The 243,349-nt window shown below is 41.6% G+C and overlaps 1 protein-coding gene and 2 long non-coding RNA genes across 4 annotated transcripts; 2 read left to right on the top strand and 1 right to left on the bottom strand.

Annotated features, from left to right (window-relative positions):
• The first annotated feature begins 14,176 nt into the window (after nt 1–14,176).
• Nucleotides 14,177–27,980, top strand: LOC116438536. The gene is made up of 3 exons (XR_004237797.1): nt 14,177–14,377; nt 23,856–23,861; nt 27,968–27,980. It is a non-coding gene; the product is annotated as an uncharacterized LOC116438536 (long non-coding RNA).
• A 5,440-nt stretch (nt 27,981–33,420) lies between these two features.
• Nucleotides 33,421–108,211, bottom strand: LPAR1 (lysophosphatidic acid receptor 1). 2 transcript variants are annotated; one of them, XM_032096109.1, is made up of 5 exons: nt 108,156–108,198; nt 107,555–107,711; nt 82,353–82,520; nt 69,029–69,776; nt 33,421–39,208 (listed from the first exon to the last, which is right to left on the bottom strand). In XM_032096109.1, exons 3-5 carry the CDS (start codon nt 82,410–82,412, stop codon nt 38,907–38,909), a joined length of 1,110 nt encoding a protein of 369 aa, XP_031952000.1. In that variant the 5' UTR covers nt 82,413–82,520; nt 107,555–107,711; nt 108,156–108,198; the 3' UTR covers nt 33,421–38,906. The 2 variants fall into 2 exon arrangements, with proteins under 2 accessions (XP_031952000.1, XP_031952001.1); XM_032096110.1 differs by lacking the exon at nt 107,555–107,711 and having other exon boundaries at nt 108,156–108,211.
• Nucleotides 108,212–119,259: 11,048 nt separating this feature from the next.
• LOC116437482 lies at nt 119,260–154,402 on the top strand. The gene is made up of 3 exons (XR_004237325.1): nt 119,260–119,515; nt 149,580–149,670; nt 151,704–154,402. It is a non-coding gene; the product is annotated as an uncharacterized LOC116437482 (long non-coding RNA).
• The last annotated feature ends 88,947 nt before the right edge of the window (nt 154,403–243,349 follow it).

Below are 243,349 nucleotides of genomic sequence, written 5' to 3'. Positions count from 1 at the left end.
GAGAATGTTTTCACAGCAATGTGGATTGCAGTCCTTTGACCACTCTCTCAAGGTGTAAGATGTCTCACATAGATGGGAATGACATCTGTCTCCCTCCCAATATCTGCTGGTATTTGTGCCTGGATTTTGATCTCACACCTAGATGTGGGGAATTAAAGTGTGACATAAAATCAAAAGGGAATTGAGTTTGCTGTCTGTAGAACACAGCTGAGCAAAGTTTCCTGATAATAGGTTTATCTAAAAAAGCTGTAACTCCTTTTTTCTGCTCATGATCCTTGAGATGAACTCAGTAAATCAGTGAGAATTTTAACTATTTCAAAATGAATTGCAAATCTTTAACACTCAAAAATGGGGAACCAAACAAAATTTTCTGACTACAGTTAGCCAGGCAAACCAGGAAGTACACTCTTTTTTCTCCCTCTTCCCGCCCCTCCGCCCCCACCTCAAATAAAATCTAAAGCGTTTTCTGCAAATCGTCTTGCTAGAAACCTTAGGAAAAAAAGTGTTTTGTAAATGTTGTCCTTGCTAAAAAAGTAAATAATGAATTAGGAAAGGAGTTATTTTTTCATCCTCTCAATCAGATTGAATCATATTAGAGAGCTGGCTGTTACATGCCAACTTTTTCAGTGCGCAAAGAGAAGCAGTTATACTCATTTCCCATCACCAAATGAACAGACTTTGAATCTGTAGAGAAACATTCTTCTAGCCTGGCTAAAAGGCTGACCCTGTGACAGGATCTGTTGTCTTCAGCAGTACAATCTCTGTCAGGCTTCCCTTCTTCCAACCGCCTTCCGAGGTCACCTGAACCAGACAGCACAATGGGATGTCCCCAGTGCCTTGAGTCACCCTGAGTATTTTGGGTAATTCAGCCATCCTGCATGAAGCAATGAGAGTAACTTGTGGCTGGGAAAAGCAGAAGCATGTAATAGATAATTTTGTTTTTCTTGGCTTTTATATGTGATTTTGTAAATGCATATCCTTGTGTTTGTGTATGTGTGTATGGGAACAGGTTGAGGAAGCTTGCTTTGTGTGGAGGGCAAAAGAGGTTTCAGTCAGCCATCTATGCAAATTGTTTGTTGTGTCTTTCCATTCATTCTAAAACTTCGCATCTGCAGCTGAACGTAATGACATCTCACTTCCTCAAAGGAGATTTGAGGTCATAAGAAGCCTTTGCTAAGTTTCTGTCATTTCAGTGATGTGAGAATTGCTGCCCCTCTGCTGCTGGTGTGGAGCTCTAAAGTAACATGAAGAAGGTTTTCATATTTCATAAAGAATTCAGAGGCTTTAAAATGCAGGACTAGGATCATTTTCTTACAAGCAAGGAGCAAAAAAGGAAAAAATCCCCTATCAATTTACCTACTCCACCAAAACCACAGAACCTGTTGTAGTAATGTCATGTTTCTCAACCTTGGGAGAGTAACTTTGCACTCAGCATTGACAAATCTTTAGAAATTTAGAAACCTTTCTGTACAGTCTTGCTTTTCATAGCCAAGGGCATTCCTTAGAGGCCTCTGTCTATACCAGTGGTAAAGTGGCCAGTTGTAACTATAGAAAGGGGAATATCTGATGAGCTCGAAGTTGCCCTTAAAACTAGTACTTGCAATTTTCTTCAGTGCTGGAGTGGTAGCCGTTAGCAAAGGTCATACTTTATACCACTGGCATATTCATGTGCTAACACACCATCTTATAATGTCCCACTAATTCGGTATTGAATAAATAAGAGTTTCATCAGCAACTGATAGAATGTTTTATGATAAATTTAGGACAAAAAGCAATCAATTAATTAATTATATTTATTGAAGAAATATTTTCCTTCTGTCTGCTGGGGTGCTTTAAATCTTGTGCCATTTATAGGCCAGTGTGCTTGCTTTGACTGTGAGATAACCACACTACACATTTCTACTGGGCATGAGTGAACATGTTGAAGCACTTGTATGTTTATCTGCCCTCCCCCGTGGCTCTTATATAAAAGAGATGTTACACTTTGGGAGTTTATATAGGCTAGCAAACTTCTATGTAAACAAAAAACCTAATGGAAGCGGAGATCTATGCAGAAATGAGGAGTGCCAGATGAATGAATGAGGGTTATTCACCCTCTGGATGTTGAGATCATGTGCTGAATTTGACTTCTTATTTATAGCAGTGCTAACTTCACAGCAGCGACACTGACGGACAGGAGGGCTTTGGTTATTGTGAAGATGGGGAACTTCCTGTGGATGGCTGTGAGCAGATGGGATGACGTGGGATCACTCCATGGAAAGTGCAGCAAGGAGCAGGACATTCGTCAGTTGAGGAGCACACAATTTTCCTGAGGGATACAGTACCAGGCACGCTCAGTCCCATGCTGGATTCACTCAGATTTGGTTGAGATTTATCTGCAGTGCTTTTGTTATTTTTTCTTCTGTTACGGAACACAATGAGGTCTCCTGATGCTCGTGCTCCAAGACCCTGAACTCTCCACACCTCGTGCTCTTTTCAAGGCAAGCAGCAGGACAGCCCTACTCCCTTTCCGTTCCTCCCAACAATGCACCACTTTCATCTGATCACAGGGTCCAGATAGGTGCCTGTTTGTGGAGCAGGACATCACCAGCAAACAAGAATGTTTCCACAACTCTTACAGTGGTGAAGAGGTGTGGCTGTTTGGGCCCTGCATAGATCAGCACTAACCCTACCCCAGGTGGGTACCTGACCTGTGATACAGATGCAAGTCTTTATGGGGCTGGGAGGCTGCATTTTGTTTGGAAAGAGCTCCTGGAGAGGACTGTACAAGATGTTCAGATCAAAACTTTTAGCAATGAAAAGTCACCCTGGTTTGTGTGTCATTACTGGCCCTGATGAAGTTTGCCAGGAGGATCTGCATGCCGCTAGGCTGCTGCTCGGCTACATTTCAAGAGAAACTGCCCTGATTTATAGCTCGGTGTCAGTAGCACATTGCAGTCCAACAGCCGTGGACTGGCAGGGGAATGGACAAGATGACTTGGTATTGGTATGTCTTGCATGTGAGATCTTCAAGTCAACAGCAAATCATTTTAATGATCTGTCCTCTCATTAATCTCAGATGTGAAAAATTGTGACTGTCTGGGCACCAGGTGACACCTGTCCAGACAAAACAATAAATTTTTAGCCAATTTATTTTACTGTGTAACACACCATACAGACACAACACTATGATACTTATACACTGTGCTGAACAGGATTGCTTTTTGCTAACAATGTGCACTATTGTCCCGAGTCTACAGGACAGAGGAATATTGGATTTAGCTTGTATGAGATAAATCCTGTCAATGAGAGGGACACTCTGCCTATTTGGAAACATACCCTGACTCAGCAAGACTTGCACAAATATTTTTCTTGGACAGCTACCATGCAGTCAAGTAGCTGCTACTACACATTTGCCCTTTTATGCCAATCCAGACAAAGGATTATCTGTTAGCAAGAAGTTTTTAAAAATAACTTGAGATAAAGTGTTAGATTAAATTCTTACACATGACATAAAATTTTCTCTGTCTACAATAAAAAGTATGCACAGTTCATCCTTTTGGAACTCTGAGATCCTCTTTGCCTTCACTGGCAATTCTAACTTTACTCAGAGATTAGTGGGGCTGATAATTATTCACTGCTTCTGCCAACACTGGAGTAAAGGGGCTTCCAATGATCTTAAAAACAAGGATGCAAAGAATCATACACAGGGAATAATTAGGCACATATGAGGCTACAGATGCCAAAATATGAGCACATTTAAAGAAAAAGAAAACAAAACAGATTACACAAATTCATATGGGAGAGGCCTGTCAATTTGCATTCTGTTTGATGGTTTCAATGCTTCTCAGTGCTGTTTTCTAGACCATTTTGGAGGAAGAAAGAGCAGAAAACCTACTTTATGGATGTAGGTATGACCTGAACTGGTGCTTTTCTTAAACTATCTGCTGGCAACAGTTGTAGTCATGATACCAAATATCTGTCCTTCTGATGCCCAGTTTACTGCTCCTATTCTAAATTCCTTTGCAGAAGGGCCTAGGTTGTAAAATCTGGGCTCAGATCACAAGTGTCTCCCACCAGAAGGATAATTGGTTGGTCCGGCCTTGGCACTGCCATGTAACTGGACGAAAAAATGTTAAATTTTTGTTTCCCTGTACTGTGTTTAAGTTTCTCTTGGATAATGCTGTAACACCTTCTGAACCAAAACCTGAGCATCCTTCAATGGGCAAATGCCCTGTGTGCACCTGCAGGGCTAAAAGAATCAGAACAAACTCCTCCTGCTACAGCTTGAAGTATTGCTACTCACTGACTGTGTCAATGATTTTTGCTTGTGTTTCCAGCTGGCAAGAGATGCAACAGTATTAAACATTGAAGGGAAATAACTGAAAGGTATAACGAAAAATAGACCAGATGATACAGAGTAAGGAGGCAACTTCTAGAGACTGAAGTCCCTACAGCTTCACAAGGTACCTGCACTTCAGTTAGGAACTCTAACCCTGTGATCCCGCTGTGGCAGTTGGGATTGCACAGAGAGATTTTCCAAGTTAAAGTCATGAATACATGCATTTGGAGCCCTTGTCTCTGAGCAATCCATAGGGAAATGTATGCTGACAGGTGAATGCATACTCCATTGGATTCTGAAGTCCATCTGTGTCCCTAAGGCAACCCCTGCACTGAACTGATTTGGTCACACATATTACAGGATCATGTAATATTATTCCTGCAGATTTGGCAATATCATAACTTGTAGAACACCAACACAGTATCAGCAGCAGTACTTCTTACCAAGTTCTTTTTCTATCTGGTCACTAGCAGCTCTCAGTCCCCAGCTTTAAATGATTGCAGCCAAATGCAGTTCTTTCAGTTCCAAACCGTGAAACCATCGGCCTAAGCAGCTGGCTGCCTGTGTCTCCTGGGGCAGTCTTTTTCCAAAGAAACCCGTGATTCATCTGCAGATGGCTCCCTGAATCAGCAGGCAGCTCCACCCACAGCCAAGAAAACCGGCAATCCCAGCGCTTGCTGCCCCAGCAAGGATGTGAACCCAGCTCTGGCATGGACCTCTCTGTATTTTCAGAAGCTTCTTGCTGTTTGTTTCAGGCTCAATGCTTGGCTGGGTGGTAGGAAGGAGAATGATTTGTGGGACACACTGTTCACCATGGTGGAAATTTGTGTTGCTGAGACAGCTGTGATACTGCAGGACAACATCCACAAGGCACCCCAGGATGGGTGTGACTACTTTTGGGATGGCTTTTCTGTCCTTCTGAGGAACACAGTTTGTCCTAGCCAAACAGCAGCAAGCGTGTTGATGATGTTACCGAGTAACAGACATGGTGGGATACAGCAGAGATCATTTCCTGATCTGCTCCATTTCCTGGGGAAGGAAAAGTGGGGCAGAAGTATGAGACTCATCCTTCACCCTTCGCCTGAACAGTTAGTGCTGCTGCTTGCCCTTGAAGTTAAACTTCCTGTGATTTTGGCACTATCAGAAGAAATTTGTTTGCTCAGAACATGCTTGAAAATGCCAGTCTCACTATTGACAGCAAAGTTTTTGTAATGTCAACAATTATGCAAAGCAAAGATTTATAACACTTATGCTGCTGTAAATACAGATGGTTTTGATCACATAACACAGTTTTTTGAGTTGCTGCAAATTCATGCTGCAGTTAAATAAGAATGACCTCTACTTGACCTCCCCTGGCAGTTTCCCACACGTAATTAGAGATCTTCTGGCAACAAATTTATGATTAGATCCAAACATTTTGGCAAATTCCAGATATAGAAATTTCTGGTAAGCTGAGATTCCAAATAGCCTGATGCTGTCCCAGGCACATCTTCCAGATGTACAATTTTGGTGGCAGATGGACAAGGAAAATTTCCTCTCTCCCTCCTTCCTCTTTCCCCTTGTTTCAGAGGTACTTTTATAAAGAAAAGCCTCCTGGTAGCTCCTGGCTGGCAGATTAATAGGTTACAGCAAGCTCTGGGGAAGTGCCCTTCCTGCCCTTCCTACAAGGTTTGTCTTCGTTAGAAGTAAATGCATGTTTCAATAAAGCCAAAATCCAGTAATTTTTCACCTACAGCAGTACAAATTCATGCTGTGAGTCTCCCAAGTCAAAATGACAAGAGGGCATTGGAAGTCCCCTGCCTTTTAATGCTTGCAACATTGTGTTGATCAATGCAGCAGAGGGACAGCAAGTGGTGGAAACAAGGAGACATAAAGCACCTTCCTATGTCCTATAGTGGTGGGAAGGGGAATGCTGTAAATCAGGTTCCAATCAGGCAAACCATCAGACCCAGGACATAATTGAAGGCCAGTCCAAGGACAGCTAGAGATACAATGCCATCTCCATGGGAGACCCAGCAGGCAATGGGTGCTGGGGCCACTGAGATCATAGAATCATCAAGGTTGGAAAAGACTTCTCAGATCATCAAGTCCCACTTGCTTTACCCTTAGTTTTACCTACATCTCCATCCTGAACAAGCAAATGGGTGGCCTTGGAGCCCTGGTGAGCTGCTCAGCAATGTTCACTGAAGCAGGCTTTTGTCTAGAAATCATTTTCCTAATTCTGTCCAAACAAAGTCATCAAATGTACACAGTCAATAGCACAACAGAAATTTTGTGAGACCCACCACATCCAACTCATTATTTGAGGCTCATACAAAATGAGATAGTCTGCCTGTTGGTGAGCAAAGAGAGACTCTCTACTACTATTGTGAATGGATTGAGATCAAGATAGTGATTAATCCCTATTGTGTATTTTGCATGAGCTTCTGAGAGCTGCCATGAAGTCAATAGGTGAGAATACTTAAGCAAGCTTGCCCTAAGGGTGTGTGCAGTTTATCCCTTTCTGAGCACAAAAGCTCAGTATTTGGCAGAGACTTTTCTATAAACATCTGACTAGAACCCAAAAACTTGATGCCAAACAGGATAGTTCTGTGAAACAGGCTCAGACATGTTCTTCACCCTGCTTTGGGTAAAATACAGACAAAAGTATATTATGTATCGTTACAACTGTTACATTTGGCATAATAGGGTCTGGTCCAGCTTTCATTCAAGACAGTTGAACAATTCCCATTGACCTCACTTAGGAGATGGCTACACTCAACAGCCTACTTCAGTTAAGTTAAACATAAATCCAAACATTCAGAAAGCAGTAAGGAGTGCTGCAATGGCTGCTTTTCCCTGGTGCTGGCACCCCTGGGGATTCAAGACAATGAATGTATATGAACCTTTCTGTGAGAAATTATTTTACAAAAAACCAAGCCCTTAGCCCTTTCATGGGCTCCTTTTTCCAGCAATGAACAAACTTCTTCCAGAGAGATACTTTATAAATCAGTTAAACTGAAACTGTGCTAAAACAGTATTTGGGAAACTGAGGCAGAGGGTGAAGATATTCATTACTTTCTTTCATTCTAACATATATCACTTCAATGGCTATTCCCTGACTTTCTTTAACAAAGCAGTGACAAATTTCTGTGGCTGTTCTGGGGCACAAAGCATTACTGGACAAAATTAATGCTGCTACAGAGTAGGAAATGGTTTGGATCATGCAGGTTTCATCATCACTAACAGTGGTCTTGGCTGGATACCTTTCTGCTGTCTCTGTTTCAGTGTTAGTTTTGCAAAGGAAAGAGAAGAGCTGAAGGAATCAACTCTCACAGTGATTGCCCAAAATATTCACAGTCCTGACTAATGAAGACCTTCTCCCCTGTCCTCCCTTCAGATCTTGAGAAAACAAGACAATAACTTACATGACTTTTCAAGTAAGGCTGCTTTAGTCTTCTCCCTCTCAATAAAACAGCAAATTGAGGACAAGATAAGGCTAAGCATTGCAATCAGTAGCATTGAGATTTGTGGAGGCTGAGACATGAGTAGTGACTAGTTCTTGGCTACCTAAAAAGCTACAGGTTGCATCTTCATCAAATGGAAACACAGAAAGTTAGAAACTCATGGATGGAAAAAAAAGCCCAAATAAAAATCAACCGTGATCTTCTATCTAAACAGAATTAAGAAATTTCAGGGAAAAGTAAGTTTCTCCCTCCAAAAAAAACCCAAAGAAGAACTATAACTGCTGAGCTCTGCTCCATGGCTTGTACAGCGATGTGGGGAGGGGTCACACAAGAGCGAGCTATACAGGTGTAAAGAGTAAAAGACTGGGAAAGTGACAACAGGTTTGTGGAGTCCAGATGCTTTGTAGGGGGTGTGTGTCTATTTTTTAGGGGATGCTGGACTGCCAAAATATGATGCACACTCAAATCACAGCGACAGAATATGCTGCCACAATGGAGAAACAGCACAGAATATTTTTTGGGACAAGAATGAAATCAAAAAATCTGTTGACCTCCTTGAAGGCAGGTAGGCCCTTGAGAAATTAGAGGGCTGGTCAGTCACCAACCATGTGAAGTTCTACAAAGGGAAAGTGCTGGATTCCGCACCTGGAATGGGGCAACCCAGGATGTACAGACAGAACGGGGAATGAGGGGCTGGAGAGCAGTGTTCCAGAAAGGGACCTGGAGGTCCTGGTCAATGACAAGGTGAATATGAGTGAGCAGTGCCCTGGCAGCCAGGAGAGCCACCCGTGCCCTGGGGTGCATCAGGCCCAGCATCACCAGCCGGGCAAGGGAGGGGATTGTCCCACTCTGCTCTGCACTGGGGCAGCCTCACCTCGAGTGCTGGGGACAGGTCTGGGTGCCACGACACAGAAAAGCCACTGAGCTGTTAGAGAGTGTCCAAAGGAGGGCACGAGGATGGTGAAGGGCCTTGAGGGGAAGCTGTGTGAGGAGTGGCTGAGGTCACTTGGTCTGTTCAGCCTGGAGAAGAGGAGACTGAGGGGAGACCTCACTGCAGTTACAACTTCCTTGTGGGGGGAAGAGGAGGGGCAGGCACTGATCTCTCCTCTGTGGTGACAGTGACAGGACCTGAGGGAATGGCCTGAAGCTGTGTCAGGGCAGGTTTAGGTTGGATATTAGAAAAATGTTCTTCCCCAGAGGGTGGTTGGGCACTGGAACAGGCTCCCCAGGGAAGTGGTCACAGCAGTGTTTGGACAATGCTCTCAGGCACATGGTGTGACTCTTGCAGATGGTGCTGTGCAGGGCCAGGAGTTGGACTTGATGATCCTTGTGAGTCCCTTCCAAATCAGCATGCTGTGAGAAGCGAAAGTCTGTGATTCTGTGGAAAGCAAAAGTCATGAGGAAGAGCTGGCTGAAGGTCATTTAATAGTTCCTTCACTTGAGTTCTCCTTGCATGCCCTGTGAGGGAGACAAAACCAACTCTTGGCTAGCCAGTACCAGTTCCAGGAGGGGAACAGTAAAGGTTTACATCTTTTGTTTCATGCTTTGTTTCTGGACCACAGTTCTCTTTGCCAGCACATTTCGTGTGTCTTTGTGTGTCTTTGTGTGTGCTCTCAAACTTGTGGTGATGTCTGCCAACTCAAGCAGTGTTGGGCCACACACATCATCTATGGACTCTTAGAAGCAACAGCCGTTGCATTTCAGGGCAGGGAATTAGCTCATAAATATTTACAAGTCTGTCAGTTACAGAGACAGAGAGCTGTTAGCAAGACAGTTCTGACCAGAATGGGGGAGACGGGGCTTCAGCATACCTAACTAATCTAGTCTGGTTGTTGCCCAGCAAAATAATTTTTGAGCACAAGGAAAGCAGCTTCCCCCTCCCCACTTCACAAGTAAAGTAATTGCAGGATGGCTGCAAAATCCAGTACTGCTCAAAACATGACCCTCGAGGCTGTATTCTTTAATCCATAAGTGACTATATATATTTTTTAGAGACACTAAATAACTTCTCCCCATAACCTCACATGTTGTTGGAAATCAAGCACGAATACATCAGCTTGATAATGATTCAGAGTCCCAGTTCACACAGTCCTAGCCCCACTCAGGCCAGTACCAACAGGAGAGAGCTAAACATCCCCCTGGTGTCCTGACTCACTGACCTGCTTCCTAATGAGAAGACACAGCCATACTGAGGGTCTCCTGCAGGGATAAATGCTGCTCTCACCCTTCTCTTGGCAGGGAGGCCCGGGGACTTACCAGCAAGGTGCCTCTGCCTGTGGGTGAGGGCTTGGTCCTAATCTGCCTTGGGGCTCCTGCAGCTGGATCACATCTGCAGGCACTAAACCAAACCTCTGAAGGCTGTGCTGGCCTTTGCCAAAACAGAAATTCACTGCTGCAAACTGGAAGCCATCCTTGTCTGAAGGAACCAATTTGCACACTTGAAGTACAGGCCCTTGGAAAATGTAATGTCTTCCTCAAAATTTAAATAGGTTTTTTTCTAAGAGGTCAAGGATTTTTTAGTAGAAGAATAGTGTTGAAAATTAGGAAGCTGTTGGTGATTGGGTAATTTTTTTTTTTTTTTTTTAATTGACCATGGTAATAGATCTCAAGGCTTAGCACAATGTTTTAAACAATAGTACACCACCAGGGGACAGAGAGGAAAAGATGAGCCACAATGGATAGGTGAGAGACTACAACATATGAGGAAATGAGGGGGTTGATATGGATGGTCTTATCTTCCCTGATCCAAATGACATGAAACACAAACAGAACCCAAATGGTCTGGGAGTCTGGGCTAGACTGGCCTGCAGCAAGCTCAGCAACAGATATTGAACAAAACTTGGAGCTTCAAGCTTTGGTCAGAAGTCTACAGCTTTGTTGGACAAGGAAAAGCCTGAAGCCTGTGGATAATGCACAGAGATAAAGTACATCGCCCCATTTCCAGTTATTTCTCTTCTGCTTCTTCCTTTTGGCCCAGTATGTGGCATTGGCTTAGGTCTTGCTCTAACTGGTATATTTTGGGGCAAAGCTCCGAGTATGCCCCTGGACCACAGACGGCTATCAACCTTTAGCCATGGTATTCACCAATTAAGTGCTCTCACTGAGACTCCTATCCATGGTTCCTCTCGGCTACTGCGGAAAATTAATCCTGTCCTGGCTGGAACTAGGATAAAAGCTCTATCCACATAGATTTGACTTTGGGATTAGGTCTTAAAGGAAAGCATTTTTGGAGAGAGAATGCCTCTTATTTTGTGTTATTCCAGCACTCAGCTTAATGTATCTGTGACCCCAATGAAGTCTGGGCACAGGAGTCAAGCAGCACTGGCATGAGAGCAACAGCCTCTTGGCATATTTTATCCACTAGGCACTCAGTAAAGTAATTACGTGTCTTAAGCCACAGCTCATATTAAAGGAGTTTTTTGGTCAGTGCTTCTGCACATCACTGGATTTGTGTGGAAAGATTCTCCCACTTCTTTTGCTGGTTGGTTTGGCTCTCAACTCTTTTCATGGCTACATGAAAAAGTGAGAAAAGAAGCAATTTTTTTAACTTTTCTGTGGCTCTTGCAAGGCACAGAAATTCAAGGTACTGCATGCCCTTTAAGGTGTACTGGGAGCAAAAGAACCATGCCAGTAGAGGCTAAAAGTCCTGAGTCCTGCTTAATTTTTCCTGCCACATCCACTCTGGGGAATTTTTGAAACCTCACTACATGTCCTATCTCCAGCCTGTTGGGAGGGAACGAGACATACATTTATTTCACCAGTGACGACATGAGACACTCTGATGTCCAGCAAGATGAGACAAGATGAGAGATGTGCCTTTCATGCAACAGGAATGGAGGCAGCCAGTAAAAAATCTCAGATTTTTGCCAAAGATGACAAGAGTGTACCTGATGCTGCCCATGCTGTCTACCCCTGAGGCCACTCTCAAAAAGCATGGCACTGGCAGCTCTGTTATCCTACCAAATGCTGCAGAGGTGAACATCTGCAGGGCCAACTCATAACACAGCTGAAGTAATGGCATGCAGTCCCCTATCTCCCCTAGTGTCAAACCCTCCAGCCTGGATGTGAGTCCTGGGAGCATGACAGTCTCTGGCTTTTCCACTGAAATCTTCCTTTTCAAAGCTGTGTGCATACTCTGCTTACTCTGACCTCATGGTAGATTATAGAGACTGCTAATGACTTTTCTGTGTGTGTTCAGGAGTTTCCAGGAGGATACTGAATAATAAAACAGACTCCAGCATGTTCTTTTCACAGCTCTTGATTTGCCTTATAGTATAAAATACAAATCATGCGGACTAAGGGACCACAAATTTGAGAACAGATTTTGGAGATAAATTTAAAAGTGTAACAAATAATGAAAATTTGTTATGACAAAACCCCCTGAAATGTTTTGCAAAAATCAATGCCACAGTATGAAAGGACTCACTAGAGTGTTACTCCTCTGCTGAGGAACAGAGGAAAAATACTAGTTTTAGTGGGACTCATTGTTCTGAAATACAGAAGATCAGGTGTCTATCCAGGATGTACTTCATTTGCAGAGTTTTTGAAGTGGCAGAGAGATATAGACCATATATATGAAGGACAAAACTAGATGTCTGAGAAAATTTTTGAAAAACCACAATGAATGCAACAGATATTTTGCAAAAATAAGAACTATCTGTAAGAAAGAGATGCACTTTCTTCAAGACACAGAAAATAATTTCTCAAAGTGCTTTTCTGACAGGCTGCAAAAGGTGTATAACTCAATGACTTAACTGAGCCTTTATATTATACTTCAAAATATCACCTTTTACTTTTCACTGGTCTCAATTCTACTCCTTTCCCCTACTCAGCAAAACCAATAAATGCATGTTTAATTTCAACCATGTGCTCGGATGCTTTGCTGGAGCAATACAGAGCCTTAACTCATGGTAGAAGCTGACCTCTGCAGGGGCTGCTGTGACACCCCAGCACTTGGGAAGCTGGCAAGTCTTACCCCACAGGCTTTTGCAGAACTAGAAATTTGCTCTATTACCCCATGAGAATCTCTCTGTGTGTGAGGGATCAAGCTCTTCTCTTTAATAGAAAACGGGAGCTGAAGTGTGGCTCTCTGCCCATTTGGTCCCTGAGCACTCCCAGGAAGCTTTTGTGTATCCTTTGCCAGATCTTCTTTTCTCTCAGTGAAATTGTTAAGTCCATGAACCTCTTGGTGATATTACATCCCTGGACTTTGCAAATTCTTCCTTGCCCAATTATCAGGAGGATGAATGCATGCTGTAGGGGGAATGTAAAACTTTTACAGGAAACAGCAAGTGTCAGGTGTTGCAATATATATTCTATTTAAGGCTGTATTGGTACCAGGTTACTTTTTATTAAAGAACTTAAGAAGGACTGGGTAGAGGTAAGAGTCCTTAGAGGACAATCTGGTGCCACTCAAACCTTATGTCTTCATTCTGCATCAGTAATGTGCACTGACTTCCCAAAACAGAAAAAGCTGGTCTTCAGCCAGTGGTTTTCTCCTAATTAAGTCTACAGACTGTAGAGGCATTGTAAGATATATTTCAGAAATACAATCTCCAAAGGCCTGTGCTGGGTTTCTGAAACGTTTTCATTACAGGTCATCATCTGTGTGTATGAAATTTATGAAGTCTCACACTTTGTCATCAGGCCAAAACTCACGAAGATATATGCACCCAGCCTACCCTTTCATTCGCATGTACCCGGTAAAGTTCTTTCCAACTCCTTTTTTTCAGTGAAGATGCCATATAAATTTCTGGCTGAGGTCCTTCTACAGGTGGGAGAGAAACTCTCCTCTAAAGACGTGATCTTCCTGCATTATTCAGTGCAAAAAAAGGTGCCTATCTCTGTTCAGCGTGTACAGCACTGGAGCTCCTGCAGTCGTCACTGTGAGAAGCACAAGGTCTTGCAGTCCTTGATTAGCAGGTCCCATCTGTGGCCAAGTGGTGGCTGTCATGCAAGAGAAGGGTTAACGCAGTACTTGTGCTTGTGGCATGAGCTCTGGTGTGCCCCAGGTCAGAGAGAGACCAGCTGTGTTACTTCTGTGCGTTGTAGAAGCGACTTCAGCATCAAGAGGGATGCTGCTGGCTGGGCTAGCTAGCTGGCTTCTTTGCAGAGGGAACACGGCAGGAGCCGATGGTATCAGCTCACGTTAGCTTGGAGACAAAGGAAGAGAGAGGCTGTTCGGGTCTGGCTTCTAAGAGGTTTAATGTCAGAAGTTTCGCAACCTGAACAAGCTCGGAAGGGATGGAATGAGATGGGATCGTCCCCGGAGGCTTGCCCTCAGTTTTATAGAGAGTTTGAAAACCGCAGTGAAAGGGGAAAACAACCAATGAGTTACAAGCCAGGGGGAGGATACAATTTAACAGGAACCACTGGGGGAAACTGAGAGGCGGGAGTTGTAACAGAGAACAATGAACAACCAAGTAACCGAGAATTTTCCCGAACCGGGGGAGGCGGCTTGTACCCTGGCACGGCTTAGGCTTGTGAGCCACCCCCTGACCCACCCTCTGAGTCTGCCTCTTGGGGAAACTCGATCCAGGGGATGGGCTGGGATTGATTGGCATCACGCTGCCCCAGCCCTGCAGATGGCTGGGTCATAGCAACAAAGGATGTTGTGGTTTGATGCTGGCCCAATGCCAGGCGCCCAGGAGAGTCGCTTGCTCACCCTTTCCTGCCACAGCTGGGCAGAGGAGAGAAAAAAATTAACGAAGGCTTCATTAGTTGAGATAAAGGCCGGGAGAAACACTTCAAGGGCAAAACAGGCTCAACTTAAGTTGCAAAGTGAATTTATGACTAACAGAATCAGAGGAGGATAATGAGAATAAAATAAGCCCGTAAAACACCTTTTTTCCCCCAGCCCCTCCCTCCTTCCCACATGCAGGGAGACAGGACATGGGGGCTTGGTCAGTCCATCACCGAGATTCCCTTCCGCTGCTCCGGGAGAGGAGTCTTCCCCTGTGAGGCCGTGGGTCCCTCCCACGGGAGACAGTTCTCCTGAACTTCCCTGGCGTGGGTCCGCTCTCAGGAGCAGCAGCCCCACCGCCCCTGCTGCAGCCTGAGCCCCTCCCACGGGCCCACAGCCCTCCCAAACTGCAGCGCCGGGGCTCTCTCTTCCCACGGGGTGCAGCCCTCCAAGGCCAGGCTGCTCCCGCCTGGAAGCAGGGCCCTCTCTCTGCACCGGGTCTCCCGCTGGATCACAGCCCCCTCCAGGCATCCACCCGCTCCGGCACGGGCACCTCGCCACGGGCTGCGGGTGGATCTCTGCATCCCCCGTGGATCCATGGGCTGCAGGGGCACAGCGGCTTCACCATGGGCTGCACCACGGCCTGCAGAGGAACCTCGGCTCCGGCTCCTGGAGCACCTCCTGCCCCTGCTTCTCCACTGACCTTGGTGTTGCCGTGTTGTTTCCCTCACGTGTTCTTACCTCCTCCTCTTCTCTGGCTAAAAGAAAAACTGTGTGTCCTTTGTTTTGATTTTCTTCTTAAATATGTCATCACAGAGGCATTACCAACCAGTGGCCAGTGGCATGTCCATCTTCAGAGCCATCAGGGATTTGCTCTGCTGGACATGGAGGAAGCTTCCAGCAGCTTCTCACAGAAGCCACCTCTGTGCCTCCCCACCCCCGTCCTGCCCCCACTACCAAAAACCAGGCTGAACAAAACCAATACAAAGGGTCAGGGCCTTTGTGACATGACATGCCTCTAATAGTGGGGACAATGTGTTTTGAGCAGAGGAAGGACATCTCCCAGAAGGGAATACATACTGTGTTTCATGCCACAGAAGATGGAAACTGTTCCAAAGCTTTCGCTGTGGAGGTACTCCTGTTTGCAGCCTGGGATGCCCTCTTTTCCTCAGCTCCCTAGCCAAAGGAGACTCATGAAAAAACAATTAAACAATACTATCGGGGTGAATTTTCCAGGAGTTCTGTAAAACACTGTGGTCAGTCGAAAACAAAACAAGGCCCAATCCCTGGCAGCAGATGTTCAGGACATTGGAGGATTGAACTTGAGCTGAGCCAAAATAAATCCCAAGGGGCAACAGAAAGTCAGCAACCTCCATTCCAAACAAGGGTTTCCTTCAGATTATCCACTCCTGTGGTGTTACTGCTTTGGTGTCAAGGTCCTGAAGAAAGCATTCTCTGAGACCAGAGGTCAGAAAAGATTCCACAAAAGTAGTAGACACCTCTTCACCTCTCACAGTGTTCTGGACCACACACTACTGCAAGTTATGGGCATGCCTCCAAAGAGAGGAGAGAAAACTTTGGCGATGCTGCTAGCTACAAACTTCTTAAAAATTTTGCTGTTACTACCTTAAGAAAATAAGTAGTAAATGCTCCCTCTCAAGCCAGTACTTTAGGAAAACTGTCTGCTACTCCATTGCAAACCCCCTCAGTATGAGGGCAAAGACAGTTTGTCCACAATGATGCAAAGGTATGAGTTGTGTCAGGGAGACTCTTCTATCTGACTTTGCAGACTACAACAGAGGTGCCATTGATGCAGGAAAGTGCAAAGAACTCAGTTTTAAACCACAGACAGGGCCTTTTAAGGCAGCTTGTGAAACCTGGCCATTCAGTTCTCTGTAGGCTATGGGGGACCCGAGTGAGCAGGGATTATTTGGGGTAGGGCAAAAAGCAGGTGAAAGAGTAACAAAAATTAACCTCCCCATCTAGTTTCAAACACAAGGATCCCAGTTTATTCAATTTCAGATTACAAATTCTGCAAATGCTGGTGTCACGTCTGAGTCTGGACATATGCTCTGAATGTTTCTGTAGCTGATAGGAATATACTGGAAAAATTCTAGAGGAGGGAAAAAGAAAAGTGCCCTAAAGGCATTGTTTTAAACTATAAATAGCTTCTAATGCAGTGTAATAACTTTTGGATGTTTGAGTCTAGAGTTATTGCTAAGCTTTGATACCAAAGCAATGCATTCATTCATGGGTCTTCAAACAATATTGTGCATTAACAAGCATCGTGTTTGTTGCTCAGAGGTTGTGCTCCCCAACAGACCTCTGACATAACCAGAGGTGTAGCTGTACACCATATAGTTTTAATGCCGAGTTTCACACTACAGATTTTTAATGTCTCCATATATTCCCTTGGTCAATTCTTGAATATCTCATGGTTTGAATATACTGTTACACAATAATTCATTACACACAAAGAGTTACGTCAAAACAGCCATCTATATGAAATTACAAAATGCTGAAGAAAGAGGCTGCCAAAGATCCAAAAAAAGAGGTGACATAACTACTTTTTGACAGAACAGAAAAAGCACTTATGTATGCATTTATTTTCTTATCAGATTTCTTATCAGATGATTAAGTAAATCAGAAATGATATTAAGTTAATGTCAAACTTTAATATTATATATGATTTTAAAAGATGTAACAAAGTCACATGCTCGAAGGCAACCTGAATTGCTGGGTTTACATAGAATGATTGTGCTAAAACAAAACAAAAGTAAAATGCAGAAAGTATAAAAGAAGTCCTTAGGGCTACTGCAGAAAACCCTGAAGGGCTAAAACTTTGTTCTTTCCAGAAAGGTACAGAAACAAGTTTGCTTGGTCTCTGGTATGTGTGTCACTTCTGGATTCATTCAAGCAAGGAATATCACAGAGAGCTACTGTTTCAGTTTATTTTATTCCATTAATTAAAAAAAATAATAAAAAAGAAACTGACCATTTTTGTTCCTGAATGTAATGAAGATCTGGAGATGCTGAAAATGTTGGTGTGGTGCCAGAAGAGTCCTTGTTTCAGCAAAAAGGACTGGTCAAGACCTGCCTTTAAAGTCTTTGGGCCCAATCCCATTGGATTAGAAAAAAAGTGTCTAATATTTGTGAAGTGCAAACATGTAACTTCATGGCAGGAGTGCCAAGAGAGGTGAAAAATAACAGGATAAGTTCCTGGTGAAAGTGGAAAACGGCTGAAATTCTGTGTGCACATATCAAATGAATATCTTCTTTTTCATCTTCTCCACCTCTTGCCTAAGGGCAAAATAATGCAATGATCCAACTAACAAGTGTATCCCTGCCGTCTCACGGTGACAAAAAACACAGACATCTTTATCCAGATGGTCTGACTTAAAAGATAAGCCAACCAGGAACAGTTTTTGAAAACTGTGTTGCAAAATAATCAAATTAATGTATTAAACACCTTGAGAAAATTCAGAACTGGCAAACTTCACACAGGAACTCACCATATGTTTTCCAAGGCAAAAATAGTAAAGTACACATATCTTCCTCCATGAAAGCCAGCAGCTTTATTGCCACCTGTCTGCATCAAGTATGCAACATGCACCAAGTCTGCATGAGAATGAGTCACAGCCACTCTTCTACTCCCTTTTCTTTGCACTGTGCTCCTCCTGCACAATGCAAAAATGAAACAAGAGGAGAAAGTGAAATTCGGAGAAAAAAGCAAAGAGAGGCAACGTAAGGAAAATTAATGGAACAAAAAGATCCTGGAAGGCCAAATAGCAGGGCTGTTCTGTTCCACTGGGCACTGTGACATGGCAAATGGCTCAGGATTTCTATTATTTTATTACAAGCAGATCACATGCAATGGCTGGATCACCCATCCTGGGCAGCCTGCTGCTTCATAGTTTTTGGCCTTTTTTTTTGTAAAAAGTTTTTGTTACTCCTCTTCAGGGTTTGTCCTTTTGCTTTTGCTGGTGTAGTTCAGTTTTTGACAGCAAGAGAAAACATGCTAGTACATGGCATTTAACCATGGTGCCGGCTAGATCTCCACCCAAAAGATTTAGAAAGTGGCTTGTTGGCAAAATCCCAGCTTTCACAAAACGTAAATCACACCAATCTGCATCATTTGCCTGCTGATGTGGATGGAGCAGCATCTATGGGGAAAGGAGAGAAGGGAGAAGGCACTATTATTTCCGAGTTTTCCAAGCCCTGAAAAACTATACTATGAAAAATGTAACTTAAAAAAACAAAAAAACCCCAAATTAAACCAAAACATCAAAGTCCAACACAGTCTCATGTATGCCCCTGATTTCCAGGTGCTGATCCATTCAAAGCCCATGAAGACTCAAGGGTGCTATGTGACCCCTTTGTGCTGTGGGAAGTGGCAGGGACAACGTGAAGCCAACATGTCAGAGGCTTCATTTTTTAAGGTCTGTATGTACAAATGGCTCAGCTATGGATCATGAGTGACACGCAGGGGAGGGGTCTGTGAGCAGAGAGAGGATGCAGTCGAAAAAAAAGCAAAAAAAAGCATGCAGAACTTGACAAAAACCATGCTGTGTAGCTGCAGGGCCACTCTACAACCATGCACTCACACAGTGCTCCTGGGCTTTCATAAGGAGACTATAAACAAAGAAGAAGGAAGCAGAATGGGAAGAAAACCCAACACCTTTCTCAAGGGAAATTTTAGCTGAGAAAAAGCAATACAGTAAAACAGGCACTCCTCTCATTACCCTACAGTTGAACACAAGACAAGTTGAAGAAAAACCTTCCCTTTCATGCTCCTCTAAAAGCACCAAGCACACATCTTCCAATTTTCAGCCCTTGTGCCAACATTTGCTATTAACCTCTCCCTGTCCAAAGTGAGTCTCTGAAGGTCCTCCCTTGCCAGCTGTGTCCTTAGTACTCTGCTGTGCTATTCAAGACGGTTAGTCCTTATAAAGTCCACCCAGCTGTACGGAGAAAAAAAATGGAAACTAGTTTACCACCAAACACCTCTTCATGAGGTTTCCACAGAATGTTTTCTAATAATCTGAACTGGTGTGCAGAAAATCTGACTTTCTAATTGTGTGATGGAGTTTTTCCTAGCTTTATGAGCCAAGCTATAAAAACTACCTTGTTGCCTTCTTTTATGCTCTTTCCCTCTGTGAAAGCAAACAGGCGGTTTTTACTTTACTGCAGAACAGTAAGGACAAGGCAGGGTAGTTTTAATGAGTTAAGTCAGAATACAGATGAATTTTCCAGGGCTAGGGCAGGTGGTTTTGTCATCTGGAGGAGTGTATTATCTGCTGCTCCTATGTGCCTGGCAGGCACAGAGCCTCACCCATACTGGCTCTGACTTCTGCATTGCAACTGTCTGAAAACATCTCATACTTCCTATCTCTCCACGAATCTGCAGCCAGTTTTCTTCTTCTTTATGAAAAAAAATTCCTCTTTTAGAATAACAGGGGGTGTGAGACCGATTCTGCCTTCTTTGATCAGTGTAAGTTGTACTTGCAGAACACCTCCTTTGAAATCAGCGAATCATGCCATGAGCTCCAGTGGAGACAGTGATTATTTGTTGTAAAAAAGGGACTTTTGTTGCAAAACAGGATCTTTTGTAGATGAAGAAGGGTTATAAATTAAATATAGGTCATAGTTTTCATGGAGACTTTTATAAAAATAGCTTTAAAAAGTTTACTAAGTGCTTAATAGATTGCCTTAGTGACTGGTAATCAATTTGTGAGGTGTCCAGAGGGCAATGAGTTACCTCTAGCCTTTACTTATTTCAGAGTTACTTGAAATCCTTCATGACACACATTAAACATGAAACATTTGAAATCTTGCATTAACCTATTAAAAATCTTTTCCAACATAATTTCCATCCAAGTTATGACTGAAGTTGTTCTGCAGTGCGTGGTGCCCTTCCTGTCTGGGTGGATATTTAGGGTCCTGTAGAATAGATCTGTGCTGCTAGGATGACTTGCCTTTCCTGTAATCTTTCCTGTAATCTTAAGTTTCAGAAACTGAAGAGTGATTTTGATGGGGCTGTACTGATTAATATGAATCAAGGTTGTAGCTCTGTAGCAGTTTTTCTTTAAAAGTAATGGGAGTTATTACCAAATCTGCTAATGATTTCCTATAGTTTTAATTTCAAGGCATGTGATTTCAAGGAGCGATTTGGTATGAGGTAATTTTATTTTTTCCCTTCTTTAGAGTCACTTTGGGAATAATTTTTCATCTTTGCATATGGTTGTACCACTGCAATGTGATAAAATTCCCATACCAGTTCTTTGCTCAGAAAATTTATTTCTCACTAACGGGCCTCTGTGACTAGCCAAAAATTCCTCCCAGGACAGTTTCATGGAAAGCAGTTGCCAGCTCAAAGAATTTTGATTCATTAACCAGACTGCTGATAGGAACTGGGCTGGGAATAGTCTTGAATGAATTGTATGAAGTAATCCTCAGACTTTCCCTATGATTTGAACAGTCTCCATGTGCACACAGTCGCTCGTCTTCTGCCTGTGGCTACAGGAGTGATTCCATACCTGCAATAGAGACAAGCAGGGACTCCTTGCCCAGGTCACAGTTAACTGTTCTTTCAGTCCCACTAAAACCAGTACAACTGGCTGTCACAGTCAAATGGGTCTAATAAATGGGAAGATATTTATATTACCATTTGTGCATCTATTTTTTCTCCTGCTGCAGCATCTTTGTTAATAGCATACAGCTACAGAAAAGGAATGCTTATGCAATACAAAAGGGAGAAATTATATAATGTACAAAAAAAGAGAACAAACTACTGTGAAAAAAGGGGAAAAAATGGCCAGGAAATGCAAATCTATCATGTATCTTTCCAAAATTATGTTAACTGCTCCCCACAGTCCCAACTTTGTTTTCTCCAGCAAGATTATTTCAAGTTGTGGAATCCAGAGAGCATCAGAAAATATCTTGCCTGATTCATATCTTCACTGATCCAAAAGACAGTTTTATAATTGAATCAGAATCCTTGGAGGAGTAACCATCTATTTGTTCGAAAGCATTTTAAAGGGCTTAGCAACAGAGTGAGACAGAATCCCACATGTGACACTCCACACCACCAAGTATGCGGCTTATGAGTTTAGCATGCCATTTCTCTGACAGCACAATTTTTCTCTTGCTTTAACATGCAAGGATAGGCAGAAATGAACCTCCCAGATACTTTTTTCTGTAGGGTGGGCTCATTTAGGATAAAAACCAGTATAATTTTGCAATGATCGTAACACATGTAAAATGCCAAACCTTTTATTTCTTCCTGCTGGGACAAGGCCTCAAAACATATCCTTTGACCCTAACTTAAGAGGTCTAAATTTTCTGCAAAAATCTTTGTGGTATCCAAGGGTTCTCTGTAAAGTTAGGACTTTATGGTGCTAGCTTCATGCAGAAGCATTTAGGAAATAGAATGATTTTGCCCCATATTTATGACAATATGCAACAGATGGAGGAAACAAGAGGCCAGGGAGAGAGAGGAGAGAGCAAGATAGTACTATAAGCATATTTTCAGATAGACAAGTGCAGTGAATTTGTTGAGAGATGTCATTGGAAGACCACTGTCTGCAGCTGTATTTCTTCCTAGATTAGGTAAACTGCTTCTGCTCTTCTTACGGCAGTTGGACACAAAGAAATGCTGAGATTGAATAGTCCTGAAGAATTGTGCTTGGGACATCCAGAGCTACAGATGAGAGGTTTTTTCACGAGACTAAGAGTTCAGCTCAAACCAGTGAGATGTGTACCTTAAAGGAAAGTTCTGAAATATAGAAAGATTGAGTTCATCTTCAGGTTCTGCTCTTGCAGATAGTATGACCCAGAAATAGAAGAAATTTTCTAATGGAAAGGATCCTGAAGGAGCCCTGGTCAAAGCAAGTAATCAACAGGGAGTAGAATTGACTGGCAGAGCATCACTGAGTCAGGAAGCACTTGGAAGATGAGGAGCATGGTCAAAGAAAAATGAAGAGATGGAGAGCTGAAGAGGGAAGAGCCCTGGTATGTGGCAACAGAACTGAAGCAATCAACATCTCCAGCTGGTGGAAAATGAGGAATTCTCCTTTGCTTTTAAGGAAGACACTTCGCTTCTGCAGTGGTCAAACTAAGTTTTAGCAGCCTGGAGTTATTCCAGGCAGTTAGATTTTTCCAGACCACTTCTAGACTTTTATGGGAGAAAGGTCACTTAATAACACCCTTTCTTGCAAGAATCTGTCCCACAAGAATTTCCACTAATCCCTTGGCCATCACATTGCTGAAATATATATTTTCCAGCTGCAGGAAAAGACTTGTCAATATGAGCAGTCCCAAGTACTGGGATAGCTTTTTACAGCACAACTCACATGCGTATGGTGCTTTGTGCAGTTTCTGCAGCAGCACGTGTTTTGATTCACTTTAACATAATTTAGAAGATAGACTAGATGATCAATCTGCCTGTTCTGGAGGCAGAGCTAAGGTATGCAATGTCAGTGGATTTCCATATTCCCATTTCACCACAGAGAGATGACATCTGTGGATAAAGTGATCCTCCTGTGCCAACACACAAGGTTTGATCTGTTTCTCCCAAGGTCCACTGTCATCCAGGGGGGCTGGCATCAATACAGATGTTCTCTAATGTGCTTTGAGGCCCTCTGGCATGCAAGATCTTCTCAGTGGAAGACAGCAACATTTTCTACTTGCTGCATCAGTTTCTTTTTTCCTCTCAGGTGCGTCAGGACAGATGTCTGCCTGCTTTCCCCTTTCATGTCTGCTGGTAGCTCAGATTTCAGTTGAGTTCACAAGCATTTCCTGGCCACTGGTGTTTCGGTCATGTCAGTGTATGAGTTAAAAGCTATTTCCATCCCATAATAGTTGATGGAAGATACTCTAAACAAACAAATTATTTGTACCGATTTTGCTGTTTTCCTTACCTGTAGTAGGGTTCTAGCACCAATTTCAGAAACAGGGTAGTACCAAATCCTATGGAAAAGCACACCTCTGAAATCATAAGGAAGTTGTTTTAAACAATTGTATGAAAGAGACATCTGCCTGGGTGAGAACTGTGTGCACTGGATTGGAATATCCAAAGCAGTAGTTCTCAAACCACTTTGTAGTGACACTGCTGCCTGGATCACAGAGAAAACCCTCCATCTATTCAGGCTGTGCTTTCAGTTTCCATTTCCTCTTTACAGGTCCCACACTTCCTTTTTTCAAAAAATTTCTCCCTTCCTGCTGTTAACGCCTCTCCATATTGTGAGTGTTTTCATGACACCTCTTTCCTAGAGCCATAATTCAGCTAATTTCTATCCTTACTGCAACAGCTATGAGTGCTCATTCACCAAATAAATAGGAAATGCAGTCAGTGCTCCCGACATGTCTGCACTCATGTACAATGGATGATTGCTGGAAAGACCTCCAGCAGCCCGTCATCATTCAGCTGTATTATTTCTGTTTACTCTGTCAGTGTTTGCTGGTTTTTACTTCAGAGTTTGCTGAAGGCAAGTCATCACAAAGCAGCTCTGGCTCCTCAGCTCTTCTGCTGTGCCTGGAGATGGGAGAGGCACATTCTGGGATTTGCAAGGGCTGGTGATTTACTGGGACCTGCTTTCTAACTCCCACTAATAATTCTTGGAGGTAAGAAATTCTAGGTATTTTCTAAAGATGGACCATCTCTATGCCTGAAGATGTGAGCATTCTTCAGCTGATTAAGATCATCCTTTTGGCCAATAAAGCATATACCAAAAGTATCCTTCAGCCAGTTTCCTATACATTCCCTAAGCTTTCCTCTCTCCACACCACCCCATGACCTCTGTTTATAATAAACACCACAATGCAGTGGGGATTTTCATATGAGGGAGAGAGTCCCCCCTAACCAGATGTACAAACTTTGGAAACGCCTCCTGAGAACAGCTTACCACACGGTCAAACTGAGGTGAAGAGGGAACTTATACACCAAACACTGCACCAGTATTTCTGGTTGTCCTTCTTTTCTCTTTCCTTTTGGATGCCAACTTATTTGCTGAAAAATAAATACCTTAAAGAAAATCACTCTATACCAGTGCAAAATGTATTGTATGTGGATATGTAGCAGATAAAAAACAGTGAATATCAAACTAAATGGTAAATAATGCTATCCTCAGATCTTTTTTACATTTCTAGAAGAACAATGTGTAGGCAAATACCTTTGAAAAACTGAAAAGTAAATACATTTCAATAGTCAGGTTCTAGGAACACAAGGTTTTAAATGTCTACAATATGTAAAAACAACTACAGGAAAAGCAGGTTGTTCCACTTACTCTGAAACCTACCTTTGATAATATCAGCAGTGCCTCTGTCTCTTGTCAAGGGTGCCACCATGTTACTGGGTCTCCAAACTCCTGCTTGCTTCCCCGGAGAGGATAATGTACCAAGGAACAGGTATTATCCCCACTGGATGTTGATCACTACCTGATTTCAGAGCTCCATTTTTTTGACAACCACTCCTGGCTCTGAAAAGTCTCCAAAATATGTATGCTATGAATGGCCCACAATTTGTAGCGGCAGTTTTGTAGGCGATTGTGAAGTAGGGTGGAAATGTTTCTCTGAAACACATTTGCACTGCTGGTTTAAGATTCTCACTGGTTGTGAACGAGATCTAATTCCACCCCTCCATGGTTAGCACTAATTCTATCAAAAATAATGTGGGAAGCTTTTCTTTGGAAATCTCAGCCACTGCATCAGTATAATTTCAAACCACAAACTTCATCTTTACCTTTAAAAAACCCCAAAAATACTATGAGGATAATGATTAGGATGGAAGGAAATCCAGATTCCAGGCTAACACTCATCCAACTGCTATGAGTGACCCATGCTTGTGCCTTCCTCAGCCTGATCACTTGCTGTCACAGATACAGCTCAGAGTCTTAATACCAGTCCTTGGTAAAGGGAAACTTTGCCCTTGTCCTCAATATTAGTATGGACTTTGGCTTTTGTTTTTATTTTCATGAGTTTTCAGAGATTACATCAAAGACAGGTATAGCTCCCACTTAAAAAAAGTGTAGAAGGCAGTGCCCAGGTTTTGATCTTGTTCTTATAGACATACACCTGAATATGATTTTCTGATCACAATAGGATCATCTGGAATTTACAGAGAAACGAGACAAGACCATGACTGTATGGAAGATAGTAATACCCCTGCATTTCATCTCATGTGGTTCTGTAAACAGCTTAAAAGATCTATTTTAATAGGAATTTAAACCTGTGACAATTGATTTTTCCAGGGTATTCTTTCTGCAAAATTGTGCAAACAAGTTAATGATCTTATTGCAGAAGTAGCTCCCACCAGTGTACTGAACATTGCAGCAAATTTGATTGAGAATACATAAAAGAGAAATACTGTTTTCTTCCTAAAAAGGGCCACTGGCCTGCCTGAAAACCATTTGTTTGGTCTAATGGACAAATGCTCTTATAAAGTGGACATGAATGGTTGGTATTGTGCATTCCAGTTAAACCCCTGGTGTGGTGCCTTCTTTTCTGCTTCCAAGGAGATGTCCAAGGACTGAGTGGGTACTGACATCCTGAGCATCCTGAACATCCCATCCAGAGGCTTGGTGCTGGGCAATATGGGAAGCTCTGTGCTGGCTTCAGCCCCTGGAACCATTGGTGAGACTCCTGCTTCCTTCCATGGCAGGGATATTCCCACCCAAAAGTCTCTGAAGTCAGCAGGACTTTCATTGCATCACTTTTAGTGTTCTGGGAGACGGTAGCAGACCTCTGAAATCAATGATCTTGCAAATCAACTTAAATGAGAAGGATTTCATGTGCCCTGAGACCATTAGAATTTCATAATTTCAGTTATGCTAGAAAGAAATCCCTGTCAATAGCACCAACCTTGTCTGTCTTGGTTGTCTCATTCACATTCCATTCTGTTTGCACGAGCAGGGGAAAATCAATTCTGCCTTTTGGTCTGTCTCTACAGAGAGACAGAAGCACTCTGTCATGAGGCCTAATTTGAGCAACTGTACTACGTTCCTTCTGAACTTAATTGTTACAACAAAATTCAACAGGAGAATGTCCAATTGATTGTTTCAGCAAAACATAGCCATGGCCATGGCCTTGGCTCTAGTGTGGGAAGAAAGGAACACGTTTCCAGCCATCACAAAGGGGAGGAAAGAAATAAGTCCAACTGAACAAAATACAACAGGAAACTGGGGCTGGCAGCTGGATGGCTTGGCCTCTATCCCGCAAAGAGTGTGGTGGAAATCAGCCCCAGTGAGCCTGCAGCTGGCACAGAGGGTCAGTTTGACATGGTCACCAGCGCCCTTTTTTTCCCATTTCGTCTTAGTATTTATGAATGAAAATTCTTGGTTGCTCCTGAGGAATTGCCATGCCTGAAGGGACCAGAACCCCGGGGGTGAAAAACAGGGAAAATTCAGGTCATGTTTTTTCATAGAGCGCTGAGGATTCATGCTCCCATCCAACAGCCATCACACCCGTTAGTGAGTTTGATGCTGTAGGTTTCAGCCAAGATCCTCCATAATGGATGTCTTGTTAACTAAGTCTGCTCAAACAAATGCTGCTCTGTGTTTTAGTCATATTTTGGAGCTGAAGGTCTCTGCTCCCTGTTTTTCAGGCAAAGCCCATTCCCTTCTTTTTCTCCTCCTAAGCACCACAGGCTCCCCTTCAACACCACTCCACAGGTCCACATGGTTCCACTGATTTTCCATAACCCTCCTCAGCAGCTGTAAGGGTCTGGGTCTGTTTAAATGATAAACCTGCTGACTAACTCAAGCCTTCCAGGTTTTCAGGAAACACAGCCATTTCCTGATGGACACTACTTCAGCATCCTACTTTTCAGCAGGTCCTTTAATGGCTTCCTCATTTCCAGGCCTGCAGAAAATCAAGCTTAACAGCCCATTAGTTTTCTGTCTGTGGTTCAGCAAAGCTTAAGCACAAGGAGTTTTTCACCTTTATATTTAATCCATTACTTTTACTTTTTTCTACAATTCTCCTTTTAGTTTATAATCCCTAAACACATATTTTGCTTTCTTCCCTCATTACTTTGGTGTCCAACTGCATTCTTATGTAATTCTCTCTTTCTTATCCAAACTCTCCTCCAAGAATGAGGTAAAAGATTACCAACCAGCTCACGCCCGAGCTGACAGTGAGTCAGCTGGGTGACAAGACTTGTTTAACTGAGTGACTAGAGTCCTGATCCAGAAATGGCCTCATTTGCTGTTGGAAATGTTTTCCCATTAACATGTTCATTTATTGTTCTGGGTTCTGCAAAAACACACTATAAAGAGGTATTTCCCATACTGTAGAACTCGTGGACAGGGAGCGAGGGCACAAACCTAATACCCCTTACCGAGATGGAAAACTAAAATACTGAGGGCTAATTGCCTAGTGGTATGTAATGTGTGGCAGAGCCAGGCATAATTTATATCTTTGGATTCTTGGCACAGTATTTTATTCATCTGGCTGTATTTCCTCTTTCTTTTGATTATCCCTTGCATTTGTTAACTGTGTCCCGGGTGTCTGGATTAGAGGCAGAGCAGAAGGGAAGGTGCGGGGTGGCACAGTGTTGGGACTGCTGCATGGTATCATGTGATAGCCTTGTGCATCGGCACTGAGCCCCAGGAGAGGAGCAAGCACCGGGACCACGGCCACAGCCCTCCTCAGCACAGCACTCCACTACTGACTGTGGGGACAAAGCCAGCTGCGAATGGGCTGGGCATGATTAGGGAAGAAGGAGGAGGAGGCAGAAGCCCACCCACACTGGTGGTGTGATTGCAAAGGCTCAGGAGTTTTATTGATGGACAACTCTTTGATGAATGACTGGATCTGCTTTGTTTTTCATTGTATGCTTGACTTGCACAGTGTTAAGTAACGAAATTATGGGGTTTCTTACTAAAATCACACTATGTCACTGCTAGTTCACAGCAAACAACATGGCTTCATTGTAAATTTATACACTGTAATTTTTTTTCCACTCTTAATGGAAAACACACTGTTTTGTTTGGACGATCGCCAGATGTTTCAGTTATGGAGTTAGTCACTGAAGGTGAAGCATGTGGGAGGTTGCTTTAAGCAACATTACTAGTAAAGCCACTTACTCTGAATATTGGCTGCTCTTTTACTTTATTTGGATGAAGAGCAATATTTTCAAAGTGTCTGAGCTACTTAGGAGTCCATGGCTTACACCAGAAAAGTTTCACTGGTGCATGTTGGACTGGATGTGATGTTTTTCCTTCAATGGTCGCACCGTCAGACAGAAATACAAGACACCGGAACAAAGGTGCTTTTTACTAGTGCAGTTTCTTTTAGTTTCTGAACCAGATTAACATGGACTGTCACAAGCAACGGGAGACTAGCACAGATATCTTGACATAAGCTGAATTGTGTCTCTTCTATCAAACTCAGTAAAATGAATGCAGCCACATTTGTGCATATTTAGGGCACTTGTGAAGAAAACTGTTTTTGACTTTTTAAGAGCCAAATTACTCTGATAAAACTTGGTTCTTCTTCAGCTTTGTGAAATGCTAGCCTTGCAAGTAAAAGAACAGAGCACAGACATCAAGAGAAAAAAACAAACAACAGTACTACAAGCACTTTTATACTACCGTTCATTGGAAATGAGTAGAAAAAGCAAGAGCTTGAATTTTGCATAGATGACTTAGATGTTTTTTCTTACGCCACTGCCTGGTGTCTGTTCACTAATAAATAAAATGTCTACCTTGGCTGTTACTATGCTGCAAGAAACTTTTAAAATGCTATTCAAATGCTAGAGAGAAAGAAAATCCCACACCCTGCTTCTGTGTGCAGGATACACACACATCCTGCTGGCAACACCTGCTGTGGGATGGCTTCTGCTGCCACAGCTCAGCCTTTGGGCCAGGCAATGCAAGCCAGAGATCTCCACTGTCCAGGAGTCACTGGAGAGGCAAAGGGGCCACCAGGCTGCCATTTTTAACACTCTCCTGGAAAGACCCTCTCATATCGTCAAAGCCATATATGTCGTTTGACCTGTCCTTTTTAGCTGAGTTCCAGCCATGAAGCACAATTTAAGGACTGTGCTGCAGAGGATCCTAGCCTGAGTTCACTGTGGAGCACTGTGATATCTCCTGACAACAAGCCTCATCCCAGACAAAATTTATATCCTTGCTCTATGGGCCAGGTCTTGAATCCTTACAATCCACCTTAAAAGTTCATTATGACCATATAGTTCCTACAATCCCCATTTAGTGGTGTTCTGCTGTATCCCCCCAGAGATTCCACCTCTTTGTAAAGTGCTAGAGGCAGACAAGAGGGTAATCCAGCTTGGTTCCATTTCATATAACTACTTGCAAACATTTTTTGCCATGTCCCTCTTGCCACATGGCTCTGTGGCTCACCTGTGGCTGCTACTCCTGGCAGGGCTGCCCTGGCACAGTTGCCCACCTGGGCTGACTTCACACCCCAGAGACACAAGTGACCCCCCCTCCACAGCCTCTTTGGTCCCTGCTGCCCCCTACACTACCACAGCCATGGCAGGGGGGTGAACAAAACATCCCTAACTGCACCCCCTTCCCTGAGCTCAGAGGGTGCAGGTCAGGTTCAGAAGCTGGCAGCAGTTTTCAAGCACAGTAATCTTCCTGCAGCAGCTACGTTTAACATGGTTTGTTCGAAAAAGGAAGTTGTAGTCTATGGATTGCTATTAAAAGAAAAGTAGTTTCTCCCTTTAGTCTTGTTCTTTGTGCTTTTCCTGGATTTTGGAACATTTACTTAGATTCAGGGTATGTTCTGTTTACAAAAAAAGATAAGTAATGCTGCCCACTGTCTTTCAGTTTTCTGCACAGAAATAAAAAATAGAAATCAAAAAATATACCTTTCAAGTGAAAGTTTTGCAATCCTGCAAGTTTTGATGGAGTTTGTCTAAGCAAAATCATTGCCTGTGTCACAACTGTGTTTTATGTGTGCCCTTAGAATAAGTTACTAAACATGTCTGGTGTTCTCAGACCGAAAGAGACATCACAGCTCAGAATGTGCATGTGTCCAGCTATCAAGAAAAGAGGTCTGACAGTCAAGGGCCCCACAGTTCCCACTTTCCTGTGCACTCCCTCTGATAGATCAGGTGTGGATGCCTTGTGCTTTTCAGCATGTGGACTGAAAAACAGGTTTTGCACTTTATGGAAAATATGCAGGCTTTTTCAAGGGCATGAACAGGAGCGTGCATATGTCTGAAGAGCAGGAGGAAGGACAGATGATCTGAAGACTAAACAACAGCTCACCTCTAAGCATGTTCATGCAAAGATGTAGAAATGATGTTTCAAAAATAAAAGAAAAGTCCGTCACCTTTTCCAAACCCTTAACCCAGCCCAGCTCAGGAAAGCCTGTTTTCCTGATGAGTCTCTTTAAGAAACACCGTATGGGCAGCCAGCTTGCCTGAAGCACACTGCACTAGCTGTAGGGACATAAGTATGATACAGACATTTTCCCTGACACAAGAATTTCTAAACAAAATAATTGTCACTTTCGAGCATATATTTGTGGCTCAAAATCAGCCCTCACTGTGATCAGACAGTAGAGAGGTCTGGAAGGCAGTAGCAGCTGGAGTAGCTCATATCAGGCACATTTTTGAGTAACTCCCTTGAACTAAGGAGTGTTTACATATTTTGAAAAGCAGGATTGCAAAGAGACACTTGAGGACAAGAAGAATGAACAAACATTAAAATCGGTGGCAGAGTAAGCAGCAAAATACACAGATATCATGAACTTTGGAAAGACAGAGTAGAAAAACCCCAACCTATATCAGTGATCCTTGACACATCCTTCAATTTTTGGAGTGGTAGAACACCATTTATTTAAAAACAGTTTAATTTTGTGCTCAGTGTGGGTGGTAAATGGGAAGGCTTCTCCTTGTTTCATATGGCCTTTTGATCTCTTAATAAACTAGATACACCTAAAACAACAAAGTCTTCCATCAGAGACAAAAAAAGTAATGCCATGGAAGGGGTATTATTCTTTCCTCTTGAACAAAAGCCACAACCAAGAATTATTTCCTGAACTTACCAGAAAGCCTTTGAAAGGGTCATAAACCAAATTCTGCACAGAAGGTAGGGGAGTGTCTTCTGTGTTGTCCCTTCCTTCTCACAATTTTCCACTTCCTTGTTCTCTATATATTGTATTTATTTATTTCCCATAGAATCATAGAATTGTTTTGGTTATAAAAGATCTTTAAGATCATTGACTGTAACCCTTAACCTACCAGTGTCAGGCGCAGGAGCAATCCATGCCCCTACGTGCCAAATCTACACATCTTTTAAATATCTCCAGGGATAGTGAAACCCTTAAGACATCATTGATAAAGATATTAAACCAAACTGGCTCCAAAACTAGGCCCTGAGGAACACCACTTGTGATATACTGCCAACTGACTTTAACTGCATTTCCACCCTGTCCTCCAAAGAACTACAAAGGAACTGTATTTGTGGTGTAAAACACCTGGCTGTCACCTAGAGCTTTCCACAAAGATGGTTTAAGCTTTCTGGAGGAGGCACAGGGAAAGGCAACACAAGTGAGGAACTGGAAGGACGCTGAGAGGTGACAAGAATGTTCAGCAAGAGGTTGGGCATGCAAGGACTAGAGGGGGAGCAGCAGATCCATAACCATGTGAAGCCTGAGCAGTTAAGGGGAGAAAGGCTTTAGATAAACATGAAAGAGGCTGATTGCATCTGCTCCTGCTGGGTCCAGCTCACGCGAGGCAGTGCTGCCCACCCAGACACACCTGTCCTGAAGGGGCACAAAAAGGCACAAAGCAAGATGGAAGTGTTAGCCCAGGCGATGCAGGGAAGTGCACTGCAGGCTCTGGGCATTGTGATTTCAAATGTGCTGGCTCTCTGTTCTCAGAGCTCCTGCTCTGTGTCTCCTACTGCACGCTAAGGCTGCGAGCTGCGGCGCTGCACGTGTTGTGTATTTAATGTTAACAGATCGCCATATAAACAGTCTGGCTTTCCCAGCAAATGGTGATCCAGGGCTTACGCAGAAAATCCCAGAGGTATTGCAGTGCATTTTCATGAGACATGATTTATTTTGCAATTGTGTATTTTGTCTTTCTGCTCATTATGTCCAGCAATCAAGCTCCATGGGACTGCTTTACATTACACACGCCATGCCATGGAAAGCCCAGCACCAGGGCATTAGTCATGAATCACCAGGATCTGGGGAGATGAAAAAACTTGAACTCTTCTCATTTTTTATTTTTGTACTTAATAATGCTTAGAGCGATTAGGAACACAAACTTCTTTTTCTGTCATTTTGCTGAAGCAGACACTTGGCTTCCACCAGTGTGTAAGTGATTGGCCTCTCTAGCAAAAGGCAGGGGGCTAATGAACCCTTTACATAAATCCTCTTTTCTTCAAAACATGAAATAGGAGTTAGCATAAAAATAGAGTCTTAAAGAGCTATACTTAAACAGCACTGATAGAATAATTTTATTTCACTCCTGCCTCCTTCCTATGGCTATGCAGATCTTTATGTGGACACATCCATTCCTATACATAAGCCAATCAAATTTGGTTTAGTTAACTTTCTATGGTTAAATCAAAACTGGGGACACATTGTAGGAGAAACATGTCCTTGCACAGCAAAAAGGAAAGGAAGGTGAAGGGCAAAAGGAAAGGAAGAAAGCAGAGGGAGAAAGGAAGGAAGAGGGACAGGGAAAAGAAGCAGTAATTTGTTTTCTCTGTGCGGGAAGAGTTTTCTCTACAGCAACAAGATGAAGCCCGAGGTTAAATGGTGGAAATGTGGACTTCAAAGAAAGGAAGGCGGGCACCTAAGAATCAAACAGAATGGATTAAGTGGTTTACTGGAGATAATCTGTCCTTTTGCTGTCCCTGTGTTTTAGCCCTATGCTATCTCCTGGAAGAGACAAGCCTGTGCCTTGTACAGTGGTTTTTGAATAATTCCCCTCCACATCCAAAAAATACCAGGTCTCCCGAAAAAGGTTATTTCTTTCACACTCCATATTAGACATGCCAAATACTTTATTGTACTAGATACAACCTCTAAACATTTACAGTAAGTGCACTTAGTAACAAAATTGTTTGCCAAACCTCATTGGCTCTCTCAATACTTTTGAATTACAAACACAGCTTTATTTAAACAGGAAAAATTAACAGATTCCTGAGTCTCCCACATACACTTCTGGTTATCAGAATTTTATCACAGGCAAACGGGAACATTTCATGGAGGCTCTTGTTAAAATGCTGGCAGCTATCAGTGTGTTGGATTTCCACGTACCACAGAAGACAGCAGCATAGTTTAATAGCCTTGTGCTCATGTTTTCCTTGTGGGTTTTTTTTAGTTTGTTTGTTTTGTGAGGTTTTTGTTGTAATTTTTTTGTTTTTGTTTGGGTGTTTTGTTTGTTTTCCTTACATATCAGCTTCATTTTTTCATCCTTGAAAGATTTAGAAAAGAGGAGCTGGGTGAATAACTTCTTGGAAAACCCTCTAAGAGAGGAAAATGGAAGGAGAGATACAGGCATATTTTCTTAAGGCGCCGTGGCTGGGCAGGTGTGGGTGTTAATACTTTTTAAGCTAACTCTCTATTGGAAGTGGCCTTCCCAATCAAATGGTAAAGCCCAAGGAATTTGTTTGAACAAATGAGATTGCAGTTGCAAATCCCCTCCCTACAGACAACATTGGGTAGCACAGATTGATGGCTCACAGCAAGAACTGGCTGGAAAGGGCATAACAGGTACACTTGCAGTAACAGGAAAGCCCTTAACAGGACCAGAAAAAGGAAAAGCCTGTATTTACCTTTGCAGCAAGTGGAAAAAACCAGCCAGTTTGCTAAGACTGACCTCTGCCAGCTACCTCCAGTCTCATGGTCAGAAGGGACCCAGAGCAATGACAGGGCAATGACAGGGACACTGGCGATGGGGTCACACCTCCTCACAAGGTGGGGACAATGCACTAGAGAAATGCCTTTGCCAGCTCTGCTTTGCATCACCTTGATTCACACAGAAAACCAGACCAGGGATGTTTGCATCAAAGCCTCTCCATCTGGTGGTGTTCTTTTTAATCCCACCTGGGAAGAGCAATCTATAGGGTAGAATTTTATTTCTTTCACAGAAGAAGCTGCGTGTTTTTTGTCCATGGACACCTACTGCAGACAGATCTGGCTGCAGCAGTGTCACAGACAGAAACCCCAGATGGCTTTACAACAGTTAAGTATGGTATCTGGTAGCATACTTCTGGGGCAACACAAAGGTCAGAAAAAGCTACAAAACCTGCTTCAGAAGCAGAGCCCACTTGAGTTTTCCCTGACACACTGCTCCTGGGACCCAGACTGGCCATGGTTAAACCCCTGCCCAGCACACCAGTACAGACCAAAAGACATAGACCATGGGTGACCCAAAAAGTTTCGTTTCAGTGCAATCCCATACTGGGACAAATTTATGCTGCTATTGAGAAGTTACTTAGTCTCGAGAGGAAGGAAAACTCAAACACTGGACATAAGACATGTCCTTTCCTCGTTGACATCCAAGTTGCCCAGGCTTAGTTTGCCCCATGAAGATAGCAGGCCTGCCCTTGGTCCTTTTCATCAAGTGGCTTACTCTGAGCCTTTGTTTCCTGTTTGTTTAAATGCTGCTACAGCTGTGACTCTCTGGCAAGGGCAGAGTTAAAACAAACAATGGTGAATCTTGTGGCAACTATTTAAAAAACTCTGTTGCTGGTGCACTATGGACAGAGATATATGCTTATTTCAAGGAATCACTGAAAAAGCCTTTTTTTTGGTCTGCCCTCTCTTCTATCTGCCCAGATTTTAGCATCTCAGTCAGAAGCCAGCCTGAAGCTGCCAAGGGATCTCAGAAAACCCAGAACAAAAAAAGGTGCTGACCAGAAAACCAATGTGTCAAACACACATAGAATATATTTTCAACCGTTTATATAAAAGCTGTGCTTTTTCTGACCATGGGTCACCCAGTCTCCCTATATATCACAGTAACAGGGAATTAAAATTCAAAGGCCATCTTTTTAATTAGTTTTCAGACTTACACTGCCACAGAAAATACATGAAGTAGGAAAACACATTTTCCTTGATCTGCAAATGATGTTCCTTTTAATACACAACTCCCCACCACTACAATTGCTGACACAAACACCATTACATTTGAACTTCAAGAGGATTTACTTGGACCAGAGGCAGTCAGCAACAGAAGAATTTTAATGACTGTGGGAGGATCGTCGGTATTTTAAGAAGTCTTCTAAAACCTTTTGAAGAATTTGAGATAAGTAAAAATAAGTGGGGCAATTTTTTTCCCTAAGTACTTTGCACCGTGTTTTCACGTAGCAGAAGTGAGTTCTACAACTGCACAATGAGGCTGGAAAATCTGAATAGAAGAGCAAAACTTAAAAAAATTCTGAGATGAAAACAAATGGCATGGGAACCATTCTAAGGAACGCAGCAAATGAAGCCTTCTATTCCAGGCTCTGGTTTTTATTCTCTTTGCTCACTGGAGCTGTAATTTCATTAGCTTGCAAAGAACCACTCAATTCACAGATCAGATTTCTTAAGGATATAGGGACAACATGTCAACAACACAAAGCACTAATCAAATTTTTATACAGCAGTCACACGCTCAGTGAGTTCCTCTAGCAGAATTGCACAAGCGACGTTCTTCCTGTTGCATTTGATCTGAAACACTGCACTTCACCTATTAGAAGAAAAGCCACCTGCTGTCAGACATGCTCCTGGATTAATATACCTGACAACAGAAATTTAACTGCTCCCATGAGTTCAAAAGGTCCAGCTTCTCGAATTGTTGAGTGCCTCCTTGGGTTGATCAATGTACCTGGACAGCAACTGACATCTGTCACAATCACAATGATGACAGAAAACCTCCTTGGGCATCTGTCTTCACAAGGGGCCTCTGGACCCACCCATGTCTCGAACAACCACACCACCCCTGTTTTCAAATTATTCACCCATGGCTTCGCAAAACCCACCACACTTCCAGCAGGTTAAACTAGGGTGAATGATTTGCTGCTATTTTGTGACATCATCCTCCCACCCTATCTGGATGAGATTCAATAAAAGCATGCAAACAGCAGTGAGAAGGACACTTGGAAAGGGCAACCCCCCAGCCCAAAAATCCCCAAACCCTAGAATATAGTGTCTGTGATCTTCTACTTCTGTGGGGATGTTAGGGACAGGAAAAAGTGCTCTTCCTGGATCCAAGGAAGAAAGGAACTCCAAGGACTCTTGAGAAAAGGAAATTGTTTTTCAGTCAGATGTGCCCTGCCTTTGGAGGCAGTCTTACCCTCTCCTTTCTTCTGCTTACCTGCACTAGTTCATATCAAGCAGGTGCTAAGGAAAAATTATGAGTGGATTAGCAAGCAGATGCTTTTAAATGAAAAAGTTCATACAGCCTGTTCTTCTGTTTCTCAGTACAGTTCTGCGAAGAAAACCAAATCAACCTGTACATTAACTTGCTCTCAAATACAGTCAGAAAAAAAGACTGGTTTTGTTCAAAGCAAGTGGATATATTCAAATCCTTGGTCAACTGGCAGATAACGTTATGTTTATTCTCTCTGCCTACTCTACTTTCCACAGTGTCCACACAAAATTAGCTCAACAATTCAGGTGGATTTCAGTTTTACTGAAAGCAGTGTCAAAACTCTCACTTTATTCAGTGGAGGCAGGTTTTGTTCACTTGTTACTCTTCCTTTGCTCAGTAAGGAACTGCCTATTCCAAGCTATTTCATGCTTGGAAGCATAAAACCTGAGCATCTCCTCGAAGCAAGAGATCTAGAAAACACTGGATTTTGCTGGGCTGAGCCTCTACCCTCCATTTTCTCCCTGCCCAAATGGCAGAATATCGTCCTGTAAGTTACATTCCAGTACGGTACAATTAATGATATACATCTCTGGGGTTTTTTTGTTTTGTTTTGTGGGGTTATTTTTTTCTGAGTGTGGGTTTTGTTTGTTTTTTTTTTTCTTTTTTAATTGATTTTTTTTGTTTTGTTTGTTTGTTTCTTTTTGTTATAGAGACAAAACAATGATGAAAACAGTGCCAGGAATTTACTGTTGATGTATTTTACATTGTTAGGGGAACACACAGTTTCCTAGAAAGAGGTCCCAAGTTTTTTATCAGCAAGATCCCACCTTTGCTCACATTTACTCCTGTTAAGGAGTTTTGTTTAGTATCACTGATTCTTCGCAACCGATATTCACGAGTGACATTTCTCTTCAAAACAGTCTCATATGAAAAAAACCCCACCTGTTAGCTTAGGTTTTTATAACAGTGTACATGTGTGGCTACTATCTGTAGCATGGTCCAGTCATTTGCAATAGATGACTACCTTGTAAATTCTTGACTTTACAAAATAAAATTGTGCCTTGGTTCTTAGCAGCCCACTGCTTTTGAAATGAAGGGTGTATAATTTGAACAGTACTCCCCAAATATTTCTCAGTGCAAAAATGCAGAAGGTCTTTTGTTTTCAGTTACAAGAAAGGTTCCATAAAAACATAGCTTTTTTTTCCATTAAAAATGCATATGCTTTTTGCCATGAACAAGAAAAGCATTCCAAGAATATGCAATAAATACAATTTTTGCAATCTACCAACGTGACTGTAGCCCTTTAAGAGCCTTAGGGATGTGTTCTACTTTAAGAACTTATCCATAAAAAACTTGGTACCCCTCGCATGTTACACATTTCATACCACACTTCAAAGAAGAACCTTATATACATTGTGACTAAAGTATGTTTATTTCATAATCTAAACAAACACTGGAATACAGTCTATACTTTTCTACTTTCCGGCAGACTTTACAAAGAGCTTTTTTTTTTTTTTCATAATTAAAACAATCTGCATACACACAGAACATGCATTCTCTAACTCCGGTAATGAAGGTAAGAAGAGTCAGTTTCCCTCATCTTCCTGTTGCCTGTGTTAGAAAGAAATACTTTTCTTTTTACTGTAGTTATGACAGTGTGGCTAAGGATACAAAGACTACAGCACAGTTTTACTCCCTGCACAGAAAATGTTCATCACAAGCATGCTGATGGTGATACATATTACATGTCTATTAAATGATAGGCATATTTTTATCCCCTTTACTCCCTTTTTAAAAATACTAAGTGGCTACATGTAAATGCAGTGAAGCAGGTATAAGCTTAATTAATCAGAGTTGATTCAGACTGGCACCAAGATGCAGCAAAGTCCAACAGAGTCTCAGCAAGGCTTTTCATGGGCTATCGATGACCTCTGCTGCAAAGCAACTATGTTCTGCTTTTTCGAAGTAGGAATCAAAGGCCTTGCAGCATGGCCAGTCCTGTGGACAGGGCGGTCTGTGCTGGTGTGTCAGGCCCCCTGGAAAAGATGCGCTTGTAGTCCATTAGTGTTTGAGAAAACGTGAGTGGGTTACCTTCCCAGGGGCCATGCACCTGCCCCGCCCCGTGGCGTCGCCTGCTGCCCTTTGCTGGTCACACGGCTGGCTGTGGTTTCACACCACGGAGTGGTCGTTGCTGTGGACACCAGCCAAGATGGTGTGGTTGAGGGAGGACGCTGACCGATCCGAGCCTTCGGTGGGGCCATTGGTGCTCTCACTGCGCTGGCAGCAGAGGATCTGCTTGAACGTCGCACTCATTTCCTTGTCCCGGTAGGAGTAGATGATGGGGTTCATGGCAGAGTTGAACTCTGCCAGGAGCAGGAAGAATTTTTCATAGGCCAGGACATTGCACTGGGGACAGCAAACATCAAGGAGCAGCAAGACTAAACCTGGGGTCCAGCAGATTATGAAAGCACCTAAAAAGAGAAAGAATGGACAAAACACAAACTCCACAAATATACTAATGCATCATTACTTGTCAAAACACCTCAAGAACCATCCAGCCAGAAGCAGGAATGGCTAATTTTCTCTTTCAAGAGCATTGTTCCCACACTCTATTTTCATTGACCTGATGAGAGGGATGCCTTTCAAAGATCTGTAAATGGTTATGGGCAGCACATCAAAAGAGCAAGACACACCCCCAAGCCCCAGCCCCCACCATCTGAAACTCTGCTTGGCAAATACATTTACATTTAGAGTTGATAATGAGGAACATTTTTTCCCTTCAGTTAGAGACCTCTGACTAATCAATCTCTTGATCAGGAGAAACAATGCTGCAATTTACTTCTCAAACTAATAAAAACAAAGAAAACCTTTCTGTGAGTGCTGTGACTGAAGCATCAGTAATAGAAAAAGAGTGGGGCAGGCAGCAATTCCCAAGAAAAAGAAAGCCTGGGTCTTGTTAATCCATTTCAGCCCCATTATGTAATGGAAAGTCCTAAACACACATCCTTCTTGCACTGAAATGCTGCCCTTCAACAGATCTACTTCTTTTCTTAGGGCTCTATTCAATTGAAATTCAGAGGCTCATCAGGCTTCAATAGTGTCAAAGCCAAAGAGTCTTACCCCGATTAAAATGCTTCCCCCTCCTTTCTCTGTTTTCCAAAGCTCTGAGGAGAACAAAGCCCAGAACAAAATTCAGAGCTCAATGCAGAAATTAAATCAAATGCCTTGTACTTTATTGGGAGTACTGAATTAAAGGAAGATGGTAACTCCTTGAAGGTTAGGGAGGTTTTAAATATAAGCACTGCTGGGGAAGACCTTACACACCAATCATGTCAGAACAAAGACAGGCCTCCTGAGATTTTCCAGGCTGCTTTACTGAGGTGGAAACCAATGTCTTATCATCACTGAGCAGGATTAGCACAGGCAGCACAATAAGACTTCCCAGCACTATGCAGTGAGTGCTGTTTTCAAACTGGTTCTCCTGTCACTGTGGTATTTGTTAACATACTGCTCCCATCTTTTCTTCAGTGATGGTCTCTGCATCAGGTCACACAGCATGCACACCTTTAGCCATGCCTGCCAAGAAGGTGCCAGCAACTTCCAGCTTGGGCAGTGGCAACTGTAAGCTGTGCAGACACCTTTCTGTTTGGACAGCAAGCCCACCCAGATGAAATAAAAGAATATTTTCCCAAGGGCCCTGCAAATATGCAATGTACGCCAGGTGACGGACACTGGTTAGCAACCAGGAAACCACACACACAGGCTTTTTACACACCAAAAAGCATCCCTAAACTGAGCTTGCTTGCAACTAATGGTGCCACAGTGCCACTCAATGCCTATCACTTTGCTGACCAACAAAGCTTGCCAATGGAAAAAAGCTGGGGGATGAACTGCCAGCTGCCAGTACAAAGCATCAAGCCCTTTCACCAAATGACTTTGTTAGGGTCTCTGGCAGCAATTTGACAGCATGGGGATGAAACTCTCCCATGCTGAGATAGCACCAAACACATGAATCCACTTCATAGCTTTTGTCTGCAGCTGTTTTGGATTCCAGCAGTCCTAGAAAAGAGTACTTGAAACACATATAAAGGACTACAGGCTTTTGTGCCTTCCTTGTACCTGTTCCCACAAGAGTAGAAAACTGCATCTCTTATTTGCAGGATTGTCCATGCTGATAGAGTCTGTTCTCTGCACAGAAAATCTCTGCTGAGCTGGTTTATGCAGAAACGAAGTCAGTAATTCAAATTAAACCATTCACTTGAAATTGTGCAAACTGTGTTCAGCATCCTAGCTAGTGAGGCAGCAGTGGACTTTGATCTAGCTCGAGCATGTATTTTCTTCATGATAGGCTGCCTTGGGAGAACCACATCAGACATGGGAACACTGTAAGTCATGGGATCTACAGTGAAGGACAAAAGACAATGATAGCATCCTCACCAGGCCTGTAGCAGAAAAGTCCAATGTGGAAACAATGGAGCTAGCAGGAAAGCTCTCATAACATTGTTCAAAGTTGCAATTGAAAGCTTCCAATTCTCCAATTTATTACCTTTTTTTAAAATGTATTCCTGAGGAACAACAGAACATTCTGTTGGCATAATTTTTGATATGTTAGAAACAGCAACAAGAAGCTCTACGGTGAAGCAGACAGGAATTTGCTCCTGAGAAAGCCCGAAAGTCATCCAGAAAAATCCACATGCAGCTCACTGCACTGAACACTGGTCTCAGGTGGAGTTCCTGAGCCTCTCTGGGCTCCTCAGTATCTCAGACAGGTCTGACAACCTATGTACTGAGGCTTGACTGGCTGCACTGAAGAAAAAGTGGACTGTGGTTGAGCAACTAATTGCTCTGTGCAGCTCAAACTACACCAAAAAATGATAAAAACAAAGGTTGCCTTCCCACCCAGCTCTGGAAGGAAGTCACTATTGCGCAAGTTGTCACTCTTCTGCTCCTAGCAAAACATCCCCCCATGCTAATGGCTCTGGCAGCTTATTAAGTGCTTGTAAATGATCACATAAAATACCTCAGGTTTGTACACTTTTTATTTAACTGTTGTACGCTGGAAAATACTGAGAGGCAACACTCATGGTAAGGACATGTTTGAGTTAGGTACAAAGGAACATATAAATGTCAGGCTTCAGATTTAGGAAACCTCATCTGTTAAACATGGAATTCTTTTTCTGGAAGGAAAACAAAGATTGAATTTTTTTCTTTTTTTTTTTCTTCTCTTATTTGGAATATTTGTTGAAGTAAGCTGAAAGTGAGGTTAAATTTTTCCTCTCCCAGAAATCTGTTGTGAATTGATTTCACCAAGAATGAAGATCTAAAAATATCACATTTAATAAAACAGTGACATCCAAAAGCTTCCTACTGCCATATACTGGAAAGCCTTAAGCATACACCAAAATATTGATGTTTTTCTGCTCAGAATCAGAACTGAGAGCAGCCTAAAGTACAGTGTCAGTAATTTCCAGGTGCATCTTAACACTTTACAAACTCAGTCAAACCCAAGTTACAATGACATACAAAGCAGATCTGTTGCATTCAGCAACTTGAACCTTTGTGGATATGCCACAGTCATACCATGGCACTAGGAGAGCCCAACGTACTTGAAAAACAGTGCAGATTTTAAATCCTTGGGTGGCTGAAGAGCACTGTTGCCTGGACAGAGAGCACCTTGGGATGTTACCTCCAGCCCTGGCAGTCGCCTGAAGGCACTGGCACTGCAAGAATTTGAACGAGCTCCTCAGTTGCAGCAAGAGGAACATTCCCATGGTGCATGGCCAAGGTCTGTCCTGAGGGCTGGGCCATAGAGGGCTGGGTGAAAAAGAAACGCCTATCAGGCTGAGGGGTGAATGGCTAGCCACTAGACAGGAAAGCTTGAGGAACCAGAGAAATAGCACCACATCTTCTTAAAAGATTGAAGGGTCCCTATGGACTTAGAAGCATGTTTTACAGCAGGAAATATGAGTTACAAAAAAGCATTTATGACCTAATCTAATTTTCCGCTGCTGTATGATACCTCTCATCCAGAAATAAAACTCCAGCACCTCATGTACTGTCTATTGCAGAGCTGTGGCAGAAATCCACTGGGGGCTTTCCAATGACCATGATATGACTACATCATATCTGTCTTGAACCCTTGTCTGGTGCACCAGTGCAGATTATGTTTCCATGGTAGCTGGATGGTGGAAAGCCTTGGGTAAATGTGACAAGGCCTCACAGCCAGATTTGATTGCAAGAGAGTAAAGGCTGTTGTAGGCAGTAGGCCTATGAAACCAGCCATGATAAATCACACAAAAATCAGTGAGTAGAAGAGTAAAAAGAGAAAACAACTCCAAAAACCAGCAGCAGAAAAGAGTGAGCTGCACAAGAATAAACACTGATGAACTAGTCACTCATTACTAGGATACCAGACAGGATGGCTGCTCATGAAACTTCTTGTGTTAGCAGGAAAAGTGTTTCCTAAGCAGCACTCTTTTTTTTCTTTTTAGTTTTTGTCTTTTGCCTTGAACAGCCAATGCCTGTGTTTATTGCATGAACATTTGTTTTCCTCTAACTCACAAGAGCAAAATAAGAGAAGGACTTCCGCTTCTGCCAAGTCACACACTGCTGTCCCTCAGAGGCTCCAGAGGGATGCAGCTCTTGTCAAAGCACACCTACTCTGAAACACCCTTCTTCTCTGCCTTAACTATACTGTGTCCCTTTGATGTGCCCTCTTCTATTTATCTTGTGTGTTAACCCTGATTTCTGGCATGGGCTCACACTCACCCCACAAATTCCTCAGTCTACATGGAGAGGAAAAATATTGAGAGGGCTTCTTTTAGGGAGGGAGAGAAGAAAAAAAACCAACTCTCCTATGTTTGCAGTTTTTTTAAGATTACAGGAATAGGATAAGGCACTAGCATATCAAAGACAAAAGATCCATTCCAGCTGAACTGCAGGAACAGTTACAATCTGCTGCTGTTGTCATCCTACTGCTGTCCACCTGCTGTCCTCTCCAAATCCCCTCCTGCCCTCAGAGTGGCATCTGTGACAGGCAGCTGCACCCCCCCTTCCCCTGGGACAATGGTGACTGAGAGAGGAGAAGACACTGAGCATCACTGTTATCACAGCTATCAACAGGGAGAAGAGTCCTTCTGCACTTTGTGCAGACTGAAAGCAATGCTCTGGGTCGACGATTTGTGTTAATTAATAAAACCATAGCCAAAAAGGGCTACAGAAGTGCCTCGCATTTTCCACATTTTGATATAATCCCACCCTCAGCAGGGAAAGCCACTTGCTATGCTATCTGAGGAGCAAGCTCATCAGCTGCAACACAACTGGACTGCTTCATGTCCTAGTCATCTGTAAACTGTATCAATAATCCTCCTTACCACTGAGCATTATCTTGTGCATGGCATGCATAGAGATAAGTGCTGCATACAATAGCGCTTATTTACAGCTGTGTATTGTTTTCCCCTGACACAAATATGAGTGCATGAAATCTAAAATGAATAGATTATAGATGCCAAGATCATGAAGAACATTCATCATGCTGTAAACATACAGAGTGTAAGAGCAATTTTTCTAATTCTAGTCTGACATAGTCCCTAATTTTGCCATAACATTACTACAATATAGCTAATAGTTCTTGGTGGATAAAAACACAGTTGTTGTTATTTTTTGCATTTTCTGCTGGAAATAATTAACAAGGGGTAATGTTTGCTTCCACCCATGGAATTTTCATGTGAAGAAATAAAATGAGATTACCACATATAGATCAGATTAATAAATTTAAAATAATTGTATGCTAAACTTGGCAAATTCTGAAGAACTTCATATATAAAAGGCTTGCCTCTCCATCCACAGACTCCAAAAGACCTGAGGAAGATGACAGTGAAGGAAAGTCCTTGAAAAATACCCCAGGTGGAGGAGAGCTGCCTACAGGGTACCAGTAAGAACAGCTTTGTTGAAAAAGGTGCTATCAAAACTGCTTCATTTATTCAAGGTGTCTTTATTTAATGAAGCTGCATGAATTCTGAAAGAGTGAGAGATTCATAGCACACTCCTTCTGCAGTTTTTGATTGATTGTAAAATGCTGCTTTCTCTGAGGTGCCTCTGGGAGACTTTAACACTATGAGTGCCTTTGTGTTCAAAGCCAAACATTTATCTGGTGTGACTGTGTGTAAAAGAAAGAGGAGATATCTCCAGAAATGAGAAATGAAGCAAAGATAAATAAAATCTGCATTCATATTCATGCACCACTATCTTGCATATACTTTTCTAGGATGATTTGCGGCAAGACGATGTGAGCACATAAGAGAAAATACACAACTAGAGAGCGAATGAGAGGAGCTGGGTGATATGAGCCACCAGCTTGTCTTTCAAAACACTATATATGCCCCATCTCTAGGGATCCCTGTTCTAGTCTCCCGTGAGCTGAGCAGCTCTGAATGTGCAAGTTATAGACAAAATCCTATCCTCAGCTTTATCAAATATCTTAACTCCATGTGAACTCTGTAACTGACAAGTCTGTGAGATTTTTCAGTCTACTGTACCCATAGCTTGTAAAGGGATTTTAGAAGAAACTGGTTCTGCTAGTATTGCATCAGACCCCTGATTTCCTACCTTCTCCACAGCTACTTGCACACACACAGTCCAACCTCTTCCTGAGTCTTGTTCTGGGAATTTCAGCAGGAGAGCTTGGCCAGATTTTGTACAAAATAATGGCTGGATTGTGTAGGAACAGAGAGATCATGTCTTACTCAAAAATGTATTTCCTCTTCTCAGCAGGAATACAGAATGTGTCTGCTTCAAACATCTGTCTTCACCTTGAAGGTGCATAGAATTTTTTTGGTGTTCAAGGCGTGGCTATCTTTGTCAGCAAACCATTCTTTCTCTGAGGAACCCATCTGCTTCCATCTTCACACATTTATCTGGTTTAAAACATATTAATGACTTAACATGAAAGCAGCCTTGGCGCTCTGCCTGTGCTCTGGCTGGGCTGGGAGGAGCAGTAAGCCTTGACCCCAAAGAATGAAGCTGAGTGTATGTTAGCATCACCTCTCTCTGGGCCTTAATATTTAGTATTTCACCTGTGTCTGTTTATCCATCCAATCCTCATCACCTTTTTCCATTTCAGAAAAAATAAAGTAAAAGACTGTTTCTAAAGGGACACACTGTCTTGACCACAAATGATACTTCTGCTGGCACCTAGACTCTAGGCCAGCCTCTGCTCTACCTGTTCTCTTCCAGTACCCACATCACCACACTGCTCCTGACAATTTATCACCAGATTCCTTGGTGAAATCTTTAGGTCAAAGCCTTTCTTTTAAACGAGACACACTTTGGCACCTACACCTACTACATAAAAGGTCAGTTGAAGAAACACCTGACCTATCATGGTGTTGCACAGGGAGCTGACAACAGCCATTAGCCAACAATTCCACTGGCACCAGTAGCTGCACAACCACCGCCTCTGAGCATGGAGATACTCAGACACAAAATGACTATGGTCAGTAGGGCTGCATCTACAGTGACCATACCTTCCCTTATCTCAGGGTGGGCCAACACCTGTCACCCTTTCCTGCTTCAGTTTGCAGGTCCAGACCAGAGGTGACGAAGCACAGGTTTCCCTCAGCAGGACTCACAAGTGGCAGCTGTGGGAATCGTTGTGAGCTCGCTCTCTGCAGCACCTTGGGCTTACTGCCCCGAGTGCTTGCTGCCACATGCTGGAGGCAGGGTATGCTGACACTTGGACTTCTGGCTTTCCTTGTGAAGATCCTATCTGTCTTCCCACCTGGACACCACTAGGTGCCCTGTCCACAGAACCTGGCACCAGACGTGGATGTTTCCAATACATGTGGTCCAAGCACTTGCCTGTCCCTGTAGCATCTAAAGCTTTGGAAATCTGAAACAGCAGACAGACAAGCCTGGGGAGGACTCATGACAAAATAAAGCTAACTGAAGAGAAAATGAAACTGGGCAGTAGTAAGCCACCAGAACAGACCTGCTTATTTCATGGGTGCTCGCTCGCCAAGCTCTAGCCCAGGTTAACATTTGATATAATTCCCTGCCTGATGCTCGCAGTCTCACAGAATGAGTTTACTGGTCTCTGGCCAGCTGATCCAGCTGCCCTCAAGTATTCCATGGCTGACATCTCTGAAGGAGAACTCAAGTGCTAATGCAAATGGAGGAGACCAGGATTATTTCTCAATTGACATCTGCAAACCAATGTGTTTGGATAGACCTCTTTTAGAAGGTATTTGTTATGGTTTTAGAGAACACCTTGCAAAGAGGAATGCGCAAAATGCATTCCAAAAATAAAAGCAAATGCTTAATCCTGTTGCAATTTATCTGCATCCATTTGAACCCCTCAAAACAAGAAAAATGGAATTCGTTCCTGATCTAGTAACTGCATCAGAGAGATGGTGCACTGCTCCTCTGCAAACGAAGAAACTAAGGCTTTATCTATAGAAAGCATTTTAGACAAAAACAGGAAGTCATTAAATGCCAGTGGTCAGCATTCCAACTGATTTCTAAGTTCATAAAGATATGTGAAGCTCATGTCTGAATAAAAACTTGGCTGTTGCCAAAGCGACCTGATTATTTATCTCTGTGTAAAGACAAACAGTAGTCCTAATGCAGTTTTTCTGTTGCCAAAAAACCTGACACACAGAGGAAATTTTGGTGTCTTTTTCAACTTTTAGGTGTTCTAGACAAGCCTTTATAGTGTAACTCGAAAAGAAATGCTCCCACAGTCCCAAATCAGTGCTGGTAGCTTGGTCGGAAAATGAACACGTAAACCCAGCTGATAAGAGGCTGCTCATACTGGTCTCCCTGGGTCACAGGACAAAGAAAACAGGCAAGAGATGGCTGGGGAAAACTAGAAACAAGAATCATAGAATCCTAGAAAGACTTGGGTTGGAGGGGACCTTAAACATCATCTAGTTCTAACCCCTTGCATGAGAAGGGATGTCACCCACCTGTTAAGGTTGCTCAGGGCCCTGTCCTTGAACATTTCCAGTGATGGGACAGCCACAGCTTCTCTGGGCAACCAGTTCCAGTACTTCATCACCCTCACAGTAAAGATTTTCTTCCTAATTTCTAATCTAAATCTACTCCTTTTCCATTTAAAACCATTCCCACTTGTTCTATCACTCCATGCCCTTGGAAAAAGTCCCTCTTCAGCTTTCCTGTAGGCCCCTTTCTGGTACTGAGAGGTGTTAGAAGTTCTTCCCAGAGCCTTTTCTTCTTCAGGCTGAACAAGCCCATTGCTCTGAGCCTCTGCTCCAGCCCTCTGATCATCTTGGGCCTCCTTTGGGTCTGCTCTAATGGGTTCAAGAAACAACCTTCAGCTCATACCTCACAGCCTGTTTTAATCCCCTAGTCCAAACTCAGCTAGGATTCTCTTTAGGGGCCCTGACTGCTCATAGGAATGACTTGGGACTTCAGGTGGAGGACAGACCTCTCCCTGAACAGCAATAGGACCTTGTCTGAAGTGCCAGGGTGAAGCTTTCATGTCCTGGATGTGGGGCAGCTGGAGGTCACCAGGTCTTGTGAAATGTGAACACGCCTATGCAGAAGTGAAGGCTCACTGGAAGAGGTCATCTGAGGCAGGAGCAGGACAGCTGGCACCCTACAAGCAGGGATCGTAGACTGGACTCTCCTCTGCCTGCTTCTGCAAGTTTAGTGTGCTTGGGACCTGGGTGTTTTGCTGCTTTTCTAGTAGTTGCAGTTTCCAATCGCAGAAAAATAATTCACGGCCAACTTGAAAAAGCCCTGTTGTGCCCACTTTTCCTACAGAAATCCATATACTCTCTGCAGTACTCTGATACTTTCCCAGGCATGGTCACAATGCTATGCTCGAACAATACAGTACATTTAGCAGATATCAAACAACTTTGCTACGAGAGATTGTTTAATTGTATTTTCCTTTGTTGTTAAGGACATTAACTGTTACTGGTATTATGTCTGGATAAGCTCCAGTTGCAACACAAGATTCTAAATGAAGGCTGGGTGGATGCAATTTAATATATAAAGAACTGTCTTGTTTCTTACATAAGATTAAACTAATAATATTAGAAGAAAAATATTAGCCTCTGTCAGTTTCCTTAATATGAATAAAACTTGTTTTTCTCATGCTAATGCCCGACTGTGAGTAGGAGAAAGTGTTACCAAGGGGTAGAAATAATGAAAATTACTCTCAAACACCAGCTCTACCTCAACTGCAAAAAACCTGTGTGTGCTTTTAATTTATACAGCCATACTAACATTTACCTGATTATAGCTATCTGGTTAAGCTGTGGTAGACACCATTTGATGGAATTGCATTAAGACTGGTCACACAAAACAGTTTTAAGAAGTAGAATCCATGCTGACAGCTGTGCCTCTGAGAAAATGAGCACAAGCTCCAAAGTGAAGTGGACAACAGGGTAACCCCCTATGGATAAGGGAATGCCACTCTAAGATAAATCTGATTGGAAAATCTGTCTGTCTTTGGACAAGTTAATATAGACAAGTCAGAAAAGCCTTTCTACTCCTCACCTAAACATAAGAAATCCAACTACTGCCTTAAAGCAGAAGCAGCCTTGGACAGACTGCACATGAATGGCACTATGCTTAGCTGCCTGCACACCTCACCACCCAAGCAGCATTAAGATCATTCAGACATTACTCAGGCTATCACACCACCAGGGAGGCACCTACAAATGGCACTGCTAAAACAGAGGGGAGCAGACACATGTGGCATTGCACATCACAGGAGAAGCACTGAGTGAAGAACCACCCATGTTTTGATTGTGGTAAGTATATACTTATCAAAAGGGTAAATTCCAGGTTAATTCTATAATTCTTAATTCTATATGTACCTGTTTAAAATTATCTACTTGAGGCTGACATCTAGGGCAGAAAATACAGGTTTTGTTCTGTATTTCCACACTGTAAAAATAAGACATTGTTTAAAGTGATGCAGCGACCCTTTGTCACTCCCAGGTGCCTCTGGATTACTCATTAGGGTGTTTGCTGTCTTGCAGATTATAATTTCACTGTGGTAAAAACAGTATTTCCCATACTTCAAATGAGAAATTCAGTGAACAGGACTGGAGATGTTTCATTGCTGCTGATGGATTCCAGGGGCAGCTTTTCTGCAATTTAGTTTTATCTATTTACCATGACAGAATCTATATTGATTTAAAATTTTCAGGCAAACACAGTAGAGAGGTCTAATAAAATCTAACCTCTCTTTCAAGTCATATCATCAAGAACCACTTTGCCAAATCATGCATTTTCTGGGGAAAAAAAGATGCATCTTAAGCTAGCTCTTTCTCTCAGCAGTAAACACTGGTGTAAAACTCTGGAAATGCAGCTACATCCTCATAACTACAAATGAGGGCATCCCAGTCTCATCCACTTAGAGCGTTAGTCATTAAAAAGGCTTCTGAGTTAAACAAGTGATGTGTCTTCTCCCTGTGACTAAGCTTCCCCAAAATCACTGCATTTATCAGAGATGTGAGCTTGATCTGGCATACAGAACTGATCCTTGTGTTTCTATTGGCTTACAGGAACAGTCTTCTACCTTTGGCAGTCTGCTCTCCTCTTCTAAATTTAACCTCTGCTAAGAAAAGTATGGCATCTAAAAGCACCCAAGAATAGTGCTTGCACTGTGTTAGCACCACATCCTCGGTCACTTGGCTTAAAGATTGCTATACAAATAGCCTCTGAAACCACAAAAAAAGTGCATTATCATGTTATTTTGAAGGTTGCTCAATCTGCATATTTCTGAGGATGTGACTCCTTTGACCTCTGGCAGACAGTTTTCTCCAGTGTCCCTGCAAAAGACTGTAGGTTTTGGCTATATATAAAAAGCGACAACAATGATGAAATAAAAAAGAAAAGCACAAAGTCTTAACTCTCAATTCTCTTACTCCCACCCTTTCATGAAAGAGCAATTGAATAGCAGCAGAAAACTGCCTGTGCCAAAAACGGGCTGACTCCCAGCCACCTTCATCTCTTTCAGGGGTGTTCATGAGAAGTGCCAGACAAAGGTCATTTAGATCCAGTCCCTATCTACCATGCAAGGAAGGCAGAGGTGTTAACATTGCTGCTTTCTCTGCAGCATGCCTTGCCTGCTGCTCAGCTTTGTCCTGGGTCTTCTGCTGCATGAGCATGAGTCTCTGTTCCCACTGAACTCCTGGCCTCTCTGATGAGACCGTCAAAGGCATCAGTAATCGTTTTCTTCCGTCACCTGTCTCCAGCCTAAGGGCAAAGCCAACTTGTTTCTCACAGTGACACAGAGAAGAGAAGCTGCTGCCAGGGCAGAGCTCATGGCTGCGCTTACACAGGGGCTCCCCATGGACCTGCCAGTCAATGTGCTGCTTCTGCCAGGCAGGAACTTGAAAACTCTTCCTTTTTAGCACTCTGCTTGCCGGGGACTTCACTCCTCAAGGGATAGGGGATTTACATGCCATCCAATGTAAAATCTTTGCCAGCTGAAAATTAAAAAATCTAGAAATTTTCAAAGCAGAAAAAACAGTTTAAACAATTCTCTAAGATGCAGACCAAGGTGATCTGGTGAAAATGCACATAACCTTATGTACAGCAGGGCAGAACTCTACTTTTTAGAAGAACCACTAACAACAGTTCCAACAGATGTGGCAGATAGCAACATACAATGCAGATCACACCAGTGACTGCCAGAGACAGAAAATACCTGTGAAAACATTTGCTTCACACTTGGAATGCCTGAGACCTCCTGCAGACAGTGATGAAGCATCCAGAAAGCGAGCCTAATTTTTTCTGTCTCTCTGACGGCCCTTATAGCTGTCTAATCCCCTCTGATCCTGTGCCATCACCAGGCATGTCTTTGGAGCACGCTGCCCTGACCTCTCTGCGTGAACAGGCTCTAGGTGCAGGACTGGGATGTCTGCTCCAAGGGAGGAGACAGCATACAAGCAGGGAGTCATCCATCAAATAAACTGTAACTCCACTAACTCCCACAAGCAATTGCAAAAACAAACAGTTGCAATCCCTACAGCTGCATTGAAAGCCAGACTCTGAAAGGAAAACAAAACACTCCTCCACACTTGATGGAAAACCACAAGAAGGTTTGGCAAGGTTATCAGCCTTCAAAAGAAGGTCTTAATATGCCTAGGGCATCTATTGTATTGTGTCCTTCTGCTTTAAACGTGACAATGGAGGCAGGATTGTGAAATAGAAAATCGAACTAGCACAATATCAGTTGTTGTTGCCTGATGGAAGAGGAACCGAAGGACCAAGACTGCTACCAAACAACAAAAGAAATTTCCACTTGCATTACATTTAGCAGCTGCACATGTCTGCAGATCACCTGTGGGGCTGAGGAGGCAGTAAATTGACAGACTAGCAAAAGGGGTGAAACAGGGCTAAGAGGATCAAAAAAAGGACACCTCCTCAAATTCCTGCTGCCAGCTTTTGTATTGGTCCATGTGAAAAAAACAAATGCACCACACCAAGCAGAAAGGCTGTGCCCACCAGCACTGCTCATTATTACCAGCACATGCCCAGGAGGTACAACCTGGGGACACAGGAAATACGTTTCATAGCAATGCCAACTAATCAAAGCATCTACTCTGAGTACCCCTCCTCCAACACACCCCCAAAATAGTACTTGTGGGATAATTTTGATGTTTTAGTTCATAATTGCTCACAGTAGTTCAAGTCAGATTATTTTGGGACAGACATGCTGATATATGAATCTGGAAGACTTCTCCAGGATTGTGTTTTTTTCGGTTTGTTTTAGCAGATATTTGTAGGCTTGTGCCTAAAGCAAACAGGAAACTGCCTGCAATTTCAGACCTTCCAGGCAAAAAGGCCCTCCACTGAAGAATTTTTGGGTTTAAAAAAAAAGAGATAAACAAGCAATTAGTACATTGTAAGAAAATCACTTGCAAAATCCTTCTAGTCAGCAAATTAGTTGCTTCTAAGAAGTACCTCTGCTGTTCTAATGAAATACAAAGCTTTTTTCTTTTTTCAGAAAAGATTAAAACTCTCCTAACTACTCAACAATGTACTGAAGGACACCACTCAGAGACAACTTTATTTTCTTTTAAAATGTTTTAACAATGGAATATTGAGGCAACACTGTGGTAAACTCCAACACAGCAGCCGTGTGTAGGGGAGATGTATAAAGAAAAATCCCTGAGGTAAACTCAGATCAGCTTTTGCTAGACTTCACTTGAAGTTCCTGGTGATACTTGCTGGCTTCTCCAGATTTTTCTACAGAGCTCAGAGCAGTGGCCATACCAAAGTCAGGCTAGCTAGATGAGGTCAAATGCAAGGCAGAGGGGCCACTTCAGTGCTGTAGGAAAAACCCATGCTTCCAGCTGCTCTTCTTTAACTTTATAGCCTGGAGATTGATCACAGCTGTGCCTTAAATAATAAGGAGCCAAACCAACCACCACTGCAAGCTTCCTATCTGCTGGGTTCTTACTGTTCTGCAAACTATGAGGGGAGAAAAAGAGCAGAGATGACCCCACTTATTTGCCCTTCAAACTAAGGAGCATTCAGCTTCCTTAGGCATCCAGTGACACCACAAGTGTTTTATTGGTATTGGTGCTCTTGCTGTTGTCCTGCCATCCAAACCCTGATATTGTAATCATGCTCATTAATTATCTATGAGTATGAGAATATGTAGGTAAGAACAGGGTAACATTAAGCAGAACTTCCAGACAGGCCTACTGTAAATTTGTTGATTTCACAGTACTTTCAGCTCATATTTTTGGAAAACAAGCATTCACTAATTACATTTTTCATTATCTATCCTCTTGTCTTTAACTGCATTTATTAGAGAAGGCTCATTCAAGTCTCACCAGCTCAAATCCCTTTAAGAATGCAGCATCAGTGGCTAAGAAGATTATTACTGCTACAGATGTGGGGCAAGTAACACGGTCTGTCCAGGACAGTTTTCACTCCCTACTACTTTAATCAGTGTTTTGTGGATCTCATGTGTGGAGCTGGCTGAGCAGTTTGCAAAGCCCGTAGTGCTGGGATGCCAGGTGAGTCTCTTTGGTTGGTGCATTTCGTGCTCCACTGCACAAGATGTTGTCCTGGTTACAATCCAGCCACCCTTCCGCCTTATTGACACGGCTTTCATGTGAACTTTGCTTTCCTTCCACCTGACCCATGGCTGGAGAAGCTTGCATCAGTACCTCAACCATGGGGTTTTGTAAAACCCAAGCTGTGTGTGCTTGGGGAAGGGAATGATGAGAACGGGGAGGCCAGACCTCTCTTTCCCTCCCCAAACAGGAGAGTTTTGCTCCAGTAAGTTATAAACAGTGGGCACTGTATGAACACTGTCCATGAGCACAGGGAAAGGGAGAGGCAGAGGTACCAATGCATGCAAGAGCATTGCATATCACTGCAACAGACACATGTAAAAGTTTATGTATGCAGTTAAAACTTAATCTTCTCCAGAGAAACATTCTGTTGAGATATGTCAGTCAGGTGGAACGAGACAACCTCAAGAGCTGTTTATGGCAGAAGAGAGCCATATGTAACTTGCCACCTCTCCATCTTTCTTCCTAGTTGTCCTTTCTGAATGTATCCAGGGATGCTCAATGGGCTGTGCACATCTCCTCACCCTTAGGGACACCTACTGGGTCAGACTCAGCTCTACTAAGCGCTTTGGGAAATTCAGAAAGCTAGCTTATGTTGTCATTACACTTTCATTGCACATACTCATCTCACAATTTAATGCATTTGTCATTATCTGTATTATTTGTATTTTAAGTATTCACACGTGCTTCCACAGAGAGTACTGATCATGAGCAATCCAAGAAGAACCCGCACCTCTGTTGCTCATGAAATGACACTATTTTTACCTGGCCATGAGAGCTATTGAATGCCATCAGACGTTTTTATTCTGGCTGTGAGGGTTCACTGGGCACAACCGGGCTTACAGTGTATTGTATGGTATTGTTCTACCTGTGAGTCTGGAATTGGAGTAGTTCTTATTAAACATGACAGGATTTAGAGTGCTGTATTGGCTCTGTATTTCTGTTGCTTAGTCTATGAATTGTCTATGACCCAGAATCTAAGCCCAGCCACCACCAGCTCCTTTGATATCTGAGGACCAGCTGGAACACAAGGGCATTTATTTTCCTGTTAAATTTCCTTACTCTTCATGTGTCAGAAAAGTTTGCCTTACTCTTAATGTGACAGCATCACAGAGGTGTCTTTATCAGCTCTTGAATGCTCATGAACTCTAACCAAGTCCTGGAGCCAGAAAACACTGCCACAAACAGGGTGGCTGTGGTCACAAAAATGAGGGGTCCCCTGGAAAACCCTCATACCAAGGGCACAAACTGCAATATCTATACACACACTTTAATCAGTAAGGGTGAAAATATTCTAACACAAGTCCTCCATCTAAATTAAAGAAAAATTCATACATGAACTGAGCAACTGAATCATTAAATATTTCCAGATATTTCTCTTACTGATATCTCTCATGTTGGTTCATCAAGTTTCCAAACCTACTGCTAGCCTAACAACTTTTTCAGGTCTTTAAAATGCTGGCAATGTGCCTGGGATTTCCAAGCACTTTGTGTTTTATTTTTCTGAAGTGTGAGAAATAGAGGTGTTTAAACAACAAAAAAATACACTACCCATCTTCCAAGCATGTGGACTTTTCTTGTTTTTTTTGAAAGTGGTCAGTCTGTGTCACAGAAGTGGAGGATATGGTTTCAAGGTGTGGCAACAAACATCTCTGACTATCACAGATTTCAGCACACACAGAACTCCACTATAATACACTGCTACAAAATGCTGCCTTCAAAACTGCATACATGCAGATTTTTAGGCGTATCAGGGTACTGGAGCCTGGGCACTGTACTAACACTACTTTCTATTAAAAAAACCCAACTTAACTCTTTACAACATCAGAAGCTTTCTGCTTGGGCTGACATTTTTATTTATTCTGCTTTCTGCTTTCTTACATACATCTGAGGAGACGCTCAGTGAAACTGATGCATCCATTAGACGTTTATCTCTTCTGTTTGAAAGCAATTGCAGCAAAAAGAGGCGGTGAACTTAAATTTCAAATGAAAAGGATGTCAAGCTTCTCTAATAAAGCCTCTGTCAAGTATAACATTTTCTTCGTTATTTTGGGGAAAATCTGCACTCAACAGTGCCATATGCCATGGAGACATCCCGTAAGTGACGCTTTGCAAGATTCCCTGTACTGTATGAGTCAAGGGTAACTCTTGATAGCCTATGGACGCTGGAGACCAGTCTGCAAACTTTGGGGAAAAAGGAGTATTGTTCTAAAGTGAAGTGCAATAAAGTACAAAGCTTATGAATGGTTCGTGGTCAAGGTTTTAATGTATTTCATCACTGTTTTCAAGGTCAAGGCCAGGTTTGAAATCTGGTTTGTGTCCCTGCTAAGATTTCAACAGCACTTGCGGAGAAATCCTTGTGTTTATACAGACAAATGCAGAAGTTGTGCTTCAGCCAGCTCTCTCCACTCATTTTAAATGCAGATGTTGGAATCTGAGGCACTGTTGTATGCACTGTATCCTAGAGAATTGCTACATCTGTAGGGATAGCTATACATCCCTCCCAATCGTAAATACTCAAACAGGTGCAATTTTCTTATGGATCACACCTTAACTGGCCATTATTTCTGTGCAATCTACTTTTTCAATTACTGATGATCAATCAGTACTTAGGACTTAGGAACTGGAAGTACAAGACAACTACAAAAAATAAAAATAAAATAAATTTTATAAAGTACCTTTCTTATATTGTCAACTTGTGTTGAGCTTCCCAGAGCACTGAGGAGAGGTTGGAAAGTCAGGTATCCTCTGCAGCTTTAACCAGAGGATGTGTCAGCCCTGTTTGGTTTCTGTGAGCTCCCATGGATGCAGAGGGAGCTGTCGGAGGAAAGAAACCCAACCCCTAGACCCCCCAAAATCTCAGCAGCAATAGTAAATTGACCTGTGCCTTTGGCCAGTGGCCAAAGACAGCAGGGTCTTTTGCATCCTGGTGCCCCCCCTTTGTTGGATCAGCTTATTCAGGGAAGCTGGGAAGCAAATGGCTGCCTACCCAGCAGGCAAAGAACTCAATACTCCTCCTGCTGAGGTACTTCTCTCCTTCAATCAGAGAGATAAATCAAGGAGAGGCCTAAATGGTGAACTGGCAGGGTAAAAACGGAACAGATGGGCCTATCATTTCACAATGTGGTTCCAATAATTCAGGAAAAAAACCCATTGCTCTTCCTTCTAGGAGTAAATCTCTATATACTGGATATTTATGCCTATGACAATGCTTTGCAGGAAGATGGATGCACTTTGTTTTCTGGAAATAGGCCTGAAATTGCTTCTCTATGCCATGCCACAAGCCAGGACAGTCTGGCAGCCCAATCCAGCTCAGAGGCACGTGAGATGGGGCCACCAGTGCTCCAGGAGAGGGTGAAGGCCCCAGAACATTCTCCGACAGCTCAGGCTCCCACGGCTTATCCTGGCAGTTCGTCTGGCTGTCAGAGGTGCTGCTCCTGCCCACCAGCCGAACAGGGGCAAGGCCACACAGATAAAGTTATAAATAAGACAGTGGAGAGATGGGAACAGAGGGAAAGGAGAGGCAGGAGGGTGAGGAATCAAAAAAAAACTAAATGAAAGGAATATCTCATGGGAAACAGCATCAATCAGTACTGTGTTCTCTGGAATGTGCCTAAAAGCTCATATTTCTGGAGTCTCTATGGCTTTATCCACACCTCTCACCCTACTTGGAGGGCAAGGCCAGTGTACCTGAAAGCCTTCTGCTTTGTAACAGCACTACACATGGTGAGTGCAGCACTCAGGTATTTGATGGGTGAATAAGCTGAAAGTTCATCTAAAGAATGCTACATTACTTATTTCAAGCTAAGTACTTTGCTTTGTTTGTTGACTTAAATTGATCCCTCCTCCCCACAGAGTGAATCAAGCTTTTCTGCTGGAAACACAGAAACCCACACAACTAATTTTGTGCAGAACTCTGGCTAAATAGGCATGGATCAGATGCAGATCACCCTTAATGAAGGACATTTTCAGTCCCCATGGTCTACAGGGACATTATAGCCTATTAACAAATATCCATTCACTTTATCTTTTTTTTTTTTTTGTGTGTGTGTGAGACAAAAGTGGGAAAGAAGTAAAGTTACAACATACTCTGGTATTACTCTCTCCTTGTTGAAGGAGGGTAAATACAAAATGCATCTGGAAGGCCAAATGTGTTCACAAGGCTGAGTATCAGGCAGCATGCAGGCAGCAAGCGATGTTCCCTTGGCACCCAGCACCCTTAGAGCTATGTCCCACAACATTGCATCTATCCAGTTTTCAATTTTAGTCTGTTTAAAAGAAGAAAGTGGCAGCCATTCTACAAAGACACAATAATTTTACACAGGTTTTTCTTTTACTCTCTATATACTCAGCTTTTGCTGAGTAATTTTTAGAAAATTAATCTCTAAATTACTCCTTGTACTTCTCTAGAAAAGCAAAAAATGAGCACCTTAAAGCAACTTAAAACAAGGGAAGATGAGAATTATCAATGCCATATGTCAGAACAAGTTCTTTCTGAGGTTATATCAATATCAGAAGATGGGAAACAGCTCCCTCAAAACTGCTTTTAGAAGAACAAGGAAGGTACTGAATCCAGGGGAGCTTGGCAGATTTTTCTCCTTTTAACAGCTAAATTCCCTCCCTTTTCTTCAGGAGATGACTTCTTTCATGAAGGAAGATATTTCAAAAATCTTAAGTGTTCTCACATATCTATGGTTATATTAACAAACTTGTAATCAGATACCAAGTACTTTATTAAAACAGAAAGACCCAAGCAGATAGCTCTTACTCAAACACAAAAAAATGCAACAGAATTTCTCTCTCTCTCTCCTCTCAAACATTTTTCTTTACAGTAACCTCAGAGGCTTTTAATGCTACCATCAAGGAATTGTTACTTCAACATCATGCAACCTTATGCAACACATAAGAGGCTGCTCTCCTTGCAGAAGCAGATGGCCACCCCCATGGCAGATATGTCTGGGGCAGCTTTACAGACCAAGTTCTCACTTTCCCAGTTGCAAAACTTTAGGTCACCCAATCCACAAACTTCAAAGCACTCATCCCATGGTGTTCAAATACCTCCTGTCTGCTGGTGGGTCCAGAAAACAAAGATTTTCACTTACAGCAATTCCCTTTGCTCCAGTACCTCACTAAATAGCGCAGACTGATGGACAGCACTAGAGCTTGGGAATTAAATGCCTCAGATTTACAAATGATGCCACAGCTTCCAAAGTTTCATGACCTGCCATACAAGCTCTGAGCCCTTGCTGTTCTCTCGGCATTGATGGGAAAGGATATGTGTCCACCAGCAGACCTGCCACATTTCACAAGCAGCACACTTGGACATAGTACCAGTACATGTACCCATGTGGATACAGGAAAATGAACTTCAGTGACATTTTCTTATGCTGAGGAAAGTAGAAGTGCGACACAAAGTTTTCCCAAATGAGAAGTGCAGAAAGGATGGGGATCTTCTGCTGCTGTTGTTACTTCCAGCTTTAAAGAAGGATATCAAATGTGTCAGTGTGTGAGAGAAACTTATGATGGAAGGGCTGGGAAAAAAAAAGAAAGAAAAAAACCTGAAAAGATCTTTGGCCATTTTTTAAAATAAATGTATTTAGAATCTGAATTTGAAAGGAAAACACAATTCTGAGTTCTTCTCGTGCTGGCAGAACAGCTTCCTGCTTCCTGTTTTCGTGTTTCATACTCATGGAGATGCTGTCACTGAGCTCACTGATGGACCACTTTTAATTTCTTTTTTTTTCTTTCAAACTAAGCTTTTTGTTGAACATTCTTTTCATGCTGAGGCTAGAAGGATGGAGGCATGGCTGCTGTCTGAAAGCTAGCATTCACTGCTGACCATTTCCCACTGCACTGACTGGCTGCTGTACCTCAGATGTCTCAGCAAGTTCTGCCATCAGCAATAACTCTGTGCTTCGATGTTAAGAGCCATAGTTTCATTGAAACTATAAAGGCAAAAATAATTTGATATTGAAAATCGTTAATTTTCCGTTTTCATGGATTATCCCAGAATAAACAAACAACCCAGAATACTTAATCACACTGCTCATGTGCAATGAAGCAATGCAGAAGGAGCACCACTGCTCCTCTTGCACAAAACAGTCTGTTGTTGTCAGTGCTTTCCACTGGTGGAAACAAACAACAGTTCAGTGCCTCACTGAATGCAGTTTAACAATGAGAAGTTATCAGCTGGCATTTTTGTTCACATAATTTCTGAAGCTGAGGTCTAGGTGTAAGTTTGACTTAGCACTTGAGTGGTGTTTGCTGAAACACAGGAAGGACAAATGGTATCACAAAGGTGAAAACAGAAGCCAGTGGCTGGACATGGACCTTACCCCAAACTTTCAGACTGCAAATGCTTTGCTTTAAGAGTTGCCAAGGACGTATCAGTTTTAGCTGAGGGGGCAAGAAATATAATCTGGAAAGTAAGTGAACAAAATAAGCAAAACATTTACAATCAAAATCCCCATGTAACTATGGGTTTTCTAGAGGACAAAAATGTTATGTGGTGAGCAGCCCTTTTGCAAAAGCACTACTGTTGCCTCTTCTAAAGAAATACTTTTCTCTTCTAAAAAAATACAAAATTCAAAATTTTCAAATTTTGAGAGATCAGTAGGACTTAGTCATGTGCTGGCATTACAGTAAGCCTTCTCATACATCTGATTTTCAAAATCTCTTCTTGGTAACAATTTCTGGCCTGGGTATTCAGCAAAGTTTACCAAGGCCTCTGTTTTAGAGCAAATGTCTCAAAAAACGTGCCCATCTGCATTGTTTTAGAGAAGCCCAGGTTGATGAGTACTCACTCATGGATGTAGCACTGCTAAGTGGAGTCTGATCTCAGAGCAAGACATGTTACTAATTAATTTTGATTTAGTGTGGATTTTCAGTAAGTGACTATCACTCCGTAGTCAGCATTTTGTTATTTTACCTGGATCAAAATGAAAGTCTTGGATTCTATTTTTCAGGGTCAAGGTGTGATTTCCAAATCCTATTATTAAATTAAAGGAAAATAAAAATCAATTCTCAGGGCCTGTTGAGAAATATACCTACTTTTGCCAATGCAATTCATTTTTAGAAGCTTCTTCGAAAAAGGATGAAACTTATGCAAGCAATCAGAAATAATTTTTTGCTTATAATTTTTTTTTTTAATCAAAAGATGAACAAAAGTGCAAGACCTACTTAAGGTATGCCTCTTTCTGGCAATTCTTGGAAAAAGGAAGAGAGCTTTCATCTGCCCTTTAAATTTATTTTTTCCCTGAAAAGGTAGTAAATTATACTGAAGTCAGGGGAAAGATTTTATTAAACAAGGCCACATTTTCATCATACTTAAAGGAATGTATTTACTAGAGACATTTTTCCCTCTCAAGAATAAAATAAAATAAAACCACATTCCTATATTGGGAAATGATGGAAGTTCCTCAAAGTGCATTTTCAAAGGATCCTGAATGAAAATAAATAATTCTTATTCTTAACTGAAGGGGGAAAAAAGGGGAAAACTTGCAACTGGGTTCCCCAGGGTGAAGCATCGAATGCCACAAGGATACCTGGAATCCTTTAGAGAAAAGTTACCAGGGATCTATCAGCTTTAGCTGTGGATGCAATAGAATTGAGAGAGTTGGTGAAGAAATAAAGCAAAACATTTAGAATGAGACTCCCTACACAGTCAGCCACACTCTGGGTTCAGGGAGAGTTGCCTGGATACAAGGCACCAGTAAACTTCTGCTTCATCAAGTGGAGCTTGCATGGGCTTGTTTTGGAAAAGAAAGCTACTTAGGAAGTTTATCACACAAACAAACTGACCACACTGTGATTTCCAGATGCTGCGCTTCCTTATTATTTGTCCTTTCAGCATTCTCACCAGCCAACCAGTAACAGGTAAAGATTTGGTCTAGGACTACTAGAAAAAATTCAAGAAGATCCACCAGAATTCATTTGAAGAACTGTAAATGACAACAAAAATGATCAGTGACTGAGATTTTGAGAGAGAGCACACATAGTACTGCTTTTACTAGCAGCATGAAATGTATCAAGCAATCAAGAAACATCCTGCGAAGGGTGTTAAACACACTACAATCACTGCATAATAATGTACATATTGTACATAGATCCTTGGCAAGTTTTCATGCCTCTGTTATTTTAATTGCAAAAAGAAAACTTAACTGATTTTTAATAATTCTTTGTGAAAATTTATCTTCCTGTTAGAAAACAGTGCTAGACCTGTCTAATATAGTGATCAAGCAGTATTTATCAAGAAAATAGAATACATTTACAAACACAAAAATATTAGTACACTTGTTATGAATCACTGACTAAAAATTAAACTTCTTGTTATTAAATCTGAGTGATTTCACAATGAAACCTTCTAACAAATATATGCAATAATATGAGGACTTCCATTCCCCTTCATCTACTTGAAAGCTAAAAGTACACTGTTACTTAAGTCAATATTAAAATGTCATTAAGATGCACAGGGGAAATAAAAAAAAAACACAGCAACAAAACCAAAAAGATAATACATAATAGACAATAAGTAGAAATGGCAAGGTCTGGAAATCACCGACCCCCTGAATGCATGTTTTTTCCTGCAAGAAGCTTTTGAGGAGCAATCAGAACTACTCCTAAGGCCTTGAGAGAAGAGAGAGAAACCCAAGTCATCAAAATCCTGCAAGATAGATAAGGTGTGCTACAAATAATAATTTTAATCAAGATTTCACTTTTTCATACAATTATTTGATGATACAGCTTGAAAGTACTGTTGTCACACTGCAGCTCTGAAAGCATTTACTACAAATTTTCCCTCTCCAAACAATGTAATAAGAACTTATCCTTTAAACTCTTTGAGCTCTCCATTTAGACTACAGTCATCAGCAACAATTTCCCAGTTTACTTGACTGTAGGGTTAAATTCCCTGTTTATGCACTTTTAAAATATACTTATCCGAAAACACTGGGACTACACATAATGGCACCCTGTGTGCTAGAACAGAAAGTCATTGATGCTCAGACCTGTATTGCTCACATCAGTTCCAGAGTTTATTGCCCTATTTTTCCGTCAGGACTAAATCAATACACAAGTGACATTTCTGTGACGCGGGGGTCAGGCAGGGTTGGTGACTCTGAACAGGCCCCCTGCACAGACTACAGGGTAACATGGTATTTATGGCTTCACACTGCACCACTTCCAGAGAAGAAGCTGTGAAAAATGCTGCTCTCATCTGAACTCCAGCCTGATCTTACTGTCCAGCCCAACTCTCTAAGGTAAGAATTACAAGGAAAAATACCTGACTGGATTCTGCTCTTCGCCCCATGAGGCCACTGCTACCTGGTGGAAGGACATCCCCAGTCTAAGGCAGCCTCAATTTCAGTCATCACAGGGAAAATGCTGCTGGAAAGCTCATCTCTCTTGACACCAGCAGGACTCCTCAAGGAGGATGTAAATAGGTGAAGTTGTCTCCTTACAGTCACTGGACTCAGAGTTAAACCCTGGCTTCTCCAAAAGATCTTCCTATAAGATGCATTGTGCTATGGGGGCTGATGCTTCCTCTGGCTCACAGGAATAATGTTCTGTGTGCAGGGGAGGTCTATCAAAGCTTGAGTGATACCATAACCAAGCTCTGTCTAGACACGATCATCTTCATCTCCACCCAGGACCACAGCCCTGGTAACTGGTGAAATATATTTTGTATTGCTTAAGCCTTAAGGCCAACAAAGATAAGCCATTCCAGTTAATTACCTGACACTCCATGAGGGATATGGAAATAAAGACATGCCTCTGTGAAGACGCCATGTGCTTTCAATCAGGTTGTAGCACTATTTCACAGTCTTTTTATTTTCTACTGATAATCAAAGTGCTTTTACTGCATGAGAGGAAACAGGGAACAGTTTTACAAGATACAAGATACAGACTGCATATCAAAACAACCACTCAGAAAGGTTGAAGTTATCAATAATGAACTTTATTTGCTTCAGCTGTGTAGCTAGAGCATATATGAACACTCGTGTGCATTAACAGTATTTTGCTGCTTTCCAACCCCATTTGGCACCTAGATGTGAAAGAAAAGCTACAAAAGTAAAAAAATAAGTCTCATGCAATCCATAACTGCAGCAGAGAGGGCAGGAAAAAAGCTGTTGCTGAGCAGTTCTACCCTTCCAGATGTTTATAGTGAACTTCCAGATGTTTTTCTTGCACTTATTTCTTCGTTATAATAAGTAAAGGATTGTCTTCAAAAACAGTGAGACTCCCTCAAGTCAAAACAGTTTATACAAAAAGACCCTTCACCTTTTTTATCTGTGCCCACATTAGTTTCCCAGTCTTACAGAGTAAACCACATTCCTGTAAACAAAGTGGATGATTCTACCGGCAGAGAAGTCCTAAGTGTCTTTTTACTTCCCAGGAACATAAAGGGTAAACAATTATGAATTCATTGTTTGGTCTCCCTACATCTTGGGGGCTAACTGTGGTGCTTGGGTAAAAACAGGCATGCCTAATTTTGGGCAAACAACATTGAGAACTCATCCAACATAGTAAGGTTAATCATCAGGATTAGTAAAATACAAATAAGAAGGGTTGTAGGTATTGTGCTTATTTGAAATTCAGTTACAAACCCTCAGTATCACAATCTCACAGTCTAAATTCTAAATAGAGAGGAATGCCCAAAGATGCATATGAAGGTATACAGCAGAGTTATCCACACTGTAAAAACAAGGTTACAAATTAGGATGGATATTTAAACAGCATTTAGGCAGGAGAAATACAGGCTAACTTTTCAACAGTAACATTCTAAACCAGTAGTTCTCTACAAATGCAGGTATGCACCTGAAAACAACTGAAAGATCCTAGCCTTTCATGACTGATTGCAGGCCAAGCAAATATGGACCAGAGCTAGTTTATCCAGACTTGGGTTCTGAAATCCTTAATTTGGTGCTTTCACTACTTCTTAAAACAACAGTTAGATATTGTCACCCATTGTTGGGCCAAACCTACAACTGGCCCAGACAAGTGCTTTCAGAATCTATAATCCCCACCAGAAAAACAGTTTAGCTTTGTCTTTAAATGTAATATGAGAAAAAGTGGAGAACAGAAGAGAGGATGCCAAGTTTCAGCTGATGTATCTGTTCAGTTTCTGCCTGCTCCGTGATTGCTCATTTAAAGGGAACACATGGTGGTGGCGAAAGGCAAAGTGTCATTGAGCTGCAAGCCAAACCAGACATGATTTTATGGCTATGTGCAGTGCACAGATCAGTCCTTCCTTAGCTCCAGTGCAAAGGAAAGGCATGGTTTAGAGAAAGAGCTTTATGTTCCTTGTTACTTTTGAAAGATTTCAAAAGCAGCCTTGTTAAAAGAAAAAAGGGCTCAGCTATGAAATCACTTCCTTCTGTTTAAACTATTTTACTCAAGGAAAAAAACAACAAGAGGGCATGAAAAAAAAAAAAAATCTGTTCTCTGCTTTTGACTTGTTCCTAGGATTCAGCATCCCACCCGCTCTGTGGGATGACGCAGTGTGCCAGATCCCGACTGCTCCAGTCAGCGCGTCAAGCAGCCATAGCCCTCCCCACACAATCACCCTCTTGTCAGAGGCAGCTGGCACCCTCCCTGCACATGCTGACAGCATCACTGCCTGGAGGACTGCACCCCTTTGGGGCAGGTCTTCTCCTCTTGGAGCAAGGCAGCAAGGCATGAGGAGGGCAGGCCGTGTTAGGCAGCTAACAAACAAGAAGCTCTTGTGTTATTCCCTCCCCCTCCAGCTCCCAAAAGCACAGAGAGAATGCGGACAGGGGAAAAGATGCTCTTCTGCTTGCAGCAGCAGCATGGCTTTGCCTGGGAGTACAGCCAGCAGGACAACTCCAGGCCACCCGTTTATGGAAGTTTAAAAGTCAAATGAACAGTTCACTGCTGCCCAGTTCACAATGGGGTTACTTACGGCTGAGCAGCATTTTAACAAAGATTCTAAGATGAGGAACAGTTTGCCTCCCTCTGCCAATGCTCACAGGTTTACCCAGACTCCCAGTTCTGTTTTCCTTTGAATCCCAGGGCACCCTCCCTCTTCTCCAAAATGAATTGTCTTCTCCTGTGTAAAATAGGCTGACACAAACCAGCTCCCTTCCCCACTCAGCTGTGGGGTAGGAGAGGAGGGAGAGGGATCTTCAGAATAAACTTTCTTTCCCATCTTCACTTCCTGCAAAAAGTTGGCTTCTGCCTCAAACCAGTGTATTGAGTAATGTATTATTACCCTGATCTGCAGCATCAAGAAAGGCAGGGGTTCTTTTCCTCCACGTTTTTGAACTTCACAGATGTAGAAGAAGCCAGATCACATGAGATAAATGTTCAGCAAATTGCTCCATGCAGCCTGACACTCACCTTTTCTGCCCTTCCCAAAGCTCCAGTAGATAAACTTGCAGCACTACCTTTTCAAGAAGGCACTCAGGAAGTAAGACCCTTGAAATTAAATCTTCTGCTTAAGAAAACTTTAAGCCAGACTTACAAGTAGACTACAAACAGTGATAGAGCACCAGCACACCTGCCTGATCAACAATGCTGACCACACCATTTGCTTGAGAGATACCTGCTGATAGCTGAGATATCTGTTGCCCAGAAGTGCTTTGAAGTGATGCTTAGCTTTTCTTCTCTACAACCACAAAACAATCCTCTACTGAAGTGCAAATTCAGTAATATGGGATGGTACTCGCCAGCTAATGGCAACGAATGAACATTTCTCATGGTGCACCTAGCAGTCTGGTAACACCTTGATGCACAATAATTTAACTCTCCAGAAGTCTCTGTGGTTACCCCAAACCCTAATTCTTGGCTTCAGCCTATTATTTATTTATTTCTTAAATTAAAAGAATTTACACAACACACCCACAGCCATTTCCCAACCAGCTTTATCTTGCAACTGTGCCTCACAGGTGGTAAGGAGGTGAAAGCACTGCTGCTTCTTTACACTTTACATAGTCAGGCCTATGACTGACCTCCTCTAGTTTTCCTCTAGAAACTACACTGCTTAGAAAAAAAGCCAAACTGAACCAAAACCCAAACCCTTTGCAAAATAATACCAAGGTGGGAGCTGCAAAAAGGATGAAAAGTGTCACAACCTACAAGTGCCTTTGTTTCCTTTGAACAGATTTAATAAGATAATAAGTTACTGTTTTCTGTAAATGGTTATTTTATGCAGATTAGAAGAGGTGGCAAAGTACAGAGTGTGCAAAACACTGAATGAAGTGCAGCAGTAACAAGAAATAAGGTCCTGTTCGAATTTTGAAGAAGGCTTCAACATGTGCTACCTGCAGTCCTGAAAAATCTCACCTTAATGAGGAGTCACGGGTATTACTGAACTACATCTGCAGCTAAACTGAAAACACCTTCAGTTTAGCTAATGCCCCTTAACCCCCGGAGTTTCTCTCTTTCTAGAACAATATCTGAAAAAAAGGAAGCTTATTAGGGAAAAAAAGGATTTTACGTTCCTTGTACACCACTATTGTTGTGGCCACAGTGGGTCTTCCCTCTGACCTCTTCTCACAGGAAAAGGACAGTGCAGTCACCACCTGCCCTTCCTGCTGCATACACATACCTCTAGTCCTACACGTGCTTGGGATTAGTTGACAATTCCTATTTATTCAAAGACTATTTATTGCTACAACTCCACATTGCATTGGTGTAAGTGCCTACTATTTTCCACCCACTTTTTTTTGGTTGCTGTTTCTGGGGCTTTTTCTTTTTTTTTTTTTTTTTTTAAGTCTGAGCCAGTTCTTTCACCTCTTAGGAAATACGACACTCCTGTATGAACAGTAATTCCTTCAGGAGGGAAAACAGGGAACTGTTTCCTAAAAGAGCTCATCTTGCCTTCTGCCATGAGAATCATGGAGGTGCAAAGGGACAGATTTTTGAACCACCAAGAAGTCAGGAGAGGTTCTACCAACTGCTACAGTCTCCCTTGCAAAACTCATGGAGGTTCTTTCCCTGAAGAGAAGAGCAGGACATGGAGGAATACGTCTTATCAATGGTTTAGCAGGTTAGTTAACTGCACAATTCATATTCTGGTTAAAAAGCCAATCACTAGGTCAGAGTACAACATGTACATTCTTAAACTAACAAGTGAGGTGACACAGTGACTCACCCTGCAACTATTCTGCCACGTTTGTGATAGAAAGCACAAGTTGCAGCATAAACCTATGGGAACCATAGTGTCGAGGAGAGAAATGGGCCTAAGTTTTGGGCTTTGTGGACTGTATAACAATTACATTTATGGACTATTAGGGCAAACATCTGATGCTACAGGATACTGTGATACCTAGAGACCCAGGTACTGTACTGGAAGACCTAATGGGTGAGAACACATGTTGGGACAAGGAGACAACCTGCACCATCCTTGCTGCCTTCAGCTCACTGTCATCTGCAGCGACAAAGAACAGAACAAACAGCAAAGAAGATCACCAGGGAATGGTACTCGGCATTCAGGCTGTGCTTCTACATAAAGAAACTGGGAGCCACAGACAAAACCCAAGTAATACTAGTCACAAAATGACAAGAACCTCCTGAATCCAAATTGTGTTATGCTATTTCCCTCATGCCAAGCTCTGAAGCTTAGGCACCTCCTGAGCAGTGTGCTGAAGCACACCAGTATCTCACACGCTACTTTCCTGTATTAGCAAATGGTCACATACTGGTATGTGCCAAACACTATAGGATTGAGTACATGCAGTGCTGCTTAACACACAATCTTTTCATGAATAGCCTGTAGCCCCTCATTGTTCTCAATATATTGGAACTTTACATGAATACACACAATACCTTTTGGGTGGCAAAAAGGAGACAATAGGTACTTCAGTGGAATACTGAGCCTTCCCTTTACTATTTTAAGTTTGAAGCCATTTGGCGTCTTCAAAGACAAAAGGGCAAACACTGCATATAATAGGTTGCTACAAAACGTTTTAAACATACCTTGCTGCAAAAACCCCACCACATGACATCTGGATTTTCACCAGTTTCATGTTACAGGGGTGAGTGACCAAGTTTGTTATGTGAACTTCCATAAATAAGCTTGATAGTCCCAGTGGTCACAGTAGTGAACTCTGGGTATTTTACTGTCTGCACCTCTTCTAGTATCTTCCAAATGCTGCTGACTCCCAGGAACTGACCATGATATCACTGACCATGATATGACTGATATCACCTGATAAGAAACAGAGCAGGGACAACAGGGTGAGCAAAGTCAGCACTTACCAAGCACAATGACCACAGTCTTCAGGAGGCTCATCATGGTGTCCCGATTTCTGCGGGGTCCAGAACTGTGTCTGGACATTCTCATAGTCCTTTGGCGAACGTACCCAAAGATGTGAGCATATAGGACCACCATGACCACAAAAGTGACCAGGTTGAAAATAGCCCAGAAGACCAGGTAGGAGTCACTATAGAGCGGTGCCATGTTGGAGCAGTGAGTGATATCACAAATACAGTTCCATCCGACACTTGGTATGGCACCCATGACGATGGCCATAGTCCAGATAACAACAATTACGACGACCACTCGGCGGTTGCTCATCCGAGTATGCAGCTGCATTCGGAAAACTGTAATGTGCCGCTCAATAGCAATGGCCAACAAATTGGCTACAGAGGCTGTCAGACTGGTATCAATGAGACCCTGACGGAGAAGCCAGGTGCTTACAGTCAGTCTTCTAGTGTTGGGTCCTGTGTTGAACATTAAGTAAAAGTAGGCCAGTCCTGCAAAAAAGTCCGCAGCAGCTAAGTTGGCCATTAAGTAATAAATAGGAAAGTGGAATCGGCGGTTGACATAAATAGCCACCATAACCAAGAGGTTGGCCAGCATTATGAAGATGCAGACGGTAATCCCCAGTCCCATTACAAGCTTGCTGACAGTGTTCCATTCAGTGGCTAGATATTTTCCACTTCGGTTATAAAAGAAGGCAATGGTTTCATTGTAGTAGCACTGTGGTTCGCTCATGGCTGTGGACTGAAGGAAGAGGGGAAAAAAAAGAGAGAGAGAAAAAAAAAAGAATGACATCAGAACTGAAAACATATGACTGCCTCCATGGATGAGACATGCATGGAGAGCGGGGAGGGGGACAGGAAAGGAATACGCTTCAGAACAAACTTATTTTTTCAGACCAAGTGGCATTCCACAACTCACAAACAATTGCTCTGAGGAATCTAGTAACGGCAACCAGATTAGAAACAACCAGAAATGGTTCCATCTGCTCTGGAAGCCAGCATGATTTCTAATGTAGTTGTAAATTGCATAGAAAATGAGCTTCTGGCCAAGTAGACCTGCTGAAAGATTCAGTTAAAGGGAAAGGCATGCAATTCATAATTAAAAAAGTTAACTCTGCTAGACACCTTATTTATGTTATCAGTGCATAAAACTGTTGTTTGTCTGTAGAGGAAGAATAACTTTGCAAAGAGGAGGAAATGTGCATTACATTCCCAAGCAGGTTTTAACTCATTCCATCATGGCTACTCCTTCTTGTCCTGTCTTAAAAAGGGGGAAGAACACCCTAAATAAAGATTGTTAGCATGCGCTGAGACTGTGAATTACCAGGGACAATGTATATCCATAAAGCACGGAGTGCTTTTATGAGCAATAAAGGAAGCATGACATAGCATTTCTATGAGCATCAGCCACGTTTCTAGAAATAGTTTGAAATACACAATGCTTTTAAGTATAACTCACCAGAACTGACTTATTCCAATATGAAGTAGAAGTGAGCCAAGAAATAAGAAAAGTAATATTTGGCTTAACTAATGTTAAAAAGTCCAACCTTATTTCCTGCATTAAATATTGTCATGGCTATGTCAGAGAACACGATTCATTTTCTTTGCAGAGTACTCTGCTGAGAACAGCTAGGGGGGCAACAAAGAAGCCCATATTCCACCGGAATGTGGAAGTTTTGGATAAAACTGTTGGCTCATAAGAAAATGCCTAATGAGTTTCTTTTCTCCGCTCCATTCAATTACACAAGGTGCAATTCCCAAAAGGCAAACCTTAAGAACAGAAATCCCTCTGAATAATATCCTGGTTCCTTGTATAGCATGGGTAAACAACAAGGATGTAAAAACAATAATTTAAAAAAAAATCAAACCAAGAAACACATGTCAAAAAGTCTCTTTCTACAAGAACTGCCTTTGCCCGTCTGCTTTTACTGCTCTGGAACTCTATCAACTAAACTTGAATTTTTACAAAAACCAGACCAGTTTTAGCAATGCAGGTAAGAAGCCTAGTCAAAGAACAGATCAACGACACTAAAAGACCGTACTTTCTTCCCATTAAAACATGCAAATGAAACCATATGTTTTGGACAGCTCCAGTTACCCTGCAGGAAGTGCAACAGCTAACCTAACCTTCTTGTTGAAAACAAAAATGTACAGAATTCGTAACTCGAATCAAGTGAAAATACTATCTGATAAAGATCTCCTTAGAATTACCCAAAGCTATTTCTGTTTCTTTTCATTTCTACATTTGTCAATGCAATTCAGCCAATGCCAATGAAGCAATATACAAACCTTCCACCTATATCCCAAATGGACTACGTGACATTTAAATCTATGTTAAAGGCCTTTTGAGAAAGATTTTACCTCCAGCCTAAACATCGACCAGAAACATCTGCAGGCCCAGGATAATATAAAGTTAGAGTAAAAAGTATTTCTCAGCACAGTGAGTATAATACTTTTATTGTTCCTCTAGGATACATCCACCCTTTTTTTTTGTTTTTAAGCCTTTTAGCATTAATTATTTAAGAAATCTTAGAAGTTCTCATGTAGGATCTCTCTGTTGCATATAAAAAAATTTACTTGTAAGGGATATTTAACAAAAGGAGACCTAGCTACAAGACATCTGGCTTTAATTCTTTAGTTAAAGACCTTGTAGTAATAACAGGTCAAGTATAAGAATCCTTGAGGGAGAGAGGAAGTTGTATGAATGAATTAGTGGCCCTTATAAAAGCTTGCCAACATCTGCATTAATTATGTAATGCACAGGGTTTTCAGTTGCTGTAGGACTAGCCGGATGCAGGATCTAGTGGATATTTGTGATCTTGAATAAATTTTCTTTGACTATGTATTTTTTGCTCTGTTTTTTTCTTTCAGGCGTCTGCTGCCCATATGTAATGATTCCTACTCCACTGCTGCTCCTGTGGAAAGAGGCCTGCTACACCAGGAAAAACATGTACTTTAATTCAGAAATGTAAAATGTGGCAGGTATTATGCTTTCACTTTCTTTGTCCTTCTAATTTTCTTTGTGTTTCTGTTTTGCACATGGGCTTAGAATGTTTAAAATGAATATAAATTATTCCCTGATTATGTAATATTCTCCCCTAGCTTTTCGTATGAAATCTGAAACAAAATATAACAAAAAATTTGACTTATTCACAAAATGCCAAGCCAAGGCTGAACGTATGTACATACATAAGAGTATGCAAAATGCTACAGAGTCAGACTTGTTGAATTTAAAAGCATGACAGCACTCGAGCAATCTCAGGGATGTTAGCATGAGGCTCACTTGCTGCTTCTTTCATTTTGAAGACAGAAAAACAAAATGCTGTGCTCATGTAAGGGATTTTGGAGAAGTTTTGTTTTTAAGGCATTCTAATCTAAAACCCGCAATCTCCTTTAAAAGTAATCTTTTCACCCCCAAGGGAAAGAAGAGAAGAAGATGAGCTAGTTTGCTGACAAAAGTTCAAACAGGGGACTTCCAGATGATCCGCTTTCTCGGATGCCAGTGTATATCTTAAAGGAAGGTTTTGACCTCCCAGGTCACAAACATAAAAATCCCAAGGCATCACATTTAGCTGTGATGCTGACTGGAAAGGCTCAAGCAGGACAGAAATGCAAGGTATCTCTCAGTACTGAAAGTGTTAACATACCACAGAGGCATATGCAAGCAGGCAGACCCCATCCCCTCTCCTGCCCCTGCAGGAAAAGGGGCAGGGAAGTTTATATTTTAATTTCCTGAAGTTTCACTCAGTGTGTTTCACTGCCTGTGTAAGCCAGATGTGTGGTGCCCCGAGATTTACCTCATCCATTCAGTATATCTCAACAGAAGTTTTAAACAAACCGAGCTGCAAATTGCCCATGTTAACTAAACCTCTAGGATGCATCTGTGTGGAAGAAAACACTGACTTATAAACCAACAAGACAGATAAAGAAAAACGGAGTAAAAGCAGACTAAAAGCAAAGTCTCCTCTTGCCATGTGATGTTGACTCAAGACACAGTTGTCCCAAATCAAAGAACAAGAAAATCACAGGTACATGGAGTTAAATGTCTTATTATCATGAGACATAGTTGTAACCACAGTGCAGTGCACAGACCAGGAAATTTGGTGCCTGGACTTAATAAACAAAACCCACTCTCCTTCTGCAATTAGTCATTCAAGTCACCTTAGCACTGGCCTTTTCAGGCACTATTTGCCTGGTTGTCTCCTTTCCTCTGGTGGTATGGGATCACACCACAGGGGTGCCAGTGGAAACACTGGGAAGAAGAGCCCACGTAAGCTTTCCCATGTTTTCTGCTTGATTCATCCTGCTTCTGCTCCACCTCTGCATCACACCCTAAAGAACACGGTGCGGGTTTGGATCCACAGTAGCTTGACCATGGGATGTCCTTGAGCAGCCCATTACTACCTGCCCCCCGCTCAGGGCAGAGACCAGAGAGGAGAAAACACTGTCTGCCTGCAACAGGAAGGTGAAAGGGGATCTCTGGATCCTGCCAGCTCCATGGTGAGTGACAGCTCACCTGGTGAGGGCTGCTCAGGAGAGAGATGGAGAGATGCTCAGGGTGGAAAACAAACATCAAAAAGTTTTTCAATACCACTGATGCATACTGCCTAAAAAAAGCATTAATTAGCACAAGGTGCCTGAGGTGAAGACGATCCAGTTTACCTTCTGCCATCGCAGACTTTGGAGAGTTCCTTGATCCACCTAACAAAAAAAGGCGGGCCCCTATCTCCCCACCCCCAGTATCCATGGGTGCATTTATTTCTTGCCGAGAGAAACAGAGCGGAACATTCTTTGAATACTAAGGTCTGAGTTTTACAGCATTTTTCAAACTTGTAAGCCACAAGAATGAGTCCATATCCAGGAAATCTCTTAAAAATATCTTAACCCTAAACTCTCCAAACACACTCTTTTCCTCTTTTTTTTGTCCTTTGCTGAATTAACCTCCACATGCCACTGTTTTCTTACCCAGAACACAGAGGAGATGAAAAATTCATTTTTCTAATACTGGTGTAGTAAACTAAGACTACAAAACTGTAATAACTATCTTATATCTTTACATTTAGTGCAGCAGTGAACGGAAATCAGTACCACTGTGTTCAACTTAGATAAATCTCTTAAATTTACCAACATACCAGAAGGGATCAAGCTGGAAAACTTCAGGGAACTGCCAAATTCAAAATCCCCAAAGAAGGGTATAGATTAAGAATATCTTTAAAATAAGGATAAGCAAGTAAGTATAGGCATAATTGAATCAATATGTAAATACTTCATCAACCCACAACTGCTAAACATGGGGTTTACGAAAGTAAAGTTGTAACAGATGAGAAAAAAAATCCAATTCGCAAAAAACCATTTCTCTATTACCTAATGAAAAACACAGACTACTTTTCAAACTGCAAGGCATGAAAGAAAAGCTTTAAAATAAAGCGGAAAAGATGTGTTTCCTTTAAAGATAACAGTAGAAGTAAAAAAAAAAAAAAAAAAATCATAAAGTCACAAGACAAGGATGTTGATTCATTATAGTTTTATGCACAGATATATTTTTCAGTTGCACAATGAAAGTATGAAACCGCATCACCAACATAGAATGGCTCCTCCTCTTCAGAATTGCATCTTTCAAAGCAACCATTCTATGGACTTAAAGATAAACGTACCTAATAAGATGTGGTACTTCTGTCACAACAGGTTACTTCATTTCACTAGACTCATTCTGCCCTTCACAAAGCTGACAAGACAGGAGGAAATTAATCTCTCTGCAAGGGGATCCCTTTAACGCTATTACAACATGCTAAATCATAAAGTTACTTAAGGATCATGTGGCAAGAGCTAGTGAATCCAGTAATTTTTAGGATGCTTTTGTAGCAGACTGTATTACTACAGAGTCTTGGAGCTGACAAATGTCCCAACTACTAGAAACTGAACTGGGAATTTCTCTGTATCCTACAGTTTATACCTGCAAGTGTAATCCAACATATCTCAGTGTATTAGAGACCCAGCCACTAGCAACAGTGTGAAAAGAGGTATAGTTGACAAGTGACACAGATCCCAATGGTTAACTATGATTATGACCTCCACAGATTGGCTAAAAAACCAGAGAGGTTGTTGACCTTCCAAAATTCTGCAAGCAAAAGGAGAATTAAGAAATTAAAAGCTAGAAGAATAGGAAAAAAAAAAAAAAAAAGACAGAATGAATTCATCTGTCCACAACTGGGCCAGCAATTCAGACATGAAGGTTTTCCAGTGGAGGAAAAAATGAAGATGCATCAGGGCATAGTTCTGCATCATCACATCCTCACTTACATTGCTAGAATAGCATATATATGTTGATTAATAAGGATTTATTTTTATTCTGCCACCCTATCTCTGACTTGCAAGCTTCTCTCAAAGGGAGGTCCCCACTGTAATGTGGAGATATTGCAAAGATAAAGTAATTGGCTGTGGCGCAGGTAGAGCATATTGAGCCCAAATTGGATACTTAAGCCCAAGTGTTCCATACAAAGTACAGAAAGGGCTTCTGCAAAGCTCTTAAAACTTCTTTTCCTTCTGGGGTAGCTTTCACGACAAGCTGAGCTTCACAAACACTAGCCAAACATGGGCACAGGCTCAACACTTTGTGGCTTTGTGGGAGACACAGGAAGACAACTATATTCCATCACCTCATTTAGTGACTGAAATATTCCACCTCTTATGCCTTCAGAAAAAGTCTTTGCCATGATGCTGACTGGGGGGGCTACACTATTTTGCCCAGTTCACCCCCAGTGCCCACCTGCCTTACCCCGCACATCACCGACAGACATCCAAACTGCTGTGAGTCCCTGAACGCTGCTGCGAGGATGAGTGCAGTGCAGGACAGATCTTTGTCAAAGACCCCCACCTTGGGAGAAGTTTTCTAGAGAGAGGTGCAGCACACAGTGTCCTATCCATTCACTTCAGAAGCCAGAGTGCAAGCAGACAGAGGGGAAAAAAATCTGCACCTATAACATCTTAAATGAGTTTTCATGCATAATGACTTAAAACATGCATCTTTTAGGTCCAGCTAGGTGCTCACTAAGCCAAACTGGGAGTTAATTATTAGCTACGACAGCTCAAGGACTGTGATTTTATGCTGAAGAAATCCTATGGGCTATTAGGGCTACTTCCACCTCCAGGGCGCACCTCCCATCACTCCTCACCAAGCAAGCCAGCAAAGCAAGCACTTGGGAGAGTTTAGCCTACAAACAGAATGCTTATGTTAATGAGCATAGCAAATTTCATTTTGAGACTGGAAATAGAGATTTACAGATGGTAATAAGATGACTATTCTGTGTTTATAATAGCAAATACATTTTTTTCATGAAATACACATTAGACAATTTGGGTTTCTTTTGCTTTGATGTACTGAAATATTTGTGAAATATATAAACAGAAGATAGAAAAATCTTTGTCTCAGAGCTTTAGAAACAATGGGGTCTCCATAAGTAACTTGTTCACACAGTACTTACTGCCTGTAAGGCAGTATTAGTCTACTTTAAATAAAATGGAGATGCATTTTGAACCTACAGTAGTCTCATATAGTAAAATAATTTTATAAAAAAGTGTACTGGTGTTTTATTTTCCCCTGTGATGTCTGTAACTGGGTGGATATACTTTAAATCACAAATTGTTTTTTCCAGACTCACCATTTCCTTTTGTTCTCTTGTTTACCATATTTACCACTACCAGAGCCCTGTTTTGGTAACAAGACTAATTTGTTTATTCAGCTCAAGGGGGATAAAAAAATCCACACACTTGTTGACTGCAGAAATTTGGGCACCAAATCCAAAACACAAATTGTGTTGCGCTTTGTTGGGGAAAGGGGTGACAACAGCTGTGCCATCCCTCAGCAGTCTGTTCTCAAACATATTATGAAAAGGATAGCCGATCTGTGGCAATGACAGTTTAAGTCTCTCCCACTCCAATTCAAACAAAATGAGGAGAAAATAGAGTTGTATTCAGTGGCACAGAGTGGGAGAAGTGGTTTTTGGCTCTGGCCATGAAAGGCCACTCCAATGGAAACTGCTCTGGATTTCTCTTTGGAACAGCTGCAAGGCAGTGTTTAAATGTACTCATTTGTTTCCAGTATTTGGCTGGTAGGATCCACTGCTGGCAAAAGCAAAGAGAGACTGATGAATTTTTGTTGTTTTCTTGTTTTAAACATTTCTGAGGCACTGTTGGAAGTCCCTGATTCATTAAGTAACTGAAGCTCAAATCATTACTTCTTCAAAGCTTTTACTGCAGAATTCAATTCATGCCATTCACAAAGAGAGAAAATACTAATCACTTCAGAGAGTACTTTCATCAGTATGGGTCACCACTTGTGATGTTTCTTTTTTTGCAAACAACAAAGCCCTCTGGGATGCTAAATGCTTCTTACAGAATTATTTAACTTTGATAATGCATTAAACAGACTAGTCAGGTTTCTATGAGATCATTTTACTTATCCATATTTGAGGTATAAAGTCATAACAAGCACACAAAATATCTCCAAATTAAAAATCAAAAAGTTCTGTTACATCTTTAGGAACAGAACAGTTTATCTAATCAGAAACCACTAAATTTTGATTTATTGTGACTAACTTTACAGAGTTTTTTGCCTTACCATGAAATCCCATGGCAAAAAACTCAAAGCATATTTGGAAAATTTTTGTTTTATTGACTTCTTTGACATTTTGTGAATGTCATTTTGTAATTATTTTCTATTTCAGATCACAGCTACGGACAGTTAAACTACCTTGAAACTTTATTTACTCTACACCTGTACACATCACCAAGATGCCTGTGCTCTTAATCTCCATTTGTGTTTGGTTACAAGATGTTGGGGGTGGAAAGGAAGAGGGGAGATTTGGGTAAGTCAGTGCACTGGGAGGGTGTGAAGAAACATGACTGTGGCAAATGCGTTGCTTCAATAGTGAGGAGCACCAGAAGCAGGTCCTATGTTGACACACTAGCAGTAAGAATATTTAAAACAGTACTAGCAATTTCACATCTGGTACCAAGAAGTGGCTTCCAAAAACTTTTTCAAAATGTGAATCTTTTACCTGGCTCAGAAGATAAATCTTGGGGAAAATACCGTTTACCACTAAATTAAGAGGAAGTTCTCTTATTGTAGTGCCACCATGAGCATCTATAAGATTGAACTCCAAGCAAAAACCTATCAGAGGGAGCTCTGGCTTACAAAAGGTTCTCCTGAGGTCTCTGAGATTCTCTCCCAAGGGAAATAAGCTTGTTTGCCTGGCACAGTTAAAGGACTGATGATAAGTAGAAGAGTATTTATTACTGCAATGTATAAACATATGTGCAAATACATATATAGGTATAGAAAACAGATAGTATTTACTTCTAAGTCTAAATTGACCAAATGTGAAGGAAACCAACTATGCTGGCAATGACAAAGGAAAGTTTAAAGATAAAGGATTAAAAAAAAAAATAAAGAAAGTTTCAAGTAAAGTAGCAAAATTCTTTTCGCTACTAATATGCCATCTAGCTCACGCAAAAGGCATGCAAAGTTACTTCCAAGTTTAAAAAAAAAAAATCCTTCCTTAAAACATTAGTCTCTAAATGACTTCTGCAGCACGCCATGGCATCTCCTCAATTTTAAAAGGCAAAATAATGTCCTCTGCGGGGGGGGGAAAAAAAGTATTTTAATTGATGTTATTTTCTAAACTGTATCCAAAAATTCATTTATATGTCAACACAAACATGAAAGGTGAAAGCCCATGCAATCCAAGTATGGAAAGTGCTTTACTTCAATATTTAATCTAGCAATTGTCTCTTTACATATGTATGTCACTATGTCCTTGTCTGTTAAAAAGGTCTGCCTTTCTCTCAGAAACATACACATGGCTCCCAGCAGACTGTCTGGAGATGTTACTCTTTATATATGACTGAAGACTTGTATCAACTGTCATATCCACAATAGTTTACTGAAATCTGTGGGAATTCATCCAAGCATTTAAGTCTTCTCATACAGATACCAATTTTGAGCCTTTTAAAACACGAGGATGAGAGAATGGTATTTTTTCGACCAATCTCCCACACTGAAATACCATCTTTCCTTCACTTGTTGTTGTCATTTCTTTCTGGCTCCCAAGTCAAATCTCATTGAAGCACACTTTCTAAAACTTGAGTGTGGAGGGAGACCTCTAGATTACTAATCAATGACCAGAACCATCTATTCGGTTCTAGTCTTTGGCCTAGTGATACAAGTCCAGGCAGAATTTATTCAGCAAAAGCTCCCCGCAGACCCAGGACATGTGCATTTATTCAACACAACAGAATGGTGACCATGCTGATCACTTTACATGTGATAGCTTTTCTTCCACTCATTCTCACCCTACAGCTGCTCTTATTCTCCCTTTGAGAAGGAATTTGTCCTGAACAACCCTTAGATACACACAAACATGAAATGCAGTGCAGTCAAGCAAACCACATGAGTGGAATCTCCTTGGAATAGAGGGTGGTGGCTGGGTTTCTGATATGGTAAGGCCTGGCAAATTGACTACACTGGACCTCTGCCACAAACACAGCAAAGCAAGAGCTACATACTCACCATGGTAGAGGCAACAACTGGCCGGCTGGCTAGCAACATACCCTGTAAACCATTGCCACTGCTTGGAACACCAGCTCAGGCCTTCAGTGACACATTTTGTGGCGACATGGTACCCCGGAGGGAATCGAATCAGACAATGGGACTCATTTTCAAAATAACCTCATGAAGTCTTGGGCAAAGAAACACAACATTGAGTGGATATATCACATCCCTTATCACCCACAAGCCTCTGTGAAGATTCAGAGGTATAATGGACTGCTGAAGACTATGTTAAGAGCATTAGGTAATGGGGCATGGAAGCACTGGGATGCAGATTTAGCAGAAGCCACCTGGCTGGTTAACGCTGGAGGATCTGCTGACTGCCCTGGTCCTACTCAAACAAAATCCCTACATGCTGCGGGAGGAGATACGGTCCCTGCACTACACATAGGGAAGTGGCTGGGGAAGTCAGTGTGGACTTCTCCTCTCACTAGAGCAAACTCATTTGTGGGATTGTCTTTGCCCAAGGACCTGGGTGTACTTGGTGGGTAATGACTTGATGAGTAATAAGAAAGGATGGGGAGACCTGGTGTGTGCCTCAAGGAGATTTAATCTTGGCGGAAAATAATCTGTGGTATAAGTTGTATGGTGCAGGAAGTAAAGTAGTGGGAATGACATGAACTGATGAGGAACGAATTTTGTGAAGAGCAAGGAGAACGCAATGACAACCCAGTCTGAGATGGTGTTGGTGCCCAATGACCAAGTATACCACTTCTGTCCTGACCACTTATCCCAATGGAAGGGAGATTTGGAGGGATGAAGCAAGCTTATGAGACAGGAAAATAGTATCTATCTGTGAAAGGGCAGGGGACAGTAGTTAATGAAGAATACAAAGGAACAGTAGATGAATGATGTGGGATCTGAGTATGACATAAATGGTGTGGAATAAGGGGTGGAGACTGTATTGGGTCTGGCTGAGCTGGAGCTCCTTTCCCTGTAATAGCCCCCACAGCACTGCTGCACTTTGCAGTGATAGTTGGAAAGATGTTGATAGCACACCAGTGTTTTGGCTATTGCTCAGCAGCACCGGCACAGCATCAGTGCTGTCTCTCCAACATTCCTGCCTCCATCAAGGGGCTGGGGGTGGGCAAGGTCCAGGGAGGGGTCACAACCAGGCCAGCTGACCCAAACTGACCAAAGCAATATTCCATGGCATATGATGTCAGCTCAGATACAAAAGCTGAGGGAGGGAAGGAGGAGGAGCAGGGGCATTGGTCATTTTACCGTGTTTGCCTTCCAGAGCAGCCGCTCCACCCGCTGAAGCCCTGCTTCCCGGGAAGTGGCTGAGCATCACTCACCAATGGGAAGCAGAGATTAATTTATTTTCTCTTCACTTATACATACACAAACTTTTGCTTTTTTTATTGCTTTAGTAAACAGCCTTATCTCAACATAAGAGTTGTTTTCCGTATTATTTTTCTCTTCCCTGTTCCCTTGGGAAGGAGATTGATAGAGTGGCTTGGTGGGCAGCTGGTGCTCAGCCAAGGTCAACCCACCGCACTCATACATAAAGAAGGCTCTGAAGAGGCAGACTGTAAAGAGAGGGGTGCAAATGTGCAGTGGTGGCCTGGCAGAGCCTTTCCCCAGAAAGAGGGAGGAGTCTGGCAATAGCTATGCAGCCTGGGACAGAAGCATGCAGCATCTACCTCCTACCAGGTATTCTGTTGTGCTGTAAAGAAACTAAATTCTTCTGGGACCTTAACAAAGACTCAAAAAGCAAGAAACATGCTTTTAAAATACACTAGGTCTCCATTTGAAACACAGGAAGAAGAGTAGCACAAAGAAGTTTCTCCAAAGCAGACTTTGGATTCAGCTCATATCACATCATCACCCAGTAGTGGACATGTTTTTTCCTAATCTCACAGAGTCTAGGGATCCTTGAAATACGGCACTTCTCAGTGCATATTGCTGAGAGCTATAGTCTCCTCAGCCAAAGAATCCCCAGCAAACAAGAATTTAAAAAAAGGCAAATTCTTTTTGTCCAGTTTTCCAAATGTCCAGTTTTCTGATATCTACCTTAATTAATTGTGGTGCCTTTTTCAGTAAAATACACCTCTTAAATGTTTTAAATTGTAACAGGCACTTGGGTCTCTGTGAAGTCAAAAGCACTTTGAAAATGCTTTTCTGAAATGAAATCTTGACTGTTATGAGCATTTCCTTTTCTTTTTGTAGTTTTTACTTTTTACAGAAAACTCAAGTACTTGGTGTTCAGTACGTGAAGCTAAGAAATCACTTTTATAAATGAGTCTGAAAGACACAGTGGATTCATGAAAGCAAGATTAGTGTGTTAGTAATTCTAAATGTGTTACTAATTCTACTACTGTTTTTCACTTAAAACTTTTCTGATTAAGAACACTGAACTTGAAATTTCCTTTGGTATTAGTCCAACTTATCCACATTACAGCCTCTATTTTGTATTTATTAGGCACAGTAAAAATCAAGCTGTAGTGCAGTCATCACCTACATGGAGTCAATAAAGATCATATTTTGCCATATATATATGCTTCTACAAATAGTAGTATAACACAGCAATGTCATGTGTAACAGTATAACAACACTCTTAGTAAGTGATGAGTGTCTTTGATACAGTATTCCAGGAAATATTTCCCTAATGACTCAAAATGACAGAGGAGAAAATGCTAGTATTTAATGAGGAAATAAGAAAGAGGTCTAATCAGTTCACCTGCTAGAGTTTTATCGTGGTCTACTCACCTCAATCACCTCAGGTTGGGACATCATGGAGGATGGCACCAAATTGGTGGGGATATCCATGGTAGCTCAAAATGTCCCTGCTGTCCTTGCACTGTTCCTCTGCACCAGCAAGCTCTTGTAGGAACACAGAAGCCCTTCCTCAGACTCTAGTCATACTGATATTTATTCCTAACAGGAAGGGAAAAAAAACAAACTGTTGAGAATAACAAGAGAACTGGGTGGGCAGTCAACACTCAAGACCCTGGGCTGCTGCAAAACCAGTCTGAGTTTGTACAGCCCCACTTGCTGACATGACCACTCACAACAGATTTGCAGAAGTTTCAAAGGGGATACTGGAGTTTGTTCCAGAATAGGAAGAAAATTCACTTCACCACACAAACTAGGATCACACAAAATGAATTCAGCAAGAAGGCTAATGCACAGACCGCTCCCAGATTTGCAACAAAATATGGTCACCTACAGAACATTGGAACTGTGTTGACCTTTTCCCCCACAACAAAAGAAAAAAGAAAACCCCCACAAATTAATACTCATAGAATTTCTTGCTGGAATACATTTATTCTCTCAATAATTATTGTTCTACAGTTCAGTGATCACATGAACTTTTCTTCTTTGTTAAGAAAAACACCTTATACATTATGACTTAAAAATATAACACCCTTCTTTCCAGGTAGCCACAAATTTGCAGTATGTTAAATATACTGAACTGTAAAATTTAATCAGCTGATTCAATAGAATGACGTTATCTCCACAGCTATCATGTTTATCAAGGTCAGTCCAGCTTCCACAGATATGTTCTACTTTTTTCTTTTTCTACTCCTGTGTGCAAAGAAAACAAACAAAAAGGTGGAGGGGGAAACCCCTGTAAATGTCCAAGATATTAATCCCATTTAAAAATTCTAGTCTAAGACTACGGCTGCTTTTTTCCCTTAGACAGACCAGACATATACAGCACAACCCACAAATTAGTCACCATGGAAAGGATTTTTGAGAGACACCTATTGCTCTCTGTATCTATCACTTCCTATTCTGCAAGTCATGGCAGAAATCTACTCATACAAAGTGTTACCTGCATCAAATAAACACACCAAAAATTACTCCAAACTTCGGTGGTATTTTTCAAACTGAGGCCATGCTATAGTTACACAGACAATGCCAGTAACTTTCCTGGCCACAAGTTCATTTTTTCACAGGCAACACTTACTTACCAAGCCAAGAAAGAACAGATAAGTGCTGTAGGAAAGTTATGCTTCACATGCTTTTCTGATTCAGTTATGTCTTTTTTTTTTGGTCTTGTTAATTTAAACTCAGCCTTTGCACGCCACTGTGGAAATTATTCCTCCTTCTTAAAAAGCATCATCTTGAAATGCCTGCTTCTCATTTCAACACATCCCCACATGCCTTACGTCACATGTAGCTGTCTCACCTTCCAAGCTCTAGGATCACTTTTTCCATCTTTATATAGCTTTCCAGTGACCCCTATTCTTTCCTACTCAGTTCTTGCTAGTAACCATTCATTCTTTCCACTCCCTCCTCCAAATTTCTACTACTATACTCATGGGGAGGGCAGAAAATGGAGACGTAGCATCTCTCCAAGATAGCCTTCACAAAGTCAAAGAACAAAGAAAACCTTTGGGCTTCCCGTTCCCTTCCAAAAATGAGAGTTGAACTAATTTTCTGAAATTCACTAATTTTTCCACGGATGGATGGGGGAACAGATAGCATCACCTTGGAATTCTGACTTAGGGAAGCTTCTGCAACTTGATTTTCAGTAGAACTCTATCAACAGCCTGAAAATCCTCAACCAGCATATCTTTACTGTCTTGTGAGCTGTTGCAGTTGTAACTTAAATAACATCTCAGAAGACCTTTTTTCTGTTCATCTCATAGCATGCTTAAAAGCAGCAGTTTCACTGCACCTACTTTACAACAGGTCATTGCTAGTTTATTTTAAAATCTTTTCTCTTAATCCTGAAATGCTGCCATTTTTGGATAATGAAGGTGGAGAAAAAATTACAGTTGAAGCTGCCTTTAAGGAATACTGTCTAAACCAAAACCAGAGGTATGCTTAGAATCCTGTCTGTCAAACAAAAAGGAGAGAAAACAAACATTTTTACTAGGGAGCATCATAAAGAAGAAAAAACCTGAAAAACTAAGAAAAAAAAATTTGAAGTCTGTTTAGCCTTTAGCTAGCTCTGTGTACTTCAAGTAGAACACAAATGCCAGAAAAAGCTTAACCCATAAAATCCAATGAGTGTTTAATGCAGTTGAGAGAAGAAATATGCCTGTAGTCATTTTTCTACATGAAGTGGTAAAAATTTCCTAAGCCTATGATCATTTCTTGTTTCCCCTTCTACACCTATATTTTCATTGCTTGTATTTCACTGATGTCTCAATTTGGCTAGGGAAAAGGAAAGCTCTTATGCAAACAGCTTTCATTCCAACCTTCTGATTACGACGTACACAACGATAAACACTTTCTGCCAAATGGTTAGGCTCATAAAAGCATTCTAGCCAAAAAAAGGGTCAGCCTGTACAAAAGAACTCTCCCCCCACTCCCCACCTGCCTCATCATCTTCAGCAATAAAAAAATACAAGAGGGGACTGTGATTTCACAGCAGTGCTGGAACAGGTAGACTCCATTTAAGCAAATAAAAGTGGCTCCTAACTTAATACCTATGTAAGTTTAGGGTGCAGCCCTGTGTTTTCAAGAACTGCAAATAAAGGGAACAGGATCCTCAAATTAACTTCACTAAAGGAATTATGACAAGAAATGTAATTTCTTTTTAAAAATAAATTCTGAAAAACAAAAGCACAGGAGTAGCTTCTTATTAATGAGATTTTGATACCTTGCTACACTGCAGAGCATTGAAAAAAATCCCCAAATTTGGAAGCAGATTCACATGTCCCAAAGACTGGAACTGCCAGTGGTGCAGGCAAATACCACTTAATGTACTCTTCTCTTGATAGACACTGCTGTCTTTACTGAGTACATTTAGAGAACTGCAAACTGGGGAAACATGTTGGATCAGGATCTAAAATTCATAAAATGAAAATGATAAAATTTCTGATTGTCTGTGAAGGAATGCATCCTCACCAAATAAAACATTCTGCTCTCTGATATGCCATGATTAAGCATCATGCTTTGTGGATCAGCTGTCTGACATAACAGAAAAGAGGAACCATGCAGTCTTGTCATTACTTGGAGTACTTAGGAGAAATGCAATTGTGCATTACAAGCGTCTTCTTGAAGGAGCTGTTTTCGGAAAATCCATTACAAAACCCAGTGACTAAAGTCATTACCCTTTTTCCTCCCCAGTTCCTTGAACAGCGCACTGGTGATCTGCAAATTTGCAGTAATAGAGCAGTACCAATGACTTCTGCATCACTGAGTATCTCATCTGGGGCCACAAATATACATTGCTCCCCTCCACTAAGGTTCTGGGACAGAATGGAAAACTGGATTTTCACACCCTGTGCTGTCTCCTGTGTCAGACCATTCCAGGTCTCCTGCATTATTGCCTTCTTTCAGCTTTGGTTTCCTGCATCTGTATGAGAGTGCCTTTTGGTATCACTTTGTCTTGACTTCACAGACTTCAAGTTTCTGGATTACATGACTCTGAAGATGGTGATACTGTGACTTTGAAGCTGTTAAGTGCAATTTAGCTAAACAAAGCTACCCTTACTGCACTGGTGAATAAAAACTTAGCTTACAGTATAAAGTACTAATTGACCCCAGATGGATAGGTCCTGTAAACTCATCAAAGAAAATAAAACATTTGAACACCATGTAAAAAAGGTGAGAAAGTAAGAAAAAGATCTCACATAAATGACACACTTCCAGATGTCCCATCTGAATTTTTGCCATCTGAAAGTATTCATTTGGCATCACTCACTTCTGGCAGCCTTCACTAAACAATCCTGCTCGCAATTAATTTGTTCAACTCACAAATAAATGCATCATCCCACCATGGCAGCCTTGCCATCACAAATAAAAACGAATGCCATGCAGGGAAGAGCAGCAGCATTGATTTGTCCTGCCTAGCATTTCATTTTGCTACTTGTTAAAATGATAGTGGTAGCACAAACTTTTAGTTACCTACTATGGACTCATGGAGGTGTTTTCCTACTGTCCCAAATTGAGATAAGAACAATTTAAAGCAATGAGATAAGAATATGAACAGTAACAGCAACAACATTAAAATTAATAATGTAAGTATACAAAAAGAGGGTGACTTACAGGCTAAAGTGCTCAAAGACCAACCTGGTGCCATGCTGCACCTGAGACAATGAACTGTGCACAGACCCTCTGTGCCCATATGGTTTTTTTCTGACTGCAAACCCCCTCACTCTTTCTTGGAAGCAAGATACCCTTACTTCCAGCCCCCTGCGGTGATGTCCGTGGGGTAGAACAACCACCTAGGCATGCCCACAGGCTCCAAGCTCTGACCCCTCACAACTACTGTGAGGAAATTAAGTCTGTCTTGGCCAAAAACCAAGCACTATACACCCCTTATTCTATGCCATCTGCATCATGCCCAGATCCTACACTTTGCAACTTTACATACATACATATATAAGTATACACAAACACAGTATCATTTCCATAGTCAGTGGCTGTCCCTCCAAGATGTCTGTTGTGTCATTTAGTCCATGACTGTAGGATCTATGAGGATCTCACAACTGGTGTATCTGGAGCATCCATAATCATTGCCCATGGTAGTTACGGCATATAGCGGCAGTGTCATTGAGCAACCAATACTATATAATTCAACATTACAGACTGTTCTCACCCAAAACTCAAATCTTGAGGTACACACCATGTTCCCCCATCCCTCTGCATTACCCACCAAGTACACTCAGGTCCTTGAACAAAATAAAATCCCATGGATGGGTTTGCCTTTTCTTGAGGCAGCACTAACCTAAACTGTCTTCCCTTACACACTTCTCTTATGTGCCACAAGAACTTTATCCTCTTCTACAGTACATGGAGGTTTTGACTGGGCAGGGCCAGCTCAATTGGTAGTGCCTCTAGTGTTAACGAACCAGTGGCCTTCACTAAATGTAGATCCCAATGTTTGAAGGTCCCACACCCATTGCCTTCAATGTAGTTTTTAGCAGTTCAGTGCACTGTTCAATTTTTGCAGAGACTGGGGCACGATAGGGACTATGATACACCCACTTAATCCCATGCTCTCTGGGCCAGGTGTCTGTTTTTGAAATGAGTCCTATTGTCAGACTCGATTCTCTCAGGGGTGCCATGCCTCCAAAGGACTTGCTTTTCAAGGCCCAGGATGGTGTTCCGGGCAGTAGCATGAGGCACAGGGTAGGTCTTCAACCATCCTGTGGTGGCTTCTACCATCGTGAGCACACAGCGCTTGCCTTGGCGTGTTTGAGGCAGTGTGATGTAATCAATCTGCCAGGCCTCCCCATACTTGTATTTGGACCATCGCCCACCGTACCACAGAGGCTTCACCTGCTTGGCCTGCTTGATCGCAGCGCATGTCTCACAATCATGGATCACCTGGGAGATACTGTCCATGGTTAAATCCACACCTAGATCATAAGCCCATCTGAGTGTTGCATCTCTTTTCTGATGATCAGAGGCATCATGGGCCCACTGAGCCAGAAATAATTCCTGTTGCCAGTCCAGATCCACCCAAGACACTTTAACCTTGGCAGTTCATCCACCTGTCTGCTGTTGCAATGTTCTTCACAAGCCTGACTCTTGGATGCATGTGAATCTACAGGACATATTTTTACCACCACCTCCTCTACTCAGGCAGAGATGTCGTGCCACAATTTGGAAGTCCAGATGGGTTTCCCTCTGTGCTGCCAACTGGCCTTTTTCCACTGTTCCACCCAACCCCACACAGCATTTGCCACCATCCACAAGTCAGTGTAAAGGGTAGCACACTGGCCATTTCTCTCATTTAGCGATATCCAAAGCCAGATGGACAGCTTTAAGCTCTGCAACCTGACTTGATCCAACTTGTCCCTCAACAGCTTTGCAACTTGTCATATAGAACTCCATACAGCAGCTTTTCATTTTTGACATATCCCTACGATATGGCACAAACTATCAGTAAAGAGAGAGTATAGCTTCTCATTTCCAGGTAGCTGATTATGTGGTAGGGCCTCCTCAGGATGTCACCACCTCCTCCTCCTCCTCTTCTGATGATAATCTGAAATTTTTGCCTTTGGGCCAGAGCATGATGACTTGTAGCGATTTCGATTTCCTATCTGAGCTCACATTGTGATCAAGCGCAACCCACTTACTCCACGTAGCATCAGTGGCATGAAGTGTGGAAGGAACTTCCCCTTTGCACATTCAGTCCAGCACTGGGCAGTAGGGGTGCCAGGAGGAGCCATACTTTGGTATCTCTTCTGAAGCAGATTGATTCCCTTCCTAAGCTGCCAGATACTTTTTTCCAGACTGCGTGCAGCATGTCTTGGATCCTTTGTATCCCCAACTTCAGAACCCCAGGGGTTGTCCTTGAGTCTTCCCAGGTACTTGTTGTGAGAGACTCCAGGAAGATCCATTCTCCCTGGCTGCGGTGTAGAGCACACTTTTTACATCTTTTCCTATCCTGACTGGCCCAAGGGCTACTGCATGAATAATCTCCTGTTTAATTTGCTCAAAACCTTCTTGTTGTTCAGGATCCCACTTGAAATCATCCCTCTTCCACGTCATGTGATGGAGAGGGCTTACAATCTGACTCTACTCTGGAATACGGAACCTCCAAAAAACCACAATGCGTAGGAAAGTCTGCATTTCCTTCTTGCTGGTTGGTGGGGACACAGCTGCTATTTTGTTGATTACACCCACTGGAAACTGACAAAGTCCATCTTGCCATTTTACTCCTAAAAACTGAATTTCCTGGGCAGTTCCCTTATTTTACTTTATCAAAAACCAAGGCATCACCAAAGCATTAGGACAAGCCAAAATAATTTAAGTTTTGAGGAATACATTTAATGCAGGTAGCTCAGTGTGTGCAGTTTGCAAGCTGAGCTGCCTGCATTTACCGTGTTCCTCAGTGGAAGTGGTTATGATCTTTACAATTTCCTCCTAATTCTGCCCTCTCTCTGTTCCATGGGGTGTTGTATCTGCAAATGAGGATAACCTCCTGCACTCTGTTCAATACTTAAAAGAGCTGCAAAAAGGTAATAGTTGCAATTCAGTATTGGGCAAAAGAAGCAGAAAATAAATAAAGAGGGGATTTCCAGACAGATGGTGTGGCCCATTGTTATACTCTTGCCTTGAAGTTCTTCTGACAACAGTGACTGATTTTTTTCCACTTAATGAGACTCTGTACCATCTCCCCATCAAATTTCTGATGTCTCAGCAAAGAGACTACCCTTTCTCCTGCCTCAGCACATGCACTAACAGTTTGGAAGCTAGCACAAAATTAACTGTCCCAGTCAAGTTTTGCTGATCACATGTGTTTGATTACACACATTTTACAATACAAATTCTGCACATTGGTTGGTATCAGCCAGGCTCTATCACCTGACACCCCTCTCCAGAAAGCAGGATAAAGAGTGTCATCATGTCCACTATTACCATGGCAATAAGTATTGGAATACTACTAGATCTAGTTTATGGCATTGATTAAATACGTTCAGCAGTGGTAAATGCAACTATTCAGCACACCTTCAGACCAACTACCAACAAAACACACAAGTTACACCTGTTCTTGCAGCACATGCAACACTACCCTCCATTGCTCCCAGGAAGACCAGTTCTACAAACATCTCCACCACCAAAGCCTTCCTGTCTGCTATTTCGAATCACTAGCCAGACTGCTTTAAAGAACTACAGAGCTATAGCTGCTCACCCATTTGGAAGCTCTTCATAAGAATGAACAAATTCACTGTGAAAACGGATTTGTGAAGTATTACTGAGGGGTCATGGAAGTCTGGAAGGGGAGTGCCAAAAACAAGGGACAAGCTCACCATGTTTCCTGTGCTGGCTGCACCATCAACCCTCCTGGAAACAGTCCCTGCCAGTAAAGCCAGACATTTCTTGAGTCTAACTTCACTGTCTAGGAAAATAGAACGGAATTTGCTAACATATGAAGAGGTTCAGAAACAACAATAGGAAATCTCTACCTTGCTAATACTGAAATAAAACAAAACCAAAACCAAAACCCAGAGTAAAACATACTTGATTCTGCCCTTTCCCAGTATCAAGAGCGACAAAAGTTACAAAAGTAACAAAGTTACAACCAGCTCTAAGAAATTGGCCAGATATTTAATTTTAAGAAGAAAGATCAAGGACAGACTGAAGGTACAACAAAATTGACCTTATTCATTCACTTCTGCAGAAGAAACTGAGATCCTCACAGAAAATAAAGTGAATTTTTCATGCTGCTGCTGGACTAGCATGCTATATAGGGTCAAAAAATCTTACACCAACACAGGCAATAACTACACAGAGTAAAAGATGCTTATATAAGTAATACCTCATCCCCAAAACACAGCACATGTATTTGCCCAAACCACAACTGGAAATCAATTTATATCCAGAAACATTTTTCCATCAAATCCCTGTCCCTGTGGAGGAATCCCCTATGGACCTAGTAATTTCTTTGCAGTTGTCAATGATTAATCCACTTTGACATTAAATGTCAATTCTTTGCAGATATTGTTTAAGAGATCAGAATTTTTATTTCACAGACTGAGAATGTTAATCCAATGACATCAATTTCTATGCAGGCTGCTTCTGCTCACAGAACTCCCACTGTTGATGAAGCATTGCACTGTTTGAGCACAAACATATCCAGAGCAATTATTAAAAAGGATCATTTTCCAACCTGACACAATAAATGAACAACACAGAAACTGGCTAAAAAAACATATCATTAAGGCTCAGAAGGGAGGGAAGGAGAGGGAGGGAGACCTGCAACAAGAAGAGTAACACAATGTTTTAAATGTTTCACTGTCACCAAAAAATGACTTATCAATAATAAACGAACTGGGAACTACAAAAGCCAGTTGAGCTGGTTGGCTCAAAACCCAGAACTGGTTGGTACTAAACCCTCTCTCCTGACCTCACTCACCTGACAACTTTTCTTGTTGTGTATGCAGCACAACAAGATTTTGTAGCAGAGCTGCAGAAGCACTACCAGAGCTGCATTCACAGGATGTTCTGTGTGACAGGGACAGATTACAGAAGGTTGTCAGTGAGGCCAGCTGAGACAGCCTTCTGCCTAGGCACTGAGAGAGAACAGGAGAACAGCTTCCAGCAAGACCAGTGGAGCAAGTGCCATCACTACCTGCCATTTGATCTCCAGCATGCTGCCTGACCCACCTCAAAATCTCAGGGGAGACCAGCCAAAACCAGCACAGACACCCCAGCAGATCAGATCACAAAAATAGCATTATCCTCTTCTGGTTGTTGAAAAACACCCTCCTTTTATCCCATACACATAACATGTTTTCTGGCTTTTCTCAGTTGTTTTTTTTTGTGCGTGCTTTCATGGGATTTTTTTCTTTGTTTTCAGCAATCTGAGCACTCAGGACTTCAACAACCAGAAAAACAGGACAAAAATCTCCCAAGTTCAGATCAAACCCAACAACTGAACGTGTTGAAACACGTAATGCCTACACCATTGCTGCCCCTTCAGAACAACAGTGTCCTAAACAATTGTCTTGGAAGTGATACAGTCTTACAAAGATACAACAAAGAGTCAGAGATTTTATTACTGCTACGGTTCCATGTAAGTAATACATCTACTTTTGCCTTGGTATGATGCCTGCTTTGATTGCGATTTGTCAGCCAAAACATACATTCGGCTTAATTTTAATTACAACCACCTCTTTAGCCACTAACAGCATTAAAAGCAGGATGGCAGCATGTTTAGATGTGTATCAGCTTGCAGATTGCTTTACTGAAATCATCAGCCAGAGCACTCAGATTTTATTTAAGCAAATCAAAACAAAGTAACAGGCAACACCTTGGAAAATTTAATCCCAAGATGCCCAGGCACCTGAAAAGCATCTGACAAAAAAACCCAAACCAAACCAACATGGGAGCACACTTAAAGATCAAATTAAAATGCAGAAGTCTCAAAACGTATTACTAATGAGAAAAAAAGTAAACATAAATAAACTCATCTTTCCTACCTTTCCTTCTGCCTTCCACCAACTCACACCTGTACATCTCAAAGACTTTTTAAAAGCTGCTGCAGAGAAGTTTGCAACTTCCTGAGGCTAAAAGAGACTTCCAGTTTCCACTACCTCAGTCTTTACTTTCACAGTACAGCTCCTAGCTTTTTTTATGTGAGGAAAAAAGATGAAGATTTCAGTAGTGATCTCAGGCTAGAAATTTATTTCTATGTAAATTTTAAAAACTGCCTTTACATTCAGTAGGACTCTTCCACAACACAAGGATCTCAAATCTAAGTCATTTGCATTCACAGTGCAGTCTGTGCTTCAAACAAGAAAAAAAAAAATTACGTCAGTCAAACCTTTTTGAATAGGAGCTCTGTGGCTAATCTGGGGAAGATCATTGTTCTGGCCTCGACAATACGACCACTACAAGACTGCTCCTAAGGCTTCCCATGACAGAATACAGCCTGGAAGTTCAGCAAAGATGCCCCAGGTAGAGCCTCCTTAACCAAGCTAAATAGTTTCACAAACTCTGCAGAGAGAGTGTTGTGTTAAACTGCCCTCTTTCCCCACTGTGAGACTAGGGAGATGATCTGTCACCTTAATTATTTAGCATGCACTGAATTAATTTACAACAATTAAATAATATCATGATGCAGTTGCACTCTCTCAGAGAAATTATCTGCTGTCACAAAGAACATGGCTCAGCAGAGATACCTTCCAAGTCATCCCACCAGGGCAAGGTTAGAGACCCTGCCCACATCCCCAAATAAAAGCAGATCATCAATCTGAATGTATAAAAAGACAAAAACCTCTCTTCAGAGATTTTCAATGAAAATAATCAAACAAACCAGTAGATAGTATAATATCCTCAAGCCTTTATCTTGCAGGGAAATCTTTTCCACATGCCACTCTAATTTGCCTCTAACCATGCCTCATACTCCTTCTGAGGATGGCAAAAGCAAACTGACCACGGTCATGCACTGGGTTCCACCAAATGACAGACAGTTCAAGAGTCTGTAACTAAACTACAAATGTCTCCTTTACCTACTCTGAGGTTCAGCCCCTGAAGGGACCTCCAGAAGACCTTAAATGAGTAGATTATTCCCGAAATTACAAGTTGTTCATTCTTTCAGGGATTGTTTTTATCTTGGAGTTGCGTATTTTGTTGTTTGGGGTTTCTGGAGGGAGAAGATGATGTCACATTTTATACTTTGAAAGAACAAACCCATAGTATTTGGCATCATAACATGTGAAATCATGAACACATTCACCCTACATCATGTCAATTATGATACAAACTGGACTCACATCAGCAGCAGGCTAATCCACAAGGGATGCAGCCAGCACACCACGTTTCTCTGCATACTGATGAAAGGAAATTTACCCAAATAAAGAAAAAAGAGAAACACACTCGTAATTTTCTATTAACATCTCAACTTCTTTTGCTAAAAGTGTCATGACTGTGCTCCCCAAAACCAAATCATACTCCTTTTCCTTTGTTAAACACAGGATACCTCTTTCTCTGCTACACATTGAGGCACTTGAAAGCTCATTTGCAGTCAGACAAAACCTCCACTTATTTTATGTAGTTGTCCTTTTTCAGAATCCCTTCTATACTTCCCTGACCTAGGTCAGTTTGCACCATCCAGTGCAATTCTCTCACTTGCTAAACCTCCTTTCCTGATTATTTCCATATTGTATCTATTCCACACCCATCTCTTGGGGAGCATTTTCTTGCTGTTGATACCTCATCTTCTCTTGAAGCCTCCGACTTCTTTGAAAAGCTGAGCTTTGTCTGAAAACTCAAAAAAATTCTGCATGGCTTCCTCAGTTTTCTCACTTTCCTGCAGTTTGCCTTTTAAAGCCAACACATCAGTTTGCCTCCCCATTACTATCCAGCACCTCTAGAATTATTTCAGTCATTATCTAGCTTCTCCTAATGACTTCCATTAGTGCTTGCTTATTAAGAATTTCTTAGAGATGACCATTCCTTTGCCACTCATCAAGGCTGGAGAACCTCTTCCCACTCTCTGGGGGAAAAGAGTGAGCATCTGCCTTAATGCAAGGGATTGCTGGCTGGTAGATGGATGTCTCTGGATGTATTAGGAGCTTCTTCAACACAATGATCAGGTCAGCATAAAACAACCACACGAAAAATACAGACACACAAAAATTGCTTTAAAACATCTCTGCTAGCCACAGCACCATCTTCAAGAAACAACTGCAGCAGCAGCTTCACAATGTTTTTTTAATTGATGTGTACTGGAGCAGCAAGATATCCCTGAAACTGAATTTTTAATTTCTGCAGTTCAAGTAAAAGCAAGATGAACTAGGAAGACTCTAGAGTAATAATTCATGCAATCATCTAATTTCAACATTATCTCACCGCTTTAAACTTCTAGAATCACAAGAAAATAAAGAGGAAAAATACAGCTAGACACCAGTTCCAGGAGAATAATGCCAATTTGCTCAGGCTTATGTAAACAAGTCGCTACAACATGGATGGTCTCTCATAGCACAACCACAATGAAGCTGCTGTCATATGAATATATTTTCAAAATATACACTTCCATCATACTGACTTCCATAGTACCAAATCCTTCTAAAAGAAGTAATTTCAAAGCAGTTTCTGAAACTCTTTTAAAATTGTTTATTTTTACTGACAGACATGAAATTTGAAGCAGTAAACTAAGAGGCAGAAAAGTTCAAAGTAACCATGGATAGTTCATCATTTAAGATGCATTACTAACTGCTGCCAGCATTGTGTGCACATGTGCGTATAAAAGAAGCAAGTATGGTGCATGCTTTTGTCCTCTTTTGTCTCTCTCTTATTAAAAAAAAAAAAAGAGAGAAAGAGTGACAGAGCAAGGAGCTGCTAATTAAAATGATTCTGAATACTAGAATTGCAAGGGTAATAGACAGAATTTAGCTCTTAATATATTGTCATGACTATTTTGTGTACTAATCAATATAATTAAAAAAGGTAACAGTGGGCAAAGACCTTTGTATCAACTTTATTAATGACACAGCTACAAGGATAGAGTGCATCCTCAGCAAATTTGCAGAGGACACCAAGCTGAGTGGTGCTGTTGTATCCAGCTCCAGGGTCCCAGCACAGGAAGGACATGGACCTCTTGGAGTGAGTCCAGAAGAGGCCACCAAGATGTTTAGAGGGATGAAGCATCTCTCCTACAAGAAAAGCCTGAGAGATTTGGGATTGTTCAGCCTGGAAAAGAGGAGGCTGAAGGGTGACCAAATTGCAGCCTATCAATACCTGAAGGGAGCTGTCAAGAGAGACAGAGAAGGACTTTTTAAAAGATCATGTAGAGACAGAAGGAAGGAGAATGGATTCAAACTGACAGAGAGTAGATTTAAGTTACGTATTAGGAAAAAATCCTTTACTGTGAGGGGGGTAAGACAGCGGAACAGGTTGCCCAGGGAAGGTGTGGATGCCCCATTCCTGGAAGTGTTTAAGGTCAGGTTGGATGGGGTTTTGAGCAACCTGGTCTAGGGAAGGGTACCCCTGTCCATGCAGGGGGCCTGGAACTAGATGATCTCTAAGGTTGCTTCGAGGCCATTGTATGATTATGATTGTATCAAGGCATGAAGCACTATATACAAAATCAGAATGCTTTTCTCCAACTATCACTCCCCAGCAGAAAAAGTAACAAGAACTTGATCTTCTCAACAACTTACAAAAAGACTTTTAACATTTGTTTCTAAGAAGAAATAACAAGTGATACAATTCAACACTTCCATAGATCATCAACAGAGACTCCATTAGTAAACTCCACCTTTTGTTTAAAACTCAGAAGTAGTAATAGGCTGGCACTCTCTGAAACAAGTTTGTATTTAAACATTCAGGCAATATCCTTTTGCTAGATAAAAAAATCATCTGGATGATAACAAAATGTCACAATTCTCTAAGCAGCTTTGAGAGGGGCCAGCCTTAAAGTGAGTACTTCCTTTTCCCCCACATCCACAAAACAGATGTTCAATCTTCAGGCAGAATAAACCACCACAAAATACAATAATCTGGAAATGCTGAAGCCAAGGAAGTTCACAATTAAGCCTGCCAAACCCCAAATTACAAAGGCACCACTTCAATATAGATCTACATGCACCATGACCAGTGATGCACAAACAGCAGTTTAATTTAGTTTATCCGAAATAGAAATTTGCCAGCTATTCCCCCTACTCCTGAAAATACATTAAAAGACTGCCAGGCAATATCTTAAGGTGGTTCAGGCCACCATCAATGCAGACACAGGAACTATTTATCAACCGCTCAAACCAGAAATAACAGTCATGCTTCTTCAGGAATATTTATGCAACATCTGCATTGGTTCAACTGACTGTTCTCCAGACACTTTCCGCAGTGCTGTATTTTGCATAGTTAATCTGAATGAAGTTTGAAAGAACCTAGAATTAACAATAAGAAAGAATTATCTTAATGACAGGATTTAAATTCCCTATTCTCATGTCACTGCTCTTTCCCAAGGCCACAAACAAACTTATCTGATGGACAGCAGTGACCCAGAAATAAGATCTTACCTTTGATCTTGTCAAGATGGAGGGGGAGGAAACCCAGTAGCTCAAGACAACAAAAATCCTGATGTTGATGAATGAAAGGGATTTACTTCTTGTCCATCATGCAAATCTCTGGTGTGCTCAGAACAATACACCCAGAATTTGTGAATCCTTGCTGTAAAATTGGGGCTGGTTACTAGTTTCTTGGCAGAGGTCAACTGGGTTTCCTTGTCCTCACAGTCTGCCCCATGCTCCCTGCTGTCTACAGTATGCCAACTCAACCAGTTGGACTTTCTGTGGAACTGTTTTTATGGATGATCAGGATGTAACACACTCCCCAAAATACCCTGGGAGCAGCAGCAGCTGTCAGATATGCAGAGAACTGCAGCAGAGTACTGGGTTTTGGCCTCGGGTAGCTTATGCTGATCATTCTATGAATTCAAGACTTATAAATGCAAAGCACTACTGAAATATGCCCTTAAAGGAGAGGTATGAAGAGAACACCAAGATTTCATCACCTCTCCCTCTGACCCTTCCCCTTTCAATTATCAAGTGAAGTCTAAAGCAACTTAGGCTGCTGCCTATCTGAACAAGCAGGTAAATACAGAGGATTAGCTCACAGCTTGACTAACTCAATTTAAGAATTGACTTGGATTAACTCCGAGTTGTGTTTAGCAGACAGGCTCTTAGAGCATACAAGAGGTCACATGAATTAAGTAGGCTGTTGTAAATTCACACCATACTTCAGTGATTATTCAGCTTCTCTGACTAGGTTCTCAATATACACAATGCCCAGCAGAAACAACAAATATTTCAATCAGAATATTTGGGAGATGCCACAAATTCAAGTGGAAAACAGAAAGCCAGAAGGCAGAATGGAGTTGATGTAAAAACAGAACAAAACCAAAAAAACCTGTGTTCTAACACATACGATGACAGGTTAGCGTTCAAGCACTATCTAGTCTGTCTCACCACTTTTTAGCTAAACTCCTTTTGCACCTCTTTTAAAGAGTAAGAAAGGTGAAAAAACAGTCATATTGGACAAAAGTACAACTGAACATCAGTGGACTATTCTTAAAGAAAAAAGAGAATAAAAACTAGCTAGTAGTTTGCCTTCAGCTCTTCCGTTGGAACTCGGTGCACATTAGCATGGGTACAAACATTAAATACATACACACTTCAAAGCCTCCTTCAGACAGTTTGCAACAAAAGCATAAGCCATAAAGCATTACTTGGGAACCACTAAGACCTTTTTTGTGACTGCACAAATAAACTAAGAAGTTCAAGGGATCCAGGCCACAAAAGGAGAATGTACTGAAATCCACCCACAAACCAGATTTTTTAGGCATCCCACAATTGCACACACCAGTGGTGTCCATGACACCAAAGCTTGAGGCCCATGCACAGTTACTCTCATCCCTGACACAGCCCACTTAGGCATGTTGGGTCTGATTTTCAGCCTCCCACTACTGAGCAGCCTCTCTTGCATCAGCCAACCTTACACTCCCCCTCTACTCCACTCTCAGGAGATCCCACCTGGAGTATTGCGTCCAGCTCTGGACCTCTGAAGAGAAGAACAAGCAAGTTCAGAGAGGGCCACAGAAATGATCAGAGGGCTGAAGCACCTCTCTCCCCTACGAAGACAGGCTGAGAGAATTGGGGTTATTCAGCCTCGAGAAGAGAAGGTACTGGGAAGACTTTATAGCACCTTCCAGTACCTAAAGAGGGGCTATAAAAAGGTTGGGAAGGGACTTTTTACAAGGGTACGTAGTGATATTGCAGGGGGTAATTGACCCAGAAAGAAGGTATATTTTGATTAGGTATTAGGAATAAATTCTTTACTGTGAGGGTGGTGGAACAGGTTGCCCAGAGAGCCTGTGGATGCCCCATCCCTGGAACTGTATTGAGGTTATGCTGCACAGCGCTTCAGCCAGCCTGGTCTAGTGGAAGGTGTTCCTGTATGTGGTCGGGGCTTGGGACCTAGATGATCCTTAAGGTCCCTTCCAACCCAAACCATTCCATGATTCCATAAAAAAATACACTATGGCATGCTGGCAGAACTGACAGTGTTTTGGAAAAACCCAAAGCCTATTACTTGGTCAGCTGCTGCCTTCAGTCTTGCAGCAACCTTCTTCCAAGAATACTCAACCCAACGGGCAACACTGCCAGGCCAGAAGGAAGAGTAAAGCACCACAACTTACCAAATCCTCAGAGCTTCCCACTACAGCTATACTGGCGTCCCCCTCTAGTGGAGACACAGCTTATACAAGCAGGAGATTACACTTGCAGGGTCTTGGGGGGAAAGTTAATCAAACCACAAGAGGAACAGCCAGAGGGATATACAGAACACAGAATGACTTCTGGCACAATTGTAGGACGCAGATGCACGGCGAGGGCACAGTTGGGTTTCCTACCAACCAAGAAATGTCACCTCATCTTGGGAGCTTCAAGAAAAGCCAGTATTTTCTACCCCTTCTTTCTCACATGCCTGGCAATAACAAAACACGAAGGAGCAGGGTGTGGCTTCATTGCCAAAGCTGTTCCTGAAGTTTTGTGCCACTCTTTTGAGAGAAAAAGTAACTGCTTTTGCACAAAAATTATACCAAAGGTCCCTTCACAGACTCTTCATAGCATTTTAGGAACAATTTAGAAAGAAGAACTGATAAAGCTGTAAACAAGTCTCTCAAACAGAACTTTGTCATTAAAATCTGGGCAACTGACTGCAAGAGACTTTGTGGAGGAGATGTTGAGGACGGAAATATGCAGGATCATGGCATAAGTGTTTGCTCAGGCATATTATTTTTAAGGCATTTATGTGTTCTACAATCATGTAATTCCCTCCTGTCATCAGGTTTTCATCAGCTTGCACATCTCCCCCTGATTTTTTTCCTCTAGGCTGAACCTCCTAGGATGCTTTTGCATGTGAAACTTAAGCAATCCAGGGCAGGAAACAGAAACACACTGTACTTCGTGGAGAAGCAGGCACTAACCTATGCTATTCCTATCAACTGTTTGCAAAATTGAAATAATTCTAGAGACCTATTTTCAGTCTATTCACTGAATGCCAGGATGGTTCTGATTACAGAATACCCTGAAGCCTCAGTCAGTTTCCAGTCCCACTAGCATGGGCTATTTGAAATAGGACACTGTAACTGCTGTAAACAAGAAGCAAAAAGACTAGGGGAGCAAACACTAATTCAGAAAAGTCTTTTGTTTGCAAGGCTTCTGTACAGGGAAATACACTGCTTTGAGGTAAAGTTTTCAGTAGTTCCATCAAAAGCTTTAGGAGGAGCAAAAATCATACTGATTTGTTGCTAACCACACTGGGACAGCTCACAAAGCCCTGTGCAGAAACCATGCCCAGAGCAGCTCAAAGATACCTAGCTCATTTCCACAGAATTGCTCTCCATGTATGACACATTGTGGGAGGGACAGCAAGGAAAAGGAAAGACAGAAAGACCAATAGACTTGACAAACATTTATAATTGTATCTTTCGAGTCACACTCAAGATGACGCTCTTTGAATGCTGGGTACCTATCCACACATTCATTTCCCTCAAGTTGTTTGTCCCACTGCAGCATCTCAGGAAAACAATTAGTGAATTCCATTTCCTTGACAAGAGGAATGAAGGGGCAATGACCTATTGATGCACTGGACTTGTGTCTGTGGGAATGTAGCAACAAACAGGGAGACACGTGGATAGAAACAGCTGAAAACCCCAATGAACTCTTCACTGAAAGCCCAGGCTTTGCTCCTCTCCCAAATCTAATGATTACATGGATGGTTAACACATGTTCAAACACTACTCCTAGTACATCCTAGTGTTACTGTGGCATATAGGACAACATGCTCTTACTAGCTTGGCTGGCTCATCCTGACAAGACAGAAATGTCTGGAGACATTCTCAGATGGATACAGGGAACATTCAAGTTATCATCCTGTACTGATAATCTGCTAATACGACATACAACACTTCAGCAGGGCTGTGTACACATTCGCAAAGACACCTTCCAAGTGTAATAGTCAGGACATGCAACACAGCATTAATATAGACCTTACTGTGCTTTGCTCTCCTTTGGGATTGACAAACTTATCATCATCAGTCTGAATCTATGCTGGTCTATCTAACACTCCCCTACCAATTTTCCAAATGCTTTTTTACTTCAATAATTAGTTTCATACGTTCAAAGCAAGGATGCAACTATAGAAATGTTTTATTCTACAAGCACAACCTGAGGCAAGGTAGCCAAATTTCCACTTTATGTCCCACATTACAGCTTCACTACCACATGAAAGCAACACTTTCCACTGCAACTCCTAAGAGAACTGTACATATCTTGTAAAACTACTGATCCAGTCTCTACGCACAATCACTGAAAACACACCTCTCACAATAGGCATGGAAACAACAACTGAATTATGCACAAAAGTGAACAGTTTATTCCATTAGCTGGAGTATGAATGAAAGAGCTCAGATGCGTCTGGATAGAACATCAGGCACGCATAGACACTGCCGGCCTTTGCTACTTCATATTCGGTTACAAGTAACTGTGAAAATGGTTAGTAACACAAAAAAACCCTGAAAGCTCTAGGACCCAAGAAGTGACACCACTGTTGCAATAAGAGATTGTAAAAAACACAGTAACCACAAGAAAACAGATCCCACCAAGAAAGTCAGTAAGCACCTAACGCAGGCACACAAACCAAAAAAATACTGACCACTGTCCCTCCCAGTGCAAGGCAATGCCTAAGGGCAAGGTGACCTTCTCCTGACACTGCCATTGGCTCGAGGTACTAACCTGCCTTCCTCCTCTGAGGTGTTCTGCCACCAGCCAGCCAACGGGTAGAGCTGCAGCTGGTGCCACTCTGACAATCTGCTTCCCCTTGCTCCAAAGCAGCAGGAGAGTAGGGGTGCTCACCACCCACCAGGCTTCTGTGCTGTGAGCTGCAGGGACAGTGACTGTTGCACTGCTGGCATCCCCAGACCCTTCCATCCCCCTTCAGCCCTTCCACCTCACTTGACACCAGCAAAGGTGATTCAGAATTGAGCAGCAAACAAACTTGGGCTTTCTTCTGCACCAGCATCCTGGCTGTGGACACCCACATCCTGGCTCAAGGAGGCACACCGCCCTTCACATATTGCAGCTATGCAATGCCACCCCAGTTCCCTTGCTCTCTCTCCAGCAGCAGCTCAAGGCTTCAGGACACTGTCCAGCAGGCCTGACAACCACAACAGGTCAAAAGCAGACTGCACTATCAAAGACTAAACATTTAGTGAAATCCAGCAGCTACAGACCCTTTATCAATACTCTTTTGCAGCAGACAAAACAACACTTGCCACACTTGAAAGCTATGAGGTATTTCCTACTGAGAGTTTATCAGTCTTTCTCCTTTCCTACAAAAACCAACCTGAAGTATAACCACCTAAAAAAATGGGTGTGACCTGTACAGCATCTCCCTTGACTCCCTGGATTCCAGTAAGTCTTTGCTGGAGTTCATGTTCAGCTCACTGCTGTTAAATAATCACCCACTTACTCAAAGAAGATACAAATTTCTCTATGCAGTAAACATTCAATACTCATCCAACATTTTTTTTTTTTTTGGTTTAAGCTGCAGCTAACTTCTTCTTAATAAAAAGGGATACTACTATAGCTATATTTTTCCATCCAGGGTGAAAACAATCATCCTCAAATGGCCGAAGAACTTCTAAGAAAAACTTCTCTCCCGTAAATAATGTACCAACACCATTTCGTATCTGACATACACACCCTAAAAGATAGGGAGAGAGGGGAGGGAAAGGGGCTTACAATGGAAAACAATATGCATTTCTTTTGCCAGATTTTTACCACTCTTACAATCTCAAGAATTCTGTACAGAAAGATCTTGCCTTTGATGTCAATCCAATGCTTTTCTGCTTGCTCCTGCAAGCACTGCAATATGCAACACATTTTCTAGCTGGCAAAGAAATGGATGGACTGCATAAAGTGCCAGTGAAATCCATAGTACTCTGAAGGTCACTGTGGCATGTAAATTCCTACAGAAAAGCCAGAATGGTCTGTAATATGGCAACATGAGGGCACTGAACTGAAGCTTATTGCATATGACTATCAAACTCACTGGCACTTTTTTCAGCAGTTTCAAAAATCCACTTCAGGAGGCGTTTGCTTCTTAGTCACAGCGAGAAGCAAAAGCAAAAATATAATGTTGCGCTCTCATATTTATCACCTTTGTATTTTTAAAAAGAAAATGAAAGTAGCTCCAAATTTTATCTAGAGTACACCACATGGAAGCCAAAAAAAAAAAAAAATTTCCAATGCATCTCAAGTTAAAGAAGTCTAAAATAAAGATAATTCAGTTGGCACAAAATTCTGAGCAATACAGTATCTGTACTCCCAAAATATGCTTCCTTCTAAAAGAGATCCAGCCTCCCCACTTTTGCAACTGAAGGCATTTCTTGTGCCACTGATCCACACCACCTACCAGCATTTCAGCAGCAGACCACACTGTAACGTAGGAGTGGGAAACAGCAAGGCACAACACTTTGCTCCTGTTTCCCCAGAAGGACCAGCAGCCAGGCCGTTATCCGTTACCAAGTCCACTGGCACAAATCTTCAAGGCATTTGGAAAGCAAAACACTCTCCACACATCCCAGCCCAGAACCCTGTCCAGGCTATTCATCCTGGGAGTGGCTTGAGGAGGAGGGATGTGGTTCCCCCTCTCCAGCTGAGCTGCTGGAAGGGGCAGGCACGCCTTACCCAGACTCCTTGCACCACAGCAGCCACCCAAGTCTGTGGCTGGTTTTGCCTGTCAGAAGCAAAGGGAGAAGATTCACTTTCATTTTCAGGAGAAACACTTCTTTACTTCTGGGGTAAATACACCAGTGTTCCCCTCTTTATGTGCACTAACTGCCTACAATATTTGGGTCAAGAAGCAGCCAGATCCAGTACGAAGTAGGTACAGGACTGAAAAAAGTGTGGTCAACAAACTACTCCTGTAGTTTGTGCCTATCAGGAAATTCTGGACACTTTGCACTAGTCCAAGCAAGGCTATTGTTCCTCTGTAGAGAAATACAAAACCTTAACCATCTCAAAAGTTCTTTGTCAAGAGCTTGTAAGGGAAATGCCATGATCATGGAGTTGCCATGTGACATGAGGACACACATACACTATCTAAACCAGCACCACCACATAGGCTCTCTTCTCTTCTGGTGCTCAATGTTGCACAAATAGAAACAGTACTTTCAACAATTAAAGACACCAGTCATTAAAAAATGAAAATTGATCCTAGAGTGCAACCTTCAGCCAAACAATTAGCAAGATTTTGCAAATCAGGTGTGCTGTTAATCAGCTTGGGAGTATGGAAGGAGTGTCAGGTAGTCAAGAAACACCAACTGATGAGAGAAGGAGAGGTCTGGGTACACAAAGACAGGCACTTCTCAGAACTCCTCTACTTTCACCAAAAATCAAACCAAAGCACCAGATATTCAGATGTTCACTGTCACATGTATCAGCACATCAATGAAGGTGCAAGAATGAACAGGCGATGCTTCTACATGTTTTAAAGAAGCTAAGATTGAAATAAAAATGAAGAAAACCAAAATTCAAGTTCCATGACATGTCAGTAGAAAAGCAGCTCTCATTTCCTTGACAGAGCTTTCTTCTGCCCTGTGAATAATTTTGTATTTCTGTCAAACCAACACATCAGCCTCTCACCTGATCCAAAGTCATTCAGTGCCGATATAGATTTTACCGTTGACATCTATGGGCCACTGATGAAGTCTTAAGCTTCTGCTTTAGCTATGAAGAAAAACACGTGAGGAAAAACATGTAGTGTGTAAGTTGCAGCACTATTGAAGAGTGCCACATCTCTACAGTATCACCTTGTGACGCCTGGAAAAGTCAAAACCACATCAGGTGCTACATAACCACTGCCAGTTCAAGCTATTACTGTCTCAAGTTCCTCATGATCAAGCATTTCTGGAGAGCAGTGTCCTCCCTTCAGATTATCAAAAATCCTAAGGCAACAAATGAGGACCATACCTAAATTGCAAGCAATCTTAAAGAAAAGGACATGGGAAGATGGAAAAAGAAAAGACATACTGTTTATTTTCTCAAAAGTTGCTTTTCTTTTCACCCTACTAAACTGATAGAAAAAATAATACAGTTCAGCGTGAAAGATGAAGCAGTGAAATGCACAACATATAAAGAACTAATCCACTAACTAAAGATGCTGGAGGGATCAAATATTGATTGTTCTATCCTTCTTTCAGTAAAACAGTGGTATGCATCTTTCCCCTGGCATTATGTGTAGCAGCCACTCTTCAAATATCCCATTTAGATGGATTTAAGTTGAATTTACGTGTGCCTTAAATTATATGCATTTTTCTTTATGAAAGGAAGGAAATTGCACTCATGTAGCAAGCTCTAATTTTGTGAGGGAAATGACAGTGAAAAGGACAACTGCCACACAGTACAACCTGTTCCCACTCTCAAATTCTTCCACGTATCCTTGGGCATCATCAAGACCATCAGCAACAGCTGTGAAGAGTTCCCCACTCAGCCCTGATGGCAAAAAGAGCTGCACTCAGTTATCCTCTGCATCCATATGATAAAAAAAGCCAGATACACAGCAACAGTGCTCAGTAAGTGCTGGCAGGTCACCACCTAGAGGTGCTCAAAGCCAGCTCTTCTGACATCTGGAGAAGGCAGCTCACCTCAGAGCGCTCAGACTGCTGGGTACTCAAACGGAAGATGGTGGTGGTCTTCCAAAGGAATAAACTGCTCGGAAGAATTACTTGCCTTTTGATTTAAACCTCTGAACATGAGACAAAGCAAGATTAATATGGAGAGGCCACTGAGAAACAGCTAACTATCCATTAAGGTGTTATTAAGGGCTCATCACAGTGATACAAAAGTGAATCCCATGTAAGTACTACCCAAATTTCTACTCCAGAGCAAAACACTTTCTTCAACACTCTCTCTTGGATTCCCCAAATAGTTTCACTGTGTGACACTACAAGACAAAGTAAAAGACAGATTTTTATTTTCTCCCATTTTTAAGCAGAGAAGGAATTACATTTTAGTTACAGTCTTCCAGAGTTACTGATGAAAACCACATGACCATAAAGTATTTTTGCACACAGTGATAAGATTGTCTGTTACTCACACGTGGAGTTCACATATTAAAGCTGGGTATGCAGTGTAGCATTACTTTAATTTTGCATTTTCCATGTGTTTTGTCTCAAAAGCTCTTTAGCCTTTTGACCCTCAGTATTTGTTTTGAAGAGCAGAGGAAGAGAAAGCAGACACCAGCCAATGTTTTCCTCTCTCCAACCAGCACTGCTACTGCTAAGTTCTCAGAACAAGGTTTATAGCAGCCAAGGGTCTAACTAGTGCAATCTGTAATAGGGAGTGATAAAGACAACACCATACTGATCATGCAAAAATGCTTCTCAGTATTCCTAAATAACATTTCCTTGGTTATTTGCCACACAAAAAGGAAAACAACCACTGTTCAGGTACAACTGCACAGGATGAGACAGTGTCAATCTATTCTGGAGCAAGACAGCATTTGATTTTGTGTGGTTAATATTTAATAAAAACAACAGTAAAACACAGGCCTATCAAGTTGCTTTGTAAGTCCGAGCACATATCAGTTAAGGAAAAACATGCGGCACACCTAGAGCCAGTAATAGCGAGCTGCAGGGCAGAGCTTCACTTACGCCTGTGCACACAGAGTATTGCTTCAGTCCACTGCTGAAATTGCCAGAAACATTATTTTAGTACTACAGTATAGCCCATCCTCGCACAAGAGTAACAGGCTGCATGGCACACAGCCCTGGCCGCCAAATTGAAACATGACTCCCAGACCTGAGAGTGATTCATTTCAGACCAAATGGTACAACACACCAAACCTGACTTACAATGAAAAAACTTTCTTTGAAGAGATAAGAGTTGCAGCAGTTCTTAGCAGTAAAAAGACTGCAGCTACCCCAACTGCCCCACACTTTGAGAACACAAGCTGCCTACAGGGTCACCCCCAAGTTATTTTGCCTTGAAACTTCAAAAAACGCCAAACCAAACAAAAAAAACATGCAAGCAAACAAACAATAACAACAACAAAACCACACAAAAAAGGAACCCAAACGTGGAGCAAATAAGGATGGGGAAAAAAAAAAAAAGAAGAAAAGGAAGATTTGGGCAGCTTCTAACATTCACAGACAACTGAAATCATGAAGGTGTGAGCTCGTTTCACAGAGAAATCCCCAAGAAAATTAAACTTAGACATTCCAACATTTTTCTGATAATGAAAACTTTTCACATATTTCCATAGGAAGCAGCTTTTTGGGATGGTTCCCGCTGTGAAGCTATTTAAAAAGAACACAGGAAAAGAAGTGAGAGGAAGAAACTTGGTCCCTCTGGTTCCACCTCTGTCTTCTCACTTCAGTTTGCTAACGGCTTTTGTCCTCAAGCTTCCCTCCTGTTCCCCCCGCTCCCAGTCTTTCTCTAATAATCCACACCCTTACGCTTGTCATTTGTCTTCTCCCTGTGCTTTACCTTTATAAACACCATGGATACACCGACACTGCTCCCATCGGACTTTAGCAGGCTCTTCGTCCGAAGGACTGAGGAAGTCAGGAGAGAGAGGTGGCAACCATTTTTTATCTAGGACTTTTTCCACTGCCTTAATTTGGTATAAATAAATCCAAAGAGACTTCGGGGAGGGGGGGACGGGGGGAGGAAAGCAAAAAAAAAAAAAAAAAAAAAGAAAAGAAAAATATGAAGATAGACCCTAAATAAGTCCTGTTAGTGTCCCTTAATCAAACAAGTGCCCATCACTTATTCCAGGCCAGCCCCGGAGACGCTAGCCCAGCAGGAACAGCAGCCTGACCTGATGCTTGCAGCCCACTCCAGCCCATTCCAAAGGAGCTTTTCACCGCCGAGGGCCCCCTGCCAACGCGCGCCGCCCCGCGCACCACTGCGCGCTGCGGGACTTACACCAGGTTCAGAAACACGAGAGAAAAAAGCCGAAGTGAGGAGGAGAAGGGTGCCGTGGGCATGGAGCCCTTGGGGAATGGGAAGCGGGCACCTTTTCGCAGGCGAGAATGGCGGGACCCCCCGCCCCGCTCCGCCCCCGGGCCCGCCGCGCTGCGCTTACCTGCGGGGGCTGCGCGGGCGCGGCTGGAGGGAGCGCGGCGCCGCCGCCGCCGGCGCGCACAGAGGGAGGGAGGGAGGGAGGGAGGGAGAGAAGGAGGGAGGGAAGGAGGAATGAGGGGTGGGACGGGGAGGGACAGAGCGGGACGAGACGAGACGGGACGGGACGGGACGGGGCGGGAGGGACGGAACGGGACGGGATGGGATGGGCTCCCTCCGCCCCCGGTCCGCCCGCGCTCCTCCGCCGGGCGGGGCCCAGGTGTGCCCGCCCCGCCTCGCAGAGCCCACGCGTGCCCCAGCGCCGGCGGGGCAGCGACGGGGGCTGTGGCAGCCGCTGCGCTGGCGGCCGCCCGCTCTCTGCAGCAGACCTTGGCCGGTCGCGGAGGCTACCTCGGGAGAGGGCCGTGGGGTTTGGGCTGCGTGGCGTGGTATGCAGGTGGTTATGGAGCAGCCGCAGTGCTCGTCCTGTGAAACTTTCGAATATCTTGCCGATGTCGGCAAGAGCCGTTTGGGAACCTCAGTCATAGGAATAGTCAGTTTGCAGGTTCACCGAGCGCTCATCCTTGGAAAGGGACAGGGTTGCACAACAGACAGTTTTCCAGATTAGAAGAATTATTTTATTATACAAAATCAGGTTCGAATTACTTCTTCTTCCCCATGCCCTGCCCCCCTTCAGTTTTTACTGTGAAATACTCTGATTTCATTGGATTGCAGGAGCATCTAGAGGCCACTTTTGCACGTACATGTATCAAGTGGAAAGATGTATGTTGCACAACACTTAGTGTTCAGTGGTTGAAATGGCAAAGTGTTTCTAACCCCTGTAGGGAGATTTCTAGGGAGGTTACACACAGCTGTACAAGCCATCGATGCCTCCAGCAGTACAAAAGCCTATAATGAAGCACCAAGCCCACTTAAAGCACTCATACTTCTCAAAGAACCAGAAAGTAGCAGAGACAATTCTCAACTCTGATCTCTGCTTGTATGCCATCAACGCAGTGATGACACTGTCTACTGGCAGTATCTGCTGCACCAAGGGTATGGTTATTAGGAAGGTTTTTTGTATCAGTGAGAGCAGGTCTCTTGCTGTCATGGCTGGTGAGGTGCTTTCTCTTTAGGAAGTTGTTGTCACCACACAGACCTTGTTTTTGTACTGAAACATGCTGAAAAGTTTGTTAAGTATTCAGCAGGCTATTAACTTTGGAAAATGCTGGATTTCGTCTTCTACCTGTTCAAAGCAAGCTACCAAGTGTTTGCAAGAAGTGACCAAGAAGCATGTTCTGTTACAAGCTCTAATACATGGTTTAGCATCTCTACACCAATTATGGTGACAGATCTTAGTAATTTTCTCAGCTATGCTCAGGCCACATCCTGGACAACTGCAGGCTTGAAACAGTGTGCTCAAACTGCATGTGTCCTCCGCTGGTGGTACAAAAGGGACGACTTACATGAGCCACTGATTAGAGAGCAGGTCTTCAGAATGCAAAATTGGTTCTTCCAATCCTGTGGCAGTATTTCTTCTGTAGCTTCATTATAAACCAGATTTAACTCATCTTTTTTGGGACATGAACTGCCTGTACATGTCTACAAAATCTGTCTTGTCCTCAGCCAGTTGCCCAGACACCACTCTAAGAACCAAGATTAAGTTAAAAGCATTCAAAGCTTCAAGCAAAGGGTGATCTGACAAGATTTACATCTCTGTGGGTGAGACCTACGACCTTAGGCATGCAGAAGGACAGTGCTTGCTGCAAAGAGCTACTGCATCTCCAAATTGGAAATCACCACTGCTTAGCATCCCTATGGTTACTCAAAAATTGCTGGTTGGGATGTTCTCTGCAGCAACTCTAGCTATTGACCCCTGAAGGAAAATAGCAGAAAATAGCAGTCCTGAGCTCATGGGGAAAGGCTGATCTATGCATGAGATTGAATTATATGCAGGTAAAATGATCACAAACATTTAAAAGAAAAGTATTTTTGAGTCTACTTTCAGTGAACTGATGTAGGTAAAGCAGCAATGTTTTTTCAGTTCTTTTATTTTCTGTTAGTGACTTCAGGCATGCTTGCCCAGCCCTGAAACATTGACTTGTGATTTATTCAAGGATAATGTAATTAATTCTTAGTCAAGCACTCTTGCTCTAAATAGAAAATTTAAGGAATATTCAGTGAATCTTACAAACAGGCAAATATTGAAGGTTCAGGGAAGATCACATGGTCTGACGTTTAATGAATGTAACTGCTATGAGACTTGGCTGTGGTGCTCTGTGGTCTGAGACGTGTTTATGTAATCACACACAGATGTACTGAATTGCATTAGATAGGGAAGTAGTTTTCACATCCTTCAGTCTGGAAAAACTTCTGTTTCCAGAACAAACCATGCAAGTTCCATGTGCTCAATTTAGTGAATTGATTCAAATCATAAGCATGCTTAACATGTGCAGACACTGATATATTTGTATTTAGTTCTCAGCATTCATACAGTTTCAACTGAGTGGCTGCAAGGTTAGTCATACAAACCCAGAAAAGTTAAACATCTAATTCCTCTTCAGTCTGGGCCTGGAAAGTACCTCTGGTGTTTTCAATAAAAAATAAAAATTCATGGAATTTACACTTAAGATGTTTCTTCACTCTCTCACTTCTCTATGCAGTGTACTGTGATGTGGATAGCAATGGATAGTTTAATTTTGGAAATCTGCTGAAATTGGAAATGTGCTGAAATTTTGTGCAATGTGTGCAATGGGTGCTTTGAAAGAAGCATTAGATCATTACTAATTACTGTGGGGACAAATGGCTTGCTTCAGCACTATCTGAGATAGGAATAATTAGAGACCTTGAACAATATTTTCACTTTTTATTGATCATCTTTTTTTTCTTAAAGTCTCGCCATTAACAGTAGATTGCTAAAACATGTGTTACATTACAAAGAACTTCTCCAACAATTCACAAAGAGTAAAGCACTCTCTGGAGTTTGACTTTTTGCTCATTTGTTACATACATACTATCTGAAGCCCAGTGCTCACATGCTGGGGATCTCTGTATCTTGTTCAGAATAGGATGCAGAGGAATCTGAGCAAGTAACATTACCTACAGTTAGAAAACATGCTGTTTTCCAGAGAAACTTCAGGCACATCAGAAATCTCACAGAAAGAAAGCAGCCCTATCCATAAAGCCGTGTCATCTTTGTTCTGTGACAGTTAGCAGTGCTTCTGCCCTGGTTCAGTCTCCTCAGGGCTCCTGCTGTGATGCAGAAGCAGTGCATGATGTCCTGTGAGCCACAAACTCCTCTAAAACCTCTAAAGTTCTCAAGGTAAAAGTGCAGGTTTTTCTGTGGAAAGTCTCTCTTTCCCTGGTTCAGCCTCTTGTTGCCTGGACCTAAGGATATCCTAATCCTTCTGAAGTGTAGCACATTGCTGAAAAGCTGATGGAACCATAGTGCTCCTGATGCCAAGCTTTGGCTCTTCATGGCTTTCTGCCCATGCCCAGCCCCTAACAGCTGGGCTGCAAGGCCAGGATTGAGGGAAAAATGGGTGCCCATAGGTGCCTGAGCACAATGAGGGTTAGGGATGTACCCACAAAAGCAGAGGAGATTGTTGTTCCTCGTAGCCTCTGTGGCAAGATCTAGGTCAGATCAGGCTGTTTAGACAATGCCAGAGCCAGACATGAGAGCAGTGTCTGTCCAAGTGACCAGGGCTCAGGGCTCTTTGTGAAAGAAGGTTTGGGTTTGTCCTGTCACTTGAAACTCTCTGGCACATAACCCATGTTGCCCTGAGATGACTGGACTAGGGTTTGCAAGAGGTTTCAGGCAATTACTGCCAGAGATGTAAAGGAATTCAGTGCATTAGTGACTAATCCAGTCACATCTCGTACAGAACCATAAACCTCTGTGTTACTGTTAAGAGTCTTACGAATCACATGCTGTGAGATGCATCAAGAACTGATGGTTGTGTGAAGCATATGGGGTTTGTCTGGGGCAGGCATAGGGGCAGAAGGTTGCCAGGAGGCTCGTGGATGGAAGCTGATGGTTGTGGCTTTACTGTGGTAAAGGTGAGGCAAGACAGTGAGGAGGAGCTATGGTTTTGTGTACAGAGTCAGGGATGGCTGCAGGTTCCATGGAGGGAAGGAAGGCAGTGGGGGGAGGCTGGGTGGGTGTGTCCCATGGGGTGGCTGCAACACTGAACACTCCCCCACGTGTCCTTCAGCTCCAAGGAGCACCTGTGTTGGAGCCTGGGGCTGGGTCACCACTGCTGTTTGAGGGAAGCTGTGCATTTATGCTGCCTGAACACTGCTGCTCATTCACCCTTTTGTTTTCCAGGTCGTCGAAAAAATATTTGTTTGTAGGGTGTTAAGGGATGACTGGGAAGCAAATACTGTTCTGATTGTCTCTTCATCAAACATAGGGCCCTGGTCTGCCATGAAATGACTGAAATCCCGCTTCTCATGAGGATACAGGGAAACAAGGAAAGCTTTACCTCCAGCAAGCGCAGCGGCAGCTGTTGGGTGCATTGCTCCAGCACCTGGCCCTCTGGCTATAGCTGCAAGGTCCAATGAACATAAAATCTTGCTCCAACAGAGATCCTTAGTCAACAGACAGCATTAAAATCCATAACTTATCCTGTCTGTGCCCTTTCACCTTGAACTGGATGATGTTTGTACACCAATAAATTGAGTGCCATACCCTTTCACAGGATTAAAAAAAATAAATTGCTCAGAAAAGGTCAGATGGATGCCTCTGTACTGTATATAACTTTTCACATCCGTTTGGTCTGTTTAGATGCCAGGAGTTACATGGAGCTCCTGGAGTGAGTCCAGCAGAAGACAATAAGGGGGCTGGAACATCTCTCTTGCAAGGAAATGATGAGGGAGCTGGGCCTGCTCAGCTTCAAGAACTGATGACTGAGAGGGGACTTCTTCAACATCTAAAAATATCTGAGGGGAGGGTGCCAAGAGATGGGAGCCAGGCTCTTCTTGGTGGTGCCAGTGTGCCAAGTAATAGGACAAGAGGCAATGGACAAATACTGATGCTCAGGAATTTCCACCTGAACATGAGGAAGAATTTCTTTACTGTGCAGGTGAACAAGAACTGGAACAAGCTGCTCAGAGAGGTTGTGGACTCTCCCTCACTGGAGATATTCAAGGAGTGCCTAGACACAATCCTCTGCCATGTGCTCTGGGATGACCCTGAGGTTGGACCAGATGACCCACTGTGGTCCTTTCCAATCTTACCCATTCTGTGATTCTGTGGGCTTTGACGAGCTGCTGGAGCTATCATTTGAAAAAAGTAAATAACGGCAAGTGAAAAATTCAGTCCTACATTAGAATTATGTTTCCTTCAAGAGACAGTATTTCTTACTAGTGTCTAAGTGTTGTTATTTTTACTGAAATAATGATTGACCCCTTCTCTCTCTTCTAGAGCTTCAGCAGCAGAAGTCACTAAAAGTTTTCCAAGACGTGCCATGTTCACAATGGGATGGGTAACACACACACAAACCCAAAGGAAATACTGTGGGACTGATGGTTTAACCAAAACTGAACTCACTCCCGCTCACCAACCTTCCCAAAACACAGGACAGGGCCTGTAATATTAGCTGAGCAATAAAGAATATGGATATATTTAGTTAATGAAAGCTGTTGCTGGAAGGTAAGATTGGGTCATTTATGTCTGCACAATAGCAGCCCCAGAGTAGAACATATGAATACCAGATGGCTGGAACTGTTCCATTAATGAACTGATGCATTCATTGTTCTGAATTTGATTTTGTAGCTTTTTGCTTATAATGATTTGATTGCACCATTAAAAACCTTCAATAACCTCAGAATTCCGCAGAATGCAAAAGAGAAGATGCCTCTGTCCCCACTTTCGCCTGACCTGCAGGTGTGCAACACATCTGTCAGTCAAGCTGATGAATACATTTCATGCTATTTTCTTAGTTCTTCCATTTAAATAATGTATGCAGGATCCATGCACAGTATATTCTTCCAAGGCACAGGAAAACGCATGCCAGGTGACACTCCGTTATAGTCAAGGGGGTTATCCTGTGATGAATATGTAGGACAAAAGAAAATCATAGTTGTAGGTACATAGGGAGAAATTCCTTCCTGATATGTGAAAATACAGGAACAATGACAGGCACTAGGAGATACAGTTTTCCTTCAGAGGAGATGCCTCCTTTATGAAACAGAATTCCTATTGCAATAATCTTTCTGGTCTCCAAGCTTAATTGATGAACAGTCTAGGAACCCACTTCCTTGTGTGTGTTACCACAGGCAGATTAATTTTTCCGGCTTACACACCTGCTCTGAAATTTTCTGTCTGCTCCAGTACTCAGCTCCAGCACTGGCTCTATCTTCACTGTGGCTCCACTGACACTATTTGTCACAAAAAGGCCTGGTGTAGTAACAAACATATTTCTGTCCTTTGTGACTCATCTCTGATCCTCAGACATAATGGACAGGAAAAAAGGAAAAAAATCAAATCTAGAACTAGGTTAGCTGTGAGCAAAGGCTTTCTACCAGAGCTGGGCTTCTGCTACACACTTGTCTTTGAGAGGCTGGAAAGGCTTCAATCCCTAGTGTCAGAAGTGATACCAGGTCTCTTATTTCTTATTTTACTTCCATTTCAGTCTTTTTGAGGTTGCACTTATTAAGAAAGCTAAAATTAGAGTAAAATAAATTTTAAAAACCCACAAAAAACAACGAAGAACAAACAGGAGGGAAAAAAATGGAAGTAGACAAGTGTGGATGGTGACTGCTCACAAGACCCTTGGAGGCAAGTTCTGCTTTTTTCTCTTTCCTGGGACTCTTCTGCCTCCTTTTTCACCTAGCTCCCCCAAACCTCTGTTGGTGTTGGTAGAAAATAGTTATCTCTGATACAGCTTTTTGGGGCACAGCCACACCGAGAAAGAAGCAGAGGTCAGGTTGTAGGGGAAATTTTCATGTCAGCCCTCCTTAGCAGGAAGGCAAGAGACATGGATACCAGATAACAGAGCTGGGAACTCCATTTCCCTAAGAAGAACATCCCAGGTTTTTCTTAGGATGGTCTGTGAGATTTGCTTCTCCTGAACTTCAGCATTGCGTCTCAGGGATGCTAAAGACAGGGAATGATCTCCACCTTACAAGAATGGGATCCACACCATCTCATTACTTGTTCCACAGACACTGTTAGGGTTATCTAACACCCATCCTGTAGGTGTTGAGCACACAAGGAAGCTGCAGAAAACCCTTCTGTGTCTTTCTGGAATAGGGGGAGAGGATACTCTAGGGCACCCCAGATGGAAAGAGGTGTGTAGGTCTGGATTCAGTTCCCCACCCAGAGAGAGTAAGCTAGGATGATCAAGATACCTGAAGGCTTTGCTCAGCACCACAGGAGCAAAGCTCATGTAACCCAGCTGCTGCACCCTTAGGAGTGCTCTGCTGGCTGGCTCCCACAGCGCTGCTTTCCCAATCAGGCTGATGCTGTGCACTCGGTGAAATGCCCCTGCTCTGCCTCACAAGCATGGAGGAAACCTCGGGGTCAGTCCAGCCTTGTTAGTTAATAATTGAAGGCCTGGTTGCCTGCTACTCCCTTTGCCATTTAGGGCTAAATCACTGCTTGTGTTTACAATCCCACACATAGTATTTGCAGCATTTGTTTGCAATTGTTCTTGTAGTTCCTTTATGTTTCTTTCACAGGGTAGGAAGAGTAAGGGCTACAATGGAAAACAAGTAGAAAGCCATTTGTTCAACACCAGCAAACTGGGGGAACAGAGTCCTTGACCTCATCAACTAAAGCCACTTTAAAACTGATGGAAGTCTAACCCCATAGTTTTAAAATATGAGAACACCTTTCTTGGTGGCACATCTACTTTTTTTACCAGCTGCCAGAAGCTGGCTGGCTTGTGATTTTCTGTGGTTTTCTAAGGTTTCTAGGTGCCCAGTCCTCCTTTCTTTCAGTAGGAAAAAGGTGTTCAAAGTGCATGGTAATTTCCATAGTAACTCTTTGGAGACATACTTGCCCTGATGGTGACCTCCTCAGCACTGAGAGAAACAAAAAATAGTTCCAGCTCTGGCTTTTGAGCTGTGCCATAAAACAAACCTGGGGCCCCATCAGATTTTGGTTTTTAATTTTTGCCTTCAGGAGCCTGTCAAGCAGCACAGAACAACGAGTCACCCAGGAGGGGCCGGGAGGAGGCTGAGGAGGGTGTACAGCCTGTGCAGGACCCTGTACTGGGGCAGTGAAATCAGAAATGAGAAAAGCAAAAGTAAAGGAACAACAACGAAGTCCCCTGTGTCATCAGTCACATGTCAGAAGGGCTGAGTGCAACAAAGAGAGTAAAAAGGGAGGAGGAGAGGTGTCAGGCACAAAGCTGAGATGTTTCCCTATGTGTTTATTTGTTCTATTTCTCAGTACAGAATCAGTAACTAGCAGCTTGTTAATTAGCAATAAAGTATATTGGTTGAAATTTCCTGTCACAGACCTGGGGTTCTTAGACCATGACAGAAGTAAGCTGTTTGGTAGGCAGAAGAATATGGGTTGCTGATACCTATTGTTTTGTTGATGGTAGTAATGGATTTGATGTTTTATCATATGATGTTTTATCAGTCATCAATTTTGCACACAAAGAATGAGTAGCCAAGGCAACCTCTGTGGCAGCTATTACCCTCATGGTCAGACTTAATTACCTTTCCCTGAGCCTTCAAATACAGAAGTACGTAATACATTGAATGAAAAGGGCCAGCTTGATTGTGCAGCAGTCTGACCATGAAACATCCTGCCTTCCAGAAAGTAATAGCTGTGTTAAATGTAAGGGAAAAAGGTGTGCTACATTACAGGAACGAGGCACTGACCTCTAGAGAGGTTAACAGGCAATGTACCAAATGGAGATTTTTTGTTCATTAGGAGGAAACATGAGAGGATAATTAGAAACAGGCCATGCTGTATGGTTTTGCCCACTACTACTATTCAACAGAGTAGAATAGAGGAAGATATTTGCTAGTTTTGGGATTAAATTAACAACCAGAAACTTAACAGTGAGTGATTAAAATGGGCATTAATTTTTATCCCCATAGCAGTTAGGAGACGAACCTGTAATGGAGTATTTGAACTTAACATCAGAATAATAATGGTAATTTTTAAGAACATGATTTAAAAATTTATTTTATAATATAGTTAATGAAGAGGAACAGACACCATTTGAATGATCATTAAGTGGATGCAACAATCAAAGGCAATAGAAAATCTTTAATATACCACCTGAGACTGATCTCTTCAAATTGTTCTGGAGCCTGTCCACAGAAGACCCTGGGCCAAAATTCAGTCTCCAGATAATAAGCTGTGCATGAAGTCTGAAAACAAAGACTTTTTCTTTCTTTGAGCTAGGTCTACACACCCTGTGAAGGTTAACAGGAACTGCAGAAGCATTTGCCCTACAGGAAGGTGGAGTTAAAAACCCACATTATTAAATTGCTCAACCAGAAATTTGGTCTTTAGCGCTTACGCAGATATATTGAAATTATTTGGATTTTTTTCCTTCTCAGCAAAAACACTTATGAAAGTTGCAAAATGTTGAGGTTGAACAAGAAGAAATAGGTCAGGGTGCAAGGTTGTTTGCCTCTACATACTGGGAGCCTTACTGCTGAATTGCACACGCTCGTGGCCACTTACTTAAGCTACGTAACGTCAAGGCTTCACAAATCTGCCCTGTTCAGATTGTTTTCTGTTGAACTTGTTTTAGTTGGAAAGAAATTCTTAAGCCAGGGATTTGACCCAATCTCTTGGTCAAAGAAATGACTCCTGACTCAGGTGGAGTAAGGCTTGAATCACTGGAAACAGCAGTATCACTGTGCCTCTTTCCATTTGGCTGGCATCTATTGGACAATATTCATAGCCTGAAAAAGAAATAAACAGAAATAAGCCTCCTTTTCAGACAAAATCTTCCAGATACCATTTTGAGTCACTGGTCCATCATCCCGGCAATGTCTCTTACTTTCTGAGACACAGTAAAAAAATATATGTGTTTGAAAATTGCAATGACAAAGAGGAAGGATTCCCTTTATGTGACTGAAAAGAATCTACCTTTCTTCTTCAAGGTGCATTTGAGGACTTTGAGCAGCTGAATGAGTCAAGTTAAATCCACTCCTCACCCTGGGTTCTTCCCAGACGAGGGTGAATGCAGTTGCATGGTAGTGAATGTTCTTGCAACTCAGGTAAGGTGAGCTCATGTGGTCCTGTAAACACTGATTAAGTGAAGTTACCTATTGTGTGACAGACTTGAAAAATCCTGATGCAAAATTATTTTAAAAAAAAATATGAGAGGACTGTAATTTTGTACAGTCTCTAAATTTTAAATTAAAATCTGTATAGTGTGCTAAGTAAGCCTTTTGAGTACCATGATTTATTATGCGTTCATGAACTTTGCTAAGATAGCTTTTAAATTTATTGCATTAAAGAATATATTCTCAGCCAAACTCTTATGGACCCTATTATTCTCTTTTTCCTTTTGAACTGTGACGCATTCTTTGTGCCTAGTATGATTCAGCCAAGATTTTACCTAGTACAGTAGGTGAAAGATTACATTTTTTGGGGGTGATAGTACCTAATAAGAAGAAGACCATGAAGTCATTCACACAGCTACATGCATAAGTTGTGTGAACTCCAGAAATCAGTACAAAGTACAAAGGTTGTATAGGCAACGATGAGTTAATGTTTGGGGTCAGAATCAAGTTCTCAGTGTCAGTAAAGGGCCGATGTAATTTAAGTGGCTTTACATGAAGGGGTCCACACCACTGTCTGCGTGCCTAGGTAGCTTGGCCTGAGTCTCCCATTAGTACCTGAAAGGAGTGTGACAGAACAATATCCCTCATATTCAAAATAGGAATACGGCCTTGTATTTTAGCACATTCCCAGGAAGCCTGGAGCAATGTGCTCCTTGTGACTCAGAACGGTTGGTTTCCAGATGCTCTTTTGGTCGGTCATTCAAGCGAGGATTGTGCACAGTGCTCCTCGTCAAATTGCAAACCTTCTCACACTGCTCATTCAGCAGAACAAATACCCGTGCTCCCTGGAATGAAGCCTGAGAATAAAAGGCAGCAGGACTTCCCTATTCTGCTTCCTTCTGAGTCAGGAGCTTGGGCTTTTTTATGCCAAAAAATGTATTTGCTTTATATTGCTGGAAGTACAAAATACTCTGACTACAAGAAATAGCAGATTATCTCTCATAGTAAGTATGCTGCCTGTGCAGAGCAGGAAAAGCTCCTTTCAGCATTGTTGGCATGATGAGAACATGTACCATCCCATTCTAGTTTCCACTCTGCCTCCAAGAGTCTACCAAGAACAGTGAATCTCCTTCTCTTCTACCCACATATGGATTTTATCTGGAGGAGGATTATCTTCAGGTGAGTAGTGAATGGTTGCCTGTAAAAAAAGTATCTGTTTTCTAAAAGGTCACTATCCTTAGAAACTCTCATCAACATGGAGTAGTGGAGATTCGGCTGGAGACAGAAGTGCGGGAGGAGGGTGGCATGTGCAGTTCTGGGACCCACCTGTGAGCTGGGCAGTTGCTGCAGTCCAGAACAGCTCCCAAGATTTCTGGAGCATGCCAGGGTCAGAGGTTTCAAGAAGAGAGCTCCTCAGAATACAGAATGGAGGGGGAGCCTTGAAAACTTTGAAGTTAATAACTGTAGTAAAAAAAAATATATTCTTGCTTCAAATGTTCCATTTAAATGCATCAGTGCAAAACTTGGTGAAAGCAACAGCAGGGATTTGTAAACTCTTTGAGGCGGAGACCAGGCTTTGACAGTCTTCAGAAGAGTGAAACATCAGTTTTAAGTCCAACCCACAAGTCCTATAATTTAAAAAAACCCCCAGAAATGCAGTTGGTGCACAGCCACCCCATACATCTTTAGCTGTTGGAAGCATGTGTCTCCTGGCTTGGAGTTACAAATGACATAAGAGGTACATTGGCACAGAGTATCCTTACTCCTTACCATGTCTTGCTATGGGCTCTTACTGATGCAGACATTGTCCTGGTTTCAGTCTGTGCCACACACTTTCAGCTCTGTGTAAACTAGCATGTCACTGTCATAATGACACAGACATGAACTGGAGCTCCTTGACGACATCACAGCCACGAGACTGGCCTGGCTTTGCCAGCTGGCAGTGGAAATGTCACACCTGACTCTCAGTGATGCAGAACACAGGACATGTGGTGCAGGGCCACAGAGGACAGGGGTAAAATAGGGCCTCTGTGACAAAAGGAGGCCAATCTCCAACAGCAAAACAAATCCTGTGCTGGGATTTTAAAATGATCATGTCACAGCTTGGAGCCACTCTGTAAAAGCTCCACCCACCGCTGTATGATGGCAGACTTGGTGGCTCACGGGTGGCAGAATTGTAAAAAGCCAGGAAACCATCAAATAAGCACAGCTGTGACCCATAAAGTTCCCCTTCCACCCTGCAGCAAATCTGAAAGCAGGCTAATTCTGAACATTCCTCCTCCTCTGGTCCATGAAGCACTTGAAATATGGATAGCTTGGTTCTGCGGACAACACAAAAGATGCAAACCTGGCTATCAAACCCTCTTCTAACTCCACCACTGTCAGTGTGCTGCTGCCATTCAGAAAAACTGTGCTAAGAAGATGCATTTGGTTGAATCACATGGACTGAAAAGACTGGGTATAGAGCAGAAATGTTGAAAGGCTGTATAATGTTCTGAGATTTTAGAGCACAATTTTATTAAAAAGCAAGAAAACTGAAGCTGGCAAAACCAAATGTCTAGCATAATAATAATAAAATGCCTTTTGTCTTCAATATCATCCCATGGGTTTCATTGTTTCCTTTTGCAAACAACATTATCTGGAGAACAGACAAAATTTCCATTTAGTCAAAGAACTGTGTCTGTCTCCAGTCATCTGTATGCTACAGGAACATGGTGGCAGAAAAAATGAGTTGTGCTTTTTTAAAAAACTGTTTTGAGCATACCTGAAGACCTCACCTAAGAGGAATATTTTAAAAGCAAGCATATTTCTCTTTCATTTTTCTTAAGACTGAAGTCATCGGTGATGCCATAAATCTCTCCTGCCAGCAGTAAAAGACATATTTTGCCCTCTAGGCATGACTGATTTTAGATTTCATATTAAGATTTGATCAATACATGGTTTGTGTATCTGAACATTTCAGGGAAAAAAGGTAGGCTGGCTTTCAAAGGCCGAGGTAACTGCTTGAAGCAGAAATGTACATGCTGAAGGACACACATTCCTCCTTCTCATTTGGGTCTCTTCCTTTCAAAGTACACTGACCTCCTTTGTCTCTTTATCTGTGTCTACTTCAAAATGCCAGTCAGTTTAGTCTATGTAGGAGACTTCTAAGCTCAGTCTAATAAACACCTCTGTCGTACTGAATATCTCTTGTAGTACGTTTTTCAGTGTTGTTTACAGACAAGACCACCTTCCTGTGTCTTTGAGAGGTGTGCTTAGACAGAAGCAACTAGTACTGACCTTGGTAGAAGGGATTATTTATCAGCAGGAGTGGGAAAACCATAGCTATAAACATATAAACAAGACCAAACTATAGCAGTGTTAAAAGGCTTATGTCTATGTTGAAAAAAACCAAAAACCCAAACGCACCAAGAAGTAATTACACATCTCTTCTCTTTTGTTTAATCTTAAACTGTGCAGCACTTGCCTTGTGCTGTAGTGAGCAATAGGTTGCATGAAAGCTCTTGTGAGTCATGGCTACTAAGGTGCTTGTTTCTTGCTTGCCTGCTTGCTTACCCTTCACTGCACCTCAGTTCTTTGCTGGTGGATCTGGAAACTCTTTCTACTGCAGCAGCACCTCTCCTGCCTCTGAGACTCCATCCAGGGGATCAGGACTGTATTCTGCCAGATATGAACAGATATTCATACTTTCTATAGCTTTCAGTCTAAGTAAGCAAAGAGCAGGAGACAGAGAAGAGGTATCTTCTCCACTAAGAAATGAGGGATTTAGTGCTTTCCTCAAAGCTGTGCATGTAATTGCTGTGAGATCTAGCAATTGAAAACAGGATTCTGGAGCTCCCAAGTGCCAGAATGAAGAAACTAGACATGTCCAAAATTTGCCCAGTTCCAATTACAGAAAATGAAAATATACTTTAAAAATAAACTCAAAGATTTTTATAATTGATATGTGTCAAAACATGCACAAGTAAAATCCCTTCTTTCTCAAATGCAGCTTCTGTGTACAGACACACATGAAGATGAAGTCGGAGTTTAAGTGACTGAGTTTGGTTTACTCGTTTGCAGTTGTGCCTGTTTACATATGGGTGAATTAGAGGTATTATGTCTTTGACAATGTACTTCATTAATATTTTTGTACAAAGCCATCTACACCACAATCTTCAACAGCTGTCTATTACTGTGTTTTTCACTTGTTTAAACTTTTCACCTTCCTGCTGAGTTCCTAATGTTTCCTAATGCTCTGGTTCTGGGCTAGTGTTTTTTTTTTTTTTTTTTTTTTTAAGGTTTGTGAAGATTGTCCAGTACTTTGAGCAAAAGCTTTAGTAATGAATGTATAACACTATGACCAATCCCTTTGCCCTTCCTCATTCTGAGGTTCCTCTTTTGATTTCAAGAGCAGAATCAGCTTAGCAAGACACAACTCAGCACAAATAACATTGGCAGGAGGACCCACAAAGCAGAAACAGAACTCCTGTCCTTCAGCCAGAAGGCATTATAGTTCCTGTGACGAAGAAGATCATGTTAGACTTTTATTCCTGCAGTCACAGTAAGAGGAACAGTCAGTTCTCAGAAATACTTGATTTTATTTTAAGCAGTGTTGCATGGTAGAGAGAGCTGAGCTAACACTGCAGCTAGGCTCCTGCAAGGAGAAATCAGATAATGGAAAATGGAGAGTAGATGCAGTAATGTAGGGCAGATCATGTACTGGAAAAGAAAGACAATGATGCAAGAAGCTCCTTCTTTACTGAGGAATGGATTGAGAGAAAGGAGAAAAGGCACACTGAAAGAATAACTGACATTACCCAGATACAGCACACATCAAGCTACTTGTGGAACAACTGGATATCGATCTAGTGAGCAAGAACTGGAGAAACTGAGAGTTGTGGAGAACGTCTCAGGAAAGAAAAAACCACAATGAGAACTCTTGCAAAGCTCACTGGAAAACTCCAGGTGAGGGAGGGAGGTGCCCAAGGAAGCAGACAGAGCAGGGAAATGCAATGCAAAAAAAGTAAGTGAAGAACTAATGATTGAAGAAGAAACTACAGTAAAGTGGGTAAATGCAGAGCCTTCTCCCAAGTGACAATCTGCAAAAGAAGAAATGGGTGAATTGAAAGCAAAGGTGCAAAACATCCTCAGATTTGGGTAGAACGACAATGAAAAAAAAAATAGAAGACACAGGACTTCCAAACAGAGTTAGTTCCACCTTAATACAACATCCAGTGAAATGCGGGAACTTAGCCAGGATATCATTAATATCACGGTAATAGAAATGTCAGCAATATAAGCTGCAATTGAGAAGATGAAAAACAACAGAGCAGCAGTCAAAAAAGTCCTAGCAGTAATGCTAAGGATATGTGACATTCACAACTTAAAAGAAACCGTGGCAGAACTCAGCAGTGATGCCTGAGAAAGAAATGAGATCCCTCCAGCACACTGAAAACACAAAATTATTGTCAAAATGCTCAAAATGGGATTGCAAGAACTATGTCTGCAAACTTGTGTGGAAACAAGTCACGAGCCGTATCTTATCTGAAAAGTTTTCTGCAAGTGCTGCACCCCATGAAGTAAAAGGAGGAGTAGATAGGAAGTTTTGGGAACAGATTGGATACTGGCTCAGCCCTGTACAGACCAGATACATCCACTTAACCTACTGTAGATATATGCAAAACAAATCATTGGCTTTCAAAGCTCCCAAAATAGCTTGAAGAAATCTTTGTTATTGACTCTTTTGGTCCTAGAGAAGCTTGCCTGCTGTTATTCATAACAATAAAGAAGAAAAAAGTTAAGTGCTTCTGAGAAAGCATAAAGAGTGATTTAGCATCCCTTAAAACACCCCTTAAAAATGTGGCTGCTTTTCCCTTCCATTGATATTAGAATTTGTCATGGATGGACAGAGTCAGTGTGCACTGACAATATGAATCCTGTTTAAGTGTGGACACTGCCTCTACACTTTTGATAGCACAAGTGTCCCTAGGCACAGCTCATTGCCACAATGTGTCAAGTTCTCAGGAGTGGTCATAAAAGAAAGAAGGGCCAGATCAGAGAACATTAAGGTGGGAAAAGACCTCTAAGATCATCCAGCTGTAGAGGTAGCACCACCATCATGTTCACCACCAAACCGTGTCCTCAAGTGCCATTACCACACATTTTTTTAACATTTACAGGGATGGTGACTTCACCATTTTCCTGGGCAACCTGTACCAATGTTTTGCAACCCTTTCAGTGAGGAAATTTTTCCTAATATCCAATCTGAACCTGGTGCAACTTTAAGCCATTTCCTCTTGTACTGACACTTGTTACCTGGGAGAAGAAACACTCACCTGGCTACATCCTCCTTTCAGGTAGTTGTGGTGGTAAGGTCTCCTCTGAGAATCTTTTTCTCCAAGATAAACAACCCAGCTCCCTCAGCCATTCTACATCAGACCTGTGCTCCAGACCCTTCCCCAGATCTCTTGCCCTTCTCTGGACACGCTCCAGCACCTCAGTGTCTTTCCTGTAGTGAAGGGCCCAAAGCTGAACACAGCACTCTAGGCACAGTCTCACCAGTGCCAAGTAAAGAGGGACAATCACTGCCCTGGTCCTGCTGGCCACACTATTGCTGATACAGGCCAGGATGCCATTGGCCTTTTTGGCCACCTGGGCACATGCTGGCTCATGGTCAGCTGGATGCTGACCAGCAGCTTCAGGTCCTTTTCTGCTGAGCCGCTTTCCAGCCACTCTGTCCCCAGCCTATAGCGCTGCATGGGGTTGTTTTGACCCAAGATCAGGACTTGGCTCTTGGCCTTGTTGAACCTCATTTAAGTGGTCTCAGCAGCCTGTGTTTGCATGGTTGCTTAGAGTACATGCACTCTAAATAGATGGTTCTTTGGAAGGATATATGCAAAACTAACCACCCTAAAATTTCCGGTGTTTCTGGCCAAGTGATACAGAAAGGCAGATGTTATGCCCTGGCTGTGACCTGTGATCACACCTTTTTCGTGTGCTCTATGTCTAGTAGTTCCTTGAAGGAGTGGACCATCATGCATCTTTAAGTTGACTGGGCTGCACATGCAGAGCTAAGTTCCTGAATGCTTTCAGAGGCCTCTGGGAGAAACTAAAGGGCAGACAACCATCAGAATAACACATGCAAGTTACTCCTTACTGTCTTCTTCTTCTCTGTGCACCTGAAAGCAGGCTGAATATATTTATCTTGTGGCAGCAGCACACATCACGTTGCTATCACTGTGGGGAGTTCTGTAACCCCTCCTTATTCACATGACAGACATATTTTCTGGTTATAAAATATTATCAGATGCAAACAAGACTTAAACTGCAGCTATTGTAAGTTGACTGGGTTGTTTGCATTCCTCTGCCACAAACAATGAAAGTGTGCTGATTCTCCTGGAGGACACTGTCATAAATGCACGTCCTGATTTCTTTGCCACAAGTCACTCACAGGTGAGCTGCAGTAACTTCATGGTGGCTCTTAAAGCTCTCCTTCACTGCCTTTTAGGCATCTAGGCTACAGAGCACTATTGTCATGGATACAGCCTTTTCCCGTCCATTTTGCAAAGTGGCATTTCTCAGGAGTTTTTTTGTAAATTCACAGAACAAGTGAACATGTATAGGATGTGATGGTCAGCTTTGCATACTCATTTTGTGATCACTTCAGTGCACCAGGTTAGCTAACCCCTTATTTAACACACTGGCATTTGTAACAAGGTCCATAGTTTTGGGGAAAGGTTATCTCTGCCCTTCTGCTGGTGCTGCTTAACACTGGAGGTCTAAGTCAGTAGCAGGTTGAGATTTTTGCAGAGTTTGCAGGGTTTGACTCAAGGATGTGAGAATTCACTGCCTCCTCCAATATGGACAGGAAGGATTTACAGATGCTCCCAGCAGAGTCTTCAAAGGGTGAGGCAGGAAAACATGTGGTGAACATGTGGACTTCTGTGGGAGGTGGTTCTGCCTGATGGATATTTTTCCACTGTCAGCTTGTGATACAGGCAGCAGACCCTGAGGGAATAGAAGGGTCACGCCTAGGACTGAAAGCTCTGCCTGTGCTGAAGCAATGGGCAGAGCTGCCATTGCCACCATTTGCATTTCCAGCAATTATGCACTGCCAAACCACTGATTTGCTTTAGAGGGACAAACACGGTATTGCAAGGAAAGGTGGGCACATTCTGTAATGGACATTTCCTCAGCCTTGAGTCTTTTCATTTTGTGGAAGCTTATCAGCAGAGGGAGAAAGAAAGGGAACTCCTACTGCTTTGCTTCACTGCTTTTTACCAACTAATTATCGCTTATACGTTGCACTCGTATAACTGACTATCCCAAAATTAATTAAATCCTTCCAATCCTTAGAACTCCAAACAGCTGGGTTGCCATATTTAACCATTGTATTTAATCAGTCAGCAGTGGAAGGAAACTCTTATTTAGAACAGAAAACGGTCTGAATTTTTCAGCCTCTCCTTGTATCTTCCAGAACCCAGATTCTTAAAGGAAAATCTCCTTACAGTCTGCAAACAGAAGTCAAATAAAGAAGACTTCTGCTTGTTCTTCTTGCTAATAACACAAGAGCCCACACTCTTTGTTGCTCATGACCTTGCATTGAACATAATGTGTATACAGGATAATTTTATTTCTCTGGCTCATCCCATGAAGAAACAAGCCATTCCTTCCTTTCTGCCTTGATCTTTAGCTCAAAGAGCAAAGCTCTGCCTATTGCATACATGCAGAACTATTTCTGATGTATTGGCATGACCTCAGCAGCTTCTGCATTACAGATTTGCAAGGAAACCTTGTACCACCAATGAATTGAAACATGATTCCAAGACACCAGGAAATTGTGAAAACTGTTCAAGTGCCTTAGCAATACTTTCTTCAGTTGATCAAAAACTGGGGAGATTAGGAAGACGCTGTCTGTTGTTGGCATGAAGAAGTTTTCCACTCAGTGAAGTGCTGTATGGCACTTTATGGCATATGCCATTTTCCTCCAGCAAAGAAGCCATCATTTTTTTTCCTTTCATCAGCTAAGATGAATAGTATTTTAAACAGCATGTGCGTCAGCCAAAATTGTCTCAGTATTCTCAGAACGAAGAAGACAAGCCCAAATTTTTTCATGCACAAAGAAGTTAGATATAATGGATACAATTTGTCTCAATGATTCAGCCACTTTGGTATGAATGTGATTGATTTAATGAAAAAAGTAAAAAAAATCACAGTATCACAGAATATGCTGAGTTGGAAGGGACCCACAAGGATCATCAGGACCAGCTCTTAGCCCTGCACAGCACCATCCCCAAGAGTCACAGCATGTGCCTCAGAGCACCTATTGTGCAGCAAAGTAGAAAAAATAATTGAAGATGTCTCCTTCTTATTCTGAGTGGCTCGTGAATGCTGGATAGAATGAAAGCCAATAAAAACTGATAATTTTGTCACTAAAGCATCCTGACATGACTCTACTTTCAGACCAGGAGCAGAGCAGGGAGGAATGGAGATGACATTCTTTCATGTTCCAGAAATTCTTTTCAAGCAAAGAAAGGATGGGATAATCTCCAGATCCAGATTCCTCAGTAAAGGATTCGATGCTTTTCAGGAACTGTGATATTCCAATATTTTGCATCTTGTCAACAAAATTTTTGGTGTAATGGGAAAATAAGAGATGCATGCAAGTGAAACACAGGACAAAGACTCTTGCCACAGGAAAGGTTCATGAGTAAGAGTGAGCTCTATGCCTTCAGTATGAATTATGAGCAGGTCAGAGGTAACAAGTGTAACAAATCACAGTTCCACAAATACTTTTCATGCCATTTAATGTCCTGCTGCTGCATAGTTCCATGAGGACACGGAGCAATTGCAAACATGTGAATGCAGCGGGTTTCTGTCTGACTTCAGCAGCAATTTGTACATGGTGAGGAGTAATCTGCAGCCTCAATACATTTGAGTTGTATTTGGAAAAGCAGTTAAATATCCAGATGCCTAACACAATTTCTTAGTCTGGGAAACTGTGATAGGAATGATGCAAACAAATCCTTCCTTATTGGGCTTTTATGTAAGACTTATTTGTCTGGAAGCACAAATTGTTCCTGTCTAATGGAAATAATTATCTTCTTTATCTTCATATTCCCATATTGAAGTTACTCAAAAGATTAAGAAAACCCTAGGAGAATTCCAGAATTTCAACATGAGAAATTTTTGAGTAAACTTAGTTTCTTTTTCCTGTTAGAAGTCCAGATCCCTCTACCTCCCTGGGTCCTCTTCATCCAATATTAATTTAAACTCTTACCCATTCTGAAGTACCCTAGAATTGCAGCCTTTATCTAAGAAGCTCTTCAGAGAAAGAGTGATGAGCAAACTGTTGGTATGGAAATAACAACCTCATCAATCCTCACAACCCACAACTGAGCAGCTTAATGACTAACTAATATATTCTAGACTCTCTCTACGCTCCCTATTTAGCCCTACAATTTCATAGCCAGAGTTCCAGTCACACGAGATGCTTTTGGGAAGAAAATAAAGCTGATGGTTTTTAGAAAATAGAGCCTGTTCCATCCAAATTCTCTTTGCTGCGTGTATGGTACAAACCTTTTCAACAGAAATGGCTGCTACAACAACAAACTCTCTTTGGACCTGTCTGGACTCAAGCGGATGCTAGATGCAAACTGTAAGGGGAGCTCTGTATTAATTTGGATATACAGCCCTTCTACTCTAATCCCTAGATGGAAGTTTTCCCTCACTACCAGAAGAAATTACCCTGAAGATCCAACTCACATTTCCCATGTCAAGAAGGGGATAAGAAACAAAAACAAAAAAAATTGTATTGTGCTTAGTAAAGACCATATATATAGTAAGGACCAGTTATATAGTAAGGACCAGTTTCAGTTGATAAAGAGTTAAAATTTCTGCTTTTGCTGTGAGAGAAGAAAATGGGCTTCAGGAATAAAAAAACCTGGGTTTTTAACCTGCTGTGTCACATGGCAAAGAACATAATTGCTTGCAGAGTTATTGAGAGTATGTAAATACTGGTGCAAGAGCTTCCATTTCTTCACTAAATATAAACGTAAGGTAACCTTTTGAAGTCACAGATTGGCAGAGAGGCAACTAAGAGCAGTTGCTCCGCAAATTGCATGGAGACACATCATAACCATCTTAATCATGTTTGCTTTGGAGTAGGAAGACAACTTCAGGAAACATGAAGCAAACACTTGATCCAGGTCTTTTGGGAATTTTGCCATTTATTTCCATTATGAAGCTGTGTAGCATTTTCCACTACTGAGGATATACTTCACCAATAGCAAGTTTTGTCCTCATCAAGGTAGACATTGCCATCCATCTGACTGCAGTACTGCTTTATGTCCCAGAGAAGTGGTGTGTGGGGAGTACCTTATGGGGAATACCTAGTGTGCCCATTTCGTGCTCCACAGTCATCCATGGGAATAATCTGCGTGTCCCAGATACATTTTTAAAAAAGAATTTTGTCACTTTGTGGTTTTTTACTTTCCTGGATTTCTCACGGCGAACAACTCATTCTCAGACATAAATTCACTATCCTGGAAGCTGCCACAGCTTAACCTTTGTGGCTTTCTTAGAATTTCTTCATTTTCTATAACTCAAATGAAAACACAAATTGAAACATATGATACTAAGAAACAATTTACTCTAAATGGACTGTGGAGACTAGTCAACAAAAGGAGTTTGGCATAGTCTTCTCTATAGATCAGTTATATCTCTCATCCCAAACCTTTAACCTAAGGCTCTGCCTTTCCATTATATCCTTACTGTTATTCTCATTGCTCTTTAATGTACCTGGACTAACACTAGACATAGATGTAACTCAGTGATGCCTAATGAAATTTGTATTTCTATCTGTTGGAAGCAGAAATCTGGATTTACTGCTTGCTCCTTATTGCTGCCATTGCTCTTTAAATATCGCTCTAGTAAATGAAAAAATAAATCCTAAACTAAGTATTGTTGGGGCCCTCCCCCTGCCATGTAGCCCTGGGAGAGGGGCCCTGGTGGGAGGCACAGGGTTTCCCTGCCCCTGCTCAGCCTCATTCCCCATTGGTTGGTTTGTGTTCCCCTGCATGGGCAAGGACCCTCGGGTCCCGGGATTTCCGCAGTTCCTCGGCAGAGCCCGGCCATGTGGCTGGGGAAATAAACATCTCTGAAACATCTACCAAGAATCTGTCCGTATAGATTTATTTTCCATGGGCCTCATTGTTTCATATGGGTGTTGCAGTATCTGCACCATAACAAAGTATTGGATAAATTGAAGTGGTATCCTGTAGAAAGAAGTTTCTACCTCTTCTACTTGAAGGACTGTCTTCAGGGTAATCCCAGATGTGGGTACAGACTGGGACAAGAATTCATTGAGAGCAGCCCTGTGAAGAAGGATTTGGGGATTCTTGTGGATGAGAGGCTGGACATGACCCAGCCATGAGCACTCCCAGCTCAGAAAGCCAAACGTGTCCTGGGCTGCATCCAAAGCAGCGTGGGCAGCAGGGGAGGGAGGGGATTCTGCCCCTCTGCTCTACTCTGGTGAGACCCCACCTGGAACACTGCATCCAGCTGTGGGGTCCCAACCCAGGAATTTCACAGACCTGCTGGAGTGAGTCCAGAGGAGGCCACCAAGGTGGTTAGAGAGATGGAGATGCTATGAGGAGAGGCTCAGAGGGTCAGTGTTGTTCAGCCTGGAGACGAGAAGGTTTCAGGAAGAACTTATAGCACCTTCCAGTACTTAAAGGGGGCTATAAGACAGAGGGAGAGGGGCTTTTACATGTATAGTGTTAGGACAGGGCCAAATACCGTGAATATATCCCCTTGCTTCAGCTTCACTGAGTATAGCCCTTATCTTAGCCCTGCTGGATTAATGAACAGAACACTGTGAGAAGTTTCTCAGAAACTCTAGAAAAGAAATCTACTGTCTTAAATTTTTTGAGATGGGGCTTGGGAACATATATTCTTTTGTCAGGGATGTTCCAGAGCACTTCCCTATGCACTTTATAGCCCACTGACAGACTTGTCATTTGTGAATTTGCCACAATCCCTTTTCAAAACTTTCCTGTTGTCTTCATTTAAGTAACCTTTCCATTTTTTAAATGTCGTGTTTTCCTTTTGAAAGCTTTTTAGCTCTTACAGACTGTGAATGATTAAGGGTCTGTTTTGCTTTGTTTTCTTTTGGAGCAGTGGTACACAGTTTACTTTGGCTTCTAACACCATATTTTTTGAAACCTCCATGTCTGCTTGTAGGCTCCTTCCCTTCCCTTCCCTTCCCTTCCCTTCCCTTCCCTTCCCTTCCCTTCCCTTCCCTTCCCTTCCCTTCCCTTCCCTTCCCTTCCCTTCCCTTCCCTTCCCTTCCCTTCCCTTCCCTTCCCACACCTTCCCACACCTTCCCACACCTTCCCACACCTTCCCTTCCCTTCCCTTCCCTTCCCTTCCCTTCCCTTCCCTTCCCTTCCCTTCCCTTCCCTTCCCTTCCCTTCCCTTCCCTTCCCTTCCCTTCCCTTCCCTTCCCTTCCCTTCCCTTCCCTTCCCACACCTTCCCACACCTTCCCACACCTTCCCACACCTTCCCACACCTTCCCTTCCCTTCCCTTCCCTTCCCTTCCCTTCCCTTCCCTTCCCTTCCCTTCCCTTCCCTTCCCTTCCCTTCCCTTCCCTTCCCTTCCCTTCCCTTCCCTTCCCTTCCCTTCCCTTCCCTTCCCTTCCCTTCCCTTCCCTTCCCTTCCCTTCCCTTCCCTTCCCACACCTTCCCACACCTTCCCACACCTTCCCACACCTTCCCACACCTTCCCACACCTTCCCACACCTTCCCACACCTTCCCACACCTTCCCTTCCCTTCCCTTCCCTTCCCTTCCCTTCCCTTCCCTTCCCTTCCCTTCCCTTCCCTTCCCTTCCCACACCTTCCCACACCTTCCCACACCTTCCCACACCTTCCCACACCTTCCCACACCTTCCCACACCTTCCCACACCTTCCCTTCCCTTCCCTTCCCTTCCCTTCCCTTCCCTTCCCTTCCCTTCCCTTCCCTTCCCTTCCCTTCCCTTCCCTTCCCTTCCCTTCCCTTCCCTTCCCTTCCCACACCTTCCCACACCTTCCCACACCTTCCCACACCTTCCCACACCTTCCCACACCTTCCCACACCTTCCCTTCCCACACCTTCCCACACCTTCCCACACCTTCCCACACCTTCCCACACCTTCCCTTCCCACACCTTCCCTTCCCTTCCCTTCCCTTCCCTTCCCTTCCCTTCCCTTCCCTTCCCTTCCCTTCCCTTCCCTTCCCTTCCCTTCCCTTCCCTTCCCTTCCCTTCCCTTCCCTTCCCTTCCCACACCTTCCCACACCTTCCCACACCTTCCCACACCTTCCCACACCTTCCCACACCTTCCCACACCTTCCCACACCTTCCCACACCTTCCCACACCTTCCCACACCTTCCCTTCCCACACCTTCCCTTCCCACACCTTCCCACACCTTCCCTTCCCTTCCCTTTTTCTATTTGCTTTATAGTTTGCTTCATTTTCTGCAGTTCCTCTCTTAAAATGGTGTGGCTTTGTACTACATTTATTTGGCTTGATCTCTTCTTCTGTAAACTTAATGCTTTCATTAACTCCTTTCAAATGGAGTTCCCATTCTAGTTCCTAATTTTGTTACTGTAAGACCTAAGATCTTGTTCTGTGAAGTCTACTGACTGGCATGCTGATTGCTTCTTCCTGAACTCTCTTCCTAAATTTATGCTTGCTCTAGGGACAGAGATACAGAATCTTTAATTTTTTTCATTGGAAAATCTAGTGTCTGTTCTCGTAAACTTAATGTGGATCTGCTTTGCAGTGGCACGCTTAATTTTCGTCTACAGCCCTGACCTTCACAAGTTGCAAATTAATCTTAATTCCAGCCATAATTTAAGAAGTGACACCTTCATTATTTCACTGATAAACCTAATTTTGCTTGTCCCAGAAATACTTTATGATTAATTTCTAAAGAATTGACTTTGAAACATCTTTACTGGAAAAGATAATTGGGAAACACAGCAGAATGATTACGGTTATTGAATACTTATATTTAATGAAAAAATAGCCAGGAAATTTAATTTTGTATACAAAAGGAATTGAAACTTAGTAATTAAATTCCTAGAAGCTTCAAAATATGAAGAAAGATGGCTATTCTGTTTACAGTTGCATCTTTCTCTTTTTCTGAAAGCAAGCAGGGGTCTCAGTGTACCTGCTGGTGAGAAGCTCAGCATGCTGTGAACCTGAGGTCAGAAGAATATTTTTCCAGATGAGAGGAGGTTTTTCACTGTCTAATCATTATTATTGATTTGTGTTATCATAGGCAGCTGTATTTAATTAGTTCCTTTTTTTTTTTTTTTTTCCTAGGAAGACTCTATCTCTGTTTACCCCAATTTTTGGTTTGTGCTAATCCTCACCAACACAGTTTTGTTCTGTGGTCAGTTGTGTAGCTGGGCAGTTCTTCCTGTTGCTCTGTCACCAAGCCTCAGCCTACTGGGTGCTATCTACACACCCTGTGGAAAAATAGTTCCCATTTTCTCCCCAAGAAACCTCATGGGTACAGTTCTCAGTACATTTGAGGTCTCTTATCTAAGTGAAGTCCAATTCTCATTGTACAGCTCCTAGTTCACTGAGTTGTAAATATACTGTTTATTCATAAATGCTGCTCTTGTGTAGATAATACCTGAGGCAGGTTTTCCTTGTGAATATCTTCAGGCATTACTGTGTCTAAAACTATATTGGGATTTGCTGCTTCCCCCTTACTTTAACCCAGACCTGCCATACTTTGCTGACATTGTTCTCATGGGTGATGGTCATTCCTATTCACTTCTTTGCACTTTCAGTGCTTAAGCACCTGAGCATCTGGTGTATTTATTCTCCTACACTATTCTCCTATACTCTTATGAGATTCTACACTGCTGTGTTGATTCTTGAGTTACTTTTCAATGGTTACAATGGAGATTTTTCCAGTGCAAGTAATTGTCCTCTATCTTTTAGACCTGGGTGTTTCCTGTCTTGGACAAATGAACTCCTTTGAGTGGCTTTCACAGATGGCCATCAGAAGGACCCTGGCAGTAGTGTGCCCAGTAGCTTTGTTATCAGGCATGGAGGAAGGATCCCCCAAAAGCAACTTCTCCACATAATTTTGTTGTTCTTTACCCAGTGCTCTCCTTTACAATCCACCCATTAAGTGCTGCAGGATGTTGTTCTGCAGTCATCTCCCTGCATCCAGGGAACCATTACCTGAGCTCTACAAAGATATTCCCTGGATATCTTGATGATATCCTTTGTATGGGAGTGCTATGGCTAAAGCTGATCTTTTTGAGTGGCGAAAGCTTGAAGTGACTTTGGGTTTTTAGCAGTGGTTGGTGTTCAGATAACACAGCAATTTAACTGTTGAGACAGAACACTGTATTCACAGAAGCATTACCAATATGGCAAATAGAATGCTGTATTGAGTCAACCTCAGTTACCTTTTCCTGTGTGATATTCAGCACTGTTGAGCTCAGGGAGCCAGCTACCTGCTTGATCTGTGCTTTGCCATTAAATAATCCTTTGGAAGAGCATAAGCTAACAAACCCCTTACACTCTGTTGACTTTTCCAGTAGGACTTCAGGAAGGTAAATCTGACTAATTATGACGTGAAAGTAACTCAGTACTTCTGTGAAGCAAAGTCTCTAGTATCACTGGTATACTTACTTGTTGCCTGCTGAATGGGGTTACTGGGAGTGGTCTGGGACTCCCCAGCTCTGCTGGACAAGTCACAGCATTCCTGGGAACACAAGTATGTTTCTGAAATGTGCACATATGTACCAGTGTGCACAAGGCAGTACATTCACAAGCTCCACTTTCAAACAAAACCAAAGCATTCCCACAGTGATCCTCCCACTGAGTTACAATTCTGAGTTAAGATGTGACATTACATGTCAAAGAGTATGTTGCTGCTTTGTTCCCTGCTTTGTAGGGACAGATACGACACTAGACACTACCCATATCTAGGTAAATTGCAGCCCTTCATTATTTATCCCTCTCAGTCTCTACATGGTAAGATTTCCCTTAAGATTTTCAACTTAGCTGACCTGTCTGAAGCACTGCAGCACTTCAGGGCCTGAGTGCTTTTATGCCTGTAATGTCACTCAAGTCACAACCCCGCACACACTGGAGCAGTACCACTGCCCCTCTTCCACAGACAAACCAGGAATGTTGAAGGGTAAGAGCCCTGCCAGACAAGTTCACAGAGTAGGTGAGTGCATTGCCCCAGTACAATATTCATGTCATCCTCTCTTGGTACTGCACGGAGACTCAGGACCTCTACAACAGAAAGTGGAGACCAACAGCATCAGGTCAAGTTTAGCTGCAGGGGCCAAGCTTGGGGGTGGGCTGGCAATGTGCCAAAAATCATCAAATGGTTAGTAGATACTTCTTTTCTTTCCAGGAATGAAGAGTAAAAGATGGATAAGGAAAGAAGGAACAGTGTGCTGGCAAGTAGGAGATCTTTTGCAATTCAAAACCAATAAAATCCCCTTATCCCTGTTTGCTTGCAATTTTTGCAAAACACTGGACTACTGAGAGGATGTATGAACCAAATGTCCTTCTGCTGTGTTCTTTTTCTGCTCTCACAGTTTCAAGATATTCTTCATAATAAAATTTAAGGAAAATTAAATGTCTTTTCAAACAACAAGATAGCAGCCAGAGGCAAAGTCCCCTAGTATCCAGCTCCATTGTGAGCTTTCAGACTTAGCCTTGTCTTCTCCCTGAAGCTCTGGGTTTCTCCAGTGTCAGATTAAAAAAAATATTTTTTTTTAAAAGAGTGTTTAGTCCCTAACAAGAAGCCATATCATATTTACACAGTCAGATGTATCAGCCATGACTGAAAAACTGAAAACTCCTACAGTGAGGGAGCTGACCAGTGCTTTCAACACATTATTTTAAAACAGTATTTATTGTTTTTGTAGCTTTTGGCTACATAGACAAAACACAGCCAGTTAAAAAAATAAAATAAAAAAAAATCTGAAAAATATCTCACGGGACTTAGATGCTTTCCCTTCTGTGCTTTGTTTCTGGCTAACAGGACTAACTTACAAAGCATATGGCATCCTTTCTGCTCTGGACACCAGGAGGTACCCCAAAGACAAACTATCCCTGGGGGTTTTCTAGACCTCCAGACACATATCATAGTTGTTCTGCTAATGCAGTAAGTCTAATTTGTTCCAAATTGGGATCCTCTTAATCCTACTGATTTACTTTCTGCTTCTCCTCTGCCTTTACTGTACTCAGAAACCTTCAGGTTTGCAGTAGAAGGGCCATCTTCCTCAAGACAGCCTATCATTTCTTTGGCCACATGAAATGTGTGTATTATTCCAGCTGTGTCCTTCCTTATAATAATGGTGTTCAAGTTCCATACCAACCTTTTTTTTTAAAAAATGCTAATTAAATAAAAGACAATTGAACAAATAAAAATCCAAATAAAATATCTGTTATAGGATCCAATAAAATTATTAGAGGGGAAGGCAGGCTATGTGGTTTTTTCTAAAAAAAACCCCTTGTGGATTCCTAGTTTGGCATTTATCTTCCCCTGGCTGTTCAGTGAACAGGCACAAATGCACTCAGGCAGGAAAAAGCACACAAAATCACATGTGTTAAGCATGAAGACTTTCTGTGGTCGTTTTTTTTCTATTCCATCAGGTGTTATTGTAGGTCCCATATTGTGGCATTGGGGGTGGGGGGGTACTTCAATGAGCTGGTCTGAAGAGCTGTTCTGTCTATTTATACTCTTGTAACTATCTCTCTGAAATGGTGCAGAGCTAGCTAAAATTAAAATCATATGTCTTTCCAGTTGTAGCCAGTCAACGGGAATAAAGGCATTCCTGTATCCTATTAGAAGATCCCTGTGGTATTTCAGACATCTTGAGGTTGCTGTCATCAGGCCTGTCCCTTCTAAAGCTCACTGTAGCCCTGTAAGAAGCTCACCCTTAAGAACTGTCATTACTGCCACGCTAATTGCCTGAGGAGGTAGGCAGTGAATGAAAGCGCTCTCTTGCTCCTACAACCATGGAACAAAGGCTGCTCCCCTGCAAATATCCTGTGCTGGAAGGCTCCTAGAGCCTGGCAGGCAGTCCTGCTCAAGTGGAGGCTGCCATGGAGGCAGTCCTGTGTTCAGAAGAAAGCTCAGAGGGTGAAAGAAGGGGCAGAGAAGCAAGAGGAGGAGGCAGCAGAACTCATGTGGATTTGGAGAGACCAGTTCAACACACGGCGTGAACTGGGGATGTAAAGTATGCACAGGATGTTAAGCACATATAACCTCATATATTAACAGTCACCACAAGAGGAAGGGAGGAAGGGAGGGAGGAAGGGAGGGAGGAAGGGAGGGAGGAAGGGAGGGAGGGAGGGAGGGAGGGAGGGAGGGAGGGAAGGAGGGAAGGAGGGAAGGAGGGAAGGAGGGAAGGAGGGAAGGAGGGAAGGAGGGAAGGAGGGAAGGAGGGAAGGAGGGAAGGAAGGAAGGAGGGAAGGAAGGAAGGAAGGAAGGAAGGAAGGAAGGAAGGAAGGAAGGAAGGAAGGAAGGAAGGAAGGAAGGAAGGAAGGAAGGAAGGAAGGAAGGAAGGAAGGAAGGAAGGAAGGAAGGAAGGAAGGAAGGAAGGAAGGAAGGAAGGAAGGAAGGAAGGAAGGAAGGAAGGAAGGAAGGAAGGAAGGAAGGAAGGAAGGAAGGAAGGAAGGAAGGAAGGAAGGAAGGAAGGAAGGAAGGAAGGAAGGAAGGAAGGAAGGAAGGAAGGAAGGAAGGAAGGAAGGAAGGAAGGAAGGAAGGAAGGAAGGAAGGAAGGAAGGAAGGAAGGAAGGAAGGAAGGAAGGAAGGAAGGAAGGAAGGAAGGAAGGAAGGAAGGAAGGAAGGAAGGAAGGAAGGAAGGAAGGAAGGAAGGAAGGAAGGAAGGAAGGAAGGAAGGAAGGAAGGAAGGAAGGAAGGAAGGAAGGAAGGAAGGAAGGAAGGAAGGAAGGAAGGAAGGAAGGAAGGAAGGAAGGAAGGAAGGAAGGAAGGAAGGAAGGAAGGAAGGAAGGAAGGAAGGAAGGAAGGAAGGAAGGAAGGAAGGAAGGAAGGAAGGAAGGAAGGAAGGAAGGAAGGAAGGAAGGAAGGAAGGAAGGAAGGAAGGAAGGAAGGAAGGAAGGAAGGAAGGAAGGAAGGAAGGAAGGAAGGAAGGAAGGAAGGAAGGAAGGAAGGAAGGAAGGAAGGAAGGAAGGAAGGAAGGAAGGAAGGAAGGAAGGAAGGAAGGAAGGAAGGAAGGAAGGAAGGAAGGAAGGAAGGAAGGAAGGAAGGAAGGAAGGAAGGAAGGAAGGAAGGAAGGAAGGAAGGAAGGAAGGAAGGAAGGAAGGAAGGAAGGAAGGAAGGAAGGAAGGAAGGAAGGAAGGAAGGAAGGAAGGAAGGAAGGAAGGAAGGAAGGAAGGAAGGAAGGAAGGAAGGAAGGAAGGAAGGAAGGAAGGAAGGAAGGAAGGAAGGAAGGAAGGAAGGAAGGAAGGAAGGAAGGAAGGAAGGAAGGAAGGAAGGAAGGAAGGAAGGAAGGAAGGAAGGAAGGAAGGAAGGAAGGAAGGAAGGAAGGAAGGAAGGAAGGAAGGAAGGAAGGAAGGAAGGAAGGAAGGAAGGAAGGAAGGAAGGAAGGAAGGAAGGAAGGAAGGAAGGAAGGAAGGAAGGAAGGAAGGAAGGAAGGAAGGAAGGAAGGAAGGAAGGAAGGAAGGAAGGAAGGAAGGAAGGAAGGAAGGAAGGAAGGAAGGAAGGAAGGAAGGAAGGAAGGAAGGAAGGAAGGAAGGAAGGAAGGAAGGAAGGAAGGAAGGAAGGAAGGAAGGAAGGAAGGAAGGAAGGAAGGAAGGAAGGAAGGAAGGAAGGAAGGAAGGAAGGAAGGAAGGAAGGAAGGAAGGAAGGAAGGAAGGAAGGAAGGAAGGAAGGAAGGAAGGAAGGAAGGAAGGAAGGAAGGAAGGAAGGAAGGAAGGAAGGAAGGAAGGAAGGAAGGAAGGAAGGAAGGAAGGAAGGAAGGAAGGAAGGAAGGAAGGAAGGAAGGAAGGAAGGAAGGAAGGAAGGAAGGAAGGAAGGAAGGAAGGAAGGAAGGAAGGAAGGAAGGAAGGAAGGAAGGAAGGAAGGAAGGAAGGAAGGAAGGAAGGAAGGAAGGAAGGAAGGAAGGAAGGAAGGAAGGAAGGAAGGAAGGAAGGAAGGAAGGAAGGAAGGAAGGAAGGAAGGAAGGAAGGAAGGAAGGAAGGAAGGAAGGAAGGAAGGAAGGAAGGAAGGAGATAGAGACACATAATGTCATACCACTCCCTCCTTTAGCCCCATTCCATGAAATAGGTAAATTTTCTCAGACTCTGTAAGACATTTCAAGTTTCCAAGTGTGCTAGCATCATCTGGTAAATCACCTGCCATCTCATTTGCTTACTACCACCAGAGAACCAAAGTGGCTTTCATTTACAAAATGAGATGTGACCAAGCAATTGCTTATGGTTATTGCATGGCCACAGCGGACTCCCCACACACAGAGCTGCACTGCAGCATGAATCTGTGCACCACAAAAGGAAGTTCTTATGTATCTGAGACTTCAACAGCTCAGGTCACTTTAGGTATCAGTTCCTCTGCCAGTGTGGCTTCTGTGGTCTTTAATATCATGGCAGAGATGTTTTCAGCTGCAGCCTTGGACCCTTGCTTTCAGCTGTGCAGACAGGTAGACCAAACCAGGTGAGTCAATGTGGGTAGAGTGTTCTTCCATACTCACCTCTGACTATGGTTTTCCTGGCAAAATTGTAGGCTGCACTGAGGTCTATAAACCATTGATAAGGATGGAGGGTGTGTGGTGTGAGGGAGAAGTGCCTCCCCTGCCTCTCTTTCCACACAGCAGCTGTCCCCAGAAACACGTCTGCAAAATATTTCAGAAGCGGCAGTCCTCAGCTTGAACACCACTGCCAATCAAGCTTGTCAGAAATAAGCTTTTAGCCATAGAAACAGAACTGAAGAGCAACCTCTCTCCCTGTTTTCCTTCCAAAAAGTCTTGTTGAACCACACTTCTCTGTTTACAGGTGAGGGTAGTGACTGCTGACCTGATATGCAGTGACTAGCTGTGTGCATGCAAGTAAGAAAAAACTATCATAAAATATAAAGAAATAAGAATTTTTATTGAAGGGTGTGATGCTTCCTCCTTATTTTAACTGAGGAATCCAGTTCATATTCTAGAATAGAAAAAGATTCATTTCTGTTCTTATTTTAGACATATTTTAGGGTTTTTTTCTTTTCCTTCCTGTCTGAAGGCCTTTTCTTACCTCAGCTGCTGAAAGTATTCAGCTATTGATTTTTTTCATTAGCCACCATTACCACAGCTAAACAGATGCAGTTAAGAATTTCACCAAATTAAAGTTGCAAAGCAAATGCATAGGTTCATCTTTCATCCCATATTTTACCAAGCCTAAACAAGAAAGTGCTCTTGTGAAAGGAAGCCTGCAAGGCTGAGATGACAGGGAAGGTAAAACCAAGAGCCACAGGGACTCTAGATTACACATAATATTAAGGATAACAACTGAACATTTAGAAAATGATGATAATCTTTAGGAATATAATTTACTTACAAACTCAGATTTTTTTGAGGTGATACAAGTTATGTGTTACCCTTGGTGCATATTTTTTTTACCAGATTATAGCAGAAATGTTTTTCAGGGAAGAGGGTGAGAGATTTTGCTGCCTTTTGAGGATCTTGGGCCTCTCTGAGGTCATCAGTAGTCCTTGGAGGTAGAAATAACACCTTCTGTGGAGCTTTTTTATTTTTCTGGTGCAAGGGTGACAGGGTCACCATCAGTAGGGAAGAGATGAAAGCAAAGATATATGGGAAAAGGATCTCATGGGAAAAGGAGAGGAAAAAGAAGGGCTTCAAAATACAGCTCATTTCCAAACTGGAGTTTCTCACATATATATTTGAACTTTGCTTTCTGGTAGTATCGTTTGCATGAAAAATGCTTGTGCCCCTGTAGCACTTGCTTTGCACAGACACCATTTTCTGAAATATAATTCCTTCTTTGTTTTCTGTCTTGTTAGGATCTAGATGTTACAAGTAGCATGCTACTGAAAGGTGGCACTGAACAGTATGCTACACAGACCATATAATGGCATTATGTCTAAGAACTTAAAAATACATTAACAGCAATAAATGCTTTAAAAAATAATGGCTTTTTACTTCTCTGGAAACAAGGAACTGTACAGCTGAGAGAGACTTGGATGACAGGGATCAAGTTCAAACTGCAATATGCCCAAAGGCTGGTGATATTTGGATGACAAACTTTTCATTAGAGCATTGGCTGCTGCAGTGAACATTGAATTTAGCACCACATGCAACACCAAACTCTCTCAAATCCCATTTGGATGCAAAATCTTGGGCTGGCCACATCTCTACTGAGCATCTCTGGCAAAACCTGAGGATATTAAATTTGTGCTTGGTGAACCTTATGTTGATTTCTGCCCTCTACTGGAATTGAATCCAGAGGCAGTTGAATTGAATCACAGTGACAGCAAACTGGAAATGCAGTTGGTGATAGAAAAATATCTCCTTGCACACACACACGGGTGATACCACTTATTTTATGCTTTTGTGACAGTTGAACAGTTTCAGCATTAAACTGCTAATTTGGAAGACGATACATGAACTGAAATAGTTGTGAAATTGTGGGTCTGAAGAGCTTTTGCAAATGCAGTGAGGATTTTAAGATCATGGGTAAAGAATAAAAACCTCAAAAACATCACATTGTGCCATTTTTACATGCAGTGCAACTTTCTTTCTTCGGGCCATATAAGTGGTGTGGCAGTCACATGTGGGTCACAGAAGCAGGTACCTATCCTTTCCTGCCAGACTGGCATTCAGGGGACAGCTATCACAGGCTTACCAGTGATTGTCAGATTTCTTCTAAGTTATGGCTGTCATTATATGGCTATATTGGCTTGTGGGTATGTTCTGCTTGAGAATGGAAGTGGTTTGTTGGAGAGCTCTGGGAAAAAGGCAAGTAAATATGTTCAGGAATAAATAGCTGTGACATATAGATGAAATTATGAATGACACCATATAGTTAAACATGAATGAATGGAGCTATTACAAAGAGAAGAAACTTCTGTCAAAGGACAGGAAAGCACTGTATGGTGCAATATGTTCTTGTAGTGCAGTCAACTCAAGTGAGAATCTCAGTCCCTTTCAAGACTTCACTGATGACCTCTTCTCTGTGACCATTAAAGGGTTTTGCATTGCAGTGAATCTAGTCAAAGACTAGTAGTTGTAACTTCTTGTTCTTTCTCCCTTTTTTCTGTAGGTTTAGTCTACATAGAAACCTGAGCCAGTGTTGCTTGGTGGATATTTTTAACTAAACAATTAAATGAATATAGAACCACTGTACATGCCTAAATAAGAAAGATGGACAGTCTCTTACTTCTAAACTTTCTAGTTATCCTTTCACTGCTTGGAATAGCCCAAACAGGAGAGATGGAACAAAACCAAGCCTCTGTGTTTGAGTCTTGCTTATATTCTGGGTTTTTTTTTTTTGTTTTTTTTTTTTTTTTTTTTTTGTTCCATTTCTACCCAGCAGCCTAAGGAAGGAGCATACATAAAACAAGAGTGCATGGTTCAAGAACAAGTACTCACTGAAAAGAAATTTTCCCAATGTAAGGAGCTACTGAAAGAACAAAGAGCTGTAATACATTTTACTATTTAGCTTCTAATCAACATTATGGCTATTTACATTTAAGAGGATTTTTCTCCTGATAAGCATGTAGCATGCTGCCAAACATAAGAAAATAGCACAGTTTTGCATCTGAAGGCTTGAGTTGGTATGTTTTGGGCTTTATGGAACCTTAGGGATTTCCTGTTAATTACCATGTCCCGCCTTGCACAAGCTAGAGGTTTTCCCCCTTTTGTTAGCCTGCCTTTCATTCTTTGTGACTCTTCAGACTTCCTTCTATCAGCCCTTGCAGACGCAAATTCTCTTCCAGGGACAAAGTAGAATTTCAAAGCAATTAGGAGGTGTGTGGTTAACCTTCACGAATCTTCACAACTGGTATCACTTAACATTACTCTAAATAACCTCAGGGTAATTAAGCCACTGGTTCTGTCTTTCTGGTTTTGCTTCTACTGCTCGTAAGTTTAAAAATCATAATTGGAAGCCTTATGTTTTCTGAGCTGGTAGAAGAATACATATTCAGGCTATGTGTATGTGCAATGAGTGGTAGAAGTAGGCAGCAGGGAAACTGCTGAGATGGGCTTGTGGAAAAACTTCAGGCCCAGCAGAAACCCACACCATACTTTCCAAAAGCAAAACTCCAATAAAACCTCACTGGATTCATGGTCTGATTTAATTTCTTCCCCTGCAAGCTTCATGAAAACAGGGGAGCTGGTGACTCAGTCTGTCGCTGCCTGCAGAGCCGTCCTGCAGCCCTAATAGTGGTGACGGGGAAGTCACGGGTGTGAGTCACACTCTGAGCGGTTTGCAGCATCAAGCTGTGTTTCAGAAGGAGCCTTGTGCATCTCAGCTTCACTTCAAGTGTGTGTTCTCATCATTTGCAGTTATGTCAAATGCCTTGTAAGAGCAGTAATTTTTATCCTGTTCCCAGGGAGGGAGGGTGGTGGCTGCGTTACTACACCCAGACACAGCTTCACAACCTCTAGTGAGTGCAAAGGAGTGGTCAGCCACAGTTTGGGTGTTTCTCTCTCTCTCCCATTTGGGTGTTTCTCTCTGTCCCCCATTTTAGGTCAAGGAGGGCGTGTGCACATTTCACAGACCTGTGCCCAAACCTTTGGTCAGCAGCCAACCCCTTCTCACCAAAGTGCTGAACATTTCTAGCTTATGCTCCCCACACTTCAGCTGCTGTTCCCCTAGTCCAGTATCGACACAAGTGTCAGCTTAACCCTGAAGAGGTGACACTGCCTTATTGAACTTCAGCTTATTTCACTTTATCTAGAAGAAGCACTTTCCTTGCCAGTTTTGTTTTTTTCTCTCTCCACTCTTCACCTCATCCAAAAAAAGGATTGGAGAGGAATTAATTTCCAGCTGTGCAGAAGAAGAAAGAGAAAAGAGAGCAAAACAATTCACAGTGCAGCCAAATTTCAACTGAAAGATGACATTGCCTTTACTGAGCTGTAAATACAGATGACATGCTGCTCTTTTATGAAGGAATGGGGAAAGAGAACGTGCAACTCCATCAATATGAGTAAAGATATCGGCAATATAATGAATTTAACAGCATGTCACGTTACAGGATGGAGAATTCTTAGCCCAAGATCTAGAAGATGAAAGGGCTGAAGCAGGAGGAAATTGCCTCCACTTCTGAAAAGATCACTGCAATATTAATAGACTCCTGGGCAAGAGCTTCCTTACTGCACTGGTGTTAGAGGAAGTCCAGTCTCAAGAAGATGGGACTCACAGACAGTGACTCAGGATACAGCAGAAGAAGAAGGGAGCTACTGGAAAGGTGCTCATCAACAAGATGTGAGACAACACTGTAGAAAACAGCTGTGCACTTACAGTTGTAATTTTGCCCTGAATAAATGTAAAGCCTAATACATTCTGATTTATACTGAGCTCTGCCTGACATAAAACTGGTGCCTTTTTCCCTTTTTCCAAGTTTCAAACCATGAAAATTCAGCTTTCATTTCAACCAGGTATTTCTCTCTACTCCTCTTTTAGGATCTACCCTAACAGAGAGGGTTCTTGGCTTAGGATTTATATGCCAAGTGGGGATTTTACCACCACGTGGGGCTCAGGTTCCCAGCCTGTGGTTCAAGGCAATACACAGGACTTGGAGTGACATAATTTCAGTCAAAACCTTTCCTTTCCTTTCCCCTAAACTGGGACCATCATTCCTTTCCTTCTTACTGCTCTCAGTCTATTGTTCCCTGTGCTTTGTCGGTACCTCTGTCCTGCTCAGGTACAGAGACATTTCCATAACGCAGATGCGAGAAGAGCTCATTGTTTTTTAGGCGTAGGTCAGTGTGCAGGTGCAGGCAGACCCAAATGGCTGTGGCTTGACTGAGTGCGTGGGAGCCAGTGCATGGCTGTGCCAACTAGCTCTGAGGGCCACCCTGCCTTTGGGCAGGAATCCCTCCTACCTGCAGGGACAGATCTTTGTCTCTGCTTCCAAACGAACTTCCTTTCTGTAAGACAGCACCAGTTGCCAGAAAACCGCACGTGGCTGTGGCTGAAATACCAAGAGTGTGATTCTGTCTCAGGGATCTGCTGCCTTCACGCTGTGCTCCAGCTGTGCTTTCGTGGCAGATGACATCAGCAGCACTCCTCAAGCCCAGCATATAATATTCTCAAAGCAATGCAGAAACTAATTAATTCCAAGTGTGCCCTTAATCTCATAACACAGCTTGTACATGCCTTTAGTTTTGCACACGCAGGAACCAAGCCTTCTTTCTCCTTATCCTAAGTGGTCTTGAATTAACTAACATTAAATAAACATGCAAGGCTGTATGTGTTCCCTACAGACTGCATGATGTTTTTGCAATGTGGGTCTCATTTAGATCAAATGGGTGAAAGGAATCGCAAACCTGGCATTGAATAATAAAACAAGTTCGTGACAGTCCTTGTGTAAGCCAAAGCTTTCAGAGAAATTTACCACCAAATTCAACATTTCAAAAAGCGTCTTTAATTTTCACATGTGCAACTACAGCACTTCATCAATTCATGTCCTAACTATCTCACACTGAATACAAACAATAGGGAGACCAAAAAATCAGGAGACATCAGTCTCATCTCAGTCCTGCAGCTTTTTGATCAAAACTCAACAGAATTGGTAAGAAATATTTTCAGCAAATTCAGCAATTTCTAGATCACATCATAAAAATGAATCCCCACTAAGACTACATCTCTTTTAGGGCTTGCTTTAGATCCAGATCCATTTGAACAACTCTTAAGAAAAGTTAAATATCTCATAAAGTTGTTGTATCTGTTTTGACACTGTAAGAAATGGATTTTATTAGATTGGTGTAATTTCACCAGAAGAACTCTGTGGTGCTATGATCCTGAGCTGATTACCATCATCACAAACAGTGAGTTCACCACCTTTTCTGGAGCACCGTACACGTCACTGAGCCTGTCTCTGCTCATGAAGTTGTTTCTTGAACTTCACAGGCAGCTGTAGCACAGGACTATGTATTGCTGCTGCCATTGTAGTCTTCATAATGATATGCAGCAGTGGGAAAAAGTGGTTCATAAATGTACTCCAAAATTCAAATTGAAAATGAAAAGAGAAATAGCAATTTGACATTCTTGTTGGGATTTTCTTTTTCCTCTGTTTTTTTCTATCAAATAGTTGTATTTCTCTTGCTCATCCTCTGTCTCATGCAGCTGTTTGCTTGAGGCTACACTGAATGAATGAGCATGAATGAAGCCCCAGGAAATGCATTTTTACAAAGTTTCTACTGTTCACAGTGGTGAAAAAAGTTTAAAAATGTGAGTAAAGTGATTGCTGCAAGGTTAGCAACTGTAAAATCAAGAAAAGGGAAATCACTACACAGTACCAAAAATTGTTGAGGGTGTTTTCTTCTAATCTAGCTGTCCTGAGGCTTTTGTTCAGGATTTTGTGGTGCTTTGGAATGATGTCTGCTACAGTAGGTTGGATAGTGACACCTGAAAAATCTGGGGAGACCAAAGGAACAGATCAACTGGTATCTGCTTTATTTTCCTTCTAGGGTTCCTGAATGTAGCCATTCAGTTAAGAGGGTCCTTTCCATGAGGCCACTGACTCCTTTCCAGTGCACAAATGGCTGGAGAGGCACCCACATAGGCCTCTGTTAAGTGATATAAGGTGTATGCTCCTGGCCTGTTGCAATTTACCCCACTAGCACTAATTAAAGAAAAAGAACCTTGGGACAGTGGTGGTGGTGCTGGTGTTGGACTGACATCATGCTGACACCAGAACAGGTAACATGCCTTGGTGGCAGACAGTGACTTTTGAAAGAAAATGTATGTGATTGACAACCTCATGATGCAGCACTGGTATGCAGTAATGAGGCACAGCTTCTTGGAAACTGTTGCAACTCTTGAATTCTTGGGGGTTTTTGGTTTTGTTGGGATTTTTTTATTCCCAGTTTTTGTCATAATGGGCAACATAATTTGCCAAGGACTTGTTCCATTTCCACCTTGGGTTACTCCTGGGCTGGGATTTTCCTTTGGTCACAGTGTCAAAAATGCCTTTGCTTGAGTGGGAAATTAACATTGAGTACACGGGAGTGTGATCCCACAGCTGGTACCATCGCTCCCCAGAAAGGTAAGAGGACACCAAGTACACCAAAGGCTTCTGTGTGAGGTAGAGCAGAAAACCTCTCTCCTTTGCACTGGACTTACCAATACCCTTGTAAAAAACCACTGTCAGATGTTTTAACTACAAAACACAGCCCAAGATCACATCTCTCATACCCAGATAGGCGGTGTAGCATCTGTCATCTTTGTACTGCTCATGCTCCAGCCCTGAGGACAACCACCACCCCATTATCCATTTATGAAATGTTTCATCCAAGGGGTTGATGAGTAGGACAAGTGGGAGCTGTGTCACCTGTGGATCCCAAAGTGACCTCTCTGCCTGTCACAGGAAAGCAGCAGCAATGGTCTAAACATGTGACATACACAACATCACAAGGCATAGCAGGGATTAAAATGGGTAATAAAGTGGAAAATATGTTAAATATTTCTGGGTTCTTCGGGTATGGTGGATGCCTGTTTGGGTTTAATACAATTTAAGGGGCAGACACTCCAAAATGAGTTACCACCCCTTTTAGTTTTAACCACTCCCCTTTTTACCAATAAGAAGAGGAACATCTGGCTTCTGGAATTCAGGAACAGAAGAACTTGTCAAATGCTCAGTGCCAGCATCTCTGCCTCTCCCTCAGCCAACTGGACCCAGGTGGTACTGGCACTGTGGTTCCCGAGCTGCTGGTATGTTGAGGGGGGAAAGAGATGGACCCACTAAGCACTGAAGAACAGCAGCCTGGCCCCAAATGACTACAGCTACAAGTTGTAGACAGGGACTGTGGAATCTGCCTGAAACCATGCAGGACTGCAAAGTGCAGCTTCTGGGGCTGCTACTTGGAGACCTGCCTGAAGCAACCTCCTCGGGAGCACGGGACAGGAAAAAAGGCTTGTGCTTTGCACCAACCCAGCTTCCCCACAAGAATGAACCATAAAGGCAAGAGAGCGCCTGTCTGAGCAACCCTGACCTTAAAAAAGGTCCTGGCATTTTCCAAACACAATTCCACAATTAGCTTTCCAGACACCAGGTCTTAAAGACCTGGCATAATTTTTGGCATATGACATAGCAGAGAGACATATGGAATACAATAACATTTTGAGTTACCCAGGACAGTCCCAAATTTGATAAAGTATTCATTGCATTCAGCAGTTCAGGTGCAGAGCTAGGTGATCTCCAAGGGTTTATCGCACTTCTACCCTTATACCATCTTTTTATTCCAAACCTATTATTTTATGAAACTCTTAAATAGTTATTACACACATTACATTATCTTATATTCAGTCTTCCAGGAACTAGCAAACAAACCCTAGGTTATCCTGTATATTTAACTTCAGCTAGGCTTACGTCCTCCTCATTTTTCTTTTTCTCTTTGCTGATGCTATTGGTTTTGGTTTTCTTTCCCTGGAATCTTATTATTTTTAATTAAAATAAATAGCTTCAACATAGCTTTTCTCAAATAATGCAGACTATCTAAAGAATGCTAGAGAAGTTATTTTCATTCACTTACTTCTAAAACTTTCATTATAATTGGAACATGCTTTAAACTGCTCCTGAAGTTCCTGTCTAGTGCTTTTCCCTTTGAATATTTTACACTATTTATTTCATTGTTTCCTTTCTAAATTGCCAGCAGGCAGGCTTTTCAAGTTAGAAGTTTCTGTAGATAAAATGTCTTGGTGTTTCTCAAGGGAGGATTGTGTGTTACCATGCTTGCTCTGCCCTTGTGCTGGAGCACACCTGCAACATTAGCGAGTACTCAAGGGATCTCCTGTGGTGGGATGTGTCACAGAGCTGAGACCAGGTGAAGACTTTTCTTCCCAGTAACATACACATACAGAATCAAAATGCTGCTGACATAGATCATCTAGGTCAACAGACAATACCCATCTTTTTCTTCAAAGAAGGAGACGTGCTACAAGGCACCACAGAAAATATGCTGATACAGCCTGCATCAGTCATCCTGACAGACACCCTAAGTGATTTCACTGGGCATTAGTCATGTCCATTCTTCCATTTCCAGGCAACATCGTTAACTCAGTGACAACACATAAGTTGCATGTCTGCATCCCTTGGCACACTGACCAGTGTTTCCAGTGACCCACTCCTGGCAGGTAAGTGCTTTGCAAACCCCTCTGCTCCAGTTCAATCTCCTTGACTGTGGTTTCATCATCTGTTGCAGGCCAAATATGGGCAGACTTCAGTGGTACTGAAAAGATATTTAGGCCATCTCACGACTGTTGTATTTGGTTTGACTCCTTGCTTGGATTGCAGATGATATTTTCAGGCCTCTGCCCTTCTGTACTGGAATCATCATCTGCCTTTTTCATAAGTGTGAACTATTTTGTCCAAGATATGCACAGTTGTCATCTCTACTCAAAACACACAAAGGCAACAGAGTGGTTCTAAAACATTGCCGAATTCATTTACAGAGTGATATCAAACTGTGAAGTTTGGGTAAATTAGAAACGCTTAAAGAAAAAAAGCAGAGAAGATACAAAAATATCCTGAGTTTCAGCTGCAACAAAATCAAAAATGGATGAACACTTTTGCTGAAATTCAGAAGCAGCATCTGAAGCGGACCAAACACAGGCCTGTTGGAGATATAGCTCATACTCTTTTCAAAGTATAAGCTGTGCCTTGCATTGCTGTGATGAAAAAACAATTAGGTAGGCTTGGTGTTTCCTTAACTTTGCCATGGGATTTTTTGCATGTCTAAAGCTGAATTTGAGGTGAAACTCAGAAACCCCAGCTAAGAAGTAAGGGTCATAAGGCTGAAGTAATTGCTGATTGTAACTTGCTGAAAATGCCAAGGAGACAGGTTCTTGAAGTTACTAACATCATTTAGTTACATTATAAGTCCGCATGACTGAGTTTTGTCTAGAAGTTTCCTGACATTTCTGAACAAATGTCATAACATTAAGGACTCTGAAAATATAATTTTAAAGAAATCTGCACACTAGTGGTGCTTCTTCATTAAAACATGGAATGTTTTGTCCCCTTGTAGGGACAAAAGGTAAGCTGATAGAATAAAAAGGAGGCCATGATAGTGATTGAAGAGACCAGTCACTTTCACAAAGTGCCTGACAGGATGGAACCCAGCAACAGCCCAACTCTGGAAAACCTCCTGATTTATGCTGTGGACATCAGCATGCATTTTTGATGCTAACCAAAACTCCGTGACCTCAGAGGCAGACAAACACCACTCCCAGCTCTGAGAGAGTCTACAGATTCCTAGTCTAGTCCTGACCAAGAGGGGTGCAACCTAGTGTTCAAGAGCTGCTTGAGGCTCATTGTGCTCTCCTCTGTGCAGGCAAGACAATGCTGGCTACAGCTGTCTCCTCCCCAGCTTTGCTGCTGCAGCTCAGATTGCATTGACTCTCAGGTATTTCTTTCCCACTCTCCCACATCCTGGGTCTCTGCTCAGATTTCTGAGATGCGGGGTTTCAACCCAACCAACTGCACCTTCACTCACTCTAAACATCCTGGCTCTTTGTGACACCCTCTGCAAGTTCCAAGGAGTCACAGCAGGAAAATACTGCAGTGGCATTGCAGTTGCTTCCCTACAAAGCCATGAAACCACAATTTCCTTCCTACTGCCTCTGAAAGCCACTTCATCAGCTTTGCTAGGTCCCCTGTTCCGCCTCCTAGGCAGGCTTCACCTCTCAAGTTCTTGGATGAAAACTTTATGGTGGCTTTTGTTTGTCTCTGTCTTTCAGAAAGTGAGGAAGCAAATGCACATTCCGGCCAAGGCTTCCTGAACTTCAAGTGATTTGAGGGATTTGTCCCCCAGCTGAATCTGTTTAGTTTGAAGTGTCTTCTTTCACTGTTAACACCTTCTTCAACCTCTCCTGAAAATGCTTGCATATAAAATCACTTAACTGCACTAACAGTGCAGTTACACTGGTTTGCTTTTATGGAGGGAAAAAAGTCATTGCTCTTCACCAAAAAGAGTTTAAATGCACTCACTCTTCACAGAAATAGGGCCACTAGACCTTGTAGCTGTCCAGGAAAAGAAAATAATGCAGTAGTTTTAATGACAAATAGAAGTTAAATATCACTGTCAAAGCCATCCCAATCTCTAAAGGGTTGTCTCTGGCTACAGAAATTCAACTTTCATAACCTCTTCCTTCTGTCTTTTTTGGAGGCAAACAGCTGGTTCCAATTACCCTGCAGGAATGCCGGCCCCAGGGTGGTGCAGAAGTGAATGTGCCATATGAAACCTGCAGCCTTGATGAAGAAGGGAAAGGAGTGTCCTGCAAAGATCATTGAATAATGATGACTAATGACCCATTTCCTATGTACATGATCTATCCGGAGACATTGTCTGATTGACTCGTGTTGTTTCAGCTTCCCTTCTAAAACAAATGTGTTTCAGCACATAGAACCCACTGGACCGACTCAGGGAGAATATATGCTACCCTATTATATTCTTTTTAAATCTGTATTAAAATATCAACAAAATACAATCTTCCCCACTTCAGAAATGACTGTCTAGAGGCAAAAATTAATCCCTCCTCCTTCTGTGTCCCCTCCCAGGCATTAAGAGTTCTGTAACCTTGTTGACATAACCCTGTGCCACAAACACAAAATGTCTTTAATTATGGAAATGGAAAATTAATGTCTACACATATTTAGCTTCTGATCTAATGTTTTGGTTTTGGGCATATAAAGAAAGCTTGTGTGCCTGTCACCTGATCTGTTTTTTGGTCAGTAGTAGGTGTGTTTGTCTAATACAAGGTGCCATCCCTCCCAGTAAACCTTGCACTGTTAACTGTCAGTAAAGTCACACTGAGGCGACACATTCTTAGCAGCAGTGGCTCCAAACAAACACACAATTATGTGAAAGACAGCTGACCAGTGGGACATGTCACACATGTTTAATATATGTGGGAATGTACTGAACAGCCAGAAGGAAGAATGTTAATTTTCTTTTGACTTACATGTGAAAATGAAGGTTTTTCAGACATAAGTTTCATTATGAATGGCTATCTTGAATTTGTAATTGCAGAGAGAGCCTCAGAAGAGGATAATGGAATACTTTTTCAAAACTGAATGAGTTGAAAAATTCCATTAAAGATTATTTGAAAAACAATATAATGGTTATTTTACATCTACACATTCATTTTTCCTGTATTCTTTCTCACATTCAGAACAGAAGTATATATACGAATTTTAATCACCTGCAGGCATAAAAACTGCCAAGTGACATAGGAGAAAAAAATAGCAGGAGAATTTTTGAGATAAGAAAATTAGGAAAAAAGGAAGATTTCTGTCTTTGCAGCTGGTAAATAAGCTAAAAGGTCGTAATCCAGCTAAATAACAGCTGAGAAATCCTTTACAAAACTTTGCTATTTTCCCTCTGGAAGATCCAGATGCCTTGGGAGGGTCCTGACAGCCTTCTCAGAGCATGGATCTGTTGGGCTCAGGTGTGTGAGCTCTGCAAACATACCCACATCCAGTTCTCCCTTATGAGGGACTTGGGCAGGAAGATCACCGGTCACATAAGAGCTTAGTAATGGACAGGCATATTTTATACATCCTCATCATCATTCTGCAGTTTCAGAAAATCTGGCTTGGAAAGTCATGCTGAATCTCTCCAAAGACAGTTTTTTCTGGTTTTGTAGCCATCCTACTAAGAGAAGTGTAATCTAAATACGGCACAGACTCATAAATGTACACTGGTTCTAGGAGAGGTACACAGTTGTACGAGTGGATTTCAGTGGGTTTCTCAGTGGTTACCATGAACTGCCCCGTAAAACAACTTAAGGGGAACAGACCATCTCATTGGACTGCCAGATTTCTATTTTGAGCCATGGCATTTTATCAGCTGCTCAAGAATTTATGCAGTGTCAAACAAATGCTATCAGATCCAAGCAAGTGGTGATCAGCCTCTCTCTGGAACAGTTTTGTGAGACCCTAAAGCTCATAACCATTCTCAGAATAATCCTCTGGGGACCAGACCACAAACTTCAGACAAAACCATTTCCTCCAAACTTATCCTAAAATGGCTGCATTTTTTTCTGGAGTGACTGTCTCTGACCAGTGTTTGAACACAAGAGGATGGTACAAGAGGTAGTTCCCAGACTTCGTTGCCTGCATGATGTCCAGGTTCACAGCAGTAATGAAGAGTTATTTTCTTTCAGACCCTGTACATTGTAAATCTCAAAATAGTAAGATATCACTGTCTGATCCTGTTCCTGTTCCTATTAGCAGAACTTTCACTACTTTTCACAGTGACAGCAAAATCTGCCTGGAAATATTTCAGATACACCTGGACATGCAGGATTTACTGCTAAGTTAAGTACATCTTACACTTTCTACATGTAAAGCATTTCTTCTTCCTGGCAGCAGGTTTGACCATTTTCCCAAGGACAACACTAGCATGTTCGCTATTATTTCACGATGAAATAGCATTAAACATTTGTGTGTCCATGTGTGTATACATGTGTGTACATGCATGTAGCCAGGCTTTTGTTCTGAGCAACAACAAAGAAAAGATATATATGACAATAAGACATTGAGACACAGGTCTTCTGCCTTGTTAAAGTATTTTATCTATGTTCATTAGATTGTTTTAGTTTTATATAAGGTTTCTTTCATGAAAAATCTATTGCTATATTATAGTTATATATCCAGACTTTCAATACCACAACACAGGAACTACAAGGCAATCTTCACAACCACTCCCAAGAAAGATTATGCCCCATATGGAACCCCTTGAATACTTACACACTGGGGTCAGCAGTTGCGCTTAATATCTGTGAGAAATACTACAATGATGTTTAAGGTCATATGTATTTTCATGCTTAGAAGCTAATTCTGTTATCAGATTTCTAAGAAATAAATAAAGACTTCATCCAGGCTCCTTCACTGTCAGAAAACAAGTTATTGTCTATTATTTGACAGCACGGAAAGACGACCCCTGTCATAGATGCTGGAAATAACGAAAATATTCTCTTGAAAGGAAGAGTGGCTGTGGGATTGTCCATCCAGTCAGAAGAGTCTTTAAACATTTTCAGTAATGAATACCAAGGCTGTCCAAAGCTCAGTGCTGCAAAATAGGAATTAAGTAGCAACAGCAAGGAGTGTGTGATCCTCCCATGGCTGCACACATCTGTGGCAGAGCCAGAGGAGCAGTCTGATAAATCAGAACTATAGCAGGGATATTGCAGGTATGCTGTGGCATTGCCCAGCTTCTTGCTCATCCCTCCAAAATCATAGAATTATAGAAGGGTTTGGGTTAGATGGGTCATTAAAGATCATCTAGTTCTAACTTTCCTCAACATGGGCAAGGACACCTTGCACTGGATCAGGTTGTTCAATGCCCCATCAGCCAGTTCTTGAACACTTCAGGGGATCCACAAACTCTCTGAGCAACCTGTGCCAGTGCCTCAAGACCCTCACAGTAAAGAATTTCTTCCTGGTATCTAATCTAAACCCACCCTCTTTCAGTTTAAAGCCATTGCCCCGTATGCTCTCACTACATGCCCTTGTCAAAAGTCCCTCACCAGCTCTCTTGTAGGCTCCATTTATATACTGGAAGGTGCTATTTGGTCTCCCTGAAGCCTTCTCATCTCCAGGCTGAACAAACCCCATGCTCTCAGCTGTCTTCATAGGAGAGGTGCTCCAGCCATCACCTTTACAGCCCTCCTCTGGACTCACTCCAGCAGGTCCATGTCCTTCCTGTGCTGGGACCCCAGAGCTGGGTGCAGCACTGCAGGTGGGGTCTTGCCAGAGAAGAGCAGAGGGGCAGAATCCCCTCCCTCCCCTGCTGCCCATGCTGCCTTGGATGCAGCCCAGGACACGTTTGGCTTTCTGGGCTGTGGGTGGGTGCTCATGGCTGAATCATGTTGAATTTTTCACCCAGTGATACCCCCAACTCCTTCTCTTCAGGGCTGCTCTCAATCCAACAAGAGCTTGAAGTGGGGATAGGCTCAGCCCTCTCAGGCTTTTCCACCTAGACTTCTGCCTAGCAAAGGAAAGTTATGAAATAATAATCAGTGAGAAAATGAAATATCTTGTATTATGCCTTCAGCCACACCCATCAAACAATACAGGAAAACTAGAGATACTGCTAAGAACACTGACTCAGGTTTATTCCAGTGTAACTTTACGAGCAAGAGAGGCAGAGTTGCAGCAGCTGAAACTAACTTACTATGTCCAAAATTCAGAACTAATACTGTGTACAAAGTGTCCTACTACACAGATCCCTCAGTTGGAGCTCATGTCCTTACCTTATAAAAGAACAAATATATCTCACAGGTAGAGTGAAGGCCAAAAATATTAATGCTAATTAAAATGGCACTCAAAGCAGACTATTACTTCATTGCTCAGGCTGAAATGCCTACTCAACAGCAGCTCCACCTCGCTGGGAGGAGCACTGACCCATGCTCCTCTGGGAGGAGCAAAACTAAACTGATGATTCTGCTTTGTCCCTTTATTGGATAGTGCCAATGTAGGTTTTCACATGCACACTTTGGACCCAAGCAAGACCTTACTTTTTCCTACAGCTGAATCTGTCATCAAAATTATCAAAACATCTTCTCAAATTTCAGATGAATTCTGCCTGTGGTTGTGATCTGGCCCAGGTTCATGTGAAACAGCCATTTCTCTCTGGCTCTCCAGAACATGCTCGTGATGGAGACCTTGTCAGTATGCTCCATCGCTGGTCCCAGCAGCCAGAGGGCAGCGCCACAGAAAGGAAGGATAACTCACTCGTGACCTCACCAGTTTCTGTCTGGTATTCCTGTTCTATGTGTGCTGCAGAAGAGACAACAGATGGGCAGAAAAGGGGAGAGGCTTTAGTGCAATGCAACAAGCACACATCTGACAATGCAAGGGTTCTGGACTGCTGTTCTTAAAAGTAATTTTGTGTTTTTCACAGTCAGCACCGAGACAGTACATAACCATTCAGAGCAAAGCAGGCTGAGACTTTTACTGACTGCTCTTACTTTACCTTGGGTGAGAAAAACAGCACTGGTCCTGCTGCCCAGACCCAGTGCTCCCACCATACTTCTAGTCTCACAGTCTCTTGGTACAGGATAACAGCATCCTTAAGAGAAAGCAAAAGTTTTCTGTTTTTTAAGCTTTTCTATTGGGTTAACACATGATTTCCCCACAAATCCTCATGAAATTTAGATCTGTATACAGGGATGACAATGCTACTCTCCTTTTGAGGGCTTTCCTCCACCCCAAAGCAAAATCTCTCAGGTGTGGCTCAGAACAACCTCTGACTTGTCTAATTCTCCCCTCCTGCCCTGTATGAGGCACTTTCCTACTTTGCCAGCAGTGGTCACAGCCAGATTGCCTGGATTCGCCCACTTATCAGTAAATCTCCTGTTATCAGGGTCAAAAATCTTTTGCTTTTTAACAAAAATATTCCAACAACATTGCTTTTGGAAACTTTTATTCCCTGGCTTCCCTTTAAGATTATCCTGCCTCAGGTAATTCATCATTCCAGAACCGTTCTTACCCCACTGAACCTGACATGGTTTTCCCAAAAGCCGGACAGATCCCTGAGCTCAGGAAGGATGTACAGTTCATGGAAAGGAAGAGATGCTGTATGTCCGGAGTCTGAAGTCCCGGGTGAATGTCAGCAGTGACGAGTTTGATATGATTTGGGTAAATGCTTTATCTACTCTCTGATCCCAGGGCTCAGTTCATGTTCAGCCCAGAAGATGTTTTTGCTGCACAAAACCATTATTGTGTAAAAAGCAGAATTGTCTTTCCTCATGCATCTTGGCTAGAAAAGAATTAAACATAGTAAGAAGCATCAACTTGTTTTGGAAATTAAACGTCATGGTGAAGAACTACGGTATACCTAAAAAGTGTCACAGGATACTAACTTCATCTTTATTTCTTGGCACCACAGGTTTTTGGAATGGGGGGATGGGTTAATTTTTTTTCCCCTTTCCTCCCTTTCCCCCCATTTTTGTTGTTGTTGTTAATTTTGTCATGGATGGAGCTTTAAAAAATCCATTGTGATGGCAAGAAAATCCTGGTTTTGGCAAACCCAATGGCTTGACAGGGCAACACACACGTGACCCAATTTTACAGACAGCTTTGTGTCTCTTGTTTAATGGCTTGCAAATGAGTGCACATGAAGAAAAACAGAAGCCAGTGGAGTATGAGTAATCCAGCCGGGAATGCGCTTTGTTACGGGGATGCAGAGAATGCCTGCTCACAGCATGTATCACCCATGGCTGCAGCCAACAGCGAGGGACTCCCCTGCAGAGGGAGGACGAAAGCTGCTTGTCACATGGGGCCCAGTGGAGGACTCACTGGTTTTGTTGGACAGAAATGAGAGCAAGGAACACAGGGAACACAACTTTCCTCTCATCTCCTGTGCATCTTCTTGACATGCATCTTATGGGCTTTTTGGATTTTTTTTTTTCCCCTGGAGGATTTTGAGTTGCTTTTTCCCCCCTTGAGGACTTAGAAGGTTTTTTCAAAGTTTACTGAAACAGCATTTCACCCATTCTGGTTCATCCACCCTGAAGCTTAGGAGTTGTCTCTAATATGGAGGCTAACCTTCATATTAGAGTGAGGGTTCAGTCTATGAGAAATTTGAGCTCTGATTAATGCAGGATAAAACAGATGAATCTGAGATCTTCCATATATGTGGACTTTGGTATGTGTTTAATTTTTTCAAGCTCCCAGCTTTCATGTCTAAGTGTAGGCTGAGAAATATGTCCTCCCAAATTTTCTTACCTGTACAGTACAACACCCGCCTTATTAAAAAAAAAAAAAACAACAACTTTGAAAACCAGGTGTATGTATTGATTTTTTAATTTAGATTTTCTAGATGTTACTAGACTGTGGGAGAAATAGCAAAAACCTTAGACTGGTGTTCTGTTTTTCTGAAGTCATTATAATGCAAAAAATTCCAATAATATCCTGGGGGCTGTTTCCAGAGAGAGCCTATGCAATAGTTTAAACTTCCTGTCCTCCTATGCTTTGAGACACAGATAAGAGCTTATATTTCCGTAAAGCATGAAGACGTTAAAGAAGGAAATCTGCCACAGCATTGGTCTCTGTTTTAAACTTGTCATTCATTGGCAATGCTTGGGTGTCTAACCAGCATTCACTTCCAAGTACATTTCTGATAAGGAGAAATGGGGTACACAGTGGGGTGTTTTTCCCAGCATTTGTTTAAAATCCTTTTTACATACATTGTTTATGTTAATTTAACTCAGATTTTCAGAATGTTGGACTGCTTATTCAAAGGCTCTGGCAGGAAAAAGGTGGTAAGTGGTCTGCGACGAGAATTTGAGGATTGATGTCCAAAAGGCTCTTTTGTCATATTTTAGGCTTGAGATTCTCAGCTGCCTTGAGACTAAAGCTATATTGTGAAAGTTATGTCTTGGTTTAAGACTGTGACAAATGAAAGTCCCAATGTCACCAGCATCACACCTAAAGGCCATTTAATTAACATAAAAGCTCCTTCAGCACTTGTCTTTCAGTGTTCTTACATATTGCACTAATGCTGGGCTAGCTAATTTACAGCTAGGATCAGACATCAAAGTAAAATGTTAAACTGGAGTTAGAAGCAGAGAACACATAATTAGGCAGAATTAAGGAATAGTGTGGGAGCTGGTCTCCTTACTACTTTTAATCCATAAATATTTGGGGAATATTATGATATTAAATATATTCCTCTTCCAATCTGCCTTAGGTGTGCTTCTCAGCAAAGCCCAGGATCCTCTCTGCCTGGGCCACCAACACCAGGAAAGAGTTGGGAAGAGCCATAGGACTACTGGAAAGGTGTTGGGTGCTCACGGTTAGGCTTCAGAGTAGGAAAATGCAGCCAGAAGGAAGCACTGGCCCAAGTTCAAACACTGCCCATGAGCTGCTTGACCTTGACTCTTTGTGTTTTCTGATTTTGGGTTTTTTGTAGCCTTTCACTCACTTTTCCTAACAGAGTATCACCAATAATCTAGGACAAAGCCTCACCCACACCGCCAACCTAAAAGATCAAAATATGCAACAAGCCACACAAGATCCTAACTTAGGCTACTGTACTATTCTTAGACTTTTCTTTTCCTTCTATGTTTTTCTCCCACCCTGAACTTCAACCTTAATCACAGCCCTTGTTTTAGCAACAGTTTTATGTTTGGTCTGGTGACCTCTGTGAAACCCAAGCCTCAAAATCATCCTGTGTTGAGGATTTTTAGAAACTGAGACTCTAGTTCAGAGACACTAAAGCAGAAATCAACTCTTCGTCAATGGTTTCTTCCTTCAAATACCACAACACTGCTAATTCCAACACTAGGAATACTCTAACCATGAACTTTATGTCATAGATGTGAATGAACCTCAGAGTAAAATATCTTGGGCATAATGGTGATACTAACTTCTAGTGACCTTTTCTTAAATTTCTTCCAGCTATCTACCTAAACCAACACCTGACACCTGACACTTGTCCAAGTCATACAACAGACATGAAATCCAGAATTAAAACTAATTTTTGGAGCATGTAGACTAAACAAGATAGTTCTAAACTATCTTGTAGCCAGTAGTTCTAAACAAGATTATCTGGCAATTCCAAATGCCTTCTTTGCTTTAACTTTTTTGAGTCCTTTTCTTGACATCAATCTCATTATAAACATGAAAGAAAAAAAGACTACCTGGGCAATTTTCTAAACATGTCTGTCTCCTCAGTTAATCAAGTTTTTGAACTCTTAATAATTCTAAATATAACCCTGCAGACATAGCTTACAGACCACTAAAAATGGAATTTTTTAAAAATGAAAGCATCCCTGCAAATGATGCCTATTTCTTTTTGGCTCCCTTTGGAAACTTGTCCTGAACGTCTTCATCAGAGGTGACCACTCAGTTCTAGCTGCCTAAATCACATTAAGATGCTTGGTCATTGTACTATAACACCACCAGTTTTTTGAACCAGAAAATATGGACCCAGGCTGATGGCAGCTCTCAGCACAGCACAGCTGATCCTTCCTGAATTTCCCAATTTCACCATACCTCTAGTTTTTCTTCATCTCCCTGACTCCTAAAAGTAGCTCCAGAAACGTGTTACAATATCAAGCTCAAAATGTCAATGTATTCCAACCTGCTTTCAGGTCCTTCCTTTCCCCGTATCCCAGCCATATTCTCCATACTAATCCCTCACCAGAGTTACAACTAGTTTTGTTCTTAATGCTGTGTCTCTGATGCCTGTGAAACTGTGATTTTACCATTCCCAGTTTGCACAAAGGAAAGGAAAAATTAGGATGCCTGTGAACATTACCTATTGTTTCTTTGCCCCCTTGAAACCCTAATGCTGATCCTAAATTCTACCCTGATAATAGCTGTAGTCTGACATTGCCCCTAAACGTAATACATGTCTGTTTCTCTAAGAAATATGACTACCAGGTTAATCTCATAATTAATATTGTAACATCTGAGAGCCCCATAGTTAAAAGAGCTCAGCAGTGTATTTTTGGTCAATTGTTTAGTGTAGGAATCGATTGTTTTCCCACACTTCTCTCATTCACTGCCTCTCTTTTCATGCAGCTGGGGGTCTGTGTGAGATAATATTGCTTATGTTACCATGCAAAACACTAATGTAAACCATGATACTCTTGGTGGGTGCTTCCTTACAGTACAGGAACTTGCACAACAGGAAAGAGAATAGAGAATGTTGTGGCATCCTATTCATCCAGGTAGAACAAAAGGAAAGCTGTGCTGCACTTTAAGAAGGCCCTCTAGTAGGAAATGCAGAATCATAAATTGCCCTTAGGTGGATACCACCAGGGAGAGAGATCTGGAGTGGTCCAATGTTACAGCGGGGATTACTGTAACACGCATATATCAAACCAGGAGTCCCGTGGAAAAGAAGTACATATAGACAGATTTGTGGTAGATGTTTCAGAGATGTTTATTTCTCCAGCCGCATGGCCGGGGCTCTGCTCAGGAACTTCATAGTCACGGGACCCGGGGGTCCTTGGCCACCCCGGGGAACACAAACCAACCAATGGGGAATGAGACTGACCAGGGGCAGGGAAACCCCGTGTCTCCCCCCCAGGGCCCATCTCCCAGGGCTCCATGGCAGGGGGGGAGACCCCAACAGTCCAGCACTGACTTCTGGCTTGCTAGTTCCCATAGTCATGGGAACCCATGACTCTGAGAACAAAGAGTTTGGCATATGGTCTTATCATGATTAAACAGGTCACAGCTCAAAAGGATTGGAACTACACAAGACATGTTATTTCTATAATGCATGTGATAACTTAAAATGACAAAAATTGAGGTGTTAAATATATTTTTAAACTCATCATAGATTAAAAAAAGGCCTTCTCTTCTCAAATTTTCAACAAAACACTTAAAAGGATATGGCAATGAACTTTATTAATTGACCTTTACAGTCCCTGGCAAGAGAAAGATGGGAAATCGTTAAAAATTTGAGATCAGAAGGATTGACTTTGGAAAGATTGTTCCAGTAAGACATTTCTCTAAAGTGTTAAAATATTTTGACTGATCCCATCCACCTACTTGTAGTACCCACCTAAAGCTTTTGTGAATTTCACACAGGGCCTTTCATGGAGAAAAAGTGAATAAATGCTTGTGATGGATGCTAAAAAAAGGTGGTCTTCCAGCGTTTCACATCAGGCACCAGAGAGATGATGCAGACCAGTCACAGGAAATCTCTTTCGAATGTTCTTTCCCCAAGGACAGAAGAAAAATTGCTTCCTTTTCCTATGCCCTTGTCATCCAGAGGTCAGGGAGAAAGTCTAATGAAAGGAAAGCACCCCTGGTTTGCTTGCACTTCGCTTGGTCATGTTTGGATTTGGGCTATGCAGTATGTCTTCTCTAAGGTCAATGCTAGAAAGTTCTCAGTATTGTCTGGACTATAACACAAACTTTTGCTTAGACAGACGGCTCATTGTGAAGAGTAATTTACAGAATATTTATACAGTTTCACTTACTTCATCAGTGAGCTACAGTTCACTGACCGTTCTTAGCCACAGTAAAAAGGTTATGATATTGCCTTATGGGTGTTTAAAAGTGTAACATTTTAATGGCAATATTGCTCAAAGAAGAGTTTCAACCATGACTGATTTTTTTTTTTTTTTTTTTTTTAATTCTTTGGAGGTTCTCTTGTAAATCAAGTTCAGGGAAAAGGACTGTTTGAATTCTTCATTTTGAAAAGATAAGCTGAAACTGAAAGAAGAATTTACCAAATCTATAATGTTTTGAGAACAGATACATAGGAAATTTCATTCTGTATCAGAATGAAGGATTTCCTGTTATGAGCCTCTACATAGGCTTGTTTGGTAGAGTGAAAAAACCTCCTCTGGTTCATTCATTAATGTGGGGAAGAGCAGATCTTGTCTTTCTGCGATTTATTTTCTGTGATGAAAATAACAGCCATCAGTGTAAGAGTGTTTTCCTATTTCCATAGCATGTAGGAAAATCTGCCTCCATTCTGGGTAGGACTGTTAATAAAAAATATTGCTATTCCATGCTTCTGTGAAATGGACATTCAGGCTTCCTGCACAAAGCACCCCACTGCATATGTTCAGCAGACATCTTCCCTCTAGGTTGGCAGTGGGTCCGCTGCAAGCACAACATTCTGCATTTGCTCTCATATCTATCGAGCCAGTCTTGGTGCCCATCTCTGAAGGGTTTCAATGGCAGACAGAGACAGAAGCACCTTTGTGTTTTTGGACTTCATTCTTTACCTCAGTTTATCAAAGTCTAAGCTGTTCTTTGGGAAATTTTTTTCCTTCCTCTACTGGTCACATCAACAGGGTGATATCACTGTGCCTACTCAGCCATTTCAGGTAGATGAGGAGAGAAGGCAAGATTGCTCTGAGGCACAGTGCTTCTTTTGAACACCTCAGTGCATCAGCTCCTGAGCAACAGCCCTGCTGTTTCTAGTTCAGCTGATCAGATATCCCAGAGACTGGATTTTAAATAATTCTGGTGTTTGGGTCAATTGTAATATAAAATATTTATTGAAGCTTTATTTATCTTCTGTGCTGTGTTTATACACACATGTGTATAAACAGGTGTACATGTATAAACATGTGTCCATACTCCATGAAGCTTCAGATGCCCAATTACACAAAAGGTTTATTTCAAAAGCTGTTGGATTTTCCTTCCTCCTTCCTTGTAACATTGTATTTGTTTTATGCTATTTGGTGCAGCCAATAGGTGCACCAGTACTACAAAAAGACACTGTTCTTTCAGCTTTGAAAGGAAATGTTGTCATTGACAGCCTAGAGATATACACAGAGAGATAGCACATTTGCTAAAACAAACATCCAGCAAACTTATATGTGGCTGTCATTTCAGTTAAGTACTTTATGAGTCAGACATCTGGTCCTCGCTGGGTGCCTCTGCATAAGCTCTTTGTTCAGGGGCACCAAGCGGTCTCAAGGCTGTTTGCAAAGACTGTGCAGAGCAAAGCCTTGTCTTCTCCGTCTGAGATGAGAAAAGCATGCACGAGCTGGGGTTCCATTCCTTAATATTGTACAATACAGCCCACAGGAGGTTTCTCTGAGACAATCCATACATACCTTTCTTGTTTAGATTACTATCCTCTCCAAGTAATACCATGGGAAAAAAAGAACAGGAAAAGCCTACCGGTAAGGGTTTTATTCAGGAATGGAAGCTTTTTTCCTAATGATCCCCTGAGTAGATTTCATGTGAGTGACCTTCCAGTGTTTTCAAGACAGAAACTAACAATGATAAGGACAACAGACGTACCCCTCCAAATTCACTGAAAGAACTGTTTTGATTCAAAACACTTAGGCTGCATTTATAAACCACTTACTGGGGCCTGATTTCCGTTGCTTTGATGTCAATCTGCTTAGTTTGAAACTCAATGTAAATCAAGTCTTCTTTCAACCCCAGGAAACAAGGGGAAGGTGCCAACAGTGAGAAGCTCTTTGTGGGCTTGTTGGGAAGAGCAGCTTCTAGACCCGGATGTGTAGAGAACTGGCCTTTGCAACTGCCCTCAGGCAAGCCTTAGCCTCATTATATTAAATGGCCTTTAACAACCAGAGGGCTGAACTAAGTACCAGGATGCTCTTGTCCAGGCTACAGGTGTTTCACTGGAGAATTGTGCACAGAGAAGGAACATGTTTGCCTTGGACAATTGCAATAAGCAGCTGTTCAGCATCCTGACTGTGAACTGTCCCATGGGATGTGAAACATGGAAGGAAAAGGGGTCAGCTGAGTGACACAAATTTCAGGGAAGCCAGTGCATGGGGGACAGAGCTCCAAATTTTGGATAGAGAAGAGGTGCAGGTGAACACTAAACATGCTGAAAGATGGGTTAGACATTTTAGCTACATGTTGGCCTGGACTAACTTCTTCATGAATATTTCATGTCATCCTGAAATGATTACATGAAGGGGAAATTCATCTAGAATGGAGAGAAATCTGAACATTCCCAGTACCAAAGATGGCACCTAAATTTAGAAAACTCATGGTGTTTTAGGGATCTTGGTTTCATAACAGAACACAAAATCCCCTAATCTCAGGAAAGCAAACAATGGTGTGGGATCAGCAGTCCTTGAGAATACTCTGTCTCAGGCCAGCATGAAAACCAGAAAGCATTGCAGGGAGGCCATACCTACCCAGATCATCTGATGTGCAGTCAGCCTGAGGGAAGACCATTTGTTTCTCCCACGCCGTATTCCATGTGTGGGAAATACAGCAGTGCTCTTTTCTCAAGTACCCATGTTTAAGCTGGGATATGTGCTTGCTATCACGACAGTATCATCCTATCATTAGAACATCTTCAGCAAACAGCTCCTCTGGTGGCTTGTAGGTGAGAATGGAGATGAAAACCAAAGGAGTAATTTTGCTGCTTCTGTTTGCTTGAATGCATTCTTGCTGATTATGCCTTGAGTAGGGCATAAACCCTTTGTGTCTCCATGTCCACAGAGGCAGAAGAAAAGCTAACTTTGTCACATTTTTTTGCTATTAGGCTCTTGCTGATGGCATGGAAGTACTCAAAATTTTACATTTTAATGACCATGCTCAGACCCTAACCCCCCTGATTGTAATGTTTGCCAGGTTGTCCCTACTGTGAGAGCCCAAGATCATCCATCACATTGCAGCAATTTCCACTCCATTCACAGACCTGATCAAAAGCCCGGGGAAGTGACCACAGCTGTGACCCCATGCTTTTAAATATGAATTATGGTTTTTGTTGCCATGCCACAGATTTTCAGTACATACCCAGTGGCAGATAATTGCCTTTCAGCATGTTGGGAAGTTTTTACAAGTAAACACAACAGCCAGAAATGGATTCCTCAATAAACTGCACCACTCTTCTCTTCACCTATCCTCTTCATAAGCTTGTATGTTTGGATGTACAAAGGACATCCCCATCCCTAAGGCCATTAGGTGACTCATGATTACATTTGGTCCAGACATTAAGGAAATGAAAGCTTTTACAAGCATTATATAAGTTGCTTTAATATTTGCAAATATTCTTGTGTCAATAACAGATATTGTAAATATGTCAGTTATTTATTAACTACAGACTAACAGATTACCTATTCTGAGTAAAAGCTACAGCCTACAAACCATAGACAAATTAATAATTGTTAACTCTGGACCAGTAGATGAACTATATTAAAAATTATCTTCTGTATATCAATTTCTGTCTAATCAGGTATACTGGACAGATAACCCCTCAATGGATTTTGTATTCAAATTATATAAAAACTCTCATAAGCAACAGCATTTAAAATTGTTCTTCAGCATGCACTAGCAAAATTAAAATATAGTACAGAATAGCTCTAACCACAACAAACCAAATCCCTGCATCTATTATAAATTTGAAATCCCATGCCTGTGTGTATAGGTACATGAAAAACCTCTCCAGCACTCCTGCACAAACTGTACCCTCAGTAATAAACCAGTTCAAAGCTTGTAGCTCATCCAGGTGCAATCTCCTTAAACCAGATGTGGGCTCCAGTCAAGTGCATTTAGTACTTTGACAGTGCTTGATATTTCACACTTGTGACGGCTAGTGTGGATGACCTTATTTTAAAGCTCAGGGTGCTCATTTCCATGTGGAAAGCACCAGCAACATCTGAGGGTGAAATGTTGTGAGAATAAAGTGTCTTAGGTAAAGATGTTTGACTTTTTCAGGAAATGGCACTGAGAGAGGTAATACTGGAGGACCAAAAGAGAGTGAGGTCATTGGTGCCAAAAGCACAGCATTTTATCCTGATTGATGTGGTCTTGCTGTTTTGCAGTCTTTTCCTGTTTGTTCCCATTTGTGGTTTCTTATTTCCTACTTCCATTTTTTTTCTCTTAAACATGATTTTTATTGTGTACTTCACCCAGTATTGCACACTGTGTGGATCTAGCCCACAAAAGACACTCCAGGGCACTGGCTTTATACAAATAATCCCTACCTGCAGCAGCAACCTGCTGCTTCAAAATGCTGCCAAGCCCCAAAAAATCAGTGTCAGGATCTCACCCCAATACACACTGAGTGGTTTCTTTCCTGATTGCAGAAGGAAGTGCAGGATAATCATACTGTTATCATCACTGGTTTCCGTATGCTGTCCCACCATAAATAATAGGATTGATGAGGATTTCTACAAATTACTGCTTGAGAGGAGAAAGAAAAGCCTGACAGATGAATGCAAATCCTGCAACAAACAAAGGTTTTGCACCTCCATGTATTTTTCAATACTCCTCTGACTATTCCTAAGATGAAGAGTGACTTTTTCCCTGGTTTTCAAACAGTACCATTGCTACATTGTGGTGACAGCTTCTGAATAAATGTCTGAAATGGTAATTCATTAATGCTTCCAGCACAGCTCACTAATGACTGAGGAGTTCTGAAGTAAAAATAGGGTTTTTTTCCTTTTTCTGGCTATGCTGTTTGCCAAACCTATATTCCCAAACAGGTAGTTAAGTGTACTTCAACCAGACAGAGTCCCAAGAAACACATACTCAACTTGACTTCCTGACATGCACTGAGCTGCTTTTAGTTCTGTATTTCTGTACAAATACACCTAGTGGCTAAATTAGAGGGTATGAGCTATAGCAAATTACATAGTCTGTTTAGACTCACAGGCCAGCTCCCATAGTTAAGGGAAGGTTTGCTTTGAAACAGTTCCAGGTTTTCTCTCCTTGGTCCAAATTTCCTTTTTCAAGCACCCCTTTCACCTTTCTATTTATGCCTCCCTCTTCCCTTTCAGCACCTCAGCAGCACCTCTTACATTGCTGGAGGAAGCATAGAATGTCTTCCATTTGAAAAAAAAGTAAAATAAAAAAAGGCATCCAGCTGCTCTCCTGTTCTGCCTTCTCCCTCTGTTCTCCAACCCTCTCCACCACCCTCCTGACAATGTGCAATTTTGTTCTTTTCTCTGGAGGTCTGTTTCTGCTGCAGCCCGGGCAGGTGCGTGTGTGGCATTTGCAGGAGATTTGCATTTGCAGGGGGCTCTGACCTTGGCTGCTGGACTGGGCTGGTACATGTCACCATCAGATGCCTCAGGACTCGTGGTGGGGAAAGCAGTGAGGAGGGACAGGGGGACACATGCAGGATCTCTGTTGCAGTCCAGACTCGTGTTGCACCTCCATACACAGCCTGGTGCAAGTCTCTTGCTGCATCCCTCAGTAGCAGTGCTTCCTCTGCTTGGTCACCTGTACTGAGTTAGGGTGGACTGGGGAGCCATCAATCCACTTTGTGTTCACAGTAAACATGAAACTGCTGGCTTTTCTGAACCCCCAGTAAAAAGCTGCATAGCAGAAATACAGAAAATGGCACTAGGAGGCCAACTTTTAGAAGTACATACTGGATATTATATGGAATTCTTATTACAGGATGCAGTAAAAATACCTGTTTTAAATGGTTGTTAGCCAGATTGACTTTAGCAGAGATGCAGATTCCATTAAAAAAAAACCCCAAAAAACCCAAACCAACAAACTAAAAAACAGTAATGTTCAGTCTTCACAGCCCATTCTTTTAAAATATTTTCCCCATGACCTAACGTAGAATAAAGACATACAAACAAATATCTTTATGCATATTGCTCTCTAGAAACAGCAGGCAAGATTGCTCTTATTGTCATTGGGCTTTGAGACTGAGGTAAATTTTAAGATACTTTGGTTCTGCTGGTTTGCTATGCCAGAGCACTAAATGCAGTTAGAATTTTTCAAAGATGATTTTCAGTGTAGTCTTTTCCTAACACTATGGGTACCTGAGGTCCAAGTTGCATGGTTATTTAGAGCAGCCCTAGGGCAGCTCAAAGTCCCATTCTACACAGAAGTTTAAAAATCAGAGATGACAAGAAAACCTGTGAAATTTTCGCAAAATTCATTCTTATGGCACTGTCTTCTAGTCAGCAGAACCTTTTATTTTCCATCTTCTGTCAAGTTGCAAAGCAAGGAGACTTGAGCAGAGACATTGAGCCCAAACTGTGGGAGTCCAGAAATTGTGTGGAAGAATAAAAGAAAATATAAACAAATAAGCAAAAAAGAATCACTGACAGTCAAACATAAAGTTATGATCTTGAACACCAGATGATGGAAATCTAGAAAGAAACTGAGAAATAAAACTAGCAGATATGGTCGATGAATCTTAATGGTGGGAATTAATTTTGTCAAAACTGAAAGTAATGTCCCTGTTCCAAATCTATCTACCAGGACTGAAATGAGCAGTGGCACCACCAGAGTCTACACTTCACAAAATGTGAAAGGCACCTTCATCATTACAAAGAATCAAGATGTGAAATTAGCAAAAGGCTCCAAGGAATGTTCCTAGCACAATAGATGTGCACTCATGCTTGTTAATAATGGGCTTTCTTCGACATGACTGCCAAATGGTAGCACTTCACAGCTTGCTGCTAGCTCCACACCCACAAATCGGCCTGCTATACATCTAAACGCTACCATCCAAGGAGCTTCAAAATCACAGGAGTCAGTGGGATGGTGTGTGAGTGGTACCAGCTGCACCCACTAAAGGGCTGCAGCAGAAAGAAAAGTTGAGAAATTAATGACATGAAAAGCCAAATGCAAGTGTTTTATTAGCCCTCTGTCTGCAGCCACATTTCTCTCTTGAAAGTTAACCCCTTCCTTACCAGCGTGGCCCTTTTCATTACAATTATTACCTTTATTTTACTTTATTTCAATAATTAATCTGTTCTTATCTCAATCCACGGGTTTTCCCTTTTTTTCTGATTCCACCCCTCATCCCCCCAGTGGCAGCTGGCTGTAGTGAGCAAGTGACTGCGTGGTACTTAGTTGCCTGCTAGGGTTAAACATCTACACTGCCAGGTGAAATTACTTTGCAATTACTTTTTAATGGCACCCTCATAAACTGGCAGTGGTGAAAGTCCATTTTCCATTGCTATCATAAGCATAGAGGTAGCTTTGCCATGTCATGATGACCTGTTCAAATACTTCACCCACTGTTGTTTGTACTTATTTCACTGTTATTTGAAAAATGAAATTTCGTTGCCTTGAGCTTGCGGACTTCTATTAAATCAGACTCCTTGATCACCTTGAAATTTACCATGGCAGGAAGCTCTTGTAGGTGAAACATGATACTTTGCTTCACAGAATATTGTATTCTTTCTAGGGCTACTAATTGCCAGACAAGAGTGTCCAGAAGACCTGTAAATTCTGCTTGTGGGCACACATCCGAAACCACTCATACTTTTCCCCAGGGCAGCAAACTACCCTACATATGTGTCTAATGGGATTACATAAAACCTGATGGGTTTAGTTCAAGGGCCTTATTCTGCCTGGGTGAGGAAGACTATGGGGCAGCAAGCAAGCTGTGGCTGAGGAAACTGTGACCAGTTTGGGGAATTGACATCCTGATGTGCCTGGGAGGTACATGAGGCACTGGGGGTGTTGACACTCCCAGGTCCCTACTCCAGGAGATTTGGAGGGGGCTGGCAGGGGGCTACTCAGCTGCGCAGCCCACTTCTGCATATCTGGGCAGGGAGATGTGAAGGGCCCTGCATTCCCTTCTTTGAAGTTGACTCAAATTAAAAACATGTTGGAAGCTATGCTTCTTTTTCCATTAAAGAACACAGGTCAGAAAACAACACCGGGGAGAGGAAAGTGAAAGAAAAGAGGGTTCCCTCCCTGTTTTCTTTGTTTACTCCCATCTCTCTCCTTCTAGGTTTTCAATGCTCTTTCCTCACTTTCTGAGATAAGTATTAAAAAAAGCAAGAAGTAGAAGAAAAACAAAGATGAAAACCAGAGTTTTCTTAAAAAAAGAAAAAAAGTTAAGAGAAATGAAAGGTTGCATTGTCTTTTCTGAAATAGGACTGTTTTCCTGAATTTGAAGTGCTTTCATAAAACAAAGAGTTTTGGCAAAGCTGCATTTCTCAAAATTTTTTTGACAAAAGGTTTTCATAAACTTTACTAGAAATGCAAACTTCCAACACTCATAGCTTACAGTCTCTCCCACATGACCTGTGGCAAGGTGGACAAAAGTAGAGGAATTAGGAGTGAGCTGGACTCAGAGCAAAACTTGCAACAACACCCTAAAATCAGAGGACACTGTGGGAGAGGGGTGCTGATCTCTGCTTTGGCATGCAGCCATGTGCGCAGCCTCAGGACCTGCCAGCAGCAGCATTTCCCTGGAAATAGAAGTGAACTGCACCTCCATGCTCTCCTCTCTGCTGTGGAGTCATTTGGTAATCATTGGCTGTTCTACATGCAACAGACGAGCATGAATAGGTCCTGACTATTTCTTTTCTTCTAGCTGCGGATAAAGCCTGCACTCTAGTGGATTGTCTCTATAGGAAAGTGTAATCTATTTTACTAACTTGTAGAATATAAAAACTGAATTTCCAGAAATGCTGGATTCTGTTCTATCTTCACCTCTCGAGGACTGTGAAGACAGCAAAGTCAAGCAGAAAAGTTTTTTAACCCAGTCTTATCCCCACTACAAACCCAGGTCCTCCAGAGAACCTCAGAGATTCTGTTTTTGTCCAACACTTGTAATTTGATTGCTATGCAGTTTGAAGTTCCTTTCTGGTAAATTTCCACACTGAAGTAGCAAGGCTCTCTCTTTAAGTGTCTTGAAACCAAGAACATTAATGTAACCCTTTTTGTTGACTCCACAAGTCTTTGTAACAAGTTCTACACCACTCACTTGTGGGAGGTTCATGCTATACTTAATGGTAAACATGTTTGGTTTTAAAAGCACTGGAGATACTAGGAGGTAAACATATTCTTTGCTTTAGGCTTGTCCCTAAGTCCTGTGCCAAATCTGAGCTTAAAATATTTACTAATACAATAGGGAGCTGGAAAAAGTCAAAGAAAATTTATTTTAAAATCTGAATGCTTGAGGAATTTGTTATACTGTCTTCTCACATTGCTGCCTAAAACTACAGTGTTAAGCATGAATAAGGGAGAACAAGAGCCAAGTGTTGTACTATTAAATATAATAAGAAATGTGTGTGTTTCTCTGTGTGTACTTATTTTTTGTGGAAAAGGAGGAAGCAACAATACTGTTTCCATACTGTACAGGTCTCATGGGAAGAGGTAAAGCTCATTCAATCTTTCAGCATTTCAACCCTGGCACAAATAAAAGACATTATCAGAAATTCATATCTTGTTTGTTTTTTTGTTTGAGTGCATGTGATCACATACTTCCCCTCTGTGCGTGATGGGAACAGTTAGATGACTGCTGACCCCAGCAGCTTTAAAACCTGTCACCCATTCTCATCTGAATCAAACAGAGGGTAGCTCTCCATTTCAGCTGGTTTGATGGAAAAAGGCAGCTTGTGGAAGCAAAAGAACGCTACTCATTCCTTCTTTAAGGGAAAAGGACCAACTCAGTTTCCCCTCTTACACCGGCCCCTCAGACAGAAGGGAGTCATCAGTGAATGGTGGCTCTGAGTATCCACATACTTGCAAATACTAAGCAGAGGTCATGTTCTATTTTTCAAGGGCTCTTTCTTACCCAGAGTCAATCTAAGGCTTATGCTTAGATTTAGGCTTCCCTGCAGACAGGTTATACACAATACTTGCCTTTCATGTAGATGTTAGGATTCATGCAGCATGAGCTGCACGGTAGCTCTGACAGTACTTAGGCACGAAGTTAAAATGTGCAAAGTGGAAATCATCTGAAAGGGAGGTTACCAGCAATTTGTCCCAGTGCTTATGAGCTACTTCCTTCACATTGCCTCAGTTTGAGATTCTGCACTTGGTAACAGCAGAAGGTTAAAACTTGAGACAAGTTGGACATGACTGGAAATACAAATATTAAAAATCAGGTCATGATTTTTAAATAAACATGAGTTGCTGGAGATCATGCCAGACAAAGTGTGGTTCTGTGTCAATTGAGCATTCCTTTATGGCACTCAAGGTTTTGAGTGAATCTCATTCGGAAGTTCTCTGCTGTTACATAGCTCATATGTAACATAGAATATAGATGTATAGAATATAGTTAATCCTGTCAATTTCTTCTAATTCTTCTGTGGGCTCAAAGGCTATTGGAAATTTACATTTGAGGTGTCCCCATCTTGCTTTATGAGATATAAACAGCTGTATTGTAACAACTCTAATAATTAGGATGATCAGTGGCTTTTGTATTTACATTTGACAGATCTCTGCCAACAGTAACACTACCAAAACTATAGCACCTACTGATGAAAAAAGAGAATTATAGCAGGAATGGAAATTAAGGCAGCATTTAATGGATGAGATGATGCTCTGGCTACTTATGTCATCGTGAGACTAAATACATCAGTCTGTCTTTCTTAATGATCTGGATTCTTCTATTTAGCAGAATTTGAAAGTACATTTGTTTTTGTAACTCAGCCTCTCTAGTATTAATTTTCTCCTGGCTCTATTCAGCCTTGGAATTATTCTGCTGAAAAATGCTACTGCAGTCACCATGGGGAGTCAGGAATTCAAGGAGTGAAGTCTGGGTGTAATGTGCTTGTATCTGGCTCAATGCAATTTCCAGTTGCTTTATGCAAAGCCAGCCATTGCTTACAATTCATCAGCTACAAAAACAGGACTGAGAGGCACAGGCAGGTCAGTGTACAAGAGAGACTGTGTTGTAAGTTAGAAGGGTTGAGACCATTGTCAGTCATGCTCCAGGTTCTTACCTGATAACAGAATCAGCTACCACTATTATTTTCTCATTCTGCCAGACCCCATCAAGTAAATGTAACTGTTTAAGAAACACTCTAAGATTTTTTTTTAACCCATATTAATATTTCCTATCCTTGATAATTTGTGTCAAAACAGGCAAAAAGAGATAAATTTTCTAAAGCCAGAAATACCCCTTTTTCTTTTTTTTCTTTTTCTTTTTCTTTTTCTTTTTCTTTTTCTTTTTCTTTTTCTTTTTCTTTTTCTTTTTCTTTTTCTTTTTCTTTTTTCTTTTCCTTTTTCTTTTCCTTTTCCTTTTCCTTTTCCTTTTCCTTTTCCTTTTCCTTTTCCTTTTCCTTCTCCTTTTCCTTTTCCTTTTCCTTTTCCTTTTCCTTTTCCTTTTCCTTTTCCTTTTCCTTTTCCTTTTCCTTTTCCTTTTCCTTCTCCTTCTCCTTCCCCTTCCCCTTCTCCTTTTCCTTTTCCTTTTCCTTTTCCTTTTCCTTTTCTTTTTCTTTTTCTTTTTCCTTTTCCCTTTCCTCTCCCTTTTCCTTCCACTCGTTGCTGCTGAGTAACTACATCCAACAGTAAATGACTCACACGTGGCGTACGTGGGGTCCTTAAAATGAATTGCCATGGGGCAGGTAGACTTCACATGTGTGGGCAAATTCACCTTTTATGTCCTTTCCTCTAATACTGTTTGATAATGCCATTTTGATGATTGTTTGTTCAATAACGCCATAAAGCTTCCAGTGGGTAATGAATCCCCATTAGAAACCAGCAAGTTTTACAGTGCTGTTCTCAAAAATCCATCATCAGACCTATAGAATCTTCAAAGGGGATACTCCTCCGAGCCCTCTTGGAGGCTGGATGCCATTCAGCTCCGGAGATCGCTCAGTATTTTTGTTGAGCAGGAGAAATTCCAGGGTGCTGGCCCCTGACGACACGAGGCTGGCACTTTTCGTGCAGTAATCGACAGAAGATGGGGACGTTCTGTGGCAGCCCTTTGTGAGGCTGTGTGGGGGCTCTGCTCCAGCATGTCGCAAGGCTGGAGCAAGGCAGGGCTGAGCACTGAGCGCTGGGACTGCAGACAGGGGCGAGCACTGGAGGAGGGTATGTCTGCTCTCCTTTTTCTCCCATTCCCACCGTCCCCTCCCTCTCTCTGGACAGGCCATAAGTTCCACCAGGGAACACATTTCTTGCAGATGGGTATTTTCTAAAAATACCAGGGACAAGTTAATGTACAATTCTGAACAGACCCACAGCTTTTAAAAAATTGTTACTCTTGTAGAAACCATAAAATTATTTTCTCCCCTGCTCTCATAAAAAAGAGCAAAATTAAGTCCCTGACAAACTTATTTTCTGTGTAAACCATTACAGTTTTTGATTTGAGTATTTAAATTTTACAACAAAAACTTTGGTTGAGGGGATTTTTGGTTTTTAGGTTTTTTTTTTAGAAACACGAACAGAAAGAATTCAATTTCAGTCAACAGCTGTTTTCTCTTGGGGAAATCCATCAGAAGTTTCAAGTCAGATTGTGGTGCTTATGGATGATGCATTTCACATAACGGGGTGGATTAAAAATTCTTATTGATATAATCCCATATAATTGCACCCAAAATAACCACTGAAATCACTGCTCTCAGTATACTACGGGAAGAGTTTGTGGATCTCTGTGTAATGTATTTTGAATTGTTTATATGCAGGATTTAAGCACCACAGGATATTCTCTCCCCAGCCATGCAAACGATATGGTAAGGATCTTCTGTCAGCTGGGACTCCAAGTATTTCTAAAATGTGTTATAAAATGCTATTATAATACAAATAACAGGGAAAGCTTCCATCCAGCTGGAAGGATATGTGCTGCAACAGTTGGAGACTATCTCCAAGCAATCGCATCTGATGCAATATGACTGCCCATGAGAGCTGTTTCCTGGACTCTGGTCTTGTAATGATCAGCTACTTATTTTCCTGAACACTGGGAAATGCAGTAGGAAGGGAGGACTAGAAATGGTGTTTTGACATTCGTGACCTTTAGCCCACTTTTTGTCAGTTTAGCAATTTATTATGCAGGGCATACAAACACACCACTACCAATCTTCTGCCTTCTGTTCCAGCTCTCAAGATGCTTGTTTTAAGCACAGGACAATTACCTAGCAAATCTTGCTTTCTTGGCAAATCTTGTCTCATTCTCAAAGATAATTTTTCCCTTCCTGGGCAGAAGAAATATTTTCTTAAAGCTCAAGCATAAAACCTGTGCACTTCTTCAAATATAGCTTTTTGTAAGTCAGGATTTAGGTGTCTTGTGGTACTTCCCAGGTAGCAATGACTCCTACAAACATGCAGTGGAGAGCAGGCCAGGTCACTTGTTTTTGGTGAAGAAGTTGGCTCTGCTGAGTACTTCACAAAAGTCTGGTGGAGACTTCTCAGGTACACATGAGAATACAGAGAAATCTGGAGGTATCAAAGAATTTTTGAACACATGATGAAAGCGGTGTGTCCTGATGCTGTGGTGAAGCAAAATTCCTGTTCTTCAAGTGAGTAAGAAGAGGATGAGTGATTGGACTCAAGGCTGAGCTCCCAAGTGATGCTCATGGCAGTGGTCTACAGGCAGGGCTTAAACTCTCATGGCTCTTGGACCAAGCAATGAGAGGAGATGATTAAAGATGTGCCATTGTTGCTGTGACCATACGTTTTTCTTTTTGTACTGCTGGTTTCCTGTCCAGGAAGAAATGCCCAGTAAAGTTACATACAAGTTATATATGTACAAGAATTGTTTATTTCTTACAGTCAGGACCTACTGGAGAAAATCAGCAGCTCCGTAAAACAGCCCTGTACTTCCTCTGGCTGCTTTCTCTGAGCTGCACACAAACCACAGTTTTCAGTGGAGGGGGGAGGAGGAGGAAGAGATAATCAGAAGCATATGTATGCATTAACTAGAGATTTGCTGGACGTTTTTGTAAGCAACTGTTCAGGCAAGGTGCCTGGTTACGGGAGAGAGAAGGCAGATGAGAAAAAATAGACCAGCATCACTGGAAGTTAAGGACTAGCCCTTCTCCTGCTCTCCTCCACTGCACTGTGGGGCAATTTGCTACCAGGGCAGCAGCAAAACCCAGCAGCCCAGCCAGTGGCTTGATGTGGGGTGCTGCTGAGGGAATGCCATGATTACATGGTTTTTGGTGAAGAAGCCAGATCTGCTGAGTACTTCACAACAGTCTTGCAGAACAGTTTCCTACCCAGCTTGGACTGGGTTTACACTTTCCTTTGTCTCAGCGCCTGCAAAAGTAGGCGAGGGCACTGGTTAGTTTGTGAGAGACCAAGAGACTTAGTCAGAGGGCAGCAACTGGGACAAACATCTTTCCCTGCCTTTGTTTTTAAATCTCATTTAGAAATAAGATCTCAGGACAGGGATTATCTAGCACCCTGTGCTGACACACAGCTTAACATGGCATGGCTTGGGTTTCCACTGGGGATATGCAGTTTACACCTACAGTATAAACAATCACTGAAAATTTCTCCTATTACTTCCAGAGTCAAACAATGACAAGTCTTTCCTCTCCCAGTCCTGATGATGAGGAAACACTTGGGCAGCCATTAGTGATTGTCGATGAGAACGCTAAACACATCTCTCACCCTCTTTCAGGAGAGGTATTTGGTGACTTTGTTCACCAGTAGTTATTTGGGTACCAGTCTCTTTGGTATTTTGATACTAGTCATTTGCTGAAGGAATATTCCTCCCAATTCTCTTTGTTTTTAATGTAGAACATCTGTGTCTTCTTTCCTGAAATAGTTTGCCCTTTTCTTTTCCCCCTTAAAGTAAATTGATGAATGAAATGTCTGCTTTGTTCTTCAGTTTGGTTTGCTGCTGTCCAAAAGTTGCAGACATCTTAGCGCACACAGAGCAAATAATCCCAGATTCTCTCACAGAAAAACACACGCTGGCCCATGCACATGCACAAAAAATCATTACAATTCGTTTTAGCTGAACAGAGCATCTCATCTTGGACTTCAGTTTCAACCACATGACCTGATGAACTGTAGATTACCTGAGTCAGACAGCTTGTCTGACCAACTGCAAATAATTTTCCTGTTACTGAGAATGCCCTTGGGCCTTTGTATCTTCTCATAGAAAAAAAACTGTTTCCATCTGCATGAAAATGTTGATTTTTGACAGATCTCTCCTTTGGACATAGTTTAGAGAAAACTGGTGAATATTTAGAGCATCCCACATTGCTTAGCTAGCAGTAGTACACTTCCAAAAGAGTCAATATGAAAAGTTTTGGTACAAATCTTTAATTACAAAAAAAAATCATCTTAGGTACTTTCCTCTGCTAAACTGAAGCCTAAGGGCAAAACCAAATTTCAGTGGAGAACAGTACTCTGCTGATTTGTTAAGACTTTGGGGCATGCTTTGTGATGTTGTTTTAGCTGATATCACAGGGGATATGAGATTGTTCATGAAAACAACAGGTGAAATGAGAGACAAGGCAGTTGTGAGCTTCTTTTATTCTCCTTCTGCTGACATATCTAACTTGGGGAACTACCCCGAAGCGCTCGAGAAATGAAGGGATAAATAAAATTGACTAACTAGTGCTTTTCTCTCAACCACAGGAAAAATCTTTCTTGCCTTTTCTCAATACTACCCAAGCCTTGAGAATGAAGCCCCTACCACTAAATAAAGAGTTTTTCTTCTCTTACTTAGTCTTTGTTTTTTACCTCACCAGGCAAATTTTCAAGGAACAACCACTCCAGAGAATGAAACATCACACATCCTGAAAACGTAAATAACTTTCATATTTGTTGGTCCTGATAAGATGCACAGCAAATTAAATTTTAACATGATAATTAGTGTTTTGCTTTCCATTAATCCTTGAAGCACCTCCCTCTGGGATAGCTTTGGAATCAAAAATGCATTACTGCACATCTCATTAATACCACGTGCTTTCCCTCAGTAAAAAGAGCTTCTGTCCTACAGGCCTCTTGGCACAGGAATCCAAGCTAGGCAGAGGTAGGAAAAGCAGCCCATGGTTTTCTGCCTTCAATAACAACTCTGAAAATTATGGAAAGAGGGAGATTTCAGCATCAGCTTGGACACATCAGGAGATAGTTTTGTTTCATGGGCTCACACATGTACTGTTCACCTAAATACTGTTCACCTAAGAACAAAATATAAATAATTAGAACCAGTTTAATAGTAGACCCACTTGCTACAAAAGACAGTTCAGAAATTCATAGATTTTGAAGGTCAAACAGGACAACATGATCATCTTCATTTGCTTTCAGGAAGCTTGATGGACACTAACAGTAGATTAACGAAGTTCTTTTGAAGAAAATAATGTTTTCCACTATTAAACCTATCTTGAAGACATAAAAAAGGTATCTCACCAGTCCTTATTATTGATATCTTCATTACATCCTGGTAACCAAGTGTTACACTTCTAGTTTTATTACAATTTGTCATGTTAAACTAGCTAGTCCCTACCTATAATTCACCAGTGCCCATGCAGACCCTGGAAAAAGCAGAGGAACTGCAAGAGGTTTCATTGGCACTGAAATTAGAAGAGGCATTCAAACTATTGCGCAGAGTTACATGGCCTACTTCCTAATTTCCTGCACAAGGTTGGAGTGGGCCCTGCAGACATGCTGTATTTCAATAATTCAAGGAGTGGGGCACAATTAACCTTTGCTGGTTCAGAAACTGATTCCCAGAGGCATCAGCTTCTTATCTCTGAAAGCAATAGTTGTGGACACAGAGTGCTGTGGGCATGAGCATATGTGTGCGGTGAGTTGTTTCCCATCCCGCAGACTGGATGCTCAGCAGGGTTCTGTCAGAAAAGTCTGGAAATCAGTTTGTCTCTGAACTGTCATGTGTATTTAAAAAATGAAAAATAGGATCCAGAGCCCAACAAACAATCTTTTTTTTTTGAACCTGAGCTACCTAGGCTTTTCCATGCAGGCTTATTGCTGTATGAATGTTAAACTAAAGAGAGCATCACACACTGCATATCAAAATGCTTGCTCCAGCATTTGGTCAAGGTGTCAGCAGCAAGCTTCCTAATTGCTAAGTGTTTCCTGACAGATTCAAGTAGCCATAATGGTGAGCATTTGTAGAGCACATTTTAGGCAAGCTATTCCCTAGGCTGAGCAGAAGCACAATGTACCAGCCAAACAGTGGGTTAGTTTCTGCCAGACACGGTTGCTGAGACTCAGAACAAACTGCCTTCTGAACTCAGCAGAGTTCAAGCTCAAGCACTCTGAACGGTAGGAAAGCATGACTCAGATAAAGTGTTCTTGTCAAATGTCGCTATGCCCAGCATTCCTTACACAGTTTGTGCACCACGAGAAACAAATATTCAAGGAAGCATTGGTGATTTGGCAAGAAGTGCTAGTAAGTAGAATACTTATATAGTTTTAAGTATTTTCCAAATGTTTCATATTTTTCAATGGAGAAAAACATAGAAATTTTATGTACAGACCTCTACATAGGCTGGCAATTTAGTAGTATAGCACTGGCAATTTATTTGAGAAAAGTTATTACATTACACTAGGGCTAAGGACTTATGCCTGGAAAGCACTACACGTTTGTTGTAATATGTACTTATGTAGAAGTACTTATGTACTTCTAATCTTTCCATATCTCCTCAGCACAAACTCTGATGCTTGGAATTTGGCTATAAATCCAACCTACAAGTGCTTCACCTATCACGTGATGCCTGCACTAACTGGAACAAAGTGGTACTAATTGTGCTTCTGCTTCTATGAAAAGCATCAGCAGAGATAATTTTGTCGTCCAAAACATCTTGACTGCTGTGACAAAGGGTTGAAAAATCTAGATTAGGTTTTTGTGCTTTCAAGAGAAGTTTCAAGAGAATAATAACAGGTACAGTTCCAATGATCTAGAAAGGTTATGAAGCAACTTTATCTCTCTCAGATTCCTAAAAAACCCCAAAATCAACCTACAACCTTTTTCAGGGTAAGACAGAATTCACACTTGTAAACATAACCTGTAGATTTTTATATGTCTGAAAAAAGTATTCACATATATATCTGCAATGACAACAAAACAATCTTGTATATGACTTATTTTGAGTATTTAAACAATGTCAATGAAAGGTTTGCTTATGCATTAAATAGAATAGAAAAAAAAATTGCCAAAGTAACTACTTCACCACAGGAAAAATGTGCTGTGATTGTAATTCGATGCTTGTTGTCCAGAGTTGTGCAAATGTCCTTCAATGTTACTCTGATGAGTTGTGTATAGAAATACTTTTTCTTTCTTTTGGTTTTCTCACAGAGGTTTTCCAAAAAACAGGTTCGTGAAAGCTGTATAAGACAACTATGTTTTTAGAAAGTCACTTTTAAGGATTTGAAAATAAATCTGCCCATCAACAGAGAAGAGAAATTTCTAGAACAGGATCTTATTCATTGTTTTGCATAGTGTATTTCTTTTTATTATTGCTTAGGATGTTAATTGGATAACTTCATATAGCTGCATAAAATTCAGCCATTGTTAGCTCTGGGTTTTTTTAGTTTTCTCAAAACTAACTCTGCTATGCATGCCTTGTAGCTGAAAATAAATAAAAACCCCAGACCTGAATAGTTGAAAACTCAAAGTCTGATGTATAGCCCACAGGTAATTTGTAAAGATCAAGAGCTATAAAAGGCTGTTCCCTTACTCAGGAAAGGGCCTCTCTGAGAGTGGGCAAAGCCTGATGCAGCTTAGACAGGGGAAATGTGTGCATGCCAAGGACCCTTAAGTCACTACGCACTTCAAAGCTGTAACTTGAGCTTCCCCAGTGACTTCACAATAAATCAAATAAACCAGACTGAGGCAGCAGGGGAGCCAGGACAGGCAAGTGAAAGAGATGGGGAAAAAGAAAGTGCTGTGATAATGAAATGTCCAGGAAACAAAGTTGTCCTGCTATGGCTGCCCAGTCCACAAATGTGAAATTACAGCTGTTGGCTCCAAAAGTGCTTGCTTTCTTCACTCAAGCAATTGAACTGTGGCATCCCCAAATAGAGGTAGCATTCATGGAGCTTAGGAGTAATGCAAGCCATGCTGCACTTACTGCCTCACACATTTCTTCCCAGTCGCATAGTCGTGAGAGTTTTAAGTGATGCAAGCACATGTAACATAGACACTAGAAACTTACCTTTTTATTGGTGACTCCACCTCAGCCTGGATCTGCAGGAGTCCAGCAACAGAGATGCAGGAGGACACAGGAGAGGCTGATAGACTTACATGAGTTTTGAAGACCATGGACCACTGTAACTTAAGACCAGATCTTGGAGCCCTACACACCTAGAAGTAGAGCACTGGACTTGGATTTACAGATGACTGGTGCAAAATAAGATAGTTCATACAATGTGATTTGCAAAACATGGCTTGTTCAAGAGACAAGATAGATGCTCTGGAGCAATCACGTCAAGCAGGCTTAATTATCATGCATTCATCTTTCCTCTTAGCCAATCTCAGCCTACACCTCCACACTATTGTGGTGCCCTGAACATAAGGCTCTAATTGACAAAGCTAACCCATGTAAATTCACTTTGTTTTCTGAAAGCTGAACCTTGCAGACCATGCAAAGGAATAACTAGTTCAAGGGGAGCTAATTTTGCAGAGACCAGCCCTACAGGATTGACTATTCTTTCCAACTGGAAGATTAGATGAGAAAGGCTTAGTAATTCTAACTTAGGTAAAAATTAATAAGGATGTTGTGGGAAGGAGAGTCTGGGTATCGTAAATACTTCTCTACTGAGTGTTAGGGAAAAGAAAAAAAGTAATGAGTGGGTAGGTAATAAATTATTAAGCTATCGTTCAGCAAATCTAGACAGGGGAATTAAGAAGGAAAGGAATAAAATTCTTAAGGATTTATTTTATTGACTAGTTTCCAACTTAGAAGAAGGTTAGAACTTAACCCTTCATTTTGAGGCAAGAGTTACAGCTGGTTCTGCTCCTTATAAGGGATTGCTGATGTTTGTTCTTAATCATCTTCATCTTCAATGGTGCTATAAACCCTGGGAGACCTGTACAGCGCAGTGATGACTGAAAAATACCAGTGGTACCTGATAAATGGCCAAAAACTCAAAAACCATTACCTGCAGCTGCATAAGGTCATTACTGCTCCTTTAGACATGAGTAGCATCCAGAGGTGCAGGATCCTGGGCACTCCCAGACAGCATCCCATGTGAAGGATGGAAAATGATACCATCAGAGAAAATGAGCCGTGCCAATCCATGTGCTCTCCTAATTCCAAACTCTGGCCAAAACACTTGCCCAAGAGAAATGGGCTTGTCTGGCTGCAGCCTGTGAGCTGCTGACCTAAGGCAACTGAGAAGTCACTTGAACTTACACCAGATGTGTTGCTTTTTAGAGATCAAAGGGAATTTTTGGGTTGGGAGGAGACTTTTTCACTTCTTGATAGCAAATGGCAGTGGAAGTCCCCTCTCTGGACATGAACTGGAAACTGTCTGGAGGGTTATAAAAAAGGGCCATCAAGCCTTTCCATCTTTTTTGACCGCAGCTGGTGGAGATATTGTTCAGAGAGAAGGAGTCCTGGACACTCAATTTTCATAACAGTGATCCTTCTACGCTTCCTCTGATGTACGTTCAGAAGACAATGCCATGTTCATCAGTGCTTGCATATACATCTTCACAAACTAACACTGGCTTGTTCGAGCTGCACCTTCACTCCTTGCTTCTAAACTCAGCAACCAGGGTATTTTTCTGGGAACACCTCATCCAACTGGTGGCAGAAACCCCACAAATATAATGAATCCTGCCAGTCAGTTGCGACTCTCACAGCTTTAGCAAGAGACTGCTGAGAGTGGCATGGCATGGCTTGAGATGAGCGCTGACACGCTGCAGCAAACTGTGATCAGGTCTTTTAAGAGCCAGTCATGCCAATCAATGCCCTTGCCTTTTCAGTACAGCTCACAGTCCTCGCTCCTCCTTTGCCACCCCACTGTGCCAGCAGAAGGAAATTCAATTCACACCTTAGCCTCTAGAGAACAAAGTCTGGAGAAGTAGCAAAGATCCATTTTTATGGGCTTTTAAAAATAAGACAAGAGATTTTGTATTTATTATTAAGATGTACATTCTTTCAGCTGAGTGGATGCTAAATGCAGGAACTCTCAGCAGAGGCAGGGAGGTGACAGTACAGGACACTAACTTTTCAAACTTCTGGATCAGTAATCTTCCAATCTTATTTTTAGTGCCTTTAGTTCTCATATTTGCCTGCTCTCTTCCTCCTCCACCCCCTTTTCTTTTTTCCTTACATTGGTGGCATATTGCTTTCTGCTTATATGTTCAAATATTTAAAAATGCCAACATGATTTAGAAGCTCTTGGAAATTATTTTCTGAGAGTGCATGGGACAGTACCTGCTAAGCAGCCACTCTCATTTGCAAAATTGGTCTGGGAGTTTTAACTCAGTGGTACCCATTTAGAGATAATTCTATGAAATCATATGTAAGAAAATAATCTAAAGTTCCTGAATGGATTTGTGAAGAAAATACAACAAGCAACATAGGTAGTAACATGGTAGGAACTCATGTGGAAATCAGCAGAAGTTTGGTCCAATTCTACCACTCATTTCAGGGAATGATTTTTACATCTCAGCTCAATTTTTTTCACAAAAATAGTAAAAGGGAAGCCTGACTTCAGTTGTTCTTAGATACCTGGCATTTTGATGGGAGGTTTTACATGGCACAGCCATCTCTGTGAATCAGTACTGAAATAAAATATGGAGAATAATATTCATTTACTAGTGATTTTGAAGGTCTAAGTAATTTTATAGTATTGTTTCATTGAATCAAGTGTTATTTTCTTAGGCTGATGAGAGTAGAATTTTATTTGCCAGATCTACTTGCAACTCACTGATCAAAGTTAAGCTGAAGCCTACCAAATTAAAAAAAGAGAAGAAGAATAAAATAAACAAAAGAACCACTGTGTTATGCTGCAGATAGAATTTACAAATATTCTCAAAAAATCTTTTCTCAAAAGAAAAAAGTAAAACATTGAGATTCTTTCTTTCATACAGAAGAAGATAAACCATTGAAAAATAACAATCTGAGTCTTCAATTTTATTTTAAATCCAGGTATAAATTTTAAAGCCAATTCTTAATCAGATGAATTTATCATATTACAGCTGAATCAATGATGTGTCAGAGTACAGTGGGAACTTAGGAACCTGAATAATTTTCTAAAGCAACATCCTTAAGTTTCTACTCAAGTGCTTTTCAGTCTTACTTGGATACTAGATACTAAAGAATTTTTCTGGAGTCACACAAGTTTAAATTTAGTTGCTTGTCAATGTGGTACAAGCTTCTAACTTCTGAAAAATTAAAAGGTGAAGTGACTCAAAGACCTTTAATGCCTTCCAGTGGCAGAGTCTGACTTACATGTGAGGAAGGCTAGAATAGCTCCCATTGCTCTCTTAAAGACATCCAGCTGTCCCAGAGCAAATGCCGCTGCTTAGGGAGCAGCCGATGCTCTGCCATGCCTTACAGGCTGCCACACAAAGGTAAAGCAACACTTCAAAGCCAGGTTTCTACTCTCTTCAAAGCTCCATGCTGCCATAGCTACTCTGCATTAAAAAGAAAATAAAACAGTGCTTTTTAACTGCTGGATTTGTACCCAGTCCTGAATATCTACAGGCCATACCTTGTCATAGGCAGTTCTGGGTGTTCAAGATGGTAACAGAGTTGGTACCAGGCCTTAGCAAAGACTGACAACATCTACCAGTCTAGTTCTGATTTTTTGTCCACTTTGTCAGCTTATTGCAAAAATGAATCAAAGCACCATGGCTACCCGAATGAAAAATGCCTTTTTTAAAACCATTTCTGTGAATAGTCAAGCTTCTTCAAAAAGTCTTTCAATGGGAAGTATATAAACAGGCATTCTTACACTGGGCAATGGCTTTGCTTATAATCTTTTGATCCTATTGTCCTTAGCTAATGAGAAGCAACATTCTATTTGGAAAGGGTGGTAAGAGTTTATGTCATTGTCTTGTCTTGCCAAGCCCCATAAAGTTTTAAATCCTTAACCATCTAAAAAGTGGTGACATATGTTCAGAATAAGCTCTGTGCTGTTTTCTGTTTTAGTGATTGGTGTTTCCCTTTCTCTTCATGTACACAGCTTACTTTCAAAAGAATAGATCTGAGAGGCTTTTATTTACACACACACACACACACACACACAAAATAACTTTAAAGAAAATATCACCATCATCTTAGGATTTGACAATAGGTCATGAACTCCCACTGCTGATGACTGTCCTCAACAAGATCCCAGGAACCTGAAGTGCTGGCCTAGGGGAACTGTGTCCTCTCCTTTACGTCGTCTGCCACAGGCATGCAAGTCTGCCTCCAATTTGAAGGTCTTATAAACATTTCTTGAGTTTCCTGACCCAGTAATTAGAAAACAGCTTGTGAATTCTATCTGAGCTGGTGTGAAGGGCTTCTGAAATGATGACTCTGACAAAGAATCACACATGGTTGTCCTCCTTGACAGAGTGGATGCAGAATTCTCCTTGTATGCAATCTTTGGGGAAAAAGAAAAGGAAATGGGAAGGGAGAAGGGAAAGGGGAGAGGAAGGAGGAAGCAAGAAGAGGGGAGGGAAGGGAGGGGAGGGGAGGGAGGGGAGGGGAAGGCAGGGCCAGGCAGAGAAGGGAAGGACCTCCTTCCCCTTCTTCACTGGCATTGGTGACTGCTTTGTTGTTCCTCTTACATATTCTCACTCCTCTCTTCTTTGACTGCAATTACATCTGCACAATAACTTCTTTTTTCTTCTTAAATAGATTATCACAGAGGTGTTAGTGCCACCTCTGGTTGGTTTGGCCTTCACCTTTCTGTCCCTCTGCTCTAAACTCCTGAAACAAACAAAAAACCCCAAGCTCACTGTGGTCAGAGAACTCTCTAAGAAAAGGATCTTACACAGTTACACTTGGAACATGTACTGGAACATGGAACATGTATTGTCCTTGAGGCAAATAAAACCCCAGGGAAAAAACAAAACACAAACAAACAAAACCTCACCAAGTTAAAATGAAAAAAACCCTTTCCTTCAATAATTCTGTTTGCTTGTAGGTGTATCAGGAAGTGCATCAAATTTCTTTTCCTCAGCTACCATGTCCTGCGATAAAGTAGGTCAGGACAGAAACTCTCAAACATTGTGTATTGGTTTTGTGTGACCAGGTTTTGGCAGCAGAGTGGGGGGTCCAGGGTTGGCTTCTCTGGGAAGATTCTGCCAATATGGACCTGCCGCTGGTCAAGGCCAAGCCCATCAGTGACAATGGTAGCTTGTTTGTGATAACATATCTAAGAAAAAAAAAAAAAAGATTGCACAGGAACAATTACAGCCAGAGCAGAGTGAGAATACATGAGAAGAACAACTCTGCAGACACCCAGATCAGTGGAGAAGGAGGATAGGAGTTACTGTAGGCACCAGAGCTGAGATTCCTGTGCAGCCCATAGTGAAGACCTTTGTGAGACAGCTGTGCCTCTGCAGCCCATGGAAGAGTATGGGGGAGCCCATGGGGGAGTAGAGATCCACCTGCAGTCTGTGAAGGACCTCCTGCCAGAACAGGTGAATGCCCATGGACCTCCCAGAGCAGGGGGATGTGGATAAAGAAAGGTGGGTATTCACTATTTACACACAGAAGCCTCACAGTACCCCTGGTGCTGTAACAGCTAACCCCTGTAAAAATACTCCTGCATGGCAAGAGTGTGTGCTCTGTCACAAGCACCTACCCCCAAGCAGAGATGGAGACAAAACATCAGCAAAGCAATGAATGCATCAACTGCAGTGGAAAACTCATTGCTGATGGTCCAGGAGTGACAGAGTTTGGAATTGCTGGAAAAACCAACTGGGACACAAACGCCTTGAGTGTTATCTCTGACTAAGGGAGGGCAGTGCATCTGGTTCAGAGAAATTTTTGGTTTCATTTAAGAGCTTTTATAGAGTTGATAGGCTTGAAATTTCATGAATATGATTTCAATGAAGTGATCAGGGACGAAAGCCTATGAAAATGAGAAGCAAAATTAACAATTTTGGTTGTAGACCATGGTGTTTTGGAGCTGAAGACAAGAAAGTTTGGAGAAGTCCTCTGCTTCATAATTAACTGAGGAATTTTAAACAAATGTGTACTTTTTGAGATATTTATATATATTACAGCCATAGCTTTCCAGTAAAAAGGTTTTATTATTTGGTATTTCAGCTCAACGCGATCAATGCCGTGTGACAATAAGAAATTCACATAAAGTAAAGACTGATGGACAAATGACATGAAAAATGGAAATGTTATTAACATTCTATTAATATACATAAGATGCATGAATAATTTCATTATTGTTATAATTATCATAATATTGTTATAACATTGTAGAGAATGAAGGATTTTGTAAAGTTCACTACAATAGCATTAAATGTCTAGTGGGATATCTAGAGGAGGGAAAAAAATTCAAATGTATAAAAGGAAATTTTGGTGGAAGAACAGCTTTCTTAAACAAAAGTTGTAGACCAAGATTCTTGGTCTTAGACCAAGAGTAAAATGGTAATGATCAAACTGGTAAACAAACTAGTAGAAAACCCAACTTTAAGATGTATTCAGTGGCTTAAGATAAATGTAGTGCAAATTGGAATCCATGTTCTTATAGATAAAGAGAACTTGACAGTTTTTCCTAAAGATGGATTATTAATTTTTTCATTAAAACAGTGAAAATCACATCCATTTTACCAGTTTCCTTAGAAGCCTCAGAAATAAAGCTCACACTTGGTATTTGCAGTTGAGCTAGTGTTTACTGATTCTCTAGTAATACTTTTAATTAGAAAAGTAAAATTTGACAGAAAAAAATTGTGATTGTTTCCTTTGAGAAGAAAACATTTTCAGAAGACATTATGCCCCATTGACATTGGAATGACACTGAAACAGCTTCATAGGATTTCTCTAAATCCATTCATATCCACTCATTAGTATAAATGTCAAACTCTTGCTCATTTGTTTAAATCACAATCACATGTCTATTTTTCACTTACAGTCACCATTACACAGCTATATCCGCATACAAATGATAATCCACATTATCTGACTTTGTAATACAAAGCTATTCCATAAGAAAAAATTGGGACAGGCAATTGGTCACATCTGTCTCCTCTTCATGTCTGTATAGCTATGATGGCCATTGGAGACACAACGAGTCTACTGCTTTTCCAGAAAACAGGATAACTAAGATTGCTACTGTGTAGAGAAAGTACAGGAATTCCCTCCTTTTTCTTTTTTAATCCATTCTAGTACTTCACTGGCAACATGTTGCTAAAGAGGGAACCAAAGACCAAAGAAACCATGCATTAAAAAAAAAAAAAATATTTAGGAATGTGACCATTAATATTGAATAGCACTTGCACAAAGTGTATATGACAACCAGAAACAGCACAAAATTCTTCCCGTCAATAGTGTATATTCAGCAATGACTTCCCATTTGGATCTACTAATTCAACATCACCACAAGGCACTGGATAATTTCACTAAGTTCTGAAGTACAGAAAAATATTTGTTTCAAGACTGTCACCCCTGTGCATAAGAACTTCTGGTCACAGGCCATGAACTGAGCATGGTCTCCTGCACAGGAAGCTGAGACCTCTACCCTGGGAGATTCAAACAGATGAACAAATGTTCAGCTGAAGGGAAGGTGTGTGGCTGGCAGTTGGCAGGGTTTTTTACTGAGTGGAGGATTGTTGCTGGCACTGCAGCTACACATGAGCTTTGAAATGGGAAGGGGGAATTTGAAATGTACGAAGGGGGATGGCAGCACTCACTCGTGTTCTGTGTGGTACAGAGTACTTCTCCCGCAGAAACAAGGGCCTGCAAAGCATCCCACAAAGTATCTCTCATCCTCTTTTGTGATACCCTTCCCTCCTATAGTCCACTGCTGCCCATGCCTCCTCCTCCCCCTTTTATTTTCCCTTGCTAAGCACTGCTAGTCTCTCTTTGAAACAGGTTGTTTCAAGATGCCAGCTCCAAGTTCCCCATGAGTATTTTTTGCTCCTCTCCAAGGGCCAAGCAGAGGAAGGCACAAATGGTTTGCTCCACAATTCCACCCCACAACACTCACTGAAACCCTACAGAATGTGCTCTATCCCAGACAAACCTCCTTTTGCATCCCTTTGCTTAATGTGCTGAATTACCAGCTTGCTAGGGCCCCTTTTTCCCACTTAGGTGTCTGGCACCAGCATTTCCCTGAACTTTCTAACAAGCTGGTACTAGTGCTCTGTCTGCACTCCCCACCTGCACCGGCATGTACCACGAGAAGAACCTCATGAGTCCGAATAAAACACCACATTGTGGTATTAATAAATAGCACCCTGAGCACCAAAGGATGACAAGGTAATATTAACTATTTCTGTGGCCTAGGACAATTAAAAAGCACAAATGACAGCACCTTATGTCAAATACCTGCTAGGAGTATTTGAAACCACGCCAGGCCAAAACAGGTTGGTAAAAGAAAACCAAACAATATTTGCCACCTGTGAGTTTGAAAGCACAAAACATTTTTTATTTAAAAAAAAATTTAAAAGCTGTATAACCCATCAGCTGTAGTTATGCCACACAAAAGAGCTTTAAAACATGTTACTTAAGTGCAGAAAATAAAAAAGTCAAAACCATGTTAGTTCAACATTTTAGTCCCACTACTTTTTTGGGGGGCGAATAGATATTTAGAAATAAAAATTAAGTTAGAGCAGGGTTGGAAGGGTAAGTGAAGAAATTTCAGCTTAGTAAGATTTCAGAGAAGCTTTATGACATCCACAGGCCAGACACATCATTTGTAGTCTGTGCATGTATAGTTGAGCATCCTTCAGAACATTGACTATCAACAAGGTGCCTGGTGGGGTGCCTAGGGATCTTCCCAATACCTAACTTTGGCAGCACAGCTGGATTGACCTACTGTTTACTCTTTACATAATTACTTACGGAGTTTTTCTGTCAGAGCAAGGAGTGGGGAAGAGGCACCAGAGATCCCATATTCACCACGCTACTGCTGGGATGTGGTTTTGTGGGATGGCTCTCCTAGTCCCTAAAAGTGCATTTTGCAAATGGACTGGAAACTGAGGATCCCCTTGCTCTTGCTCAGCTGCTTGCTGGCTGATGCAAAAGGAGGCTGGCTGCATTCACACAAGAGTCAGGGCACCAGTAGGGTTCATGCTCCAGGCGGTCATCTGGGTTCCCTCTCCCAGACTGCTGCCTTTTGGCACCTGGTGCTGGAGGATGGAGGGCTGGATGCAGCCCACATGCTTCAAAGGCCTGCAGTCAGAAAGCCACTCTTTTGCAGGAGGACTTTATTCCTCTCCTCCACCTTTCCCCTGTTGCTGCAAAAGCTGCTGGCCATCACAGTGGTACAGAGTGGCTGCACGGCATCGGGGGCAAAGGCACTGCTATTCTCTCTTGATCAGCCATCTCTACCTTTCTAACTGACTGAGGCAAACAGAATTTCTGCCTCTTTCCCTCCCTGTTCTTGGCATGTGAGACTCAGCATGAAGGATGCAAGGCACTGTGAAGTGGTCAAAATAATGCGCTGGTAAAAGGAAAATGTCATTGCATGTAATGGTACAAATGCTAAGGACAAGACATCTCTTCAATAACTTCTGATGTTAGTTTTATAGTGACACAAATGTACTAATGCTTTTTATACTGACATGCCCAGATGCACAAGCTACTTCTTCAGCTTCATCACACTCTGCTTACAGTTAGTTTAGCAGCATGGTCAATACAATGATCTCCATGGAGAGTGAAAAACCAAGCGGTCATGATCCTTATCTGTCACATAACATGAAGCAACAGTCACGACCTGAAACCAACCAGCTTCCATCACAACAGAGGCAAAGAGTCTTGTCAATGAGCAAGGTTATCTGGTCACACAATGGCAGGCCACTTTTCTCTCAAAGCATCAGCCAAGGCTAAAGGCTTCTGTGGAAGGTGAGCAAGCTCAGTCAAACACTGCAGCGGTGACTAGACAAAACTCTCTCTTCTGAGTTATGCAGCAAGTCTGACTGACAGATCTAAAATGCAGGGCGGATCTCCTGACCTGGTCAGGAAGCCTACAGCTGGCCTTCAGCTGGGATTATATCCTCCCTGTAATCTGATGCTGGAGCACTTTTGAATGAAGGGGAAATCTCTAGCACATCTGAAGAAACTTCTGCAGTGTCTCTCAGAAAACATTGCATGTGTCCACTGTAATTTTAAGACAAAACACACCGAGCAGATGCAGAGTCTTTCTAGTAATGGCTAATGAGGTGAAAAACTAGCAGAAAGATGAAACAACAGGTTTTTACACAGATACAGACACAGAACTAAAAAGTATGCAAGTTTCCTTTTTCAATGGGCATTTTAATGGCAGAAATAAAAGCTTGCGAATGCAGTTTTCTACTTCTAGGCTTGCTGGTCCAGAACTACTTGTATTTGTTCTCTACAAAGTAATATATATATAATATAAATATAATTAAAATATGTAATAAGTAGTTGAATACATTTTTGTTCTAGCCTCCAAGGCCATCCAGAATTTCTGTTGAACTAATCTATGTCTAGTTAATGTCTGTTTCAGTGGATCAGACAAAGATTTTGTGGATGGTAAGAAAAAAACCTAGAAAATTCCAGGTAATGAATAATCAGAGCAGTAAGCAGGTGTGGTGTGACAGTAGATGCAGCTCAATCACAAGAAATTAGGGCCAACTCGTATCTTATCATGAAATGCAGATTCAAGTAAACTAGGTTATATGGAAAAAGGACAGTTTAGCAAAAGGTTAAACCCAGGGCTTCAGTTCACAATTACTAAATAATGCTTACTCTCACTTTACCCTAAGACTTGCCAGAAGTTTCTACGTTATGTCTTTCTTCATTTAGCAATGCATCTGAAGGGAGCAGAGCAACCATGGTGGCAGCAGCAGATTCTGCCACATGAGGTGTGCCAGCAGCCCAGTGTGTTCAGATATGTTGATCCCAGCTAGATGCACTCATCCCTTTTCCCTTGCTAAGAAAAGAGGATCTCACATAATGAGATGACTAATTATGGATGTGTGCACGCTTGTGGGCAAAGGCAGGAGAGTGGCACACTGGGGAACACAGCTCCGTTAGACTCAGTGAGGCATCCTGCAGATCTTTCCTATCTTTACATTAAGAACTTTTACATGTCTGGGGGAACCATCTGAATATTGGACTGTAAACCACAAAGGAGTTCAGGGGCAATTCCAAAAGCAAATTAAAGACAGGCCAGCCTCCCCAGCCCATAGTAAAAATGACCCTGTTTGCTGTCCATGCAGAGGTCTGTTTCACGGCCCTGCTATGCCAATGACTAACTCTGTTTTTGAGACAGAGGTTAACAGTGAACACTTTGACAAGCTGGAGACACAGGAAGTGACCTTAGAAAGAGAACTCTGTTAAAAAATGGATTTCTTTTCTTTGCTTTCAAGAGAAACAATAGCTATTAGCTATTATAGTAAATCACCAGTTGCTAATTTATGAAGGCTTTCAAACTCTTGATTATCTGTGTGAGTGATGGATCCCATTGTGCAAGCTGCAAAGCACCCTGAGCCTGATCCAGCAAAGCTATTAAGCATGTGCTTCATATTAGGCATGCAAGAAAGCACAGTAAGATCAACATATCTGAGTTTAGCATATGTTTAAGTGCTTTATTGGACTAAGGTCAGAGTGCATTGCAACTTGCAGAATGGACTTCTCTGAGAATGTTAAGTGCTTGTGTCTGAAAGCAACAGTACATGATGGAGACCTGTTTGACACTGCAGTACATTTTCAGACATCTTAAGCTACCATTCTGTGTTCCATTTGGTGAAGACATTCTTCTAAACTACCAGAACTACAGCTGTGTATCTGCAGGTGGAGACTGAGCAATGGAATCTCCTATTCACCCGCCCTCTGAACTAGAGTACCAAATAAAGAAAATCAATCCAACACACAGCAGAATCTTCCTTTTCATTTTAGAGAGCCTTGACATTGTCCATGCACCACACCTAGATTGCATCTGACTTAATTTTCTTGCCAGTAAGGAATCTATATCTAGCTTCAGGAAGATAAGGAAAAAAGTATACAATAAGAAAGGTGATAAAATAACTACACTGTCACAGCCTGATTACAATGCAAAGGAAGGGGATTGCAACTGTTCAGCCCTCCCTTCTCCCTTCCAGCAAACATGTTGATAGATACGTTCAATTGGATTATTTTGGGGATTTTTTCCTCTTTCTTTTTAAATAATTTTAACTTGACATGAGCAAACTTCTTATATTTCTACAGAATTTTCATGACCTGTGACAACTCACTCCCACTTAGTTTGCTAGAACGTGTGTTTGCAAGCACCAGCACCAATTCAAGCTCTCTTCTCTGTTAAAACCATAAACCCCTCTGAAGCAAACAGTGTTGTGCACATGCTAAATAAGTGGAAAACTGAGCTCACAATATAAGTGCCAAATAATGAGTGACTGAAGGGGGAAAGATAAAACTGCAGCTGAAAAAGGAAAGCAAACATATCATAGGTGGACAAACAGAGATGGGTGCAAGGTCCTAGCCAGCTGCCGCCTTCTTCCTGGCTCAGGAAAGAAAATAGTTTTGAAGTCCTAAGGTCACAGACAGAGTAGAAGAGAGGGCAAGAGCCAGATCTGGGGCTGAAGCACTTCCACATTTCAAGGGGTGTTGTGGCAAAAAAATAACTGACAGATGATTGGAAGGGGAAATGAAGCACCTTGAAGGGAAATTAATGAATCAAAGGAGGCAAACCTCTCCCTAACACTATAATATTTCACAAGCTTCAGTCCACACAACATGGAGTGCAAGCTTTATTTATTCTTTGTTCTAAGCACCTGCAGCAGCATTCCCCTTATTTAGTATAATTCTTGCTGTGAATTCAGTTCATCTACACATTGAAATGCCTTTTTTGTCATTATATCTTCTGTGTCTGGACATCTGGCTGCAGTCTCATGCTCTATGAATGCAAGGAGTACAATGAGATAGTATTACCCGATCATTCTTATAATTTGTGGGGCAAACCTCTTACAAGCATAAATCACTGCAACTCCTCTGAAGTGAGGGAAGCAAGGCAAAGTATCTGTCCACAAGGAGTAATTAATCTGTTTAATGAGTGTGTTCCATAGCAGAGGAATAAACCGTATTTATTTTTCAGTAGTGGGATAGAAGCCCTCAATAAACATTATCTTCCCCTGTTTGCCTCCCTTACTTCACCAGCTGTCTCTAATGTGTGTGAAGCTTTGAAAAAGTTCCTGCTATTAGCCTTTGATTTCTCCCATGCCCCTGACCCCTTGGTGAAAGAAGGCATGGAACTTTGGATGAAGCTGTATCTCTTCAGTCCTATGCAATTTGAGGAATTAAAAGTAGTCACACAGCCACAGAAATGAGGAAATAAGCACTACTGACTAGAAGAATGATCTAGTTCATCTGATTCTCCCTCCTGGGGAAAAAAAAAAGCAATTCTTCCTCTTGCTCAGGCAGGACAGAAAGCCTGTCTGTATTAGATGGGGTGGTCAGGGACCAAAAGACATAGTCCAGGTAGACTGGTAGTTATGAATGGGAACCAGCTCAGAAAACTGGAACAGCTGGCCTGAACTCGTGGTTAGCTTTTGATGACACTTGAAGACATACAAAGAAGCAGAAATGAAGCAAAAGTTACAGAAAGCATTTGCAGGGAGTAAAAACATAGAAATGTTGAAAGGAAGCTGAGAGGAAACACTGGCCACTGACAACTTGCACATGAAGGAAAGAATTATCCATCAGGGAATTTACACTGATATCAAGCACCAAAGTTTCACAAGTTGCAAAGAAATTTAAGGTGCTGCATAATAGTCCCAGGTCTGTTGGCTGTGCCCTGCTGACTATCATCTCCCTGGATCATGAAATAGGGATGCACGTTCAGATGCACACATTAGCTGTGCATAAGGTAACCCCTACCTGTGCATCTAAGAATAATGCTGCACTCTAACCTTCTTTGTGGGGCGTGACACCCACAGACAGGCAACAGGGGAAGATGGTGAGATCAGCTCCTTGGCTGTCTGTCACTTGAAGAGTGTGCTCTCCCATCTCCTAGTCATACCTGGACATATTATTACATATGCACACATACACAATAACAATCGCTGTCATGGTGTTACCCTAGAGCCTATTTTAGATGCAACAGACAAAACTGTTCCTGCTAAGGGTTTCAGTACACAGATGATGAGTTAGAAGGGACCTTAAGGACTCATCTTACATATACAACTGCCTCATAAGGACAGAAAAATAATTCCCATCATTCCTGACAACCTAATGGGTTTTTAAATATTTCCAGTGAGTGGAGAGAGACAGCATGACTCCTAGTCCAGTCAATTCCTAGGTCCACACTCCACCCTTATAGTTATAATGTCCTTTCTCATGTTGAACCTGAGTCTTATTTCTTCCTATCTTTCTAAACGTCTGTAATAGAAGGGACTGCAAATCATCCCCCTTGTCTATGCAGAAGGCTTTCACAGATTAGAGTATTGCTTTCTTCCCCCTCTACTATCTTGCAGACTAAATTACTGTTGTTTGCGTAGCTCTCTTTCACCAGCTACATTTTCTGGTTTGTTCTCATTGGCCTCCTCCAAACTGTTTCCAAATGATCAAAATCCTTTTCTAGACTTTTCCAACAATGTGACAAAGACAAGACAAAAAGATGGAGTTTTGACCTTGGAGCAGGCGAGTTAATATTATCTTCTACCTAAGGCAGTTAGGACACCTGTTTTTCTCCTCTGAGCTTCACTACTGATTATTTAATTCTTAAACAAATTCCTTCCCCATTGGCCATCTACAGCAGACTGTATGACTTATTTATCTAGACTTTTAACTTTCCTGGAGAGGAGCTTTTAGTCTGTATAATGCCTTTCAGTTAATGCCTGAAGTATCTCAAAAATAATTTATAAAATAATTGGACATAATATTTTTTGGCCTCCTTTTTTTTTTTTTCCAGATTTACCAGAAATTAAGGCCATAATCTTCAATGCGGTGTCCATCACGTTAATTTAAATATTTCTTATCCATAAATAATGCCATTTTTGGCTCTGGTAAAACCTCTTAAATTTTGTTTTCTCAACTGAGATCTCTATGTTCAAATTGAGACAGAAAATAAGCAGGAAGGCAGTCCTAAGCTGTTCAATTAACTATTCAGTTTTCAATAAAATAACTATATTGGCTGAATTTTTATATTTTCCCTTGAGAATCTGGGATTTGTCTCTTAGACTTAAGTGCACAGGTGGGCTGCTGTGCAGGTGTGTTATCTACAAGCATGATGCTGCTCTGAGGGGGGATAAGCAATGGTCCCACACTCCCCACAATCTCTTTTCTTCCTCCTTCACCAAACACCTTTGGCAAGTCCAGAGTACAATTCCCTCCTCTGCACTGACAAACTCCCTGTTCCTATCTCCCCTGAAGCTTCCCAAGGGTGTTACAGAACAGTCACTTTCATTTAGGCCTGATGTTCTCTTATACCTGAGAGCTGATGCAGCTGATACTGCACCCATGCTCTGCTGGACTTCCAGCTTGACATGGAACAATTTAAGACTAGGATGAAAGGGAGCTGGCTAAAGCAATCAAAATTACTGTAAAAAATAGCCTTAACACTGAATCCCTGTGGTACATCTGTCTTACCATTCAGTGTGTTGTCCACAGGTAAAGCATTTTAAATATTTGTGGGGAGTAGATGAGATATAAAGAAAGAAATTGATCTGTCATCAACTACTGGAAGCTTCAACTGCTAACCCAAAAAAGAAAGGACATTTTCATAATTAAATCAAAATGTATTTTGAGACATGACTTCACTTTCCTCTTGTTGAAGAGACATGAAACAGACAATCTTCTATATTTCATGCCATACCCACAGTTAGGGTGCAGCTGATGTCTGCAGAGAGGAGTTGGAATGAGATATATGTATTTGGTACAACTTGATCAAACTTAGTCATTGCAAACTTTTCTTACACTCTGAAACAGAACTTTACTCCTCTAAAAGATTAAATAAATAACAGCTTTTTTAAAAAGGACCCATCTTTTCCTCATTTTCTTCAAGATTTTGACATCATACACAAACACCTACTGGTCCTAATGCATAGCACAAAACCAGGGTTATCTAAATATTAGGAGAGAGTAACTATCAATGCACTCTTTCACCACATCTTTTCCCAGCAACATGCATTGAATATCACACAAAGTGATTTAAAGATGTGTAATCACATATTAAAATATACCACCATTTGCTCTGCTTCAGATTCTCCGCAGAAACGAACCTGGAGTGTGAGAAGGGCCAGAATAGGTGTAAGTCTACCAGAGCAACAAAGCAGGGACAAGCTTCCTCTGATCAGTCTACACATGGAATTGGTCTCTCACACTCTTATTTTTCCACCTAGGATCAGGGCGATCTCACCAGGGAAGAATCCTGGAAAACTCTTTTTTTTTTTTTTCCTCCCAGGACTGTGCAAGGACAGCACGGGGAAAGTTCTGGAGAAATAGCAGCAGTGTGTGAGCCAATGGTCTGCTTTGCACACAGCATGTGTAGTTCTTTCCCTCTACTATTCTCACACTAATTCCCCAGCCACAGCCTTGTATTCTCCCACATCATCATGAGGGGAATGATTGCAACAGATTTCAACAGTCTAGGAGCCAATGGAGCGACCAGCAGTACTGGGGAAACTGTAAGCTGAGAAGATAGACTAGCCAAGTAATGAAAAAAAAAGGCAAGCTGTGAGATATATTACTGGAATCCAGACAAGAAAAATGTCTGTTCTGGCACCACTACAACCAAACAACAGGTTATGACCCACACTGTACTTGGGGAATTAGGCACACAGCCTTTGCATTCAGCCTTCTCACAGGGGTATGAGGTAAGGTCATGCTGTGCTGGTTCACAACCTTCTGTAACTCATCATATCATGGAATACAAATTGGCACATGGAGAGAGAAAAGGGGAAAGGAATGGAAACTCTGGGGAGGATGTTTCCATCCAACCCTCTCATACCCGGACAAAGCTCTTCAGCCACACTCTTGGACATTCCTCATCTATTTTATTTCTGCAGAGAGTGTACTGTGTTGTTTACATGTCATGTTTCATTGAAGCTGGTGAGGGAAGGACTAAACATCTGGAGTTTTGGGCAGCAGTTTTGCAACACTTGTTGTTTGAAGAAACACTGTTTTCAGTTATCTCTGCATTGTCATGTCAAATCCTGGCCATATTTAAACACTTTTTCTTCTCTGTTGACTGAAAAGATGTACTCCTTCCTTCTTTCCTTCCTTCCTTCCTTCCTTCCTTCCTTCCTTCCTTCCTTCCGAATTCCGAATTCCGAATTCCTTCCTTCCTTCCGAATTCCTTCCTTCCTTCCGAATTCCTTCCTTCCTTCCTTCCGAATTCCTTCCTTCCTTCCTTCCTTCCTTCCTTCCTTCCTTCCTTCCGAATTCCTTCCTTCCTTCCTTCCTTCCTTCCTTCCTTCCGAATTCCTTCCTTCCGAATTCCTTCCTTCCTTCCGAATTCCTTCCTTCCGAATTCCTTCCTTCCTTCCTTCCTTCCTTCCGAATTCCTTCCTTCCGAATTCCTTCCTTCCGAATTCCTTCCTTCCTTCCTTCCGAATTCCTTCCTTCCGAATTCCTTCCTTCCGAATTCCTTCCTTCCTTCCTTCCGAATTCCTTCCTTCCTTCCTTCCTTCCGAATTCCTTCCAAATTCCTTCCTTCCTTCCGAATTCCTTCCTTCCGAATTCCTTCCGAATTCCTTCCTTCCTCTCTCTTTCTCTCTTTCTCTTTCTCTCTTTCTTTCTCTCCTTCTCTCTTTCTCTCTTCCTTTCTTCCTTTCTTTCCTTTTTCTTTTTTGTCTTAAAATGTATATTTATATATACATATACGAAGGGAAAACATTCTGAGTTTTTAAGCTCTGAAAACTTAACTTCCATACCTTTTTTGCAAAAGATACATATTAGAAATTACTACAGCTGTCTTTTTGTTTGTTTGTTTGGCTGGTTTGCTGTTATTGTTTTTCCCCACAGCATAAAAATCAGTAGTTGGACCAGTTTTCATTAATCTGAAATCTACATTATTAATTTACCGTACAGGCACTCAATCACAGAGCATTACTTTTAAAGCATGCTCCTGTTTTTGTATGTGACATAGCTCTGCACAGGCAGGCAGTATGATATGCAGAGATGGTTTACACTCAGCTCAAAACAGGTAATGTTTAAGTAGGACACAGACATTATCCAGGCCCTATAAAAGGATTTTTGAATTCACCTGCAAGTGGGAATTTAATCTAGGAAGAAATCTTAGGTATTGAGGCATTATACCCTTAAACCATAACAAAGACAAGATGAAACACAGAAGAATATAAGCTTGAAATTTCACTATCAGGTGAATATTTTAGTATGTCTTCCTAATAAATTACTGTCTGATTCCCTCCCCTCACAAATACACACACAAGCATCTTTTTGAGAATGTTACTATTTTAGGAAGGATGGTTCACTTATTTTTATCTCTGTTTTAGCATTTTTCTAAAAATGTCTACTTTGGAAACTCCTATAATGCCACATGTTTTCCAGAGTTTGCAGCTGGGGAGTGTCAGGAGGCGTAGTCTGCCGTGAAACAGGCATCACAAGTAAAAAACCCCAAACTAAACCCAAACCAAAAAACTCACCAAAACAAAAAAGAATCAAGTCCCCTACAGAGAAAAAATTATTTCCTTAATGTGAAAGCACTGGAAATATTTGGCCCATGGCTTCTTCTGCTCCTCTGGCACCATGAAGCCCAGGGAAACAGAAATCTAATAATGACTTCTTCTTAATGGGAACTTTCTCTCTTAATGGGTCCAAAAAGTCCAACATCGAACACTTTCCATCTGAATGCCTGCAGATACACACTGCTAAGTGAGCAGTTTCTACTCTCTGTTGAAATAGTTCTGCTGACATCCTCCTGTGCTATGGAAGTCATACCCTTGTCAGTCTGGATTTCAAATGGGACAGGCTGCAACACTTTCCTGACCTGTATCCTACTATACACTACATCCCACTGAAACGGTGAGAGCTCATCACAAAAGATCCATCCATTTCTAGGGATTGGTCACATAAATAACTGCTTATTCTTTTACATTTTCTTGCACTGAAGATTGGCTTTGACCCAATAAACATGAAAAGTCTCAAATCCTTTAATTAATTCATCAGAATTTAACAGAAGGCTATATGAAAGGATGGCTACAGCAATATTTGCTTCTGTTAAAATAATTCTAAATGTTTTGATGTCTTAGGTTTTTACTTTCATATTTTTCAAATCCTGTACTGCCTAGTGTGTAACTCTGAAGTTTCTTGCAGCCTATTAGCTACTCTTCTCTCATGTTAGTTAGACATAACAAGCCTCTCCAAGCTTGCTCTCCAAGGACACCCAGATTGTCCTAGGCCCAATTTGTGCAAACTAACATCTTAAGAAGTGGCGTAAACTTGGGGAAATTACATCATTAAGTGAAGCTTTAATTGGAGAATTAACCCTGATATGCAAATGAACCAAACTTACAACAGTGTGAAGAACTCGTGACTTGGGGTCCATCTTGGGTGTAGCCTTTTGACTGCCCGGGGTGTACCTTGAAGGCCCTTCAAATAAATACCTGCCTTTATTCCCTTATTCTTGTCTAGTCTCTGTCTTTAGATGATGACCCCAGACATCAGTTTACCTGTGTTTCTTGTTTTTTGGTGGTTACACTAGTGAGAGCTCTCTCTCTATGCTCAAATGAAAAAGCAGGTCAGCTGTAGTGCCCTCTGCTTTGCTGGAAAAAGCACTTCAGTTTTCTCTCATCTGTGAAATCATCAAATCGCAAAAGAGCCGAGTGAAACCCAAGTATGTGTTTTACTGACAAATAACCACAAACATTATTGCTGAGGTACCCCAGCTGACCTGATAATTTGCTCTAGGTGATCCCAAGGTCTTTCTTTTCCCCTTTCTTCTCCAACTCTCTTCTGTTGTGATTGGTAGATATCTCATGCAAAATTGACCCTGGGGTTGCTGAAGGATGCTGAAGAATATCTGCAAATTCTACTAAAACTTAACTGTGCATATGCATTGTTTTCTTTGAAGACTTCAACACTTACTACTATGCATACCTAAATAGAGATAGGTTTGGAATTTTCTTCTGCAAAGTTTAAGAAAAGTGCTCCTAAAGGAACTGACAATGTAGGTTGTTGGAGTTGTTTTCTATCTTCATCCTGGGAGTGCTCTCACTCCTCTGTGAAATAGGGCATCTTCTGTGGATCCCCTCATTGGCTAAAATGTCTCTATTCAACATAGATTATGAATATCAAGAAGGACTTCAGCTTAGCATAAAAGCCACCCTGCATTTTCAGTATGAGGCATGTTTTGAAGCCCACAAAAAGATAGAGAAAATCTTCTTATGAGCATGGAAAGATTCGCATTAGTTTTGAAGCAACTTTTAAAAAACGTAAGATTGACTTTAAAAAATCTGGAGCTAAGACTTTTGGATTGGTAAATTGATACCAAGGACAGCAGTAAGGCTGAAGTTTAGCAACACCTTTGCCTGAAAAAGACAATGTAAAACATTCTCTACCGTCATTCAAACAAGCTAATTTGACTTTGAGATTACTTTATAACCAACCAGTAGGAATTATCCACAAAGCCCAGATATCACAATTATGGAGATGAAGAAAAAATAGTCTGTAGTTCTGCTCTCAAAAGTTAAAAAAGGGAGTAGGATCCAATGGAAAATAAGTGAGTTTTTCAAGAAAGAGTAAAAAAGCTATTCCAGGGCCCCACATGACTTTGTACTCTCATATCTGGGAGAGAAAGGGTGCAGAGAGTCCTTCTCTGAGGACTCTTGACTTCACTCTTTAGGAGACAAAAGTACTAAAAGAAATACTGAAGTTGAAGGTAGAACTCCATTGCAGACACACAGAAAGGGAGGCATGAAAAAACATTGATCAGTATTTAATATAAAAACAATGCTATTTTCTGCATTATTCATCAGTCGTTCTCCAAATCATGAGTACAACTGGACTTGGTTAATATTCAAGTACAATGAGAAATTGTATTGCAACTCCCCCAAAATCTGTATCTTTCTTTTTTTTCTTTGAAACTAACAAATATCTGAGAACAAACAGTACTTCTGCTGCCAGTCACTGTGCAAATGAGTTTTGGTGCTTAGCACATCATCTTACACGGTTTGTAAGAGATCAGGTAGTGGTAACATTTACACGTAAAAGTAAATAAAGCATTACATTCCCACCTGAAGTGGCTCTGACTTAAGTTTCCAGAAATCATTTTTGCAAGATCAACAAACTTTCTGCCAACCTTCCCTTTTACTTTCCCTTTTTTCTTTTAGAATTTAGTCTTTTTAAATAAAATTACTCTTTTGTTTTCAGCCTCTTCCCCTCCATTCTCCCAGTTTCATTCGCTCCAGGCTGTCCTCTTTTCATGTGTTCTTTCAGTCACAACAAGCCTCCGCACTCATAGCTTTTCCCAAGTGCGGTGTTGAATACGCTGTTTGGAAGCATTGGAATAATGCTAACAATTTTCATGTTGCTAATACCAGGCATGACAGTAGCTGGTATTTTAATATTTGCAAATTGATGGCAACCGAGCATAAGACCCATAAGATCTCTGAGTCCATGGATCCCTCTTCTTGTCCCTAATTGTGCAAAGAATTTTACAAGATGCTTAATTTTGAAAAAGCCTGAAACTCAGAGGGACTACTTGAGTGTGAAAACTGAAGCATGTATTCCAAAGAGGATCACTGCCACATTCTGTCTTAAAAATGTGTTTTCTTTGGACATACATACTTGGCTTGATTGTAACAGTTTTAGGTGTGACTGGAGTACAGTGAAAATAGAGAATGATATAATAGCTTGAAAAGCATTTAAGAAAAGAGAGCATTCAAAACAAATCAGTGTAAACTAACAAAAGCTGGGAAGGCTCATGAGCCATCCAGGCACGGATTTCATCCTGATCTGAAAGATGGCTAAAGGTTTCCTCTGGTTCTAATTTTTTTTCTCATCTGTTTTATGGGGGACCAAATTAAAAAACCCCTGGTCTGTAGTTTAAACAAAAGCAGGTCAAACGTATTTGAATACTTTCTGTTTAGCTCGTTCCTGCCTTGGTTTTCAAAATAAATAGTATGACGTCCATGTGGAACAGGAGCAAATCATATTCAGAACTTATCAGAAAAGCTTAGTTATTCTCAAAGTAAAAAAAAAAAAAAAAAAAAAAAAAAAAAAAAAATATATATATATATATATATATATACACACACACACACACACAATTTAAAAAAAAAAAAAAAAAAAAAGGTGCAAGGACCGTGATTTGCCAGTGTTGATACGCCTCGGAGTCCCCTCACCCCCGGCAGCCCCTACGACGTCCGTGGTACCCGGGGGGCAGCAGCAGGCGCTCCGGCCGCAGGAGAACCCCCGCAGGCTGCGCTCCGCAGCCGCGCCCGCGGGGCCGCTCCTCCGCCGGCTGTCAGCTCCTCCGCGCTGCGCGCACACACCCTCCCCACGCTGGTTCGGCTGACAGCAGTCTCCAGGCTTAAGCAATATTTTTCTGCCTTTCCCCTTCCATCTGCTTTCCAAAGTAGGCAGACAATGCAATTCCCTAAGTCTTACTTCCTTCGGAAGCAAAGCTCAAAAAGACTGCCCTCTGTGCAGAGTGGCTTGTAGATACATAAGCATGATGGGAAATAAGCAAGCCAGCATCTGGTACAAACTTACTAGCATTTGACAGGGAAGAAACTAGTGGAATTATATAGATATTAGCCATTTGCAAATCTTTTCAGGTCTTATTGTTACATGGTGTAAATATCCAATAATTCTAACATAGCTGTTAATTTATGTTAATTTTAACGTAGCTGTGCTATTTACAATAATAGCTGGTCCAAGTATTAGAGTTTAGCAACAACACTTTTCACTTATTTTTAAAATTTTCTGTGTAAAGATATTGACCAGAGCAAGTTTTCTAGTAAATTTTTAAAGGTCTTAAAAAAGGGTTAAATTTTCCAGACAAATTCTAAAGCTTTTCCATATGGAGGCCTAGCTGTTAAAGAGCAAATCATAAAACAGTGTCAGCTTTTTTTCAGAGATTTTTCCTCTTTAAGTGAAAGTATGAAGCCAAGTCACAGACCAATAGATTTTTCTTTGTTTAGATTGTACTTTGTTTTCTATACTATATAAACTAATTAGTAAAATGTGCCCTAGGAAATCCTTTGTACTCACTTTCTTTGCCTTCACGTTGCAGCAGAACTGCACCAAGTGATCTTAATAGAAATTCTGAAGCAAACCATCATTTCTATCCTTTCTCAATTTTCCTGTTATGTTTTATTACTTAAACTGTACCATGTGTCTTTTATATACACAGTATTCCATTGAACAAGATTTAGTTAAGGACAACTATTCTTTTTCCTGAAAATGGGGGGCTTGTTTAGTTAGCATTTAAAATATAATTAGGTATATTTTATAAAAGAATTGTCAAAAACAAGTGTCTCTAACTTTTGCTTTTGAAAAACACCATTTTTGAAGTCTTATAAAACGTTTTAGACATCTCCTGTAAAAAAAAAGTAAAGAAAAAAATGGTTCTCAAAATCTGAGTAGATGGGCTTGTTTGACATTATTTGGAATGAATGAACAGCTATTTGGCTGGCACATAGATTTCTACTGTGTCCTTAGGACATCCAATATTTTAAATAGATTCCACAGCTGAGGGTGTAGGCAGGAGAAGGAAAGGTAAAACCTTGGAAAATAATAGGAGACGTAAGTTTTTATGTTATGAATCTCTGAATCACTTTATTTTTTTTCTCCAGTGAGCAAGCAGCTGCAAATGTATATTCCCATAAAAATAATTTCCATACAATTATATAATACCGTACATAAACAAGGGCATCAGTGATAAATTCCTCCAGTGCCTTTTTTTGCCATAGAAAAACATGTGGGTGCAAAACCCAATTTTCAGTTAGATTTATTATTAAAGCTTAGAATGTTCCCTCAAAACCTGAAAAAGTGGACAGTCTTCCCTTTTATGCAGAAAAGCAAGGTGTGTATGTATATGTGTCTTCTGTTTCACAAGCTCAAACTGGAAAACATGATCCATCTGCAATTTGGTGGCTCAGAACGTAAATAAACCCACTCAGGATGTACTACTATTGTTATAAGATTTGAGATTTAAGCTGCTTTTAGATTTGTGCAGGGCCTGAAAGCTGCTTGGGCTGGTGAAACTACAAAAAAAGTAACTCTTATAAATGAGGCAACCAAGGTTTACCAACACCTAATTTAAGGAAAAGAACTTTGTTTACTGCATCCCTCCTACTTGAGATGGCCATTAAATGGGTTTCCCTTCATTTATTATGTAAATATACTTCCCCACCTTTTTTTTTAATTTCCCACTACACTGAGTCATGGGTTATTCAATTTCTAATGCTTCTAATGTTTTCTCTCTCCTTACCATGCACATAAATACAGCTTTTACACAGTAGTGTAAAATTTATACATTTCCCAGCTCATCTACACATACTCTCTAATAAGAGATCTAATAAGATTCACTATTCAATATAAAAACCACTGGTCACAAAGCAAACCTTTCCCTTCAAATTTTTGTTTTTGTTTCTAGCACCAGTTAGACTAATCATACACTGGTATAAATTCCCACAACAAAATCCCTTTCAGCTCACCATCCATGGAGTTCACTCCGTTCAGAAAACCCTTTGAAAGGTTTAGGAATCACTGAGCTCTCAGAGAGATGGGGGAAGCTACACTTGGGCAGTACCTGGCTAACCTTAGCCAACCGGCCTTGTTAGCCACTCCCCATGCCCACTGCATGGGGATGTAAGGTGGGAAGACAGAAACTCAGATACAACTGTAAGCAGCTCATGCCTTTCTTTCCAGAGATCTCCAGTTCCCAAAAGTCCATCAGCACCATCAGCCCCAAGTCTGCTCTTGCAATTCTGCACAGAAGTTTCTCCCTGAGCAGCTTGTGGTCAGTAGGTCACATTTGTTTAGGTTTTCTTTTTCTCCTCCTGTATTTTCTGTGAAAAGAGAGAAGTCCTTGTCCTCTTCCCCAGCTTCCAAAGGTCTCCAGTAAACACTGAATGTTTCTATATCTCTGCACCCTTGAAGGTAAGTGTAATACGTCGCTCGGATATATTTTTTGCCCACCTCCCTCTACAACAATCAGCTTTTTGAAGTTGATGCTCTAAGCATTTGATTAAAATTATTAAGGGGTTGGACATGGGGTTGGGCTTTTGGGGCATCTCCAGGATTAACTGTTAAAATGGTGGTGATGGTGGTGCTAGTGGAAGCGCTGAAAGCAGAAGGCAATTTCCATCACCCTTCATTTCAGTGATGAAAGATGCATGATTAAGAGGACTCTTCAGAGTGACAGCACACAAGCCCGGTGCCAATGGTGTGTTTTATTGAATAGACGGGCTACATTTCCTGTTATCTCCTGAAAGATGCCCAGAGCTGCCAACTTTCAAAAGAAATAAACTCCCCCCAGCCTTAAAGAAAACAAAAATCCTTTAATAATCTACCGACTGTGGGTGTCTTGCTCTCACATGCTGACTCTTTAATGAAGAAGATTTGTCTGACAGTTATTTCCCTTCCTGACTGGGGGGCCACGAGCACAATTAGATAGCATTTTCTAAGACCTGCCGTTCTCCCCCGTGCTCTGATATGAAACAAGTAATGCCCTTCTGCTTTACATCTGACCTTGACAAGGGTGTTTCTCATTTCCTCTCCACTTTTTCCCTCCTAATCCTTCCTGAAAACATGTGCCTGCTGAATAAATTGGATCCAGTGTTTTTAATTGGCATCTTCCTGGTGTTTTTGCCTGTGGTTGAATTTTACAAGACTAAGGCCCTTTTAAAGGGATAGGAGAGATGATTTCCCCTTTGACAACATACCAGGCGTGATTTTTGCTTCTGTTACCCTTCGCCATCTCTGTGTATGCCTGGAGTGTAGGTGCTCTGCCTGCTAGGATGGTGTGGTTTGACGAATGCCATGCTTCAAAAACATGTCAGCAAATCTACCTTCTGCAGTGAGGTGCTTAGAAGTAGAGGCAATCACCCTGTTTAAGCACAAGTTTAACAAAGCCTTTTTTCCCCTCTCCTGAGGTAGGTCATGTTGGCCTGAAAGTGAGATATGAATGATCATTTATTCATGGATGTCTTTCACTTATACATTAGAATAGGTAAATGACAAAATAAAATGAGCACAGCTACAAGGATAATTTAGGTAATTTCAACAATCAACAAACCAGACTTGGGACCGAAATAATGAACTTGCAGTCTCCAATGCTGTATTAGATTCCACCCTGAAAACATAAATATGGTCCAAGACTTGTAAGCTACTGCTTAAAAGTTACAGTAACATCACTCCCTGACCACTTTTCCTCTTATTAATCAAATTAATTTTACAAAATGACTGAAAACAGAAGATAAAATATTTGTCTTGCTAAATGAAACTGACCCTAAATGTCAGAATTGCAGTGATTTCCAACAAAAGATGAAACAATTTTGATTCCTTTAATGTACATCACTGCCACAAATAAACTACTGCTGAAGTCTACAGGAATTACTTACTGACAAAAACGATCACAAAATAAAGTGTACTAATTTTTAAAATTATAACTGTATGTTCACTTCCTGATTCTTGTTAAACTGTTCTCTTTATGAGAACTCCTCCAATAAAATGTCACTTGCAAGAAATGGGCACTGTTAAATGTCACATTAGCATCTCTTGACCTTCTTGTATTTTCAGGATGTGGCTGAATGCCTGCTGTTACAGACAGCCTGAAGTGGGACACACGCAGGGCACAAGTAAAAGACCACTTTTGAAGACAATTAAGACATTAAATGGTTCATGGAATTTCACTTATGGTTTGAGAAGAAAAAGGATCAGGATGATTGTAAACCAGATGCAGTAGACAGCTCCTTTCCACAAAGGCACACTCCAGCACCAAGACCCTGGTTGCCAACATGGAAAGCCAAGTCCTGCAAGACTGACAGAGAGGAAGGAAACATCATTTTGTCAATAGATCAGGGAGGCATTCAAGTTATCACTCTCACTTAAAATATTTACTTCAAAATGCTTTGATTAGACTTGTTTTCCTTTGTCAAAGGTTTGTTTCAGAAAGTTTTGAACCATGGTGCAGGGGAGGAGGGTGTTAATGATCAGGCCCTTCTATCAATAGAGACATTTGCCTGAAAAATGTTAAAGGGAAAGCAAGCATCACAAAGCTTCAGCTTTTATTTATGTCAGCTGCATTGAGGGTGGAAAAAAGCAAAAATACATCCAGCCCTTTATCAGGAAATCCTATGATGTTATGAAAGGATAAAAAACCTGTCAGAATTCAACAGGCTAATTTAATAAAAGGTTATTAGAGGGAATTCTGAACACTGGCTTAAGAGCTGGTTTTCTAACACTGTTGAAATTCTGTTCTATTGCAGTAATTTCCATACATAGAATAATATTCTTATGCTGTCTTATCAACTTCACTGTTTTCTCACTCTTTATTGAGAGAACACCAAATGAAAAGAACCCAGCAAAACTGCTCAGGGAAAACAGCTGGTTTTAATCACTCCTGCTCCTCGTACCTCACCATATCACACAGAGAGGAAAGAAGCTTTCAGACAAATATGCCACATTAAAGAGCCAGCATGCAGTTTTAAGACTCAGAGGCTAGGTTTTCAGGGATTTGGAGCTGCTGTGGTGTGAACCAAGGACGGAAGAGAGATTTTCTTCCCTTAGATTTGGAATAATCACATGGAAAAGGTGGCACTGGACCAAAATTTCAGAGAATCCAAAAATTTCCTACTGACTCCCCAGATCCCAATAAAGCACTGAACTTTGTATTGGTTGGGTCATACACACAAGCAAAAGTTTGGGGATGCAATCTCTCCGTCTCAGTCCCTTAAATATGAAATATTCATGTTCAGTATAGGCTACTCAGGACAGGGACTGACTGCTGCAGAGCTCCCACCTCAGTTAGCGCCTCAGGAATGTATTTCTGTGTGCTGTTAGCAACCTGGCTTCCAGAAAAGGTGAACATCCTTCATACGTCCACTTTGAACACCTGATGAAATCAGACCTGCACTTCAGCATGGCTCCCAGATCTGCTTTCAGGACAACAGCTCTGAACAGTGCCAGCTGGCTCTCCAACGCACCCACACAAAGACTCAAGGGTTTGCCCAGTGAACTGACAGAGTCATGCCAAAGACTGCACATCCATAAACGTTTGATCAGAGTCATCCACCTACTAAGGAGAAAAAGTAAAATAAAATTAAGAACATGATCAGATGTCTGGAAAAAGTTACTCTGTGAACAGAGGTTTACATCATGCTTGCTTTTTTCCCCAAATAATTTTTATTCTACTGCCATGAGCCAACAACAGCAAAAAATGTGAAGGCCCTCACAACTAGATTTAGGTATCTCTCTGTCCATTGTCAAGCTCTTAGAGTAAATCCAGAATGAAAGAGCTGCAGCACTTCTCAGAAAGTGCAGCACTTCTCTAGAATGCTCTGACTACAAGAATGTATTCTCTTTTACTTAGAAATACATTATCTCAACTACATTTTAGAAACAAATATGTAGATTTAATTCAGTAGAGAGCCTGTACTGAACTTTCATGCTGCAAAAGTTTGGGTCCAGAAGTAATCACCATGCATCTTGTGAAAAACAGGTTATAGACTCTTTATCATTGGGAGGAATGTTCTTTAAAATGCAATATTCAAAAACCAGCATGGGAAGATTCATCCCTAGGAAGACAATCAGCTTAAATGAAATAAATTTGCCATAGATGAGTAGCATCCATAATGATAACTCTAACATTGACCCTAGATATCTTAGTGCTTCTGAGTTTGGATGCTAAATCTGAAAGATCAGAAAAGCAAGCCCATTTCTGGCTACCTTGGGAAAAAACCCAAACCCACACAGTAGTACTTTGATATATGACACTGTACCTTCAACTCTGAGGAGGAAGCCACAGGTCTGTGACTGATGAGAAGAGGGAGGTAACTGTGGCATCCGCTCCATGAATCTATGAAATAAGCTAACAGACTTCTACACTTTTTATTGGGAAATAGAAGGAAAAAATAATTTCACAAAGGTAAGACAGAAGACACAAGCCACCTTCTCCCTGCACAGTATCATACACAACTCAATAAAGCAAGAACTTGAGGGAGGAGACAGTGTGAACATCAGACATGGGATCACATGACCAGCATGGGGCTGACTCTCTGTAGAGATATGGATAATTTATTAAATATCATATTACTTGTAGTCAGGTTCTATTTTAACTGTATAAATTTATTCTTCATGATCTAAGTGCTTACTGCCAGGGACTTACTTAACACAGTAAGCCTTTAATAGGAAAAAAAAAGAAAAAAGTCAAAAATAAAGTTGGATTTTTAGGCCCTGCAGGTATGTACATAAAGTTTAGGCAGTGAAGCCCTGTGAGAAGCACCTGTGCAGTACCCTGACTGGCATGCTCCAAATGAGATCACCATTCTCCTCCTGGAAGGGAGGCTGTGGATGAGGTGAGCCAGAGGGCGGACAGATGTGAGACTGCAGTGGGGAAAGGGAAGAGGAGGGAGAGATGGAATAGACAAACGTGGAACATGCACGGAGCACTTAAGCACTGCACATTATGCTCTTCAGCACTTTTTCTTTCTCCCCTGACATCCCAGTACCTTCAGACTGGGAGGGCACTCCTCATTACAATGCTGGCAAATGAAGTTCTTTTAAAGAAAAGCTGAGCAGCTTAAGTCTTAAAACATCGAGAGAGAGGGGAAAAAAAAAAAAGAAAAAAAAAGAAAATCTAAACTCTCTGGATTTCGACACAGATATGAATGTGACATTCATGAGGAGTAAACGCCATGCTGTCACAACCAGTGAGTCAAACCTGCCATGAATGATTTAACTGGTGAACACAGTCTAATTAATTTAAAGCTTCAGGACAGAATAAAGGCCTGAATGTGGGTGAGATTCTGCTCTGTGAAAATACAGATGTGGCTGCTGGAATTTGTCCCTCAGATCCTTGAGAGGCTCAGAAAGCACAGCTGACCACAGACTAAATCACTTCTCCAGCTCACACAAACAATGCCAAGGGCCTGTAAGACTGGGCAAGAATTAAAATCAGGCACTTTGGGGAATGAAAAAACCAAGCATAGGACTATCAGATTTCTTATCAGAACAGTATGTGGTCTGGGACCTTGCATGGGGTCTACCAGATGCTGCCAAGTCACACAGCTCTTGCAATGCTTCGAGATACCTTGCTTCCACTGGCAGTTTTCTTAACCTTAACCTTTCTTAGCTCCTTAACCTAAGGAATTTGCATTCTCAAGCATGAAGAAGGCTGTCATGGAAATTTTATCCCATTTTGCAATGATGATGGATGCTTCCTTTTTTCATGGTAGTATCAGTCTCTCTTCAAATCTGCAATATTTGTTTACACAGAGATGCTTGCAGCAGCAAGATTCAAAGGCTAACTTCATGGTACTATTTCATACTTTCAGTTTATGTAATTTCATGCTTTTTCTATCCTTCAATTTAACTGACCCCAACATTATGAGATTATTTAAAGAGGACACCAGAATGACCTACCTTGACCTGTACATTTTTTATTCATCCTCTGTAACACCCCCTTTTCCTCCCCTCTGACCTAAGAAGTTCATTCTTTTTTATCTTTTCACAAGGAACAGCTTGTTATCTTCAAAAATAAACCATTGACTGTCAATATGAGGAGATGGAGAGGCATGGTAAGAACATTCCGTGAGGCTGAATGATATAATTACAATTACTTTCACTTCTATTTTTCGCCATGTTCTCCATGTTTTTATCCCTAATGGTTCAATAAGATGCATGGAGCAGACCTTTTAGTCCCAGCTCTGCCTTTCTGATAATGTGGAAAATGTCATGGTTTTGTTTGCTCAAATGCAGTATAAATATTGCATGGCTTTTGAGTGTGAAAATCTTGTCTTTAAAAACCAGAAGGTAGAAAAAGATATACTGTAGGGCAGGAATGTTTCCTGGTGTGTTAGAGTGACCATCTGTGCAAATCCTCTATTTCATCCACACACCAAGAGCTGTGCCTCACAAAGATGAAAGCAGAACATTCACCATCTTCCAGGAAACTTCTGGAGAAGTCTTCTCAGCAACATAATCACCCTCTGGCATGTTGCCATTTCGAGGCAACCTACTAGCCTGCAAATCCAGAGGCTAGCAGATCAGACCACCTAAGCTGAAAAGATTTCCTAGAGTAGATGGCTGAGGTGCTGCCTAGTATGCTGGTAAAGCCTTCAAACTGAATGTCAGTGGCAACCTCAGACTAAACAAACCCTCCCACACTGTCACTCAGAGCCTTTTCTCATTTTCCATATTTTCTCACTTAAAATAATCTCTGCATGCCTGTGTTGCTCACAGCAAAGGACTCAGGGTTTAGGAAAGTGGTCCCAGAAAAGACCTTCTGAAATCGAATGAACCATGGTGTACCCCAGGGTTCCTGAAGACAGCTGCCTCTCCCATAGCTGGCAGAGCACACAGCCACATGAGGCACAGCTGTGGCTGAACCACCAGTGGTCTGGCATTCACACACTGTCTGCTACTGCTCTGTATGATCCCAGTGACTGATGGCATGAGGGAATGAAAAAATCCCAAGCCTTGGACACCACAAACAAAGACACAAACTTCACCATGATCCACTTGTGATCCAAGTGGAACTTTGTGGGTTGCTGGAAATTTAATGGGCCTGCCAGCATGTTGGTCACTACAAATCATTTATTTTAATGCAAGTGTCACAGCAGCTTCATTGACAATAAATGATTATTCTGAATTTGCACTACAGAGACCAGGGACGGAATTTGTGAATTTTTCAATTTTAGTTAAAACTCTAATTGCAACTTACAAAATGATCCATGTTGAGATGCAAAATACTGCAGCAAAATGTTTTTTTCCTTTTTGCATTGTGCCAGCACTTACTATTTTTATTTGTAACTTTTTTTTTTTTTTAAGACTTTCTTTCCCCTGCAAACACCTGACGTAAAACAGCCTGCCACACAGGGAATAAATATATCCATTATGGACACAGCATGCTCAACACTGCTCACTTGCTCTTGTGCCATAAAGAAAACACAGTTACATTCATTCACAGAGAATGACCATATTCATGGCACTTGCTATGCTACTATTTTTACTTCAACCCTATAGTTAGATTCTATATTTTCATTAGTAGAAAGGGGAGAAATTTTCTCACTGGAATCTGTTTCCTAGTCCTCGGGACCACATAAAATAAAGGACATTGTCCAGCAACAATTTGAGAGCAATAAAAAATCAGAGGGTTAGAAATACAGCTTGGGTTTTACAGAAGGCTATTTGGGGCTCTAGAGATGGACTATTTATACAGCTAGTTCTTTTATACAAATTTTTTTGTTTCCTACGAAATGGATAACTCCATTTATGATATTAATGCATTCCAACATGTTAGTAAATGCAGCATGAGAGAACTAGTAGTCTACTACACCGGGCTCCTTGCCTTTTGAAATGAGATGAGTCATGAGGTACCAGGGCAACCCTGTCCTGTTTCACAGATTTCATGTTCACAAAGACAGACCTGAATTAAAAGTGCAAGTCTCATAAAGCTAAAGGAAACTACACAGTCCAGCTTCAATGTTTTGTTTCTACAGTGGCTCTAGAAGGAATTAGGCTCATAACTCAGGGTTCTGGTGTGATTTCATTGTGTTATACATTTGTTAGTTTATACCAAGCAGTGACTGTGCAATGAATGAACGACAAAATATCAACAGCTCCAAACTTGCTCTCAGGTTATACTGGTTAAATTTCTTTGTATAGCATTTTTTCATTCCCAAGGCAATGTTAGCAAAATCACAATCTATTCTTTTACAGGATGACAAAATGCCTTCAATTTTTGGATGGGACTGCATGAAAGCTGTGGTACAGTTCATGATGTTTGCAGTACAATAGGCAGTTTTGGCACAAGTGTTTCCATAGAAATACACAGGCCTTTTAGAAAATACCTATTTATATTTCAACATGAGGTGCAGAAATTAATGAATCCCAGTACTCTGTCACAAAACAATCTGTTAAATCAACTCCCAACAAAAAAGGGTGACAATTTCTTCTCTGACAAACTTGAAGCTGTTTTCAGCCATTTAACAAGAACAAAATGATTTAAAAAGCAGAGCACTGTTTTGATGTATATTATGCAAAGTAGCATACTTTAGCAATGTATTTCTTAAACACATTTCAATATTTTAGAGGAAGAACTTTAGGAAGTTCTTTATAAAAGCTAATTAGAGATGACAAAAGTAAAATTTGAACAATTGTGAGAAACTCTATTAATATTTGTTCAAATACACGTGTTTTCAAATTGTACAACATTCATTGTTCATGCTGGGTTTTTTTCTAGTATTTATTCTAAATATGCTGTATCTTTATATGCATGGTGAGAAATCAGGTAGAACATGTGTTTGCAAAGAGAATATTTATTTGACTTTGTAAAGTACCCAGAGAAGTAGCAAGAGTGGATGGGGAAATTGAAATAAACCTTTAGAAAGGAACATGAAAAGTACCTCAGGTGCATGCATTTTGTTAGCTATGGATTTAGATCTCTGCAGTCTGCTGTGAGCTATCTGGCCTAGGAGTAAAAGAAAAGCTTCTATTGCTGTACTCTTACAGATTTAGGAAGTATAGTAAGTCAAAAAATGAATGCTCTTTTAATAGTCACAAAACCACAACTATTTCCTTGGTTTTTTTCACCCCTAACAAATTAAAACTCTGATTTCACTGAAATTATAGAGGAGGTAAGATTTCACCCAGTACTGCACTGATCTGAAAGTTTAAAGGACTAGAAAGTTTGAGATCCCCTGGGTTTTCAGTCTTTGAATACAAAAACATAAAAAAGTGAGCACGAGACTTTCTGCTTGCTTCCCAGACAGTCTATGACACAGCAGTCTTCTGGCACCTGCTCGCACTGACCCCAGGTGCTTTCACGCCTGCCACACAGGGCAGAGCAGGCACTTCTGCTAAATGAAAAAGCTTGGACAGCAGCACTGGCTTGTTCAGCTCTGCCCAGTGAGAGAATTTCCCAGGCATAAACTGACAGGCACAAACCCGCTGGTTGTGGCTGCTCTGCATTCACCCTCTCTCCCCCTTCCTCTCCATGCAAGAGGTCCCCAAAGTTATGAAAATACTGAATCCTAGTGCTTTTTGTTTTTAATCAGGGGGAGAAGAGGTGCAGGAGGAAGGGGAGTTTTGGCAGCCAGCAGAACATTTTACCATGTTCTGACAGGAAGGACTCGTCCGGCAAGCAAGCACAATAGCTCAGTTGTGCCGGGCCCTACCACATCACTGTCACACAGGAAGAGTGTCCAAAGGTCACAAGGAGCAGACTACTGCCCAACCATATCTTCACAGGAGGAGATGTAAACCTGATGGATTGAAGAAACATTACACACTGGACCTTGCTGGGAGGCTGGTCATATAAAATAACAAATTTGAAGTTAAAGAGCACAGGGGTTTAATGAGTTTCCCTTATTTCAAAGATATTCTTTCCCCTCACCCAAATTTGAGCTTTTTCTTTCTGAGTCAGTACTAGAATACTACAGCACCTCAGTTATAATCCTAATTGAGCATCATAACTAGCATGATTAATTTATTCTGTTGGACAATTATTAAACCCAATTAATTGGATTCAAAGCAGGTTGGGGGAGAGGAATCACATGAAAACTTGCTGTTCCAGCTTACAGAATAACCTGAATTCATGTTCACTGAGTATATGTCTCTGGTCAATAATTCTGTAGAATTGATACCTTTGTGAGGTTTCTCCCACAAGACTCCAGTCTCAGGATCTGCCATTTACAAATGCACAACCTTGTGGGTAGAACCACCTTCTCAAACTCCTGGTTTTCATAGGAATGACTTGTAGGAATTAAGAGAATGAAACCTTTCTCTTAAGTTTCACAAGAATTTTAGAACATATCTTAGGAGAAGTTTTCTATTGATAGATATAGCCAGCAGTACAGAAATATAGGTATGCAACGACTTGCCTGCTTGGACAAGTTTCATTTCATGCAACCAACAAGGAACTGTGAGCTAAACATTCCTTCTGGAAAGAGAATTTCCCAATATTTCCTTCATACTAACAAGTCATAAATTACATTCCCCCAAAATAAATGAAAGATGGTAAATCAGAACCAACTTCCCCAAATCACAGTCATATCATAAGAGGACTGCAGAAAGATCAAAACCCTGGGACCCTCCAGGAACACAGGATTAAGGTAAGCACACCTAGAAAGTGATCTGCAAGCCACACTACAAAGGAAGAAAGTTATTCCTCCCCCCTTACCTCTGAAAGAACTGCTCCTGCTGTTTTGACCGGGGGAATATCTTTTTAGTAACCCTGACAAAGTGAGTACAGCCAAGTAGAAGCAGACCATTCAGGTACCTGAGAAAGTTAGTATTGGCAGAAGCAGTAGTAGACCTCACAGAGCACCCATGCCCCAGCAGACATGCATGTATATGGATGTGGCAATGCCTCTATCAGGCTTCTGATCCAGCACCTGCAGTGCGCAACTGCAGCACAAACCTTGTTACAGCGGGGAAACTGCAACACAATGTATCAGACAATGAGGCCCACGGAAAGAAATAGATATGGATGGATTCTTGGTAGATGTTTCAGAGATGTTTATTTCCCCAGCCGCATGTCCGGGCTCTGCCAAGGAACTGCGGCAATCCCGGGACCCGAGGGTCCTTGCCCGCGCAGGGAACACAAACCAACCAATGGGGAATGAGGCTGAGCAGGGGCAGGGAAACCCTGTGCCTCCCCTGAGGGCCCCTCTCCCAGGGCTACATGGCAGGGGGCAGGAACCCAGCATTTCACCCGCTTATTTTTAACAAAAAGAGATTTAAAACTTAACATTGAAAACAAATGGATAAACATAACAGGAACAGTTTCAAAACAAAGCAAGCCACCCTCCTGAGTCTTTAAACGTCCAAACAGATTCTCTGGAACATCTTAACGCTGAAAGAAGGGAGACAGGACTCTCCGGGCATGCTTTGTGGGGAAACTGAGGCAGGAGAGGGTTTAATTTCTTCCCTCCCCCTTTTCATCCCCCCCTCGGCATCGGAGAGGAATTGTAGGGAAAGGGAATTGTATAGGGAAGCCATAGGGTGAAAAACGGATTAGGAATAAACTGGGGATGGGGTAAACTTAGGAAAGGGTTCATATTGAGTATAGGGTAAAAGGGGAAAGTAGGTTGTGGGTAGGAAAGTTGCTGGGATGGATACTGTTTATAATTTTGTGCACAACGGCTGCCTTTGACTGGAATACCTCCAGGCCCAGTAACATTTGCTGCTTGTAAACCCTTTTCTCCTTGCACTATATCAAATTGTACAGCTTCCCCATCTCCTACACTTTGCAGGTAATTTTTAGGGTTATTCCTTTTAATGGCAGTTCTATGAAGGAATATGTCTTCTTGGTTGTCACATCTTGTTATAAAACCATAATTTTGTTTAACGTTATACCATTTTACTATTCCTAAAACCCTAGCTACAATGATTTTTTTCCAAGTGGCTGCTGTTTTCTGTCTCGCTGCGTTCCTGGTCTCACTTTTGTTTTCGCTCGCCCCCGCGTTGGAGCTGCCAGGGTTGTCAGTGCTGCCAGGGCCATCGGGGCTGCTCGTGCCTGCGTGCTCTTCCTGGGGTCGCATTTGGGGCCGTGCGGGCTGGGCCGGGCCGTGCCATTCAGCTCCCTGCGCACCATCTCCTCTGCTCTCAGCTGCACTGCCGCTGCCTGGGGCCGCACCCACGTCTCGGCTGGGCCCCTGAGTGATGACCCCACCATGCCCTGCTCCAGAGCACGTCTCGGCTGGGCCCGGCTCCGTTCCACCGCCACCGCCGCCAGCCGCCGCCTGCGCGCCGCCCCTCTCGGTCAGGCGTTCACAGGGCTCGCTCCACCACGCACTGCGTGGGGCCGGGCGGGCACCGCCGGGTCACGCCGCTCCCACTGTGCCTCGCTCTGCTGCCGACACTGCAGCTCACGTCACTCTGCCCGCACGCGGGAACTGCCTCACTGTGGCTCGGAGAGGGCTTGGTCCACGTGGTCTGGGTCGCACGGTCCCTGAGGCAGGCTTCCCTTCGCCAAGACACAGCTGACATTGCTCAACAGTCTTGGTAATCAAATAATATTCAGGAAAATATTCTTCCATCGGCATATATTTTGACTCAGAAATTAACTGTGTCCAAACATTCTTCCAAAAGTCTTTGGTAAGAATTAAATCTCAAGAAACGTAGAAAAAGTTCTTAAACAACCATGCAAGGAAACATTTCAGTTCATTTTGAGCTTGAATTAAGCTAAAATTTACAAATCGTTGTTCAAGAATCTTTTCAAGTTTAAGATAAATGTCCATATGCATCTCTGAGAGCCACGTGCTTTTCCACGGTTCCTCCATAGTTTAGAGATGGAACAGCAAAACAAAATCGAGAAATCCAGAGTTTACTCACAAATCAGTTGCTGTAGGGATTGGGGATTGCTCTGCTCACATTACCCACCATTTGTTACAGCGGGGAAACTTCAACATGATGTATCAGACAATGAGGCCCGTGGAAAGAAATACATATGGACCGATTCTTGATAGATGTTTCAGAGATGTTTATTTCTCCAGCCGCATGGCTGAAGATCTGCCGAGGAACTGAGGCAATCCCGGGACCTGAGGGTCCTTGCCTGCGCAGGGGAACACAAACCAACCAATGGGGAACGAGGCTGAGCAGGGGCAGGGAAAACCCCGTGTCTCCCCTCAGGGCCCCTCTCCCAGGACCACATGGCAGGGGGAGGGCCCCAACAAAACCTGTCAGATGGTCTGTAGATGACAAACAGTTGCAGCCCTCTCTTGCCTAATTAATGTATGTTCCTTGCAGAATACAAAGCTGGAAGCCTTTCCAAGGGGCTACCAGGTGCTGCAAGGACCGGTAAATTCTGCCTTCAGCCATTCATGTAACCTGTACTTTTTGTCCTGAGAAGGCAAAAAAGAATAAACTGACACAAGGGACAGGTCATGGACAAATGTGTGCACCCTACAACATGACTAGCACAGTGCATGCGCAAAATAGAATAGATGATAAACTCCATAATAATTTTTTGAGAATACAAGTGTGAAAACTCATGCCAGCCTCCAGGAGGGGGAAAAACCCCAGAATTTTGTCAGGTAGCTCTTTTTCAATTTCTTCCAGTGAAGCTGTAGGCAGCAGAGATGTCCTTTTGTCCTGAAGAACAGACCATTACCAAGGTTCTGTTGTGCATGTAGAATTTAGAGTTTGGCTATGTCTGGCTGGTGACAGATGTTATATCTTGGTTTGCTTCCCCGTATGAGATCAACCCTCCAAGCGATGAGCCCAGGCCCAAACAGGGATTATAGAAGAAAGCTTCTTTCTCCTGTGGCCTGGCTGAATAATCTCACACAGTAAGCACTTTTTGCCTTTCTCCTCCTTGTTAAGTTATTCCAACATAAACCCAGAGATGAAGAGAAGGAAGCCCTCTTTTCATGCAACCTTGTTCTTTTGCTGGAATTTGACTAAATTCAAGAGAGCTCTCACTAGGCTTAGCCAAGGAAGTATGGAAAGGTGGCTTGATACTTCTCTAGTCTTGCTTTCTTGGCAAGTAATATACACATAAGCCTATTTACTTCACCCAGTCCCTTACACTGGATGCAGAAAGAGATTGTCCTATGGTTCCGGGGCACCACAGGATTATCTTTAACCTGAAACAGCCATCCCACAGCTGTATGGAAATTCCAGCAGAAGACAGACTATATCTCTGATCAGCAACAGGCTGCTGAACTGTTTGATTTTGTCATTAAATGAAACTCAGAACATGTCTACAGTTCTTCAGGTTCTTACATACCTCTCCTTCTGCTTGTCATCTAGAGGAATTAATTTTCTTTAGGAGTGTTTATTTTTTGGTACTCTCACTTGTGAGTTAAACTTGATGCACTATTTCAAGTGACTATCACTTCAAGTTTCTAAATCTATATACCAGCATGTAAAAAAAACCTGCTTCATATTCTTTGGTGTTTCAGACACCTAGAATTCAATCTGACTCCCTTTCTGTTCTTTTTTGTTTCCTTCCCACAGGTTTATAATCAGTACAGATTATTGGTAACAAACATTAGAAAAACAGACCAGGGTAGATAATGGGAAACACAACCATACGGCTTACAACAGACTTCTAAACATCTACTGAAAAATACCCAAATCTCTGTATTCTTGGTTCTTTATCCTCTGTATTTCTTTTATACACAGTCACTAATATTCCCTTATGGAATGAGGTTTGACCTCCAGTTTTGATTTTATATCAAATCTCAGTGGTATGCATGAGTTATTAAGAGAATATACCAATCTAACAAATAAATTATAATTACCTCAGCAAAAACACCTCTATCAAGGACTAGAAAAGTAGGGAAGAGAGGATGGGTCATGGAACAAAGGAAAAGTTAGGTTCAGCTTAGAAAGCAAATGCCATGCTCAGCATCAACTACCATGACAAATAATTTCACTATAAATAGCTGTTGTCTTAAACTAGACATGAGAAAGTTAAAGACCACATGAAGGCCTCAACAATGACTTCTGATAGTATATACATTTCTTAAAGCATTCTTAATACCCTACATGCCCTACAATGACATTGTTTTTGGGTTTTGGTTGATTTTTTTTTTGTTTGTTTTTGTTTTGGGGGTTTTTGTTACTGTTGTTGTTGTTTGGGGGTTTTTTGTTTTGTTTTTTGGTTGTATTTTTTTTTTTTCCACTCTTTATACTTGTGGTGTTCTTTGTTTGCATATTTCAACCTGTGGTACTTGTGTATAGCTGTCCGTAAAACCTTCTGTCCCAGGTGTACTCAGATGAAAAGAAATAAAATTTCTCTGCAAAGTGAGACAACCATATTTATTTAGTGAAGAAATTAAATGGGAAGCAAAAGCAAGTGCCAATACATCAGAAGAACTGTAGAGTTGATTAACTCCATGTAGTTTTACATAGAGTAGAATGCCACTGAACAAGAACTTTTTCAAAAACCTTTGCTTAAACTTATTTCACTTTATGTGAAGAAAATAAAGGGAAGACCTCTTTCCATTAAGTTTTCAAGGAAATTTTTTTCCATTCTTTTTTTTTTTTTTTTGTGTAAGAATTCAGAAAGGAAGAAAATTTCATGGAAGCTTTCCCAAATAAAAATATGGCAGATGAGGAAATAATAGTACTGTTTGACATAATGGACTTTCTGGGAAGTTTTATTTAACAGAGGAGAAAACTGATCTTTTCTCAACTTCTGGTAAACTTTGGCAGTATATTTGAAAATTTGTAGATACAAATTAAAGACTTGAAGAGCACAGATATCAAGTCCCCAGTAAAAGAATGTAACATTTGGAAGAATGAAATTCTAGCACTTACATTTATTAATTATTAATGTGACTGTATCACACTGCAAAAATAATCCTTGCCTATTCTGTAACTATATGGCATAATTTTCTTAAACTTCCTCTAAAGCAGCCAGAAGTGCCAAGGACAGGATATGAGATGGGATGGCCCACTGGTCTGAATAATTTCTTTGAACCAATGCCAATCCATGTTTTAATCTCAGACAGCAATTACCACACAGCCACTCGATCACTAGCCTTCTGATGGGATGGGGGAGAGAATCAGAAGGGAAAAAGTAAGAAAACTTGTGGATTGAGGTAAGTACAGCTTTAACAACAACAACTGTAATAGAAAGGAAAACAACAAAAGACAAGAGAAATAAAATCCATGAAAAACAAGTTAGGCAAATGAAGGAAAAAAGAAGTTTTACACATACATTTAATGAAATCCACCTTGTTTATCAGGACTAAGGGCTCTACTACTCAGGCTGCCTCTGCCTAATCAAAACTTTTATGTACTGTATAAGGGGATAATGTTCCTGCACTGAACATAAAAAATAAGCTGGAGAAAACAGTCTTTGTTATCCTTGCCTCAGGCAAAGGCAGACCCATCTGTGATATTGCTTTTGCTCAAGGACTTGAGTGACTGGAGTTTCCTACTTGAGCTCACTGTGCGATCAGTGTGGCTCACTCCATGCAGCATCAGGAGCATCAGCATCAGCTGCATGATGTGTAGAGGAAACCCTTCCGCTGCCCAGCACTGGCAGTTGGGGTGCCAGAAGGAGCTGTGCTTCGGTGCCCATCACTTCCAGAGCAGCTTGAAACCCTTCGTAAGCTTCCAGTATCTCCCTTTCATCTGGACTATAACATCCCTCAGAGCTTCTGTATATTCAGCTCCAAAGCCCTAAGGGTCAACCTTGAGCTTCCCTTGAGACTTTCTGTCCAAAGACCATCCTACCCAGCTGCAGTGTAGAACACACTGTTTACAATTTATGAATAATGAATTATCGCCCACTGAGTTTATTCAAATTCTTGGTGTTGCTCAGACCCCCATTTGAAACTGATTTTCTTCCCAGTTCCTTGATAGGGACAGCCAACAATCAGACTGTAATTCAGGATGTGCACTCTTCAAAACTCCACAACACCTAAGAAAGCTTGTTTCCTTTTTGCTAGTTGGTGGAAACAGTACTGCTATCTAGTTTATTCCATCCACTGGGACATGACTTCAATCTTGCCATCTTATTCCCAAAACCAGGATCTCCTGTGTAGGTCCCTTGATGTCACTTCTGTTTAGAGCAAAGCCAGACCATTTTCTTCCCACTTTTCTTTTCAAAAACCTCTCCTGCTGTGTTTCTCCATTGCTCCATACAATGATGTCACCAATATATTCCAGGTGTCCTGGACCTTCACCCTGCTCCAGTGCAGTCTGGATCAGTCCATGGCAGATGGTGGGGCTGCGTTTCCACCCCTGGCAGAGTCAGTTCCAGGTCTACTGGACATCCTTCCAAGAGAAAGCAAATGGTGGCCTACCCTCTGTTGCCAGAGGGATTGAGAAAAACACATCAGCCACTTGGCTGCCTTTGAGTCAAGTTCATATTGAAGCTCCAGAATGTTGGGTGTGGCAGCACTCAGATGTGGTGTTCATTCAGGCCATGATAATCTACTCTTAGTCTCCATCCCCATTAGATTTTTGCACTTGCCCTGTGGGACTTTTAAGGGGTGAGCAGGTCCTGCTGATCACTCCTTGGCTCTCCAGTCAGAAATCACCTTATGGGTAGGAATTAGAGAGTCTCAGTTGGAGCCTTATTACTTCCCATGCACCACTGTGGTAGTGATTGGCACCTGCTCTTCTTCAGCCTTCAGCAACCCCACAACAGAAGGGTCCTCTGAGAGACCAGGCAAGGTAGACAGATGCTTAAATTCCTCTCCCTTCAAGGCAACTACACCAAAGGCCAACTTACCATTTTCAGTCCTTGCAATACCCTCTCCTGGCACAGTCTATGCCAAGGATGCATGGAGTGTCTGGTCCAGGCCCACGAGGGTGCTTTTGCCTCTAATTCCCAGTGAGACTAATCTCAGTCTCCAATACAATTATCTGTTTGGACTCCCCTGTCACTCCAGATATACAAATGGATTCTGTTCCTACATAGCTTGATGGCATTAGGGTACAATGTGCACCAGTGTCTACTAAAGCCTTGTAATCCTGTGGGGCTGCTGTGCCAGGCCATCAAATCCACACAGTCCAGTAAACCTGGTCGTCCCATTGCTCCACCTGGCTGAAGGCAAAGCCCCTCTAAATCTGGGTCACAGTGTTCATTATTCACTGCTTGTAAATACAAATCAGAAGTCCCTTTATTAAGAACAGAAATAAGACCAGCCCTTCACAACTGCGCACTGGAAACCAGAGCAGCAATTTTCCTTGAAGAACACTGTTTTGTGATTGGTCTTCCCTGCAACTCACGTACCTGTGCCTCTAGGGTCAAGGTATATTTTCCATCCCCCTCCATCATGTCCTCTCCATGGTCATGCAGGTAAAACTGTAGAGTGGCCCATGGTGTGCATCCACTCTATTGTCTCTCTTGAGCAGAGGAATGCTTACTCCTAATTCATAAGATACTGATTCCTACACATGAAAAGTATGTCTTCTTCAGACTGTGGGAATCCACGGGACAGTTTCTCCATAGGCAACATGCAGGCCTGGAGGGAGGCAGAGAGACATCCTTCGTACTGACAGAGTTGTCCAGCCAATTCAATCCACCTTTGTCCCTCAGTGTCTTTCCAAGTCATTACTGCCAGTAAGTTTGCATAGGACAATGCTCTACTCCATTCAAATGTAGCCCACACAGGTAGTGTATACAGGACTTCATATGGATAATTGTTCATTGTCCAGGTCATCATAAATCACCTCCAGTATAGCTAATTCCCTCAGGTACTAAATACCTCTCTCCATGGCTGTTCCCTGGGCAATAGATAACATCTTCCTTGATGCAAGATACCATGGCTTATTTGTAGGGACATGGCATCAGAAGAAGGATCACTAAATATCCAGTGTTCCACTTTATGATAATCTCCGCATGCTCAGCTAAATTACCCAGGCTTTGTAGGTATGAACTGCTTGAGACACAAGGGAATGGAGCATTTTAGTGCATTGTGGTTAAACATCTGGTAATCCATGCAGATCACGGTTAATATTTAAAGTCTAAACCAAACGACTAAAGCAATTCACTGCTCACCAGACTGCAGAATTCCAGGTCAAATTACCTGAATGTGCTTAACTTTGAAGGTATGAAGATGAGAGCAACAGCAACTGCAAGCTAGCTGGGAATAATGTGGTTCAGAAATACAGTACTGGCGAAGCCCAACAACATTTCTAAACCCAAATTTTATTGCCTGGGGATATCTGTATTCCTTTAAAAAAACCGAAAACAACAACAACAACACAACAAAACCAAACAAAAATAACAAACAAAAAAAAACACCAACCAAAAAAAAAGTTAGAAAAAACATAAAAAGAGAGATAGAGAAGATTTCTTCATACAACAGTGGAGACTTCCATTTAATCAAAGCTATGATTTTTTATCGAGACACAGAAGTTTCAAGCATCACAATCACTGATAACTAAGCACATACCTAAGCACTTTTCTGATCCAGAGACTAAATGAGACTTGAGACTTTCATTCCATTCTTTTCTTGTGTAGTATTACACATTAATACTAATGGTATACATTAGTCTGATATGAATCAAGAGATAATTTGGTTTTTGAAGAATCACCTATCCAAAACACAACCTGTTTACATCATCACAACCTGTTTATATTACTTAATATATAAAGGCCATCTATGAGGACTGCCTGGTTTAATAAACACTGGAATTATCTCAAAATGGAAAACATATTCACAAGAACTAAGTGGATTCTTTTCTCCTACTTGGGTTAATTGACAATTTTTAGAAAGTATCCAAAAAGTGTGCAGAACGCAGATCAAAGTAGAGGAGTGTACATTTTTGGAGGGAAGACTAAGCTGGTATCCTGAGACCAAGAACAGCCAGATGCCATGCAATCCTCTGCGAATCTGGGCAATTCAGCTTATCACAGCTTGCTCAGGGTAAAGCTCATGAGGGAGAAATAGGCCTAAAACCAGAGAACCTCTGCCTGCTCCCACATTTCCTTATGAGGAAAGAAAAGAAAGTACAAAAGCAAGAAAAATATTTGCTAATGGGCCTGTAACTGTAATGAGCTGTTCCCCATCCCTCATCCACGCTTGTAAAAATAAATAATAGTGAGATACGTTTTGCTGTCTTTTCTAGAATAAGGCATCATTTTACATATCACAAAATTAGTCCTCTGACTACTTAGTGATGAATCTGACTTTAAATTACAGCTTCTTACATACATTTCATTACCTTTGGCATTGAAACTGGCTATGTATGAGTAATGCACCTTTCTGTCTGAGCAGATGATTTGGGATACAATGACTAACTGGTTCCTGATGACTTCTTGGAAGCTGAGTAAGTGGAAAGCATGTTTATTTATAGGTTATTAGCAAATGAATTCTCAGAGAAGAGGAAGTATACTGCTGAAATGATCTGCCCTTGTAAGGATGGTGTTGCTCTCTCTGATGTTCAGAGGCTCTGTATTTCACCCAGCCTTTGTAGAGACTAACTTTTAATTAAAGAAAACAAAAAGAAAAATAAAAAAAAGACAAGGCATTGTGTTGTGAAGAGCCAGATGCAACTCATTCTGCCTATAGTGACAGTACCCATTGTCCCTGTGATAAAGGTAAACAGAGCAGGCAACTCTTAATATGCTTTTTTCCTTCTCCATGCCTTCTAGACTTCCTAAAATACAGAGCAGTTCGTGGCCATGCAATGCTACAAGTGTTTGCATGGGGTCACCAAGAGAGATGTAGCAAACAGCAGGGAATTGAGATCTAGTTTCCAGCATTCCTGGACATATACACTGGAAATATACATTGTGTGTTGCCTAGTGGAGCCTAGCCAGCCTTGTCCAGACTCCTCTGTTTTCCAAGAAGCTGCATTCAGATATTAAATTGTTTATACACCTTCTTTGACTGAATTCACTTGGCATGTAGAGACGGAAATATCTCTCCTGACTGTTTCCAAGGCAAATGGATAGGACTTAATGCTATTACTTCGCATAGTAACTCCATCTTGCTGTTTTGCCAATTTCTCTTTTACTTATAAGGTTGTAGGTTCAGATGGTGTCACCAAACACATACACAGTGCATCAAAGATGACATTAATGGCATGACAGCTTTCAGATGGTGAAAAATATAAAATTGGAAGCATCTTTGGATTCAGTACGGAAACAACTGAGTGCAACTCTGAAGTTGTTAAATCAACCTTTTAAAATACCACTTAATGATATTTTTTTTTAGCTGCTGACTTGAAATAAGTGACTAGAACTTCTTCCTTTCAATTGTTTAGGTGATTTTAAAAATATTTGTGTCTGCAGACTAAGGATGTGGATGGTACTTCTCAAACTATTTCATTAGGGAAGAAGTTTTAGAACTCTTATCTTGCCATTTAGTAACCCTTTCCCGTTTGAAGAGCAGATTTGCACAGTGAAATCAGGTGTTATAAAAAAAAATTAAATTGAGGCCTGAATTTTCTTGTGAGCCTTGATGTCTGGTAGGCTACTTGTAAGGGACCTGATGAAAGACAATTCTACTCCTTATGTTTAAGATCTGGTGCAACTCTCTCCTTCCCTGACTTCTTACTTAGTTGTCGTTGTAGGAATATATTAAATCAGAAGTGGTGCTACAGAGATGGTGCCTTTGATATGGCAATGCAGCCAGTGTAAAGGGAGATGGGGCAGAGCCAGGACACAGACTGCAGTGATTTCATTTCAGCAATAGCTTTCATTTCAGGAATGAAGTGATGGTTTTGGCTGCGATAGAGTTAATTTTCTTGACAGTAGCTGGTATGGGACTATGTTTTGGATTTGTGCTGAAAACAGTGTTGATAACACAGGGATGTTTTTGTTATTGCTGAGCAGTGCTTACACAGAGCCAAGGCCTTTGCTGCTTCTTTTATCACCCTCCAAGCAAGTAGGCTGGGGGCACACAAGAAGTTGGGAGGCAACCAGCTGGGACTGCTGAACCCAACAGACCCAAGGGATATCGCATACCCTGTGGCGTCAGCATATAAAGCCAGGGGCAGAAGAAGGACTGGGAAGACATTTGGAGTGATGGTGTTTGTCTGCCCAAGTCATTGTTTGTGTGATGAGGTCCTGCATTCCTGGACATGGATAAACACCCATCTACTCATGGGAATCAGTGAATTAATTCTTTGTTTTGCTTTGCTTGTGTGCACAGCTTCTACTTTCCCTATTAAACTGTGTTTTATCTAAACCTAAAACTTTTCTCACTTTTTTGATACCACCATCCTGCTGGTGCTGGAGTGAGCAAGTGGCTGTGTGGCGCTTAGCTGCCGGCTGGGGTTAAACAATGACATTCCCAAAACCAGGACTACTTTAAAAAAGGACAATTATCACCTTGTACGCATGGATGGGGCCTCCAATCTGACAGTTCATCCCTGCCCAAGGGACAGCCATTGCATATGGGCATTTGCATGCATGCTGTTTGTGGCCATTCTGCAGGGGTATCCTTGTCCATGACCATTCTGCAGGCATACCCAGTAGACCACCCTTTGTTAAGTGGATGTCAGCATTTACTTGCCTCAGTAGCTGAAGATCTGGAGAAAGATATTTCACATGCAAGTGTTTCAGGACCTGCATTGGTGTGTCTTTGACGGGGTGCAAGTCACATATTTTGCCCTTGACTGTGTTAGCATGTCTGTGTGTTGCAGCTCTGAAAGTCCCACAAGGAGCTGTTTCTTGCAGTCCAAAGGATTGCTCATGCATTAGTCTCCTCGTGGGTGGTCTAGCACACACACAGGGAGACTGCTGGGGATTTCGTGGCTCCACCCACGCAACCACCACTGCATCACTCAGGCTGGAGGGCAGATCACGGTGTCTGGTGTAAGAGTAAAGGGCTTAAAATTAAGAACAAATCTTAAAAGAGTTTAGAGAACATTTCATATACCATGTGAGAATATAATCTCATTGCAGGTATCTGGAACTTCTTAGCATGAAAGGAAAATAACTGAAGTTACAGAAAAACAAACCCTTCTCATTATGTGATTTTGGGAATGTCTATAAAACCACAGTTTTGCTGAAGAGTAGCCCCTCTTGCCTTTCAGAAATCTGTTTTTCCTCAGAAGGCCTCTGACACCAAGCCCCAGTGCTTAAAGGGAGGGTTTACGTGTGCACAGAAAGCTTTATAGTATTTCTCTATATTAAAATTCTTGCTTGCCTATGCAGCTAAGAGCTAGAGTTTTCAATTATTTTTTTATGACTTCTGAGACGATAACATGTGCTCAAATTCATAAGACACCTGCCATCTGCCATGATCTCTAACAAGTTTAATAGCTTGGTCACATTACAGAAATAAATCACATTTAAAACAGTGAAGATATTTTGCTCTGACAGGTTAGAGGGGAATTTCTATGCTCACCTACTAAAGTGTTTTCTTAAATACTGTAATTTTCTTTTCTGCCCCCAAAAGCAGATCATCTAAAGCCTATAATTAATTTTTTTCAAGTACAAATTTACTTATTTTTAGTGTACAGGTCAAAGGTCTCTTCCAATTTCATGTGTTGTTCGAAGCCAAAATGAGTGGTTGAAGGAAAACAGTCTGCTCTCCAATACAAGAAGGTAAAGAGGTAATGACAACAGAGAAAAGCAGCATAGACAAGGCTTCAGCTCACACCCTGACTGACTTGCCTTTCGAACACATCCTGTAACCTCAGAGAAGGTTATAAGAAAGCAGCCTGAAGTTGTTTTATGTGCTAAACAGTAGTGGTCAGTGTACTTCCATGTAGATGGATGGATGAAGGGAACCAAAAAGTAAGACAAAATCTCAAAAGGTACAACTTACATTTCTCAGTGATCAAAATCGCAAATGTAGAATCATGGAATCACAGAATATGCTGAGTTGGAAGGGACCCATCAAGATCATTGAGTCCAACTCTTGGCTATTTGCAGGACACCCCAAGAGTCATGCACTTGAACTCTCCCAGGGTGGTGTTGTGACCACTTCCCTGGGGAGCCTGTTCCAGTGCCCAGCCACCCTCTAGGTGAAGAACTTTTACCTGATACCCAAGTTAAACCTCCCCTGACACAACTTCAGGCCATTCCCTCGGGTCCTGTCACTGTCACCACAGAGGAGAGATCAGTGCCTGCCCCTCCTCTTCCCCTCACAAGGAAGTTGTAACTGCAGTGAGGTCTCCCCTCAGTCTCCTCTTCTCCAGGCTGAACAGACCAAGTGACCTCAGCTACTCCTCATTCGGCTTCCGCTCCACACCCTTCACCATCCTTGAAGTCTGGATGAATGCACAGTTGTTTGCTGATTGCTTCAGTTAGCTTTCACATGAAAAGTATTGGATATTTTTATTGGCTGTCTAAGAGCCACTAATGGCTACAAATTAAACAAAATGAGACATTAATGATTAAAGTTGAAAGATGGAAGAGATCCATTAGGCTATCTCAGAAGCCTAGTAAATTTTCAGAACTGTGTCCAATACAGTTATAAATGACCAGACAATGTGATTATGTCTATTCTACAAGTCACTTCAGAATACTCAGATATAACACCAACAGCCACATAGATGCTGTGGCAGCACAATACTGAGCATGCAGACAAATTGGAAGAAAACGATCACCAAAAAAGTGGCGTCATTAGAGAGAGGTTGGGGCCCTTCTCAGGACCTGGGTGAGCCGTAGGAAAGAGCTACTGCTTTGGCCTCTGTACAGTATGGAAAGAAACATTTTCACCTAATTTCTACTTCATTAATGCAGATAGTGATGCGAGTGATTAGAAACCAAGAGGACTCACATCCAACAGAATATTTCACTTCCTGATTTTTCATCGCCAGATTTTTGTATTATCCGCACAGTGCACAGCTTAGCCAATCTGCACTACAAGGGCTATGGCGGACCTTAGGGCACAAACCTCAAGCTGAAAAAAAGAACTGAAACTGAAGCTTACTTGGAGGTTACCTTGTGTGGTGTGTAACAGTGCTGGGTGGGTCAAGACACAGCTAATCCTTTTGTTTCTGAGACATTAACAACCCATTGGTCAGAAGTTTCAGGAAATGACATTTTCCAGATTTTGTTCAGCATGTTTGGACAGAGCAAAAATTCTCTTTCAGTTTGTCTTTCAGTCTGTTTAAGGGAAGGACAATGGGAACATTGGTTCTGTCAGTAGAAACAACTGCAACTTCAACAAGACCACATGGACTAGAAATTATTCAACAGCTACAAGATGTTCCTGTTGTCCTTACACTTCCTTGTCTGTATTATAGTTTTTTCTGGGAGTTTACACTGCAAATCCTCACCTGCAAGAAGTAAATTGCATTCCTATTCCTTCCCAGGAACAGCATGGTTGTCATTTTACCAGTAGCAGGAAATCGTGGGAAGGCAGTAGAGAAGTCAGAATTTAGATGATTTTACCTACATCTATATGGGCAGGTTGCCATCAGAGACAGTTAAATCCCCAAGAAGGTGGCTAACTCAGTCTGAAGGCAGCAACTAGAGAAAAGGCAGCATTCCATGTGGTTGAAATTAGTCTCAAAGAGAACATTCAAAACCTGCACTATCTTCAAAAACGAAGACAAAGTAAAAGGATTGCTTCCTTCCTTCCTTTGCAGTTCCCTCTTGGGAAACCCACTTTACCAATTTACAGGGTTTATCCAAGCAGCTGAAGATCCACTAATATTACACTTAACAAAATTTCCTTTTGTGAACTTTCTAGCGCACTCTCCCACATTTTTCCTAATTCTTTTTCTCCACAGTGGAGTTCATAGCTGATTGACCTGTATCATAGCATCAGCTCAAGCTATAGGGTTTTTTTATCCAGACACTTTGGAACATGCTGTTTGGAAGGGGTCCTTGTCTTTATTTCACTTCATTTTATTTCATTCCAATTCTTTATTCCTAATATAACTTTGAACTTGAGGGGGTTGGCGGGGAAGAGAAGAAAGAGGAGTGTTTTTGTCAAATCAATTAAGATGCTCCTTGTAACCAGGACCCAGAACAGTGCTGCTCTGCATTACTGCCACACAGATTTCATTTGAAATTAAACACAGGATCAGAGCTTCTCATGTAATTTGCAAATGAAAAACAGGTGTTTCCAAGTCAGAAGTGCCATGCAAACACTGTGTCCTATTTTTTCTAGAAAGGTTAAAAAGCTACAAACATCAGAAGAAAATTATCTTGCCGATCAGTCTTTAAAACAAAGAAAATAGAGAAATAAGGATCCTGGTTTATATTCTTTGTAAATCAGAGTTTGGGAGTAGTCTCTGTCTTCTTAAAAAATGGATATATTTGCTCCTTAGTATCATCCTATTCTGGGAAGTTTGTCTCAAATCTGATTTCAGGAAATAAATGGCTATAAAACTCTTCAGACCTAACAGTTTTTCAAGATGTTGCTCTGTACATGTACTATATACTGGACGCCTATGCAACTGAGAGTGGGGTAAGCAAAATTCCCATATCCAGTAGGAAGAACACCAGCACAGAGCAAAGAAAGTCTATGTTGTTGTGACTCTTCCCTGAAATGAGGGAAGGAAAAAGTACTTGAAACTCTGTGACTTCACTCTCTGAATAATATGAAAAAGTGACTTTCATTTACATCACTTGATATCAGGCCTCTTTAATGAGGTCTAGGGAAATAGTTAAAGAGCCACAGCCCTTGGATGAAACAAAGAACATGCATGTGGAACATGAAAACTGAGTTCTGAAAGAAAAACTGGATTCTTAAGAGTAAACTGTGTCTCCCAAATTCTGCAGCATGACAACAACAAAATTACTGTCTCCTCAATATTAAAGAGATATTTCTAGGGGCAAATATACTCCTGAGTGGCAAGCACTGGTTAATCAAGAGCACATTAAGAAAGCAGTAAGATTAAATAACAAAGCAAAACAGAGTTTAATGTCTTTAATAGACATTCTTTTGTGATCAAATTACTTAGAGGATCAGACTTCCATGACATTCTATACAGTGCTGATGTTTCCGTGTCCCAGATGACATATTTTGTCTGATACACCAGAAAGTGTAATCTTGGATCCTCATAATTCATCTAAAAAAACTCAACAGCAACAGAATATTCAACTAAAGCTGCATGGATGTAAGTCCTTGAACATGAAACGTAAGAAAAGGAAATGCTGGACAGAAGTTTCACCTGAGTACTTTCAGTCCCACAGGTTAGTGGTTACATTGTCCTCTGAATACCAGGATTTTGGGGTGGTGTTTTAATTCTGTTTTTGTAGTTTGGAGTCAGAATTCAGTAAGTCAAAGAGCTTTCCTTGACGGCACTCTTATACAGAATTGAATAGTTTTAAAGGCCAGGTTGGACCTGATTTAGTGGTTGGCATCCCTGCCCGTGGCCAGACGGTTGGAACTACATGATCCTTAAGGTCCTTACCAACCCAAAGCATTCTTTTAGTCTGCGATTAAAGGAAGTGGAAATTAATCTGATTAGCAAGAGAATATTATCTTCAGCAGTCAATCAGGTATCCATAATTTTCATCGATACTGATTTATTCAAATTATTCTCTTCCATTGAAGGACTGCAGCCACAACTATAGAAGTACTGAAGACTATTCTCCACATCCTAGTCAGCTTTATTCAAAGGTGGATGAGAAACTAGCTATATGTCTGAGGGATATTTACTGTGACATCATTCATCAAATAGCCATTTTAAATTAAGACAAAAGGGACCCTTTGAAAGGAGAAAAAAAATGGTGTTCCATTAAAGCAGAAGGCGGGCCTCAGTGTGCACGGAACTGCTAATCAGTACATTCCTATGCAATGCCACCAGAAATTAATTTCTCTTTGAACCTTCAAAGTAACTCTGATTCACTTCAGAAGTTGCTACATGACTTTCTAAAAACATTTTATTGTACAGAGACCTGGAAGATAAGGTTACAAACATATTTTTCTGAATAAGCAGGACATATTTTCAGAAAAAAAAGTAAGTATTCCTCTCAATTTGAAGTAATATTTTAATATCAAGGAACAAAGACATATAAATATTGCCCCATTTTATCAAATTGTTTGTCCTTGACTACACGAAATTAGGTATTCTTAAGGTCAGATCAGTATTTTCTACACTGAAGTAAAACAAGCACTCATCATAATGAATATTGTTTGCCACCACTGAATGGCACTAAAAACATCTGCACTGATAAAACACTCCTAAAGGAGAAAAAAATATTTGCATTTTCCCTTTCCTCTTGGAAAAGGTTGCTGTTGAATGCTATTCAGCATCTAGCTTTACACTGTCATTAATATAAGCATAAAGAACTCCAGAGTTTCTAGCATTAATTTTCTTCTGTAATTACATGGCCTTCTCCTCAGTAGCATGGTGAAAAAACACCACCAGGAAAGCAAATAAATGTTGGGATTGATCCCACCTCAAACAAAGAGGTAAAGACAGTACACATTTGTCTCTTCATTGTTCCCCTTTCTTCCCAAACTTCAGTTCTCTCTTCCCTCTTCTTTGACTAGATCCAGACTCCTCTCAAATAAATTTAGATTCAATCCTTCTGAAAAATTCTTCTTTGGTTCATAAACAACTAATTTGTGAGCAAATATGTTGGATGTTTCTCTAGATTCATCTGTGAATATTCACTAGCTACATCCATAAAGAGAAGCATGAAGAAGGATGTGATTGCTGCAAAACCAAAGTTCGTAATAAATAAATTTTTTTTATAACACCTCCTCAGGCTGGTTTCTGGATGAGTTAGCAGAAAATTGATTATGAGGTAAAGTAAAAGCCTTTTCAATCTGCCTCAGTACTAATAATAACAGGTTGAATAAATTATGTACCTTGAGTAAAGGCATGTGATATGACCCCCAATCTAGATCCTAAGTGCATTATCACTTAAGCCATGCGGCACATTTTGAGCCACACTTGAAATATTTTACTTCAGTGGATTGAAGCATTGCTTAAACCATCCTGGTTCTTTGTTGTGGTGGGATGTTCAGACACATTTCCAGAAGTGCCCAGACACATGTGCTTCCTTTAACAATTGTGGTTTATTTGGAAAATTCTGTTCATTTCTGTGCATCTCTGTGAGTGTCTAACCTACAACACCTAACTGCTTTAATAGGAAAACACCTTTATCAGTAGGGATTAGATCATACTAGCCACCTGTGTTTCTCTTTTGCAACCACAGTACTGCCTTAAGTCTATTTCTGTTGTTGACAAAAGTTATTTTACTTTGTATATCAAGGATCAAGCATCAGTCTATAACCATGTACTGCAGGTACCAACAAACAATTATTCTTCATGCCACAGGGTAAATGCCTACTTTTTACAAGCAGTCTCATGACTAGAAACTCTGCAACAAAGCCAAACAATAGTTTTTTTTACTTGGACTTTAACACAGTCAGTTCTACTGGAGGGGAGACAGAGCTCTCATCTGTAAAGGTAATCTTAAATTTCAAGGATAACTTCATATATCATGTAAAAACATGATACATGTTGGGACCAAACACATACACAGAAAGTCAAATATTCATCTAGCGTAAGCCATGGTAGCAGTAATATCTTCAATAGAGTGTTTCACTTTCATGATCTTCTGAACTGGTCCAACAGTGGTATTTTTAAACATAGGCACATCAACATTCAGGTTAAAACTGATGGAAAATTCAAAGGGACTGTGGCTCTACTCTATAATATGTTGATTTATCAGAGACCTGAGACAAGGGGTGAATTTTGCATTCTGGAATCTCTTGCAGCCCCTAAAACCTGAGAAAGTGGTAAGCATTACCCTTCAGACATCTGCCCTGCTTCCTATTTATGTCCTGACTTTCCTTATCCTTTTATTTTCTTCCTGAGGCAAAAAATAATCCTGTTTCTCATCTACAGCTAGCAAAGGTTTGTTCCCAAGGCTGAAAAGCCATCATCTGGCTCAGATTAAGAATGACTCTATCAGGTAATAAGACAGGCTTTCCCACTTGTACAAACTCTCAGAATAAGCTTGCTGAGTAAGAAACCCGTATCACCCTAAGAGAGTTTTATCAGTTTTATTAGGGTGAAGATGCAGTAGAAGTATCTGTTCTCCATATTTATCCCATAATTGAAAACTAATTTTCTATAAGCAGCAAAATTGATGTTTCTTTCAACAGAAGAGAAATAATCCATCCTATTTAAAATTGCATAATATCTTCTTGTTTGGACAACAAGGACAGCAGTGTTTGCTGGTATTTTCAAGCATTTGTGCTCAAAGAGGATCTTTGTCTGAGTGTATTGAAAAGTTCAATACAAAAATCATGGTATTCCATTAGCCAGAGCAGATTTGGGAAACTGTCTTCATAATTGGGTTATACTTCCTCAACAGTCAGAACAATATTAAACTAGCAGTCTCTGAGAACTCTAAAAGGATCTGTTCAAAGCTTTGTAAGCCAGATTTTTCCAAAAGTAATAAAATATTTACACCAGAGAGGATATTCTGAATTCTAACAGTAGATATGTAAAGATGAAGTAAAATGCAGAGAACTTTACAGCTTCACAGCTTCTGGAAACAGCACAATCTGTAACAAAAACAGTCAGGAAGAACTGCAGAGGTGATAATTCCAATTTAAAAATTCTATTTGATATTTATTTTCATACTGAGCAGTTTTGAAAATTATTTACTGCATTACATTAAACAGCATAACTGCTACTATTCTACAGTGAATCAGTAGAAAAATTGCCATTGGCCTCAAGGAATGAGAAACACTGTCATTCAGAGCCATAAAAAAAAAAAAAGGTGAGAGATACTAAAAAAAGCAATGAAATTACTTTTAGCAAAATATTCTAATAGAATGGAATGAAATGGAATACAATACAGTAAGATAGAAAAATTAGACTTGGAAGAGACATAACAACAATCATCCAGTCCAACTGCCTGACCCTTTCTGGGGTGACAAAAAGCTTAGGAAGCTGTTGTCCCAATGTCTGACACACTGGCATACTTGGGGCATCTAGCACCAATCCAGGAAGCCTGTTCCAGTATTTCAGCCCCCTTTCAGTAAAGAAAAGCTTTCTAATATCAAGTCTAAACCTCATCTGGTGAAGCTTTGAACCATTTCTATGCATTCTGTCACTGGGTATCAGGGAAAAGAGCTCAGCACCTCCCTCTCTCCTTCCTCTCCTCAGGAAGCTGAAGAGAGCAATGAGGTCACCCATCAGCCCCCTTTTTTCCAAACTAGGCAAAGCCAGAGCCTTTAGCTGCTCGTTATAGGCCACACAATATTAATTCACATTTAGAGTAGTTAGCTTACAACCAAATTCTTTTCATAGGAAAGCATATACACATTTTATAGAGTAAAATTAATTATTAGTTCAGATTAGTTACTTGATACAAACTCCTCACTTCTGTAAGCCATGAGTTTCCATTGAAGCCTTTTATGATGAAGAAATTTTTCAACTAATTTGACTTCATCCTTGTGAGTCAGAAAGTCACCAGTGAGTCACATTCCAAATTTCACGAGAAATATCTTGCTATGGAATCAAGTGACAAGTGAGCTTTTAATTTTAGAATGAGCTGATACAAATTACAAAGACTTGTCTTTTCTATAAAATTCCTCAGGTCTGTTAATGTGGCTCAAACATATAATACCTACAGCATGGAAAACACACCACATCTATAAGGTGAGGAGTCCTCTGCTGGCCAGACAGAATGCAAGCATTCACATGGTGTGCTTTTGGCTCCAGCAGCCCCACTCATTTGGCACTCAGTTGACATCAGTATCAACACAGACAGGTCTACAAACAGACAGGAGAAAAGCTGGAACACTTTGTCCTGCACATTCAAAAGGAAGTGCTCTATTTTCTCCTACACACTTGAAATAGCATTTCTCCTGCTTCATCCTCTTCAAGAACACTAATACAAGAGAGATGACAACAGAATTTTCTGCAGCCTAACAGCACCCAACTGCATAACAGCTGTGCCTGCTACAAACCAATATCCTGCAGACTAAAGTTTTACCACATAACTTTTTGGCAGCACAGGATCATTCTAACCACCACTATCTACAGAAACATATGCAGGTCTTTTTAGGTCACGTGTGACTGGAGACTACAACAGGGTATATATGAGCCATCAGTACATTTGATAAAGAGTTTGAAGAGCCAATGATTTCATCCCTTCTCTGATAGCACCCACAGGCCACAGTGTGAAGTCTTCCTCTCCATTGTTATCTTTAAAGGTAGGATGGCACAGATCTCTCTGCCTTAAGCAGAGAAACAGCTATGGTGCTACGTACCCTCAAGAGGACAGGGACTGACCACTACTACTTCACTGTTTCACAGATAGCTGCTAAAAGAGTACCAGATTATTGCAGTTTTATTCACTAAAAAAGTATATTCATATATAGATCCCTCCCCTGCTAATCTCCAACACTACTTACATGGGTACTGGGTACATGGACTATTTACATGGGTTACTCTTCATGTGCAACTCTTCAGCCTAGTTCCCAAACATGGAACAATGGGGGAAGGAAAGACAAGGCTATTCTTCAGCTGTCAGCCAAAAATGCGGACTTTTAGGAAAATGAGAAATATAACTTAACGTTTCTAGTGATACTTCCAACTTATGATGCTCTAAGGGAGAAAAAAAAATAACGTTAAGCAAAAGAATCTGAGAAAATCTTCAGAAACTTAAAATCAAGCAACGCTTTGGCAGAACCATGGCTTCAAGGACTGGTGAACAAACTAACTCAGTCCAAGCTATTGTGAGTTTCTTGCTTCCTCTGATCCTTAAACTCAAAATTGCATGCCGTTTTACGTCCATTTACACGTCTGACTACTTTCTCCTCACTTGGAATATCCCTTTGTCCCACAAAGAGTATTTCATCCCAGCCTCACTGCACATCAGTGCAAGAAGGAAAAACTATACAGACAACAGAACAGTGGAAAAATGCTTTTGTCACCTTGTACTCTGTCACTCCCCAGCTGAGACAGGAGAAACCCAGCATTACCATATGGATGTGAGTTAAATGATATGGCTTTGCCTCTAATATTTAGGAAGCAGGAGGGCTAGAAGCAGGTGAGAAAATCACAAAGGTCAAGAAATTAGATCTAAAAATAACTTGCTATGGGGAGAGTCATCCACAGGGGACTCCATCATACATTTAGTCATGGACATAATGCATAGGATGAAGGAAGATCAACTGAGAGGCAGTGTGGCAACAGAGTAACTATTCAGACAGTTAAGTTTTAATGAAGTCAAACAGGGTAATTCTCCAGGTCTCACCTCACAAGCTTTAATTGTATATTCTTTCAAAGTTATCTTGCATGGCGTTTGTTGGAAGTATTTCTCCCAGTAGTCATAAGCACAGGTGTCAAGCACCACTGCATGGTATTTGATTCTCAATCGACATAAAACCTATAATGCAGAATGATTTGTGTTTAATAAGTCTATGTTTGAGTCTATGGTTTCTGCAACACATGCCACTCGTAGGCCATCAGAAGTATGAAAATTCTTTACTCCTTGTTCTCTAGACTTTATTTTCCCTAAAATCTTATGATTTCCTAAGACATAAAGTGCTAGCAGTTTATGCAAAATATGATGCATATGTCCCATACTGTAAGGCGAGGGAATGTCTTTGTGATGCCAAGATAAACTGATGACAGGTCTGTGGGTTGCAAGTGTAATATACTATTTCATCCATCCAAGACTTTATCCACATGTTTATAAGTGTCTTAAGGAAAGAGGAGCTCAAAGAAGCAATTTCTCATCTAGTAAAGATATCCTGGAAATGTCATCTACCCAAACCCAGGTCATCTAGAGGAACCTTGGGAGAAAAACATATGTGGAGAAAGGCAGGAGAGAGAGAGCAGGACTGGAACTCTCACAAATTGTTTTTTCTCACAAGATTCCGTCCTCCAGTAGTTTAGGAAATGAAAAATGTTAGATGCCTTATCACGCCTACCCCTCTTAAATGCAATTTGCACAACATGTTGTACTTTCTCTAGTTGAGTCTTCAATTTCACTTTCACCTATTCAGATTTATCTGCTTTGAACAGTTCCAGTTTTTTCTCCTGCCAAGTCAAAGTCCTTCACCCTTCAAATCTCTTTACTCCTTGTCAAGTTGCAAAGGTATTTTTGTATGTAAAGCTCAATCTCTGGCCCTAATATTCCACTCCAAAACTCAGAAAAATAATTTTGCCTCTCTCTCTTTCCAACAGTCTCTCTCACTCGTGACATACATACAGATGTTTAGCTGCTATAGCCTTGGTATTGAAAGCATCTTTCTTTCTTCTCTTAACAACCTGGTCTCAATAGCAGGGTCAGAGAGAGGAGAAATCTCCTCAATATATCTTCCACAGCTCCAGCTGCAGTTGCAGTTGTTGGAGCCTGTTGGAGCCTGTTGAGGACAAAAGGATTAGTTTTGGCTAAAGGAATAGTGTTAGGGCCTGGACAAGCCCACTAGACTTCCTGTGACAAGGCTTCCCCTAGTTCTAAAGCCTTCATTCTATAAAAGTTAACTTCCTTCTCAAGGTCACAGCAGTGTTATAACAACACAGATTTCTGGTTTTTAACATGGATAGGACTTAAAATTTCTTTTGCAATTTCTCCTTTCATCCTTTTTTCAGGCTATGGCCTGTGCTAAGGCTAAGGCCAAAGAAACTTCCCTCTGTGAACAGGTCCAGTTGTCTTTTTTCCAGTACCCTGAACTGGGCTTCCTAACACCTCCTTGCTCCCAAGCAAGGTTTAACCTTGGAGTTTATCTCAGAGCATTGGACCAAGCTGTCAATCAAAGTAGGCTTCCAAAACAGTGGTCCACCAGGAAACAACACAAAGGAAACTTCACCAGTGCTTAAGTCACATGAATTACGCCATGGGTACAAGGACGGAACAATCTTCTTTCACAATATATTGGCCCCAATATGCTGTAGGCTATGAATACTTTTCAGTGTCTTGATTCTCTGCAAATGCAGAAATTACAGAGAAAGAGGTAATGAGGCAAGCCAAGAGCTTTCCCATATGGTCTCCCAATGAAGCCCTCCTGCACTTTGGCCTTTAGGCGCCAGAAAGCAAATTAACTGCAAGTTTCTCTTGTAGTCTGAATTTCTTACTTTCTATCATTTGAAGGCAAACTTCAAGGGTATATTCTTGAAATACTAGGAAAACAGGAAATTGTACAGCATAAATTGCAGAGAAGAGATGAAAAGAAATGAAAATTATTACAAATCCAAAGCCCATGGATTACCAACAGAATAACCCATACTGGCTATATTGGCTCTGACAATGGAAATAGACATTTTCAAAAAATGAAGCAGCCTAAAGCACAAATAGGACAACTTTGATTTTACAATCACAACAGCTTGTGAGTTTTATGAGACAAAAGAAAAATCCTTTTAAAACATTCTTTTCACATCTGAAAGAGCAAGCAGATCACTTTTGAGTAATTTTGGGACCAATAAATCATACACACAGCTCCATGCAAAATACTTGTCCTGCTGAATAATCAGAGACCCAAAGGATCAAAGCTGCTGTTTAACACAGATTCATATTTACAACAAATACCAGGGACAGAGGTTGGAGAAGTGGAAGAGAGACTGTCCATCAAGGACCTTATCCAACACAAAAGTCTAACATAAAAGTAGAGCACACTTGACATACATGATAATAAAAACAACAGCCTGTTCTTTCTTTCAGTTGACACACTTTACTTTTGTAAAACAAATTAACTAATAAAATGCTACTAAAAACTGAATTGTCTGGTCTATACACTAACCAGAATGAATGTGTCTTCCAGAGGAAAAGAAAAGTTTGGGTCATCAGTAACAACAATATTTAAACAGTCAACATTTGCTTACTTTTCACCAGATCAGAATAATTACCCAATTTGTTCCCACTGCCACACTTACCAGCATGGAAACAGAACACTGAATTTCTGTAAGAACTAGAATAGCCTCCATTTGCCACTTATGTTGCTGCTATCTTCTTGCCTAATCGTCACAGGTTTGCTATATCAAATCTTGCATTGTTCTTTGGTCATAGTGCAAAGACTAACATTTGCATAATCTCCAAAGGAATTTTAGCATGGTTATGACTTGTGCAAATATACTTTTGGTCTGCTACCATTCCACTTATGCAGGAGGGGAAAAAAAGTTTTAATCTTAATTTCCTGTCTCACTGACCCAGTTTTGAAACCATACTTTTGCATTTGGACAACCATCTCTGCAGCTAGATTAAAGAGTTCCATTAGTTTCTGTGGACAGGAGATTAGGCTCTTAAAACTGGTCTTTTGGTCTTTGCTGAGCCAGTGTTATTCTCTACTTCTCAATGTCACCCGTAAGTTCAATTTTAAATGTTTTCTGGACACATTCCAGCATGAGCCCATGACTATCATGTAACAACTTGACACTGCTGCCTCTTGCCTGGCAGTCCTGTGATAGAAGCTGAAAATGAACCCAGATAGTCACATCCTTGTCCTACACCGCACGGGGCAGCAGCTGCTGGGTGAGTTATCTGTCATGCCTTTGACGTAACATCCCAGCCCGTGCCATGGCAGTGGCATGCCGGAGCAGGAAGCAGGTGGCACATTTCTGCAGGAAGCACTGGTGCCTTGGCAAGTGCATTGCAGACAGCATGTCTGATCATCCCAAGCATGTGGCCACAATTCCAGGCCCCCTGACCATCACTTAAAGAGGCTGTGGTATTCCTGCAGGTGCTCCTGGGCAACAGCTTGGAAAGCAAGTGTTCTGCCATATGGGGCCCTGGGCAGTGAGCCACCGCTGAAGATACGTTTGGCACGCAGGCCTGCTCTTGGGGAAGACATGAAAGCATTCATGAGAGGCGAGGAAGATGAAACACCCACATGGAGTCTTGTTCACTGGTGATACTCAAGAACCGTCTGGATGTAATTTTGTGCAATGTGTTCTAGGGAGACCTTGCTTGAGCATGGAGGTTGGACAAGATGACCTGATGTGGTGCCTTACAACATGACCCATTCCGTGAGTCTGTGATTCTGTGATAGGCCAGTAGCAGCAGATTGCAGGCTAGTCTTGAGAACCAAATCTGATCTCCAGGATAAGGGCTGCAAAAGACTGCTACAACACCAGAAACTGAATTATCATGAATATGAGTCTGACAGGACATAACACTTGAGAGGTGGCTAAGGGAGAGTAAAATGATTCAGTTCACAAACTCAAAAGTCTGTGTTTCACCATCCCTGCAGGAATCCACATGAACAGTTTCTGTCCTTTCAGCTGTGTG

The sequence above is a fragment of the Corvus moneduloides genome, chromosome Z, assembly GCF_009650955.1.
Source record: "Corvus moneduloides isolate bCorMon1 chromosome Z, bCorMon1.pri, whole genome shotgun sequence".
Classification (NCBI taxonomy): Eukaryota; Metazoa; Chordata; class Aves; order Passeriformes; family Corvidae; genus Corvus; species Corvus moneduloides.
This window is presented reverse-complemented; position numbering and strand designations above follow the sequence as displayed.

Bases quoted from the DNA above. Each gene is read 5' to 3' on its own strand.
- LPAR1 (XM_032096110.1), bottom strand. From the start codon at position 82,412: ATGGATATCCCCACCAATTTGGTGCCATCCTCCATGATGTCCCAACCT. The intron at 69,777-82,352 runs GTGAGTAGACCA...CTCTTCCTTCAG, and splicing joins CCCAACCTGAGGTGATTGAG to TCCACAGCCATGAGCGAACC. The intron at 39,209-69,028 runs GTAAGTGCTGAC...TTCTCTTTTTAG, and splicing joins GACTGTGGTCATTGTGCTTG to GTGCTTTCATAATCTGCTGG.